General features: G+C 39.3%; 1 protein-coding gene and 2 non-coding genes across 5 annotated transcripts; 1 reads left to right on the top strand and 2 right to left on the bottom strand.

The window, feature by feature from the left end:
- Nucleotides 1-98,429: 98,429 nt before the first annotated feature.
- LOC136857352 (histone deacetylase 8) lies at nucleotides 98,430-286,747 on the top strand. Of its 3 annotated transcripts, none has more exons than XM_067135963.2 (9): nucleotides 98,430-98,726; nucleotides 120,425-120,614; nucleotides 137,760-137,901; nucleotides 153,889-153,995; nucleotides 180,794-180,986; nucleotides 220,043-220,215; nucleotides 253,048-253,142; nucleotides 264,309-264,414; nucleotides 281,284-286,747. In XM_067135963.2, the coding sequence occupies exons 1-9, from the start codon at nucleotides 98,583-98,585 to the stop codon at nucleotides 281,304-281,306; spliced, it is 1,173 nt and encodes a 390-aa protein (XP_066992064.2). In that variant the 5' UTR covers nucleotides 98,430-98,582; the 3' UTR covers nucleotides 281,307-286,747. The 3 variants fall into 3 exon arrangements, with proteins under 3 accessions (XP_066992064.2, XP_066992066.2, XP_066992065.2); XM_067135964.2 differs by having other exon boundaries at nucleotides 98,651-98,730; XM_067135965.2 differs by lacking the exons at nucleotides 253,048-253,142; nucleotides 264,309-264,414; nucleotides 281,284-286,747 and adding an exon at nucleotides 245,313-245,717.
- On the bottom strand, nucleotides 185,210-185,283 carry TRNAS-CGA (transfer RNA serine (anticodon CGA)). Its single transcript has one exon. It is a non-coding gene; the product is annotated as a tRNA-Ser (tRNA).
- Nucleotides 185,507-185,580, bottom strand: TRNAS-CGA (transfer RNA serine (anticodon CGA)). The gene has a single exon. It is a non-coding gene; the product is annotated as a tRNA-Ser (tRNA).
- Nucleotides 286,748-288,358: the final 1,611 nt, after the last annotated feature.

The raw sequence follows: 288,358 nt of genomic DNA, 5'->3' as shown, positions 1-288,358 counted from the left end.
TACATGCCACGACTCTTCAATTAAATTTAATATGTGCAAACATATACACCTAGTGGCTAAATATATTGGTGGTGCTAATGAACACATTTTAGAATCAGATACAAATTTAGTCATTCAGGAAGCACCTTCAAATGAAGAAAAGGACATTATCCTGAAGGAACTGCGTAATCCCATGAAAAGAAGGCTAAGTGAGGACATGGAAGAGCACAAGGCCAAGCTCCGAAAAAAGTTTGAAAGTATTCTCGCAACAATAGAATCACCAGAACATGTAGATATAATTGAGAAACAGCTCCAACCAATAATCCCAACTATACAAGCCCATAGCACAAAAGCAATGATCAGCACAGCACCTTCAACTTCAAAGGGGATAAAGTTAGAAACACAGCGACGATTATTTTCCACAAAAAAGCCCCATAAGAAACCTTCTTCGTCCTTGTCAAGGCCTACCGAGAGTGAACAGCAGGCAATAGCTGCAAATTTGTTACTCCAGTAAGAAAAATGTGTTATAGGCCCTCCGTCAGTAGAATAAACTCTTTCTTCCGCTTTCCTCGAGACAAATCAGTGTAAGTAAATTCCAATATTGTGAAATATTAGTGGCGGTGCAGAGATTGCACTCATAGGTTTGACTTTAATTTGGCTTTTTTATGTTTTAGGTGTGATCAATGGGTTGTCAAATTGAGGAGAAATGATCTTGAGGACATCAAAAAAGGGACCTACCTACATACATACAAGATATGTTGAGATCACTTCCAATCCACAGATTTTAGGAATCCTCGGCACTTTAGTCAGCGGTAAGTCATGAATCAATCACTCAGTCTCTTAATCTGCATTTAGGGCAGTCGGCCAGGTGGAACATTCCCTATTGGTTTTTTTTAGCCTTTGCTTAAATGATTGCAAAGAAATTGGAAATTTCTTGAACATCTCCCTTGGTAAGTTATTCCAATCACTAACTCCCCTTCCTATAAATGAATATTTGCCCCAATTTGTCCTCTTGAATTCCAGCTTTATCTTCATATTGTGATCTTTCCTACTTTCAAAGACACCAGTCAGACTTATTCGTCTACTAATGTCATGCCATGCCATCTCTCCACTGACAGCTCGGAACATAACTGAGATTCAGTATGGACCCAACATGATTTTTATCACTTGTAACATACCACTTAGTCGAGCAGCTCGTCTCCTTTCTCCGAAATTTTCCCAGCCCAAACTTTGCACTATTTTTGTAACGCTACTCTGTTGTTGGAAATCACCCAGAACAAATCGAGGTGCCTTTCTTTGGATTTTTTCCGGTTCTTGAGAATCAAGTTATCCTGGTGAGGGTCCCATACGCTGGATCCATACTCTAGTTTAGGTCTTACCAGAGACTTATATGCCCTCTCCTTTACATCCTTACTACAACCCCTAAATACCCTCATAACCATGTGCAGAGATCTGTACCCTTTAGTTACAATCATATTTATGTGTTTATCTCAATGAAGATCTTTCCTTATATTAACACCTAGCTACTTACAATGATCCCCAAAAGGATCTTTCACCCTATCAACGCTGTAATTAAAGCTGAGGGGACTTTTCCTATTTGTGAAACTGACAGCCTGACTTTTAACCCCGTTTATCATCGTACCATTGCCTACTGTCCATCTTACAACATTATCGAGGTCATTTTGCAGTTGCTCACAATCTTGTAACTTATTGATTACTCTGTACAGAATAACATCATCAGCAAACAGCCTTATCTTTGATTCCACTTCTTTACACATATCATTTATATATATAAGAAAATATAAAGGTCCAATAATACTGCCCTGAGGAATTCCCCTCTTGATTTTTACAGGGTCAGAAAAAGCTTTGCCTACTCTAATTCTCTGAGTTCTATTTTCTAGAAATATAGCCACCCATTCTTGTTTTCTTCATGGGGCCTCTAAATATTAGTTCCTAATTAGTGTCGACCTCTAAGATCTTTTGCTACCATGTTTTTCCTTCATTCCCACCTAGATATACGTGCTCCCTTCACAAAGCAGCAGGTTGTTCTTATTGGGTCTTCTTTGATTTGTCCTCTCACTTCACCTGGTAGTCCTAGAGTAGAGAGTCTGATTCTACCCAACGCCTCACATTCGAAAAGTATGTGTTCAGCTGATTCCTCTGCTTCATTGCATTTTCTACATATGTTGTCTCTTATTACTCCAATTCTATGTAGGTTTTTTTTTCAGATGGCAGTATCCTGTCAACAGTCCTACTACCCATCTTATATTTCCTCTGTTGAGTTTCAACAACTCTTTAGTATGCTTCTTGTTTAGTCTTTTTTCAGTTCCTTTGCAAGCCTGCATCCTGGAGTAGTTTTCCAGTTTTCCATCTGTTTCTTTTGTATGCATTTTCCTATGTAGTGTCGGGCTTGTCCATAGGAAATCCCGCATACAGGTTCTGGGCCTACAAAATGTGTTTCTGCCACTTTCCTGGCCAGTTTATCTGCCTTTTCATTTCCTTCTATACATTTATGCCTGGTACTCATGTTACTTTGACAATGTTGTACTTTGAGAGCTTCAGAAGAAAGGAGTGGCAATACCAGACAATTCTGGATATTATCCGGACTGCCTCTAATGCCTTAATGGCCGCTTGGCTGTCCGTTAAAATGAAAATGTTCTTATTCCTATAGTTCATTTTCAGATGTTCTTCAAGACATGTGATTTATATGGGTTGATTTCAGAATCTTCTGGAGCCTTGCTGTTTCATTGTGTGCTTCCACTTTCTCACAGAACGGTCTCCAAGATTTTCTTTTTGCTTTCCATATCTCTAGGTTATACTCAGTGAGTTTCCTATGATATACGTCCCACATACCATTTCTAGATGATATTCTATACAACATCCTAACCTCTTTTTTCATTTTGGCTAGTTTGTTGTTCCACCACCTTACTTTTTGGTGTGTTTCTTTGAGAGGACAGTTGTCATGGAATGAGTCTATTATGGCCTCTTCTAATACTTTCAGTGCCCATCCAATTCTTTCTGTCCTCTCACATTAGTTTGAATTTCTTGTACAGCCTTCCCTAGAACTTCTCTGTATCTATCCCAGTTAGTTCGTTTTTTACTCTGAACATGTCAATCCCATATAGTCTCGCATCTACTGCAAATTGGATGTGCTGGTGGTCTGCCAATCATGGTTTCTCCAGTACCTTCCAGTCTTTAATAAAGTTTGCAATATGCGTAGTGCTGAGTGTAATGTCTGTTACCTCCCGACGATTTTTATTTATAAACGTAGGCTTGTTTCTTGGTTTTAGTGTCGTCAAGAGTTCCAATAATAAACTCTAGTAAAGACTCACCTCTTGCATTGCTGCCCCATGCCGTGTGATGTGAATTTGCATCTGCTCGAAGGACTAAGTGTTCGCCTTTCCTCTTTGCGTTGCAAATTAGGTTCTCAACTTCTTCTGGTGGGGACAGATTAGTTGAGTCATATGGGAGGTATGCAGAGCCTATGGTTATATCTCTGGGAGCTTCCCAATTTCCAAGTTTTATCTTTTATCTTGGCTGCAATAAGTCCTTGGAGCAATGTTCCTGCATCAGAAGGCATTGTGGTCTTCTGCTCACAAGTAAACATGTTCTAGGCATATTCGATGTAGTATCGTACATTAACTTACCTCCAGATTCCGTGAGTCCTGCTATTCTGCCCTTAACTACCCGTTGCTTGTGTATAAAAGCCACATCGATAGCCTCGGACTTCAACTTCCTGACGAAATTGGCAACAGCTGACTTTTTATGTTGTAGGTTGGCCTGTAGAACTTTCAGTACCATCCTTGCCAACACTAGGTTTTGTTTTTCCCTTGATTACTTGAAAGTTGATCTGCCCAAGTCCAAGCTTGGCCTTAAGGCCTCTCTTCTTGAGCTCTTCAAAAGCTCTTTCATTAAGGGCCAAAACAGTTATCCTTCCTGTGTCATCAGTAGTTGTTGCATTCAGCACTCTCCACTCTTTCGTCGGAAATTTGGTGTCATGCTCATGTATCCTGAAAGGCACATCATCAACCTTCATCTTGTCATATGGAGGAGGAAACTTGGCGATGACCTTTGTAGTATTCAGCACCTTCTTGACTTCTGCTACCTCCAAATTCTCCCCTTTCCAAGGGTATCAATTGGCCACTGTCTGTTCCAGCCAGCTTTTAGTTTCTGGATTTACACAGATCAGTACCACTGCTCCACTTTCCAGCCTCGGAGATTTGAGGAAGCCTGAAAGGCATCCATCTGACAGCGGTTTCATTTGCGCTATCAGAGCAAATGTAAGTTCCTTCACGTCATCCTCCTTCAGTTTCCCATCTGGAAAGGTTTTAGGTATTATTGCTACCTTGATTGAAGTTAGTCTTTCCGAAAAGGACATGACCGTCTCTTCTTTCTGGTTTTTGGCGGGCGGTTTTGTAGCCGAACTTGATGGCATACTATCCCCTGGCCTCAGCCTTTTGGGCATTGTCGGAGGGATAGCCTCTCGCCGATCCCTGTTCCTTGGCTTCTTCTCCGTCCAAGTTCCAGTCACTATTTTGGCCTCCTTCCTCGCTCCCTTCCTTTCCTTGTAATATGCACTGTTGCGAGGTGGTCTGTCGATATGAAATCTGTTGATTTTCGAGGCAGAAATCTTCAGTTCTGTTTCTATGGACGTTCTGCTTTGCTTGTAGTAGCAGTCTGCTCTACTGGAGCTTCTGTTGCCATTTCTTGTTTTGAGTCAGCGACAGCCTGTCCAATTGGGACTTCTGTCTCCATTTCTTCATCTTGGGCTTGCTCCTGGATACGCTCTATTGGAGCTTCCATGGCTTCCCTTGATATCGAAATTTTTGAAATTGGCTCTTTTTAAGCAAACATATTTCAATCAATCATAGGTTTTTTGGCCCTTCTAGGGTCCTGAGCGTCGTTCTTAAAATCCGTGGTGAGCCATACAGCCATACATTGTCCTCCCACAACTTAGGCTCTCCGTAGCAGAGACCACGCCCCTCAGTCGCCCATCCAGCGGTCCGCCCCTGGCCCGAACCTAGCCAGGTTTGTTCCCCCTTCAGTAGGCCTACTCACGTGGTCTCCACTTGGCATTATCATGACTGAGTTCGGGCCAGGCTACGTAGAGCAAAGTGATGTGTTGGTTCCAGCGCCCCGCAGTGAGCCTTCACCTCAGTCACCAGCCCCACTTCACCTGAACCACCGTATCACCCAGGTGGAGGAACCAAGGATGCCTCTCTAGCATGTGTGAGCGAGGCCTCCACTCCAAGCCTTGACTTGGGCTTGTAACAAAAGCCACCCATTCAGTCACTCTTTTTTTCTAGTCCAATTGCACTCATTTTTTCCAGTAGTCTCCCATGATCTACCCTATCAAATGCTTTACATAGGTCAATCGCAATAAAGTCCATTTGACCTCCTGAATCCAGGATATCTGCTATATCTTGTTGGAATCCTACAAGTTGAGCTTCAGTAGAATAACATTTCCTAAACTCAAATTGCCTTCTATGAAACCAATATAATGGTCCGTTATTGGACATTATAAATTTTCCAGCTAACTCATTCTTGGTGCCTGCGTTTCGCCCTCGTGTGCTAAGTTAGGCTCGTCAGTTGGGACTTAGCACACCACCCAAGACGCAAGGCTAGTGTATACTGTGGAGGCCATCATCATCATCAGGTGGTTGGTTCATTCCCTCTCCTCGGGAGAGGAGGGGGCGGGCCACCAGCTCAACAAAGGAGCTCTTTGGCCGACAGATAAGAAAGAGAATGAAGAAACAAAAAAAAACCTCACGGGAAGTATGTGTCGTACATACTGAATAAGAAGGTTCGTGAGGGGGGCGTAAGGGCACCGTCACACCAAGACGGCCCCAGGGCAGACCCGCAAAACACCCCGCACAAGCCAACCCCAACCCCCACGAAACCGCCAACCATCGAACAATTCGCACCACCGCCCCCAGCCAACCCTCCCCTGTGTTCCCCCATATCCACAACAAACTCCATTCCCTCTCCCAACTGGACCCATCCCTCTACCACTCCAAACATACGACCTTCTTCGCCTCCTCATTCTATCTCTCCATAACATCACCACCACCCTGCAGTTCCTAACCTCCCATAGCTACCCCGGACCCTACGTCCGACCGACTTAGGCACATCATACTCATCCTTAAGAATTGTATCACCTCATTCATCAGTCTGAATTGTAAAACTCACTAAAATATCAATAAAGTCTTATATACAAGCATTTAGACAAGACGCAAATCCTCTCCCATCTCCTACTTCTTCAAGTCCTTATCCACCTCCTTCTTCCCTCACATCTATCCAACCTGCCCGCATCTCTTGGCCAGAGAGAGGGCGACACCCTCTAGGTGGCCCGCCCCACCCCTTCAGGGTGGGGAATGAAAGCATTTGATAGATAGATAGCCTCCACAGTATACACTAGCCTTGCGTCTTGGGTGGTGTGCTAAGTCCCAACTGACGAGCCTAACTTAGCACACGAGGGCGAAACGCAGGCACCAAGAATGAGTTAGCTGGAAAATTTATAATGTCCAATAACGGACCATTATATTGGTATTATAAATTTACTCATTCGGGACAAATATTTCAGGTTCCCTATGGGAATCAACATCTACATCATTTGATGGCCAGGCAGGCATCTATTTTTGGAAATGAGACATAGCTCTCATAGTGCATTGGCACTGCTGGTGGCTTCAAAGAGCCTATGCAGTGGCCTCCACAGTATACACTAGCCTTGCGTCTTGGGTGGTGTGCTAAGTCCCAACTGACGAGCCTAACTTAGCACACGAGGGCGAAACGCAGGCACCAAGAATGAGTTAGCTGGAAAATTTATAATGTCCAATAACGGGCCATTATATTGGTGTTATAAATTTACTCATTCGGGACAAATATTTCAGGTTCCCTATGGGAATCAACATCTACATCATTCTATGAAACCAGTTATTAATTTTGCAAACATGTCTAATATAATCAGAAAGAATGCTTTCCCAAAGCGTACATGCAATGCATGTCAAACTGACTGGCCTGTAATTTTATGCTTTATGAAGTTAAATAGTTCTTGTGTATAAAACTTAACTTCCCTTTATTGCTTGAAATAGAGAAAATGAATATTACATACATACATACATACATAGCTACAGGCAGTTATGCCCTTCAGCGTTCAGTCTGCAAGCCTCTGTGAGTTAAATAATAATAATAATAATAACTTAGTATTTTATTGCAGTCAATGGTCATAAGATTAAATTACAGTTCATAAATCCTTTAAGTTACACTAGAAAAACATGAGCATAATTTGAACATGAATATTTTGCACATTACAGCATAGTATCTTGCAATTTATTATTATTATTATTATTATTATTATTATTATTATTATTATTATTATTATTATTATTATTATTATTATTATTATTATTATTATTATTATTATATAATAAAGGCACCAAACAACATTTCACTACTCACAACGGGGAGTAAATATTAGTTGCAGCAGAAACATGTCAGCAATTATTTTCTCTGAGGACAGATAAGTGTGCGATACCTATCACAAGCTCCACCGCATGGAGCACAGATACACTGAGGACTTGGCCCGTGGTAACTGAACGCTGAAAACTGCCTTCACTCTGTCATTCCGACAATATTTTGCTTTTCACTACCTTTAGAGAGGGTTGTTCCTAGGCATTTCCTTCCTGCTTTTACTGCCGCGTCACTGTATGCCACCCATTCTTTCTCTATTGTATGCCTGTATCCTGGACTCCGTTACTTCCATAGGTCCGAGGCTTACTTGAAATGTCCCAAGGTAGGTCGATTCTGTGAAGCAGGATGCTACCTTACTTATAGTCCTAGTGACGACCTCTCCCCTGACGGGTCCTAGCCACCTGAGCACAAAGCAGGCCATGACTTGGAATATGTTAGGGTATCTCGAGTCTGAGGACCATGTTATAGGCAACTCAGCCGTTGCCTGTGGTTCTCGAACTAGGCGGTGACTGCAGTAACCCACACCATGGACCACAAAAAATAATAATATAATAATAATACATCTTGGGCTGTTACACAACTACTATGAAATTGATTGGTATTTCATAACAGTTCATCATATTCTTGTCATTTATATGCTGTATTATTATAGCCTACCAGTTTTGCATTTCATAGTACTATAGCATGGGCTTATTCAAAAAGCAATGTGTATAATTAATATGAATATTAACTTTGTTTCAATAAACGTTTTTTAGGATAAAACCCAATTCTGTGCCAACACAGAATCTTCCCAGCAGCAGCATGAAGGGTGCTTTGGGATCAAGAAAAAGAGGGAGTCCACACAAGAGGGAGAGAGAAGTAGAAGAAGAAAAAATGGAACATCTCCACCAGTACTGCTCAGGTGCAGCCAACAATTGTACTGAAGTAGGGCCTATAACACATTTTTCTTAGTGGAGTAACAAATTTGCAGCAATTGCCTGTAGGCCAGTAGGCCTTGACAAGGAAGAAGAAGTTTTCTTATGGGACTTTTTTTGTGGAAAATAATCGTCACTGTGTTTCACACTTTATCCCCCTTGAAGTAGAAGATGGTGTGCTGATCATCGCTTTTGTGCTATGGGCATGTATAGTTGGGATTATTGGTTGGAGCTGTTTCTCAATTATATCTCCATGTTTTGGTGATTCTATTGTTGCGAGAATACTTTCAAATTTTTCTCGGAGCTTGGCCTTGTGCTCTTCTATGTCCTCACTTAGCCTTCTTTTCATGGGATTATGCAATTCCTTCAGAATAATGTCCTTTTCTTCGTTGGAAGGTGCTTCCTGAATGACTAAATTTGTATCTGATTCTAAATAGTGTCCATTAGCACCACCAATATATTTAGCCGCTAGGTGTATATGTTTGCACATATTAAATTTAATGGAAGAGTCGTGGCTTGTACAAACGTATGAATGAATGCAGGTATTGCACTCTGTACACTTCAGGTCACAGCCGCAATTCATTTCACCCGTTCTTCTGACCTCGTACAGTTCACTTTTCTTCGTGGATGGAACAGTCCATACATCCTCACCGCAAATAATTTCTCCTGGTTGTTACGATAATGAATTGACATGCCTTAGTCTTATTTGTGAGAGTTTATTTGTAAGTTTGCCTTTATTCATGTAAATAAGGCGGTCATAAAGTTTATCTCTCACAAATCGCATGAGGATATGAATTGCGATGTCCAGTCTCTTAGGCTTCTTATCCTCCATGTATATGTGTTTAATTACTCCATGCATGCGCTCTAGATGCATGTTAGTGTTGAGGCCGGCATTGAGACGTTTACAATAAGCCCAGCTACTTGCAGAGTGTTTATAATTGGCCTCGAAATAAATACCAAAATCTCTTGTGTCAGGGTCACTTTTTAATTAATTTATTTCTTGATAGAGCATTCTTGAAAAAGCAGCCTCGTCTCTTTCCTCCAACAATACTCTGAGCTCCTTGTACACCTCCACCTGTTTCTCTCGGCCTTTAACTTTAGAAAGGTTTTTCCTCCAAGCACGGTCAACATGCCACGAACAGAACAGGGGGAATTTGGCAGGCATCATTACGCATAGCCAGGCACTGTAAAATGTTTCTGCCATGTCTGACATGAACACTTTTGGCTGTAGTGTCACTTGCAGAGCCTCTTTAATAACTCTGTAAAACACTTCCATCACAAATGCATCCGTCCTATTTGATAGCATGAACGCTCATGGAAATCCTTGGAACTTGCCATCTACGACTAGGAGGGTAGTTAGTTCAAATTCGTACTTATTTAAACCATGTGTGGTGTCAATACAAGTGAACTTGTCGCCGTATCGTAGTAACGTTTCTTGCTGCGCCTCATTCATTATAATTAGAACGAAGTCCTCTGGTTTTAATTGAGGGTACAGCATAGAAGACATGTCTTGACCCTTGTAAAAGCGTACTATTCCTCCACGTTCGTCCATTTCACGAATCCATGCTTCGACACTCGTACAATCATTCTCATGCCGCACAGCTTCAGATTTTAAATTGTACTCTTGCTCAATGTTAAATAGATCTTTTCTGGTCAGAAGATGAATGCGTTCAATGTCAGTTTCACCAATAGAATCTCTAACCTCATCAAGGATTCTATCGAAAGGAATTTTCATCGCAATCTTCCTCGCTAAGTCATTTCTTTCCGACAGCGATAATCTCATGCGACCTAACTCTTCTTGGTGGCCTACATGTGTTGCACAAAATGAAACATGCACTTCTCCAGACTGAAAAGTAACATCAATATTTGCTGGACAATGACCACTTATCTTGTTGCTTTCAAGTACTTTCTGGTGACGCTCATGATTACCCCTTGAGTTAAAGGTCCCATCCCTGTGACACCTGTATTTCATTTTAGAGGAACCATCTTTACATTCGTACTTGGAGCGACATACAACAAATTCACACACTTGCTCACTTTCTTTTTCACGTTTCCACTTAAGGAAATCCTCTTCATTCGCAAATTTTAAACTTTCGTTTGCGATACGAATCTCATGAAAATTAATAAAATGTGCCACCATATCGGATTTTGTAGCACATTCTTCTACACAAAGCGGACATTTTACTTGAGGTTGTTCACACTTCGCAGTCTTATGTTGTGAATTTTTATGTCGTTCTAAATTGTATTTTGTGTGAGAGGTGAAACTACACAAATCGCACGAAAATTTAGGATTTTTGTTAGTGTGCTTTGTTCTTACGTGATGATTTAAAGTTTTCCTATAATTGAAAAATTTATTACACTCACTACATACGAAATTGTCCATTGTGCAAGCATAAAAAGTTCACTGCAATGTGCAATAAAGCAGTTAATTCACATAACTAATTCACTATTTCATGAAGTGGACCCCCAAAACACTGCAGAAGTCTACTAAAGCCGATTATGGCTGCTCCTAAACACAAGTCCGGTATGTTTATTTTGATGATGAGGATGATGCTTGTTGTTTAAAGAGGCGTCACATCGAAAGTCATCGGCCCTGTTTATATTGTGTATTTTAAGGAGTGCTCTTGAAGTTGGTATTTTGGGGTTCATGTTAATCAATTGCAGTGTCTGCTGTTCATTTAACAAGAACTGAGGATTTTTTAGTATTTATTTGAGATTCTTTTGGATGGTATTAGTGCGGTCTTTCTTGACAATATTGAATTTATCATCTCTGAAAAAATGCTGTCTTCAGTTTTACCCACAATTACTGTACAGTAGTATTGCTTTTATGTAAGTTGTCCTTGATTTTTTTTATGTGGTTAAATTGTTTGTTAGCTACTGATTAGTTATTAATTTCCTGTTTTTTGTGAAAATGAAGAAATTTATGTTTATATATTATTTGATGAAAAATTTAAAATAAAATATATAAAACAAAAAATATTCTTCTTCTTCTCCTCTTACTGCTTTTCCCATATATGTGGATTCGGGGGTGTGACATGTCTCGCTTCATGGCGCCAACTCTGTGGAGGGATGTAATCACCAGCCCTCAGATTTTAGGGAAAGATGTATTTTGTTTCTTGAAGAAATGACTAAAAATGAAGTTGTATATACACGTTTCATGTATTTATTAAGTTAGAAACTGTAGTCCTATTGCGCTTAAAAATGTCTGAATTGACGTTAAAACCTATATAATTCTTATTTTTATCCCTAAATCGGTTAAAAATGCCTTTCAGTATATTTCGAGAAAATAAAATATTTGCTGGCTTATGTTCAGTCTTTACGAAAATTTTAAAATCGGGAAGCTATAAACCACTCTCTCCGAAATGCCTTAAGAACCTCCTGCAGTGAACACTCCCGTAGTTTGTCACAAGGCAGAAGATGACACAGTATCCGTTGACTTCTGGGGAAAAGAACTGCATTTCATTCTTTGAGAATATTTTGGTGTTCCCGTTTGTTCAGTGTATGAATTATGCTGAAAGTGTCAGGTTACAACTCGTCTTTAATTAAAAAGTGGTTACAGGAATTACTCCTGTGACGTTTGCAGCAAAGAGGTGAATAAAGTTGTTTATTTCCCCGTAACGAGTTATTAACTGCAGTTAAGAATTGTTTAATTCTTGTGCGTTATTCTGTTTGCAGTAATAACCAGCAATTTTCATCCTGTTAGGGTGTTGTAGGAATTTAAAAAAATCACACAAATAAGTAGTATAGTAGTAGCCTATATTAATTAACTTATTAACGGGCGAGTTGGCCATGCGGTTAGGAGCGCGCAGCTGTGAGCTCGCATCCGGGAGATAGTGGGTTTGAACCCCACTGTCAGCAGCCGTGAAGATGGTTTTCCGTAGTTTCCCATTTTCACATCAGTCAATCGGCAGCTCCGCCAACTCGGCACTTTGAACGAACCAGCTCAAAGGTGGTGTTAATGCAGACATAATGAAGCTGAGGAGAGTCTGATGTCCTTATATACCTACGCGGGGTATTAATACTCTTTAAATTATGCAAGAAAGCTTTCTAGAAGCGACCTTTTAACTCTGCCCAATTTCCCCTACCTTATAGTACAACTGAAATCCGTCTGCGAGCAAGGCTAACGTTAGCGCAGCCCGTCGCTAGCCGGGCCAACGTCAGCGGTGCCCGCAGTAGCGAGCCCGGCCCCCGTCGCCAACGGTGCCAATTTAATATATATAAAACAATTGTTGAGGAATGTAAAAATAGGTTTGTACCTTTAAAGGTAGTAAGGAATGGTAAAGATCCACTATATTATCCGCTGGCTGGCTCGACTGCTGGTACGGATCTCCCAAACATACGCTCTCCAGATAGTCGCATGCAGTGTTGTGTTTTGTTATAGTTGGAGACCTTTGTCTATCCTGATTGTTTTTAAATCTTTGATTCTCAACAAACAAGTTCATCTATTTCTTCGGTTGAGTGGTTTATTTTGTGTGTGCTTCCATATACAGTATACCGGTACTCATTTCAAGACTCATGCCGCCTATAAGACGCGGGCGGAGCAACTTTGGTCGAAGAACTCCACATGCTACAAGCCAAGCTAATTTTCAGTTTAATCGAACTGCACAACAACGTGAAGAGTGAAATGAAACTGAAAGGATTGGGATATTACAAACCCGTGCAGCGCGTCGTTCAGCTAATAATCTTGCAAGTTTGAATCGAGCTGCTTTCAGTTACGATGTTTCGATTGACTACAGTGCCTACCAGTGCGTTGCTATTGTATCTATGAACTCAGTGTGCCAATATTGTAAGGCAATGAAATACAAAAGTGAAGCCGCTGGATTGTGTTGCGCAAATGGCAAAATGAAATTAGTGCCATTGATTCCACCACCAGATCCATTGTACTCATTAGTTTCAGGAACAAGAACAGATTCCATATATTTCCTTACAAATATCCAAAAAATATAGACCTGCTGAACAGTTCACATCTATGTTAGTCTATCAGGGTAATTTCTAGGTAATGATATGCTGTGACCTATTTCAGCATTTCCTTATTCACAATCAAGATATTCATATTGCAGGTAATGAAAATACATTTTTCCAGTAGTTTGTTATTAACTTTTGGTAGCAGTAGAAAATTAACTCATTCGATGTTGATAACGTAATCATTTGCATTATTCTGATTTTTGCGTGCAGTACAGACTGAATTCGAGTTCGTTCCATTGTAATTTATTTTTGACAGAACAACATTTGTCGGGTCAGCTAGTTAAAAATAAATGTGTAAGAAAGGAAGATATAAAAATTAGGACTATTAAGCAGTACCATATGGCTGATAAAACAGGCATGAGGGAGTTTTTAATAAGTAACTATGATTGGTGGGAAACGGTAAATAAAAATGTAAACAGACTCTGGGATGGGTTTAAAGCAATTGTTGAGGAATGTGAAAATAGGTTTGTACCTTTAAAAGTGGTAAGGAATGGTAAAGATCCACTATATTACGGTATAACAAAGAAGTAAAGAGACTAGGAAGGAGATGCAAGTTGGAAAGAGATTGAGTTAGAAATGGCTCTGGAAGTAAGGAGAAATTGAAGGAACTTACTAGGAAATTGAATCTAGCAAAGAAGTCAGCATAATTGACAGCCATACAATTTTAGTGAAAAATGGAAGAGTATGTATAGGTACTTTAAGGCAGAAACAGGTTCCAGGAATCATTAATGAACAAGGAGAGTGTGTATGCGAGGGTCTTCAAAAGGCAGAAGTATTCTGTCAGCAGTATGTAAAGATTGTTGGTTCCAAGGATAATGTGCAGACAGAGGAGGTAAGTGATACTAAAGAAGTGTTAAAATTTACCTAGGACAAGAATGACATTTACAGTAAGATACAAAAGTTGAAAACTAGAAAAGCAGCTAGAATTCATAAGGTTTCAGGGGATATGCTAAAGACAATGGGTTGGATATAGTACCATGTCTGAAGTACTTATTTGATTATTGTTTGCATTTAGGAGCTATACCAAATGAATGGAGAGTCGCTATAGTAGCCCCTGTGTATAAAGGAAAGGGTGATAGACATAAAGCTAAAAATTACAGTCCATTCAGTTTGACATGCATTGCATGTAAACGTTGGGAAAGCAATGTTTCTAATTATAAAAGACATGTTTGAAAAATTTATAACTGGTTTGATAGAAGGCAGTTTGGGTTTAGGAAAGGTTGTTCCACTGAAGCTCAGCTTGTAGGATTCCAGCAAAATATAGCAGATATCCTGGATTCAGGAGGCCAGTTGGACTGTATCACGATTGACGTATGGTGGGCATTTGATAGGGTGGATCATGGGAGACTACTGGCAAAAATGAGTGCAATTGGACTTGAGAAAAGAGTGACTGAATGGGTGGCTCTGTTTCTAGAAAATAGGACTCAGAGAATTACAGTAGGCGGAGCTTTATCTGTCTCTGTAATAATTATTAAGAGAGGAATTCCTCAAGGCAGTATTATTAGACTTTTACGGTTTCTTATATGATATGTGTAAAGAAGTGGAATCAAAGATGAGGCTTTTTGCAGGTGATGTTATTCTGTACAGAGTAATAAATAAGTTACAAGATTGTGGGCAACTGCAAAATGGCCTCGATAATGTTGTGAGATGGACAGTAGGCAATGGTATGATGATAAACGGGGTTAAAAGCCAGGTTGTGACTTTCAAAAATAGGAAAAGTCCTCATTTTCAATTACTGGGTTGTTGGGATGAAAGTTCCCATTGGGGATCATTGTAAATACCTAGGTCTTAAAATAAGGAAAGATCTTCCTTTGGGGTAATCACATAAATATGATTGTAACTAAAGGGTACCCATCTCTCCACTTGGTTATGAAGGTATTTAGGGGTTGTAGTAAGGATGTAAAAGGAGAGGGCATATAAGTCTCTGTTTTTTTTTAATTTCGTGTTTGCTATTTCTAGCCGAGTGTAGCCCATGAAAGGCAGACCCTCCGATGTGCGTGGGCGGCATCTGCCATGTGTAGGTGACTGCGTGTTGTTATGGCGGAGGATAGTGTTATGTGTGATTTGCAGGGATGTTGGGGACAGCACAAACACCCAGTCCCTGGGCCATTGAAATTAACCAGTGAATGTTAAAATCCCCAACCCGGCCGGGAATCGAACCCAGGGCCCTCTGAACCGAAGGCCATTACGCTGACCATTCAGCCCACGAAGTCTCTGGTAAGGCTGCAACTAGAGTATGGTTCCAGTGTATGGGACTCTCGACAGGATTACTTGATTCAAGAACTGGCAAGAATCCAAAGAAAAGCAGCTCGATCTGTTCTGGGCAATTTCCAACAAAAGAGTAGCGTTGCAAGAATGTTGCAAAATTTGAGCTGGGAAGACTTGGGAGAAAGGAGACGGACGAGCTGCTCGACTAAATGGTATGTCCCGAGCTGTCAGGGGAGAGATGGCGTGGGAGGACATAAGTAGACGAATAAGTTCGAGTAGTGTGTTTAAAAGTAGGAAGGATCACAGTATGAAGATAAAGTTGGAATTCAAAAGGACAAATTGGGGCAAATATTCGTTTATAGGAAGGGGAGTTAGGGATTGGAATAACTTACCAAGGGAGATGTTCAATAAATTTCCAATTTCTTTGCAATCCTTTAAGAAAAGGCTAGGAAATCAACGGGTAGGGAGTCTGCCACCTGGATGACTGCTCTAAATGCAGATCAGTAGTGATTGATTATCAATTTAGCAAAATAAGTATGGTATTTTAATTAACTTAATGCCTATCAAAATACGTACAATTGAAGCTGCCTAAAAGTATTTTAGAAACTACTTGACAGTCTTTTAGGCAGCTAAAATGACCTTTTAACACCTAAATATCCGAAGTCTAGTAATCACTATTGCATGTTTCTGTGGTGGTTGGGAGTGCAGTGTGTGTTGTCTGAATTTAAAAGGCTACCTTCTGTTTTCCTTGACCGGATCAAGGATGAAATGAATTAAGCATATTTAGGCTATTAGTACGATGGGATCGCCACTCCCAAGGTGATTTATTAATGACTTATAGATACTATGAAATGAGAATGGAGAGTGTTGCTGGAATGAAAGATGACAGGAAAAAAGCGTAAGTACCCGGAGAAAAACCTGTCCTGCCTCTGCTTTGTCCAGCACAAATCCCTCATGGGGTGACCGGGATTTGAACCACGTTTTCCAGCGGTGAGAGGCCGACGCGCTGCCGTCTGTGACAGGGAGGCTCAGTGTGTTGTCGGAATATTAAGAGAAAAGTGGTGGAATAAACACTAACACCCAGTCTATGAGCCAGAAGTAATTAGGCGTGATTAAAATCTTCGATCCGGATGGAAAACAAATCCGGGACCTTCTGAAATGACGGTCACAGCCAAGGATTCGAACAAAGTGAAATCCTTATTGAGTTTTATTAGTATTACTATCAGTATTAACATTCGACTATTGTAATAGAAAGAAGCAAAAATCATTATTTAGTTTATCAATTTTAAACACGTACCGGTAATGTTCGTTGTTCAATCTTGCCGTCTGATTATTTTTTAGGGACTTGAAAACGCTTTAAAAATATAGTTAAGTACCGTAGTTAAAACTCTAGGCTTTAAAGTTATACAAACACGTACGGCGTCTGGAGGGACAGATTTTATTTGTACTATTGCTCAAGAATGAAAGAAATTCATACTTTAAAACGTGGGAGCGGCTCCACGCGCTGCGCTCACGAGACACAGTGCTGGCTTCACGAAAAGCTGCATCGGCTGTACCTCGACAATGCCTGACAGCAAAACAAAGCTTCTTCTTCTCCTTCTTCTCCTGCTCCACACGTGGCGCGAAATCGCCATGATAGGTAGGAGGTGCTAAACGCCGAGGTTTCTCGAGCAGTCACGAGCAAAGCCGATGATGGCTGCTTCTCGACATTCCCTAGACTCAAGTTTGTTAATGCTGCAATGGCAGCAGGAATTCTTTGCAGAATTCTACACACTCTTGTCTTGCACTCGTGAACATAGTCGCCTACAATTACCTGAAAAGTGTCTCAAGCATAAAATCTAACAATGAGAGGCCAGACCCTGCAGTCAACCGATTTAACCGAGCTTCAATGCGCCTGTGGGTGGACACTCAACAGTAAATCCTTTATAATTTTTTAAATCAATACGCTTTCGTTTTCGAAAAAAATGAGGTCAGATGTCATTACACAGGATCCACTTCAAAGTGGAGGTTATAGAACACTAAACGGCGAACAAAGTTTACTTAAATATGTCAGGTCCACAACCTAATAATTTCTGAAAAATTGATGAATCCCTGATTCCAATGCAACGCACATATACTTGGAGTTACATTTCAGTTAAACAGACTGGTGGCATAGTGGTCACCACACTTGTCTGCGAACCTCATAGACGATAGTTCGAGTCTCGTCGCAGCTACAATTGTTGTACAAAATAAATTAATATTTCAGGGAACGTTAAGATATAAATTGGAACACAAATATTAAGCAAATGGCAGTACATTATTTTTATTTTCTCCCTAAAATTAATATAGGCCTAAATGTTCTCACAGTTACTGCTAACTCCCTTTCTCTGTGTTTATATAATTATATCATCATCATCATCATCTGTTTACCCTCCACGTTCGGTTTTTCCCTCGGACTCAGCGAGGGATCCCACCTCTACCGCCTCAAGGGCAGTGTCCTGGAGCTTCAGACTCTTGGTCGGGGGATACAACTGGGGAGTATGACCAGTATCTCGCCCAGGCGGCCTCACCTGCAATGCTGAACAGGGGCCTTGTGGAGGGATGGGAAGATTGGAAGGGAGAGGCAAGGAGGAGGGAAGGAAGCGGCCGTGGCCTTAAGTTAGGTACCATCCCGGCATTCGCCTGGAGGAGAAGTGGGAAACCACGGAAAACCACTTCCAGGATGGCTGAGGTGGGAATCGAACCCACCTCTACTCAGTTGACCTCCCGAGGCTGAGTGGACCCCGTTCCAGCCCTCGTACCACTTTACAAATTTTCGTGGCAGAGCCGGGAATCGAACCCGGACCTCCGGGGGTGGCAGCTAATCACGCTAACCACTACACCACAGTGGCGGACATATAATTATATACCGTATATTAATTAGAGGTTAAAAAGTTCCACTGCATTTTGCTTAATATTTTTATTTGCATTTTTATATTCACATTCCCTCAGATAATAATTTAATTTGTGTAAAGTAATATGGCTATGGCGGGACTCGAACTCGCTTCGTCGTGGTTTGTACACAAGAATGACGACCTCTTGACCAATACTCCACTTCTCTGTGTTGCGACTTTCAAGTATATACGTGTTGCATTAGAATCGGGGGATTCATCAATTTTTTGGAAATGATTAGGTTGCGGGCCTGACAAGTTTAAGTAAAATGGGTTCGTCTTTTAGTGTTCTATCACCTCCACGTGGTTCCAAGAGGATCATGTGTCATGATATTTGTCCTCATTTTTTTCGAAAATGAGTCCACCAACAGGTACATTAAGCTCGTTGAAATCGATTGGACGCAGGTTCTGACCTCTCCTTGTAAAATCTTTACGCAACTGCTGCACTGGAGATAATGATAAGTTTCAATCTGTTGGAAACTGTAACTTATTTTCAATATCTTCTAGTATCTGGTTCATTGTGGCTTTTGTAATTAAAATCTTTCTTCTGACAGGTCTAAAAAGCTGCTTTTCTTAGTATGGGTCGTACTTCGCCTTCTTCAGTTTACAAATAGTCTTCTTACAGCAGTAAAGCTTCAAACTTACGTCTTGAACATGCCTCCATGTTTTAATTTTAGCAGCTGTTAATAAGTTTAACACGGGGCCACTGCCATGTTAATTTAGCAAAAGTATTTACAATTTGTTAGAGTTAACAATCCTTGATGAGATGATCATTCTGTTAAATTATGTGATAAGTCTCCTTAACAGCAGTGTTACAACTTAACATTCGTTGGAGAAACCAGGCCCAAATGTATGATAAGGAATGTGCTCTCGAATTCCGTGTGAATCTTCATTGCTTCAAGAATATTTTCCACATATCCTTTAACTTAGTGTTTGGGACGACTGCGACGGATGTGTGTTCAAGTTCTGTAAGCCTGAAAGCAATTCTGAAAAGAACCCAAGATCCCTTAGAAGAGGAAAAGCTGCACACAGAATTTCATCTTATTCGAGACAAAGTTTACTACAGCCTCATGTAGTAACACAAAGACCGCTCTGTGGCTCTAGTGTCTGATTGTCAGTAAAACCTGCCTTTACTAAGGTTGCTAATCAAACTGCCTGTTACAATGGACAACTGTACTATTGTGAATAACATCCTACCTGGAGGAAGACTTGGACCAAATAATGTGTTCTGTTACACACGGACAGAAGACCAAAGTACAGAAAGCTCTAATGAGATAGCCTCTGCTCAGTACCATTGTATACAAAATTTGTGCTTGGAAGATGTGAAAGTACTCCAGTTTTCCTCAGGTGGCTGTGCAGAGCAGAACAGAAAACGGGCCATGATCGGGAAGATTTAAAAATGGTTTCTCACCAGCGTTTCAGCTTCTCTTTCTCATGATGACGTGAATTTCCTTGTGCACAGACACTCCTATATTCCACCCGATAGGTTTTGGGAGTATAGAGAAGGAAGACCCTACAGAAAATTGATATAACAGTAAAGCCTTAAGACTGTACAGATTTGATAAAACATTTTGGAACTGTATGAGAAATGGGCAAGGATAGATTTCCTTATGATTGGAGGGCAGAAATCAACCATGTCATGAAAAATTCTTCAGCATTGTCTTTTCGATTATCTAAATGCAAAAGAATATTATTCACGTGAGAAAGAAAATCCATTGTTGTCAGAGTGGAAAGCACTTACCACGGCCCTCTCAGGATAGTGCAAAATGTTTTAAAGAAAGCAAAGATTTGATTGCGTAAGTGTTGCCGAAGAGATCCCAGATTGGAATTTCTGTTTCAGCAGCAGAAGTCTGGGACATGAAGATACTACCGAAAAAAACAATTTGGGGATTCATGGAGGGATATTCCTGATTTGTCATATTACAAAGGTGTTGGTGGATAGAGAGATGGGAAATTTACAAGATAATATTCCAGATGCTGCTTGTAAACCGTGTAAAATTCAGAGGTGGGTCCTGATATAAGTTCATGGTATGTTTAAAGTGATCCATAGTGCATAACACATAGTTGGACTAAAACAGCTTGTGAACAGTATTCAGAAATTGCAAAATGTGTCTATGTAGAGGTAAATTTAAAATAATATAAAATCATACCAGTATTTAAGGATTAAAATGATGTGTATGAACTACGTGGCAAAATCTGCCTAATGTAAATTCAAATGTAAATTTCTGTCGATTCGTCACAACTAATCTAATGAGACATACCGTGAAAATAGAATGAAAGCCATGCAAATAATAAAAAATAGAAAACAATTCTAATATTAACAGTTATTCTACTATACATTTTTCTCAAATCTATATGCTTTGGCAGGTTTTACACAGGAGCCCCTCAGTCTGCAATGGAATCAGTCTTTTCCCCAGATGCCGGAACAGGTTTTTCTCTATTGCTATCAGGCACAAGTTGGAGTGTTTCAATGATATGCATGTACCTGGCATGTGTCTGCAGAATACACCCACTAGATCTCTGATTGGTCGGGAACCTGAACCTTTCTTTACAGCTGTTAACTCTTGAAGAGTGACAGAATTTGGATAATTTGTCTTAAGTCTCATTAATCTTACATTCCAGCTTATTTGAAACTCTTAGAGCATGCAACGTTTGGTTGCAGACCTGATGCCCAGGAGTGCGTTGAAGGGAAATAATAAATTAACCTAGGTATTTATGGTGTAATTCTACTCTTTGGGGACTCACGTTGTATATACCTGTCTACTTAAGGGAATTAACCTAAAAACTGTCTATTTGATTGCATTAAACCATAATCTATGTTTTTTCAGTGTTTAAATGAGACACTCATTCAATGTCAGTCACTAACATGTTACGTAAGAAGCCAATTGGGTTGGGATTTTCCAGTATAGAGTTATGGCAACAGCTCTCTCTTAATGGCACAGAGGCTAGAGACACAACAAGGAGCGTTATGTGCACTGCTACCCGAACTGACGGTGACGGCTTAAACTTGGCCGCTGCTGGAATCCGGCAACACAGACCGAACACATCTGCTTGGTTACTAGTCTTTGCTGTTTCAGACAGATAGGATTTTGATCTTTAAATAATAGTACATGATTTTTAAAGTAATAAATTCACCATAAATTACATAAGAAAGTATTTTACTGTTGCTGCCGGAACAACGGTAACGTACATGCCACGCTCCTGACCAGTGGTCATAAATCTTGAAATATGTGTGTCTCTGGTACAGCACAAGTATGTAATATATCATGTGAAATGTATTTGCAGCAACTCGTAAGTCCTACTAGTACCGTCAATGGTTTATATCACACATTAGATTTACTGCAAATAGAAACGGACAAGTAGTTGTGGTACTTACATACGTATTCCTCCGCTCGCCTGATTCTGAAACAAGGAAGAAGATGCATTTATCAGTGAGGCTTCATGACACATTATAGTAGACATGAGGATAAGATCTCAATGATGGTCATTATTGACTCTAATTGGTAGAGAATAAGCAAGTGTTCACATCCTTCTAATAATGGAAGTATCGGAAGGGAGATAAGAGCACCATGATGGCCGTGAAAGCAAGAAAATATTCGAGCTGCTGCAAACCTAATAACGTCAGGGCTGGAGGAGAAGAAGAGTTGACTAAGGGAGGTCAGTCAGATAACCCCAGCTCTCATGTGTTATCACGTTTCGCTACCACTTAGGAAAAATAACAATGGATAGGTAAAGCAATATCATTTAAACAGCCTACTTTTCTTGCGATAATAAATATCTATGTATTAAGAACAGCTTTGTCCGGTCTGTTTGGCCTCTCTACTAGACCAATACGCTTTGTTGTTTTTGAACCTCTCAACAGGCATTGATAGGTCTCTAAGTTTAGTCACATTTAGTAATCCTAAAATCAAATCACTAAACAGGCACTCCAATAGCAAAGGCTTGCCCCTACCCCGCAATACATTCTGTACTTAGCGGGTTTCATACAGTTAAGGATTAATATCTGCACATAAAGATATCAAAGAACCTAAACGATTATGTGTGTTATGTGCACTGTTACCCTAACTGACGGTGACGGCTTGAACTTGGCCGCTTCTGGAACATAGACCGAACACATCTGCTTGGTTACTAGTATTTGCTGTTTTAGACAGATAGGATTATGATCTTTAAATAATAGTACATGATTATTAAAGTAATAAATTCACCATAAATTACATAAGAAAGTATTTTACAGTTGCTGCCGGAACAACGGTAACGCACATGCCACGCCCCTGACCAGTGGTAATATATCATGTGAAATGTATTTGCAGCAACTCGCAAGTCCTTCTAGTACCGTCAATGGTTTATATCACTCATTAGATTTACTGCAAATAGAAACGGACAAGTAGTTGTGGTACTTACATACGTATTTCGCTCGCTCGCTTATTCTGAAACAAGGAAGAAGATGCATTTATTAGTGAGGCTTCAAGACACATTATAGTATACGTGAGGATAAGATCTCAATGATGGTCATTATTGACTCCATTTCAACCAAACTTGGTACACGTGTCATTTAATAGTAGGGGAGCTGTAGGCGTGCTGAATCACTGGCGTCAGCATTTTTTGCTGAGTCAGATCCCGAGGTCATTGACCCCGACCAAGGTCATTGACCCCGGTCAGTGACCATGACGTCATGCCCACGTGCTTTTGTTTGTAAACAAAGCCACGTGCTTTTTTGACAGCTGTCAAGCTGACAGCTACCATCTTTAAACAACAACACAACGCTAACCTCAGTGCTGTCCTCTTTACGGCACTAAACACTACGGGCGGTAAATTTGAATTCCACGTGCTTTTTTTTGACAGCTGACAGCTGCCATCTTTAAACAACAACGCACCGCTAACCTCAGTGCTGCCATCTTGACCGGATTAAACTTCATGGGTGCCACCTTATGCACGTAGTGGCGGGCAATTTGAAAATTTCCGTCAGCTGTCATCCGCCATCTTCCATCGCTAACCTCAGTACTGCCCTCTTAACGACACTAAACCTCACGGGCGGGAAAATTCCACGTGCTTTTTGACAGCTCTCATCTGCCATCTAACATCAGTGCTGGCATCTTAACAGAGCAAAATCCTAATGGTTGCTACCTAAGTTAATAGTTATGCTTTATTGACTTTGGAGGAGTATAGTGAGTCCTCTTTCCACCACCTCCCCTTACCAAAAATAAGGGATGGGTGAGTGAGAGATGTGTTCTCTCTAGAGACCCACTGCCGTAGCAATGGCTCTTCTACAAACAAAAATATTGCCCTGGGAAGGCCAGGGCACGGCCACCCCTTACGAGGCAAGCGAGGGATACATCGACTTACACTTGTATTTATACCTAGAGAATGCTTAGACCATCATGTGCACGCGCACCGCTTGCTATCTACTGCTCATCGATCTGCGCACACATGCGATTGCTGCACGCTCTAGCGGAAGAAGATTAGTACGTTAGTCGATGCAAGCATTTATCGATAGGTGTGTGCGCGCGCATATGCGATTGACGCACGCTCTGGCGGAAGAATTTTAGTACGATAGTCGATGCAAGCATTATCGATAGGTGCGTGCGCACACATGATATTGCTGCACGCTCTAGCGGAAGAAGATTGATGTACAAGGCTTTAAAGTAAACGGCAACAAATTTGTGTTTAAAGAGGTGGCTGTGTTAGATTGCAGTGTGTTGTGGGCACCAAAACTTGTTAGTTTAGTATTTGGCTCACTTTTCCCTTACTGTTTGCAAACAGATGAAGATAAAAAGCAGACTCAGTGGATCGAAAACAATTTAGGTTTGAAGTGGGAAGAAAAAGGAATACCTTATTTTTTCTATCTTTAATGATGAACGCACATTTATCAAGAGCAGATCTTGTCCTTTTAAAGGGTTATGAAAAGAAAGAATGGTTGCGTGAGTATCTACCATCATCGTGTGAAATTATCGACAAGCATTTAGGATGTCCATCATTTAAAACTCCTCCGAAGGAGCATAGTAGAGAGACAAGTAAACAGTATTTACAACATGTATGCATGCTCTTTGATTAGTTGTGTTGCAGTGCATGTCGGGAGGTAAACAACATATGTAAACTGCAGTGTCGAAATAACCTTAGTGTAAAAGAAACAATTGTAGAGTAAAGACATCATGTCATTTCTTACAGATACTAAGTGTAACGCAGTTGAAAAGGCAATCGTAAAGTTTTATGCATGAAAAAAGAAACTAAACACTTTTACTGAAGAAGAGTTACATGCATTACCAAAGGCATTTTTGGTTAATGTAGCTGCAAATGCTCTAAATAAGATTTGAGATAAGGTGCCTCGTGAGTGGACACAAGATCCTGTTTTGTCAGAGCTTCAAACTTGTAGTTTACATCGTGAACAAGTGAGTTTAGGTAGAAGACCTTCTGTGAGACAGTGCCGTACAGGTCAACTAATTAAACTGTATCAAGGACCTAAAACTAACGAGTTGTCTTCGCTTATAAACACTTATCATGGCTGCGAAGAGAGTAAACAAATAAAAGGTGAAGAGACGTGCTGGGAAAAAGATGAGGAAGCATGTTGGGCATGGGCTCATCAATAAAAGTGATTGAACTTCTTTTATCCGAGCTTCATCTTCCCTGCGGACCTAGAACACGTTCGCCTGACACGTGGTTAGATGCTGCCTGCAAAGAGTATGCCGATAAAACAATCCTAAACTAAGACGTGTAGCTGATAAAAATCTGCTTCGTAAAGTTATGCTGCGTGTGTTATTACCTAGTGCTTCAGCTGCTCAGAAGATAGCAAAACTTGTTGTTGTTGGTGCAATGAAAGGAAAACTGAGTGACAAAGACAGTAAAACAAAGAAAGGTTAAAAAATGTATGCATATATATATATATTTATTCTAAAATAAATATGAATTGTTAAAACATATTACAGGTGTTGTTTAATCCTATAGCATGTCCTAGTAACTTAGAAAAAAGGAGAGATAGATGATTAAAAACATACACAAGATTTAAAGTACATCTTCTTTATTAATCCATGAATTAAAGCTGTTATTAAAACCAAGCCATTTAACATACAGTTTATTCCCACGACGTCGAAAAGCACGTTCAACTAAATAGGATATTTTGTTTTCTGCAGTTCTTCGATGTAGAATCCTCTTTCAATAGGCTGTCCTTTGAGATCGCGAAATAAATACGTCACTGGATTAGTAAGCTTAACACTCCTGACTTGAAAAATTTCAGTTCTCCAGTTGGGTGTGTATCCTTTTGCGAAGACAGACTTGTGTTTGCTGATGCGAACAAAATCACTTTCTTTAAAGCGATGGCGACGTGGATCAGCTGTTTTAATTACAAGATGAATAGAATCTAGACGAGGTGTATTCCTTGGATCAAGACGTAGCTTTGTTCCGATAGTGCGATGAGGTGTATCGTTGTAGGTAGGTACAAGTCTAGGTAGCAGATCATTCCAACGATATGAACCTTGTGCTGTAAATTCACGCCACATCGTTGTTTTCAGTGTACGATTAAAGCGTTCTACAACACTTGCCTTGAGATTGCTGAACGTAGAGTAGTGTTGAATGCCAAGTAACTTGAGGTAAGAAGAAAAATCCTTGTTGTAAAACTCTTTACCTTGACAGTTTGAAGAAGCCTTGGGCAGCGTTTCGATTCTTCAACAATATGTTTAAATGCTTCTTTAACATGAGCTGCTGTTTTAGAACGCACGGGTTGTGCAAAAGCAAACTTCGAGTACACATCGATAACAGTAAGTAGATAACTCATACCCCTTATTGCTATAGGCATAAGTCTGCTTGGCAGAGATCATCTTTTCCTCGTGTAATAACTGGTCTGCGGCAGTAGGTGCGACGTGCTGGTTTATGTAACTCATGTGCGATGTTTACATTTACAGGTGAGATCTTCTCTTGACGAGCCATTTCAAAATAATACCGGCATAACGTAATTCTCTTTCTATTTCTAGAATTTTTGATTCGTAACCTGTGTGACCAGTATCTTGCGATGCTCGTAAAAGTTGTAATCGTTCAACGGCAACAAAGGCTTGTAGATAACATCAAGACTACGTGCAGTCGGAAACAGCTTAGAAATAAGCTCACGATACTTGTAACTCTTATTTGCATTTACAGTTTCTGTTCTCTTGTAATTACGTCGTGTTGCGTCAGCATCAAAAAGTATTGCTTTATATTTTTTTTAGATCATCTTGTAAAATTATATCCTTGTTAGGTGTTCGTGAGAAAAGAAGTTTAAGAGTCCTTTCGTAGGTTTATAGGTAACACCTTTCACAATAAGTTTGTTGTTACTAATCTTAACATTTGAATTTCCTATCCAGAAACAGTCATCTTCGTAGCGAATACCGTAGGTAGTGTCAGTTTGTCCTGTAAAAAGTTTTTCTATATAAGGTGCAAAGAGAGATCCATAGGTATCTTGAATAAAAGTTCTAAACTGATTCCGATACTCTGGCGTAATCATTACCTCAGACAAATTTAGTAGATCTTGCGTCGATGTAGTAGGTGTTTCAGCAATAACATCTGTAGTTAAAAACTCAACACGGATGGTGATGTACTATTAAGTTCTTCTTCCCTATCCTCCCCTTTCTCTTCTTGATCTACATCTTGCTTCTTCTCTTCCTCATCTTGTTTATGCTTTTCTTCTTCTTTATGCTTCTCTTTATGAGATGATGTTTGCATAGAAGCAAAACTTGAAGTAGACTGCGGTAATGAAGTAGAATTATAAATTTCTTTGAGTGGTGTACTTAGTTGTGTTTTTAAAAATAAATCCGTGTCTGCTTGAATACGTTTAAGCTCTTTAAATTTCCGTCGAATATTGTTTCGAGCTTGGATGATATGTTTTGTAATCTCCTTGCTAGATGTTAACATGATGGTTTTTAATCAAGTAGTTATTGTAATTCTGTGTTAATGCATATACAATTATTGAAACCCATGCGATATCATCCATGCTGGACATCACTTTCTTTATTAATTACTAAAAAGCTGTAACGGTGTAATGACCAACATTTAGCACACATACGTTTAAAGTCATCGAATGTCATATCAGTGTTAACATGATCGTTATACGCATGTCGTATGTTGCACTCATCTTGCCGAAAAAGCACAATAACATTTGCGTTATCGCGTATCAGCTGTTTAGGCACACGAAAATAGGTTTGGCACAAATAGATGCAATCAACATATTTATGCCGTCCCATACTAAAGAATGCACGAATAACGTTTTGCTGTTCTGATGCGACATCATCAAAGGTCATAACAGAATTGGGAAGCACATCGTCTGGTTATGGTACTTACTCATGCGAATTAAATTTAAAATATCTTATTCCATCTTTAACTATATCGTGCATTACAGTTTGTAGAATAGTACATAGCAGTTGATAGAGTGACTTTGCAAAAACGTAAATATTCTCGAAGCGTACACCATTTACAGAAGTAATAAGTAAGTAAAAGATTTGTTTTCGCGCATCCCTATGGGCCTGATATAATACATCGAACAGTAAAAGGAAACAACGTTCCATGACGTTTTCTTGTTGTACTAGAACTAGGTAAGAGATGTGGTACAATGTCGGTAACAGGTAGTGTGTCTTGCTGCTTTATAACCTTTATGATAACTGAATCATAAAGTAGGTAATAGTAATATATACATTAAACGAAACAAGAGGTAACGGTTAGTTTATGATTTGTTCTCGACCAGTAAAGTCGTGTACAGCATGGTGAAACAACGATATCCAAACGACATGAAGAAGAAAAAAGCAAAAACTGTTGGATGGAAAGATGTTATAGAGGCTGCACAAAAAGCTATTCGAGGGGAATGCAATCCTCGTGTAGCTATTACTAAGGCATTACGCGCAGCAAGAGCGAGAATTTCTCCAAAGTGCAGAGCAATATTTAGTAAACGCGCACGAATTATTCCTGTTCCAAAACGAGGAGGATTTCTTCCTGCACTGTTTGCTGGCCTAGCAGCTTTAGGGTCATTGCTGGTTGGTGCTTGTGCTGTAGCAAGAACTGTTAAAGCTGTAGAAGAAGCGAAACAACAGTTGAAAGAGAGTGAACGTCATAACAAGACGATGGAGGCAATTGCATTACGAGGTAAAGGTGTGCTCATGAAGCTAGCACCATACAAGAAAGGGCTTGGTATCTACATTTCTCCAAAAAACGTCTACTGAATTCACTGCCATATTGAGCTCTAACGCATGATGAAGATTTTACGTTTGCTAAACAACTAGGAATTCATTATTTTCGAGATGTGTATATGCGCGATCATCTACCAGCGCGCCCACCTGAACGTGAAAGGGCCGTAATTAACTTGGACAACTGTCGTGGACCTGGAACTCATTACGTTGCTTATGTAAAACGTAAATCTAAAGTATGGTATTTTGATAGCTATGGAGACTTACCTCCTCCTTTTGAGCTCATCCGTTATTTCGGAAGCAGTGCAGACATTGTTTACAATACAAAACCGTGTGCAAAACTAATACACACATGTGCAGACGATTATGTCTTATGATCTTATATCAAACCCAGACAGTAGAGAAAGTGCATTAGTGTCTACGTGATGACTAACAGTGAAAGAACGTTTGCTGTACGTGGAGAAGGACCTGAAACAACCGTCTATTTTAATCCGCTGATCGAACTTGGCTATCAGCCGCATAGTCTTGGACTAGTATCGTTTGAAAGCTACAATAAAATCTGTAATGTGCGTGATGGTGTAAACAAGTTCTATTACGATGAGTATGTGCTAACACTACTCTCAGGTAGTTATTCAGTAGACGATATTCATTACTATATTGAAAGCACGTTAATTGAACAGTTTGGAGAAGATTGTTTCAGTAATAATAATTACAAGTTCTCAATCACTGTAAGCAACATTACACATAAATGTGTTATTGAATCATTATTTAGGACTGACTTCAAATCACAACCTGATTCGATTGGACCATTGCTTGGATTTTCATCAAGGGACCTCCTACCGAACGTACGTTACGAGTCTGATCAACCTATAACACTCTTCGATGATTATCATGTGATCATTACTTGTAATATTATTACAGACTTGTATAGTAATCTACAACCTTCGCACGTCCTGCACGACTTTATTGTTACAGAGGAACGTGGATATACTATTTGTGAGAAACCAGCAGTAGTTCCTTATCATTCTGTGTCTGTGAAACACATTAGTAACATTACTCTTAGACTTGTAAATAAACATAATCAGCTTATTCATTTAGATCGGCACGCGTACGTAGCTTACAAACTTCATCTCAAACCAGTATGAAAAACATATATAAAACACGGTGTACATTCCGAAGACATACTACATGTGCGCGGAGACTTATCGAGTTAACAGATACTCATAAGCAGATACTCCAAGATTTAGGTTATACGCTACTACAACAGAATGGAAGAAATGCTGGACATTACGAATACAGTAAAAACTCATGTGAGGTGTAGTACGAAGTGAGCTTCATTCCTATCAACCTTTTACGTTTGGATTAAATAACAATGATGAAATTAATTTTATTATTAATCAGGAAGATGTATACACATTACCACACGAAAGCTACCTCTATATTGAAGGACGATTAGAAAAGTCGGATGGAAGTGGACCAAGCACATCCCAAATAAACAACCATACTCTAACTTTTCTCTTTTCTGAAGCGCTATATGAAGTAAATAATGTTGAAATAGATCGAACGAAGAATGTTCTTATTACAAGTGCAATGAAACTCTACCCTTCTTTCTGTGATGAAGAAAGTAATCTTTTGCGGATGGCAGGATGGTGTTCAAAGCTACTAACAAATGGATGATTAATGAGGATGGAACTTTTACGGGTGTGTTATCACTGAAACATAATTTTGGCTTCGCAGAAGACTTTACACGTATTATAATCAACGCAAAACAAGAGCTTATTCTAATCCGTGATCGAAGTGATTACAATTGTCTTAAGGCAGCAGAAACACCAGTAGAATCGAAAATTACACTTCATCGTATACTGTGGAGGATTCCACATGTAACCTTATCTGATCGTGAAAACTTCGATTGCTCAAGATTGTAAAAAATGATACACCATTACCTATACGTTTTCGAAGTTGAGAACTGCATGAATATCCTGTGTTACCATCTACAAACAAGCATAGCTGGGTTGTTGAAACATCACGTTTTACTGAGAAGCCCTTGTATATTATTTTTGGATTTCAAACCAATCGTAAATTCAATCACGAAAAAGATAGCTCACTGTTTGATCACTGTAAATTAAGACACGTTAGACTATATCTCAACGGAATTACGTAACCCTACGAAAACATAGACATTAACTTTGAGAAAAATAAATTTGGGATTCTCTATGACATGTTTTGTAAATTTTAATCATCGTATTATCAGAAAGAAGATCGTCCGCTATTTACACCTCAATAATTTAAAAATAAAGCACTGATTGTAGTTATAGACTGCTCTTATCATGAATAATCCATAAAAGAATCTCCAGTTGATATTCGTTTAGAATTTGAAAATCTGAAAACATTCCTGCTAACACAGCAGCCTATTGCCTTATTATTCATATAAGTGATGTTACTTACCATCCGCTAACGAATATTGTTACCATACTATAAATAAAGATAGCTCTTTATCATCAACATTAGTGTGTGCTTCGACATCGTACGCTATGGAACAAAACTGTAAATGTGCATGCTGTTTGCATGCTCATACGCAACATCATATTTATCTTACACGAGTAAGTGAGGCTATTAAGATGTTCTATACACATAGAACCTCGATGCCAAAACACCTTATTCAGTACTTACCGCCAGGATTTCTATCTACGTACGCTGCCTCTTACGTACATAATTTTTAGGACATCCTTCCTCTACACAGTAGCTTTATGCAGAACCTGTCAACGACATTACAAGCATCGCGGAGAAAATGGTGATGATGATTGGGATGGACCAAATCCGAGGATTGAACACTGTACACAGTGTATGTATGAACTTCTTCTAGTACCTCATAATGATGATTCAGAAAAGGAATAACAACAAGGTAAGAAGTGTATGATCTACTCTGTAAAGCATAACATACTTAGTACAATATATTTCTAAATGTTCTGTTTAATTTGAATTTTGCAGGAGGCAGTTCGGAAGCATACCGCAAAACGTTGTTAAGAAGCGTACCGACCTTGTCAGTAGCAAAACGAACACTGTTGTAGTACATTGTAAATAAATATTTGATCGCATTCAAAATGTTGTACTTATTGCATTCCTTACACCTACTTACTCTTAAGAAAACGATCAAGTCTAAACATGCACGATAACGTCATCACTGCAGCACGTGCTTACCCTAGCTATCCCGACGCATTTTTAAAATTGTTCGATAAAGCTATGCCTTAACAGAGGAGGTAGAGGAGGAGGCTATAACAGCCATCGCCATCTTGTGTAGTAGCCTCTAAGTGCTAATTAGCGAGGTAGTAGCCGTAAAGATAGCAGCAAGGTACTCTGTTGAATAAAGATGGCTGCTGTCAAAAAAGCATGTAGGTTTGTAAAGCACGTAGAATATTTTAAATTGTCCGCCACCATATTTCAATGGTAAGTTGCTAAAGATATCAGCACCGAGGTAAGCGATGTAAGATGGTGGTAGCTAAAGATGACAGCACGGTGCTCTGTTGATTAAAGATGGCTGTTGTCAAATATAATTTTTCAAATTATCCGCCCCCAAATTTCAAAGGTAGTAGTTAAGGAGGGCGTCACTAAGGTTAGCGATGCAAGATGGCGGATGACAGTTGACAGAAAAGCACGTAGATTTTAAATTACCAGCAATGCCGTAAAGAGGGCAGCACTAAGGTTAGCGATGCAAGATGGCGGATGACACCTGTCCCGTGGAATTGCCCGCCAACCTATTTCAAAGGTATGTAGCTAAAGAGAGCAGCACGATGCTCTGTTGATTAAAGATGGTTGCTGTCAAATAGAATTTTTCAAATTATCCACCACCACATTTCAAAGGTAGTAGTTAAAGAGGGCAGCACTAAGGTTTGCGATGCAAGATGACGGATGACAGCTGACAGAAAAGCACGTGGGTTTTAAATTACCAGCAGTGCCGTAAAGAGCGCAGCACTAAGGTTAGCGATGCAAGATGGCGGATGACAGCTGTAACGTTGAATTGCCCGCCACCACATTTCAAAGGTATGTAGCTAAAGATAGCAGCACGATGTTCTGTTGATTAAAGATGGTTCCTGACAAATATAATTTTTCAAATTGCCGCCACCACTTTTCCAAGGTAAGTAGCTAAAGAGTGTAGCACTGAGGTTTGCGAAGCGGATAACAGCTGTCACGTAGAAATTGCCCGCCATTACATTTCAAAGGTAAGTAGCTAAAGAGTGGATTTTAAATTACCAGCAGTGCCGTAAAGAGGGCAGCACTAAGGTTAGCGAAGCAAGATGGCGGATGACAGCTGTCAAAAAAGGACGTGGCTTCGTTTTCCAATTCAAATCTCGCGCTAGTAAGAATTAGTGCCATAAAGAGTTCAGCACTGTGGTTTGCGATGCAAGATGGCGGATGACAGCTGTTAAAAAAAGCACATGGATTTGTTTACCAATTCAAATCTCGCGCTAGTGAGCTTTAGTTGGCAGCACTGAGGTTTAGGGCCGTCAAGATGGCAGCACTGGGGTTAGCGATAAGTTGTTGTCGATGACAGCTGTCAAAACGCATGTGGCTGTCCAAAAAGCACGTGGCTTTGTTTACCAATTCAAATCTTGCGCTAGTGAGGTTTAGTTGGCAGCACTGAGGTTCAGGCCCGTCAAGAAGGCAGCATTGAGGTTAGTGATGCGTTGTTGTCGATGACAGCTGTCAAAAAGCACGTGGCTGTCAAAAAAGCACGTGGCTTTGTTTATGAATTCAAATCTCGCGCTAGTGAGCTTTAGTTGACAGCACTGAGGTTTATGCCCGTCAAGATGGAGCAGTGAGGTTAGCGATGCGTTGTTTTCGATGACAGCTGTCAAAAAGCACGCGGCTTTGTTTACGAACAAGAAGCACGTGGCTTTGTTTACAAACAAGAGGACGTGGTGATGACGTCACGGTCACGTGGTCATGATGTCACGGGGTCAATGACCTCGGGTGCTGACTCTGCAAAAAAAATGCTGACGCCAGTGATTCAGAACGCCCATAGCTCCCATACTTTTAATACTATCTGGAAAGAAATACTGTGGGGGTAAGACCCGCTTAGAGGGGAGGGCGTGACATGTAGAAATAATCAAAAGTGACCTATGTTAGTGCTGAATCCATTGTTTTCGAGGTTGCGGAAATGAGTTGTGTCACTCCTGATGACATTTAAGTCCAGGTTCAGCCACCGTCGGCATGGGGGTACCAGAAGGGGTGAAAAACATGACTAAAATAACTGAGATTACTGTGTTTTCCTTCGCTCGCTTTATTCTGAATCAAGGAAGAAGATGCATTTATTAGTCAGGCTTCATGACACATTACAGTAGACATGAAGACAAGGTCTCAGTGGTGGTCATTATTGACTCTAATTGGTAGAGAATAAGCAAGTGTTCACATACTTCGAGTAATGGAAATATCGGAAGGGGGACAGGAGGGTCATAATGGCCGTGAAGACAAAAAATATCGGAGGTCTTGCAAACCTAACAACGTCAGGGTTGGAGGAGAACAAGAGTTGACTAAGGGAGGTCAGTGAGGTAACCCGAGCTCTCATATTTTATCACATTTAGCTACCACGTAGGAAACAACAATAGACAGGTAAAGCAACACCATTTAAACAGCCTGCATATCCTGTGTTAATAAAGATCTATATATTAAGAACAGCTTTGTCCAGTCTGCCTGGCATCTCCTGGACCAATTCGCTTTGTTCTTTTTAAATCTCTCAACAGGCATGTGAACTTTGAGTAAACCTAAAATCAAATCACTAAACCAGGGCCTCTTAGGGTGCATGCGCCAGTGCATTCGACTTCATTAGGTTGACCTGAGTGCAAACCCCTACTCCTCCTTCCCTACACCTGCCTCACCCGTTCGGCCTGTCTCCGCCTTCTTCACCTTCCCCACTGATTCTCCCTTTACTGTGAAATGTTTATGTGCGGTGAGCGGACACACACTGTTGTATAGGACAATGTTACCAGTGTTAAAATACTCTTCTTTCAATTTAGTTTGAGCAGACAACTTATATTCTCTAGTTCTTCTTTTCCTTTTTTCTTTGCAATTATACCACTAGTGTCTGGCTGACAACAATTCTGAGAGCGTACATTAAATTACAATCATAAATACTGGCATGCAATCTAGTTTTCGTACAAGTCAAAACAGAAAAAGTTACCTTTCACATATGCATGTGGAACGAAACATTGAAATAAACTTTGCTGCTTCTCGATGCAGCTTAGGTAAATCTTCCTTTGACAAATTCACGTATTATATTATGCTCTTACATCCTAATTTACCAAATTCACATGATTTTCACTACTTTATATAACAAAATTGTATACGGAAATTTAATAACCTTAAATCGGGAGACCGTCATTTGCAAACATTTCCTAATCTAAAATCGGGGATCGTACGCTTGTGCGGCTCCAGTATGAACAGGCCAACACGTCTCTCATAATCAACGACATGTAATGATTGTATAAGTGCGACCCCATATGGGGGCGCGTGAACCTACAATTCGTAATGACCAATACGACCCCATACGGCAGCGCAATATTTGACCTAATATACATAATAAGATAAATTAATGTATCATAAATGTAACCTCATTTCAGCGATCACTTGCTCGGTTAATCCTGTGAATATTTTGGCACCAGGGAGTAACTCAGTGTTACTAGCCCATGGTACTAGACGAAAATCCCATGAATTTCAGTCTGGCACCGAACGTGTTAATGATATGCATCATCTAGATAGCGAGTGGGAAACCTGACTGTCCTTCCACTACGTTATTTTGCTATCACATTCTTCTTGGTGGGCTTGTCCTGGGAATCCACCTTTGGTCCATCAGCTGCTAGTGGGGGGGGGGGAGTGCAGAGTCCTTCCTAGACAGCCGATCGTTCATCATGACGTATTGTAGAAGTGTCATCACCTGCTACTATCAAATAGGCTGGCTTCAGGCGATCGATGGAGACTTTCACAGATTTATTATTTGTGGTAACCGTGTTCAGTTTTGTCAGTTATCTGGAAACGACCTCCATGTGGAGCTTGCAAAGGTTTCTTGACTCTATCAGTTCTCAGAAATACATGAGTACCTTTAATGAAGTCTTTATGGATGAACACAATTTGGAAAGATTTGTGCGTAACTTCCACAGATCTGAGTTGCTGCATGTGCTGCTGAAGTTTGGAGACAAGAGTTTCTGGTTCGATCTGAGATTGAGGGGTATCGCATAATTCAGCAGGAAGCCTAATGTGTGTGCTATACACCATCTACCCAACTGAACTGTTTGGGTCCTCCCAGTGTGTTGAGCACAGACCGAGCAACAAAGTAGTAAGGGCGTCTGCCCACTTTATAGAGTTGTGATCTTTGATAGCAGCTTTTGTTTTTCGATTCAAACATTCAACTTTACCATTTTTTCTGCAGTTGATTAAGTGTCATACGTTGAAGCTTCATACCAAACAATTCAAAAATATTCTTAAAGAGATGACTTTCAAACTGTCAGCCTTGATCAGTAACTAGATTTGCTGGAACTCCAAACCACGTCACCCACTGATCATAAAATGATTTTGCTACAGCCTCTGCTGATATATTTTGCATTGTATTGCTTCCGTCAATTTGGTGAAACAATCTATACATGTGAGGGAGTAGAGATAGCCATCATAAGGTGAAAAAAATTCATAGAATGTGGCTGTTAAAGTAGTTCACTATTGCAGGGCAGGATGCAAGGGTCAGTATTTGCTTGCTAATAAATTACACCAGATGAATGATAAGAAATGTGCTCCTGAATTCCATGTGAATGTTCATTACTTCAGGAAAATTTTCAACGTATACTTCAACTCAGTGCTTGGGACGACTGCTACGGATGTGTGTCAACTTCCCTGAGCCTAAAAGCAATTCTCAAAAAAAAAACCAAGATCCCACAGAACAGGACAAACTGCACACAGAAGTTCATCTTAATCGAGCCAAAGATTACTACGGACTCATGAACTTACACAAAAACCACTCAGTGACACTGGTGTTTGATTGTCAGGGAAACCTGCCTTTACCTAATGTTGCCAATCAAACTGCCTGTTACAGTGGGCAGGTGTACTACTGTAACTGAACGATTGTGAATCACATCCTACCCGGAGGAAGACTTGGACCAAATAATATGTTCTGTTACAGACCAAAGTGTGAAATGCCCTAATGAGATAGCCTCTGCTCTGTACCATTGCATACAAAATTTGTGCTTGGAAAACATGAAAGTAATCCAGTTTTCCTCGGGTGCCTGTGCAGGTCAGAACAGAAACCGGGCCATGATCGGGATGATTTCAAAATTGTCTCACACCAGCTTTCCAGCTTCTCTTTCTCATTTTCGGTTCTGAGTTCAGTCAATTCCGCTAGTGGGCGGGCTACAGTACCGTGCAAATTTCTATGTTTCTTTGAGTAACACCATAAGTCAATGACTTTTATCGTTTCTCTAGTAAATACAGTAAACACCTTCACAACATATTCCTCCATGACCAGAACTCCTCTATGAGTTTCTCCATGAGAGTTTGTTTTTGTTTACTGTGAATGTATTGTAACCTTCTCGTTCGATATTTTAGAATATTTTACATGCTGCCTTGTGCAGTTTATGAGACAAATGTCAAAATGTTAAAATCGACGAAATTAAATTGTGGTGTCCTTCTGGGAACTTAATTTTTTATGTAAAAGCCAACGGCAGGCACATGCTTCCCCTAGTGCACCGTCACTGCATTGTCCTACACAGGAGGCTCAGAAAGGTGTAGCAAAGCAACTGATGATGGATTAGAGACATTAGAAACACAGAAATACATTTGATATGTGGTGATGGCTTTCCACGGAAGGAAAGAAAACCCTCTGTCAACCCACAAAAACCAAAGCTTATTTGTTCACATAACCAGAGATGCAGTGAATCTTGTAAATGCCATCTGAACAAGGAAAAATGGAGAGGTAGGCCACCATGAGGGTGAAGATATTCAGTTGATATTGAGGAAGGCTGTGACGATAATTGGGTTCATGGCCGGAGATATAAGTCACACGACTAAGGAAAATGAAGGAAATCGTCTTCTCTTTAACCAATGGAATAAATCAAAAGATGATGAAGTATAAGAATGTACATATTTCTCTGAAAATACACGAATATTAACGTCACACTTCAGGCCTGTCTCCATTAGCCTGAAGACGGGACTTCCTTGTGGAGATCCATGTATGTGCTCTGAGAATTTGTGACGATATCACTAACCTTCATGACCACACTTCAGCTTACTGGGTCGCGTAGTAGATACTCGAACCTACAACCTTCAGATTTCCCAATTGAGCTACACTGACACTGGTAATTCTTGTTCCGTCTGCAGAGATCTGTTCTCTGGTCTGTGGCAGCACAAGAAATACAGAATGTTTCTTGAAAGGTTAAGTATTCAAACAACCAGTGAGTGCGGGTGGTAGAATACAGTCACGGTATTCCCTGCCCATTGGAAAGGGTCCCCGGGTGCTCTCATCTTATCCCTTTGGGGGTGATGTTTATTAGAATGCATCCACGGTATTCCCCGCTTGTCGTAAACGGTGAAGGGTCTCAGCTAATCACAACTTGAGGTGGGTGGGGGGTGGAGGTCGCAACCACGGGCCCTAGCTGAATCTGGCATTGTTTGCACTTACTTACGCCATTCTCTTCACTTTAACCTCTCCTACCTGCAGTGGCGGCCGGTCAATACGTGCTACCGGGCTCCAGCACGTAGCTTGGAACTGTACGGAATTATTTATGTACAGTACAATTATCCTGGTGCCTTTTCTTTGTTTTGAGTACGGTATGAATTTGTGTTTGGTGAAGGACAAGATCTGTTGAACACCTAGCTCTCTTCTCCCGGGAAACTTAGTCCGTGCTCATCTGAAATGAGCTCTGGCCTGTAGCCTGAAGGAAGCTTTACGCAGGCGCAGCCAAGCTTGCAACACACCCCGTAGCCGGTGGACTATACCATAAACCGGGCTCAACTTTCACTGATCCCGTCAATAGTTACTTTTTCTCCCGCAAGGGGGGTAGAACTGCACGATGTTTCCTGCTACCCTGATGTTGAACGTGGTAAGTGGTTAGCGATTCTGCCACTAGAGATTAGTATCGCCTGGGATTGAAAGCAATGTCAGTCTCGAAAGTAAAGCGTAAGTGGAGGCAATCTATCGCAATGATAATGTTATTAAGGAAACCAACCAATGCTTATTAAAATATCCATCTTCCTTTTGGAATCAAAAATAAGGAATTCGTTGGTGAGTCAAAGAATCTTTGACTGGCCCTAAATGTTTTCCTGCATTACAATGTAATTTTGTTCTTGTTTGTTCTGAGTTATAAATTGTCAGAAAAGCTTTATTATTATTATTATTATTATTATTATTATTATTATTATTATTATTATTATTATTATTATTATTATTATTATTATTATTATTATTATTATTATTATTATTATTATTAACAGGTTTGAAGTATGTTGGTCATCATGGCAATATGCAGACTTAAAGAAAGCTTATTCAGTGGTTTTCCTGTAGCACGTAGGCTGATTTTTTCACGAGCCGCCACTGCCTACCTGACATCCCTTGATCAGCTCCAGCTCTCTTATCTTTTCCTCATTTTCCCGCACTATCAAAGGCCTGACTAAAAGCTGATCTCTCCTATTAATGTTTAATAACGGATATTCTCTAATTGGAGTTCAGGTCAGGGTTTTATTTACAGCACTCGATAGTAAACAACCTGCGTGTTCTGAAAAGGAGCCGAGGAGGGCTTTGTTGTCGCATGTTCCGGCTGGTGTTACTACAATCTCCATGAACCCCTCTTGCTCTGCGCTGGAAATCATGAGAGCGATAGCATAATATTATAAAATGTTCATACTATTCCGTGGTGGTTCAGTGGTAATATTATTGGCTCAAATATTGTAAGACATACCCCTCATTCCCATCCAACCCATGCTTTTTTTTTTCAGTCTATCTCTGGACGATTTGTTAGAAATTTTAGGCAGATTTCAGCAGCAGAATGGCACATTGTAACATGCTGCCTATTTTTATATTTATATTATCGTGGAAATATCCGTTGATAATTGGACTGGCCAGCTCAATATTTGGGTTCAAATCCACGTGAGGATAGGGGAAATACCTAAGGGTGTGCTTTCCTTTGGATCAAGTAGTGAAATCAGTCCGACTCTGCCCTAGTGTTTTCACAATTTAAGATGGGGATCACAATAAGTACCTAGGTGTTAATATAAGGAAAGATCTTCGTTGGGGTAATCACATAAATAGGACTGCAAATAAAGGGTACAGATCTCTGCACATGGTTATGAGGGTATTTTGGGGTTGTAGTAAGGATGTAAATGAGAAGGGATATAAGTCTCTGGTAAGACCCCAACTAGACTATGATTCCTGTGTATGGGACCCTCACCAGGAGTACTTGATTCGAGAACTGGAAAAATCCAAATAAAAGCAGCTCGATTTGTTCTGAGTGATTTCCGACAAAAGAGTAGCGTTACGAAAATGTTGCAAAGTTTGGGCTGGGAGGACTTGGGAGAAAGAAGGCGAGCTGCTCGGCTAAGTGGTATGTTCCTAGCTGTCAGTGGAGATATGGCGTGGAATGACGTTAATAGACGAATAATTTTCAGTGGTTTTTTTAAGGTACTAAAGATCACAATATGAAGACAAAGTTGGAATTCAAGAGGACAAATTGGGCCAAATATGCGTTAATAAGAAAAGGAGTTAGGGATTGGAATAACTTACCAAGGTAAATGTTCAATAAATTTCCAATTTCTTTGAAATCATTCTATAAATGGCTAGGAAATCAACAGATAGGGAATCTGCCACCTGAGCGACTGCCCTAAATGAAGATCAGTAGTGACTGATTGATTGATTGTTTATCACAACATATTCCTCCATGACGAGAACTCCTCTATTTGTTTCTCCATGAGAGCTTTCTTATGTGTACTGTGGATATATTATAGCTTACTCGTACGGTATTTTAGAATATTTTACATGCTGCCTTGTGCAGTTTATGAGGCAAATGTTAAAATACTAAAATCAATGAAATTAAATGTTCCTTTCCTTGTGGGAACTTAATTTATTATATAAAGGCCAAAGACAGGCGCATGCTTCCCCTAATGCTCCGTCACTGCATTGTCCTATATAGGAGGGTTGGAAAGGTGTAGCAAACCAACTGACGAGCCCACTGCTACACTGAAGCTTAACGCTGATAATTTCACGATTGGAAAAGCCTAAAGAACTGATATGTTTTTAACATTTGCAATCGATGAAATGAAATTGTGGTTTCCTTCTGTGAACTTGATATTTAAATTATGTTGTTTTTCAAATAACCAATTCATTTGTTCGAAACATATGTTCAAGAATGTTTTCATGGGAAGACGTCGAAACATTTACTCTGTATAAGAGACAATGGAGGAATCTTCCTGCCCAATATGCTACCTAGCTGGTACTGGTGGTGATGATGGTGGTGATTGCTGTTTTAAGAGGAAGTACAACTGGGCAACCATCCTCTATTCTACTCGGAGGGAGAAAAGGGAAGGGATCCAACACTTCGTAAAATTAATGCATTTGTCAAAGAACGACAAGGGCCACGAAGGGCGGGAAAATTATATTCCTAGCACTCGCAACCTAATATGCGCCGGGGCCGTAACACCACAAGAGATGACGAAGTGTGGTCGGATAGAATAGATTGGAAGCAATGCCATGACTCAGCTAAGGGCCCCATGGTCTCCAACCCACGCTCCCATGTTGCGAGTCCCTCGGACACCTTTTAGTCGCCTCTTACAACAGGCAGAGGATAACGTGGGTGTTATTCTACCGCCCCCACCCACAGGGCAGATATTACCTGGCATAAGAATATCTGTGTCCATTTAATAAGAAAACCCTTACTATTAAGGTACATTAAAAGCTTGTAACAAAAACAAGGACACTTCACTGTCCTAGCTGCCTCGACACCCATTCCCATGGGGAAAGTTACTCTGAACATTAGCATCTCGCTGTTAACACGTGAACGTGAAACCTCTACCAGCTACCGTAGTTCCGTATCTTATGGTACACTTCTATATTCATTCAATGTTATGAAGTATTATACTTTAATGTGTAGCCCTTACCTTTACCTTCTTCGCACTCCAATCACTCGTATCTACGGTAACGTTTTTTGCTGATATTGTTACTTTCGATTATTAAGATGGCCGGTTGTTGAAGCTCCTACAGCCGGCTGTAGGCTATTCATAGGACCCACAGGCAGCACCAAACTGGTGCAGTTACTCCCACAATGAGGAGAGCAATGTGCTCCAAATCGAACGCAGTGCGCTTACAGTTGATAGAATCTATTTTATTTTGTAAAGGTAACGACTTATTTCGAAGGATCATTACGTGGCTCAGTTTTCTAATGGACACTTTCTGGATGGAATGATGCGGTTGATGGTCGGTACAGACGGACGACAGGTTTTCCGGTAGATGTTTGTTGTAAATACGTTTAGGTCAAGTCAGTAATTAATACGTTAGTGGGAATTTGTAACAGAGAGGGAGGCTGTGAACAGCATATAAGATGGTGGGTGAGCATTAGCAGCACCGTATTCCGTGATCGCTAGTTGGTCCTTTTCCTTTCTTGAGTGTTAAATTAATTGTTGTATTCGTGTTATATACGGGAGGCAGAGGAAAAACCTGTAAACCACAAGCTTATTTACCTCCGAGTCACTTGTGCCTACCATGAAAGCAGTGCGGTTACATCTGTCTACTACTACTACTACTACTACTACTACGACTACGATGAACGAGATGTTCGTGGAAGGTGTAGGGGTTGGCTGCCGTGACTTATACCAGGAACTTTCCCGGCATTCGCCTTAGTGCAGGAGAATGGAAAACCACGGAAAACCATTCTCAGGATAGCCGACGGTTGAGGCCAGCCGTGAAGTCCAACCCTGTCCCGTCTCCCGAATGCAGAGGCGTAGAGCCACGGTAGAGCCGTGGGCCACCCCTCCTCTGCTCGGTTGGCCGGTCTGAGTGCAGAGCTGTTGGTCTACGTACAAGCCGTGGCCACTTATGCGCCGGTACCCACTCTTCATCTACCGACGCCATCTGTCTGCTGCTGCTTGAGAGGTTTTCGTTTACCGTCCGAAGGCGGGGTGGGCCCCCTAGATCGTGTCGCGATCTCTCGGGCCGGGAGTAGTGAAAAGAAGTAGGAGGTGTGATAGAAGAAGAAGATGGGTATTGCGATGTGAAAAGGCATGGTGCAGTAACGGTCTGTCTTCTTAGCTGGGAAGATGGGAATGATAGCAGTTGTGCTCTAGGAGTGTTTAAATGAATGTAGCAGGATGGAAATGGAATATGATAAGTTGCAGAATTGTTGTGATATGGTTAAGGGAAGTGATGAGGAGTCGGATGATATCTAGCGTTGGAGGTGATTGGTGGAAGAAACTATTTGGGGACAGGTGATATGGTGGGTTGAAATGTTAGTGAATAGGTTGAGGTGGAGAGAGGGAGGGCTCAACCTTATAACGATGGAGATAGATGTAAGCTCCATTGGCAATAAGTCCTTGGACATCTACGGCAGTTGGAAGGTGTACGCGGACCATATACGTCGGGCCGGAGGAGTTCTTGATCCGAAAGACGCACGGACTGCGACGCCTTCGGCTTGAAGTTCCTGGAGAATCGTACGAGCTGAGAGAGCAGGATCTACTCTGCGGATCACACAACTGTACATGGTGTGACATGTCGATGAGGACTGCGTGGATGGTGGTGCGGCGGAGGCTGCTGCGTCGGCGGCGTGCGTAGATGGTGGTGACGAAGGCAGTGCTGTAGCTATAGACGGAGATGTCTCAGTGGGCTGGTTCGGGTGTTGAGGTCTTTCAGGGTAGGGCAGACAGGGAGGGAAGAAGTCATGAGAGGAGAAGGATGGCATGTTAAAACAGTTGTGACCGGGATGGAACGACAGAGAGGGATGGAGTGCGTTGTGGTCGTTGTGACGGTAGTGGTGATGATGGTGCTGGTAGTGGTGATGGGAGTTGTGTAGAAGTGAGAGGAAGATGGTTGAGATGGAGTCCACTGTGGTGGTGCTTCGTCGGCAAAGTACGAAGGACAAGACGTCTCTCGATGGATCTGGCGGTCCAAGTAGATTCCGCTGGCGAGAAAATGTGAAACGGCGTCAGCTGAATGGATATGTAGCAGGACCCGACGTGTAGGAACGAAGTCTTGCAGTATCCTTGAGACGCCTCGGGCTGGGACGTGTGCCAGTTGGAGTGTGGCAAGTAAGTCCTGGTCAGAGAGGGCGGGATCGATATCATGGAGCACGCAGCTAGACATGGTGCTGGGGAGGCTGACTACCAACTAGGTGTCGGCCCAATATGCTGATTGTATCGGCGGGAAGCTAAGTTAAAAATGATGAGCCACCCGCCCGAGCAAAAATGATTTGAAGGTGCGACGGAGTTCGATTCAATCCAAATCAGAGATGTGTCGAGAAGGATCCCATCAGTCTTGCTTGCTTACTTGCGTACAAGTTTTCATTCCTCACCCTGAAGGGGTGGGGCAGCCCATCTAGAGGGTGTCGCCCTCTCTCTCTGGCCAAGAGATGCGGGCGGGTTGGGGAGATGTGATAGAAGAAGGAGGTGGGTAAAGGATGTGAAAGAGGTAGGAGATGGGAGAGGATTTGTGCCTATGCCTGGGTATTGCACAATTGCTTTATTTAAGTCATAAGTAAGTGATACATGAATACATATATGATTTACGAAAGGATGTGAGGGATAAGCTGGTGTGTAAGGGGGAGAGATGAAGCTTAGAAGGAAGTGCCGGGGTAAAGGTGCAAGGTAAGGAGATGGAGGGTGGCTGTCATGTGATTAAGAGAAGCGATAAGAAGACGAAGGAGTTCAAACGTTGGGAGGGTTGGGGGGATGAAAACAGTTGGAGGAATGGGAGGACAAACTGGTGGAGATGGGTAAACAGGAGGAGGGTCCTGGCCGGGGTCGGCGACGAGGAGAGGTAAATCGGGTCGGAGGTTGAGGAGGCGAACAGGAGGGTTCCACACGATGGTGACGGCCATATGGCTGGATCCCATAAGTGATGAATCGGTTCACGTCTTCGGGCGTCGGCAGGTGGAGGCGAACTAAAAACGTTGGACCATCAACGTTGTGTATCCGAAACGCTCGTAGTACGGGTAATCCTGTCTGGCGGAGGTGAGTAGCGATGTCGTCAGTAGGAATGCTTGGGTCCACGCCGCAAGCAACACAGCTGTAGTTATTAGTGCGGTTGGGCGACGGTGGTGTTGATGATGGATTGGCCATGTTTGTTGAAGTCCTGGTGTTTGTTCCCTCGGCAGGTGGCTGCGAGGTTGTACACTGAGGTCTTGTTTGATCAGTGGTGAGAAGGTTGGGGAGTGTAGACATCATAAGGGGTAAAGGATGGGATAGAGTTGTAGTGGTAATAGGGTGGGTTGGGGAGGTGGATGCAGAGGTGGTGGTGATAGTAGTTGTGGTGGTAACAGGGTTGGTATGACTATGGTACAACGGTGGCGGTGGCGATGGAGGAGGGGTGAGGTTACGACGGGAGAAACAGTCGTAACAGGCGTAGCAGAGCCATCTTCTGGCAGCTGGGCTAATATATATATGGTGGAGTAGAGGTCACTCGGTGTCGGTAGCCATGGATGAGCGCTCCAGTTGCTTGGAGGCGATTGCGGTCGTCTTCAAAGGCGAAATACAGAAGTACATCAGGAGATGGGTCGGAGCCATCATAGAGCCGTGAGGCACTATGGACGCCGGTCCCGCGGAGGGCGGTCTGGATGTCGTCGTCGGAGAGAGCAAGGTTGACTTCTTCGATGATACAGGTATACATGGTGAGAGGCCGACTTCCAACGAGGTTTCAGGCCATTATGCGTTTTTGGGATTGGCGGGGTGAAATAGTAGAGGTGTGGAATCACCCGGCCGAACAAAAAGAGACCTTGCGTGGAGATAAGATCCAGAGCACCTAAATATATGTGACCCTACCAGCCCCATATGTCTTACTTGCTTACTTACTTACTTACTTACTTACTTACTTACTTACTTACTTACTTATTTCAAATGTTTACATTCCTCACCCTGAAGGGGTGGGGCGAGCCACCTAGAGGGCAACACCCTCTCTCTGGCAATGAGAGATGGTGTGGTATGGAAGGAGTGATGGATATGTGAGGTGGTGGGAATTGTATTGTAATTTCCGGGGTAGTGAAAGCGGGATAACTTTATTATAGTATATGGGGGAGGGCATCGTATATATATAAAGTATTGCATGTATATTTACATATAAATACGGTCTACAGTTTGACAGTACTTGGCATATTAACATAAATTAATGAGTTTTATCTTACAGTCATGTATGAAGTTCTAAAGTTTAACACAGTACTGATTAGAAATTTTTCGTTGATTCCTTCGCCATGATGATCTCTTCTGAAGATAGAGGGGCCAATATGTGAAGAGTAACATTAAATTCGTGATGCACTCACAAGACGACATTTAACAGGATGTAAGTGTATTCAGTGATTAAAAATATTGGGAAGGATGCGATGCTATGATGTGGGTGCAGGAGTTGAGGGGGCTGGGGATGTGTTCAGACAAGGGTTTCTAACGGAGTAAAGTGGAAGTCCGAATTTAGGCCGGAATGGGTGGTAAGGAAATGAAGATTGAATGTTTGGTTTGCTGCGGCTTGTGAGTGAGGTCTAAGGGACGGTTGTAGGGATGGATATTTAGTAATGAAATGGTGACAAAACGAATTAGATCCTCTACTGTAGGTATTTGAAAAAGGGAATGGCTATGTGACGTAGGTGGATCAATGATTCTGACAGGGGCTATGAGTTCTGGTTGATTTCGAGGTGGTGCAGGGCGGCGACGGCAGTGGCGAGAATACACTGCGTAATTACCTCCACAGGTATGGCACTGCGGGGGTTGATGCGTGTTGGGGCACCTGGGAGCGCTCACACCGGATGTCTTGTGGTGGTGGGGCACGAGATGGTTCCACTTTATGGTGGTGTCTATGTATAGAGACCCCGCTGGCCAAAATACGGTCGACATCTTCGGGAGATAGCAGAAGAATTCTCACCATATAGGTGGGGCCCGTGGAGTTCTTGATTCTGAATGCCTTCTTGACTGGGATGCCTTCCGCGTGAAGTTCGGATATTGTTGTTTCTTCCGTAATAGAGGGGTCAAAACCTCGTATTAAAGAGTGGGGACGGGGAAGTTTTGATGGGTTGAGGAGAGAGGAGTTGAAAAGGGGTAGTTGATCCAAGTTGGTGAGCTCCTATTGCAGTGGTGAGTTGAGTGGTTGCGATGTCCACATTAACTTGAATGATGACTCCAGTTGTTCGTCGGATGTCCGCTATATCCTCACGGCGCATATTAAATCTGAGCAGGGTGGAGAAAATGGCGCTGGGAGACTGGAACTCGGGGGCAGGATTTGAGAGTAGAAAGTAATGCGTTCCTGAGGGGGTAGGATGAAGCAAACGGGAATAAATGATGGGACGTCTTGTGCCGGATACGGATGGAAATACGAGTGGAGAGGGGGTAGTGGTGGTGGGTGGAGAATTGGCAGAAATGGGCTGATTGATGGCGGCCATGGAATGCGGGGGCGCACTTGAATTGTCTGTCGATGGTGCAGGGTTCGGATCCAGAGCAAGGCATCGTGGGGCTTGTTCTTCCTCCGGAGCAGACTGTGGAGAAAACCTCTTAAACTGGAAGTGAACTGTAGTGTTGTCCCCCAGCGAAGCTGTTGTCGTGGGAAAAAATCTGGCCTGGTAGTCAGGAGCAGCAAAACTAGACATTACGGCTGAGTGGTAAGCTGCTACAGCTGTTTGACTGAAGTCAGTGGCGGTGGTGGTAGTGGCTGTCGTGGTCGGTGCTGTAGAGGTAGCTGGACGATAAGGTTGATAGCGATGCATAACGAATAGTGGTGTTACGGTCGTCTGAGGAAGTGCAGTACGACTAACGACGAGCTCGCCCTGAGGTGATGCCTCTCGGAATTTCTTCTGTCCACCTAGTCAGAACACTTTTTAACAGAGAATGCGCTGCGTGCCTGAGTTACGGTGTAGAAAAACCGTTGGACGGCGAAGGATGTCCCATTTCTCTGTCTGTCTGTCGACAAGTTTTCATTCCGGGCCCCCTAGATCGTAACGGTATCTCTCGGGCTGGGAGAAGTGAAAAGATCTGGGGGGGGGGGTGAGAAATGAAGAAGGTGGGTAATGCGAATTGATATTAGAGGGAGAAGTGATGAGGGTCTCTTGGTTGAGGAGGTGTTAGGAATTAGCTTGGCTGGGGAGACGAAAGAAAGTGAGGATTTATACAGGAGTACAGAGATGGAAATTGTGAGAGGGGACAAGGTGGTGTGGTGTAGAAGCTATGTGGGAAAGGACAGTCGTGAGTTGTCGTAGATGGTCTAGTATAGGTGGGCGGAATGAGATATGAACAAAGGGGGTAAGTGGACGGACATGTTGTGTACGGTGAAAAAGAGGATGATCGAGCCGGGTGTGACGACGACGAGATGTGGATTGAGGATTTCGAGCGTGGGGAAGGGAATGAGAAGGTTCGACAGTATGGCGACGGCCGTAGAGATTGACACCATGGGAGACGAGGTGGTCAACTGCTGCTGCGCTGGTGAGCTGGAGACGGAGTAGATAGGTGGGGCCGCGGGTGTTAAAGATGCGAAACGCCCTCCGGATGGGTATGCCATGACGACGAAGTTGATGGAGAACTTCCGCTGGCGAGATGAGGGGTCGACGCCGCGAACGACGAAACAGAACAGTGCGGGTGGAGTTGATGTTGATGGCGTTGGGCGGTCGACGGCTGCTGCAGGTGCGCTTGAAGATGGTGGTAACAGTGTTGATGGCGGTAACGGAGGTTGACGGGCTGTTGGTGACACTGTGGATGGCGGTGACGAAGGTTGACTGGCTGCTGCTGGTGCGGCTGAAGATGGAGTTGGCGTAGACAGTCCGTAGATGCGATGGGGGTCGGGGAGGATTGACGTGGAAAGGAAGTTTGACATAACAAGCGATGGATGGGACGATGTAGTAGTGGTGAGGGAATGGGAAGAGTAGGTGTGATAACAAGAGGCTATGGTGGTGGTGATTGTTGTTGTAGGCATGGTGGGGAAGGTATTAGGGAGGCTAACGTCCAACGAGGAGTCGGCCTATATGCTTTGTTGGCTCAGCGCGAGCGGGTAGTAAAGATGCGTAGCCACCCGGCCGATCAAAAAATAGCAGGAGAGTCTTCAGCGACGAGTTGTGTAGTCCACTTGAGAGACGTCGATGAAAGACCCCATCTGTCTCGCTCTGCTCAGAATCCTTTCCCTCACTCGCCTTCTTGTGTGCCCCTCACTCTTTTCTTCAAATTGGTCTCGAAATGTATTCCCTGAACTTAGTTTAAACATATCAGGTTTGTACTTACAGTACAACAGCAAGCTGTTAACAATCTCATCAACCTAAAATTGTTGTAGCGTACTAATATAGCTCGAGAGCGGACCGCGCAGTGAACGGAACCACAGCTGCGTCGAGTTATACTCGGCAGCGCCGTGGCTCGGCCATTCAGCTAACTGCAACGCCGTACGGCTGTATGCAAAATACTCTCCACGCTTGTATATTTTGTACCGATATTTTCGTTATTATGGTGTATGTGTTTACGTGAATAATGTATAGTAATGCTAGATAAATGTGCAGTGCCGGGGCGTGTAAGCAAATGCAATATTTCTGTAAAACTAGGATACCGTACGTAGGTTGTTTTCGATTGCCCAATGATCCTGATCTTCACAGTAAATGAATTATTTTGTCCTACGCACAGGCCGTTTTCAACCAACAGATCAGTGGTGTGCATGAAAGGTTTCCATGTCAGTAACTTGAGCCTTATTGAAAAATATGTCGATAAGGACGGAAAGACATGTTTCCGTAAATTTGATCGCCCCGGTTTCTGAGAATTAGGATAAACAGTAATTTTAGCGTGTAAGTGCATGTGTACTGCCTATCGAATGATGTTTCTAGTAGATACATTTTCTAAGCTGTAAAAATTCTATAGCACGGTATAGTATATATGTCGCTGGTGATTTCGGAGCATATTTTCTACAATCTTCGAGGTATTTCTACAAGTGTGTGGAAGTTTCTAGAATCTTCTGGCTTCTTCGAGATTCTTCTCCAAGCTTCAAGATGAGTCAGGAACGTACGCCACCCAGCTCTTTGCAAGGTTCACAAAAACATGGACTACACCCAACAGAAGCAAGCCCGTGATATTTTAGAGGTTGGATCTCCCGTCCCGGACAGCGGTCGTAAGAAAATCTGTGCACCATCAATATCAGGTACTTCAGGCTCGACGTATACGTCTCCGAGCTCTCTCCTCTCTATTCGGGATCAGCAGTCGGGGTCGCTTGTGTCAGGCACTGATCCGCTTCTCGAATTTTCGGGGCAGAAAGTCGCGGCACCTTTCCATCTGCCGACGCGCTCCCCACCAGCTAATAATCCAGACCCTTATATGCCTGCACACGTTCGCAGCTTCGCAGAAGTTGCGAAAAATCCAGCTTTGGCGCCCCACATCAGAAATCGAAGCGTCACTCATCCGTCGCCTCTACCAGCAGCTCCCTTCTACGTGGTGAAGCTCATGCATATTGATCCGGCTAAGGCTAACACCAGGAGTATTTACCAGATCCTCACCAGCTTCACACCCAATTATGGAGAGTTTAATGTGGACATTCAACGCACCCGGGCTGGCTATTTCGATATTAAAACATCCAAGCCGTTCTACAATCATCTCATTACCACCATCGGGGTCGCTCAATTTGGATCTCACGCACGTGCTACCAACATGACGCAGCAACAACCTGCACGGCGCCCGACACCACCGTCTCGACCATCACCTATCCTGTCCGTGGTTGCCTATGGTGTGGACCGTGACTGGAATGACGTTGAGGTAGCCGCTCAACTCCAGCTCGAGGGCCACCAAATATTTAAAATCGTCCACATCCGCAACGCGCAGGGCCCCACTTCGCTGATCAGGATACTTTCCAAGGACGTCAACACCCTGGATGTGCTACTTCGCGATGGGGCTCTCATCTACGGGCGTCGTCACCGGGTGGAGCCGTCGCGTTCGGCGCCGCCGCAGAGGATCCGCTGCGACCGGTGCCAGCGGTATGAACATCCGCCTGGAGCTCCCTGCGTTCAAGACCAGGTATGCGCCATATATAGCCAGGATCATATTACTTCTGCTTGTCCTAATAAGGCCACCCCTAAATGTATCAATTGTTCGCTCCCTCATCCCGCCTTTTCATATAAGTGCAAGGCCAAACCTGCTCCTAATCCCTCCCAACCCGAATCCGTCATCCCTGTTATATCTCAGGACCTCCCCACTCTTGCTTCCTCTTCCATTCTCCTCTCTCCCAGTTCTGAAAATATCATTCGCCTTGTGGCGATGGTACTTCAGAACGTCCTCCCCTTTAACCGCCCCCATGTCCTTACCCAAATTCAACTGGCAGCGCGCTTGATATTCAATACTCACTTAGACGTAGCATACTCAGGGAATAAAATGTACTTTGCATTTTTTCCCCCTTAATGCTGTGCCCCTGGTTAGTTAATGGTAATCAAGTTTTATTATGCTAATATTCATCCTATTCAATCCAATCGCGCTCCCTTTGATCTCTCCCTTTCCCTGTACGACCCCGAAGTTTTTATCTTAAATGAAACCTTCTTAACGTATCGCCAACAGCCCCGTTTTCCTCAGTATCGCCTTTTGCGAGCGGATAAACACGGAGGAGCTCGTGGCGGAGTGGCTATTTGCGTTAAAAATTACATTACTACCCAACAACATTACTACTCTTTCCCTGACGGTTTCTCTGAATATCTTATTTTAGAGACTTTTAATAACTCTTCTCTTATTTTTGTAACACTTTATGTTCCCCCTCGAACCCCGCCCCCTCTTGATTTTCTAAAGTATATTGATACTATTTTTTCTAATTATCTCTTTGTTGCTGATATCAATATTCAGTCTTACACTGTTTCACAACACTTGGAATTTAATAATCTTGTTTCTCATCTTCGGGGCGTACAGATTCCCTTCCCCTTACCCACCCGTCCCATTTCTAACACTACCCCTGACGCCCTAATAGTGTCACCGTCTTTATCTACTTCTCCTATCACCCCCTCCCTTGCTTTAGGTTCGGACCATGCACCAGCTCTTATTACTATTCCTTCTATTTCCTATTAGAATCGCTCTCCTAACTCCCGACCCCCGCCCACTCGATGCTACTCACAAACCAACTGGACTGCCTACAAACAGACGATCACTGATCTTACTGACTGTCCTCCTCCCACTTCTCTTCCTAATCTCCTTACCCCCATATCCCGAGTGGAATTTGCTCTTACTCGGGCGGATCAGCTGCATATCCCACGTTATTCTTACCACCCCTCCAAACCCCATATCCCTCCTAAAGCCCTTGCTCTCCTTCAACTTTCTCATCATCTTTATCACTCCTATGTACGAACCCGGGACCCTATTACTTTACGCCAACGACAAACTTTGCGACATTCCCGTTTTTATATTATGGCCATCAAACGTAAACAGTGGGCAACTGCCTGTTCTGATCTTTCTAATATGCATGATTCTCGACAATTCTGGACTACTTTTCGTCGCATGACTCACACTCGACCACCCCATCCTACGTACCCCACCCAAAAGCCGACGCATTTGCTCTTCATTATACTACTGTTTTTTCTCCCTCTACTAACCCATTACATGACCACCCTGATGGACCCACTATTAATCAATACTACCGTCCTGATCTCCCTTGCCTCCAACCATCTTTTCTCCATTTTCCTACCGTTGATTATCACCATCCCTTTAATGCCCCTATCACTCCGCAAGAAATTCTTACCTTCCTCCCTCATCGTCGTAATACAGCCCCCTGAAGTGACCGTATCACCTACCGTCACATTCGTGAAGCTCATCTTCTCCTCATCCACATCCTCTCCAGTATTTACACTACCATGCTATACACCGGTGTTTATCCCAAACACTGGGGTAGAGCAAGCATCATGCTCTTTCTTAAACCCACTAAACCTCCCTCTGATATTCATTCCTATCGCCCCATCTCTCTTCTTCTCGTCTTATCAAAAATCTTTGAAGGTATTCTTACTCAGACAATGTCTAAATATCTGCATTCTTTAAAACTTATCCCCTCCTGCCAAGCCGGCTTCCGCTCTCATTTTTCTACTCAAGATCACCTCTTTCATATCACCTCCTCTCTTACTACCTTTCCTAAAACTCACTAATAATAATAATAATAATAATGCTACTTGCTTTACGTCCCACTAACTACTTTTACGGTTTTCGGAGACGCCGAGGTGCCGGAATTTTGTCCCGCAGGAGTTCTTTTACGTGCCAGTAAATCTACCGACACGAGGCTGACATATTTGAGCACATTCAAATATCCTAAAACTCACCAACCCGCTGCTCTCATTAGCCTGGATGTTAATAAAGCTTTTGATAGCGTGTGGCATCCTGGTCTCTCACCGTTCTCCGATTCCTTTATAATTACCTCAACTCCCGCTGCGCCGATATCTTGATTCACGGTACCCACTCCTTCACCTTTCGTATTTCATCCGGACTTGCTCAGGGCTCCCCCCCCCTTCCCCTCTTCACTACTCCTTGTACATGTATAATATTCCCCACGCTCGTGCTCCCTCCGTCTATATCAATACGCGGATGACCTTGCAGTTTTAGCCCTCTGTCATATCCGTACTTCCCTTCAATCCAAACTTCAGAACTACCTCAGCACTCTTGAACATTGCTTAATACCTGGCACCTCCCCATCAATCCTCAGAAAACTCAGTTCATACTCTTTCGTTCCAAGTCCCGTATTTGTCCCCCCACTCATAGAGTTCATTTAACCATGTATAACACTCCCCTCATTGAAACTAACCAACTAACATATCTCGGTATTAAATTTTAAAATAACCTTCAATGGAACCTTCACCTTTCTTCTATCCACCGTAAAGCCCTTTCCCGTTTTCGCGCCCTTCGTTCCCTTACTGTCAATCAATCAATCAATCAATCAATCAATCAATCAATCAATCAATCAATCAATCAATCAATCAATCAATCAATACTGATCTGCATTTGGGGCAGTCGCCCAGGTGGCAGATTCCCTATCTGTTGCTTTCCTAGCCTTTTCCTAAATGATTTCAGAGAAATTGGAAATTTATTGAACGTCTCCCTTGGTAAGTTATTCCAATCCCTAACTCCCCTTCCTATAAATGAATATTTGCCCCAGTTTGTCCTCTTGAATTCCAACTTTATCTTCATATTGTGATCTTTCCTACTTTTATAAACGCCACTCAAACTTATTCGTCTACTAACGTCATTCCACGCCATCTCTCCGCTGACAGCTCGGAACATACCACTTAGTCGAGCAGCTCTTCTTCTTTCTCTCAATTCTTCCCAACCCAAACTTTGCAACATTTTTGTAACGCTACTCTTTTGTCGGAAATCACCCAGAACAAATCGAGCTGCTTTTCTTTGGATTTTTTCCAGTTCTTGAATCAGGTAATCCTGGTGAGGGTCCCATACACTGGAACCATACTCTAGTTGGGGTCTTACCAGAGACTTATATGCCATCTCCTTTACATCCTTACTACAACCCCTAAACACCCTCATAACCATGTGCAGAGATCTGTACCCTTTATTTACAATTTCATTTATGTGATTACCCCAATGAAGATCTTTCCTTATATTAACACCTAGATACTTACAATGATCCCCAAAAGGAACTGGACATACCTGGGGCCTTAAACCTCCACAACTCATTAATATTTATAAATCCTTCATCCGTCCTGTTATTACTTACGCATCTCTGACTTGGATTAATACTCACCCCTTAGACTATTGGAATCTTCGTAAATTTGACCTGCATTACGTATTGCATACCGACTGAAACTTGACACTCCTTCTGCCAATTTTCAATCCTATTACACTTTCCCTACCATTCTTACGCATATCCATTCCCTGCGTTATAACTATCTCACTCGAGGTATCCGTCATAATAATCCCCTTATTGAAGAAGCTTTCCCAGTTTCCCATCTTGCTACAGCCATTCTCCGCGACATTTGTTCTCCTCAGCACTTCTACCTCTTGCCCAGCCCACTACCTTCACTTCCACCCACCACCTCCCTCCCCCACGGCGCCGATCGGTCTTGCATCTCTAATTACACATGTATTTATTTTACTATGATCCTGGCTGCGGTGGAGCATTGCCTTCTCCAACGACGTGCCGTAACAACACCACCAGTGCCATCTGTGTAGTGCTTGTGCAGTCAGTGAAGTGCAGTGTTCCCTCAAGCTATTTTTCTCTGTTTTTCTTCCTTTTCGTTATACCCAGTGCATTTTTTGTATCGCTTTCATTGCTCTTTTGTTTTACTTAGTGCCTTTAAGAGGCAAGTGCGCTTTGATGTTTATTTATTTTCGCTTACTCGCAGTATAGTGCCCAAGAGAGACACGGCAGACATTCTTGTATCTTTGTGTTAACATGTTGTTATCATTAATTCGTACAGCCATGGCAAGAAGACATTCCTTGCACTATATAATGCATATTTTCTTCAATATTTCATGTGCCGAGTGGTGGCACGACTGCTTTTTCATTTCTTTGTGCTATTCAATATATCTTTGCATTTATTTGGCCACATTTCATTTCGTGCTATGCTGTATTTGTTTCCTTGTCGTTTTCCTAATCTGCTACTGCAGTGATCCGTATACCAATGTATGATATTCTGTGTATATATTTCTCTGGTGATTCCTGTGCCAAACACCCTCTATTACCCCCTCATTTTTCGGTATGAACAAACATACTTCTCTGAATATTAATTCACAAGATACTCCTCCATTTCGAAGGCTGAAGAGCCGCTCGTTCGGCTGATGGCCCGCCTTCACCTATGGTGAAGGAATTGAACAAACTCCCTGGGGGGGGGTGGGGGGGATTCTATAGGCACAGAAGGGAACTATCTTTCGTCTCATAGATTCCTGTGATATTTATGTTTTGCTGGATGATATTATTATCAGTTAGATTCTGTGTGATACAAGAGACAGCGGAACCGGTCGCGGTTGAAGATGTCGCGCTTAACACAGGACATGTGACGGTGCAGCTCATGTTGCTTATCTCCCCAAAAGCGGCTCGAACGTGCATCCCTTGAACCTCTATTTGACATGGGGTGAACAGCCTTCAACTTCCAAAAGAGGAGGGCAATATCTGGAGTTTACGACCCTGGAGAGGTTCGGTTTCATTAGAGCAGACCTGTGCGCCATGGCACCCCTGGCATACATTTTAGCGCCCTCCAAATGCAGATTTAATTGTATTAAATTTAATTGCATTAACCGTAGCTCAAAGTTTCGGAATATTTTCCCGCGCATTCCCGCATTTACGATTCACCTCTTTCTCTTCATAGTTTTAGCAGTACCACGTCCTCGTGCTCTTTTGCAATAAACCGTGTATTGTGGTATATGTGTAGATTATAAAACCCTTCCTGTTGAGTACTAGGCGTTACAAAGAAAGGCTGGGAGATGAAGTTAATATGTTGAGACTTGGTATTTCCCAATTAGAACACTTTTCAGGAAACGATAGTATTGTGAATGTTTTATAAATCCTTCCTTCTGAACAGTACTACATTCTCACGGCCGTGAAACAGTTTCCCTCAATAGAATTTGGATTGGATCGTGACAAGAAGCCGTGTGCTATTTATCTTTAAGTGCATTTTATTTGCTTTTCTATAACTTAGATATAAACTTATTTATATTCAGTGAAGAATTGCATTTACACGACTTCAGTTATCATTTATATTGGCTGCGAAAATTATGCATCAATTATTATTTTATTCATGACTAAATGTGTACGGAGCAATACTGTCCCTTAACTTACAGAGAACATGAGATGCTCGATTTCAGAATAAGTACGTAAGTACAAAAACCAAAACCAAACCCCATGGCACTACAGCCCTTGAAGGGCCTTGGCCTACCAAACGACCGCTGCTCAGCCCGAAGGTCTGCAGATTACGAGGTGTCGTGTCGTCAGCACGACGAATCCTCTCGGCCGTTATTCTTGGCTTCCTAGACCGGGACGTAAATACAATACGTTTAAAAATATTCATTCAGTATTAGACTACATGTTTCTATATTATCATCATCACCATCATCATCATGAAACGGTGCCCGCGCCTTCTTAACCAAAAGCCAGGTGCGCTCCAATACATGAAAAGTACGGACAGCCCTGCATTACAGGATCCACATCCTCTGTCGAACACGCCACAGAGGTACAAACACTCTACATTTACACTCAATAAATACTGCGGCACAAAACCAACACAACTATTCAAGCTCTGAGGCATAAAAAAATATGACACGGTCGTCTGCAGAAAGCAAAATGGAGCCTTCTTGAAGAAAATGGGTCAAACCTGACAATTATACGTGTAAATTTTACTGCAGCAGATAAGAGCGAAAGTTTATCCTTTTAAAACTTACCATAAAAACAAACTGATGAATTAAAAAAATACTATGTAGGGATTGAAATACAACATAAATAATGTATGCATTATTGTTGGTTGTTATATTTTTGAACTTCCCTGTACTCATATCAGAGTCAAATGAAACTAGACCATGTGAGGTGCTTTCTGGGATGGAAAGATGTTAATGGTTTCTCTGACATATTCGATGTTGAGAAGGCTGAGTTCTTGAGTCTGTATTGGGTCATCCCCTTTTATTTAGTTCTTTATACCGGTACGTTATATTTTCGAAAATAATCGTTCCGTGGAAGAAACAGTACCGAGAAGAGTTAGAAACAGATAAAACGCCATGGATGTCTTGAAGTTATGATTGAGTTACCAACTACTAATAAGGGGTTGTCAAGGCGGCGTGTTTTACAGCATTTTGTGAGGGAGTGTGTTGCTCGTGTCATTAGAGATGTCTGGTCTGTGCTAGACTCAATACAATATTAATAACTGCAGGTAAATGGATCCATCCATGAATTTCTCTACTTTAGAACAGTAAAAATATTTCCTTTAACCTATTCAACGAAAACTTCGTGATATCATATTTCCTGTGCATAATAACATGTGGATGAAGTTGATTATTTATTTATTTATTTATTTATTTATTTATTTATTTATTTATTTATTTTATTTATTTATTTATTTATTTATTTATTTATTTATCAACACTCCTTCAACTGTTTAGAGTATCTGAGGAAAGATCTATGAAAGTCACCTATGACGAAAGACACACCAACATTTATTTCGTTTCATGGGGCGTTGATTGATGTGAATTTAATTTTTTTTTTTTTAGCTTCCGCCTTTATTTTCTTAACGTCGCTTGAACAAATCAAGTACGGTACCGGTTTATCAAGCCTGTCTCGACAAACTCTAACTTTAGAAATCTGCTAATAAAAACGCATTAAACTTTAACCAGTCACTGCTAGGATTATTTCAAACATCAATCTTAAATTTCAAGATTTTACTTGAATAGAAGATAGTTTTCTTCTTTTTCTGTTTCAAAAATATATTTTTCTTAGCAATGGTCGTTCGGACCAGGTCACATTGGCCATCATTGCCATCGGTAAAACTTACACATTGAGATTCAGCCACTGCTTACGATATGTACAATTAAGTTAATTTTACATCGTATGAAGATTAGTGCTGCGGAAAGCAATACATTGATGATGACGAGAGGTAATAGAAAATCCAGGGGAGTTATCAAAATAGGAAATGAACCTCTTGAAGTAGTGAAAAAATGTGAAATATATTGGCACCATGATGTCACAAAATGGAAATTTGGATGGAGAAATTGGTTGAAGAATACAACAGTCTGCAAGTTTCAACCAGTGTGTGAGATACATTGAATGGAACAAATATGTGCCAATGAAGTGCAAGAAGGGTTTATACTCGTCCTATTTTAAATGTGTACAGATCTATGCTTCAGCAGCCTGGACGTTGACTAAGAGGAACCAAAGGAAGCTACAAGCAGCTGAAATGAGATTCTTGAGGAACATACAGGGAATGACAAGACGAGATAGAATTCGAAATGAAGAAATAAGGAAAGCGTGGGAATGTGTAACCTTCAATAGGAGATTGAAATATCAAAGCTGAAATGGTTTGGACACATGATGAGAACGCCAGGAGAGAGAATAGCAAAGAGAACATTCATGGATACAGAGACTGTAAAGAGGGCTAGTGGACTGCTTAGAATGAGATGAAGGAGCTCTGTTGTGGACTGCATTGCACATAGATGAATCGACAGCAATAACGTACCAGAAGAGGAGTGTTGGAAATATCTATTAAGGTGGAGGGCTTTGGTACACTACCCTTCCCAGAGAGAATTTAAAAAGGAAATGAATGAAGAATAACAAGAAAGAAAGAAAATATTTGATGTGGAATTTATGTGCTCTCTAGCATAATAATCTTGCACAGGGAAGCAAACCGTACGACCATGCGTGCCTCGATTGCTCTTTACCAAGCCATCGTGAGCAGTGGACAGCTGCTCTTAGTGTAACAGAATACTACTCGGTTCATATTGTTTTATTAAACTGTTGCCAACCTGAATTATTAGCCCGTATTTATGAACCAACAACACAGTTCACCGGTTTTTCTCCCGCTTCTGGAAGAAATGTTCACCTTCAGAGTGTTGCCCGGCAAGGTAGGAGAGGTGGCTTCATACGAGTCCTAATCACTAGATTGTGATCTAAATGCCTCGATCACATTCCAAACTTGCTCATAGTTTTCATATGGAGTAAGGGCATATGGATCGAAGGTTGGGTGATTCGTCCGCCGTTTAGGGACGTTAAGACCTGGTGTTAATAGACAGGAGTCGGCTATTTGCCGGCATCAGGTTTCACCTTTTCCTTTCCTAGCATATAAGTTATTAAACACGTCATTCATTTCATCTCGTTAATTCCTCTGATGAGGTTGATGTCAGGAAAGCCATACTCTTATAAAAGCTTGCCACGAAGATTCATCTTATTTCATACCCATCCCCGTAGAGAGAAAAAAAGATGTTTACTTGTAAAAGTTTACAACCGATAGTAGGGTAGTTCGTAACGCACTGCGGTATTGGCTGTACAGTGATCGAGAGGTATATTCGAATACATATGACATCCATCGTTGAAATGGCTTTCTTTAATTCTATATTTTCAACAACAGGCACATACCGGAGTAGTTCCATCGTAAAAACCGCGGCCGAATCCTTCCCAGTTTTATCCCCCACAAGTGCACACACCTGTACAGTCACCACATCAGACACCTTCCTACACCCACTAAGTACATGAGGACGTTGACCAAGTTGACCGAAGACCCTTAGTATAACGTTTACTGAAGGGTGTGTTATGATAATTAAATAAAGGAAGCAATGCAAATTATAGAATATTCCGAAAAGTTGCTCTATCATCAATGTTTGAAAGGGCGACAATGTTTAGAGATTAGTGATGTATATGCCTTGTATTTCTAGAACTAAGAATCAGAAGTGGATTATACACTGGTGGAACATGGAACCCTAACACATAGAAGGAAATGCCCTGGATAAACGAAATTCGGGAGGCTGGTTAGCACATCTGAAAGATGACGCCTGTTCAGATTTTCTCACTAAACGACGAAGAGTAGGCTCTGACCTCGGAAAGCAAGTTTGCTTTAAATACGCGCTGTTCACTTCGTGAGCGTTAGGCATCGTCCGCTGTTGACGTTTTTAGTCAAACATGCCTTTAAGGAGACGAAGAAGAAAGTATCAGCAGCTTACTGCGTTTGAACGAGGCCCTACGACAAGGGGATGTACTTTCCTGCGGTGCTGCAGAAATTCTTGGAAGTTATGTATCCAAAGTTCATCGGTGTTCGCAGCAATGGTCATGGGAAGGCACTGTCTCAGGAGGACCGAGGTCCAGCCATAGCCGCACACAGGCCACTACGGAAGGGGAAGACCGCTGTATTCGCCGAATGGCTGTGGTTGATCGTATTGCATCTGCAGCAGCCAGTAACAGTACGGCTGTAGTTGGTACCAGTGACACAGCGAACGGTAACAAATCGATAACTTGATGGACAGTACCGATCCAGACGTCCACTAGGGTTCATGCCACTAAATCCGTATCACTGCCATCTGCGACTTCAGTGGTGTCAAGCTTCAGCACATTGGAGGGCGGAGTGCACATCTGATGTGTTTTCAGATGGGTGCCGTTACTGTCTTGGTGCCAGTAATGGCCGTAGATTGGTAAGGCCAGGTGAATGCTTGCAACCAAGCTGCCTGGCGGGTCGACACCCTCGACCCAGGACCACATTGTAATGGCTGGCCCACTGCGGCCTGGAATGTGTCGCCTCGCTGAAGATAGGCATGATATCATGAGCCAGACAGCACTGGGCAGCGCTGCTGTAAGGCAGCTAAATGGTTTGGCTTAATTCGCGCAATTGTACAACTGGGCAACCATCCTCTATTCTAAACAGAGGGAGAAAAGGAATCCAACACTTCGTAAAATTAATGCATTTGTCAAAGAACGACAAGGGCCAACGAAGGGCGTGAAAATTATATTCCTAGCCCTCGCAACCTAATATGCGTCGGGGTCGAAAAAGAACAAGAGATGACGAAGTGTGGTCGGATAGAATAGATAGGCTAACACAAGTGAATGGAAGCAATGCCGGGACTCAGCTAAGGTACATTAAAAGCTTGTAAAAAAACAAGGACACTTCACTGTCCTAGCTGCCTCGACTCCCATTCTCATGAGTAAAGCTACTCTGAGCATTAGGGATATCATCTCACTCTTAACACGTGAACGTGAAACCTCCAACAGCTAACGTAGTTCCGTATCTTATGGTACACTTCTATATTCATTCAATGTTATGAAGTATTATATTTTAATGTGTAGCCCTTACCTTTACCTTCTTCGCACTCCAATCACTCGTATCTACGGTAACGTTTTTTGCTGATATTGTTACTTTCGATTATTAAGATGGCCGGTTGTTGAACCTCCTGCAGCCGGCTGTAGGCTATTCATAGGACCCACAGACTGCACTAAACTGGTGCAGTTACTTCCACAATGAGGAGAGCAATGTGCTCCAAATCTAACGCAGTGCGCTTACATTTGATAGAATCTATTTTATTTTCTAAAGGTAACGACTTATTTCGAAGGATCATTACGTGGCTCAGTTTTCTAATGGACACTTTCTGGATGGAATGATGCGGTTGATGGTCGGTACAGACAGACGACAGGTTTTCCGGTAGATGTTTGTTGTAAATACGTTTAGGTCAAGTCAGTAATTAATACGTTAGTGGGAATTTGTAACAGAGAGGGAGGCTGTGAACAGCATGTAAGATGGTGGGTGAGCATTAGCAGCACCGTATCCCGTGATCGCCAGTTGGTCCTTTTCCTTTCTTGAGTGTTAAATTAATTTCTTGAGTGAAATTCGAGGCTCGTGTGGTTTTTCTCGAGTTTACTTTAAGTATTAGTATTACTTGTTGTATTCGTGTTATTTACGGGAGGCAGACAGAAAACCTGTAAACTACAAGCTTATTTACCTCCGAGTCACTTGTGCCTACCATGAAAGCAGTGCGGCTACATCCGTCTACTACTACTACTACTACTACTACTACTACTACTACTACGGTGAACGAGATGTTCGGGGAAGGTGAGGGGGTTGGCTGCCGTGACCTATACCAGGAACTGTCCCGGCATTCGCCTTAGTGCAGGAGAATGGAAAACCACGGAAAACCATTCTCAGGATAGTCGACGGTTGGGGCCAGCCGTGAAGTCCAGCCCTGTCCCGTCTCCCGAATGCAGAGGCGTAGAGTCTCGGTAGAGCCTTGATCACCCCTTCTCTGCTCGGTTGGCCGGTCTGAGTGCAGAGCTGTTGGTCCACGTACAAGCCGTGGCCACTTATGCGCCGAGACCCACTCTGCATCTACCAACGCCATCTGTCTCGCTCTGCGCAGAATCCTCTCACTCACCTGCCTTCTTATGTGCCCCTCACTCTTTTCTTCTAATGGATCTCGAAATGTATTCCCAGAATAAACATATGAGATTTGTACTTACAACAGCAAGCTGTTAACAATCTCATCAATCTAAAATTGTTGTAGTGTAATAATATAGCTCGAGAGCGGACCGCGCAGTGAACGGAACCACAGCCGCGTCGAGCCATAGCCGACAACGCTGTGGCTCGGATATACAGTTAACTGCAACGCCGTACGGCTGTATGCAAGATACTCTCCACGCTTGTATATTTGGTACCGATATTTTCATTATTATGCTGTCTCTGTTTACGTGAAAAGTGTATAGTAATGCTAGATAAATGTGCAGTGCCGGGGCGTGTAAGCAAATGCAATATTTCTGTAAAAATAGGATTCCGTACGCAAGTACCGTAGTTTTCGATTGCCTAAGGACCCTGATCTTCACAGAAAATGAATTCTTTTGTCCCACGCACAGACCGTTTTCTACGAATAGATCAGCGATGTGTATGAAAGATTTTCATGTCAGTAACTTGAGCCTTATTGAAAAAGATGTTGATAAGGACGGAGAGACGTAGCCTACTTCCGTAAATGTTATCGCCCCGGTTTGTGCAAATTAGGATAAGCAGTAATTTTAGCGTGTATGTGCATGTGTACTGCCTACCGAATGATGTTTTTACTAGATACATTTTCTAAGCTGTAGAAATTCTATAGGCACAGAAGGAAATTATCTTTCGTCTCATAGATTTTTTTGATATTTTTTTTTGCCGGATGATATTATTATCAGTTAGATGCTGTGTGATACAAGAGACAGCGGAACCGGTCGTGGTTGAAGATGTCGCGCTTAACACAGGACATGTGACGGTGCAGCATATGTTGCATACCTCCCCTGAAGCAGCTCAAACGTACATCCCTTGAACCTCTATTTGACATGGCGTGAGCAGCCTTCAACGTCCAAAAGAGGAGGGCAATATCCGGAGTTTATGACCCTGGAGAGGATCCGTTTCATTAGAGCAGACCTATCCAACGCTGCGCCCGCGGGTGCAATGGCACCCCTGGCATACATTTTTAGCGCCCTCCAAATGCAGATTTAATTGTACCAACATTAACCGTAGCTCAAAGTTTCGGAATATTTTCCCGCGTATTCCCACAATTCTGATTCACCTCTTTCTCTTCATAGTTTTAGCAGTACAACATCCTCTGATATTTCAGGTGCTGTGTTCTTTTGAAATAAACCCCTTCCTGTTCAGTGCTAAGCGTTATAAAGAAAGGTTGTGGGATGAAGTGAATATGTTGAGACTTGGTATTTCCCAGTTAGAACACGTTTCAGGAAACGATACTATTGCGAATGTTTTATAAATCCTTCCTTCTGAACAGTACTACATTCTCACTGCCGTGGAACAGTTTCACAGAGTCCTCAATAGAATTTGGTTTGGATTGTGACCAGAAGCAGTGTGCTATTTATCTTTAAGTGCATTTTATTTGCTTTTATATAACTTAGATATGAACTTTATTTATATTCAGTGAAGAATTGCAATTTCACGACTTCAATTTTCATTTATATTGGCTGCTAAAATTAAACATCAATTATTATTTTATCCATGACTAAATATTTACGAACCTGCCGTTTTAATAGTGAGCGATAGGAGCGATACTGTCCCTTAACTTACAGAGAACAGGCGATGCCCGATTTCACACTAAATACGTAAGTACGATACGTTTAAAAATATTCACTCACTACTAGACTACATGTTTCTATATTATTATCATTATCATCATCATCACAATCATCATGAAACGGCGCCCGTGCCTCCTTAACCAAAAGTCAGGTGAAAAGTACGGACAGCCCTGCATTAGAGGATCGACATCCTCTGTCGAACACGCCATAGAGGTACAAACACTCAATAAAGACTGCGGCACAAAACCAACCCAACTATTCAGGCTCAAAGGCATAACAAAATATGACACGGGCCGTTTTCAGAAAGCAAAATGGAGACTTCTTGGAGAAAATGGGTCAAACCTGGCAATTACACGTGTAAATTTTACTGCAGTTAATAAAAGCAAAAGTTTATCCTTTTAAAACTTACCATAAGAACAAACTGACTGATGGATTATGTTTTATCAGAGTCAAATGAAACTAGACCATGTGAGGTGCTTTCTGGGATGTAAAGATATTAATGATTTCTTTGACATCATATTCGATGTTGAGAGATATTGGTGTTCTGTGGTTGAGAGGGCTGAGTCAAGACCAACTACAATATCTCAGACCTTAACCGACCTATCGAAACTGTCCATTATGGCGGCAGCTGGAGTGCTAGCATGCGTTTGTTTTGATTTGTGTAAGCCGTGTTGTTACCAAATATTTACGGAAATTTTATTATTATTAATCGTACATTATATTTATTTATAGCCTTAAGAAGGTTATAGATTCTCTTTCAGTGCCGTAAGAATCTGTTCGTTCTCAAAGAGCTTATTTATTCCAACAATATCGGTGGTGGTTAGGTTAATGTCGATTCTCGTGTTCTTCGCTGAAAATGTTTTCTTCATTTTTAGTTACCTATGCAATATGTTTATATTTTAATGTGCTGTGTGCCTGGATGTAAGTAAGAGCTTCAGTGTTCCCGTTTCCAAAAAACCTAGTATTAAGGCAAAATTGGGTTAAGAACATTCGTAAGGAAAACTTAGAACCGAATCATAGGCCTAATAATGTTGTGTGCATTAATAGTTTTATCATTTCTGAAATCAAATGTATTGTGAGGGAAGACATTATATAGGCCTACCCATAGAAGGCGGTGATCTAATTCGAGTGCCGCGCAAATTTCCGAAGTTAAAACTAATGATGCCTATCCTAGTATTTACCCTATCAGCCAACGTACCACCTTACTACAAAGAAAATTAAATCAGTCCAAGGAAGATCCGGAAAATCATGACCAAGATTTATGATTTAGAGACTAAATTAAACTTGAACGGTGGTGCAGAATGTAAATAATTTTCAACGTTTTACAATGAACATGCGTAAACTAAACCTAACCCCATTTCCCGAGAGTGAACATGAGGATTATGTGCTTTTTATATAAAATACTATTATGGCATCAATTCTGGTGAGTTTTAAGGTGACGAGTGCTTTAGTCGGTCAAGTGTATCATACAAGTATAGCTTGTACCTACTCAAAAATACAGGTGGATTTTGTGGGGTTGAAATTTTGTTGGAGAAATTTGTTTGCTTTTTTTATATAATTGGCTGTGGTTAATGATGGTGTTACACAGTATTTCACGTAAAGTTAATAATGTTCTTTGTTGACATCTATATATCGTACTTGCTTACTGGAGATTTATGTGTGAAATATTCTTATACTCTGTGTCTGTTTCAACCGGACATTGATACAATAATTCCCCCTTCGTTATTTTCCCCTCTGAAATTTCATTTAGACTTACAATACGCGATAAAGCTACTTTTGGTGTTTAATTATTTATATTTTGAGTTAGTGAGTTGCATTCCATGACGTTCGACTTGTGATATTTTCTTTAGGTGACTCGGAATATGCATGCATAACCTTTCCCACAATCTCCCATATCGCACACCGATGTCCGCATGTTTTTTCTGGATTACAGTCTGATGTAATTGTAGTTGGTCTTGGCTGAGTTCACTGAGTCTGTATTGGTTTCATACCCTTTTTACTTATTTCTTTATACGTTATATTTTCCGAAAATAATCGTTCCGTGGAAGAAACAGTAACGAGAAGAGTTAAAAACAGATAAAACGCCATGGATACGCCTTGAAGTTATAATTGAGTTACCAACTACTAATGAGGGGTTATCAAGGCAGCGTGTTTTACAGCATTTTGTGAGGGAGTGTGCTGCTCGTGTCATGAGAGATGTCTGGTCTATGCTAGACTCAATACAATATTAATAACTGCAGGTAAATGGAACCATCCATGGATTTCTCTACTTTAGAACAGTAAAGATATTTCCTTTAACCTATTCAACAAAAAATTCGTGATATCACCCTTCCTGTGCAGAATGACATGTGGGTGAAATTGATTAATTGCCCATTTATTTATTTCTTCTTCCTTCGTTATGCCCATTCATAGAGCGCGTTTGAACTTGATAGTTGGTTTGATGGTTTGTGCCTTCTTATCCTCCCAAAATCTCTTCATGAATGCACTGTGTTGCATCTTGCGTTCTGTAGACCACTTCCTACCAGTTGTCTTTTTTGGTTTCTCCCTAAATTTATGATTAGCTACTTTGGTTCTAAAAGCTCCACGATTTTCCATGATGTCGTCTGTAATATTTATTTCTTGGAGGTCCGTCTTAGTTTCTTCTAGCCATTTTATTTTGACCTTCTTTGAGTTGATTACTTTGAATAATCTTTTAGTTAGTCTGTCGCTGTTCATTCTGTAGATATGGCCATAGAAATTAAGGCGCCTTTTCCGTACAGCATCAGTAAACCTGTCGGTGAAGGAGTAGAGGTCCGCTGTTTTCCTCTTAATCCACATTCCATTTTCTCTCGTAGGACCATAAATTTTCCTGAGAATTTTCCGCTCCTGCTTTTCAATTTCTGTAATTTTAGAGTGACCACCTAAGCATATGGTTTCTGAGGCATATAAAGCTTCGGGCAATACAACTGTCTTGTAGTGTCGTAATTTTGCATTACGCGATATGACTCTTTTGTTGTAGTAATTCCACGTCAGTCTGTATGCCTTATGTAGTTTGGTGTTTCTTTCTACATTGGCACTACTGTCTAATCCTGATGGTAGTATAATTTCTCCAAGGTATTTGAAGGAGGGCACCTGTAAAATTGTGCCGTTTTCCATCTCTAGCGGAGTTCTTTTGCTATTTTGACGTAGATTTTCCATGTACTTGGTTTTCTCGTAGGATATCTGGAGGCCTGCCTTTGATGCTATATTGTGTAGTCTCTGTATGGCATACCTTGTTTCATCCTTGGTCTTAGTAATGATTGCGAGATCATCAGCAAATGCTAAACATTTCACATTGACCTTGCTTCCCAAATTTCCGATGTTCACACCCTTGATATCCTTTTCCCACGCTCTAATAACTTTGTCTAGAACTAAGTTAAACAGAATAGGGAAGATGCTGTCACCTTGACGAACGCCCGTACATATTTCAAAAGGCTCAGAGATTTCTCCAAGGAATTTCACTTTAGAGGTCGTACTCGTGAGGGTCTGCTGGATAAGTGCTCTGGTCTTCTTGTCCACTCTGAGTTCTTCTAGGGTATCAAATACTGTCTGTCTGTCCACAGAGTCATACGCCTTCTTAAAATCCACAAAGGTGACGATCGTGCTGGCACTTCGGCGAATCCTTAATATCGTCTTCAAGTTCCATATTTGTTCTGCACATGATCGACCTTTCCTGAAACCCGCTTATTTTACTTATTTATTTATTTATTTATTTATTTCTCAACACTCTTTCAACTGTTTAGAATATTTGTTTAATTTATTTAATTTATTGCTTGCTACAGGATTCTCATCCCAATTATAGCATCATTCTTTGTGTTACACAGATAATTTACGAATAATTATTACTTAATATTACCTAGCCTAACTTAAATCTATTCTAAACTAATCTTAATATAATTCTTTTTACTGAAAAACTGATCTACTTCCTGGACATTCTACATTGCCATTAGAACAAAGTTTAACTACATAAATAAAATTATCACAATTAATAACAATAATACACTATACAGTCTACAGCATTAACATTTGGAAACACAACAAATAATATCAAGAACAATACATTGCTTATTATGACATTAACGGGAATATAAAGGCTGGCCGGTGTGATGCTCCATTCCGACTGTGGGATCAATTACATGACCTTTCTTGCTGTCATGAATTCTTTTAAAAGTATTGTTATATTTGTACTGAAATCAAGAGCATTATTTTTCCGAGATGCTCTGTTATAGATACTACATAGTCTGTAAAGTGGTGAATTTTGATGGGCAGTTGTTCTAGCTTTTTAATTTGAAAATGTGAACTGATATCTTGAATTTGGGCGTGGCACATGGAAATTCACGAGGGGAAGGAACTCAGGATTATCAATTTGGGAATTTATTATTTTATATATGAACTTTGCCGCATCTTTCTGTCTTAGATCTTGTAAACTCTCTATTTCTGAATTAAACAAAAGCCCTTTGTACGAAAGCATTTGACAATATTGAGATGTTCTTTTAAAATGTAAATATTTCAAGTATTTCTTTTGCACCCTTTCATACTTATACACATGCATTTTGCACCTTGGGCTCCAAACCACGCTCGGGTACTCCAGTTTTGGCCTGACCAAGGTGTACAACTTAATACACGTTTTTACGTTTGTAAATGGTTTCACATTTCTTATCACAAATTCTAAAGTTCTACATGCTTCAGTGACCACTTTCTGAACCTGAGGAGTGAAGTTAGCTCCCTGTCTAATAATACTCCGAAGTCTTTCCATTCTGTTACGGCTCTCAGGTCATCGCACCTTAACCTGTAAGTGTAGAGGGAGGGTGTGAACGAGATGGACACACATTTTGGAACGTTTAGATATAATTTATTTTCTACCGCCCAGTCCGTTATGTTATTCAAGTCTAACTGGAGATGTTCATTGTCACTGATTGTTGAAGTGGCTTTGAATACTTTGAAGTCATCGGCATAATCACTCGATCACTCGATCAGGTAGGTCATTTATAAATGCGAGAAATATTAACGAGCCCAAATTAGACCCTTGAATTACTCTTGATTTGACCGCATATTCTTTAGAATGAAATCTTCTATTCGACACATATTGTTTCCTTCCACTCAGGTAGGAAGAGGAGAAACATAACAATGAATGAGAGGACCCTGAATTATTTAATTTATTTAAAAGTATATCATGATTAATTTTGTCGAAAGCTTTCTCAAAATCCGTAAATATGACATGTATCTGATCGCCGCTATCGAGACCTGTGGTTACCGACTGCGTGAAATTAACCAAATTTGTAAATGTAGAACGTTTCGAAAGAAATCCATGCTGCTTTACTGATATTAAAGGTCTTATATGATTCGATATTCTAAGATATAGTACAAATTCAAAAATTTTTGTTACTGCTGACAATATGGATACCGGCCTGCAGTTATTAATCAGCGTGGGGTCTCCTGATTTAAATAATGGGCACACTCTCGAAACTTTTCATAAGGATGGAAATTTCGACGTTTTGAAAATTAAATTGTGAATGAAGAGAACGGGGTACTTAAGATAATCCATGCAACCTTTAATTACATGAGGTGGAATTTTATCTAGCCCCGCGGATGTCTTTGGTTTAAGTTTCTTCATCGCCATTTCAAACTCTTTTATATTTATAGCGCCGATATTTAAACAGTTTGTATTGACACATGAGTTGCTTGGTCAAATATATTGCGCCGTGTCTGGAGCATATACAGAATAGAAGAAATTTGCAAATCCTTCTGCTATATTCTGATCGTTATCTAATATTTTATCCTCGTATTTGAATGCATTATTTTTCTTTTATTTTTAACATAACCTCAAAAATATTTTGTGTTACCTGATATATCTTGTTCTACTGATGCTATATACCTTTTATAAGCTGATCTTATAGCCGACTTTACTTCCGACCTTAATATTTTAAATTGCCTATTGCAATATTCTGAAGTGTCCTTTAGTTTTCTGAAGTATTCTTTTTCTTTTATTGTTTTTATTATGTCATCTGTAAAGCAAACCGGATACTTCTTAGACTTTGCCATGCATGTTCGGGGAACCGATACGTTTATTGCCGAGTATACGTTCGTGTAAAAGCAGTCTACTGCATTATCGACAACAGTGCATTCGTATAATGCTCCCCAATTTATACTTCCTAGCTCAGTGTACAGACGTACAAAGTCAGCTCTCCTGAAATTGCAAGCTGTTTGGGAGACTCCATAGCCTTTTCTACGATCTGAAGTGACCTGGAGTTCTATTTCCACGGCGGGGTAGTGAGCGCCCTCTGACAGTATGGAATCATCGCTCTTTATGCATGCTACGTTTGTTAAAGACCGACTAATTAATACTAAATCCAAAGTTCTATCATTACAATTTGGAACAGACTTATACGAAGCCAAATTGTATACGTTCATGAAATTTCTAAGCTCCTGTATTTGTCTATTTAAATTTAGATCTGCTTTGTTTTACACATTGATGGTATATTAAAATCTCCGGCATTATTATGGTACTGTCGAGGATCTCACAATGAGATTCCAATCATCCAAATACCTCCGAATATATCTCTAACTTTGAAGAAGGTGGTACGTAAATACTGCAAACATACCAGACTTTCCCTTCAATGAGTAATTTTAGAAGCAATCCTTCGAAACCCCTCGTTACTTGCTCCACTTTCAAGACAGATAATCCACTCTTAACTGCTGTGAGGACACAACCTCCTCTCCCCGTCCCACCCCTGGTTCTGTCGGCTCTGTAAACACTGTACTGCCCACTGTTGACCTCCCTGTCATACACACTAGAGTCAATCCAGCTTTCACTTAAGATACAAAATAATGTCTGTATTACAGCATAATAGGTTCTCATTAAATATATCTAATTTTGTTTTCAGTCCACGTACATTTTATTTATTTTATGTACCATTAAACGCGATGGACATCTCCATCCGACGTATCCATAAATCATATGAATACCCAAAATTTCATCACACCGACTCTATGGCATCTTATGCTATTATGTATGTTCAGTCCGTCAGCGCTAACGCTGGTGGGATCCTCAACAGCTCTGCCATGAGTTGTCATAGATGGCCTACGCATCACTGAAGAGGTTTACTAGGAAAATGAGGAGTGAGGTAGTTTCCCGTTGGTTTTCTCACAGAGCCAGAGTTGCTATTACTTATCAGTCTACCAAACCCACTGAAATGCATACACAAACCAACACTATAAGCAATAATTTCACACCATTCATAGCAGGGACTGGCTGCACAAAAATTGGCATTACTAGCATTGCTCATACCTCAGTCACTTTCATATTGTCAAAGTCAAGGATAAGACAGAGACAGGTCTATGAAAGCAACAGAATTGCTCTAGCCTATACCAGAAGACATAGTGTCCTGTAAACACTAAGTCCTGCAGCAAAGGCATTATGCTATCATAGCAAGGTAAAAATAATATATCCAGTAAATCATTACTATGATTTAAAAATAAAATCTTGGAAGAGAAAAGTGGAATAATAAAATAAAACAAAATTCAAGCTTAATTAACAAGTTAATGTTTGGTAGGTTGGAATGATTTGTTAGCAATCACATTCTTCGTAGCAAATTTTTATATCATCATTGAAATAAGCTAAATATTCATTGTATTTATAATATTTGCAACATAACTTTGTTAATAAATGCAAGTTGATCATGGGAAGCTTGGTTATATTAAGGTATCATATTCCTTGCAGCTAAAATTACCTATCCATTGTAATATTCTTATTTGTTCATAGAATATTTTGATGATAAAATATTATTTAGTGACTTCTAATCGTGAATTATCTCATGATATTTGCTATATCTCCTCACAAGCGTACGGAAAAGTGATAAATTTCCGCTAATTGAGCAAAATCTTGCTTTAAATCAGTTGAAATTATCTGTCTGTCTGTTAGGTCATCAGCCCAGAGGCTGGTTGGATCCTCAAATAGCACCACCAAAGGTTATGCGGTTATAAGGAAACCGCAAAAATTAATGGCAGCACCAAAATGAGGCGTACTAGGCAAGACGAGGAGTGAGGTAGTTTGCCATTGCCTTCCTCACTGGGTCAGCAAGTGCTATTGCAGCACGACTCACCCTATGAGCAACACCTTTCATAGCACTCAGATGCACTAGTCGTGCTCTGAATGTCATTACTCAGCACCACCCATACCCCAGCAGCTTCCATATTGTCACAGCCATGGATGAGACTGGGACTTCGGTGGAAGCTACATTTTACTCTGGCCTGTGCCAAGAGATGGATACAAAATTACTGTATCCATCAAGAAATGGCATCTATCCATTCAAATTCGTATCTCAAAATAACCTTCCTATTTACATTAAAGTAATCATTAAATCTTTTTTTTGCTATGGGCTTTACGTCGCACCGACACAGATAGGTCTTATGGCGACGATGGGATAGGAAAGGCCTAGGAGTTGGAAGGAAGCGGCCGTGGCCTTAATTAAGGTACAGCCCCAGCATTTGCCTGGTGTGAAAATGGGAAACCACGGAAAACCATTTTCAGGGCTGCCGATAGTGGGATTCGAACCTATCTCCCGGATGCAAGCTCACAGCCGCGCGCCTCTACGCGCACGGCCAACTCGCCCGGTATCATTAAATCTAGCATGGTCTTTATAACCTATAGGTGGTCTCAGCATGACTGAGTGATCTCGCGTGATTCAATTAAAGCATTAGGGAAAATTCATTCTTGAAGATACTGTACGGAACCAACTTATCTACATTCTTATATACAGTAGCAAAGATCCTTCATGTTAGTCTAAGTATGCCATATCAATTTTAGAAGAGTGCAACTTTACAGAAGAATTCCTAAATTAGTATTTCCAAGTGTAATGCATATTCGTTCTTATAATGACATCTTTATATGACCACGTCCTAACAACCTATTCTATGAAGGTTAAGATACGCCACAATTACTGTATTGTTATACATGGATTCTTGACAAAATATGCAATGTTATTCCATCTCGCACATAATTGATCCTAGTCTGAGCCAATCATTTCCTTTCTTACTTTAAAAATTCCATTTCTTCTTTCATTTCATCGTGGGATACATTTCATCCAACTCATCCTTCATTTCTTTCATGTAACAGATCTACTTTGTATATCCTCTTCATTTACTCATTTCAACTCGCATCTCTTACTACTATTCCCAACCTTTCACATAATCACTTCTTTCTGGCGCACAAATGAACCCATTCTCTTGTCTTCTCATCATTGGATCTATATCTTGTCGAATTTACAATAACATTCCCCATATCTACTGACATTTCCATATTTCGTAATACTGTTCTTTATTATAGCAACGTATCACCTACTCATACTATTTAAATATGTCATCTACATTCATATTAACCTATCACTTGGAATCTATACATACCATTAAGTATTCTTCTTGTAAGAACTTGACATCTGCTATGGCATTACTTGGATATTCGTTTCTGTATCTAGTGTTTGCTTACATTTCTATAGAAGACTGCCTAATTCCGTTATGTCGATCTAATGAGAAATCACTCACGAGAATCTAATATTATGATATAGCTTAATTTGAAGATTAAACGGCACAATCTCAACACTTCAACTACCAATTATCTATTTAAAATAATATCTACCTAACTATAGTACGCGCACCTTTTAGTGATACATAGACACCCTAGTGGTGAATCGGTTGACCTCGCTTATCATCGAGATTCGTATTGGCAATCTTTGAAGCGCAAACTGTGAATCTCCTATGCATCGCTGTGCCGACATCTGGCGTACACTTTACGTACTCGTACTGTTGTTGTTTACACAGCAAAGCCAAACTATAGAATTAATGCTAGGAACAAGATTCGCATCGACAAATTATATAATGTTATATAATGTGTGTGTGACACAGTTGTTGGCTTAAGATAATAAAGGTTTAGAAAATTCATACCGATAGATCATATCATCGATTCAATTCAGATTTCATTTCCATTCAGTTGGCAGTATTACCGAAACCGGGAGAGCTCCATCGTTACACCTCATCCGCGTACAAAAGTCAATCACTTGCGCGTCGACAGACTTCGACCGGCTTACCAAAGGGGGACGTTCTAAGCGGTGTTTTATTTGCTTTTTATATGGGTGAATTAGAATGGATAATTTCACCATACGCTAGAGTTTTGACTTACGGTGATGATTTTGCAATATATATCTCCCATGAGAGCATTCCTGTGTGCAGGAGCATCTTAGCTGGTGTAATGCGTGACGTAATTAGGTGGATGGATACCCATGGCCTTTTACTTTGGCCTGGTCACCATTAATTCCAAAATTACAGCTTCTACATGAATATTATATGAAACACCCTCCGAGAGGTGAACAAACTCCTGCTCTCTATCAGGCATACAAACTGTTGTGCACACAGAGCAATACATTTTTACGTTCGCCAAAACTTCCTATGTATTCTATCCCTTATAATAGAGTTCTTTTCCAACATAAAATCATAATATCCTCTACAACTCATTTTTCGTCTTTAGAACACAATGCTTTTCATAGTCATTCCACGCCCAAAAAATTAGAATGTCATCTGAGAACGAGATCAGTATATGCACTGACGGTTCTAAGTCCGAGCAAGGCGTAGGGGCGGCATTTTAATTCCCAATTTCAATTAAATTGAAACCTTGCATTTACCAAATAATTTTTCTATATTTTGTGCAGAATTATTTGCGATTAGACAAGCACTTATTCACGTTCAGCAACAGTGTTATAAACGAACAACTATATATACGGATGCTCAAAGTGTACTTTATGCATTAAACCTCTCCCAAGCCCTCTTATAATTGGTAACTCTACAATGTGAAATATTTATTGTATCAACTCGAACAATCAGGAGTGTACATAACAGTAGTCTGGATCCCAGGGCATTACGGTACTCTTTGAAATGAGCGAGCTGATTCTGCAGCTAAGGCAGCTAGTACTCAAAATACAGCTCCAATTCTTGTAGCCATTCCTCCCCTTGACTTCCTTCCAGAACTTTACGATGCAGCATGTAGTTCGTGGCAAGAGGATTGGCAATATTCCACTGATACAAAAGGCAAAAGTTTTTATCAAATTCAGCCGCAAATTCCTCGCAAATCCTGGTTTTTAATGGATCATACATTCGTCGGCATATCACAAATATCATACGTCTTCGTTTCAACCACGCACTTACACTTACACTTACAATCTCCCTACCTGTGTGTGTGGCCACCCACATGGTGACAGTAATCAATTTTATTTCAGTGTTCACCATTTGATTCTCCTCGTCGTCAATTTATGCAACGCCTTGTAAATTTATCTATTCCCCTTCCTACTAGTGGTTTCTGTTTATTGTCAACCCTCACTCCCACTTTAATTGATATATTAAATAAGTTTATTGATGAGTCCAAATTGCAGTTGTAAAAGATGATCTATTCCTTTCTTCATATGTAAGGACACAGAGTCTTCAACTACTTCTCTTTACTATTTAACGTTTTTAGTTTGTTGAAGTTGTAACATGAACATATATAGCAACAGGTGTATTATTCGTTTTTATGAGAATGATGAGTTGTTAATAGTGACAGTGTAAACATTTAAAGTAATAAGTGATCTAAGGTGCACGTGTATAATATCTTGGATTATATCCAGACAATAATACTAACAAGAGTGTTACATAGTGGTGAGCGCGACGTGATATAGAGACGATATGACGAGTAACGAAAGCGTGCCCGAAGATCGACCAGAAGGAAATAAAGTTAGCGTAAAAATTCCACCTTTTTCGACAGAGAGACCGGATATTTGGTTTTATCAAGTGGAGGCTCAGTTTAGTATTTGCAAAATAAAGGCAGAATAAACTAAATTTAACCATTTTGTGTCTCAACTAGATCCTAAGTATATAGAAAGTATATTGGACATTATTAAGGGTAGCAATGTGAACAGATACTCGTTGGCTAAGGAACGACTATTAATTAAATGTAAGGAAAGTGAGGATAAACGCATTAAAGACTAGTTACTGGAATTGAGTTGGGAGACCAGAAGCCTAGTCAGTTATTGCGCAAAATGTAAGCTTTAGCCGGAGTAGATGTGTCGGATAAGGTCTTAAAAACTCTGTGGTTAGAAAAACTCCCTGATTCCATTAAGAACATTTTGATTGTTAGTGATGAAGGACTTGATAAAGTGGCTATCATGGCCGATAACATAATGGAAATGAATCCCCGTCATGAATCATATTCAGTTAAACATGGTGACCGGGAACAACAACCTGCAGTTCCAGTTACGATGAACGACATCATGTCTCGAATTTCGGGACTGGAGGTACAAATATCTTCATTATCCATCGGTCATCAGAGTATATCTCAGCATAGGGGTGAACATCGCCTCCGTAGCAATAGTCTTAGTAAATCCAGGAAGAGGTTTAATCACTGAGGCAAATATTGCTACTACCATTTTCGATTTGGACGCCACTGTAAACCAGAAAAATGTACTACTCCGTGTAATTGGTCAGGTCAGGGAAACGGGAAACCGCAGCTGAAATAGCGGCAAATTCTGCTGCCCAAGTCTATAGTCGCAAAACTCGCCTATTTGTCACGGACAAAAAATCGGGATTGCAATTTTTAGTTGACAGTGGGGCTGATGTCTCACTGGTCCCAGCTACACTGAAACCTAAAAGTGATTTGACTTATATGCTGCTAACGGGACCGAAATTCCTACATTCGGAATTGAACTACATACCATTGATTTAGGACTTCGACGCTATTTCCAGTGGCCATTTATTGTAGCAAAGGTCAATAAGGCCATATCGGGTGCTGATTTTATGAGTAAATTCCAGTTACTAGTGGATGTGTGCAACAAGAGATTGATAGATTGTGTAACCAAGCTCTGCACTGAGGGTGAAGTTATGCCACTCTCAGAAGAAAATGCTGTCAGTTCTATGAGTCAAAATATTAAATTTTGAGACCTATTCTTGCAGTACCCAGATATAGCTAAGCCGAATTTAATTCCTGGAGAAATTAAGCATGATATCAAACACCATATTACCACTGAAGGTCCACCCGTGTTTCCTAGGTCTAGACAGCTAGATCCAAAACGTATGGAAGAGGCAAGACAAGAATTCAAATTCATAATAGACGGAATAATTAGGCCATCTAAATCCTCATGGGCTAGTCCTCTTCACATGGTTCCCAAAATGGACGGCACAATACGCCTATGTGGTGATTATAGGCGATTAAATGAAAGAACAGTTCCGGACCGTTGCCCTGTTCTCAAGATAGAAGATTTTCACTGTATCATGCAAGAAAAGAAAATATTTTCCAGAATTGATCTATTCAAGGCATACTTCCAGATACCTATAGCTGAAGAAGATAAGCCTAAGACTGCTATCATCACACCGTTTGGACTAATGAATTTAACGTTATGAGTTTTGGCCTTCGAAATGCACCTTCAACGTTCCAGCGATTTATAAATGAAGTTCTATATGGACTGGATTTTGTTTCCGTACTTGGACGATATTTTAACCGCATCAGCCAGTATTGAAGAGCATAAGTCACAACTACAACTGGTCCTGGAACGACTTTCTAGGTATGGACTTCGTATCAATATCTCAAAGTCAGTATTTGAAGTAAATGATTTAGGCTTTCTTAGATATTGGATAACACCAGAGGACTCTCGTCCCCTACGTCAGAAAGTACAAGCAATTTTGGATTACACGTTACCTAACAAAACCCATGAGATCCATATTTCCTTGGCGTAGTCAACTACTACCGACGTTACCTGAAAGACGCTGCACAAACTCAAGCCCTTCTGCACGACTATCTAAAGGGAGCAAAAAAGAAGGACAATAGACCTATTCAGTGGACTGAGGAAGCGGAGAAAATGTTTGAATAGTGTAAATATGATATCGCAAATGCGGCATATTAGCATTACCTAACCCTGACCTGCCTCTAGCACTGTTCACTGATGCATCATATTTTGCGGTTGGTTCTGTACTCCAGCAATTGGAAATGGAAGTTGGAGACCGATTTCATTCGTTTCACAGAAGCTGGGTCACTGAAGGTTTATAGTACCTACGACCGAGAAATGTTGGGAATTTATCTTTCTGTAAAGAAGTTCAAACATCCACTGGAGGGTAGAAACTTTATTATCTTCAATGACCACAAGCCGCTCACGATTGCTTTCAAGCAAAGAAACGAAAAAGCATATCCTAGGCGGATGTGACAACTGCAGTACATACCGCAATTTTCAACCAATATTCGTCATATCAGTGGTCAAGGCAACATTCTTGCCGACGCATTATCTAGAGTTGATGAAGTATCAATAATGAACTTTGATAAAATTTCTAAGAGCCAGCTTCCAGATGAAGAATTGCAGCAACTTCGGAATGACAATAAATCTCTACATTTTAAACAATATCAGCTTCCATCAGGAGGAAAGCTTTGGTGTGACATTTCCACTGCAAACATCAGACCTTACATTCCGAAGCCATTTCGTCGCCAAATATTTCTGCATTTACATAGTTTCGCTCATCCTGGAATAAAGACTAAAGTGAAGATGCCAACTACTTGATTTATTTGGCCTAGAATAAGAAGTGATGCACGACAATGGACTAGACCCAGTATCACCTGCCAGAAAGCAAAGACCACTCGACATACTAAATCGCAACTTGAAGAATATGAGGAGCCTGATGATCGCTTCTGTGTTGTACGCATTGACCTCATCGGACAGCTGCCCCCCTCAAATGGCATGACCTACTCTTTAACCTGTATTGACCGCTTCGCAATCCTGGATAGAAGTTATCTCTCTTGAAGATATAACAGCGGAAGAAGTGTCAAAAGCTTTCTACCATCACTGGATTGCAAGATTCGGCGTTGCGTTACGTATCATCACTGATCGAGGAGCACAGTTCAGATCTCAGTTGTTTCGAAACTTGGCTACAATTTGTGGGATAAAACTTCAGTATACTATACCATATCATTCCCAGTGTAATGGCAAAGTTGAGAGACTGCATAGAACACTGAAGTCAGCTATCAAGGCACATAATACCACTAAATGGACAGAAATCCTACATACTGTCTTACTAGGATTGCGAACTGCGCTCCGAGAAACGTCAAGCCACTTAATTGCACAGAAGGTATATGGGAAAACTATCAAACTTTCATGTGAATTTTTTGAGAAACCAACAACGGTTTTTAAACTAAGGTAGAATATTACTTTCAATTTACCTTGTTGTTTTTAAAGTAAGATAGAACTTTACATGTCTGGTCCGACTCATTGGCAGAATGGTCAGCGTTGAGGCCTTCGTTTCAGAGGGTCCAATGTTTGATTCCCGGCCGGGTGGGGTTTAATCGCCTTCGATTGGAGAAGATTGAATTAACCCACTGATTTGAAACTTGGTATAATACGTAATATTTACTTCATAAATGTGCTCACAAAATTTCATACTGTTATCTGCAAAATTGTAGAAGCTGAAAATTTCAGTCTTCGGTCCTCTTAAGCACATTAGTTATTTACACATTGCTACACCTATTTTCCAACTTTCACACAAAGCAACCCTGCAATATCTTACCCCAGATCTACACGAAGTAATCTTAGAGAATATAACAGGTTGTAGTGACTCTACACAAAGCAATCTTAGAGAATGTTACAGGTTGTGGTGACTCTACAAAAAGTAATCTTAGAGAATGTCACAGGTTGCGGTGATACTACACAAAGTAATATTAGAGAATGTCACAGGTGGTAGTGACTCTACACAAATCAATCTTACAGAATGTCACAGGTTGCGGTGATACTACACAAAGTAATCTTAGAGAATGTCACAGATTGCGGTGACTCTACACGGAGTAATCTTACAGAATGTTACAGGTTGCAGTGATACTAAAAAAGTAATCTTAGAGAATGTCACATGTTGTAGCGACTCTGTACAAAGCAATCTTGGAGAATGTCATACGTTATGGTGACACTACGCGAAGCACTTTTAGAGAATGTCAGAAGTTTCAGTGATACCACACAAAGTAATCTTAGAGAATGTCATAGAATGCGGTGACTCTACACAAAACAATCTTAGAGAATGTCACAGGTTGTGGTAACTCTACACAACGCAATCTTGGAGAATTCACTGGTTGCGGTGATACTACACAAAGTAACCTTAGAGATGTCACAGGTGCGATTGACTCTACACAAAGCGATCTTAGAGAATGTCACAGGTTGTGGTGACTACATGAAGCAATCTTAGAGAATGTCACAGGTTGTGGTGACTCTACATGAAGCAATCTTAGAGAATGTCACAGTTTGGACTGACTCTACACAAAGTAATCCTAGAGAATGTCACAGGTTTGAGTGACTCTACAAAAAACAATCTTAGAGAATGTCACAGGTTGTGGTGACTCTACATGAAGCAATCTTAGAGAATGTCACAGATTGTGGTGACTCTACATGAAGCAATCTTAGAGAATGTCACAGGTTGTGGTGACTCTACGTGAAGTAATCTTAGAGAATGTCACAGGTTGGAGTGACTCTACATGAAGCAATCTTAGAGAATGTCACAGGTTGTGGTGACTCTACATGAAGCAATCTTAGAGAATGTCACAGGTTGCGGTTATACTACACAAAGTAATCTTAGAGAATGTCGCAAGTTGCGGTGATACTACAACAAGTAATCTTAGAGAATGTCACAGGTTGCGGTGATGCTACACAAAGTAATATTAGAAAATGTTAAATTGTTAAATACTTGGAAAAACATTCTATACTTGATCCCTTACAGTCTGGTTTTAAGAAAGGACACAGTACTGCAACTACACTAATCAAAATCACGGATGACATTAGACGGGCTATGGATGAACGAAAACTGACTATACTTATCCTTCTAGACTTTAGCAGTGCTTTTGACACTGTAAATATAGACATATTGTTAGCTAAGTTACAAAAACTTCACATGGCTCATTCTGCTATTCATCTCTTTGGCTCATACCTCCAAAACAGACGACAGCGAGTTGTATCAAACATGAAGACTACAGAATGGAGGACTAAGCTATCTGGCGTTCCCCAAGGGTCTATTCTTGGACCTCTTTTATTCTTAATCTATATTAATGACATTTCTTCTCATCTGAACGACTGCAACTATCATCTTTATGCCGAAGATCTTCAGATATACTCACACTTTAATGTCCCCGACATTGACAAAGCAATCCACCATATGAACTCGACTTTAAATTCAATTAGCTCGTATGCTAAAGAGAAATGCCTATTAATTAACCCGAAGAAAACGCAAGCAATCATAATAGGACAATCTAGACTTTTAAATACGGTAAACATCATACAACAGCCTAACCTCATGCTCTGTGGTGAAGCGATACCTTTTCAGAAGTCTGTAAAAAACCTAGGCGTTGTCATGAATGACACATTAAACTGGAATGACCATATAAGAAGTGTCTGCAGAAAAGTATATGCATCTCTTCACCCCCTAAAAATGGAACAATCCATTCTTCCGCACAGCATGAAAATAAAACTTATTCAAACCCTCATTTTCCCAATAATTTATTACTGTGATGTCGTATTTACCGATGCAACTGCAGAACAAACTATGAAACTTCAAAGGGCAATGAACTCTTGCATACGATTTATATTTTCTTTGAACTTTAGGACACATATTTCCCCTTATTATGAGGAGCTATCCTGGGTGAAAATTGATCAACTAAGGAATTTACATACTGCGACACTAATGTTTCGACTTCTGAACGAATCTACACTTAAATACCTATCCTCACATTTTAACTTCTTCTCATCTTTCCATGGACATAATACCAGATCGACTTCTACCCTTATGATACCTGTTAATCATTCATCTGTATACAATCACTCTTTCCAAGTGTCTGGGGCAAGGCTATGGAACACACTCCCTGTCAGTATACGTAATAGCACTTTAACAGTCTCATTTAAACGGTCTTGTCGACATTTCCTCTTAAATACGTGACCAGCTTGTATGAATGTCAGTGTGTATGATTGCAAGCGTGATTTAGAACTATTGTTAGGTGATGTAGATGTAGATAGGCTAGATCATATTAATTATTAAAAACAACAATTATAATCTGTTATAATATTATTCCATAAATTTAGGTAGCTCCTAGGGTCTGCTAATGTTATTTTACCAAAGTATGTGATTATGTACTGTACGTAGTGGTTAAGTGCAAGAGAGGGCCGTGAGCCCTAACTTCGCCACATACAAAGGTATAAAATAAATAATAAATAAATAAAATGTCACAGGTTGCAGTGGCTCTACACAAAGCAATCTTAGGTAATGTCACAGGTTGTAGTGACACTACGGAAAGTAATCTTAGAGAATGTCACAGGTTGCGGTGATACTACACAAATAAATCTTAGAGAATGTCATTGGTTGTAGTGACTACACAAAGCAATCTTAGAGAATGTCACAGGTTGTAGTGACTCTACACACAGTAATCTTAGAGAATGTCACAGGTTGCGGTGATACTACACAAAGTAATCTTAGAGAATGTCACAGGTTGTAGTGACTCTACACAAAGTAATCTATGAGAATGTCACTGGTTGCGGTGATACTACACAAAGTAATCGTAGAGATTGTCATTGGTTGTAGTGACTACACAAAGCAATCTTAGAGAATGTCACAGGTTGTGGTGACTCTACAGATAATAATCTTAGAGAATGTCATAGGTTGTGGTGATACTACACAAAGTAATCTCAGAAAATGTCACAGGTTGTAGTGACTCTACATAAAGCAATCTTAGAGACTGTCGCAGGTTGTGGTGACTCTACACAAAGTAATCTTAGAGAATGTCACAGGTTGCGGTAATACAACACAAAGTAATCTTATAGAATGTCACAGGTTGTGGTGACTCTACAAAAAGTAATCTTAGAGAATGTCACAGGTTGCGGTGATACTACACAAAGTAATATTAGAGAATGTCACAGCTAGTACTGTCTCTACACAAATCAATCTTAAAGAATGTCACAGGTTGCGGTGATACTACAAAAAGTAATCTTACAGAATGTCACAGGTTGTGGTGACTCTACACAAAGTAATCTTAGAGAATGTCACAGGTTGTGGTGACTCTACACGAAGTAATCTTACAGAATGTCGCAGGTTGCGGTGATGCTACACAAAGTAATCTTAGAGAATGTCATTGGTTGTAGTGACTACACAAAACAATCTTAGAGAATATCACAGGTTGTAGTCACTCTACACAAAGTAATTTTAGAGAATGTCACAGTTTGCGGTGATACTACACAAAATAATCTTAGAGAATGTCACAGGTTGTAGTGACTCTACACAAAGTAATCTTAGAGAATGTCACAGGTTGCGGTCATACTACAAAAAGTAATCTTAGAAAATGTCACAAGTTGTAGTGACTCTACATGAAGTAATCTTAGAGAATGTCACAGGTTGTGGTGACTCTACATAAAGCAATCTTAGAGAATGTCGGAGGTTGTGGTGACTCTACACAAAGTAATCTTAGAGAATGCCACAGGTTGCGGTGATACTACACAAAGTAATCTTAGAGAATGTCACGGATTGTAGTGACTCTACATAAAGCAATCCTAGAGAATGTCGGAGGTTGTGGTGACTCTACACAAAGTAATCTTAGAGAATGCCACAGGTTGCGGTGATACTACACAAAGTAATCTTAGAGAATGCCACAGGTTGTAGTGTCTCTACACAAAGTAATCTTAGAGAATGTCACACGTTGCGGTGATACTACACAAAGTAATCTTAGAGAAAGTCACAGGTTGTGGTGATACTACACAAAGTAATCTTAGAGAATGTCACACGTTTCGGTGATACTACACAAAGTAATCTTAGAGAATGTCACACGTTGGGGTGATACTACTGTACACAAAGTAATCTTAGAGAATGTCGCAGGTTGTGGTGACTCTACACAAAGTAATCTTAGAGAATGTCACACGTTGCGGTGATACTACACAAATTAATCTCAGAGAATGTCACAGGTTGTGGTGATACTGCACAAAGTAATCTTAGTGAATGCCACAGGTTGTAGTGACTCTACACAAAGTAATGTTAGAGAATGTCATAGGTTGTAGTGACTACACAAAGTAATCTTAGATAATGCCATATTGTGAGTTAGTTAATTGATAACCATACGCCGGCGATATCAAGAGCACTGTATGGAGCAGAATTATGGAGTACTGAAGTAGAGGGAAAATAATTAGGTACTAATTATTGCGAACGCGAGTTTGAGAAAACGGCTGAATCGATAGACTTCGTAAAACATTCTGACGAAAGCTCTTGTGCTGTAGATTTTCAGAGTGCCTTCAAAACATAAATATTTCTTGCCATACATTTTTAAATTAAAGAAAAATGTAGAATTCTGTGAGAGCGATGAGCAGGAGGCGTGGTAGGGAGGTGGAAGCGGGTAGGCACGCATGCGCATTCGGATGCTGTACTGGTCATCTGTTCCATTCTGTGTTGTGTTGCAGAGTCGCTTAGTTGAGAAGGAGGTATTCAGCGCAATATTACTGTCTCGTTGTAGCTCTTCCTATATTTGCTATCTTGGAATGAGTCGGAGACATGTAATAGTCCTTTTATCTATGTCGTAATTTTAACGCTAAGACTGTGAACTTCAACCACTCCGGTAGTTAGGAAAGTGAGTTGATCCACTATGTCATAACATTACGTAAGTAAAACATTGTTTATGTTTATTTCTTTGTGTTTATTGTATAAAACCAAAGTGCTGAATGCTATTATGCCATTCGTTTTTTTTAAATATCAATTCTTTTTATACGAGGTTTGGGGCAAAAGTCATGGCAACTCTTTTTTCTTGGAGATACCAGTCTGGTTGGAAAATGTGACATACACAGACGAAAGGACAAGGTGTTAACTACATGTGTGGACAATGAATAGCACTGAAATATCGTAACACACTAATTTATTACGGTAGTATACAGGGCAATATGGCCTTCCCGGTGCAAAAGAATGACAACACAGTACACATAAAGTTGACATAACAAACCTGGGCCTAAAGACCCTCAAAGTAGTCCCCTGCTACTGACACCACACGCTGCCAACGATGTGGCAGGCGCTGAATACCATCTGCCTCAGCATTTGCCGCACCATTTGTGAATCGGGTCACCTTTTGGCGCACAGCATTAGCAATGTCCTCTCGTGTTGCAAACCGCCTACCACGTAGTGGTTCCTTAATCTTTCGAATGAGATCAAAGTCACAGAGCGAAATTTTGGGAGAGTACGGTGGGTGCTCTAATTCTTCCCTTCCCCAACGTCGCAGAGGCTGCCCTATAAACTCTGCTTTATGCAGTTTTGCATTGTCGTGCAGGATTATTGCACTGTCCACAAGATCCGGACGTTTCTCCCGAACGTCACGTCGTACCTGTCGCACCAGGAAGTCCCCGTAGTACTGTGCGGTCACTCTTCTGCCATGTGGAACAAAGTGGCAAACAATGACAACTCTGACGTCATAAGCGACGATCACCATCAATTTGACAGGGGAAGGATTCTGACGGACCTTCTGCCTCCTTGGTGATCCAGCATGTCGCCACTCCGCGGACTGATGTTTCATTTCCGGTGCGTATGCCCTGGCCCAAAATTCATCGATGGCGATTATTCGTGACAAGCATTGATCGCTGTCCTGTTGCCAGCGTGCAAGGTGGTCGGAGCATATTGCATAGCGCACCCACCTTTGAACTTCCGTCAGTGCATACGGTACCCACTGTTGTAAACAAGGTTGGGTTTACAAAAAACACAACTTCTTTATTTGCTTCATATGTAAAATTACAATATTTACACTAACAAAACTGACAGTTATCTCGAAGCAAAATGAACTATGAATTTGGAGAAAGAGTCTGTCTTTGTACACTATATACACGTTGGAGTATTCACGTTCACTACTATCTTGGAAAGATAGTCCTTGTGACATGAAAAGTTCTTGATAGTCGAAAACTATCAGAAGCACTGACGTAAATATCTCAGAGAATCCTTCCTTGTTGAAGTGTCTGAGTTCATTAACGTAAGTTCAATGACTGAAGAGTTCCTACTTAGCGAAACTAAGTTGATAATGGGAGCTTGCATTAGCTAGGGAATGATAGTGGCATATAATGGTAAGACTAGACATGGACAGCGGAACAGGCAAGAGGAGCGGTGACCCGAGGTGAGACCTCTTACTGCCAGAAATTCAGTCCACCTGGCCGAAGCACATTTTCAAGAGGAGTAGCCTCCGTGCTCGACGTAGGGTGTATTCTGGAGTTGGCCACCGGGGTCAGTGGGGCTCTGGACAGGCTAGGAGCTCCTTTTTATAGCACACACGACGTTCCAGGCACGCGCACTGAGGGCTGCGCGTCAAGGCTCGAAGAATAACACACTGGCACGCGTGTAGCTGGCTGGCGGATCGAGAAGGGAGCGACGGACATACAACACCCTCCCCTCCTAAATACGCCGGTACGGCGTAAAACGGCGGCGGCGCTGGCGGCGGCTGCGATGCTGGGCCGGAGCTGCTGATGTCTCTGTTGTATTGTCCGGAGCTGGGACTGGGCGGAGTGGCGCTGCCTCGTCCTGAAAGGAACCCATGGTTATTAAATGGTCTAAAGCTCGTTCAGCAATAGATTTATCTGGCTTAGCAATAGAATCAATAGCTGGACATGGGCGGTAGCGCAGACGTATCTGGTCTTGATGGCGGCAGATACGTTTCTCCATAGTCTGTATCTCGTAGAGACGATGACCCAACGATCTGCAGATGACTCCAGGTATCCAGAGTGGGTTTGACTTGAATGTCCTGGTGTAGACCTTGTCGTTGACTGAGAACTTCGTTGGTGAGGTCTGAGGCTGGGCCGGAAGAGGCTGCAACAGAGAAAGTAAAGTTCTGTGAGGTCGTCCATGGAGCTTCTGTGCAGGAGTGATATTATCAGCGCCGGGCAGAGTTCTAGTTGCTTAAGAGTTGGAGCAATGCTTGGTCTTTAGTTAAGCCTGAAGAGACAGCTTTTTCATACTTCTCTTAAATGTTTGTACAAAGCGTTCAGCTTCACCATTAGATTGAGGGTGAAAAGGCGGTGCTAGGATATGACGAATGCCATTATACGTACAAAAGTTCTTAAAAGCAGTAGCTGTAAATTGAGGTCCGTTGTCCGAAATGAGTACTTGAGGTAAGCCTTCCGTAGTAAATATTTTCTGAAGAGCACGAATGGTAGCTTCTGTCGTAGTAGTCGAATGCATATCCACTACATATGGAAAGTGCGATAGTGAATCGATGACTATTAACCACATGGAACTGAGGAAAGGACCTGCGAAATCGATGTGAACTCGTTCCCATGGAGTAGTAGCAGGAGGCCATGAAGCTAGATCAGAAGACGTGGCGTTCTGATTCATTTGACATTGTTCACAATGACGGATGAGCTTTTCGATGGCGGCATCAATACCGGGCCAGTAGCAGTGTTGACGTGCTAGTTGCTTTGTTCTGGATATACCCCAATGGCTTTGGTGTAATAATTCGAGAACTTGTTTCTGTAGGCTAAGTGGGATAACCACTCGGAAGATGGTGCCTGTTTCTAGGAGTACGACTCCAGCACGAGTCGTGAGACGATGCTGCATACGATGATAAGGTGCCAGGTGGGTAGGAAGCTTGCTCTGAAGAGGCCAACCGTTGCGGATGTAAGTACGCACAGTAGCAAGTGTACTGTCCCTATCCGTAGCTTTAGCTATGCAGGTAGCATCAATAGGAAAACTGGATACAGTATCTTCAAGTTCTATGTCCAACTGAAGACATCCAGATTCTTGAGAATCGAAGGCAGTATCAGGACCAACTGGTAAGCGTGAGAGGGCATCAGCATTACAATGCTGGGATGTGGCTCGATAGACAATCTGATAGGAATAATCAGAAAGGAACATGGACCATCTTTGAAGCTTTCTGAGGGAATTCTCAGGGATCTTATTACCAGGATGGAATAAGTGTACAAGAGGCTTATGATCAGTAATGATCAGGAAATGGTTGCCATAGAGATATTCATTGAAACGGCGAATACCAAAGATGATGGCTAAAGCTTCTTTCTCTATCTGTGAGTATCGACGTTGATGGTCATTAAGTGTTTTCGAAGCGAAGGCGATGGGGCGTTCCTGTCCATGACGATCCTTCTGGGAGAGAACGGCACCGACACCGTAGTCTGAAGCGTCAGTAGCTAGCGTGATGATCTTGTCGGGCTGAAAATGAGTGAGTTGTATAGCTTGAATTAAGGCGTTGTTGATGGTTTTCCATGCCTGTTGGCATCGCGGAGTCCACTGAAATTTAACACCTTTTTTACGTAGAGCGTTTAATGGAGCTGCCACTGTAGCGAAGCGGGGAATGAACTTATTATAGTAGTTCGCTTGCCTATGAATGACTGGAGCTGCTTGAGGTTCTGAGGTGCCGGCATGTTTACGATAGCTGAGACATTCTGTGCACTAGGGCGAATTCCAGTCCTATCAAGTATATGTCCTAGGTAGTGAACTTGAGGCTGAAAGAATGTACATTTAGCGAGATTCGCTCGTAGGCCATTGTCTTTCAATTTCTGGAGAAGGAGGCGTAGATTGGTTAGATGTTCCTGATGATCTTTTCCAGTAACAATAATATCATCCAGGTAGTTAGCACAACCGGGAATGGAGGCGGTGAGTTGAGCTAAATAGCGCTGAAAAATAGCCGCTGAGGATGAAACACCGAATGGGAGCCGCTGGAGCTGGAGCAGTCCGAGAGGAGTGTTGAGTGTTAGAAATTTCTTAGATTCTTCGTCTAAAAGTAGCTGGAGATATGCTTCTTTAAGATCAACTCGAGAGAAGAATTGTCCACCAGAGAGACGACGGAATAAGTCTTCAGGACGTGGAATAGGAAAGATATCTGTGTCGATTTGTGCGTTGACGGTAGATCGAAAATCTCCACAAAGTCGAACATTACCATCAGGTTTCTTGATGACCACTAGTGGAGTAGCCCATTGACTAGAAGTAACTGGTACCACAATGCCAGTTTGTATCCATCTGTCTAATTCTTTCGTGACCTGGTCTTGAAGTGCTAGGGATACTGGACGTGCTTTGAGGAAGCGAGGCTTAGCTCCGGATTTCAGCTGTATGTGAGCTGTATAGTCTTTTGCAGTTCCGAGCTGAGAGTCGAAGACTTCAGGAAACTGCTCTAGGAGAGCGGTAACGTCAGAAGTAGGATGCAATGTAGATACGACGTTAATGTTGTCATGTATCTGGAAACCAAATAAGTTAAATAGATCCATGCCCATAATGTTGGATGCATTGTAGTTGTTAACTACGAGAAGAGGAATGGCCTTCTGAATTCCTTTATAACTAGCCTGAAGCTTGATTTGACCTTTAATGTCAATTTTCCGTTTGTTAAATGTCACGAGCTGGATGTCAGCTGGAGAGCATGAAGGTGAACCTAAGTCGTGGTATGTAGCCAGGTTAATAATAGAGACAGGTGATCCAGTGTCTAATTGAAAATCGACAGATCGATCAGGGAATGAGAGGGGAACGAAGATCTTGTGAGAATTCTTTATGGGAAGAATAAGATTGATCTGATCAACTTCCATGTCTTGGCGGGGCTGTATATGCTTCCGGCGTGCTGCAGGAGTCTTAGCAGGGCGGAGCGAACTCTGACATACAGTCTTAATGTGTCCAAGTTTGTTACATCGTTCACAAGTGGCTTTGAGAAAACGACAGTCACGACGTTCATGATGCTTGAAACAGCCTCGGCAGGAAGGCAGGAGTTTCGAGTTGCTTTTAGAATTGGGCTTCCTTGTAAAATTACGAGAGGGAACCGTGCGAGAATGCTTGGTAGAGAGCGCCTTGTCTGCGCGGTTCACTGTAGCAGAGGACTTGCGGGCCTGAGTCGAGACTTGAGCAACTTGGAGAAGCTATGGCTGCGGCAGTCTTGGTAGTAAGCTCATAAACCGTAGCAATACGCTGAACGTCTTCTAAAGAAGGGTTACTCTTCTTGACAGCGTCAAAACGTATTTTGTCCTCAGGAGTATGTAAAATTACCATGTCCCGAATGAGAGAATCAGTGTAGGGTGAACCACAACCGTCCTTGGAGCATATGAACTGGCAGGGTTTAGCGAGACCACGCAATTCAGTTATCCATTCAGTATGTGTCTGATGGGGTTGCTTTCTGCTCTGAAAAAATTGATAGCGAGCAGCCACTATGTGAGGAGCTTTGGCATAGTGTTCAGTGAGACGGGCCAAGAGCTGTGCGAATGGTACCTCAGATAGGTTTTCTTCTGGACTTAATTTACGTAGTAATTCACACGTAGCATTGCCAACCGAACTAAGAAATAGTGCTCGGCGGCGTTGATCATCTGTGACAGAATGGCAGATGAAATGCTGTTGTAAGCGGGCTAAATAAACTGACCATTCTTCCTTAGCCGGATCAAAAGCAGAGTACGGAGGAATAGCTGATGGCTGGGTAGAGACAGAAATAGCTTGAATAGCCTGAATTAATGCTGCCTGTTGTTGTTGCATAAACTGTTGTTGTTGCTGCTGTAAGGCCTGGAATACTGTAGCGAGTTGCTCAGCTGTAGCCATTGCGAGATGCGTGCAACAAAGAGCAAGTAGAGCTGTGTGTCAGAACAGGTTGTAGGCGAGACCTTGACCGGTATAGCTGGGAGTGAGAGAGAGAGCAAGCAAACACGCGGGAGCGTGCCACACAGGTGGAGCGCACGACAGAGAGCTGTGGAATGCCGGCTGACGTTCCGTAGTGTGAAGAAGTCTAATAGCTTCACTTGAGAAAAGCGAACTGCTGTGATAGGCCGTACTGGTGCCAATGTGGAATGATGATAGGTACGTAGTATAATGTCACTGTGCCCATGAGTGGACAATATCCCGCAAGAGTTTGTTGGTCTGTTGCAAATGAGTTGATAACCGAATGGACACAGGTTTGCACTTTGTTTCGACTGAGTGGGCGACACACTGAGCACTGATTGACTTCGTCGCCAATGTATAAGTGTCTGAGGGCACGGAGTTTGCTGTACCGCGTTGTGAATGAGTGGATGACGGGGCCTATAAAGTTCGTGAAGTTTCTCGTCACCACTGAATGTCGATTGGGGCAGATGAATTGTAGTTTTTTTTACCTCGTCGCCACAGAGTTGTGTTGTAAACAAGGTTGGGTTTACAAAAAACACAACTTCTTTATTTGCTTCATATGTAAAATTACAATATTTACACTAACAAAACTGAAAGTTATCTCGAAGCAAAATGAACTATGAATTTGGAGAAAGAGTCTGTCTTTGTACACTATATACACGTTGGAGTATTCACGTTCACTACTATCTTGGAAAGATAGTCCTTGTGACATGAAAAGTTCTTGATAGTCGAAAACTATCAGAAGCACTGACGTAAATATCTCAGAGAATCCTTCCTTGTTGAAGTGTCTGAGTTCATTAACGTAAGTTCAATGACTGAAGAGTTCCTACTTAGCGAAACTAAGTTGATAATGGGAGCTTGCATTAGCTAGGGAATGATAGTGGCATATAATGGTAAGACTAGACATGGACAGCGGAACAGGCAAGAGGAGTGGTGACCCGAGGTGAGACCTCTTACTGCCAGAAATTCAGTCCACCTGGCCGAAGCACATTTTCAAGAGGAGTAGCCTCCGTGCTCGACGTAGGGTGTATTCTGGAGTTGGCCACCGGGGTCAGTGAGGCTCTGGACAGGCTAGGAGCTCCTTTTTATAGCACACACGACGTTCCAGGCACGCGCACTGAGGGCTGCGCGTCAAGGCTCGAAGAATAACACACTGGCACGCGTGTAGCTGGCTGGCGGATCGAGAAGGGAGCGACGGACATACAACACCCACCATGATGCGATTTTGCGCATTTGCAGCTCATTACGCAATATCCTGTGGACGGTGCGTTTTTCGATGCCACTTGCCCTCTCTAACTCCAGTAGCGTCCATCGTCTGTCTTCATCCAGGAGCTGCTCGATGACGGCACGTGCCACACTGACAGGTCGTTGCGAACATTGCTCATCACTGGTTGACTCACGTCCTTGCTGAAACCTTCCTACCCACCGTGCTACGGTACGGTATGGTAGAGCATTATTTCCAAGGGCTTCCACTAATTCACTGTGACATTCCATCGCATTTTTGCCTTGGAGAACGGCCATTTTGATATAAGCGCACTGCTCAACACGGGTCACTTTCATCTCGCACGACACTCACCAACTGACTGATTTCACAGCCCTCGCTGCGCTACTACCAGCTATCACAGAGTCATCTGTTGTTCTGCATACACACTATGCCTGCAGAACTTCCACATGACACATATACGTTTGTGATCCGTTCACATATCTACCAAAAATAGTTGCCATTACTTTTGCCCCAATCCTCGTATTTTAACGGTTTTTGAAAAATTGTTAATTTACCACTTTTTTTGGCAATTGTAGTTTTTCGAGATGATCACCAATAGATCGCTCTAATGTGATGTTTCAGCATTACTGGTGTACATCGGGAATGGTTCAATATATCGACTTATTTAAAAACTCTATATATCGATATTTTTATATGTCTTCCTGTCCTTTGTGAATGTAGATGCAGTTCTGTGGTTATAAGAATTCTAACTGGGCAGTATATAATTAATATAAAATAGGGCTTAAAATATCACCTTGTGGCAAACCATGAGATAGGAGTCTTTGTTCTGGTATATTATTACTATTTCCTAAGCAAATCTTATGCTTGGTAAATATGTTTCTTAGAAGAGTAATAAACTGTAATTGGAACTTCCATGTTAATAATTTGTTAACAGTGTGTTTAAATATTCATTATTCATGTTAATAGCATCGGACACACTCCTTCCCTTCAAAAATGCAAATTGATATTTGGGAATAAGATTATAATATTCGAGGCACCATAGAGGTCGTTGTAATAAAATTCGTTGAAGTATTTTCATTATACAAGAGTTTAAACATATGCCTCTATAGTTGAGAGGAGCATAATAGATTTTACCTTTTTAGGAATGGGAACAACCATAAATTCATTCCATGAAGGATGAATGGATTGATATTCAAGAATGTCATTAAATTTCTCAATTATCGAATGTTTGGCTTTCTGGGGCCGGGCTTGTAACATACAGTATTGTGGAAATGTTGTCTGGACCAAGGCAAGAATTCTTCCTAGAATTCAATGCTAAATTAAATTCACTCTAGGTTATGGGAATGAATAATGTGGAAACTCTCCGAAAAACTGGACACGCGATATTGGAGGGAGGGCTCTACGAAATCCGGTGTGATGTTTCGATAAAATTGAAGTAACACAGGGCTACTGTATGCAAGAGAAAGGTTTGAATCTATCAGATTATTACACATATTTCTAATTGCTCCCCCAATTTCTCTTGTAGGTGTATGCCTATTTAGGGATGATACGTACTGTCTCCAGGAATATCTGCGTTTTTGATTAAAGATACTTTAGATTTTTGCTTCTGTAAATTAAGTATATGGTCAACGTCCCCTCTCTTTTGTTATTCTTAAATGCTTGTTTTATATTCCTAACTAGAGTATCACATTCGTTATCCAACTAATGCTTTTTGCTCTGGGTTTTATTTCTTCTTTATTCAATGGGATGATACCAGTTTAGATACACTTGTATCACCTGTATTACATCCTCATATGGATGTCTGTCGAGAGACTAACGAATGGTTCATCGAAAGGGGGTAGCAGGCTTTCGGAAGTTACAAAGGCGGCAGTCTAGATGATTGACTGATTGACTGATGGCCTTGTAATAATACTCAACATGGCTTAGCTGTGTTGACATTACTACACGGCTGAAAGCAACGGGAAACTACAGCCGTAACACCCTTCCGAGGATATGCAGCTCTCTCTGTATGAATGATGTAATGATGATGGCTTCCTCCCGGGTAAAATATTCCAGAGCTAAAATATTCCCGCATTCGGATTTCCGGGTGGTGACTTCACGAGAGGGGGCGATCATCAGAAAGATGGATACAAACATTTTGCGAGTCGAAAAATGGAATATTACAGTAGAAGTTTGAATCGTTATGGTAGGTTAGGGAATCTGAAAAGGGAGATGGATAGACTAAAGTTAGATAGTAGTAGGGCAACACCGGTTCTAGAACAATGGGTGTTGCGTCAGCATTTTCCCACGAGGGCATTGACCCCTAGTTCAGTAGTATGGTTGTGGTGGTTGGCGCATTTTGCGTACGAGAGCAAGCCTTACCTAACAGACGCCATTTTGGAGGGGTCTAACCTCACAGACGCAATTTTTGAGGGGCTAATCTCACAGACGCCATTTTGATGTTGAGTAGTTAGCCTACGTGCATTCTATACACGAATAGTATGCCAATGCAGTTCCATGTGAAATAACGTAACAGCCTTGCGTACTAGAGCAAGCCTAACCTCACAGACAGCATTTGGAGGGGCCTAACTTCACAGAGGCCATTGGAGGGCACGAGTAGTACGGTTAAGTACATTCTATACCCAGCTTACGTACGTGAGCATGCATAACCTTACAGGCGCCATTGGAGGGTACTGGGGCACATTTGACCCCCTGCAAATCTCACTGAGCTTCTTTGACCGCATGACGTCATGGGATACTTTGAAGGAGCGGAATCGAACGGGACCCCTTGGAAGAGCCGAGTCGGAAATGTCAGTACGAGAGCAATGCTAACCTCACTGACCCCATTGGAGGAGCCGTATCGATCGGGCACTCCATGGAGGAGCAACTACATTTTCTTTCATTGAATAATTCTTTAGGCGGAGTCGTATTTGCCATATGACAGCAAGACAAGAAATTTTTATCCAAGATAATCTGAACTTTAACATTTAAACACTGACAAGTAAGAACCATTGCTGTTATGACGGTAAAGCCAACGTCAGAAGTGTTGTTACCTGATCAACGAACAGTTTACAATGTATTTACTCAAAATACTTTTCTCTCACTGTATTTTTATTTAAAATTCTTCTTCTTTTGTTTGCTATTTATTTTAGGTCCCACCGATACAGATTGGTCTTATGGCGACGGTGGGATAGGAGTAGGAAGGAATTGGCCGTGGCCTTAATTAAAGTACAGCCTGATGTAAAATGGGAAACCACGGAAAACCATCTTCAGGGCTGCCGGGAGTGGGGTTCGAACCCACTATCTCCCGGATGCAAGCTCACAGCTGCGCGCCCCTAACCGTATGGCCAACTCGCCCGGTATTTAACATTCTAGTGAAAGATATCAATCATGATATCAGATATCAATGAAATGTAATCTGAAACTACGGTATATATATTGAAATTAAAATTTAAACATATTTGAGTCCATACAACGAATATAGAAAAAGTAGGATTGTTATGTTTTGTCCAGCCCTTTTCCTGAGAGAAGCACATGAAGAATTTTAAAACTCTAATTGAACAATGACTCTTAATCTCAAGGTTAACATCAGAAGACAAAAGTATTTTGGTAAGTTCTGCTATGTATCTAAACGCCATGATAACAAAAGGAACGTTAAGGAACGTCAGTTGGACTTAGTGATGGGTCGCGTGATGCAAAGCTCTCGAGGCATTCTGAGCAAGCGATGCAATACGTGCCTCATAATGCTATCTCGATGTCGTATAGTGACGTCAGGCGCATGAACTCTTTTTCTCGAGGCAGTGGCTAGGAAACGTATCGAGAGCTCTCGATGCATTTCGAGCAACTAATGCAGTCTATGACTCGTAATCCTATCTCAAAGTTGAATCGGGACATCATGCACATACGGTATGTTATCCCTCAACTATACTTCGCCTGTTGATCAACTAATGACGCCTCCGAAAACCTTAATATGTAGTTAGTGGGACGTAAAGCAAATAACATCATTGTAACAACTAATGACGATACGCCCACTTATTTATAATCTACTCGCAGTCAACTTACCTACCTGTACTTCCTGCATTTTACTTATGCACTGTCCGTTTCCACGGCGAAATGGTTAGCGTGCTGGCGTTTGGTCCAACGGCCTCCGGGTTCGATTCTCGGCAAGGTGAGATATTTTTTCCTTCATTGATTAGTTCCTATGGTTCGGGGACTGGGTATGTGAAATAAATAGTAATGAAGAGTGTGACATATTTTTAAGATTTTATTGAAACCATTTCTTTTACGACGCATCGAGTTGTATAATAATTTGAACAGAAAGGAAAATATACCGGTAATGGCATAAAGATACTGGTACCGGTATATGTGTGCATGTATCTTAAAAGGGACTTGTTCACGGTTTAAGTCTCCTTCTGGACTATCGATACTTTTATATAAGTATGGTAACAAATAGATCGTTTCCATGAAAAGGATCATTCAAGACCAGCTACAATATTATCAGACCTGAAGGCACATATACAGGATGAAGCCGATCACCATCGACAAACTTTCGGAAATTGTTCAGGGAAACCTTCTGTGTATATTGGTACAAGGGATCCGTGGTCTCCAGTGGCTCGTTATAGAGTTGAACCGGTAATTATAATATGATTCATTCGGTTTTATTACCGCAAACAACCTTATTTCTGTGAAAATACCTTCACAACAGAGAAAAAGCCTGTGGTCGAAGGCTATCCCACGTCAACATCTGCCTTAAAGTGATAGTACCCTTAACATAATTTTTCAGTCAGATTAGAGCCATAGCAAAAGCTGGTTGTCAAAGAGAATGCCAAAGTCACAAGTACAGCTCAGGAAAAAAATTACAGCACGCTTACCTTTGATCAGCCACAATTTTTTTTTTTTTTTTGGCAGTTGCTTTACGTCGCACCGACACAGATAGGTATTATAGCAACGATAGGATAGGAAAGGCCTAGGAGTTGGAAGGAAGCGGCCGTGGCCTTAATTAAGGTACAGCCCCAGAATTTGCCTGGTGTGAAAATGGGAAACCACGGAAAACCATCTTCAGGGCTGCCGACAGTGGGATTCGAACCCACTATCTCTCAGATGCAAGCTCACAGCCGCGTGCCCCTAACCGCACGGCCAACTAACTCGGTCCACCATTATCAAGTTGGGAAGATGAACAAATAGCTCCTTTCACCAGTTCAAAAATTAATGGCATTCATCAGTTCTGTGGGTATATAGTTAAACATGCAAGCGAAGTGATAGGCTGTACAGCATGTATTGGTTCTATGCAAAACAATACAGAGGGCCTAACAAGTTTAGAAGAATATTTTAACGCATCCAACTATCTTATTTATCCATCGAGTAAATTATTATTGATGTTTTCTCATGTAGAGGAAGTTATTGTGAGAAATATTAGTGTACAAGAAGCATATGGGGTGAAGTATATCACAAATGCCTGGATAGTTTACCTTTAGTTACTGTTTCTTATACACTTGGGTGCTGTAGTGAACATGCTCAGGACTTGGTACCAAAATTAATTTTTCATTACATACGATGCCGATTTTATTTCCGAACAAAAGAAGTACGGAAAGAAATGCAAGCTTGTACGACCGCAAAACATACCCGGAAAATGTTCAAGGTGTCCAGTTAACTGATTGATGGGGTGGAGTGCTGAGCATGTTAATATATAATTTAACTTAAGTAGTTATGTAGGAATTACACATGTATGACATACCGGTACGTAACATCATGTGGGTGCCTGCAGAGTTTTGATGTGTTTATATATTACGCACCATGTGTTTTTTTAAGGTTATAGCTGATAATTGCAACTGAGTTTGATTTTGTAGTGAATTAATGAAATAGCTCTATACACACACATACCTGTTTGACATATTCGTTAAGACACTGACGAACCAATTTCAGAAGTAATGTCATTAAATCATTACTAAATGTAAAATATTTCCTGCGAATTTGTCACATATTACTTTCAAAACAAGGAACACTATAATCTTAATTTGCACGAAACACAGATCGCACATAAACACAGCCATCGGTCAGTAAAGAGAATGCACATTCCTGAAACATAACAATAATAAACACACGGTTTTAAATAATTTATTTAAACGATAAATTCCGAATTAAGTCACATCAGATCTCATTTAAAATCACATGTTCAGGGACAGCTGATCCCTGTTTACCTACACCAGCGCCGCGTAGTGTAGGAACATATCAAACAGCAGAAGTCGTCACACTATGTACTTCTATTCGTCCTGGCCAGTAAGGAGTTATTAGCTAGAATGACGCCATCAAGTCGGCTGTGGAAGAAGATGAGAGCTATACATCACAGATGATAAATATACGGATTATACATCCACTTCTCTTTGGCTGCCGCTGGTTAGCGTGCGCGTACTGTCAAGATATGTTTTTTTTTTCTTAAAAATGTTGTTTATGACCGTTGTAGACTAAATATTCGTTAGTTGTTTTTGTAATGTAATTGTTCTGGATTCCTACTTTAGTTTAGAATATATTGTTAGAATATAATCCTGGTAAATGAATTGTAAAGGAGGATGGACTACAAATCGTAGCGGGAAATTAGAACTGCCAGGCAGTGAAATGTCAGCGAAGAAGGTAGTGTATATCAGTGATACAAAACTCCGAGCGGAAGCTGACAGAAGCCCCCAGTTTCTAGGAAGAGTAAGTACGTAATTTGAAACCTTATAAATAAATACAACAATAGCAGTATTTAACGGAATTTCATAAGGACACTTCTTTGCTATGGTTAGGGTAACTCAATTGTCAGCGAGTTCTAAGAACGATAAGAAATTTACCCAAAGCACCGGTTCGTTTTGAAGTTTTTCTTCGACCTTAATTATCGTATAATCCAGATGTGTTACGGATGGTGGGCTCTTTTTTTTAATAACTTAAGTGACTGAGGTTAGGCTACTTGTAATCAGTGACAAAAATTCAGTAAACAAATCCATTGTGTTGATGAGAATCTTAGGTCTAAATAATATAATAATTTTATTGCAGCCAATGGCCATGAGGAAGAACTGAAGAAGGATAAGTAGGAGAAGGATAGGTTGACATGTGTGCATAATTATATTAGGCAATGGCATTACTATTTTGAAACAATTTATTGATAAAGTATGTTGAGGAAAGAAACGTTAGTGTATTTTTATAATGGCAGATCCAAGCATAAAAGTTTTTCGAATCAAGATGGGTGTAGTTAAACGCTTAGTGAAGCTGAAGGTAACTTACAAATGTGAGCCAGAACAGCAAAGGGAATGAATTCAAGTTTATAAGAATGAAGGAAAAGAGCTGTATTCCATGTTAGGAGCGGCCTGGTAAATTGGCGACATTAGTTGTAAAGTGCCTTTGGCTGTAGCAGGCTCATCAAACTAATAGCCTAGGCCTAAGTTATGTTATGTTATTGTAGAAGACTTCTCCGTGAATAGTCTAGGTTTTCTTCTGAAGACGTGGAGCAAAGTTCTCTGAGATACGTAAAGAATTTCTCCTTGTTTTCTTGACACGGCATAAGTCCAAAAATCCCATATCATGTCTTATGTGACGAAGTTTAGTGGTACCAATATAATTGTCCATTATTGGACATTATAAATTTCCCAACTAACTCATTCCTGGTTGCCAGAGTTTTGCCCCAGTGTGCTAAGTTGGGCTCTTCATTTGTTAAATAGCACACCCACCAGGACGCATGGCTAGTGCATACTGTGGAGGCCACTGCGTAGGCTACTCGGTGCCACCCACAGTGCCAATGCACTTTGAGAGACTGTCTCATTACCAAAAATTGATGCCTGCCTGGCCATCAGATGATATAGATGTTGATTCCCATAGGGAACCTGAAATATTTGTCCCAAATGAGTAAATTTATATTACCAATATAAATGGTCCGTTATTGGACATTATAAATTTTTCAGCTAACTCATTCCTGGTAGCCAGTGTTTTGCCCCAGTGTGCTAAGTTGGGCTCTTCAGTTGGTAAATAGCACACTCACCAAGACGCATGGGTAGTGCATACCGTGGAGGCCACTGTGTAGGCTACTCGGAGCCACCAGCAGTGCCAGTGCACTTTGAGAGACTGTCTCATTACCAAAAATTTATGCCTGCCTGGCCATCAGATGATATAGATGTTGATTCCCATAGAGAACCTAAAATATTTCTCCCATATGAGTAAATTTATAATACCAATATAAATGGTCCATTTTTTTTAATTCGTTAGGGCCATCTATGGACCACGGTGCTTGTGTTTTAGCTGTTTCTTGAAGTCATCGTCGTTGTTTGCCACAATTGGTGTTCTTAGCGGCTGGTTTGGCAGCTGTTTTCTTGTTGGTACCTCGAGCTTTCCTGATGGCCCAGTAGTCCTTCATTTTCCGGCTAAATTCAATCTTACGTTCCTCAGACCATTTCCTGGTCTCGTCTTTTGGTCTGTGGGTAACTTCTGTGAGGGATGTTACAAAGGATTTAGTTTTAAGAGTTGAATGATAGTTACTCCGATCAGCTATGTCGTTTTGATTTATGTGGAGTTCCGAAAGGTCCTTCTCCACTTGCTTCATCCACACGAACCCAGTAGCTTTGCCCTTGTTAGCAGCCTTGAAGATCCTATGAGATAATCTATTTGAGTCCATTCTGGATAGGTGTCCGTAAAAAGCCAGTCGCCTTCTTCTGATGGCATCTATGAGATTTTCTTGGTGTTTATATAGCTCACGATTTGGTTGATACCATCGGCTTCCATCTGGTAAAATTCTTGGTCCCACTATCCGTCTCAGGAACTTTCTTTCTTGTACCTCGAGGGCTCTTAGTGGGGTCTTCTTAGTTAAATATAGACACTCTGCTGCATAGAGGACTGACGGTCTGATTACTGCATTGTAGTGTCTTAGTTTGACATTCATCGACAGATTTTTTGAAGCATACAGCTTTCTACAGGCATGGTAAGCCTTATCTAGTTTGAGTCTCCTGTGTTCAAGAGCCATTGTTTCGCTGAGGTCCTCTGAGAACCATTCCCCAAGGTACTTTACACTTTTGACTCTCTTGATGTAGATATTATCACTGACTCTCATCTTTCCAGGGGCATCTTTGATGTTAGTAACAAACTCGGTCTTTCCTATGTTGATCAAAAGACCCGTTTTAGCCGCTATTGAGTGCAGTGTTTGGAGCTGAGTAGTAGCCTCCTGTATGTCATTTGCCAATAAAGTCAGATCGTCTGCAAAGGCTAGGCATGGTATCCTCAGGTTGTCTGCTTTAATCCCCATCCGTAATCCAGTGTTCTCTGGAAGGAATCTCATCCACTCTCTAATTATCTTTTCCAGAACGCAGTTAAATAATATACATGAGATGCCATCTCCTTGTCTCACCCCTGTTTTAATGGCGAAACTCTCCGAGAGTTGTCCTCTAAACTTTACTCTGGCTGTGGTATTGTGCAAGGTTGCTTGCACCAGCCTGTTGATCTTGTCGTTAAGTCCTAGTTCTCTTAATGTATTGTAAAGAGTAATTCTATCTACTGAGTCGTATGCTTTCTGGAAGTCGACAAATATAGCTACCCATTGTCGAGCTCTTGATTTGCTGTATTGAAGGATGGTCTTCAGATTTTGTATCTGCTCGGTACAGGACCTCGATGCTCTGAACCCTGCTTGATATTCTCCTAACTCTTTATCCAACTGTCTTGTGACATGGCGTTCCAGAATCTTGGAAAATATCTTATAGGTAACAGCAAGGAGTGATATTCCTCTGTAGTTACTGGGATCTGTTTTGCTTCCCTTCTTGTGGATTGGATGGATAATGGCTGACGTCCAATCATCTGGGAGCCTCTCACTAGTCCATATGTCCAGAATTACTTTATGTATGCTCCTGAAGGTGTGTTCTCCGGCATGTTTTAGCATTTCTGCTACTATCCCGTCTTCTCCAGAAGCTTTATTGTTCTTGAGTAATTTAATTACATCTCTGACTTCTTCATACGTTGGAGGAGGGATAAACTCAGTATTGGGGTTAGTTGGTTCTGTAACTTGGAGACGTTCAATAGGTTCTTCTGCATTTAAGAGTCCTTTGAAGTAGTTAGCTAGGGTCTTGGTACAATCGCTGTCATTAAGACACAGCGATCCATCTGGTCTCTGGAGATGTAAAGCAGGGGAAGCGAATTGGGTTGTTTGTTGCTTGAGGCCCTTGTATAGATCTCTAGAGTTGTTCCTTACAAAATCCTCCTCTGCTTGCTTAATCAGTTCCTGGTTGTGCTTCCTCTTGGCCCCTCTTATGATGCTCGACGTAGTTTTCCTCTGTGCAATGAAGGCTTGTAAATTAGCTTCGTTCTTATGTACATTCCATTTGATCCACGCTAGCCGCCTAGCTTCTATAGCTTTATCACATTCGCTGGACCACCACGGATGCTTGTTCCCTTTAGGTCTATTGGGGATTGTTTCCTGAGCCGCTACTGTTATGGCATCCCTAAGTTGATCCCATTTTGTAGATGTGTTAATCCTGTTGGTATTATGAATCAGCCTCTCTTGGTAACTAGTGCTGTCTTCTTTGAGTTTGGTGATATCAAACCTAGGGATCTTCGTGTTTTTTGCTAACATACCCGTGGTCTTTATTAGTGGTTTCAGGTTCGTTTTAACCAGAGACAGGTAGTGATCAGAGTCAATGTTGGCTCCTCGTATCACTTTGACATTCATAATATCCCTGTGGTGCAGCTTGTCTATTGCTACGTGGTCAATTTGGAATTCACCCATCATGCTATTTGGGCATCGCCATGTCATTGCCTTTCTGGGAAGGTGTTTGAAAGCTGTAGACATCAAAAGTAATCCATACTTGGTGCAGACACTGATTAAGCGTTCCCCATTTTTGTTGGTTCTCTTATGGGCAGGATATCTTCCGACAATCTTCCGGTATTTCTGTTCTCTACCGATCTGGGCATTGAAATCTCCTAACAATATAGTCGTATGATGATTTGGTACTTTATCAAGGGTTTCTTCAAGGGCATCCCAGTACTGGTTTGTCATTTCTGGGTTTTTCCTGTTAGAGTCATTGGTAGGAGCGTGGAAGTTAATCATTGAGTATCCCCTATTCTTGCATCTGAAGGAAAGCACCGATGTTCTATCGTTTGGTGATGAAAAGTCAAGTATGCTTTTAACCAGTAGATGGTGTACTGCGAAACCAGTCCCAAGGAATGGTACATTTTCCATTACTCTATTACCAGGTTTCCCTTTATATATTCTATATCCTTGAGACTCTATGGCTTCTTCGTCCGGAAACCTAGTCTCTTGGAGAGCTGCTATACTGATGTTCTTGTCGTTCAGTACATCAAGTGTATGCTTAAGCTTTCCGGTCTTGATCAAGGAGTTTATATTGATTGTGGCTAGATACGTAATATTTCGTTTCAAGTTTCGTTTAGATCCGACTGGGTCACATGAAGGTGTAGGTCCCCCAGAATCCGATGACCTACTTGTGGATTGTCTACCACCTGAGGTATTATGTTCATTAAGTTTGTACTTCATGTTTGATACAGTCTATCACACAAGTGATTAGGTTAGGTCACCCGAAGGTAACAAGTTTTTAACTATCAGGGTTGTAAGCCCTGAAGACCCCAGCACTGATCGGTTCACTGACCCAGTTTCCGCTGGGATTGGTTACCCAACCTCCACTGGGTTGCTCAGTTTAGCAGGGACACCTCGTGCAGGTTACGTGCTGGAGTTGGAGTGAAAGAGGCTAGTTGGATTCTCTTGCTGAATCCAATATGTTATGTTGCAGATGGCCGGCAACGACGCATTTCACTCCCTTTTGTCCGGAGTCACATGGACTCCCCCCAGGTTCATTCCCGGAGCCATTATTAATTTCAATTAATTAATTAATCAATTAATTAATTATTAATTTCAAGGACACTTCCTCTAAAGCATTACTTTGTCAATTTTATATATTTTTCATCTAAACAGTGTTATGTGGCTGAAGATGTTGATAATATACGAAACATGTACCACTTTTGACCAATAAAAATTGCCTTAGGCAATCATTGTATCGACTAGGTGGAAAATAAATAAATACTTCATTGTGAATCTATTGAAGTGCGATACGGACCATGAAGCTGATTTTATGTAAGACTAATGTAGTACGAAGAGCAGGGGCGGCCATACCTTAAGTGCTGAAGTGCTGCAGCACATTGTCTATTCGAAAATAAATTACTTTAATCATATTATCTACAATCAAATACAGTGCATTGGAAAAGACATCAGCAAAAGAATAGGAAATCATTCAACTCCCCTCACAACCAGCTACTAGTCGTGCATTTCACTCCGGGTATGGTACGAATTTGTAAATTTATTGCCAAGACAACAGGAACTCTGCCTTTTGCGCATGCGTGCCCAACTTTTCCGATGTGCTGTAGGAGCAACCACCAAGATATTGCTTCACAGCGATTCTTCATTTGACCACTCAGGGGCATCACTGGTCACACTTGCATTTTGACTGAAATGAGAATGTGGCAGGTGACACCCTCTGAACTCAGCAGGGATCGCTCAAAGCAAATGGGAAAACAAAATACTCAGATGTGCCAACTCCCCCGATTTAAGCAGAAAACTACCGATTTTTGGACCTTCCCTCTCCTGATCGCAGAGACTTATCTCCCGATTTTGAGAGCAGATTTCTTTACTGTTTGAAAATGTTGTGTTTTTCGTCATTCTTAAAGTAGTTGGAGAGAATTGATTTTCAGTGGCCACTGGCAGGGCAGATGGAATCAGCTGGCAGTGATCTTAAATATGACAGAATGTCTAACGTAATGATTTTTATCTGCATAGCAGTGCAGACTGTGAGACTTTTTAGCATATTTACAGGGACAAAAGTACAATTCAGATCAATACTTCCCGAAAAAGAATTCTGAAAAAATGTTTAACCCTAAAGACTTTTTAGTAAGGCAAGTGCTTTGAGCAAATAATTTAGGGCAGTTTTTTTGACGAGGTCTAAGGCAGTTACGATAAAGAGTCACGTGTTCTAAAGCTCAGGTAATATGCAGTATAAATAAATAAGAGAAATTATGTAATAGAGCAATATAGGCCTAAGGTTTTAAAAATTCAGTTGTCCGCCTCTGTGGTGTAGTGGTTAGTGTGATTAGCTGCCACCACCACAGTCCCGGGTTCGATTCCTAGCTCTGCCACGAAATCTGAAAAGTGGTACGAGGGCTGGAACAGGGTCCACTCTGCATCGGGAGGTTAACGGAGTAGAAGTGGGTTCGATTCCCACCTCAGCCATCCTGGAAGTGGTTTTCTGTGGTTTCCCCCTTCTCCTCCAGGCAAATGCCGGGATGGTACCTTACTATAGGCCACGGCCACATCCTTCGCTCTTCCTTGTCTATCCCCTTCCAATCTTCCCATCGCTCCACCAAGGCCCCTGTTCAGCATGGCAGGTGAGGCTGCTTGGGCGGGGTACTGGTCATCCTCCCCAGTTGTATCTCCCGACCCAATGTCTCACCCTCCAGGACACTGTCCTTGAGGCAGTAGAGGTGAAATCCATCGCTTAGTCCAAGGGAAAAACCTTCCTCCCCTGCCACCAGCAGACTGTTCGACGGGCATCGTCCACCCTGGGTTTTATATAGTCCCAGGAGGAGCGCCTGTACCCCGCGGGCGTGCAAGTGTGCGGAGCACCGGCGAGAGCCATGAGCAAGTTGGTGAGCAGGTCCCCGCAAGCAGCACAGGTCGCGCCATCCAGCCTGGGTGTACCCCCATCCAAGAAGGTGCGAACCTCGACTGGTCACAATTGGCCTCCCAAGTGTTAATATATATATATATATATATATATATATATATATATATACAAAGGTGCGAATACAAAACAAAATTACAAGTGAGACGGTGTCTTAGAGATAAACAATACAAGACCTCCGTAAGCGAGTACAATTACAAAGAAAGAAATATTCAGTTGATGCAAGTTTCTTCACCAATCATAGGTTTTAACACATCGCGATATGCCGCAGTCTCCTGATTTTTAACTTTTCAAAGTTGGCACGTCTGAAATCTGTAGAGGAACCCATCAGCTGTTCCTGCCAAGTCTTTATACTCCCAACTTGCCTATTGGAAAGCTACATTTGTAAATTGATGAACTATAAAAATTATACTTTTTATGTTGTCAAAATAAGGAGGAGCCTCCGTGGCTCAGACGGCAGCGTGCCGTTCTCTCACTGCTGGGTTCCGTGGTTCAAACCCTGCTCACTCCATGTGAGATTTGTGCTGGACAAAGCGGAGGCAGAACGGGTTTTCCTCCGGGTAGTCTGGTTTTCCCTGTCATGTTTCTTTCCAGCAACATTTCATTTCATCTGTCATTCATTAATCATTGTCCCAGAGGAGTGTGACAGGCTTCGGCAGCCGGCACAGTTCCTATCCTCGCCGCTAGATGGGGCTTCATTCGTTTCATTCCTGTCCTGGTCGAATGACTGGAAACAACGGTGGATTTTCATTTCCATGTTGTCAAAATAAGGACATGATATTTTGATTTTCTTTAATTACAAAATGTCTAATATATAAATTTCACTATTGCAACATACCATGTAATTTTGCATTATGGCATTGCTGGTTTTATTTCATTCTTTTGGTAACATTGAGAAGTTTGCATACTCACACCAAGTATTTCTGAGTTAATGAATGTTTTGGAATGGTTAACATTGCTTTAAACTTATGTGCTTTAGGAATAGTTAACATTGCAAAATTATTAAGCCATGCTTATCACAAAGAAAAAGAAAAGCACAATCAATAAATGGAAAAGAACAGGTCTGTGCTATCAAGAATTATAGACTGCATTAAGTTTTGCTGTGTGTTTGAATTAGCTTTAATGGGACACGGCGAAAGTGATAGTTCCGACAATCCAGGTGTTTTCTTGGGCCTAGGAGATTTAATTTCTAGTATAGACAGTGCAGTAAAGGAGTGCATTGAATAATAGAGTTTTCATAGGGATCTCAAAAACCATTCACAACAAGCTGTCGGACTACATGCTAGAAACCCGCAGAGAAGTGATAGCAGAAGAAATACAGCAAGCAGATTCTGTTAGTGTAATGGCCAATGAAACTACTGATGTTTCAGAGCAGACGCAGTGTTTTGGTATGAGAAAGATGGTATTCCATATGAACGATTTTGGGGCTTCTTTAAACCAGAAGGTCAGGGTGCAGATGCTCTTGCATAATGTATTTTAAGTGAAATGAACATGTTTAAAGATATACCGCTCAAAGTTGTTGCACAGACCTACGATGGGGCATCAGTAATGAGTGGTGGTTAAGGTGTAGAGCAAGCAAAGATAAAAGCTTGCTATCTCAAAGCACATGACATCTGCTGCTATGCACACCAGCTGAATCTGAGAGTGGAACATGCTGCTTCCCAGAATCAGTCTGCTAGTGTTCTTTGCTCTCCCTTCAGCGTTCCCCATTTTCTTTTCAAGGTCGCCTCAATGGATGTCTGCTTTAGAAGTGGTGGCAGATTGAAGAATTTCAAAGGACCAGCGATTAGACGGGATTTTAGGTCGTGCACCGTAAATGTGATGTACGAACAAAGTGAATCCATAAGGGAGTGTTTATTAATATTGGAGAAAACCCCATCCCATAAAACTTGCCTTGAAGCAAGTGGGCTTCGTTTCAGCTTAGAAGATGAATTAATCTTTTGGCTATAATTTTTTCATAATATAGACATTATGTACCACCAATTGCAGTCAAGAACAGCAGATGCTCTAAAAATAAAATCTGCTGTGTCACATTTCATTCAAGTGATAACAGAATTGATAGAAAGCTATCATATCAGTGTACTGATGCCGAGGAAGTGTGCGATAGAATAACACGCGAGGCCCGTGATTGCTTCCAAACCTTGTATCACCTGGAAGCAGCAAAATTGTTTGAGTCCACCAGCTTTGAATAATTTTGAAAATGTTTTTGGATAAAGAACTTGGTGTGACTCTCCAGGCCTATAGCATGCTGGAAAAGAAAAGTCTCAAATTAGAACTGTCAGTTCTGTATTGCAGGCCAGATTTTAAGAATATTGATAGGGCACTCCCACTTCTGCAGTTCATAATTTCTAGTAATCTGCAAGGTACATCCTGCCAAATAACTAAGCTTCTGAGGATATTAGTAACAACACCCATGACTATTTCCGAGCTTTGAGAGGTGTTTCTCATCACTGAAGAGGATCAGGACCTTAATGCGGAACACAATGTCACAAAGACTACGTGCCCTCGCAATGCTCTCCATTGAGAAGAAGATGGTCTTCAGCACAGAGGGGTTGAACACCAAGGTGACTGACAAATTCTGCAGCTGGAAGGAGCGACCTTACATCTGATCTACACTTTTCAGCATAATCCGAGGAATTTAAAATGGCCATTTAAACACACAAACCTTAAAAAGTCCTTTATTAGTATCATGGACTAATTGGCAGTGTGTGCCATTGCATTATCTTGTGTGAAGTGACCATCATGTCTTTTTTCATCCATAAGCTCTTGAAGGAATGATCTCGGAATGAGCATTTATAGGCCCTGCAATCATATGAGAACATGTTACGCACCATACTTCAACAACGACCTTATGAAGCTGGCAGGTATTTTCTACATTCCTGCAGCGATTGTTCTGACTATTCTCATAGCCACTCAAATGAAACCACTCCATGTTGAGTACTCAGGCCAAAGACTGGTTGGAACCTCAACAGATCCACCATCAGATGTAATAAGTAGCCTAGGTTTCGCTGAAAAGACGTACCAGGTAAATGAGGGGTGGTGTAGTTTCCTGCTGCCTTCCTCACCAAGCCAGACGGTGCTGTTACATATCAGTCTGCCAACTCCACTGAAATGAGTAACACTATCAGTACCACTTTCACACCATTCATCACAGGGACTGGGTGCATAAGGAATGGCATTACTAGCATCGTTCATTCCTCTCACTTTCATATCATCAAAGCCAAGGTTGAGACTGAGACAGATGGACAGACAGAAAAATGAAAGTAACCATTTTGATTCAGCCCATACTGGGAAACACAGTACAGATTAAAGAAAATTAATTCCAGGACAAAATACTCATCATGAGCAGACTTTAAAAACCAACTTTAAAAATGGATGCTCATACCAATTTTAGGCTTCCTTAAATTTTGGACACAGCCCTGAAGATGGTTTTCCATGATTTCCCATTTTCACACCAGGCAAATGCTGCGGCTGTACCTTAATTAAGGCCACGGCCGCTTCCTTCCTGCCCCATCATTGCCATAAGACCTATCTGTGTCGGTGCGGCGTAAAGCAAAAAAAAAAATTTTGGACAGCTGTGAGTTTGAACAGTTTCACTTTTAATGTTACTTCAAGGCTTTTCAGTCTGTCAGAAACACTAATTATAACATTATAGCATTTTTAGTGCTTTTGACAGACTGAAAAGCCTTAAAGTTACATTACAGTCAACACTGGAAAATATGGTTTCTTTCTTAACTAATTAACTAGTTTCACTTTTATCAGCTTTGTTTCTTTTTGGGCAGAAAAACGTGACATATTTTCTATATTCGTACAGTGTTTATTCTGACTATTCACATAGCCACTCACATTAATCCATGTTTGACCACTCCATGTTGAGTACTTAGCCCAAATACTCAGATATGACAGAGAGGGGCTTTTTTCCAGGAGAGTTCCTATGTCATCAAGCTTTTCTTTGTTATCACAGTTCATCTCCTGCATTTCTTTTTTGTGCCGGAGTTTTCCACTGTATGTACCAAATTTGTATTTGGAGGGTGGTCGCCAGGAAATCTGTGAATGAATTGAAACTGGTACTCCTTGAAAGATGAATACTTTGCAAGTAGCACTCACAGTGAAAACAAATTATTTTCATCTAAACATCAAACTCTGTTTTGGTCGGGCTGAGCAGCTCGGATGGTAGTGTGCAGTCTTTCTGAGCCCACCTTGGCAGGTTTGATTCTGGCATTAAAAGACTCGGTTCAAGATCTTGGTCTTACGAAGGAATCTGCTGAGGTACTGGTACTTCGGTCTAGACTCCGTGAAATGAACATGTTGGCATGTTGATACTATAGGCTCCATGCATATTGCAATGCAGCTAAAAATTTAACTACTGTATACTGTAATTTAAAATCTTAAGAATAAATATAGCCATCTACTCACACAATCGTACATCATTCTTGTAATTCTATAGTTTAGGAAATAATTTCGGCAAGTAGATCTAAAGTTCTTCAGATTTGTAAATTTTTTAATGTTCACTGGAGTAGAGTTCCAATGTCTGGCATCCGACACTTGGAACGACCGGTTGAAAATGCAGTAGTAGTTTTATTATTGGGAATGGCAGTAATATGTGATTACACAGCAAAGATTTTTGTTAAAATATTTCTCATAATCCAGATATGAAACAAAGTAAACCTAACCTACGTAACTTGAAGTATGCAATCCACTGAACACCAACAGAACTACTCAACCTTCATTTTAATAAATAATCTTTTGAATTCTAAACACACAAACCTATCCTAATCATAACATATTAACTGAAATGTTAGAAATAGATAGAACTAAATTCTAGAGATGATTTTTCCTCGACGACACAATATACTGCGGGTGATTGTTTGGTCCGCCGTGTCAATATATTATCAGTTTCTAATTTTGTACAATGTTTCACTCGTACATGTTTCGGAAACACCAACTCCCTTCATCAGCAATTTCTACATCATGCATCAATATTCCCCATATCTTAAGATCTAACATTATTCAGTTTTACATGATACATCGTTAATATATAACATTATTTTCACACATACACATAAAATTACAATTTCTTGATAATGTTTGTTGTCATGGAACATTTTAAAACACTTTTAAAAAGTTCAGCTGGTTATTGTTATGTTGTATAGCACTTTAAAATATGCATTAACACGTCAGATGGTTTAATGTTTCTTGCTACTGTTTGTTCTGCTGTAGCCCACTTAACCCTCGAAGTGGCGGTCATTTATCCTGTAATGGCAGCGATATTTTACCGGTGTTGCAGACTCTTAGTATAAATTGTATTAAAAATCGTTGACCTGTTATACATACATAAACAGCACACCCTTTTATCCTCAAAAGTACAAGGAATAAGATGATGATGATACTGTTATTTATCATCCACAAAGTGTAAGACCAAAAATATGTTGAATTTGTTTATATTATTTAATTTTGCAAAAGTTTTGCTATATATAAAATGTTTATATTTAGGTAAATTTTAAAAATGACATATACAAAAGAAGCACCAGTTCATGTAAATAGTTGTGTACCGGTATATAGTTTATAATACTGTTCTTAGCTGGAAAAATTATACAACAATGTATACAACAATTGTATGCTACCACTTGTACATTTCACTCAGAGTCACTTGGGTGGGTCTTTGTTTTTACTCCTTAATTGTGAGGCCTCCAGAAGTGCACTAGTTTATAACACCCCTGGTGAATACCACCATTACATCCTTGACACCAGAATGTAGACTTCTCCTTCTTCTTCTTTACTTTCAAGCACACAACACATAGGCGATTGTTATTCTGTGGCAATATTTCGAGAGCATGAGAGAGGCCTCCTGCATGACCTGTTGGCCTCTCAACTGGAATTGGGGACTATTCATTTAGCAATCCTCTAACTATAGTGATCATGAAGTCTCATCTTGCTAAAGGCTTATCAGTGTTCTTTATGTACAGGACGTATGTGTCAAATAATGTCATATCTAGAAGATTTGAAAAAACTGCTTCCAGTACCTTCTAGTGGGTCTGGAACAAGTGGCATGGAAAATGCACTTACCTTTATTATCTACACCTCCCATGAAGTTATTGTACTTATGAATCAGTAGTGGTTTCAACCCCTCATTTCCCTCAGTGTAACATCCCGTTGTGAGACAATAAACTGGTTTCCTTGTTTTCGTCTCTTTATAAGCAACCAGTAGAACGTCACCTTGCCTAAAGTAAATGATTTGCCTAGGTTCAAGTTTTGTACCTAAAACAATCTGAGACAGTCCCTTTGAAGATTTATTCACTGTTCCTGTGAGGAAATGATTCAGTATTGCTGAGATGAATGCATATCAACACTTCAGATAGATATCAGAAGGAAAACTGGCGACTAAATATAGCTGGCTCAGCTGAGACATTTGTGTGGCCGGCCGCTGAGTATGTAGCAGCTAGCACAAGACAGCGGAATTATGACGCTACTTTGGCAACGATTTACACTAGATTAGTGTAAGATGTTGTTATACAAACTATTTCATGATTATGGCCGAACATTTCTCCTTCAATTGATTCGTAATTAGCACATTTCGATGAATATTAATAAGATTATCGAAATAAAATAAAGAGCATGTCAAAATGCCTGATACCAGGCGTTGCCACTGAGCAAACGCATAAAACGCCTGATATCAGGCGCTTGCCACTTGGAGGGTTAAGCGTACACCTATTAAAAATCAACTATTATATTACCACAGTTATTATCCCCCTGTGGGTGGGGGTGGTAGAATAACACCCATGGTATCCCCTGCCTGTTGTAAGAGGCGACTAAAAGGGGCCCCAGGGGCTCTGAACTTTGGAGCGTGGGTTGGCAACCACGGGGCCCTTAGCTGAGTCCTGGGATTGCTTCCACTTACTTCTGCCAGGCTCCTCACTTTCATCTATCCTATCCGACCTCTCTTGGTCAACTCTTGTTCTTTTATGACCCCGACGCTATTAGGTTTCGAGGGCTAGGGAGTCTTTCATTTTCACGCCCTTCGTGGCCCTTGTCTTTCTTTGGCCGATACCTTCATTTTTCGAAGTGACGGACCTCTTCCATTTTTTCTCTCTGATTAGTGTTATATAGAGGATGGTTGCCTAGTTGTACTTCCTCTTTAAACAATAATCACCACCACCACAGTTATTATTAGAAACCTTTCTTGGTTAAACTGGTTTACCATTAAAATATTTGACTCCTTAAGCTTTAAATGTGTAATTGATTACATGAGGTCAGGCAAATCGTACGTTATTGGTGTTGGGCTTTCAGCAGAGCGAATCACACCTCCCATCATGTCCTTGAAATAGTGGCTTGTATTTGCTCTTTTTATTGGAGAAGAAGAGCTTTCTTGAAGCGGAGGAAGCCTACCTGCTCATCAGCCAAACACTTACATTGACTGGTCGAATTTGTCGAATCTGCTACAAAGTATGTGTGTTCCATTTATGTAGTATGCTGATGAAACATGTACAAATGAAACATTGTACAAAATTAGAAACTGATAATATATTGACAGGGCGGACCAAACAATCACCCGTAGTATATTATATGAACCTAGTCAATATAGACCAATTAAGCGACCGAAAATAGTCAAATTTGTCAGATCTACTATAGTATGCGCACCTTTTAGTGATACATGCACACCCTAGTGCTGAATTGGTCGACCTCGGTTATCTTCGAGATTCGTAATGGCAACCTTTGAAACACAAACTATGAATCGCTTATGCATTGCTGTGTGACATCTTGCGTACCCTTTACGTACTAGTACTGTTGTTGTTTACACAGCAAAGCCAAACTATAGAATTGATGCTAGGAGCAAGATTCGCATTGATAAATGTTATATAATGTTAAATAATGTATGTGTGACACAGTTGTTGGCGTAAGATAATAAATGTTTAGAAAATTCATATCGATCGATCATATTATCGATTCAATTCAGATTTCATTTTCATTCAGTCATTACAGTGTTTAAATACAAATAACAGCAGTAATCACAACAAATTATAAGCATAAAAGTAGTGAGAGGGTGATTGAAACTGTACAAATGTACCGGTAGTTACAATGAAATACTTAAGACAGATTGTTATTACTATTTTAACCTACCATTCTCGGTTATAAATGAAAACTGCTGGTAAGTTAAATGCTGATTATAGACCAGTGAAGTAAGCAAGTGACTAACGTATCTACTAAAATATGCTACAGTTATTCTAAACTGCACTCAGATTATAACAGGTTAACTAAAATAGTAGAACTGAAATTGTAACTCAGTACTTGATACTAAGACTATTATTATTATTATTATTATTATTATTATTATTAATAATAATAATAATAATAATTTTCTTCTACATGGTAACAGAAATTGAAACTGACCTTAATTCCTGAAATATCAAAAGTAGAAGGGAAAACATCTAAAAGCCGGGCTGAGTGGCTCAGACGGTTGAGGCGGTGGCCTTCTGACCCCAACATGGCAGGTTCGATCCTGGCTCAGTCCAGTGGTATTTGAAGGTACTCAAATACAACAGCTTCGTTTCGGTAGATTTACTGGCATGTAAAAATAACTCCTGCGGGACTAAATTCCGGCACCTCGGCGTCTCCGAAAACTGTAAAAGAGTAGTTAGTGGGACGTAACACAAATAACATTATTATTATTATTATTATTATTATTATTATTATTATTATTATTATTATTATTATTATTATTATTATTATTATTAAACATCTAACACAGTGACTTGATAACGTCTCCCGAAACTATGCTGGTGACTTGAACTAAAAATATCGAAATATACAAATCAGCTGATTTATTAGACCAGTGGAATATTTGAAAGGAATAGGAGCAGTTAGGTATCACCAACAATGCAAAGTCTTGCATGCAATTCAGTGTCTCATCTATTTAGGAAATATGTTATGGTTTATCCTTTTGAGTCTTTCTTTAACTAATTTTACAGTGTTACTGGTATTTCTTCAAATAAATTTTTTCCTTTCTGATAGCTGCAACGGATCTTAAAGTGCTATACAAAATATGTCTAATACCTATAGAAATGTAAATGTAGAAATTGCAGCAGGTACTACTCCATATAACAACCTGGGTTTATAAGCATCCTACCATCAGAATGATAAATATTTTAACAAAATTATTTCCCATATTCCAGATATGAAACAAAGTAGACTTAACCTATGTAATTTACGGTATGTAATATACCGAACACCGACAGAACTACTTAACGTTCATTTTAATAAATGATCACTAATGTTGATTATTACTGACAAACAGAAATTGTTTATTCCACTAAATTCCACATATTTCCACATACATGAAGTTTTTCTATTATGCTAAGTAACTGAATCACCTCAGAAAGGTTCTATGTCCACATTTTGTCATTTTTTTCATAAACTAGCTCCTCAAGGGTAAAGCCACCATTGAGTGCAGGAACAATGTGTGTCGTAATATAATGACGGCAAATATAGCAACGAGAAGTTAACATTAAGTGTTAATCCCTATGTCCAGGACATCGGGCAGCTCTGCATTAAATAAATTCTGGGCTCAGCACGGTGCGCTATAGTACTACCAAACTAATCCTGTGGATTACTTTCCAGAAGGCTGTGAGTTGTTTGGAAATTAAAACAAAATGCTAGTCTCTTTGGAGTTACAAATCAGTAGGTATGCTTGTTCAGCTATGGTCCATATTATGAAAATGAGTGAATAAGAAAGGGAGTCAAGTTTTACAAGAAGGAGAAGATGTACCAGTTCCCAGTATCAGGAAAAGGAAAAGGTATTAGGTATCCTTGTACAATAAGCAGAATGTGGTAAAGTATTCTATAGTATAGGAGTTCCATCATCATAACCACAGAGACAAACTGATTTCTGGCAAAATTTAGGACCACCTTGTAACTGTCACAATAAGTGCTTTGTCTCTAAGTCAAGATGACCAGTTGTTATTAGCCGCTTCCTTGATTTCAGTACGAAAGATGGGCAAGACCTCTATCATCTATAAGGTCTGATAGATGCTGGTGATGTTAAATATTACAGACGTAGTCAAGCTAAGAACCCAAAAGATCGCTGTACAATTGGAACAAATCGTGTTGAGGTTTGCCGGGAAGCCTTTTTAAGCTTGCATGCAGTGAGTGAAAAAATGAGTCGGAAGAATTTGCCAGCTTCTTCTTCATGGCAAGAGTCTCAAGGATGCGAGGGGCAAATAAAAAAGTAGCAATGCAGTACATGATTACAAATTTACTAAGGTCCCAACAAATCCCACTATTCAGACGAGTACCATCATTTAAGTGCTGACCTAAACAGGAGAATAATGTACCATATTTTCAAAGAAAGTCGTCCTGATTCTCTTGTGAAGTATGAATATTATGTCGATATTTTTAACCAAGATTTTCAGTTATATTTCAGTAGGCCACAGACATGTGCTGTGAATGTGAGATGTTATCTGTGAAAATCAAGAAAAATGTTTTGAATGAAACATCCAGATGAACTGCAGTGTGAAATTATGGTACTTAAGAGAAAGGCTAAAAACAAAATGTGTGTTGGTTTGAAAACCAGAGACTTGTAACCAAAAATGAAGCTATTTTTGCCCTGAAAATTTCAGTGGAAGATTTATTTTACTTGAGGCAACTGACTGTAGTATGTTTGGAAATAATAACATGAAAACAAACACCACATGTTTTAATGTTTATCGTGAAGGAATAGCCCTTAAAATACCAAATGAGGTGGCTAAGAACCCAAAGAATCACTGCACTATTGGGACAAATTGTGTTGAAGTTTGCCAGGAAGCCTTTTTAAGCTTGAATGTAGTGAGTGAAAAATGAGTCAGAAGAATTTGCCAGCTTCTTCTTCATGGCAAAAGTCTCAAGGATGTATCCAATACTATTTTACTACCCTCGTTTCTATTGATGTTAAGGAACTTCATCTGTTTTATGACATCTGCCCTTTGCAAAACAAAAATCATTGTTCAATCAGATTATGTCAAGCTTCATTGGACAATGGGAGGTTCAGGATAGTAGAACTGATCTTTCCATTTAGAGGACATTCCTTCTTGCCATGCAACCAAGACTTTGGTTGCATAAAACGGAAGCTTCGAAGAATGCACAGTATCTATACTGAACTCTACAGAACTGTACAGAACTAACCATTGCCTCTACTATTAAGAATAGATTCATGGTATATGTCATGCAGACATCTGAAATCTTGGACTTCAAGACCTGGTGGGATAAACTTTATAAGATGGCTCAGTCAGTGGAAACTGCTTCAGAACCAAGGGACCAGAGAGTGCCTTTCCATGCGTCAAACTTGCATCACTACATCTTCTCTGGTGATGTATTTAGGACTGTGAGAGAATCTACCATGATAAAGGGGTTAATTTTCCATACATTCCGGTTGGATTTGCCTGAAGTTTCATGTGAACATGCGTACATGTGTGTTTTCCTGTCAAACAAGCTTTTCTTGAAGCACATTTCAATGAAAACAAGTAAGATGTTAGATAATAAAAAATCAGTTTCTTACATTATGCAAGAGGAATCTTGTAATGAGATTTTCCAGTGGCAACAGAATGAAGAGCGCAGAGTGAAGAAAGGTGTAAATGACTAGAAGGTTTAAAGAAAATTACACTAATGTGTAAGAAAGTGATAGATTAATTTCGTTTCTGAGGGTATTGTGTATACTTTTTTTTTTTAAAGTACAAATTGACCTAAAAATGTCTGCCTTACTCATATTTTTTGCATTAATTGCGTATTGTGTATAAAATGAATATCTACAGGTATATTGAAATCTGTTATAAAGAAAATAATCAAAACTTTTGACTGAATTATTAATTATTGCAGAAAGGTCCTAAGTCCAAGCATTTTAATATTGTGTGATGTAGTTTATGAATTTATATTCTTTAAATGTGCAGACTATCAGCTAATAATGGTATCTTTAGGATCCCTACACTAAGTAAAGGGAAAGGAGACATTAGGGATCCAAACGCATATTGTGGAATAGCTCTTGAATGTACTGCCCTAAAAATATTGACAAGCCGTATAACAAAACGTCTGTACAGCTTGGTTGAAGGATCAATACTGGAAGAGCAATTTGGATTCATGAAGGATAAATCAGAACTGCAAGGGGATATAGAAGATGCATTAAAATTCCACAGAGGTAAACTACATGCTGTCTTTATAGACTACACTAAGGCCTTTGACCTCATAAATAGAAATATAGCAATTGATAAACTGGAGAAACTCAAAGGGAAAAATTACATCACGAGGATTTTAAGGAACATTCTGAACAAAAATTTCATACAAATAGATGACAATGTTGATATATCAGATCCAATAGAACAAACAGAGTTTTACAAGGTGATCCGCTTAGCCCGCTCCTATTTAACATAGTAACTGTGGACGTAACTCAGAGCATTAGAACAGAAAAAGTCAAATTGTACGCATATGCGGATGACATGGTGCTTGTATCCACTAAATTAACGAATCTTCAGTCTGAGGCTTTCAACAAACTTACAGTATTGGCAACCTAGAACGAACTTCAATTAAATGAAAACTTAACTGTGTCAATGACTTTCAGCAAAGGAGGCAGACCGGCAGCTAACGATGTTATAATTTATACAAGAGACACACTATCGATCATAACACATCACAAATATTTGGAAATCACATTACAGACTCACGGAAATCAGTATCCATGTTCGGGAGAGAGTTATCGCCGCTTTATCAACTATAAACAGTATAGGCCTACCGAATTAACGGAAGTTATCATTAAATACTGTGTTAAAAAATTTTAAGTTAAAAATCACCCCAATAGTGACATATGGTTTGATATTAATCTGGGACCAACTAAGAAAGAAGAACCTCAAGGAAATTGAAAAATTAAAAGCAAGATTCCTGAAAAAGGCCTTGTGTATTTCAAAGTATACACCTTCACGTCTGGCATATGTTCTCGCCAGAGAATCCTTCTACATTGAGGATTTGAGATACGACCTATGCCTGCCATCAACAGAAGCATACCAGAGTCTACTCCGAGAATTGCAAGGACAAAGAGAATAAATATTTCCTGAATTTTACGCTACAGATGCTGTGGTCAACAGAGAATGGATAAAAGCCAATTATGCATTGAGACACTTCACGACACGTTCTGTTGTTCATGGCTTTCACCACTGTATCTGCACGAGAGACATCTACCACCAACCGAATGAACTATGCGTATGCAAACTTCGTGATAACCCATGTGACAGATATCACGTAATGACATGTCAGCGCAGAGAAATATCTCTGACAAAATTCTGTGAAAATGTTTAAGAGCATGTCCTCTACTTATGCACATTGTGCGAAATGAAATTAAATTACACTATGCAAAGCACAAATTATTATGGCAGCCTAATAAACAGTCTTTTTTTTTCTTTCTTTCCCAAAAACAGGTGAGGTGGACATAGGGCCTATCTGAAATAATCACTTCAAATACTTTATCACTACTAAAGGACAGAATGCCATCAACAGCTGACCATTCACTAGTGCTTCCAATAATGAAGTCCTGGATCTTAGAGAAAGTCTGCCTTAACACCTTATGTTGGAAATACTAGATTTTTAATTTTATTTATTTTGATTTTCCCCAACTGGAGATTGCCCCCTGAGGACATAGTACTGTATACAGAAAAATGGGTAAGTTTTAAAAGTAATTGTGTAGGAGTTGATTACATAATGGTTGGTTAGTACATTTGATATGTTCTTTCATTAAAATATTTGGGAGTATGGTTCTTCAGGATTTGGATGTGATATTTCAAGGCAACTCCAACTTCTCATATTAATGCCTGATCAAGGTTACATGATTTGCAAAACTTGATGAAAAACAGAGGACCAACCATTGCCTGACTTCAGTATCATCCAACTGGTATTCTTGTTAATAAAATGAAATGGTTGGTTTGTGTGTTGTTTTCTTTTCCTCATGAACCTTATGTGTTTCAGGCATTTTGAGTCTGATCGTTGGATCTGTTTTAAAGCCCTTTCAGTGGACTTTGAAGGCTGTCGCATAAATTCATCAGGTGCTGCGTGTAACAGAGAGACCGTGAACCTCACGAAGACTGTAAAGGCAGAGTCTGTTTACACTTGAGTAATGGCAGATCATATTTTATAGTTCTGTGTATTTTATAGAGCTTTCCCATGCAAGCAGTTCTTATGGTTTAATTGTTACTGTTAATTACAGAATATGGTCTCATTTTAATTTAGTGGGAATTCAATTTGGAAACAAATTAGTGATGAAAATTAGCTTATGTGGATGATTGCTAGATGTATGCAGAATTTTAAGAAAAGAAGAAAACAGATTAAAACTTGAATTTTATTAGTTTCTAAGGAATGACTGACTGCGCTATCAAACTGAATCATACACCAGAAATTTTGAAATTCATAGCTGAAGTTATACAGTATGGTATTATAGGCCTATTATATGCATGGGGCAATTAACTGTGGGATGAACCAAAAGGTGATTTGTACAATCTATATTGTACTTGAAAATGACTGCAAATATCATTTCTTTCTGATCTGGGTTGGCATGGCATATCTGTTCCACAGGTGCAAATGATTTCTGTACTGATGCAATGCTTATGAGCATGGCATTTTCTGATTTTATTCACATGTGTAGAGTTAAATTATTGCGAGTTCTTGTTGGTAGTTCAGAATTTGAAACTGTTTCAGGCAACTTTGGTCCACAGCCTTATTAGGGCCTATGAGCTTTTACCTCTGATGACAGTATTGCCTTCTAGACCAGCTTCGTTGCAAGAGATAAATGCATTCCACTCACTTCCATACATCGAACATTTACAGAAGATTAATGATTGCACCGACTTAGAAGAGCTTGAAGATGAATCTGAAGAATTCGGATTAGGTATGTAATTTGAATTTAAAATAAATTAATTCTAAATGAATAAGAAACCTAGTTGTCTAATGGTGGTGCTAACTTTTGTAGTGTAACTGGCTGTGCAACAAAGTTGTTCTGGTATTTTCCTTCTGCACTGTATTTTCCTTGCTGTACTTGTACCGTTGCTTTGCTATTAACAGGGCATAAAAATGAGAAATCAATGTTGGTAAATTATCTGCCACATGATTAAACCACTTCAGGAAAAATTCTGATACAGACATGTCGTTATGGCCATCGGCGATTAAAGGGACCATAACACAGGAACAAATACCTGGTATTACAAAAGTCTTTGTCCTGCTTACTACTGTGACCGTATCAGCACAATTAATATTTATTTCAAATTATATGCTTGGTAAGGAAGCAGGCAGCAAGCTTTCTTTGTGTGGATGTTGGGAGAAGCATCAGATTGTGCAATAGGACGCCTGCCAGTGCGCCGCCTTACACACCCACTGGGTGGCTTAAAGAATCCCCGAACTAGGCACACGTCATAGAAGAAGCAGCAGAAGAACACTATTTTAGTGACTCCATATTGAAAACAAATGCCAGCGTACAGCGATGCCAAAGCGATCGGGCCAATTTTAATGTATTTTTGGTGTAAATAAGGCTTGGTTAACAAAGATGCACCCGTCAGAGCGGTAGAAATAATATTGGCAAAAATTTAAAAACAGGAGTGATAGTAGAAGAGATTCTCCAAGGTAAAAGCACTTGATAACAGCTTATGTAACTGGCTTAGCATACGGACGCGATGGGTGAAACCAGATGTCTTTGGGGATTCACCATTTCCCCTTCGATCTTGTTAATTAATTACGGCAGATCCGCCGAACATAATCAACTCCGCATGGCGTAGCGCACTTGTGCGTAACATAGTCACACAATCTAGCGTATTGCTGATTTCAACAGGCTGGTTTATCCAGGAGAGGTCAAAATAAGAGTGGGGAAAAGGCCAGCTAGCCACCCCTATTCCCGGTTTGGCTATAAGTTGTTGCAGATTCTTGGGGGAGTCAGCAGTCGAGAACGAGCTTCAGAGGTGGAACTACAGTCGGTTCGCGAGCGATATCTACCTCTTCTTTGTCTGAATAACTGACACAAAGAAACGGGAGTGAAGTTCTAAAATGTTTTCCAGTGTGCAGTGATGGTAGAAAATGTAATCATATGATAAAGATATTTGTGTGACATCCGATCGCGAAGTAAACTCTGAATACTTGTCATTGTGTCGTTGGTAGTGACTGTGAAAAGTTGAGTACGCCGTGGGGATCAAACTCCGGACGGAGAACGCTCATCGCGAGGTTGAGGTCTGTAGCAGTGAGGGAGCTCATTTTTCGCGAAGTATAACTTTGGGATTTGGGAAACTGTTTCAAAAGAAAAGCAGTCGTCTTGTGAAGAAATACTATAAAAATAAACCCATGTAAAATTGAGAATAGGATTTCAGGACCAAATTATCACACTAAGTAACGGGGAGTGATAAATGCAGGATCTGATGGAGAAGGACGGTTTATTTATATCACGGAAGTAGGAGGCGATAGACTTGGGAATGAGGAGATCATGAAGGTTCAACTCGCCTAATTTAAAATGAAGTAGACTAGCGGAGATATCCATAATAATTAGCATCACGTAACTTGCATCGGTCATAGAACGATAGAGGGGAAGTTTGATGGTGTCGAGTGATCAACAAGTGTGCAAGATTGTGTAAATATAATTTCAGTGATCTGTTTACCAGGAAGATGGATTACGCCAGAAATGTCATCAAACTCCTAGAACCCAGGACTGCACGAGCCAGCGACATGGAGTGAGCACCGATGGCAGGCCCCCCGAATTCTCCGGATGGGGCTAGAAACCACCAAAACTGTTAAGTAACGAGCTATTTTCTTCCAATATTAGTATTTTCCCTTGTAAATAGAGTTAATGTAAAGATAGGGTTAATGATGATGTAATTGATAGGTTAGTTACCTGGAGTGGTCGGATGACCCTTGTTTAATTTGATTTATGTTAGCAGATATGGGAAGGAAGTGAACCAGGAAGGATGTATAGAGTTTGGGACCCCTTTTAGAGGCTGCATGCGCATGCTATATTATATATTTTTATTATGAGTGCTGAGAAAGATTTGAGGGGGAAAATAAGTAGAAAATTGAACAGGTTAATGCCGTAAATTTCATCTGCGTGACTGCATAAGACGAGCAGGGATTAGCAGGTGACAGGATCATTAACATGTGCCTATACAGAAGTTAATGTGGAATAGTGACAGCACTAAATTCATAAAAGTAGAAGCAGTAGCTTGTTTTGCATGCTAGTGTATAAGTTTGGCTGTAACTGAAGATGTTTGAGAAGATATGTGCGAAAGTTCGAACCCGGCCCCCCCTACACATTAGTTAGGCTAATAAAGTAGAGATTTACTAGTTGAGTTTGATCATGTCTGAATATTATTATTATTATTATTATTATTATTATTATTTTCGTAATGTAATTTGATCGGTGTTTTTATACCGATACATTTCAAGCAACAGGTTAGAGGATTATTATTATTATTATTATTATTTTCTTAAAGTAATTTGATCGGTGATTTTATACCGATATGTCTCGAGCAATAGGGTAGTATCTGACAGGTACACAATCTCGCCTCAGAGGCGGAGAAATGGGAATATTGCTGTGGTCAGTGGCTGACGTATGGTGAATATTAGGAGGGAGAGAAGATACGAGTCGAACTCCAGACCTCCAGAGATATGAGATAATTTGATGTGCGTTAACGATTGAATTTGAGAAATGATTCTCGTGTATTGAAAGTATGTGGGCTGGCTTGAGCAATGATTAGATTGCGCCAGTTTCTAACGAATTAAATTTTATAGACACAATGTCTTAGCGTAAGCCGGTTGGTTGGTGTTTTTAGCTTCCAGACAGTGGAAAGAATGACCGCTGTAATTTACGAGCCAGGAGGAAGGGAGCGACTTGCGAGGGTAGGTCCCGGCACGGGCGAAGAAGCTGGTCGTGCTAACAGGCTGCCTTGCCTTTGGAGAAATAATGACAGTAGAGTTCTGTAATTGCCACATATGCCGTGAGCCACGAACCACGAAGCAATGTAGATGTTCCCGTTGTATGACAGTGTTCACAGGGTTTGATTGCAGGATCTTTGATGGAGACGAACATAGTCTCCAGTTCGAACCTCGACTGCACATAGACAGGACGACCGCTCGCACAAGTAGCGGGTTCTACGAGATGAAATACAGCCATTTATATTTTGTGTTGTTGTATAAATATATGTTTCTTTTTCAGGGTGTAATCTTGTTTTGTGTTATGTACTGTTCTGCGCGAATTTAGACTTCGTGAAATTTCACTGATAGTTGTTGTAAGCGACGAGTTCCTTGTCGAGCCTGTGTTCGTTTGATTTTTATTTCATTTGTCTTCTAATTAGTGCAGACGCGTAACCTTATTTCTTTCCCATGAGTTAAGTAAAGCATATGATTATTTCTCCAGTATACTTTTATTCACGTATAGATATTTGGTGGCGGTAGATGTAAGATAGATGACCACTCTGGGGGTAGTTGAGTTAGTGTAAGTAAATTTTAACTTAATGATGTGGGATTCGGTCCCAGGGGATACTGGTATTTGGAGGAAAATGGTTCGTAATTGTAACTGTAAATAGGTAATATGTGTTATATTTTGTTTTGTGTAACACTCAACAGTTTTAATGTTCAACGGGTGATAGACAACAAAAACCAGAGGTAGAAACGTAGTATGTCTACGAGTACGATCATCCTTTGGGGATGTGAATTTTTTTGTTTATGTCAAATTAGGTATCCATCAGGTTGTTGGTTCGGATGGAAGTTTTTCCTTCATCTGAAATATTATTAGAAGCTGTGGTCATCCACATAGATGTTCTAATGGAATGTGGATGAAGTTAGCTGATGGATGGTAGCACGGATTTTACCGTTGCTGAGTAATTATATTCATTTTGTTTTTCAATTTATATTAGTTTACCAAGAATGTCATAGTGTTTGTATAGATTTCAACGAGTGCCTTAGTAAATGGAAAAAACTTATTTGTGCCTATCTTTTCCGAAAAACAAGCATCCAAAAACCTCTTCCGTTCATTGTAGGCCTTTAAGTTAGTTTAAGTTTAATAGCCTCTACATGCCGCGAATGGTCTTCGACCCTGAGGAGTCCGTGTTCAGACCTCAGGAACGGGAGAGTAGCTCTGACCTGGCTGTGCTGTATGGCCGATAACTTCTCATGTGAGTGGATTAACGATACAATCCCAATGAGGGGAAATCGGCACAGGCCGAATAGGTCCCTTGACTATCAACTTCCGTGGAGCATGGTCCCATGTGTTCGTGACCCGAAAGGGTTGGTTTGTTGTCACATGGTCCCATGAGTCATGGGGGACGGTGGGAAAGGTTCCACTACTTGTGCTAAGTTTGCGTATTCTTTTGGTACAGTTGTATTTATTTTGCTGTTCTGATTTTCTAGTTCTCAGGACGTACACTTAGAATGGCCTAGCAGTCATTCTGACTGCTGGTACAGAAATGTTGTTATAGCAAATTTATTATGATTGTTGTATAATCAAGTCATCTGGTGAGAATTTGTTATTCAACTATGTAGGTACTCGGTGATTTCAGTTGTTCGCTGTGTTATTGAATGAAACAGTTAAGTTAATTGAGTAGCGAACACTAAACTGTCCAATTCTCATGGATGAACATTTTTAAATTACGTTCTTCAGGATGTGTTGTACCGTAGACATGAAGCTCGGGTAGATAAATGTGTTTTACCACCGTCAAATTGCTTCAGAGAGTAACAGTTGACAGGAAGAAGAAGATTATTCATTTGTAGTTCCCATTGAAAATCAAGAGATTGAAGGTAAGCCTAGTGGTGGTGATGGTGGTGGTAGTTTTAATGGGAAGTACAATATTAACACTTAACAGAGGGAAGAAATGGAAGGAGTCCAACACTTAGAAAAATCGCCCAAAGAAAGATGAAGGGCAGGAAAATGAAAGGCTCCCAAGGCCTCAAAATCTAACACTGTTGGGGTTGAAAAAGAACAAGAGTTGACCGAGGGAAGTTGGATAGGATAGAGGAAAGAAAGGAGCCTGTCACAAGTAAGTGGAAGCAATGCCAGGATTCACCCAAGGGCCCCGTAGACATTGCCAACCCACACTCCCAAGTTAAGAGCGTCTGAGGCACCTTATAGTCGCTTCTTGCGACAGACAGGGGATACCGTGGATGCTATTCCACCATCCCCACCCCACAGGGGTGTCGGCCTTCTGAGCCCAAGTTGGTGAGTTTGATCCTTGCTCATTTCGGTGGTATTCGAAGGTGCTCAAGTAGGCCGGCTCATGTCTGTAGATGTACTCTTCCAGGACAGGCTTCTGGCAACAAATGTTAAACTGCGTATTAAAGTTAACATCAGCCATTTCCAATGTTAAATGGCTAACATTAGCATTTAGCAACCTGTTCCAAAATGGCTGCTGTGAATCTCGCTTTCGATGCGGAATTGCTCTATTTAGATCTTTTACAAAACAATCCTGATTGAAGAAGAGTTCAGCGACGTAATGACTGAAAATTTGACGGATGCGGAATTTTTTCATAGATACAGGTTATCGAAAATAGTCGTTGCTAAGGTTGTTGACGAAATTCAAGTGAGGTTGGAATATCCTACGAAGGGGAACTTACCTCTTTCTCCAATGTTGCAGGTACTGATAATATCACGATTTTTTGCTACTGGTTATTTTCACATAATGGTCGGAGATAATGCTGGAATTTCTAAAGCCACTGTTAGTAGAGTTGTTTGTCGAGTGTCTGCAGCAATAGCATCCATGAGAAAGAGGTATATAACATTACCTTCAGTAGAAGATCGTCAGCAAATTATCCGCGACTTCTATGAAATAAGCTGTTTTCCTGGTGTTTGTTCTAGGTGCAATAGATTGCACACATTAAGAATCCAATCGCCTTTAGGCGATTGGGCCGAAACATATCATAATCGGAAGGGATATTTCTCTGTTAATGTTCAGGTGATTAGTGACCCTAACCTCCAAATCAGGGATATACTTGCTAGGTGGTCTGGTTCTGCACACGACAATACAATATTTAATAACTCCCATATTGGAGCACAGTTTGAAGTGGGACAATTAACGAAGTGATTTTGTTAAGTGACACTGGATGCCAGCTAAAAAAGTATCTGTTAACCCCATTGAAACCCTTGCGGACTTTCTCCCATGCCTCGTCCTTTTCTTTTATTGTCAAGCCATCTGTGCGCTTGCACTCAATAACTTATATATATTTACTAACTAATTCAATTAACAACTCTTTTTCGAAGGGGGAAAGATTAGAACTACGATTCCGTTTCACTTCACGCGCCATATTTTACAGCTGTACTCAAACAAAAGCGCATCGGAGCGTGCTGTAAAACAGCATGTTCGTACCACTGCCTCCTTGATTCGCACCAGTTCGCAATATTGGGAGAGTTAACAGTCAATTAGTTAACATTTCACAAGAAAAGTTTGATGAAACCCAAGAAACCTAACAAGATGTTAAATTTTTAACTCCGCATTAACTAACTACTTGTTAGTATATATTTAACTTGTGTTGATGAAACCGGGCCTAAATGTAAGAAGGGGAAGGAGAAAATACCAGCTATTATTAGAGAATATTAGAAAAGGAAAGGAAGGGTATGCAGAGGCAAATAACAAAGGGCACAAGATAGAGAAATATGAAGATCACAGCCATGATTGGACCTGCCAAAAGGCAGAACAACAGGTGATGGTGGTGGTGGTGGTGGTGGTGGTGGTGGTGGTGGTGGTGATGATGATGATGATGATGATGATGATGATGATGATGACCTCTTGAATTCCAACTTTATCTTCATACTTTCTTATCTTTCCTACTTTGGAAACTCCTTTTAAGCTTTTTTATCTGTTGTCATTCAACGCCATCTCTTCATTGACAGCTCGGAACATACCGCTTGTTACAGGTCTTTATTCTCATGGTTGTTCCGTATTGAATGATGTTATTCACAGCAATTATAATAAGAAATATTTCTTGTGCACCTATTCAATACAAATCACCTTTATTGGTGTTTACACTTTCATACAATTGATTCTTCTAAGAGACATTTTTCGCTCATATAAAGAGCATCTTCAGCCTTAATTTTTTAATCTTAAAATGATGTTCCTGAACAGTCGTAAACATATTAAAGCGACTATAGTCAAAATTAAAATTACAGTAGTCTAAAAACCAAATTACATTACATCTAAAAAAACAACATTAAAGCACTTCTAAAAAATAACAAACAATTTAAAACCTTGTCTGAAACTATTATTGAATCTTCGTCTTAACATAGTAAATTTTTTTTCTATAAAAGCAGCACGGATAGACAAAAATTAAAATGCAACTTAAGTGACGTGGTGTTTCCAGAATGTAAGTTAAAATAGAGTGTCCACGAGCTGAATTGTGAAAACTCAATATTCCATATTTCTTTAAACATAACAGACAGGACGCAGAATGTGTGCAGGAGTCAAAGTGGCTCTAGTTAAAAGATGCTGATCAGCATGTTTACAAATGTAGGTAGTAACTTATGTTACGCAAATTTGCGAGGTATAGAACGTCGTGCATGACCTCCGACTAATATATGCAGATATTGGAAACTGTAAAGAATAAAAAGGGGGAATTTAATACCATAATATTACAAGTGTGTGTGTGAATTTCCTAATTGACCACATTGAAATGGGAACTTACTTGTTATAATTAAGATGATAGTTATGTCCTGTTGATTTGGAGTTGCTAACCAGTCTGCCAGTGCAGCTCCTAGTATTGTATTTGTGTGATAGAGGTGGTGGGGGACCTAGAGTGGGAGAGAAGATGGGCGGGTCTTTCTGCGTCATTGGCGGTATAGGCGGGGCATTCTTACGAGTGATGGGAGCAAGCTTTACATTTGTATTTAACAACTTAAACATCTGTTGGATTCCTTTCTGACCTGATTTAACAGTATTTAGTAACTTAGGTGTTAATTTGTGTAAAGGACTCCTGACTTCCGTATCCTTATTATAATTCTGATCCAAAAATATATAAAGGCTTTCCAGTTCGTTCAATAGCTTACCTTTTTCCATACTCCTAATTATCGTCAAATCTTTCTCTATGGAAGTAAAATGGTATCCTGTCTCTTTCATGTGCATACCCTTTGCTGAGTATTTATTATGTTTTTCTGCATTAAAATGCTCCATGTACCTCGTAAAAAAGCTTCTCCCAGTTTGTCCGATATAAGAAAACCCGCATTCTGAACATTTCAATCTATAAACTCCTGATTTCAAGTAACGATGGTATCCCTGATTAATTTTGCCATGATTAAAAAATATACTTTGATTCGTATTAGAAGTTCTAAAGGCTATGTTCATACCATGTTTCTTGAACGTATTCGTGATTTGGTGAATCGTGGGGTTATTATATGTAAATGTGGCATATTTGGTTTTATTAATTCTGTCTGGTATCAGATTTGTAGACAGCTTATTTCTAATTTTATTAACTGGGCGATTGACCATCTCGACTTTAAATTCATTTAATTTTGCTAAATGCTTTAGTAGTTTAATTCTATCTTTAATTTATTAGGGGAGAGTGGAATTCTCAAAGCTCTATAAACCAAACTATAGAAAGATGCCTGCTTTTGTGAACTGGGATGTAATGACTGTTGTGAGATTCTGTTGTTTCTGATTGTTGCTTTGTTAAGATATTAAATTTTCTTGCACTCATACTTACGGTAACTGTAGCCCATGCAGTATTAGCGTCCCATGTTAAAGGGCATGCAGCTGAAAGTTACAACCCGTCTTACGTTACTGAAGCTGTTACATTGACAGGATAAGACAAAGGTGAATGTGTGTTTATACTTGCAGTCTCATAACACCCAACAATTTTTCGTTCCACTTTAAAAGGCTGCAGTTCTCATTAAGTGCATGCTTTGCTTTGATGGTAAACTAGTCACAAGGGCAGAGTCTCAGCAAAGCAGTATGGGCCTGGGAACCAGATGCTTGTCACACAGACAGCTTGCTCTAGAGTAAGCACAATACAAATCCTTATATTTGCACAGGAAACAATACCATTAGAACTACATGTGTATAGAAACCCTTCAGTAACAGGTAATTAGAGAATAAAAGAGGATGGTTGCCTAGTTGTACTTCCTCTTAAAACAGTAGTCACCATCATCACCTATATCAGGCTTAAATTTCTATAGGAAAGTCCTCCTACAGTCAGCTGTTGATTAAATCAACAATGTGCATAGTATCAAAAGTAATAATAGCCAAATTGTTTCATTGATGTTCCCCAGTCCCATTCTTGAGAAAAATAATAGAAGTTGACATATATCTCTTTCCTCAATGTAATTGTGAGAACCATGTGGCGTTAACACATGAGAAGTAGCACTTTACTAACAGAGGTGCATGTTTAGGAATGATAAAAACATGGAAAAATGATTTAAAACTATACCTGTAGCAGATAGGGGAGAACCTTCCTTCTTGCTTTATGCCCACCAATCCACCTTGAGAAGTTTTCATACTTATGTAGAAAAATTAAAATGCAAAATGCAGCCTTTTTCATTGATCATTGTGGCTGGCTGTGATTTATTATTTATTTGTTTATTATGTGGTTGTTAGTCCTAGGACATGTTCTGCTGGCCTGGTGCAGGTCTGACGCCCATGGACGGTCTGTGCGTCTGGATGTGGAGATGATGATAATGAGGTGGCGAGAGGGTGAAACCAACTCAAGGTTTAACGCTCCTATTTGATGGATGAATCACCATCAATAGCGTCATATGCCCTCACTCCATTTGCAGACTGCGAAGATGTTTCAAATTGAATCCAGGCTTTTGGCATGCAAACTAGTGATTAGAAATTGTGTTATGTAAGTATATTATGTCACCTCTTCTGCCCTACTGAACAACATTGAAATTGTTTCTCCACCAACAGGACTCAAACTAGCTATCCATGGTGCCAGACACTTCGCCTTAACAATAATGGCTACGAGGCAGGCTACCAGCTGTGATGAGTACAGTAGAAGTCTGTTACAGTGAGAATTCATAACAGCGAAAAATGTAATCGCTATAACGGATTGTCGTCATATCCGATTTTTGTATAAACGTCAGGATAAATCCATACGCATTAATATTCGGTATGAAATGGCAATCAGTTCTTTTTTCCAAAACTTGCATTTCCGCAGATGATATCCACACTATGGCTTACTTTTTTTTTTCGAAATCCGATACGTGAAAGTGTATGTTTCATTTCATTCTGGAAAAAAAATAGTACCGTATTTCTCCGAATACAAGACGAACCCCACTTTTTCCTTCAAAAAATTTAAATCAGGCTCAAAAAGTATTTTGCAAAATCATATGAATGCCCTTGTTGTACAGTAGGCCTATGCATTTCAGACTATTTTTAGACGCCGAACATTGGCTTTCATCATGCCGTAATATTTTTTGCAGCTGCACAATTATTCTTTATTTTCGCGGATTTAACGACCATTAACTTATAATTGGCATAATAATAAAATCGAAGAGAACCCGTTGAAAATTTGCCGGCAATACGTATTCCATGCGGCTCTACAATACGACGATCCATTAGGAAATTATTCTTGCTGTCTATAAAACTGTTACTTTTACTCAGCGTCAGATATACCCGGCTACCGCTTGTCGCCTAGCGATGTATAGGCCTAATCGCTGACATTGAAAGTCAACGAACGAGTTTATTGCGCCACGGTATGGCCATTCCGTCCTTGCAATTTTCGTGCACATACCTCACAATTTCATCTTCGACTTCTTTAAAGCGTCCTTGTTGCGGACCATTGAATGCATTTTTTGTACAGTTGGTACGCATTTTCTTAGCTCTTTGTCTTCACGCTAACACCAAATATTGGCTTTAGTTAGGCCTATGCCATATTTTCTTGCGGCTGCACAATTACTTTACATTTCCGAGTGTTTAATGACCATTAACTTAAAATTGGCATCATAATATCGACGAGAACCCGTTAAAAATTTGCTGGCAATACCTTTTCCACGTATCTTTACAATACGACTATCCATCACGAAAATATTCTTGCTGTCTATAAAACTTACTTTTACTAGGCGTCAAGTACAATACGTATGTCACAGAAAGAAAGAGAGATCCACCTGCTCAATACTTATTTATTAAGAGTTTTTTCTTAGAAACAGAACCGGTTTCGACTTAACACAAAGTCATCCTCAATAGAAATTAATCAAGAAGTACAATACACGCGTTATAACTCTGCCACTGAGTAGTTGGCCTGTCTAAGAATTTGAAGGCACGCATATTTTGATGCCATTCTGCAGATTTGAGAAATGTTTTTGTAGAGGCTACTAGAACGTCATTCTCTCTTCACTATTTCCCGAGATCCAGTAACGTTACACACAGGCACTGTACAGCCGGTTGTCGCGGCTAGCGATGTATAATAAAGAGGCGGTCGTTTATTGTCAACAAGTTTTGTGTGTGCATATTTGAAACACGTGTAGAGAAATAACCTCCTCGCTAAAAATTTACATGTAAATAGCCTTTCCGAAATTTAACCAAACGCGAGAAGATATGAACTATCCTCTGAAATCAGTGATGTACTTTGCCATATCTTGAGGTGTATCACATTCTTACTTAATTTCCATATGTAACATTAAAATTAAGAGATCGTTTACCTCAGACTTTATTTTTAACGCGTTAACAACTGTTGTCGGCCACATTATTTATGCATTTATTACGAAAACGTGTTATCCTCTTTCATTTCAAAATGTTTTCTAGAGAATAGCAGTCGACGGGTATTACTAATCGACTCCAACATAGCCTTCCAATGTCGACGAGAGAGCTCGCAAATGCACATAGTGAGAAAACTATACCGTACCGAAGATGATCGATCGCATTTTGTAGCAAACGTTTCAGTTTTCTTATTCAAACAGCGTCACCTATCCTAACTTATCCGTATTGTACGTATGATGAAAACACACTTCAAGTGCCAGTAGAGAAATGATAACCTTCTCGCTATAAATGTTCGTAATAGTTTTTCCGTAATTTATCCAGATGCGAGAAAATATAAACTAACCTCTGAAATCAATTATGCACTCTACCATATCTCGAGGTGTATCCCATTCTTACTAAATTGCAGTATTTAGCCTTAAAATTAAGCAGTCATTTAGTCAGCCTTTACTTTTAACAAGTTATCGAACAACCGTTATCGAACACGTTATTTACGCATTTATTACAAAATTGTCTTCTTTCATTTCGGATTTTCTTTACGGAACAGCAGTCGACGGATATTACTGATCGACTCCGACATCGCCTTCGAATGTCGACGAGAAAACTCGCTAGTGGGCATAGGGAGGAATGATACTGAAGGTAATCGATCGCATGCAATATAATCACTGGGGTGCAGAAATATCTGGAACGGAAAAAATCGCATGCGCTTAATCGCTCGTAATAACGGATGCATCAGTGATAGGTCTCTCGCTGTAACCGAAGGATGACACACAGTTCAATATAGGAATTTTGAAGAGACAGAAATATATTGTCGCTATAACGGAGTTCTCGTTATATGCCGTACTCGCTATTGCGGACTTCTACTGTACTTTGTTATTGTCTCTGATAGAGCTTGCATCATGTCTGATTACAGGGCTGTCACATCTGTGAAAATTATGAATCCATGAAGATTGATACTGTCCTGGTGTGTGCCAGACTTGAATACTTTCTCTATAATCCAAGTTTTGTCCACTCTCAAAATGTAGAATACCCTGCTGTTGCAAGAGATACTAGAGGCATACCCTTTTCGTTGATCTAAACTTGGGGTTTACAGCGGTCTTATCGCTAGCCAGTGGTCTAACAAAACCACGCTAGTGTTTTTGTCACTTGTCATCTCCATCTGAAGAACAAATCAGCATCATATGCTCTCACTCCATACGAGTACTGTGAAGAGGTTTGGAATTGAAACTAGGCTTTTGGCATGCAGTTACTCATTTTCACAGTTGGCAGCCTTGTATGGTGTATTGTGACTACATATGAGCCATGCCATGTTGGATTATAATCTCTGTTTTGCACCCTTGGTAGTGAATTTCTTTGTTCAATTACTTAATGAGAATTAGTGGGGAAGTATGTTACTTTAGGTTAGGTTACAAGGAGGAGGTCACTGCATGACTGTGCACTACATCCAATTAGATGTATAGTGCTTCTCCTATAGGAAAAGGGTGAAGCTTGATGTCTGCACATAGCCTACTCCTGTCAAATAACACCAAGGGATCTGTTCAAGGCTTACCATCTCCATCTGAAGAACAAAATCATCATATGCCTTCACTCCATACACGTTCTGTGGAAAGGTTTGGAATTGAAACTAGGATTTTGGCACATAATTTATTGATTAGGAATTGTATACCACCACCTTCTACCCTGCCAGCCAACATTGTGAGGGTGAAATTTTTTTCATTTTTCCACCAGCAAGACTCGAACTGCCTAACCACAGTCGCGGACCATAAAGACTTGAGGCCTTCACGTTCATGGCCACCAGAGGGCTCCATGAGGAAATAAGTATACTATGTCACAAGGCCACCAGGAGAGCTCAGTTTTTGAAATATATTAATTATGTCACTCTTCTTTACTAAAAATTGAGAATGTTGAAATTCATTCATACTGACCTCAGTGGTATTCTGTATGAAAAATTCACTGCGGACCTCACTTTTCCCTCAGGGACAGATGATTGATTATAAGTAAACCATTGGCAAAATATCTCATTTTGGGCAAAAACTCACATCACTTTTCTGATGGACTCTAGATTGACACATAGACTTTGGATTGGATTAAGTGGCAATCTGACTTTCCTTCAGAATCAAACCACTCACTGTGAAGAAACAGCAGCACCTCTACAATCTGAATCTGTACTACCTTGGTGTTCATGTTACTGTAGATGTTATATTCATATCTATAGTATCATCACTATACCGTGTATAGTGTAAAGGCGATTAACTACAGTTGTTGAAACAACTGCATAGGAGGTTCTGAGAGTGTAACCAGTTCTAACAGTTCTAGTGTTAAACTTAGGGCATTTTTTTACTAGGTCTATGTCCGGCTCCGCGGCTAAATGGTCAGTGGTCCCGGGTTCGATTCTCGGCTGGGTCGGGAATTTTAACCATCATTGGTTAATTTCGCTGGCACGGGAGCTGGGTGTATGTGCCATCTTCACGTCTTCATCATTTCATCCTCATTACGACGCGCAGGTCGCCTAAGGGTGTCAAATCAAAAGACTACACTTGCCGAACCGAACATGTCCTCAGACACTCCCTGCACTAAAAGCCATATGCCATTTCATTTTCACTAGGCCTATTATTATTATATTATGCAGAAATGGTGGAAGCAATCTAGAAAATCAATGTCAGCAGCATCAGACTCCATTTGGAAAAACAGAATGGTTTAGAAATGAAACTGGACTGACACGGGAGTGTGCTGTCACCTTTTTTGTATCTAGTGGTTATGGATGAAATTGCAAAGGAGAAGAAGGAAACATATGGGAACAGGGAGATGAAGTTATTACTATTTGCAGACAATATTGTGGTCTGTGGAACAAACAGCAAAGAAGTACAAGAACAACTTGATTCACTGAACGAGAAAATTGAAAAGTATGGTATGAAAATCAGCACAAAGAAGAGCAAGTCCACAGTGATATCAAGAGGAGAAAGACAAGGGAAAGGCATTGTGAAAATTGGTGGTCAAAGCTTTGAAATTTTTTACAGTTTCAAATACCTGAGGAGTGAATTAATGCAGAATACAAGGTTGGACATGGAGATTAGCTAGAGGGTGCAACAGGGCAATGTATTCTAGCAGAGTGTAAGAAACCTTGTCTGGCATAAGGAAGTACCAAGGAAGTGTAAAGAGATAATGTACAAAATTGACATATTCAGCTGAGACCTTGACAATGACAAGTAGGGAGGAGAGTAGGGTTGAAGCCAGAGAAATGAAATACCTAGGAAGTATGATAAGAAAGACAAGGGAAGACAGAGTGAAAAACAAAGATGTGAGGAGGAGGTTGGAATGGAAAACCTAATGAGAGAATTGATAGGGGTAAACTAGGATGATTTGGACATCTAAAGAGGATAAAGGAGGAAAAAATACAAAAAAAAAAAATGGTGATGAAGTGCGAGGGAAAGAGAGCGAGAGGGAGACCTAGAACAGAGTGGATTGATTCAGTAAGGAAGAGTGTAAGAAGAAGAAACCTGGACTGGAACAACATGATGGAATGTGGAGGGTGGAGAAATGACATAAATGCTCCAACCTGGCAGGAGCTGGCTAAGTGGAAAGGATTATTATTGCAGTAGAAGTAGTTAATCCAGAAGTAACAGCGACCTCTAACTGATAGTCAAAATACTTCTTCGGTACCTGTGTAAATAGACGTGACTTATGTAGTCACTTACATGTGGTTCAATGTACTAAGCATTCAGAATTGTACAGCTAGTATATAATCATTTCTGGGTCTATCTGTTACTTTTATTTCTTCAGCCTTGAAAAACTCTCTCTTAATTTTGTTTGGTGCTTGTATCTTTTGATTCTACATTTTATTTATCATGATACGGATGTTTATTCCCATAGGGAATCTGTAATATTTGTTCCGAATGAGTAAATTTATAATACCAATATAAATGGTCCGTTATTGGACATTATAAATTTTCCAGCTAACTCATTCCTGGTTGCCAGCGTTTTGCCCTCGTGTGCTAGGCTGGGCTCATCAGTTGGTACCTAGCACACCTACCAAGACGCATGGCTAGTGCGTACTGTGCAGGCCACTGCGTAGGCTAATTGTAGCCACCGGCAGTGCCAATGCACTATGAGACACTCTGTCCCACTACTAAAAATTGATGCCTGCTTGGCCATCAGATGATACAGATGTTTATTCCCATAGGGAATCTGTAATATTTGTTCGGAATGAGTAAATTTATAATACCAATATAAATGGTCTGTTATTGGATATTATAAATTTTCCAGCTAACTCATTCCTGGTTGCCAGCGTTTCGCCCTCGTGTGCTAGGCTGGGCTCATCAGTTGGTACCTAGCACACCTACCAAGACTCATTCGGAACAAATATTACAGATTCCCTATGGGAATGAACATCTGTATCATCTGATGGCCAAGCAGGCATCAATTTTTAGTAGTGGGACAGAGTGTCTCATAGTGCATTGGCACTGTCGGTGGCTACAATTAGCCTGCACGGTATGCACTAGCCAATGCGTCTTGGTAGGTGTGCTAGGTACCAACTGATGAGCCCAGCCTAGCACACGAGGGCGAAACGCTGGCAACCAGGAATGAGTTAGCTGGAAAATTTGTAATGTCCAATAACAGACCATTTATATTGGTATTATAAATTTACTCATTCGGAACAAATATTACAGATTCCCTATGGGAATAAACATCTGTATCATCTGATGGCCAAGCAGGCATCAATTTTTAGTAGTGGGACAGAGTGTCTCACAGTGCACTGGCACTGCCGGTGGCTACAATTAGCCTACACAGTGGCCTGCACGGTACGCACTAGCCATGCGTCTTGGTAGGTGTGCTAGGTACCAATTGATGAGCCCAGCCTAGCACACGAGGGCGAAACGCTGGCAACCAGGAATGAGTTAGCTTGAAAATTTACAATGTCCAATAACGGACCATTTATATTGGTATTTTAACTATCATATTGTCTGGCTCCGTGGCTAAATGATTTGCGGGCTGACCTTTTGGTCACAGGGGTTCGATTCCCAGCAGGGTGGGGAATTTTAACCATAATTGGTTGATTCCCGTGGCAAGGTGACTGTGTGTATGTGCTGTCATCTTCACCATCATTTCATCTCCATCGTGACGCGCAGGTTGCGTACGGGCGTTAAATAAAAAAAAAGACCTGCACCAGGCCTCTCTGGAGGCCACACGCCATTATCACTACTATCATATTTGGATCTAGATGCTTTCAGTACTGATTGCCATCATCTTGTGTATAAAAAAGTGTGATGTAAATCCCCCCACCATCGTTTAGTGTACAGTTACCTGAATATGTTCTTACCTACTTCTGTAATGAAAAATTGAATTTTAAGATGAAGCATAGACCACTGATGACTGCATTGTTTTCTTCCCAGGTTATGACTGCCCGCTACTAGAAAGGCTGTACAACTATGTAGAATTGATAGCAGGAGCATCTATCTCTGCAGCTGAGGCTCTGGTAGATGGTTCTGCAACCATAGCTATCAACTGGTGTGGAGGTTGGCATCATGCACAGAGGTGAGGCTACAATTATCTTAAAAAGTAATTCGAATCTGAAAACAACAGAGAAGCATTACTTCAGAGTAACTTGTAAGAAAACAGTTAACAAATCATTTTATAAATTTTCAGAAGGAATTGTTAGCTCTTGGAAATAAAAATATTGGTTAACTTAAGTCTAAGTTTGTGTATAGGGTTCATCATCATCACTTCCCCTTATCCAGCTGACATCAGGTGGGGACAAATATCGTTCTTCTCCACTTTGTCCTGTCTCTTCATCATTTGTCATCCAACACTGTGTTCCAGTCCAGGTTCCGTTGTCCTATGCTGTTCTTCACAGAGTCCATCGTAATCTTGGTCTCCCTCTTCCTCTCTTCCCTGTCATCTGTATTTCCAGTGCTTGTCTTCATGGCCTTTTTTCTTTCATCCACATGACATGTCCAGACCATCTCAGTCTGTTCTGTTCCAGTTTATCATTTAGTTTTTGCACATTTAGCTCTCATTTCTCACTCTATCCCTCCTTGTCTTCTGTACCATACTCCTCAGGAATTCCATTTCAGCTGTCTACTCTACTCTTATCTCTCTTGAGTTATTGTCCAGGTTTCTGCTGCATATGTGATTATAGGTAAATAATATCCTTTATGCATTACTTCTGTAACCTTCATTGGTACATCTTTATTCCATATTACTGTATTTACTTGCATATTAGACCCCCTTTTTTTCCCACTTTTATAGCCATAAAAAGTAAGAGGGGTCCAATATGCAATAACCTCATATTTTGCCCAGTGAACACGTGACTTCTAGGCTATAAAGAGCTATAAAGTGTACATGTAAATATTCTACACTCTCCTTTAACAAACATATAAATGTGTTTGAGTTATACTAGCTATTTTCATTTCTAAATGTAAAAAGACAATAATTGGTGAACATGGCTTTTAGGCCTACACATAAAGTACATAAGTAGTGGAAGATTAGCGGTCCGAATTCATTTTCAAGGTCATTCAGTCTTCTAGCTCAGGAAGGCTGAGAACAGGGGCCGCCATCTTGGGCGTTGGCCACTGTTTCCTGTCAAGAAGCCGTCTTGGATGGTAAAAAAAATAGCGGGAAGGGCTTTAGCATGATGACCAACTGTTGAAAAATAAATAAATAAAAGGTACGGTAGAGTTCGCTACTGTGGCTAGGACATTGGCTGTTGGTTCCCGCTGAGATGCCATGTTGAGTCAAAGCTATGTATGGCTGTTGGTTTTCGCCAAGGCTTCATCTTGGGCGTTGGTCGCTGTTTTCCGCCAAGAAACCATGTTAGGCGTTGGTGGTGAAAAATGTTGGGAAAGATTTTACGACGGTTGCCAGCAGTGGAAAAGAAAAAAAACCTTTGATATGGTGACAAGCTGGTGGAAAATAAATACAGTTTTTTATCGTTGTAGGACTCATACGTAATAAAAATGTGTTACAGAGTTTGCTTGTGTAACTAGAGGTATGTGTATGCAACGAATAGGTTACTGAGAGACAGTGTGTGAGAAGGTATTGTGAGTGGTAGATGTGTAAAAACCGAGCTCAATAGCTGCAGTCGCTTAAGTGCGGCCAGTATCCAGTAATAGCGAGATCGTGGGTTCGAGCCCCACTGTCGCCAGCCCTGAAGATGGTTTTCCGTGGTTTCCCATTTTCACACCAGGCAAATGCCGGGGCTGTACCTTAATTAAGGCCACGACCGCTTCCTTCCACTTCCTAGGCCTTTCCCGTCCCATCGTCGCCATAAGACATATCTGTGTCGGTGCGACGTAAAGCAAATAGCAAAAAAAGATGTGTAAAAGCTGCTGCGAGTAACTATCTTACATGCTACGAGTTCAAATAAGAAACATGGCGAGAACATTCATAAGGAAGTGTCTAGGATTTAATTGGTAAGAAGGAGATATTCCCTGTAAATTTTCATCCATGATTATGAAGGCTTATTTTGTTGGTGCTCATGTAATATTTGTGAATGGTGGCGAGGAAAAGGAATGGGTACGTCCTTACATACCGGCATCGTGTCAGCTAGTTGATTTATATGATTTGGCATGCCCTTCGCTACAAACGCTTGGTCAAGACAGTTACAGTAATAAAAACCGGTCATTACTATATGTAAACTACACCTGGGCGACTGGAGTGCGACATTGATGATGATGATGATGATGATGATGACTACATGTATGGAAGTTATTCAAATGGCTGTGTTACAATGCATGCTGGGAAGTAAAACGGTTAGAAGACAGTGTAGGAGTGCAGAACAATTTATTGAGGAGGAAAGTGTTATTGTGTAAAGAAGAGTATTGTGTAAAGAAGAGTTTTTCGTTTCTGTGAGAAAAAAAAGAATTGTGTGTGCTGCACTTTTGTTTGATGGTTTCAACAGCATGGAGGTTAGTGATAGTGAGAAAGCTATAGTGACATTTTTTGCTTGCCAGAAAAATCTGCATATGTTTACAGAAGAGGAGTTGAAGTGTTTACCGAAAGCATTTCTTGTGTACGTAGCTGCTAATGCAGTAAAGGACATTTGGGACCGTGTACCACACGAGTTGGAAGAAAATCCCACACTTTCGGAACTACAGTCCTGCATTCAACATCAACACCATCGTTAAGTAACATTGGTAAAGCAGCCTTCTGTGAGACAGTGTCGTACTTGTCAGCCCTTCAAACTTTACCACAGAGGTAATAAAAGTGAGTGTAAAGACTGTGACATCATACCATGGTTGCGAAGCGAAACAGGACAGCAAGGCGACGTGCAGCAAGGAGGACTTTTGCTGGTCGTGGAATCATTAATAGAGTGATTGATAGGTTTCCTTTTGAACTGCATTTACCAAACTATCAGTACTGTGGACCTGGTACAAAGCTCGACCTCTGATTGGCACGAGGTGATCCAGGTATTAATGCTTTAGATGTTGCCTGCAAACAGCATGATTTAGCCTATCGTGGTAGTAAACATGAAAATAACCCAGAACTGCGTTGTGTTGCTGACCAAAACCTGTTGAGAATAGCACTACAACGTGTGACATCGAAGAACACTTTTGCTTTGGAAAAAATAGCGGCATTGGTGGTAGCAGGTGCAATGAAGGGAAAGCTAATGCTAGGGGCTCAAATAAAACATGGACATAAGAAGAGAAAAAAGTAATAGACTTACCTGATGGTGTGGTTATAGTACTTATGTGTGAACACAATCTAAAATGTAAATAAATTGACTTGAGATAAACGTTTGTGTTTTAATTTTGAAACTAGTTTAACTCAGGTAGGATTGGTGGGAAATAGGATGGGAAAATGTAGGGTAGAAAAAGTAAATGCTGTGTATATAGTTATCATGTATTTAAGTATATAGATTTAAATGTGGAGTATATATAAATTTTTACATCATTTTGATTAGATGTTTATAGGCATTACAAAGCATGTCAATGTTAGGAGCTACTTGTTGTAGCCCCATGGTAAACTAGTGAGACCATCAGCAGACCATTGCTGTTTATCATCCAACATACTAAGAGAATGTTTTACTTGTTCTACAAGAAATACTTTTTGGGAACGGGAGAGTATTGACATCTGAATATGTTGAGTAGCAGTACCTTTATGTAAAACATTGAGATAGTCATCAATGCGTAATGTTTTTACCATGTTTGATTGCACACCTTTTGCTTTAGCCATTTCATTATGCTGTTCTGTTCGATAAGCATGCATTTTAGGTGCTAAGCCTACGAACTCCATCATATCAACACCACATTCATCCTTCATGAGACCCATGACTTTTTCGTTGAGAGATTGAATCTGATAAACATTATCTGATGGATAGGAAGATGTATCAAATTGATCTGAGCGCTTGCGCATAACATCATACATGTCACAAGTAGAAATTAAATGGATGAGAGTCCTTTTCCTTGTAGAGTAAATAAATGTTTCCAAAGTGTGCTTTAGCAAAACCGTAGTGAAATTTATAGATGACTAATTTGGAAAAATCAAGAATAGTCATGCCTAAGTAAATGGATTTATTGTACATGATTTTTACCTTGCTCATTTCTACAGTTACAAGATTATTTTCAATAACCCATAGAGATTTAAAATTCAGCTTGGGAATGTACTTTTGAATTGCCCGTCCAACTTCCCATGTGTTAAGAAAATATATGTTTTATATTTTTGTTCCTTTTTTCCATGGATTTAAACATGCGAGCCTTTGAATTCTTAGAAAGGCCACGGCTATTCAGTAGCAGAGTTATAACGCGTCTGCTGTACCTGACGCTTAGTAAAATCAAGTTTTATAGACAGCAGGAATATATTTTCGTGATGGATCGTTGTAAAGATACGTGGAACAGGTATTGCCGGTAGATTTTCAGCGGGTTCTCGTCGATGTTATGATGCCAATTTTAAGTTAATGGCTATTAAACACTCGGAAATGTGTAATAATTGTGCAGCCGCAAGAAAATACGGCATAGGCCTAACTAAAACCAATATTCGGCGTTACCGTGAAGACAAAGACAGCTTAAAAATGCATACTGCACAAAAAATGCATTCAGTGGCCCGCAACAAGAACGCTTTAAAGAAGTTGAAGATGAAATTGTGAGGTATGTGCACAAAAATGCAAGGGCGGAATTGCCATACCGTGGCGCAATAAACTCGTTCGTTGAGTTTCAAAGTCCGCGATTAAGACCTGTACATCGCTATTGATGGTTATGAATTTCATGTTTTTGGTCCGTATTGAACAATATATAAGTAATAATAATAATAACTTAAATGTTTCCACCTTTTCAATACAATATATTCACAAATTTGTAAATTTGTGAATATATTGTATTGAAAAGGTGGAAACATTTAAGTTATTATTATTATTACTGTACATCGCTAGCCGCTGAAGTTCTCCAAATCCGGCAAGCAAGACGTGCGTGTAGCGGCAGCCAATCGTATCTGACGTTGAGTGAAAGTAACAGTTTTATAGTAAGCAGGAATATTTTCGTAATGGATCGTCGTATTGTAGAGACACGTGGAATGTGTATTGCCGGCAAATTTTCAAAGAGTTCCCTTCGATATTATGATGCCAATTTTAAGTTAATGGTTATTAATCCCGCTGAAATAAAGTATAATTGTACAGCTGCAAAAAAAAAAAAAAACTACGGCATAACTAAAGCCAATGATCGACGTCTACAAATAGTCACGTACTGTATAGGAGACATTCATATGATTTTACAAAGCACTTTTTAAGCCTCATTAAAATTGTTTGAAGGAAAAAGTGGCGGTCATCTTAGATTCGGAGAAATACAGTAATTTTTTTTTTTTCTGAATGAAATTAAACACGCACTTTCATGTAGTATCGGATTTTGAAAAACAACAAATAAGTAAGCCGTAGTGTGGATATTATCCGCAAAAACTCAAGTTTATAATGAACGGATTGCCATAAATTCCCGATTTTTACAAAAAATCTGATATAACGACAATCTGCTATAGCGAGTGAATTTTTCGCCGTTATGAATTCTCGCTATAACAGACTTTTGCTGTATTTCCTTAAGGACCCTATTGTTTGACTTCTTTGTCCAACTAATTTTCAGCATCCTCGTCCACCCACATTTCCATTGCTTCCAGGCGTTTTATATCTGTCGTGCTAAGACCCATGTTTCGCAACCATACAACAAAACACTCCACACAAATATTTTGGCAAGTTCTTTCCTAATTTTGATTTTAATGTTCCTGCTAGTCAGAAGCTGTTTCTTGTTACTGAAGGCTTGTTTAGCTAGAGCAATAATCCTGATTTCTGTGGTGCACCTGTTGTCCTAAGGATAATGCTTCCCAAGTAGCAAAATTGACTTTCTTGTTGTACAGTTTCATCACCTGTCTTAATTTCATTGGTATCTTCTCTGTTGATTTCTTTACAACTAATACTTTTGTTTTCGAGGTGCTCAGTTTCAATTTTGATTCTTGTAGTGTTGATGTGAAAACTCGTAGCATTTTACTTATTTCCCTCTCTGAATCTGCAATTAATGCAATATCATCGGCAAACCGTGTACAGTGGATTTGTTGTCCGTTATTTTTGATTTCGTTGGTTTTTTGCTTATGTTTTGATATGGCCTCCTCAATGAACCTGCTGAATAAAAATGGAGATAGTGAGTGCACAACCTTGTCTCACTCCCCTTCTAATGAATGCTGTCTTAACATTATCATTGATATCTATTGGTGTGCTTTGATTTTTGTACAGGAGTAAAATGAATCTTCCGTCCCTCCTCTCCAATCCTATATTCTTCATGTTCCTAAAGGGTTGTTTCCAGTTTACTTTGTCGAAGGCTTTCTCTGTATCCACAAATGCAATGTATGTTTTCCTGTTAACACTCAGTCTTCCTTTTTTTTTTGCTATGGGCTTTACGTCGCACCAACACAGATAGGTCTTATGGCGACGACGATGGGATAGGAAAGGCCTAGGAGTTGGAAGGAAGCGGCCATGGCCTTAATTAAGGTACAGCCCCAGCATTTGCCTGGTGTGAAAATGGGAAACCACGGAAAACCATTTTCAGGGCTGCCGATAGTGGGATTCGAACCTACTATCTCCCGGATGCAAGCTCACTGCCGCAGTCTTCTTTCTAGAATAGTTCTTAATGCTAGAAGAGCTTCTCTTGTTCCCTTCCCTGTTGTAAAACCAGACTGATCCTGCAATGTATATTGTTCAATTTTCTTTTTAATCCTGTTCTTAATTACATTAAGCATTATTTTGGATGTGTGCGATAGCAGTGTTAGTGTTTGATAGTTGGAACAGTCAGTAGCATTTCCTTTCTTTGGTAAGGTAACCGTCCCACTTTTAGTAAAGTCTCTAGGAATTTTGCCATTGTAATAGCATCTTGCAATGATATTATACAGTTGTTGTTGTTTCATTATTTCATTATTTCTCCTTTTCCCTTGAGAAGTTCTCCTGGTATGTTGTCCGGTCTGGTTGCTTTCTTGTCCTTTAATTGTTTAAGTCCGTGTGCGTAGAGGCACGTGGCTGTGAGCTTGCATCCGGGAGATAGTAGGTTCGAATCCCACTATCGGCAGCCCTGAAAATGGTTTTCCGTGGTTTCCCATTTTCACACCAGGCAAATGCTGGGGCTGTACCTTAATTAAGGCCACGGCCGCTTCCTTGCAACTCCTAGGCCTTTCCTATCCCATCGTCGCCATAAGACGTATCTGTGTCGGTGCGACGCAAAGCCCCTAGCAAAAAAAAAAAAATGTTTAAGTACCGGGCGAGTTGGCCTTGCGGTTAGAAGTGTGTGGCTATGAGCTTGCATCCAGGAGATAGTGGGTTCGAATCCCATTGTCGGCAGCCCTGAAGATGGTTTTCCATGGTTTTCCATTTTCACACCAGGCAAATGCTGGGGCTGTACCTTAATTAAGGCCACGGACGCTTCCTTCCTACTCCTAGGCCTTTCCTTTCCCATCGTCGCTCTAAGACCTATCTGTGTCGGTGCGACGTAAAGCCACTAGCAAAAATAAAGTTTTAGTGCTAGGTCAAATTTTCCCCATGTGATTATTGGGCCTATATTGTCTTCTTCCACCATCTATTCAGGTTCAAGATAGTCTGGAATTGCCATTACTTCTTCATCCCAGTACAGGTCTTCAAGATATTCCTTCCAGCATTTTGCGATATCTTCACTATTAATAAGTAGTTGCCCATTCTTATCCTTTATAACTGAACTTCTTGTTTTGGGTTTATATTGGAGTGATTTGATCATGCCATATACTCTGTCCGTTCTTCCTCCTATAATATCATTCTCTACAGTCTGCATACTTCATCCATACTTCTTTTGCCTCCCTACATTTTGTCACAATGAGATTCTTTGTTTTTCTGTTCTGATTTTGGCTTAATGCTGTGATTATCTTCTTATACTGGTTCCGTTTCTGAATGAGGTCTAATATTTCTTCAGTAATCCATGGCTTTCTTGGCTCTGGTCATCTATTCCCTAAAGTTCTATATGCTACTTCAGAGATTCCTTGTTTCATCATTTCCCAGTCCATCTCACAGTTATTAGATTCCATGAGTGCATTTGTATCCTCTGCATATTTCTGTTTAATTTGTTTGTTTTGCCATCTGTTTGAATCCCATCTGACTTTCTTTCTTCTGATTATCTTTTTAAATCTGAAACTGCACTTTGCACTTCTGAGTCATTAATTTTGCCTTGAGTCATTAATTTTGTCTAAAAGCCATATTTCATCAATACACACTATAGTAGAATTTAGGCTTGAGAGTGAAGCGAGAATATATTCTTTTCTACCTAGACGCAAAATCCTGTGTGTGTTAAACGCAAAGAGAGATTATTAGTAACATATTTACAGTTGGATGATAGGAAAACTTAAAACGGTCCACCTTTTCAATACAAAAATTTTATAGTTTATTTATAACATGTATTTGCACTTGGAACTAGTTTCAACGCTGTTTTGCGTCATCATCAGCCAAAATGTGGGAAATAGGCCAGCATGTAGGCATTTATATTACACAAGGCGTTACATTAAACAATACACATCTTACAAGGAGATAAAAACAGGGACGAATATAGAAACAAATGAATCGTTGAGAAAGCAAAAGTTATACATATTAAAAATAACCTTAACCACACATCTTGCAGTGTGAAAGTGTTCTTCTTGAATGATTCCTGAATATAAAACACACGCGCACACATTTCTGAAGAGCCAGCAGGCAGGACAAAGTAAAGTGAAACCTTAAGAGTTCTTCTGAGAAGAGTTCATCATTTTTTCTATGTTCCGACTAACTAATGAAGTCTCCCTTGAGTTCCAGGAGATAAAAACAGGGACGAATGTAGAAACACATGCATCGTTGAGAAAGCAAAAGTTATACATATTAAAAATAAGCTTAACCCCACAACTTGCAGTGCGAAAATATTTGCCTTGAATGATTCCTGAATACAAAACGCACGCGCACACACTTCTAAAGAACCAGCAGGCAGGAAAAAGTAAGGTGAAACCTTAAGAGTTCTTCTGAGAAGAGTTCATCATTCTTTCTATGTTCCGAATAACTAATGAAGTCTCCCTTGAGTTCCTGATAAACATACACAACAGGAAATTAAACAATACACATCTTACAAGGAGATGAAAACAGGGAAAGTTATACATATTAAAAATAACCTTAACCACACATCTTGTAGTGCGAAAATATTCGTCTTGAATGATTCCTGAATACAAAACACACACGCACACATTTCTGAAGAGCCAGCAGGCAGGAAAAAGTAAAGTGAAACCTTAAGAGTTCTTCTGAGAAGAGTTCATCATTTTTTCTATGTTCCGACTAACTAATGAAGTCTCCCTTGAGTTCCTGATAAACATACACAGCAGGAAATTCTCCTTCACTCTCAACCATAGCTATAAAGACCAACTGTAAATTTCATTTTAAATATTGTACAGAGACGTGAAAGCATGATTTTGAACATGATATAACTCCTTCATTTAACCCCATTTTTTACACAAGGTGTTACATTAAACAGTACACATCTTACGAGGAGATAAAAACAGGGACGAATGTAGAAACAAATGCAACGTTGAGAAAGCAAAAGTTATACATATTAAATAAGCTTAACCACACAACTTGCAGTGCGAAAATATTTGCCTTGAATGATTCCTGAATACAAAACGCACGCGCACACATTTCTAAAGAGCCAGCAGGCAGGAAAAAGTAAGGTGAAACCTTAAGAGTTCTTCTGAGAAGAGTTCATCATTCTTTCTATGTTCCGACTAACTAATGAAGTCTCCCTTGAGTTCCTGATAAACATACACAACAGGAAATTCTCCTTAACTCTCAACAATAGCTATAAAAGACCAACGGTAAATTGTATTTTAAATACTGTGCAGAGATGTGGAAGCGTGATCTTGAACATGATATAACTTCTTCATTTAACCACCTTTGAAAGTCTCTCTCTATATTACATAGCTTCATTAACGCACCATTCTGTAGATGCACAAAATAATCTTGTAATCTTCACAGGTCCGGTATTCAGCTCGACAAGAATATAAAATAGGTATTAAGGAATACGTTGTTGAGAGTTTGAAGGTTGACTGTGCCAGTATTTGTGGTGTATTGTTGCAGCGTTACGTGTAGGGTGGGGGCAGGTTTCTATGATGTTTATTGCGGGACATGAGGCGGTAAAGCTATGGCGCGAGATGAAGAGGAACAAAGCGTGTTGAATAGTTTAGGTCTGGGGAGCGGCCATTGTTGGATTAGGAGGTAAGAGGGGAGGAGCGGTAGGGGAGGAGGAGTGGAAGGAGGGGAAGTATGGAGGGTGATGTGGTGAAAGTGTGTGGCGTGACAAAGTATTATGCATAATCTGAAAGACAGATCTGTTTTTCGGGATATTCATGTTTTTGAAAAATTCAATGAGAAAGTCGAATAGGATCTTTGGTTTCTCTGAGATATCATTTAAGTTTATCTCAGAGAAACCAAAGATCATCTCAGAGTGAAGGAGAATTTCCTGTTGTGTATGTTTATCAGGAACTCAAGGGAGACTTCATTAGTTAGTCGGAACATAGAAAAAATGATGAACTCTTCTCAGAAGAACTCTTAAGGTTTCACTTTACTTTGTCCTGCCTGCTGGCTCGTCAGAAATGTGTGCGCGTGTGTTTTATATTCAAGAATCATTCAAGAAGAACACTTTCGCACTGCAAGATGTGTGGTTTTTAATATGTATAACTTTTGCTTTCTCAACGATTCATTTGTTTCTATATTCGTCCCTGTTTTTATCTCCTTGTAAGATGTGTATTGTTTAATGTAACGCCTTGTGTAATATAAATGCCTACATGCTGGCCTATTTCCCACATTTTGGCTGATGATGACGCTAAACAGCGTTGAAACTAGTTCCAAGTGCAAATACATGTTATAAATAAACTATAACATTTTTGTATTGAAAAGGTGGACCGTTTTAAGTTTTCCTATCATCCATTCTCAGTTCAATACGGACAAAAATGAAATTCTTAAGTTTAAATATTTACAGTTGTTGCTATTTACAGGGTCACTGGTAACTTCACTGGCATTGGAAAAGAAAGAGTTTGTTAGTGGCGCCATTTTGCGTTGCCTACAAGTCCACGTTCTTCCGCCCTTCTTTAATTTCCTGTATTCCAAAGTTGAAATGTTTGCTCATGTCCTGTGATTTACTTGATGAAAAACTGTTACAGTTCACAAATAGTTCATTACAACGTCCGCTGCTTTCACATATTGGATACTGCTGAGGTCCGGGGTTCAATTCAATGTCCCCAGTTAATGTGAGAGTTAGGCACCACAGCGGCTGCCCAGCGATAGGAGGTCTGACAGCTCTGCCCTCCCCATCACGATGCAGCCGCCTACCGCCAGCAGGCCGAGGCTTTCACTGCCACACCAAGTGAGATACTTAAGAGAACATTTCTCATTTACCAACAGTTTTTCCAGTAGATGAATCTTCTTCAAATCCCCACAAGACTTATCCGAATGCACTGTTACACTTTTCGAGTATGTCACAACACGTTTTACCAACAAAACCATAATTAATGCACGGAGAACACTTGTAACCACTGGCATGCACACCACCATCTTGAAAGCACCTTTTGTAAAAATGACAATGCTTTATAATACTGTAACAAAAGAAGTCGATATATTCACCAAATTGGATAATGAATTTAATAAGAAATTAAAAGCTTGTCTTTATAATTTGTAATTTTTTTTTTTTTTGGATAATTCTTTCTGGTACTTGTCATATTTCCCAGTGTATTAATTTGTGTTTCAAGTCTGATTTTATTGTTTTTGTTTTGATTTTGATTACCATGTGATTTCATTGTGCATTTTTCATTTCTTTTCAATTGTAAATGGCAACATTGTGTTTTATTTTGTTTTTTTGTTAATTCTTTATTTCAAAGATATAGATGGATAGTTAATGTTAAGACTGTACTTCATTGGGTGTAAAACCTGTGTACTTTCACATAAATAAACAAATAAAGAATACTCAAAATTTTTGCTTAGAATATTACGACCAAATCTCGGAAATTGGTTCGATTTGGAAATATTTAACAGGGTTATTTAATCTCTATACAACTTGTGTATAGCATAAAATTAAGTATGGTATTGCATGGTCTTTTAAATTTATTACATGATGTTTTTAACAAATACACTTGATTTTACTGCTCAGTAATATTTCAGTTACGCTATTCGTAAAGCCCATAAAGTACAAGGCAGTGAACTGCGTGCACACCGCCACTACTGCCCTTCAGTGTTGATCAGGTATTGATATCCGGACTGAAAGAAAGCTAAATGACTCAACATCTTATGATATTAGGTACCCAGTACTGGTAAATTAAAATACCTTAATATTAAAAACTCGTGCATGAATTACCATGTGTATTTATTGTTACAACTGTTGAAATTGGGAGAACTGCTGTCATCGCCTGAATCTATGCCTTTCCATAAGTAGTAATTTTCACTTCCATCACGTGTGTTTGAGATTCCTGTTCACTTGAAACTTTTAGAAACAATGTCTGACAAAGTCATATTCCATTCATGCAAAATCCAGTCGTGCACAATTTCCACTGATGGCGAACATATCTTGGCTCGCTGGATTAAATAGCACAGATGATAGAGCGCTAGCCTTCTGAAGCACAGGTTGGCAGGTTCAATGCTGGCTCAGTCCAATGGTATTTGAAGGTGCTTGAATACATGCGCCTTGTGTCAGATTTATTGACATGTGAAAGAACTCCTGAAGGGCAAAATTTTGGCACCTCAGCATCTCCAACCTTAAATGTAGTTAGTGGGACTAAAACCAGTAACATAATATATTTTCTTTTTTAAAATTAGTATCTTGATTCCAAGAATAAGCTCGTGCACACATTCAGCAATCCAGTTATGATACACTTTATGCTAGTTGACCTTGAATGGCTTATTTATGAATATATCCAAAGGCTGCAGTACATATGGTAGACTGCTAGGAATTACTGACAAATCTGTCTTCATTGTAAGACTTTCCCAGGAGCAGATGAGGAATCTGATCACAACTTGTTGGTCATGAAATGCCATCTGAAGTTCAAGAAATTGAAGAAAGGAAGGAATGCAAGGAGAAGGGATCTAGACAAGTTGAAAGAAAAGAGTGTGAGGGATTGATTCAAGAAGCATGTTGCAGGTGGACTAAATGAAAAGGCTAAAGTAAACACAGTAGAGGAAGAATGAACAGTCGTGAAGAATGATATCAGTAATGCTGCTGAAGACAGGTTAGGATAATTCAGGAGGTACTAGTATACTAGACCTGATTGACGAATGACGAAAGTACAGGAATGCAAAAAAATGAGGAGGGCAGCTGGAATGCAGGCGATTAAAGTGCTCCATATAAGTACCATACATACTCCCCATTACCGCTGCATGGTGTCAGCCCGAATACATACTCGGTTTTGTGCAGATTTGCCTCCATTGCTTTGCAGCCAAAAATGAGCACAAATGCCATTTGTTGCCCATCGTTACAATCAAGAAGATATTCTCCTATACAGCCTGTTATAGTTAGTAAGAAAATGAATTTTCTATCTATGTCTGTATTTCTTGTTTATGTGCATGAGTTTTTACAATATACTGGAGAAAGCAAGACAGTTTAGCTAAGACAGTGAAACAGTTAGGGTATACCTATTTCTTCTTGATTCGTTATGCCCACCTTGGGAGCGCATTTGAACTTAATAGCAATTTCTTTTGTTTTTCTTCTTCTCCTCCCACTCTGTCTTCATCCAATATCCACATCCAATGAACCTCCACAATTTGGCACAGCATTCGCAGTCAGATTCTGCACTGAATTTCAAATCTCCTTCCGAAAGAATTTCACTTCTTTAGATTAAATCGGGAAACAAGGCATATGTGAACATGTTCCCATAAACAACTCTAACCGAAAAGATCCACAAAAAGTACAGTACCGTAATTACGCGAATAATCCCCCATATTTTTTTAAAAAATTCGAGGCACGAAATTGGGGTGTGGGTTTTATTTGCATCAAGGTTGTCAACACGCTTCTGGCTCACCTAGTTTTTGATGCTGAGTGTACAGTTATGCTTTGTGCAACCGTAGATGGAAGAAAAGTGTCCCCATATGTCACATTTAAACAGAAAACAATTCAGACTTTTAATTCTGAACTCACTTTACATTTAATTTTAAATAGTACCGTATTTTACAGAGTAATTTAAATTCAAAATTTCTCCACGTCACGATAGAACGCGTCTTCCGGAACGTGCAGGGGTAGCTTTCCGCACTTTTACTCACTTCGGTGTGTTTCACAGTTGAAAATAGAGTGAAATCGTAATTCTTTTGTATTCAGCATTTTAAGGAAAGCCACAATATCACGTAGCAGGCAGTACGCGGAAAAGCAGAATCCGCAAAAACTGGTAAGGGTTGGCATTTCTGAATTACAAGATGGCTGTTAATTCAAAATCATATAATTGGAAGTCCAATTTCTGTATTACAAAGACTTCGAATTAACGAGGTTTTACTGTATCGCAAAACTTAACATCAGATTTTGCCGGTGTGTCTATTTCAAGTGTTTACATTGCACGAAAAGAATTATCCACCATCGGTCGTGTTACTGTCCAGTAAAAAGAGACCATGTGTGAGAAGTGTTTTAGGCATGTATTCACCAACGTCTGTAACTTTTGCTATCTTAGATTTTCAAAACTCGGATATGTCATCATTTTGGATAACGCTCACTTCCGTATTCACCACAGAATTTATTATCTCAGTTTACTAAAACTAAGTTTTCGTTTCAATCTCAGTTTGAACCCCATTTTTTCATACTGACGTACAGAAAACAGATGACTACGTGCTGCCGCCACTATCGAATTGTGAACAAGTTTTTGATTCCATTCGGGGTTTGCATATAATTTTCATAAATTATGTCCGCTATTGAGCAGAAACGGAGAAAGAAGCCTAATATGACTTTCCAAGAGAGTGAATTGTTCTTGAACTTGCTGGCAGAAAGCATTAACAAAGGGAATAAGAAAAAACAATTATAGCCTACACATAGTACGTCACTCAAAAAATAAATCAGTGTTCCTTCATTCTTCATTAAAAGTCACCCAGTCGTGTACCATACAAGATATTAGCTATAATCGAGAATTCATTTTAGGCCTACCTATGTGTTGGGAATTCCAGGTTATGTTCGGAAGCTTTAGATAACCTAAAATATGTCTGAAAATCAGAGTCGTCGTAGTCCTGGAAATATGTCCATTTATCCATCTAGGACGTTTATTAATTGCATAATCTTGATCATATTACTCGTCGCTGTGAATTTATCTTTCAATTAGATATTCCAGCCGCCTACGGGCGTTAAGACGTGGAGTGTGACGAACATGTAAGTAATTTAGGAGAGGATTCTAGTGATGCAAGAGACAATGAATCTTCCCATCTACAAGGAATAGAGCCTATTGCAAGTTCAGATTAATGAAATACCTGTCAGGTAAGTAGACCTACTTGCTCATTTTCATGGAAAATATATTTCATAGCAGTGATATTCGCGTAAAGACCATGTGGACCACGCGGAGTGATACGAAATATTTGTTTATACCTAAGTTACTCTTCCGATGAAAGGAATGTTAGTTCATTTCATTCTTTTCAAAATGGGCCTTTCTAAAATGAGGGTGCGGGCATTATTCGATGGCGGGGATTATTCAGGTAAATACGGTATATGAATGTCTGACAGATGAAATGAAATGATAGTGGAGAGTGTTACTGGAATGAAACATGACAGTGAAAACTGGAGTACGCAGAGAGAAACTTGTCCCGCCTCCGCTTTGTCCAGCACAAATCTCACATGGAATGACCGGGATTTGAACCACGGAACCCAGTGGTGAGAGGCCGACGCGCTGCTGTCTGAGCCACAGAGGCTTTTATGATTCCTCTGCCTTTCTTATTGTATGTTTTACCCATACAGTATTCCATTCTTCCTCTCCCAATCATTTCAAACTTTACCTACTAGAGTGGAATGTCTTTAGTCTTCTCATTCATACTTTTTTTTTGGTAAGTTCTTGTTGTGAAAATGTATTTTATTTCAGGGATGAAGCTGAAGGATTCTGCTATGTAAACGACATTGTTCTTGGCATTCATAAGCTTCATGAAGCGTTTAAACGAGTTCTCTACATTGATCTGGATGTACATCATGGTGAGTGGTTACATTTTGTCATATGACTCAGAATGTGATTAAAGTGCACATTTTTTTTATGTATTAGAAAGTGTTCTTAATGGAATGTTTTGACTGAGTATGAGGTGAACATTGTGTGCATCTTGATGGTTTATCAGTCTTGACGCAGGAAGTGCAGTATAGAAGAAAGGTGGATAAAGATGTGGAAAGACAAAAAGATTAAGGTGAATACAGGTAGTAAAAGACAAACACAGGTCAGATACAGGAGGAGGAAAAGTTCCCATCGAGTCAATGTAAGTAAAGGAACAGACTAGTGTTAAATCAAGTTGTACATAGAAAGATGGAACATGAAAAGGGATAAACATCGGGCAAGTTGGCCGAGTGGTTTGGGGCGCGCTACTGTGAGCTTGCATCCGGGAGATGGTGGGTTCAACACCCACTGTTGGCAGCCCTGAAGATGGTTTTCCATGTTTCCCATTTTCACACCAGGCAAATGTTGGGGCTGTACCTTAATTAAGACCACAGTCGCTTCTTTCCCACTCCTAGCCCTTTCCTGTCCCATCGTTACCATAAGACATGTCTGTGTTGGTGCAAAATAGAGCAAATTGAAAAAAAGTGGGGTTGGGGGATAAACATAATTCCAAGTCATTGTGGTAAGAGCGAGCAATACAAAGGGGAAACAAAGACAAACAATAAAAACAAAAAAAAACCTACATCTTCATATACCGGTAAGAACAGTTGGGTAAAGAAGAGAGAGACCATCTGTTTAAAGATGGCATCACATGAAGATGTGGGGATTGAACTTATCCTTTAGTGTTTCCCCACGTGTGTCCGTGTCTCCTACCCCCCCCCACTTTCTCTCTCTCTCTCTCTCTGCGTGTGTGTGTATATTACAGTAAGAAACAAAAAAGACAAAATCAGGAAACTCACAGACAAGCAAACCAGAATCGACAAACAGACAATAGGAAGGGTGATTTCCGATGAGGAAAGAAGGATAAGATCAGAGAGAATGAGGAAGTACTGGGCTGACAGGAAACTGAAAAATTCTTTGTGTAAAGTTGGCTAGAGTGGTCCAATGGAGGCCATAAAATGTAAATAATAATAATAATATAGTGTATATCTCTCCCTCTATTTTGCTTCCTCTTCCCACACTGATCTGTGATTGTGTACATCGTGTGTTCTATTTCGTGATCTTTCTACAATTCCTTTCCATTGCTTCTGATTTATAATGAAGGGAATGTGCATTGAAAAGAGAAAGCTGAGAGGATGTTTAGGAATCTACCCAAAGAATGAATACGTTAATACATCAGTGTGGATGAGAGAACAATGGAAAGCAGACGCTAGGTCAGACATGAAAGTGCAATAGGACTGTTACGGAGTTTCTGTGGAACAGAGAGAGGTGAAAGAAGGTGCGGGCCGAATGGGTCTATCTACGAAAGTCAAAGATTAATTAAAAATTTTAAAATAAAGGTTATATTTCTTTTCAGATCTCAAATTGAAGACAATTCTTCACTTAGTGGAGAAAAAAAACCTGTATCAGGTACAATGATAATTTTGTTACAAGAATAGAAAACCCCAGAATAGAGAATTTAACAGTTTTGGGCTTCAAGCCCCAAATTTACAAGTTTACAGTGTCGCCAAAGTAGCGTTTAATTAGACAAGGAGAGATATCTCCCAAGACACAAAATTCCAGAGCACTTTGCTCCAACTGTTGTAATTTACAGCCTTCCAAAGGCACCCCTCAGTATTACAATAAATACCCGAAAAGAACTTACATGCCCTTCGAATTCAACAAAGGAGACTGGCTCCCAATTTCTTAAGCCTACTCAAGGCAACTTTACACAAAACCTTTCAATCTCTGGCTTATCTAGGCACAACCTATAATTTACAATACCTTTACACAGGGGTATTTAGTACCCATACTACTGGGCCTTTGTGGAAAGGTTTAATATTACTGGCCCAAACACAAAATGGATGGAGGCGTACACTTGCCCTCCTTGAAAACTCGGTTTTAAAACCCTACATGGGCTTGTGGCCCGATGATGCAGAGGCTAATCCCACACTACTGAGTTGACTAGGAGAACCACTTACTTGGTAATTTACAGGAGAAAAACGGTTACAAAATTGTAGTCACCTCACGATAAATTGAAGGGGAACTCGAGAGGGTAATGCACACACTATCCCTGATTTACAGTTTAAGTCTTTTATGAAATTTTACATTAGCCGAAAGAAAGTTTACATTTTAGAAAACAGTTCGTTACATAGTTCAAGATCAGAACCTTCCCCTCGGGTAAGTTGATGGTGATAGCTACAGAGATAGAAAACTGGTGGCCATTACCTGGGCTGATGTTCTGCCTGCCGAAGAATGAGGCACCCCGCCTCCTGTCTTAACTCATTGGGCCCGAGTCACGGAACCGTTCCGTGCGTCATCTCGGTGGACCAAACGCCGGACCATGGAACTGTTCCGTTGTCTCATTTTACTACGTAATTCAACTTTTCCTCAAGAGATGGCAGAGTGAGTTGCATTTGTGATTTGTGTAGGGACTCTTTCTTTGCAATGTTATATGCTCTTTGCTAATATATATCGATAGTGTGCTTGGTAATATTAGTTTGAAGTTGGCTATCTCTAGCTTTGAGATTCGAATGTAAACAAGATGGCTGCCAGTATAGAACTGATATATACCGATATATAACCCCTTTTAGGAAGTAACGATGATTAGGAATGTAATTTTTTCAGTGAAATTAGTAGTAATATTAGTACTAGTGTGAGCAACGCTCCTGAAGAACAAATAGATGTGGAAATCGAAGAGGAAGTGCAAAGAGAAGACTGTGTTACAGCTCAGCAGGCGGACTGAGAACGGTCCCGTGATGCTAATAAAATAAAATGTTTTACAGTATTCCTTGTTCCGCAGTTTGTGGTATGAAAGCCTTTTGTTTTCATGTATATTTAAATCTTTATTGGTCTTGTAAGTAAGAAATTTCTCATGATATGAAGCGACACTATATTTCCTCCAAAATAATCCCAGTGCCAATGCAGTTTCAGTCCAACAAATATGCTGGGCTCAATGGGTTAACACACACACTTAGAAATTAGACGATCAATAAGACTGGGTAGCTTGAAAAGCCGCAGCTTATATACCCGAAGGGAGGGTTCGAGAAGGCTCTGGACTCAATCCAGGCACACCCTCTCATTTTTATTGGCAGAATAAAAAGTCTCTGCTTGGCTGAAAAATAAATACAGAAATTTTCTAATTGGCCAGACTCCAAAGCTGGCGGGATGAGAAGGAAGTGTTGCAAACCTTGAAGTATCAAAATAAATGAAAGTCAGTTTAGTTGAGGAAACCTATAAACACAAAACTTCTTTAAATCTCTCATTGTTCCACCTTGCACCATAGTGCATGACCTCAGTTTTTCTTGTGTGGCATCTATGGATAAAAGTTCAATCTTCTTGATGTACACCAAAACAAATAAATCCAATCAGGTTAGGAAACTTTAAAATAAAATATTACTCACTTATTATTCAGTAGTGACATCTCCTGATCAATGTCCCAACTTTATGCATTAGTAGTTTCAAGAGTTGTTTGATAGATAGTGTTCCTTATGGCGCTTCTTTTAAATGTGCGGGGTTGAGGTGTACCTCCCGGTACAAGGACAAAGGTAAATTCTACATCATCATAGACAGGCACCGGGCTGAGTGTTTCAGATGGTTGAGGCGCTGGCCTTCTGACCCCAACTTGGCAGGTTCGATCCTGGCTCAGTCCAGTGGTATTTGAAGGTGGCCAAATACGTCAGCCTTGTGTCTGTAGATTTACTTGCACATAAAAGAACTGCTGTGGGTCTAAATTCCGGCACCTCTGCGTCTCCAAAAACCGTAAGAAAAAATCTGAATGGTGGGACGTAAAGCCAATAACTTTATTATTCTTAGATAGACAGTCCCAATTCTCTGATATTCACTTCTTAGTTCCTAGCAAGATTGTTTTTGCTCCCGTTTCATCAAGAGTTTGTTACTAAATTGGTGCAGTTCTTGTAAGGCAGGCCCTCCATTGAGGGTGGACAGCTTCTGGTGTGTGTGAAAAACGCTGTGTTGTTGTGATGTATGTTAAGTGAATTTCAGAAATGTTGGGGACAAACTGAACATCCTATTCCTGAGTCAGGGGAATTAACAGCTTACAATTAAAATACTTCAACCCAGCGAGGAATCAAATCTGGGGCCCTGTGGACTGAACGCCAAGACACTGACCACTCAGATATGGAGTCAGACAGTGGATCGACACACATTGAGAGGCATCCTTGACATATTCATGTTAGAAAACTTGTATGAATACAGGAAAAAGAAAGAGAGAAAATTATAACGGGAAATACAGTTGGTAAAGGATTACAAGCACAGGACAAATGTCAAAGGAGGAAACGAGCACAGTGGGTCAGTATAAGTACAGTAGAACCTCGATTATACGTTCCCGGAAACTACGTTTTCCCGTATTATTCGATCAAATTACGTGGTCCCGCGAGTGTCCTAATTAAATCACATTGTAAAAATCCCGCATTATCCGTTCCTCGAAGAAACGATTTCCCGGATCAACCGTCCAGAAATGTCAGTCCCATCAACGCTAAATCCTCGGTCACGCGTTTTTCAAGAAACTGTATCTTACGAAAGGACGGCATACGGCACTTACGGATTTTGGTGTTGACGTCCTGTCATTGCGGTCATTTGAAGTACTGTACTGGAAATGCGATCGGCGGTGAACTTGCATAAGGGATCATCTTAGTATCGCATTCGGGTAGTATTGTTTAGAGAATCCTCGGAAATCATAAAGCAGAGAGTGCCCATGAGCGAATTTCGACACCTCTATTTGAAGACGGAACGAGTTTCGTCAAATGTTCGTACTTGCTAAATGTCTACCCTACATTATGTCCACGGTTAGATGTGTATATTTTGTTTACTTTTTTCGAGTGTATCGCCGAACAGGTTTTCGGCAATTCCCTCAGGCCACTGTATAGTCACTGGGCTTTCAGGCAGGAATCGAAACTGCTCCTTCTTAAGTAACACAAATTTAGTACTTTAATATTATCGTATACGATTATGTTACGTAGGTACCGGTACATAAAGCCATGGGAGGTTTTGGGATTGCCTATTACTGTTTTGGTCCCAATATAAGACTGGGAATATCACGTTTTTGTGTTAAAATGTTATAAAAGCCTCAGTCGTTTTATTTGCGCACGTTACATTTAAAAACTGTTTATCATTTCGCATTCGTACCGACTTGTACAGCGAGCGCGCTTTCCAGCTGAGCTCAAGGTCGCAAATAACCGACATTTCGGAAGTGTTAATATTTTTTTTCTTTCAATTTGATTGTGATTATTGACGGGCAGAACTAAGTATAATGCATTCGAGAACTTTTCGAAACCATGTTCTCGAGTTCAACATAACCTTTAAAAGTCGACGTAGGCCTAAATACGCGGTGCAAGATTTTCATACTCTCTGACTATAAACAGTATACAGGTGACCAAATTACAATGGAAGATTAAAAATAAAAATAAAAAGATTTTGCCAACATGTTCATCATGTTGGACGCTTTTGTTTCTAATGTGCTTTATTTTATTAGATTAGAGAATGAAAAACTACTCGTGGTCGATTGTTGTTTGGCTTGGCGTTACAGGTATTAGATTTTTCGAAGAGTTTGGCTGATCAAAGTTGCTGTACTGAAATAAGTTTTCAGAGGAATATGACGAAGTTTTCAGAGGAAACTGACGAAGTTTCCCCGGTAAAACTGAATGTAAAGTTTCGAGATTTTTAAGCCACGTGCCGGCAATTAACGCGGTCTAACTTGCCTGCCTCTCACCCGGAGGGTCCGGGTTCGATTACTGGCCAGGTCAGACATTTTTACCTGGATATGAGGGCTGGTTCCAGGTTCAATCATTCTACGATTACCTTTAACTGAGGAGCTATTTAATGGTGATATGGGGAGCCCGGTCTAGAGAGCCAGGAATAACGGCTGGAGGATTCGTCACACTGACCATGCGTCACCTCGTAATCTGCAGGCCTTCGGACCGAAGGCAGTCGCTTGGTAGGCGGAAGGCCCATTGGGGCTGTAGTTTGGTTTGGTTTAGGGGCGTTTGTAAGATTATAAGTATACATATTTCATTTTTGTGATGTTTAGCTAAATTGTTGATGGTTCATTCGTTCCCGGATTTTCCATTTTCCCGTGTTATACGATTATTTTCCGTGGTCCCTCCAAAAACGGAGAATCGAGGTTCCACTGTACAGTAGAATCTGGAGACTTCAACCCATTTAAATAATCGTTTGGCGAACGTGAAACCGAATGTTAGTTTCAGAGGGAGAATTCTTCGTCATAATTGGAACCCAAAATACCTTGGTTTCGTCTTGGACCGTACACTATCTTTCAAACAACAACACCTGAAATTAGCACAAAAGTTGAAGTCTCGAAACAATATCCTCCATAAACTGTGTGGAACTACCTGGGGATCTTCAGCAACCACCTTGCAATCTTCAGCCTTGGGTTTGGTGTACTCAAGTGCTGAGTACTGTGCACCAGTTTGGTTGAACAGTCATCATACAAGGCTTGTTGACACCCAGCTTAATATCACAATGCGCATCATATCTGGCGCAATCACATCTACTCCAGTTCATTGGCTTCCACTGCTAACTGGTATAATGCCACCTGATCTACGCCAATCTGATGCCCTTATGAAGGAATTCCACAAGATCTTGAGAAATCCTAGTCTACCCTTGCATAGTGACCTGCCACTTTTGAATCTTAATAGACTAAGATCACGCCATCCAACTCTGCGTGATGCTGCTGACGTGGATACTAAGGATTTTAAATATCTTGATGAGTGGAAAGGTAGATGGGAAGCAGCAACAGATGTGCGCCTGTATTCCTTCTCAGGGCCTAGACTTCCAAGCGGATTCCACCTACCACGCAAGACCTGGACTGCTCTGAATAGAATCAGAACAGGACATAAGTGGAAAAAGCTACCTAATCCAGAATGTGACCTTGGAGCTCCACACCAGACTATTCCATCATATCATCAGGTAATGTAAGATTCAAGCCTATCATGGTGATGAAGATGACTTCCTGCTGGTAACTCCAGATGATGCACGCTGGATTGAAAAAATTGATATTCAGTTGTTAAGTACAAATTAATTTGGTTCTCATCTGTAAATATGTATATTTATAGTACTGATATTGTCTGTATAAGCCATACGCTAAGTAATAGAAGTCCATTATAGTGAGAATTTATAACGGTTGTTATGTCCCATTTTTCTAAAAAGTCAGGAAAAAAAAAACACACATTAAAATTGGTATGAAACAATGATCAGTTTGGTCACGTTTTATCGGATGGTTACCATACTGTGGCTTACTCATTAGTTATTTTTCTAATTTCGATACTACATGATCGTGCTCATTCAGTTTCATTCCCGTTTTCATACTCAAACAGTATCACCCAATCTTAACCATTTATGTAACATGAAAATATATTTCAAGCCCCAGTAGTGTGTTCATAACCTATTCACTTTGTTTTCTTCACATGGCGAAAGCCCAAAAGTTTATTATGTCTAACAATTACATGCCGTGAAGGCATCAATCTAAACAACAAGAATGTTAGCTCCTCATGTTAAAGCTGAAAATAAATTATCACCCTGCCTTTTTAAAAGTTGTGCACATAATTTAAAGTACATATAAAACAAAGGTAATAATGTAAAAATCCAAAATAACAAACCTGAAGTAACATACAGCCACCGATGATGCACCATGAAAAACATTTCAAATTTCAACAACATACACATGGCTAGAAACAAATATTTGCAGAATTACCAACATGACAACTAGAGAAAGGATATAGGAAGCAGGCCGGGAAACCCTACAGAGGTCGTGATCTTACGTGACGTTGTAGGGAAAAAGACATGAGAGCTATTACCCTTCTTCAAGTTTAATAATTAAGAAAAATTTTAAAAATTAATATTACAGCAGTTAAAACAATAACATTAACCAGAAAACAAGATGATACAAAACACGAGATTTTTGTCCATGGTTCTTCAGAAAATTAAAATAGTGATAAAGTGTTTTAACTACTTTTAAGGAAGGTGAGCTTAGCTTGATAATGAAATTCACAAGGGATATTTAACAGGGAATATAAACATAATTACAACCATCTTACAATGGAATTAGAGTTTACAAAGTATTGCCAATACTTTACAAAGAACATAACAACAGAATTGAAATTTAACGCAGAGGCCTTTAGAGTTGCTGTGCTCCCCTAATACTCATTAGCGAGAGACGCATCGCTCCACGGGCCTACCTTAAATTGATGCAGCACTGCTGGAGGCAACCCGAATGGAAAAATTAAAATTTACATTACACAAAAGGAAATGCCTCGAAAACAAAGAAAAACCAAAACGGTGAAAACCAGGGTCTAAGGTAGACTCTGAAACCAAATGAATTTACATATTTAACACTCAAGAAACACCCTGAGGTGACCGGAGCCGCTGAGCGGACCACCAAGAAGGTACGTCCGACCGTGAAGACATACGAAAACCAAAGGCGCGGATCAGAGCCCCGCTACTGACGAGTAGCCAAAGGCCGAAAATTGAGAAACACTCAAACAGCCAATCAGGGAAGCTACCTATGATTCGACCCGAAGTTTTCACTAATAAAAATTATCGTTATTCTATCCAATAAGATTATAGCACCATATATGGTAAACGTATTCCAGAGGATTCTATTGTGAAACTCAGCAATTTCGTGATTGAAGCCTCCACGTGGAAAATACAGGGTGATACAAAAGATGGGTTACAACTAGCTCACTACTGGAGATCTCCAATACCCAAAATACATTTTCTTCCAACACACTTAATGATTAAATAATTATAATCAACAATCTCTCCTGTGAGTCCTGAAAATTCTTATTAACATTTTTAAATAAAACAAACATTTCATCAACTTCACAAATGTCTTAATTCTTGTGATGGCGATTTTACCCAAGATTTACATCAAACAAACAATCAAAAAAAAATATTCAATGGAGTTCTTCGAAAATGTCTGAGAGTTCCTTAGTTTCTTTCCTTGACGATTTCACAAAATATTTTAGCATGATGATTCCATTCACGTTATGGACATATGGCGACATAAATCTTAAAGTGCAAATAACTAACTCTCTAACCATTCAATGACAAGTATGTAGCACTTGTTGAGCGTCTACGTAATAATAAAGAAATAATGAAAATAGAAAGATATGAATTATTTTCACGCCATGATCGCGTTGCGAAAACTTTAACTTAGGTCTAACAAATGACAACTATGGAAGGGTGTGGAAATGTGGAAGGAACCCTACTAGGCCGTGAGATCGTATCTCGTTGTGGGGAAAGGGAAACACTCAGGAACCACTCTTAAGCTCAATTGTATTAAAAATCTAAAGTACAACATCGAATAGAAAAATAAGGCCAGCAAATAATGTAAAAAGAAAACTTAACTTAACATTGAACAGAAATGCATATTAATGGACAATAGAATATTACAACTCTTCAGATAGTGGGTTATACAAACTTTCATACAGAAATTGTCTCAGAATTACTGGAGGAAAACTCAAAGAAAGTTAAATTTTCCTAGGTTACAAATTTAGCACAAAATAAATGTTGCCTCCGAAAACACAAAATGCTGCTATGACTGTCCATCGAGGCACAGTCATTCAAAAACTTAAAATTGGTGAATGTGGAAGTGTAGAGGAAAACTCCATTATGCAAAGCAAAATTTACATTACCACCGAATGTTACATTAAATAAGAGAAGGCCAAAACACAAGAGTGAATTTAAATTAAGTGAAAAGCAATAACATTATGAGAGACCGGGGACGCCCAGATGGGCTAGACCCAAAATGCGTGCGCTCGCTAGGACGGTCAGATTGAAGAGACGCAGACAGTTGCCTCACTCACACGAGGAGCCCAAGACCGGAAATCGTGCAATCACAAGTAGACCAATGAAAACACGGAATTTCCCTTGATCTCCATGTTCACTAATTAGAAAGGTCGTTATTCCGACGAATCCAAATAAATCTGATTTCCACAGAGGAAATTCGAGAACTTTTCTCTAAACAATACTATTTCTTCATCAAGAAATCGACACGTGCTAGTATACGCTGCTTCACAATTTGCTTTCAATTTTAAAACACAATCACACAATATTACAAATACCTGCAAATCAACATCGAACCTTCATAGATTTAAACATCTTCATAATTTATAGTTCATGGTTTCCCTTACCTACAATTTCTACAAGTTACACAAAAAAATTCTTCTCTAGAGTCCATTTTATTCATGAGCCTAAATTTAAAATCTTAATAATAGTAGTAATAATTTTGGCCCATCATAACATTTTTCTTCAGTCCAAATCCAAAATAATAATTTTAAATATCATACTCAGTCAAGTATTCAAGTCAAAATAAAATAAATCGATTTTACAATATCAAAATGACGATGACTTTTGTCCTTAATGTCTTTTTCTTGAGGGCTGTACTAACACAGGTCACATTTCCCCCCCCCCCCCTTTAAAGTTGAATCAAATACATTTTAATTTTACTGAGGGGGTTGTGACCACACACCCTGTCCGACAATCAACACCACAATATTTTTGTTCTTGAGAAGAACTTCCATTACTGGTCGAAGAGTTACAAGTTGACCACCGGTATTGCTGTTCAATGTAGGCGCTGACTACGACCGATCGCCAACGACCTCCATCCACATTCAGTCCCACCGAGGCCACCACGCGAAGCTTCATTTCAGCTCACCTGTGTAGTGAACTTACAATAAGCAAGTAGTGAAGCGTGGCACAGTAGAGAGCAACTGCCACCACCAGGAACTTTTGGTCACTCAACTCCAGTGGCTAATCGGCCAGGAAATTCATAGTGCCCTTCCCATAGACACAGCATGTTCTCCTTTGGATGGACCCGGTTATCTCAGCCACTGTAACAGAGATCAATCCGCAGCAGAGAATAGAAGACATAAGGGAAAGCCATCGTCCGGCCATCCAGAAGAGCCTTTTAAAGTTACCGAAGGGCTGAATGGTGGGTTTTCTGTTTTTCTTCACTTCAGTTGGTAATTTAATTAGAGTACCAAACTGGTGACTCTACAAGACCTTAGCGAGATCCCCTCCCCTTGTATGACTCTGGGATTCCCAGCTCCCATGGCAAGTGGTATTCAAAATTTCAAAAGAAAGAAAGCAAAACAAATAAAAAATTTCTGCAGTTTACCCTAGACCCACAAATTACAGGAAGAAACCAAGATTATACACAACCCAAGATTCAAATAAGGACAATTTACCAGGAAAATAAATTCAAAAACATATGTTGCTGAGGATACAGCTTGACATATTACAATTCCCCCAATTCCATTATACACAATTCACAATCAACCTTTTCAAGCACTACAGGTATGACAGGTCAGCCAAAAAAGAAAACTTCCTCCAAGTAATAAATTACCCAAAGTAGACCTTCTTTAACTGAAATACTACACACATACAACCTTACCATTAGAGCACATAATGTACTACCCATATCCTCTCTATAATTTTACTTTAAATGAATTTACCATGTGCATTCTTAATTACCCAACATTAAATATAAAAAAGTGGAGGTGAAATTTAGAATGTTGCAAGGATATTCAAAACAGGGAGATAGTTACATTTATTATGTTAGCTTACAATGTTATACATCCATTGAAATGAGGTTAGTAAGTCACTTCATGTACCATGCCATGTACACATGACTTTAAAATTTTAACACTGATAAAACTCACATTACTTATCATGTGTCATCCCAGTCAAATTAAAACTCAATTAAGGCCAAGAATACATAATTAAAGATCACGTTAAACCAGAAACAAACAAAAAATCCAAGTGAAAAAAATGAAAACAGTTCAAGAGTGCTCGTACAGAAATCCAACTCACTGATATAAGAAATAATAAGGCACAAACAACACCTCCAGACCAGGAAATATCAGATTATAGCACGACACACCAAGACCACCAAGCCTATCTGTCCTCCAACACACAATATAAGAACTCATTTGAATCAAATAGTACCAACCAATGAAAAAGGCACAACATGACCTTAATACTACTGATTTCATCACACGACAGTACAAGACACAACACACCAGTGCGATGACCCCTAAATCAAGCAGTACCAGCAAAAGAAAAGGGCAGTACATGGCCCCAAGTACTCTTGAATCCATCACACAACAGTGAGACTATTAGAACCAATATCGTACTCCCAGGAGAGGAATGGTCTCTCAGCACTTAAAGTCGTAAGTCTCAGTACATAAATGCCTTTCCGAGGCACTGAAGACAAACACAAATGACATCCAATATTTACAGCTTTTTACAAATATGGATGAACAGATATGATGCGGCTCATTATCGAATTTTGAAAATATTACTCAGTCAACAGGAACCCATAATGAGCAAACTGGGCAAATAAATTTCAAAGACACAAAACCAGAAACAAATGAAAATTTAACACTGAGAAAATAAAATGAAACAAGAATAATTAAGGAGAATTAATTGAAGGACTTTTACTAAATCGTAACACCTGCAGAATTTCACTACAAATTTTAATAACAAATTTAGAATCACTGAAACACAAATCTTCATGACCTGCGAAGCAAAAATAGATTTAACTGAATTTAATAGCTCAGAATAATGATACCAAAATTAACATTTGGCCACCTAAGATTTAGGCCAAAGATTATAGAAGAATTTCATATCAGATGCACACCAGGATTTTTTTTTTTTTGCTATTTGCTTTACTTCGCACCGACACATGTCTTACGGCGACGACGAGATAAGAAAGGCCTAGGAATTGGAAGGAAGCGGCTGTGGCCTTAATTAAGGTGCAACCTCGGCATTTGCCTGGTGTGAAACCACGGAAAACCTTCTTCAGGGCTGCCAACAGTGGGGCTCGAACCCACTATCTCCCGATTACTGGATACTGGCCGCACTTAAGCGACTGCAGCTATCGAGCTCGGTACCAGTTTTCAAATACTGTATGTCGTGAGCACAAGTGCAGATCCATTGCCCATCAAAATTCTCCATAATGGCCTCAGGTTTTACCTGGTCTAACGAAATGGTGATCACGTGTCACCCTATGCGACTATGCCAGTCCTCATAGAACCCTCCCTAGCAAGTATAGGAATACACGGGTAAATAAAAATACATGACAAAGAAACAGAAGGTAGCACGATGGAAACTCTCTACAGGAGAACTAGGAACATTTTCACGCAGATTCAGAGACCCCATAATCTCTTATCCGATTGAAGAATTTAGTAACTGGCTGGGAACTGCCCCAAGTAGTCCCATACCTATTCGGAAACAAACCCAGGTACAGTAGAAGACCGGAACACCACATGACCAGAAATTTAGATAAGCACTGATCCAAAAACACGACGTAAGAGATCATTTTAAAATAATCACACACAAAGAAAACACAGCAGGTGACAAGAAACAAAATTTGACAATAATTAGCTGAAACACCAAATTTATTAAACAGAATAAACACTCTAGAACATCGTCCAGAAAATTATGACCATTAACCTAAAAAAATTTGTTGCTGAAAATTTACAAAAAACAGATTTTTCAGAAAAATATAATGAGACTCCATGCTAAAAATTAACCCAAACATGATGGCCACTATAACACTCAACACTATAATTTATGTCATCTGGAAGAACAACAAGGAGATTACGACAAGAGTAAATTATAGGAGGGAAAAGGTGGGCACCACTTGAAGTAGGTCAAGTAATCAGCTGTCTCCAACGTAGGTATGTATTTCAGTTGTTCAAGAGGTAACATGCAGTCAGACAAGGAAGACAAGGAAGTACAGCACTTAGCATAAATTAATGACATAGCCTAAACCAACAGATAATCACACAGATGTTACGATCGAAACACACGGATCCAAGAAACTAAGTTAATGAACACACATTGAAATTTATGATCGAAGACTTCAATTGAAACGCAATGTGATAATATAACTTTACCAAAAAACACATGGTTAACAAGGCTTACCACAAACAAAACTTACTGAGAATTGACAATAAAACTGAAAGAATTTGTTATAGACAGTGACTTACTATTTCCTTCAACAGGTCAGGCGACTTCAGGTTACGAGCAGCAAAACCCAGATTCCGCGCGACGGACCAAATGCCAAACACACTCAAATGCCTTCTCAGAGATAACAGGCAGCTCTCAGAGGATTGAACTCGAACAAACATCGTGAAAAAAAAAAAAACACACAAATAAACGGGAATTAGGAATGCACACGTAACAATTACAACCTATAAAAGAAACATGTCATCAGTTAATACTTTTCTCGGAATTACAACAACGTAACAAACAGCATGAAATGTAATCAGAGTTTGAAATTTAGCTGAGGATAATTGCCATGGTCTTGCTTTCTTCCTCAACCCATGCTCTGCTAACAATGTAGCACTTGTTAAGCGTCTACATAATAATAGCAATAATGATAATAATAATAAAGAAATGATAATAGAAAGATATGAATTATTTTCACGCCATGTTCGCGTTGCGAAAACTTTAACTTACAGGTCTAACAAACTTCAACTACGGAAGGATGTGGAAACGTGAAAGGAACCCTACTAGGCCATGAGATCGTATCTCGTTGTGGGAAATGGGAAACACGCAGCAACCATCCTTAAGCTCAAATGTATTAAAAACCTAAAGTTCAACATTGAATAGAAAAATAAGGCCAGCAAATAATGTTAAAAAATACTTAACACTGAACAGAAATATATATTAACGGACAATAGAATACTACAGCTCTTCAGATAGTGGGTTATACAAACTTTCACACAGAAATTGTCTCAAAATTACTGGAGGAAAACTCAAAGAAAGTTAAATTTACCTAGGTTACAAATTTAGAACAAAATAAGTGTTGCCTCCAAAAACACAAAATACTGCTATGACTGTCCATCGAGACATAGTCATTCAAAAACTTAAAATTTGTGAGTGTGGAAGTGTAGAGGAAAACTCCGTTATGTGAAGCAAAATTTACATTACCACCGAAAGTTACATTAAATAAGAAAGGGCCGAAACACAAGAATAAATTTAAATTAACCCTTGAACGCCCGAATTTTTATTTTTTGAAATGTTCAATTTTTCTTAACAAACATTCTTAGGATAGGGTATTATTCAAGGAAGATCTATTATTTTGAAGCAAACATGTTTAGTTTCGGAAATATAGGGTGAAAGTAATTGGACAATGAGCGTGGAGAAGAGGATATAAGTTATTGTTGAGTTGATTATTTACTAAGAGACAAAATAAAATAGTTTATATACAATAAGCAATAATTTACAATACCTATTATATATAGGCCTATATATATATATATATTTACTCCTTCATCTCGCTTCTCTACCTCCTCGAGAATTTCTGCTAATGTCAAGCCCCTGAAATAAATGTGAATGAAATAATAGGCGCTATTCAACTATGATTTTCTCCTATATATACGAGATAAAATTTCCTACCACCCCTTATAATAATGATAATAATGAAAAATGGAAATGGCATATGTCTTTTAGTGCCTGGATGTGTCCAAGGACTTAGGCCGTAGCCGACCTGCTCATGCGTCGTGATGATGAAATGATGATGAATACGGCACAGACACCCAGTCGCCATGCCAGGGGAATTAACCGATTATGGTTAAAATTTCCGACCACGCCGGGAATCGAACCCGGGACCCCTGTGGCCAAAGGGCAGCATGCTAACCATTCAGCCATCGAGCCGGACATAATAATAATAGCCTAATAATATGCATCACAAAACTGGTATATGAGTTTGAATTGCCTGCAGAGCAACGAAGGGTTGTTACGTCAATAACAAACCCTTCAATATCAAATTGGTACATAAGGAAGTGATTTGACAACGGATTCGCCTAGCGTTGCGAATATGCAACGCTAGAATATGTGGAACTCGCTCGCCCACGAGTTATTAATTGTAAAAGGAATCGTGCTACATTCAAACTCTGATGAATTTACTTCCTGGATTTCGTAAAAGAGGTTAATTATTTCTAAAAAATAAAATTATATGGCGAATCTTACCTCTTACGGTGTGCCATTGTGATAGCTGGAACACACGGCGAACTTCAAACATACACCTCGTCAACAATCAAGTGGGGACTATTGATTAACCGACTCGTAACAAAGCACAACACTTCCCTTTACCGAATACGCGCGCTATTTTCATTCTTTTACTGGAAAACAGCTTCATACATTGAAAGAAAACAGCTCCGGCACGCCGTTGCACATATGCAACGCTAGGCGTTCATGCGTTAAGTTAAAAAGCAATAATATAACATTTACCGTGAGAGACCGGGGACGCCCAGATGGGGTAGACCCCAAGTGCGTGCGCTTGCTAGGATGGTCAGATGGAAGAGACCCAGACAGTTGCCTCGCTCACACGAGGAGCCCAAGATCGGAAATCGTGTGATCACAAGTAGACCAATGGAAACACGTAATTTCCCTAGATCTCCATATTCATCAATTAGAAAGGTCAAAAAATATATATATATGAAAATGATATGAGATTATTGCACAATAAATTAAATATTGGTTTAATATGATAATTTAAATTAAATTAAAAACAACCATATTGTATTTACGAAGTAGAAGTAGTAAAATAGTAGTAAAATGACGTAAAACGAGTTATGTATTCTCTCAGATCAAATGCTGCTGGACACGATGGCATACCTCTGTCTTTCTACAAATATATCATTGGCGCCATTCTGCCGAACGTAACACACATTATTAACTACTGTTTAACCCAAGGAATTTTCCCTACGGCGTGGAAGGATGCCCTCGTCATCCCAATCCCAAAAAAGGATGGACCCAGTATTCCTTCAGATTACCGACCAGTTTCTATCCTACCACCCCTGTCCAAAGTGCTGGAACGCCTGGTACATGAGCAAATCGTTACGTACTTACATAAATATGCTTTATTCGACTCTTACCAATCAGGCTTTAAGAAAAAACGTAGTACCATGACAGCTCTGCTGAAAGTGACAGATGACATTACATATGCAATGGACAACAAACAAGTGACAATACTTACTCTTTTAGATTTCAGTAGCGCATTTGATACTGTCGATCCTAGGTTGCTTCTTTCCAAATTACAGTCCTTAAACTTTAGCCAGAAAGTGTTGGAATTTTTCTATTCTTACCTCACAAACCGCCGGCAGTGTGTGGTTGCAAATAATAATAAATCAACGTGGCGAACAAAAAATATTGGTGTTCCACAAGGGTCAGTCCTAGGCCCTCTCCTATTCACTTTATATATAAATGATATCACCAGATCAATTGAGCACTGCAAGTACCATCTTTATGCTGATGATCTGCAAATTTATTACCACACTAGAACTAATAATATACAACAAGCAATATGTAATGTAAACGCTGACCTTGAGCAAATTAATAGCTATGCAATTAAAAACAACCTTAAATTAAACCCCCATAAAACGCAAGCCATTATCATCGGTACATCAAAGAATCTTCACATTTTAAAACAAAATTGCATTCCTCCCGTAACTTTAAATACCTTATTGTGAATCAGTTTCTAACCTTGGTGTTATTATAACGGAAACTCTAAACTGGTCAGTGCAAGTTAAGAATATCTGCAAAAAGGTTTATTGTGGCTTGCACCCCTTAAAACGTTTCAGAAATGTATTCCCTCGAACACTAAAAATTCAACTTGTTCGGTCATTGTTATTTCCCATTTTTGACTACTGTGATGTAATTCTTACGGATATAACAAAAGAATTAAGCTTGAAACTACAACGCAATCAAAATTCTTGTCTTAGATATGCTATGGATTTACGGTATGACGCTCGAGTTTCTCCCTACTATAAACAATTATCTTGGTTACGACTAGACGACAGGCGTAAACTACATGTAAATACTCTTGTGTACCAGGTACTTTCGGAAGACATCCCTGCTTAGCTCTCCAGCAATTTCCATCACCTTGGTTCTTTACATCTCCATGATACTCGCTCAGTGTCCCTCCTAGAAATACCTGTCCACCGAACAACCACATACCATCGATCATTTACTATCACCGCTTCGGGGTGGTGGAATGCTCTTCCCAAAGACATCAAGGATGCTGCATCAAAAAGTGTATTTAAAACCTCGCTACCAGCAGTTCCTTGTTAAGTGCTTCCAGCAAGGTACAGTACCTGTGTGAGTGGAATGAGTGATTGTGTGTGAAAATGATATGAGTTTATTGCACAATAAATTAAATATTGGTTTAATATGATCATTTAAATTAAAAAAACAACCATATTGTATTTACGAAGTAGAAGTAGTCTAAAAATAGCTAGTAAGTACAGTATTTAACTTAGATCTAGTCTTGCAAGGATACAATTAGTTAAATTTCATTTAGTATTTTTATTAAGCTTACTAGTATTTTTACATTCGTATTTCTTTCGTTGTGTATTGATTTTTTTCCCTCAAACCTGTATTATGTAGGCAGTTACTTTTTCTTTCATTCTTCTTTGCATGTATATATTAATATTTTTGTCTTAAAAATTAGTGTTATTTGTAGTTCTTGGTATTTTAAGTTAATCAATGTCATTGTATGGAATAATAACAATCTGTGTGTGGTTAAGTGTAAGAAAGGGCCAAGAGCCCTAACTTCGCCACAGAAAATAAAGGTTTTATCTATCTATCTATCTATTATTCTGACCAATCCAAATACACCCGCTTTCCGCAGAGGAAGTTTGAGAACTTTTCACTATGCAATACTATTTCATCATCAAGAAAACATGTGCCAGTACATGCTGCTTCACAATTTGCTTTCAATTTTAAAACACAATTACACAATATTACAAATCCCTACAAATCAACATCGAACCTTCAAAGATCAAAACATCTTCATAATTTTAGTTCATGGTTTCTTAACTTATAATTTCTACAAGTTACATTTAAAAAGGGTCTATTTTCTTCACAAGCCTAAATTTTGAATTTTAATAATAGTAGTAATAATTTTGTCCAATCATAATTAACATTCTTCGTCAGTCCAAATCCAAAATGATAATTTTAAATATCATACTCAGTCAAGTTTTCAAGTCAAAACAAAATAAACAGATTTTACGTTATCAAAATGACTTTTTCCTTCTTAATGTCTTTTTCTTTAGGACTGTTTAAACACTAGTCACAGAGTAAATAAGCATAAGTATGGAAATAGTGGCTAAAAATGAAGTAAACGTATAAGGGTCACCAGATATTAAGAACCTTATGCATCTAGTTACTTTTATTTTTAATGATCATTTATTCATTTTATTATTATAATGGAGGGTTTAATGGTTAAAAGGAAATATAACAGACTTAAATAAATATTATCGAAACATGGCTCAACGAAACCAGAGCATAATACATCTGCATATATGTCAGATGACACGCGACTATATAATTCCAAGTACATCATTTAGCAAAAAAGGTAATTTTAAGGAAAAATCATATAACACACAGTTATATCAATACTTGAACACACAAATTCTCAACCTTGTGAATTACACTCATGTCAAAGAATTAAAACCACCTGAATATATAAATTATCACATAATTGCATTTACACAATACCCTAGAACATTCTGAATAAAATCCTTGCATCATACCATATATACTCGCATATTAGACCCCTTTTTTCCCCCACTTTTACAGCCAAGAAAAAGTAAAGGCAGCAATAATCTTAATACATAGACTTTCACGACCACTAAATAACATTATGATAATTATTTGGGGATATTAAGTCGTGTAATAATAAATAAATACCAGCTGACGCGTTTCGATTTTGCGACCAGGATTGTCTTCAGAGCAACAACAAAGCAAAATGGCTACGATCACTCCATAGTAACCAGACTCAAGATTGAGAAGTCTGCTGTGGCAGAACATGCCATACATAATGACCATCAAATAATTTTTGATGCAACTTCTGTCATTTGTAAAGAGAAACATTTTATTCTCAGAATCATTCGTGAGGCGATAGAAATTGCTAAACGCCCAAATAATTTCAACAAAGGTGATGGCTATATACTGAATAGATCATGGCTACCCTCCAGTTAACTCATCAACATCTTTCTCCGTGACTCTGGAGGCCCTGGAATGAACTATATTTCTGACAGGGTCTCTCTATCTTGAGTCTGGTTACTATGGAGTGACCGTAGCCATTTTGCTTTGTTGTTGCTCTGAAGACGATCCTGGTCGCAGGATCGAAACGCGTCAGCTGGTATTTATTTATTATTACACAACCTAATATCCCCAAATAATTATCATAATGTCATTTAGTGGTCGTGAAAGTCTACGTATTAAGATTAATTCCTAGATACTTGATTCGTTCATTATTTAATGTTACTGTTGGTATTACTAATCCTTGAAGAGTGGTGATTTTTCCCGGAACCAGTTTTTCTTTCTTTAGGATAATAGGTTTACTTTTTTGTGGGTTGATAGTTAGACCTATTTCTGTGATGCTGCTTATGGCTAAATTAAGTAAAAGCCGTAGTGTAAACAAACAGCGGCTAGTGTCATTCCTTTGTCTCTAGTTTGGCCACACAAGGAGGTTATACACATAGAGAAGCACTGTTGCAAAGAAAATATTTTCCTGATTCCAGTGATGTGCAACAGGTGATGTTCACATTCATTTTCGGCTACATTAAAAGCAATTAAGGCAAAGCTGCACAATCCCGAGTACGTATGCAGGCTGACACTGTGTGGTAGTGATGTGGAGCCCAAGTACGTACTCGGGCAGACGGCGAAGGAGTTAAAGCCAAGGCCACTTCCTTCCAACTCCTAGCCCTTTCCTATCCCATTGTCGCCATAAGTCCTATCTGTGCCGTTGCGACGTTAAGTAAATTGTAAAATATATCTGCCATCTTCACTTCTTGTCTAGAATGTACATTCAGCTAGTTGGCTGTTACCTTTCTATTCCAAATACATGCTTAACACGTTGAGTACCATGCGACCCCATATGGGTACGTGAGAGTAGTCAAGTTTTTGAACTTCACGTCCCCATATGGGGTCGTACGTTCGTTCTAAATCGAGAACTGTGCGAACCCATTTGGGTGCGCAGTAAGTATGTGATTCGAAGCTGCATAAGTTATCTTCCTGCCATCTGCTGGTCGTCTATTTAAGTATGTGGATAGTCCACCTTCCATTCCTCAATTCCTGTTTTGGCGCGACCCCATATGGGTACGTCGAGTGCTTTGTAGGGTGACAAAATCATTGTCTATCTCGCGCACGGATTGTTTATGTAAGTGTTTAGTGCTGTGAGTTTCCTTTTGTTTTTTAAGTCGTTACGAGTAAATCGAGGGGTAAAGTACTTAGTACAGATAGTCTGAACGATATATCGAACAAGTCGGGCAATGATGTAAACGAAGTATATAGTTACAGTGATTTTGAACCCAGTACAGAGCAAATAGCGATCTCGCACGTTCATCCATATTGATCAATTATAGTCTTCAGCATACACATCCCCACTTTATTCCGGGTTTCCAAGCCAGCTGTTGCAACAATTATGACCGTCTTCAACGATATAGTCACTGGTTTCCAATGTTGCACAATCATCGCTGCTAGGTTCTCTTACTCAAATATTATACAGATGAAATTATATTCTTATTCAGTATTCCGTAACTACTAATTCTTCTTATAACACTATTCTCTTACATCCTAATTAACCAAATTTACATGATTTTCACTACGTTATATAACAACATTTTATTCGAAAATTTCCTAACCTAAAATCGGAAGATCGTCATTTACAAATATTTCCTGGCCTAAAATCGGGGATCGTACTTTTTTACGGCTCCAGTATGAACAAGCTAACACATCTCTCATAATCAACAGCATATAACGCGTCCCTGCAAAGGAAGAGGTAAGTATGACCGAGCGTCGGGACAGTAACTACTGTATAAGTGCGACCCCATATGGGGGCGCGTGTACGTGTAAAATTCGTAATGACCAATACGACCCCATATGGGGTCGCAATATTTTACCTAATATACATAATAAGTTGACCTAATATATCATAAATACATCCTCATTTCAGCGATCATTTGCTTAGTTGAGCCTGTGAACGCTTTGGCACCAGGGAGTAACTCGATGTTATTAGCTCACGGCACTAGGCGGCAATCCTATGAAATTCGGTCTGGCACTCAACGTGTTAATATAACATGTCCACTCCAGTATCCTATTATACAGCTGGCCCAGGAATATTTTAATTTCAACTTTGACATGGAAAATCTTAACAAGGAAATTGCTAAAAGAGGCATTACAGAATACTAATTGCATTGTAATAGTGTTTAAGAGTGTGATATCTTGTGTAGACTGTCAATGAAATGTAGAAATGTGAGAATCATGTCAAAATTGATTTCGGGACATTACTATAGAATATTCAGGAATACAAAAACATGATCTGTAGTCCTAAATATCTTCAGATTAGGTTTGCGAAAAATTCCAGTGGTGGCATCAAGCCAAAAATTTCCTCGTTTCTTCCACAGTCACAGGAAGCCAAGTTTGATACATAGAATACATTTCACTGTTTATATCAGGCATAATTAATTCAGGTTCTGAATGTGAATAAACCAACAAATTACTTATTTCTTCTTCATTTGTACTCCTCTCAAAACATTCTGTGATTTATGCTTCTGATACTCGTCATTATGCTTCTGCTATTCGTGATGTCTCTTTCACATGTTACTGCAACTAACATGTGTACAAACTAGTGATGGGTCGTTCATGAACGAACTGACTCTTTTGAACGACTCATTGGAGAGAGCTAGCTCTCTCATTGAGATTCGACTCTTGTAAGAGCTAGCTTCCTCCTTGCTCCTTGAGAGCTAGTCATTCGTTTACGAGTCGACTCTTGTACGAGCTAGCTCCCTCCTTGCTCCTTGAGAGCTAGTACGAGCTGACTCTTTTATCAACTGCGACTCTAAGAAAGAGCTAGCTCGTCATATCGACTCTCGTTCATTTCTATCCAATACCATGCCTCAGATAATCACGTGACATATAGAAGCCGCTTTCTTTTTTAAAGGCTGCCCAGTCTAGCCCTCTTCCCGCACTCAGTCAGTGCTCTGAGTGCAGTGGTTGTGGTCTGTCTGTTAGGTACGTTTTTGTGCCATAGTTCTGGCAACTTGCTACCTAACGACACAATGAAATGAAATAAACAACATGTTATTGAGCAATACTTACCGGTTCACTTCCTGCATGCACGTATAATCTATGATGGATGTAGGGCCTAGTATAGATCCAGTAGGTTAAGAGCAAATAAATGACACCAAGTTCGGGTTAACTATCCTCAACTAAGCACGAGCAAACAGTCACTATCCAGAATACTGAATATACCACTCGGCAAGTAGAAATGGCGTAGTTTTATTCTGTCTGAAATAATTAACTCTGATAAATCCTCACCTGTTTCTTAAATGCGGTCGTAAGTTAGTTATTGCCAAAATCTTTCGGTTTTACGGTACAGTGGATAAAATAATATACCGTAGTTTTAAATCGAATGAAGGGAAATAGAAAATAACGCTAGTTTTGACTTTAAAATATAGGCTAAATAACTCATGCCAAAGTGTATAGCGCAGTACATTTTCAAATAATTATTTATTAACGTGCAGTCGTGTAAGGAGTCCGACTCCTTAGCTGGATGGTCAGCATTGAGACCTTCGGTGTAGAAGGGTCCCGAATTCGATTCCCGGCCAAGACAGAAATGTAATTTTTCTGGCTCGGGAACTGGGTGTTTGTGTTTGTCCCAATGCTTTCCTCTTTATATTCAGACAACACACCACAATACCAACCACCATAGAAACACGCAATATTGATTACGTCCCTCCGCATAAGGTTAGCGTGAGGAAGGACATCCATCCGTAAAATAGGGCCAGCCGGGCTGAGTAACTCAGACGGTTGAGGCGCTGGCCTACTGACACCAACTTGGCAGGTTCGATCCTGGCTCAGTCCGGTGGTATTTGAAGGTGCTCAAATACGTCAGCCGCGTGTCGGTAGATTTACTGTTACGTAAAAGAACCCCTGTGGGGCTAAATTCTGGCACTTCGGCGTCTCCGAAAACCGTAAAAGTAGTTGGCGGGACGTAAAGCCAAGAACATTATTATTTATTATAAAACAGGGCCAAATCCATATTTGCGGAACAGTTCGCACCCACAACCCCACAAGTGTGGGAAAAAGTTGTAGAAGGAGAAGAATAAGAAGAAATAGGTAGTGTAATCGTGTACGGAATGCCAATATATCGAACATATACGTCTCGTACGGTGTAGGCCTAATCATTCTTGAAAAAAAAAAATAGAAGAGAGTGTGACCATACTATATGCGAAAAAAGGCAAAATTCTATGCGTACTGTAGTATACTTGGTTATATGTACATTTGTGCTGATAGTAGTTTCATTATTTTTGTTAAAGATCGCGTTTAATCAGTTATGCTTCCTACGCTGCATTATTAAATGAAAGAATCTGTTGTTCCAACGCGGAGAGTCAAGCAAGAAACTTTCTGTTACTGCAGTCGAAAGAAGATATTTGGAGACATCTGTTGAGTAAAATGTAAACTACATGAACTGGTATAGAAATTCTTCTTATGCTCATCTAGACTGCTGGGGTCGAACGGAAGTATTGCCAATATCTCGAACATACATCCTGTACGGTGCATTCAATCTTGAAAGACATCATTTTAAGGAGAATGGAACTTGGGCAAAGTAATATTAGATGTCATCAATTAAAACTGTATATTTGTGATACGTTTCTTCGTTACTGTATATAAAACTTTATCATTGGATTAATTGCTAATGTTGCCAGCAGTGTGTATATATTGTTCGTTTGTTTTATTTCAAGAGTAGCATGCCAAACTGGACATTGTGTTGCCATCTGTTGTGGGAAAGGTGAACTACCTCGCGCCATCTTGCTCCTTCAAATAAAAACGGGTCATGATTGATCTAGAAAATGTAAAATGACACTATTTTGGCCTTTTATGAATAAATAACTCATGCCTTAGTATATACCATAGGAACTTACATCCCATTACATTTTTAAACAACTATTTATTAACGTGTAAGTATTGCCAATATCATGAACATACGTCTCGTTACGGTGCATTCAGTCTTGAAAGGCATCGCTTTAAGAAGAAAGGAACATAGGCAAAGTAATATTATATGTTGTCCAGTAATACTGCATATTTGTGATACATTTCTTCATTACTGTATATAAAGTTTTATCGTTAGATTAATTGCCAATATTGCCAGGAGTGCATATATTACTTGTTCATTTGTTTTACTTCAAGAGTAGCTTTCTAAACTGTACATTGTGTTGCCATCTTTTGTAGGAAATGTGAACTATTTGAGCTATATCATTCGTTCCCGTAAGTCATACAGAGCGACCAGAAGTCATAAAGAGCCGTCTGCCCTAAAGCGAATGAACGAACAAACCTGGAGCGGAGAGCGGCCTCTGACTTATTCGGCTCGCTCCTACTTTCCTGCTCTCAAGAGTCGACTCTTTTGAACGACTCTCAGTTAGGAGCGGTAGCGAATAAGCTAACTCGCTCAAAAGAACTAGTTCGACCCATCACTAGTACAAACCTTTTAAGAATGAGCAAAGGAAAAAATTGTACAGCATTTTTGTCAACAAAGAGACCTGATGCAGTAATTTAAGTTTAACCCTCTCCCACCCATAGCATAGTAATGCGTAGCGCGAAAGCTTAGGGCCTCCCGCCCATAGCGTAGTAAAGCGTACTTGTACTTCTAGTCGCATGTATGAGCTATCTATCGGCCGATAGACAAACATAACTTACTGTTACTAGCATGTGCACTTCCTAGAGACCAAAGATATTAGTTTTCTTCTTTTAAAACCTTAGCAGGCGTATTAGAACACGAAATACGGAAGGCAGTGACATATTGTAAACATGTCGACGTTTAATTCGCGTGAAAATATTTTATGCGATAACGACATTGAACGTTAGGTGAACGATAATTCTGACTGTGAAACTGTTATTAGTGGCTCAAGTGAACTCAGTGAAGTGGAAAATGAAAATGAAAGTGACGATATTTCAGGAAATGACGACATACACATGCGTGATGACATAGATTGTTGGCCTAATTTTCACTGGACAAATGCTTTGTCTTACGTCGAACCGGCGGACTTTACTGAAGAGGCAGGACCTTGCCATTCTCTTCCTGTGGCTAGTACAGCATTAGAGTATTTCTCCCTTATATTTGATGAAAACATTTTCGATTTAATTGTTCATTAGTTTTTGTACAATATACATTTTTATAAATATCTGCATTATCATAATGATGGCTGAAAAGATTTGCTTTAATTCTGGGGAAAACATGCATTTTAATGTGGGTGGGAAAGGGTTAAAGTGTTATCTATCACTGTCAGAGACATTCAGAAGAATGTAATAAATCTGCATGCAGAGGGATTTCTTACACTGTAGCTCCTTTAGGCTCAGTCCACTAATCGACCGTGGTTGGCTGTGAGAGTTAAGGACAACACAGATGTAATCGATCATTGCTGATCATGGGATCGGTGCAGTAGTGATTATTTTATTTCTTGTCAAATTAACACTGTGGTGTTTTGAATGATACTAACAATATAGTAAATAAAACATGCAATCAAAAATTTTTGTTGTATTTAACATTAATGTTTAACACTATCTGTTTAATCAAGGAAAACTATTTTTTCTTCTTCTTCTTATCACCATTATTATTATTATTATTATTATTATTATTATTATTATTTTCCAGGAGATGGAGTGGAGAATGCATTTGCATGTTCACCCAGTGTGCTGACACTTTCATTCCATAAGCATGAACCTGGGTTTTATCCAGGCACAGGTGGCTTGAACGATGTGGGCTTTGGCAAAGGTCGCTACTATTCCATCAATGTACCTCTTGAAGATGGGATTCGTGATGATCTTTACTGCTATATCTTTGACAGGTGAGTCACCACTTCATCTACTTTTCTCTGGCCAACAGTTCTCCATCTCTTTGAGTACAGTATAAATTTGACCTGACACTGTATGAGAGAAACCTTTATTCTTCCTCTGTGTTTAATTTTCTGGTGGCTGACTAATTGCAGGATAATCACCATACTTAATTGGTCTTTTAGCTGAGAGGAAATTTGAATATATTTTATAATATAGGCCTATTGCATATGCTGATGAAATTGACACTACGCCAGATAATGTCATTAGACGCCTTAATAAAATGAGATTTTCTATGAACATTTTATTTTTGTACATTTAATTGAGTGACTGACATACTGAAAGCATTTAAAAGAAATGCATAGAAAGAGACATTTTAAAATGAGTTACTTCTTTATTACCAACATAGTATATAGAATATTTCCTGCCAATGCAAACAAATGAAAAAAATAGGGATAGATTTGCAGTGTGTCTTTCAAAGCATAAGCATTTCTTGCCATTTGTTTTTAAACTATTAAAGAAAAATGTAGCATTCTGATTGGCCAAAGCACTCACCAGTACTTCAAAGCCACCTGCTGGTTCACTGCCGGCCATGTGCATTACGAGAATTCTAAAGGGCGCACACTCATGCATCGTCTGGTTTGATATCTCCTCACTGTAATCTACATAATTGAGCAGTCAGTCGTGGACTTACGGTTTGTCAAGAGTATTTCACGTTGTCTGTACAAACAATCATCATCATCATTTTCCGAGTCCAGTTTCCCAGGTGTAGTGTACAAGCACTCGCTATTTCTTTCTGTTAGAGTAGAGTTCCTGTTCCTCTACATCTTCCCATTTCACATTTTGGTCTTTCTACTGATCTTTTCCCTCTCACTTCTCTGTTGTAAACATTGTCCACCTAATTTACTGTCATGGAAAGCTGGAGGATTGTAACTATACTAGGTGATGGAAATTGTTTATTTAGAGTAGTTTCGTATTATTTATATCAAAACAAAGAATGTCATCTTGAGCTGCATTTGCACACTGTTGCAAAAATTGTTGCCGACTGGCATATTTTATAAGGATTTTATTATTGGTGTTCAGTCTTATCACCTTTCCCTCAAACACCAACATGAGCATGTAAGTCTCATGTCTCTGGATGGTGAATACGCTGGTTATTATTATTATTATATACACAACTCATCACACTGCTAACCACCACAGGAGCACGCAAAAAAAAAAATACATCCCTCCACATGGGGTTAGAAAATACATCGAGATATTTTAGTAATACAGTGAAACCTCATTATTTAGTTGCTCATTAGCATGTTTTCCTGCTTAGCACGTTGTAAATTCCAAGTACCGATTCTCTTCGTATTAAATCTGTATAAAAATACCTCACTTATCACGTTACAAATTTTTCCTAATACCGCTTAGTATTGTGCCCGCGGTCAAGCGGTCAGCACACTATTCTCCCGGTGGCTCTATTTCTTCTCAGGGTATTCTATCTATCGCTCATAAAATCTGAGATTTTCCATTAGTTTGTTTTTAACGTGGTTTTGGAAGAGACTCGGTCTGCTGAGACACGTATCAGTGGGGAATCTATTTGCTCGAGTAAGTACCAAGGCCGAAAACCTCAAAAAGAATCTCTTTCATTCATCAAATCCTTCAGTTACTTATGTCTACTTAACTTACCAGCTAACTTATAAACTAGGTGTTACCAAGAAGAATTCATAACACCGACACTTTCTAGAAAAATAATATAACAAGATTTATTGGAATAAAATAACGTTCAATAAAAAGTTGATGTGGATTCTGGGTAGTATAAGCTTGATAACTTGTATACATAAGGGTTCAGTGTCAGCGCTGGCTCAATTAAAAGTAAAATAATTGAGATTTTTAAACTATTTACACTCATTCGTACTCTTCCTATTCATGCTCATTCTCATTCAATGTTCAAGTTCACATTCATTATTTATGTCTGTATTCGTAATCATGTTCCGAAATGAGTTCAAATTACTCTAATTATATTCAATAGATCACTGAGCAATCACAGTCTCCATTTAAATACTTATGTCTGTTGATGTGAATACTGTCACGATAATTACATTAATTTTTCTCTCCACATTTAAGTCAATTCTGTGTAATAAAAACGTTTAGTTTGCTAGAATTAGCGTAATAATAATTAAATGGGTTAAAGTCAGATTTTGAATCTATATCTGAGCATATCTTTGGTTATATGTCTCCGAAATAAACTCTAACGTGAGTATGAAATCATAAAACTGCTCTCTTAAGTTTGCATTCATAAATCTGAACTCTAATTATTTGGTCCTTCTTCTTGAATACGCTTAAATAACAATGAATATTGAATTTTCACGACCACATTGTAATCGAAAGCGACTTTCAACCTATTAGGTCGTGTTACGTACATTTAGTACGTGATGAAGAGATGTTAAGTACAGAACAAAAATGGCCAACCAGACACCAGTGGGATCCGAACCCACAACCTCCCGATTTCGCGTCGGTTGCTCTACCAATTGAGCTATGGTGGCCTAGGCCATCTTTGTTCTGTTGGAAAGGATCTAAGCTACAGGTCTGGTACTACTACCATCACACTGCAGAGTGCGTTCAAGTTGCCCGTTGAGGGCCAAGTCAATGAATATTGAATTTTTACGACCACATTGTAATCGAAAGCGACTTTCAACCTATTAGGTCGTGTTACGTACATTTAGTACGTGATGAAGAGATGTTAAGTACAGAACAAAAATGGCCAACCAGACACCAGTGGGATCCGAACCCACAACCTCCCGATTTCGCGTCGGTTGCTCTACCAATTGAGCTATGGTGGCCTAGGCCATCTTTGTTCTGTTGAAAGGATCTAAGCTACAGGTCTGGTACTACTACCATCACACTGCAGAGTGCGTTCAAGTTGCCCGTTGAGGGCCAAGTCAATGAATATTGAATTTTCACGACCACATTGTAATCGAAAGTGACTTTCAACCTATTAGGTCGTGTTACGTACATTTAGTACGTGATGAAGAGATGTTAAGTACAGAACAAAAATGGCCAACCAGACACCAGTGGGATCCGAACCCACAACCTCCCGATTTCGCGTCGGTTGCTCTACCAATTGAGCTATGGTGGCCTAGGCCATCTTTGTTCTGTTGGAAAGGATCTAAGCTACAGATCTGGTACTACTACCATCACACTGCAGAGTGCGTTCAAGTTGCCCGTTGAGGGCCAAGTCAATGAATATTGAATTTTCACGACCACATTGTAATCGAAAGCGACTTTCAACCTATTAGATCGTGTTACGTACATTTAGTACGTGATGAAGAGATGTTAAGTACAGAACAAAAATGGCCAACCAGACACCAGTGGGATCCGAACCCACAACCTCCCGATTTCGCGTCGGTTGCTCTACCAATTGAGCTATGGTGGCCTAGGCCATCTTTGTTCTGTTGGAAAGGATCTAAGCTACAGGTCTGGTACTACTACCATCACACTGCAGAGTGCGTTCAAGTTGCCCGTTGAGGGCCAAGTCAATGAATATTGAATTTTCACGACCACATTGTAATCGAAAGCGACTTTCAACCTATTAGGTCGTGTTACTTACATTTAGTACGTGATGAAGAGATGTTAAGTACAGAACAAAAATGGCCAACCAGACACCAGTGGGATCCGAACCCACAACCTCCCGATTTCGCGTCGGTTGCTCTACCAATTGAGCTATGGTGGCCTAGGCCATCTTTGTTCTGTTGGAAAGGATCTAAGCTACAGGTCTGGTACTACTACCATCACACTGCAGAGTGCGTTCAAGTTGCCCGTTGAGGGCCAAGTCAATGAATATTGAATTTTCACGACCACATTGTAATCGAAAGCGACTTTCAACCTATTAGGTCGTTACGTACATTTAGTACGTGATGAAGAGATGTTAAGTACAGAACAAAAATGGCCAACCAGACACCAGTGGGATCCGAACCCACAACCTCCCGATTTCGCGTCGGTTGCTCTACCAATTGAGCTATGGTGGCCTAGGCCATCTTTGTTCTGTTGGAAAGGATCTAAGCTACAGGTCTGGTACTACTACCATCACACTGCAGAGTGCGTTCAAGTTGCCCGTTGAGGGCCAAGTCAATGAATATTGAATTTTCACGACCACATTGTAATCGAAAGCGACTTTCAACCTATTAGGTCGTGTTACGTACATTTAGTACGTGATGAAGAGATGTTAAGTACAGAACAAAAATGGCCAACCAGACACCAGTGGGATCCGAACCCACGACCTCCCGATTTCGCGTCGGTTGCTCTACCAATTGAGCTATGGTGGCCTAGGCCATCTTTGTTCTGTTGGAAAGGATCTAAGCTACAGGTCTGTTACTACTACCATCACACTGCAGAGTGCGTTCAAGTTGCCCGTTGAGGGCCAAGTCAATGAATATTGAATTTTCACGACCACATTGTAATCGAAAGCGACTTTCAACCTATTAGGTCGTGTTACGTACATTTAGTACGTGATGAAGAGATGTTAAGTACAGAACAAAAATGGCCAACCAGACACCAGTGGGATCCGAACCCACGACCTCCCGATTTCGCGTCGGTTGCTCTACCAATTGAGCTATGGTGGCCTAGGCCATCTTTGTTCTGTTGGAAAGGATCTAAGCTACAGGTCTGGTACTACTACCATCACACTGCAGAGTGCGTTCAAGTTGCCCGTTGAGGGCCAAGTCAATGAATATTGAATTTTCACGACCACATTGTAATCGAAAGCGACTTTCAACCTATTAGGTCGTGTTACGTACATTTAGTACGTGATGAAGAGATGTTAAGTACAGAACAAAAATGGCCAACCAGACACCAGTGGGATCCGAACCCACAACCTCCCGATTTCGCGTCGGTTGCTCTACCAATTGAGCTATGGTGGCCTAGGCCATCTTTGTTCTGTTGGAAAGGATCTAAGCTGCAGGTCTGGTACTACTAACATCACACTGCAGAGTGCGTTCAAGTTGCCCGTTGAGGGCCAAGTCAATGAATATTGAATTTTCACGACCACATTGTAATCGAAAGTGACTTTCAACCTATTAGGTCGTGTTACGTACATTTAGTACGTGATGAAGAGATGTTAAGTACAGAACAATATTCAATATTCATTGACCTGGCCCTCAACGGGCAACTTGAACGCACTCTGCAGTGTGATGGTAGTAGTACCAGACCTGTAACTTAGATCCTTTCCAACAGAACAAAGATGGCCTAGGCCACCATAGCTCAACTGGTAGAGCAACCGACGCGAAATCGGGAGGTTGTGGGTTCAGATCCCACTGGTGTCTGGTTGGCCATTTTTGTTCTGTACTTAACATCTCTTCATCACGTACTAAATATACGTAACACGACCTAATAGGTTGAAAGTCGCTTTCGATTACAATGTGGTCGTGAAAATTCAATATTCATTGACTTGGCCCTCAACGGGCAACTTGAACGCACTCTGCAGTGTGATGGTAGTAGTACCAGACCTGTAGCTTAGATCCTTTCCAACAGAACAAAGATGGCCTAGGCCACCATACAGTAGCTCAATGGTAGAGCAACCGACGCGAAATCGGGAGGTTGTGGGTTCGGATCCCACTGGTGTCTGGTTGGCCATTTTTGTTCTGTACTTAACATCTCTTCATCACGTACTAAATGTACGTAACACGACCTAATAGGTTGAAAGTCGCTTTCGCTTAAATAACAATTCGCGGGCTAAGACAATAGAGCCTTCGACATACGGCTCCTAGCTTACCATTTTCCTACTCATTATATTCTTTAAGAACTTCAACTCAAATCATCTCTGCATTAAAAGAATTAAATCATCTATCTAATTGTTTAGGTAGTTTCCGATCCACACACACCTCCACCATCGGCTCGATGTGCTTTAGCTATCTCCTATTACTATTAACAGCAATCGAAGTTCAGTGCCCTCTTTCTATAAAGTAAGGAGTACGTAACTTAAATATATTCATGTCTGCCGCGCAAGGAAAATCGTGACGTAATCATTGTACAACTAATACGAGATCAATTGAAGTTTCACGACTTGTATAGACTCATTGCTATCAGATCTTCACCAGAAACACTTCTTTCATTTACTCGTGCTAGTTTCTACTATAGCCGGCCCCGTGGTGTAGGGGTAGCGTGCCTGCCTCTTACCCGGAGGCCCCGGGTTCGATTCCCGGCCAGGTCAGGGATTTTTACCTGGACCTGAGGGCTGGTTCGAGGTCCACTCAGCCTACGTGATTAGAATTGAGGAGCTATCTGACGGTGAGATAGTGGCCCCGGTCTAGAAAGCCAAGAATAACGGCCGAGAGGATTCGTCGTGTTGAACACACGACACCTCGTAATCTGCAGGCCTTCAGGCTGAGCAGTGGTCGCTTGGTAGGCCAAGGCCCTTCAAGTTCTGTAGTGCCATGGGGTTTGGTTTGGTTTGGTTTTAGTTTCTACTATTTGTGAGCAAGTGCGGTAGCATGTATATGATATAATATAACTCTAATTCTACACTGCCATCTTATGTTATAGCCTTAAATATCTCACACTTCACTTTATAATTCACACACGTTCTTAATTAATTCATAAATATCACCAATTAATCAGCACATGCCGAAGTTAGAGTGAGGGTGTAGATTGAAAGAAACTACTCTACTAGAAAATGTAAAGACTTAGCTCGTTAGATGTTATGTTTGGTCCGGTTGTCGCTCCATTGCTTGGATGTGGTTAGACCCTCTGTTAGGATCTGGATCTCAGGTTGGACATCGCCTTCCCGGTCATCGGCTGGTCGACTGGTTGGCCGTTGCCTTTTTCCTCATCGGCTGGTCGTCGGGTTGGCCGTTGCCTTCCCATCATCGGCTGGTCGTCTGGTTGGCCGTTGCCTTCCCATCATCGGCTGGTCGTCTGGTTGGGAAGGTACCTTTCCCCAGTTCAGTCCATCTTGTAAATTTAGCAAGCAGTCATCATTCCAATTCTGCAGACAGCAAAGAAAATTCTTTCTGCAGGGAAATCAGTCATGATATATTCCATTTCTTTGATGATCTATCCCAATCGACTGTTCTATTTCTTATTCTTAGGGATGAAATTTTCTTCAGTCGGAAATAAGTTCTCCGTATATATTAATTTATGTAACAGCCTTTTTCTCCAGAATTCGAAATGTACTTTTGTTCTTCTTTAAATTCAACAGGGATAATTTTCTGCCCGTATGAAGTTATCGGTCCTCTGATACAGTGAGTCCTTCTTCGCCAATCGCAGAATGGTTGCTCACGGGATCCAAGTCAGTTGTAGCTCACCGTACTTTACTTATTTTTGTAATATCTCGGCTCTTCTTATACTGTGCGCCGGTGAATTATTTCATCTGTTTTGAACGTCGATCATAAAATAGTCAATATCTTCTTCAGAAATCTTGAATAATCTTCAGATATGAAGCTTGGCTTGGAGTTGCGTCCTTTCTCTACCGATGAAAATTTTTTAGAGTGAAGTTTTTTTAACAATTACTCCGCTGCTATATTTTTTCGTAAAACAATCCAATTGACCTTCTACTGCCCTGTAGTGGCTTCCAAATTGGTCCGTTCCGAGATGTGCATGGTCTTCTATATACCACATTAATGAGAAGTTCATTGCGTCTAATAGATCGCATGGGCCATACCTTCCTACGCCGCCATTTTGTAAATGGTCTACGAGATGCGAACGGGCACATTTAATCCCCCATCACGAAAAAAATATATTGGTCACGATATATATTTTCTCATTAATAACTTGAATCTCAAATGTGACTTTGCATCTCGTATAAATTCTTTGCCATTCCGATACTAGCTATTCGATTATCGAATATCCGCAGATTGATATTGATTCTGTCTTTGTTGTTCTAGTTTGTTTACTTCTCCCATGACCGCGTACACAACAGCTGATTTTCTTCATTCTTTCTAGTCCTAATAAAGATATTTTTTAATCATTCCTCCTGGTGCATTTTATAACGGTACGTCGTTTATTGGTTCTGGGCTTTGCTGGGCTGAGTGGCTCAGACGGTTAAGGCGCTGGCTTTCTAACCCCAACTTGGCAGGTTCGATCCTGGCTCAGTCCGGTGGTATTTGAAGGTGCTCAAATACGACAGCCCCGTGTCGGTAGATTTACCGGCACGTTAAAGAACTCCTGCGAGACTAAATTCCGGCACCTCGGCGTCTCTGAAGACCTTAAAAAGTAGTTAGTGGGACGTAAAACAAATAACATTATTATTATTATTGGTTCTGGGCTTTGTTGTTTCTTAAGTTCTGATTTCATAGGCTCATTTTCTTGAAAGTAAAACTTGATGTTGCATGCGTTGTGTATGTTATGGTATTTGCCATTTAAGCTTACTATTTCATAAGCATTATTTCCAAGCACGTGCTCGATTCTGTAGGGACCATTGTATAACGGCAGAAATTTAGCACATATTTTTGCTAGTGCATTTGATATTGGAGCAGTTTTGACTAGAACTAAATCGCCTTGCTTAAAGGGTGCATGGAACTTCTTATTCCGTACTCTTCTTAATCGTTTTTGTGATTGATCCTTGAGCCTCTGTTGGATCTTTAGAGTTATTTCTTGGGGATCTGGCTTCTTTTCTAGCTGCATAGTAAACATGCTGTCCCAAGTTCTCTGAGGGTGAACATTTTTATGGGCTACGCTAGGAATCTGGGCAATTGACTGGTTAACGGTGTTGTTCAAACTTTCTGCTATGATGTCGAGCATATCTATCCATTTCCAGTGTTGTTGACTGCAATATATCCTCCCGAATTTAGCGATACCTTTGATTCTCATGATCAATTCCGGCTTTATTTCTGTGCTAAGATCCTTTTCTTCTAGTCCATGGCTCTCTCCGTCCAATAGATCCACTTCCTTTCCCTCGATCTTCAACCACTCGTTCCCTTCAAGCGTGTCATTAAGTTGGATCCTTTCCACGGTTCTATTTCCATCATTTTCTACTACGGGGAATTGAACTTCACATTTTTCCATATCAGTCGTCATCCTAGAACTTATCATAAAGTCTATCCCAAATACGATGTATTTTATTTTTTTCATAACCATGAACGGGTGCTCGAATTCGTGCTTTCCGATCTTTATACTTAAGTAAGCTTGTATCTTGCACTCTACTGACTTGTCCGGAATGATACCTCAGACTTTTGCGCCAGATACAGGTATGGTCGGTATCTCTATTTTCTGGCTTAGTTCTTGGAATAAGGTACAGTAGAAGTCCGCTATAGCGAGTACGGCATATAACGAGAATTCCGTTATACCGACGAGTTTTTTCTGTCCCTTCAAAATTCCTATATTAAACTGTGTATCGTCCTTCGGGTACAGCGAGGACCCTAACACTGGCGCATCCGTTATTACGAGCGATTAAGCACGCGCGATTTTTTCCGTTACCGATATTTATGCACCCCAGCGATGATATTGCATGCGATCGATTACCTTCGGCATCGTTTCCTCGCTACATGCACTAGCGATTTCTCTCGTCGACATTCGAAGGCGACGTCAGAGTCGATTAGTAATATCCGTCGACTGTTCCGTAAAGAAAATTCGAAATGAAAGAGAACATATTTTCGTTATAAATGCGTAAATAACGTGTCCGATAACGGTTGTTAACTCGTTAAAAATTAAGGCTGACTAAACGACCGCTTAATTTTGAGGCTAAATACTGCAATTAAGTAAGAATGGGATACACCTCGAGATATGGCAGAGTACTTAATTGATTTCATAGGTTAGTTTGTATTTTGTCCCGTCTGGTTAAATTACGGAAAGGCTATTATGAAAATTTATAGCGAGAAAGGTATAATTTCTCTACCGGCGCTTGAAGTGTGTTTTCATCATACGTATAGTACGGTTAAGTTAGGATACGTGACGCTGTTTGAATAAGAAAACTGAAACGTTTGCAACAAAATGCGATCGATCATCTTTGGTACGGTATAGTTTTCTCACTTTATGCATTTGCAAGCTCTCTCGTTGACATTCAAAGGCGATGTTGGAGTTGATTAGTAATACCCATAGACTGCTGTTCTCTGAAGAAAGTTCGAAATGAATGAGTATAACACGTTTTCGTAATAAATGCGTAAATAACGAGGCCAATAGCAGTTGTTAAATCGTAAAAATAAAGACTGAATAAACGATATCTTAATTTTAGTGTTATATACTGAAATTACGTAAGAATGTCATACACCTCAAGATATGGCAGAGTACATCAGTGATTTCGGAGGATATTTCATATCTTCTCACGTCTAGTTACGGCTATTTACATGTAAATTTTTCGCGAGGATGTTATTTCTCTACATGCGTTTCAAATATGTTTTCATGATAGGCTACATATACGGTTAGGTTAGGTGACACTGTTTGAAGAAGAAAGCTGAGGTGTTTGCCACAGAAATCTCTGGAGTGATACCGTATTTCTCCGAACCCAAGACTTTTTTCTCTCTCAGAATCTCATGCGAAAACTCAAGGGTTGTTGCAATCGCGGCCTAACAGTAAGTTAATGGATACCACTGGCAACTACCGCGGTAACCACGCTGCTTCTTTTCACACGCGCACAGAACTCATTGACAATAAACGACCGCCTCTTTACTACACATCGCTACCGGTTGTACAGTGTACAGTGCCTGTGTGTTTCTCAAATCTGCAGAATGCCATCAAAACATGCGACCCTTCGAATTCTTAGAAAAGCCATGGCTACTCAGAGGCAGAGTCATAACGCGTCTATTGTACTTGACGCTTAGTAAAATTAAGGTTTATAGACAGCAGGAATGTTTTCGTGATGGATAGTCGTATTGTAAAGATACGTGGAAAAGGTATTGCCGGCAAATTTTCAACGGGTTCTAGTCGATATTATGATGCCAATTTTAATGTTTATTAAACACTCGGAAATGTAGAATAATTGTGCAACCGCAAGAAAATACGGCATAGGCCTAACTAAAGCCAATATTTGGCATTAGCGTGAAGCTAAAAAAAATGCATTCAGTGGTCCGCAAGAAGGACGTTTTAAAGAAGTCGATGATGAAATTGTGAGGTATGTGCACGAAAAACACAAGGGCAGTTGGCCATACCGTGGCGCAATAAACTCGTTTGTTGACTTTCAACGTTCGTGATTAGGCCTATACATCGCTAGCCGTTGAATTTGGCCGCACCCGACAAGCGTGACGTGCGTGTAGCGGTAGCCGGTTATATCTGACGCTGCGTAAAAGTAACAGTTTTATAGACAGCAAGAATAATTTCCTGATGGATCGTTGTATTGTAGAGACGCATGGAATAGGTATTGCCAGAAAATTTTCAACGAGTTCTCTTCGGTATTATGATGCCAATGTTAAGTTAATGGTCCTTTAACCCACGGAAATAAAGAATAATTTTGCAGCCGCAAAAAAATGAAATACGGCATCTATAAATAGTCTAAAAATGCGTAGGCCTGTATGATTTTACAAACTTCTTTTTGAGCCTGATTTAAGTTTTTTGAAGGAAAAAGTGGGGCTCATCTTGGATTCGGAGAAATACGGAACTATATTTTTTCAGAATGAAATTAAACATACACTTTCATGTAGTATTGGATTACGAAAAATAACAAACAGGTAAGCCGTAGTATGGATATCATCTGCGAAAACGCAAGTTTTGAACAAACTGATTGCCGTTTCATACCGATTTTAAAGGGCATGAAGGGTTTTCCGACTTTTATACAAAAATCGGATATAACGACAATCCGTTATAGCGAGTAAATTTTTCGCTGTTATGAATTCTCGCTATAACGGACTTCTACTGTATGTGACATCACACTTATGCTGGCTCCAGAGTCCACTAAACAGTACAGCCTGATGTCAAACACTCTCACGACTATTACTCGTAACTTGAATGTAGGTTGGGTTTCATGACAGGTATCCTTTCTAATTAAGTCCTCGGGCTGGATGTCCCAGTGATCTATCTGAGCTACTACCCAACTGCGAATTTTGACAATATTTTCCAACGGTCCCTTATTTACACTTTCTTGATTCGTTAATTCGCCATCGGCGTTTTTTTTTTTTTTTTCTCGCTCAGATAGCTGGGCGTTGTCTGTGTTCCCTTGGCTCTCAGGCTCCTTCCAGCCTTCTTCTTGTCTCCTCCGTTTATAATTTTGGAGCTCGAGACTTTCTGCCCCTTCGAGGTCGCCGTTTATATCCTTGTCTTTGATGGTTTCCTCCCATCGGCTCCTGTTTTGTCTTTGCTCCCTGAGCTCTTGGATATAACGTCTATTCTCTTCGTTCTGATTATATTGGGCTGGTCCTCACCTCTCATTGTATCGCCTCCTGTTCCTGTGGTATGGTCGACTTCTGTTGGTGCCATATCGAGTATTATTCCTGTACTGAAAGCTATTTCTATTTCCTATTTGCCCACATCTTCCATGCTGCTCCCCACTGTACTGGCAATAACATCTTCTCGATTCCTTATCTTGGGCTCTGATACATTTTCCTGCCCTAATCTCATCAGCCTTATCTACTCTGCGGTTGGTGATTTCGGGACTGATTGTATTAATTGCCTCGATTTGCTTAAGATTCCTGGGGTTCCTCTCTATTAGACACGTTGATGTTAGGTCAATCTGCCTCAATCGTCTCTCCATGTCAATGGCAGTTTGTATGTCAGAGGCCGCTAGTAATCTCTGTACTTCAAGTGGCAATTGCCTCTGAATGGTCTTAATCGCTTCCAGTTCACTAGGGGGAGAGTCCAAGTCTTGAAATCGATGGAATTGGAACGAAAAGAAGTCGCTGTAGCGAGTTTGGCCAGCAGTTGAGAACTTCCTCGAATACAGCTCTAATCTTAGCTGTTGCTGAATCCCAGGATCCCAGAACTTTCTCAGGAAGGCTACCTTAAACTCATCATAGTTGTGGAAGGTATACTTGAAAGCCTGGAACCAAATGTTTGGGTTCCCGTCCAGATGTTTTTCAATAATGCGCAGTTTCTTTTCTTCTTGAATCTTTCCTTCTTTAAAATATTCCTCAATGTCCCTAAGGAATTGCTTCGGTGAGGTCTTAGCCGAGCCGTCGAAATGTTTCGGGCGGTCATCGTAGTTTTTAATGATATTGATTATTGTGCTTCCCTCACTCTAGTTACCTCCGTTTAACATTTCGATATCTCTCCTAGTTGGGTCACTTATCCCTAAAGGTGCGTTCTCTCTCTCACTAATTTGTACTTCGATTGCTCTTTGCCTATCGCTAGAGCTTGAAGCCATAGATTTCACCGAGTGCGTTTCCACCTTCATCTCCTGTATTTCCTTTCTAATCTGTTTCATCTCTTCTTCTGTCCTCTCGATTTTCCGTTCCGATTCAACCTTGTTGTCTTCTATCTTCTGTTTCAATTCGTCTATTTACTGAGCTACTTTGCTTGCAGCTTGGTCATATTTCTCATCTAAGTCTTGTTGCCTTAGATTTAATCCTTGCATGCCAGTTGTTATATCATTTATCTTCTCTTCTTCCAATTTTCTGATGGTTTCCTGGCTCTCTGTTACCTTTTCATTTATCTTATTTCCTCGCGCATCTCTCTATTTCTATTCTCCACGGTTTCGGTCAACCTAGTCTGCATATTTTGAATTTCATTCTTAACTTCATAAATTTCCGATCGTGTTTTCGCAGTTTCTTCAGTCGCTTCTTCTTGTTTCTTGTTTAACTCTTCGATCATCCTTTTGTGTTCATCTTCTATTTTCCTAACGAATTCTTCTAAAGATTCCTTCTGTTTCTGCTGATCTTCTCTTCTTTCCTCTCTCATTTCCACGATGCATCTCTGGAATCTTGATTCCCATTCCTGTTCTTTCTCCTCTTTTTTCTGTTGCCATTGTTCTTGTTTCTTATGCGACTCTTGCGTCAGTTCATAATGTTCTTTCCTTCTTTCCTCGCGTTGTTCTTGTTGCCATTCTTCTCGTTTCTTATGCAACTCTTGCATCAGTTCATAATGTTCTTTCCTTCTTTCCTCGCGTTGTTCTTGTTGCCATTCTTCTAGTTTCTTTTCTTGTTCCTTTTGAAATTCCCTGAACCATTCTTGTTGTTTTCATTCCTTTTCTGTCCGTCTTCTTTCCTTCTCTTCTTTCTCCTTCTGTCTTTCTTCTTCCAGCTTTTTCTCCTCTTCTTGCTTCTCTTTCTCTTCCAGCTTCTTCTCTTTCTCTTCACGTTCCTGTTTCTCCTTCTGTCTTTCTTCTTCCAGCTTCTTCTCTTTCTCTCCCTGCCTTTTCAAATATTCATGGAACCATAATGGAGCTCCATCCTGCTTTTCTTGTGCTCTTCTCGTTTCCTCTTCCTGTTCCCTTCTTGTCTGTACTCTTCCTTGTGTTGCCATCTTTTGTCGAGTTCAAATATATTCGGTACGATCTCTCTAAATTCCTAATAAGTTCTCCATTTTGCTAAAAATTCTCTAATTTGCCCAACAGTTCTCTAAGTTCATAAAATATCACATATAATATCACACAGACAACAATTTCTTAGTCTACTAAGTTCAAAACAGTTCAAAGTTTGCACCTTATGCACTAGTTTAATATTTTTCTTTTGCAATGAATGATAATATGGATGGACCTTCCTGGAGATCGGCACCATCCCACCAGATAGACCATCGACAACCGGACCACGAATTCAGATTTATGATTTTGATCTCTTTTCGGAATATGTTACGAGAAAAAGAAATTAAAATTCCGCTATGCGGCTTCCAATATTTACATATATGGCCATCAGCCTTTACCATAGTTAAAATCAATTAAGTGTCAATTCATATAGACTTAAAATCACCCTAACCTACATTATTGTTGTTAAAAGAAAGCAATCATCTGATAAATAACAGTAATTCCTTATCATTATCTATTCCTACTGATAGACTTGCATCTTTATCCACCTTCCATCTTCTTTTCCTGGTATAGTTCACATCATGTGTCCACTCACTGCTACATTCCTGGGAATTCTCCTTGTTATGTCATTTCTTCATTATAACATCTCATGATCGGATAAGTTTCGCCTTAAACTACGATATCAACTGCTCATAATCCACAATTCGCTTCTGTATAACCCTCCCACGGTGTCTTTCCCTTCAACAAGTCCCACCTTGTGGCGGCAATTAAATAAATCAATGCATTGGTGACTCTTTTTCTTTGCCCGATACCTACATTTCGAGCCTCACACTGGACTGCCAATTAAGTAGTGTGAATTGGCGGACCATTTCTTACTCTCCCGCGGTGTCTTTCTCTTCATCGAGCCTGACGTTGTGGCGCCATTTAAATAGTGTGCCCACGGTCAGGCGGTCAGCACACTATTCTCCCGGTGGCTCTATTTCTTCTCAGGGTATTCTATCACTCATAAAATCTGAGATTTTCCATTAGTTTGTTTTTAACGTGGTTTCGGAAGAGACTCGGTCTGCTGAGACACGTATCAGTGGGGAATCTATTCGCTCGAGTAAGTACCAAAGGCCGAAAACCTCAAAAAGAATCTCTTTCATTCATCAAATCCTTCAGTTACTTACGTCTACTTAACTTACCAGCTAACTTATAAACTAGGTGTTACCTAAAAGAATTCATAACACCGAAACTTTCTAGAAAAATAATATAACAAGATTTATTGGAATAAAATAACGTTCAATAAAAAGTTGATGTGGATTCTGGGTAGTATAAGCTTGATAACCTGTATACATAAGGGATCAGAGTCAGCGCTAGCTCAAATAAAAGTAAAATAATTGAGATTTTTAAACTATTTACACTCATTCGTACTCTTCCTATTCATGCTCATTCTCATTCAATGTTCAAGTTCACATTCATTATTTATGTCTATATTCGTAATCATGTTCCGAAATGAGTTGAAATTACTCTAATTATATTCAATAGATCACTGAGCAATCACAGTCTCCGTTTAAATACTTATGTCTGTTGATGTGAATACTGTCACGATAATTACATTAATTTTTCTCACCACATTTATTATTATTATTATTATTATTATTATTATTATTATTATTATTATTATTATTATTATTATTAAAGCGTCTTTATTGTGGCGAAGTTAGGGCTCCCGGCCCTTTCTTACACTTAACCACTTCATGTATATACAATGTAATTTTTACATAAAATTTAAACGTATGAAATTTTTACAACCTGAAGTATCACTAACTAAACTAAGGTGAGTAAAGTATAACTAAATTATATACAGGAACACATTGCAATAAACAACCATATTCACTCTCATTCATGCATCCCATTCACACTCAAGAAAGACTGGAAGTGCTTAAATGATGACGCTGGCAAAGGATTTTAAATTTTGTCTTAGATTTAGCTTCTCTGATGTCGTTGGGGAGTTCATTCCACCAGCTCACGGCGGTGATCGTGAACGATCTGTTGTAGGTTGCGGTTCGATGCACAGGAATTTCTAGCGTACAACCTGACCGGGTATTGAACAGGTGTAGGGAACTAAGGTAGCGAAATCTGGTGGATAGGTAAGGAGGAGTATTTTCAGAAAGCACTTGATACACCAAAGTAGTTGCATGGAGTCTACGTCTGCCATTCAGTCGTAACCAAGATAATTGTGTATAGAATGGGGATACATGGGCGTATGGTTGTATGTCGAATGCATACCTGATGCATGCATTTGGGGCACGTTGCAGTCTCATGCTTTGCTCGTTATTGATGTCAATAAAAACTGTATCACAGTATTCGAGAATTGGAAACAAGAGTGATTGAATGAGCTTTATTTTCAAGGACCAAGGAAATATATTTTTAAACCGCTTCAGAGAATGCAGGCATTGATATACCTTTTGGCACACTTTCGTCACATGTTGCGACCAGTTCAATGTTTCGCTTATAGCCACACCAAGATTCATAACTGTTTCACAAAATGGAATAATGGTATTGTTTAGTGCTACAGGAGGAATTTCGTATTGTTTTAAGACGTGTAAGTTTTTCGAAGTACCAATGATTATTGCTTGCGTTTTAAGAGGATTAATTTTGAGATTGTTACTCAATGCAAAATTACTTATGAGACTTAGATCAGCATTAACTTTTTCTACAGCACTCTGAATTTTATCAGTTCTTGAGTGGTAGTAGATTTGCAGATCATCAGCATAAAGATGATACTTGCAATGTGTAATCGATTTGGCAACATCATGTAAGTAAATTGCAAACAGCAATGGTCCAAGTACAGACCCTTGGGGGACACCGAGGGGTTTGTTGAGCCACTCAGATCTGCTATTTTTTACTTTGACACACTGACGGTGATTTTTGAGGTACAAACTGAAAAAGTTTATTGACGTCTTGCTGAAATTTAATGAATCCAATTTTGAAAGTAGCAGTTGAGGAACAACAGTATCAAATGAAAAATCAAGTAGAACCAGTACAGTCACTTGTCGAGTGTCCATTGCCTGTCGGATATCATCAGTTACTTTCAGTAGGGCAGTCGTTGTGCTGTGTCCTTTCTTGAAACCAGATTGGTAAGGGTCAAGCAGTGGTGAGAAGTTAGTCAAGTAGAGTGAGGACTTGTTCGTGTACCAAGCGTTCTAGTACTTTGGAAAGGGGTGGGAGAATGGATATAGGGCGATAATCTGATGGTAAACTAGGAGAATACTTCTTAGGAGTAGGAATGACGATACCGTGCTTCCACACAGTTGGGAATACTCCCTGTACGAGGCAATGATTAAATATATGCGTCAGTCAACTCTGTGTAATAAAAACGTTTAGTTTGCTAGAATTAGCATAATAATAATTAAATGGGTTAAAGTCAGATTGTGAATCTATATCTGAGCATATCTTTGGTTATATGTCTCCGAAATAAACTCTAACGTGAGTATGAAATCATAAAACTGCTCTCTTAAGTTTGCATTCATAAATCTGAACTCTAATTATTTGGTCCTTTTTCTTGAATACGCTTAAATAACAACTCATGGGCTAAGACAATACCTCCCTAGAGCCTACGACATACGGCTCCTAGCTTACCATTTTCCTACTCATTATATTCTTTAAGAACTTCAACTCAAATCATCTCTGCGTTAAAAGAAATAAATCATCTATCTAACTGTTTAGGTAGTTTCCGATCCACACACACCTCCACCATCGGCTCGATGTGCTTTAGCTATCTCCTATTACTCAATATCTCTCATGTATGTGAGCTACTCAACTCATATGGTTAGTACAGAATGCAATTAATACGTATTCATATTGAAATATGTCACCGCACCAAAGAAAATCATAAGTAGACTTAGCCATGAGCATAGTTAAACCATATGTTAAAGAACTCTCTCGTATATGCTACACAGCATTTACCAATGTCAGATAAAAGTGTCACGATTCACAATTCTACCATAGTACATGTCAATCTTACCTTAAAATGGGTCATCTGCGCGATGTGCACTCCTTTAACGTACTCTTTCTATGTGACACAGAACTCACCTCATGTTAATCTAATGTAACGTTTCCTCAGCAAATAGCAATTCTTTTTCATACCGCAGCACATAAACAAACATCTGCATTTCAAATATTCCTTAATATACTCCGAGAAATAACCATATTATAACACCATTTCAATATACATTATCACACCACTGGCATACTTATTACTGTACACATATCGCCGATTACTCTTAAAGCTCTATGCCAAGCATCTTAGAATTGCCTTATTATAAACGCATTTCAATAACCTCTTATATTTTAACAGCAATCAAAGTTCAATGCCCTCTTTCTATAAAGTAAGGAGTACGTAACTTAAATATATTCATGTCTGCCGCGCAGGAAAATCGTGACGTAATCATTGTACAACTAATACGAGATCAATCGAAGTTTCACGACTTGTATAGACTCATTGCTATCAGATCTTCACCAGAAACACTTCTTTCATTTACTCATGCTAGTTTCTACTATTTGTGAGCAAGTGCGGTAGCATGTATATGATATAATAGAACTCTAATTCTACACTGCCATCTTATGTTATAGCCTTAAATATCTCACACTTCACTTTATAATTCACACACGTTCTTAATTAATTCATAAATATCACCAATTAATCAGCACATGCCGAAGTTAGAGTGAGGGTGTAGATTGAAAGAAACTACTCTACTAGAAAATGTAAAGACTTAGCTCGTTAGATGTTATGTTTGGTCCGGTTGTCGCTCCATTGCTTGGATGTGGTTAGACCCTCTGTTAGGATCTGGATCTCAGGTTGGACATCGCCTTCCTGGTCATCGGCTGGTCGACTGGTTGGCCGTTGCCTTCTTCCTCATCGGCTGGTCGTCTTGTTGGCCGTTGCCTTCCCATCATCGGCTGGTCGTCTTGTTGGCCGTTGCCTTCCCATCATCGGCTGGTCATCTGGTTGGGAAGGTACCTTTCCCCAGTTCAGTCCATCTTGTAAATTTAGCAAGCAGTCATCATTCCAATTCTGCAGACAGCAAAGAAAATTCTTTCTGCGGAGAAATCGGTCACGATATATTCCATTTCTTTGATGATCTATCCCAATCGACTGTTCTATTTCTTATTTTTAGGGATGAAATTTTCTTCAGTCAGAAATAAGTTCTCCGTATTGTGCCATTTCACTGTTATAAGAAGTTCCGTCCGTAAGAAGGACAAAGATGGAGTCCAGATCTCCGAGAATAATTAACGTCAAAATGTCTGATGATACCGCGAGCGAAAACAAAAGTATTCACCTCAGGCGCTAGAGAAAAGAATTTAGATCCAGAAGGCAGTGAAAAAGAACGAATGTGAAGATTGTTACTAACAATTATTAAAATAAAAAAATAAGAAAACGAGATTGAATTGCTACTTCTAAATCAGAGTCGAAGACAGAAAGCAACTTCGTCAGGAAAAGAAGGTATCGGCAAGAGATCATTTCAGCAGAAACAAGGAGCAGATTTATTGGAAGCTGCGTTGTAGATCAAGCAGAAGATTTTTAATTTCGTTCCGCGAATTTTAAAATACGTGGAAATTCAAGCATAAACTACGACAAGCTTACGTCACGGCAGTCTCTGCTGACGTATTACTCGATATCACCCAAGTTAAAGAACTACAGAAGTGGGAATCCTATAATAACTCCTGGAAAGACAAAGGAGAAAAATCTGTTCATTTCGAGTCATAGAATTATACTACCCCAAGATTATTATTTGTCAATTAGATCAACTCTTTCAAAGAAAGCAATCTTTCGCGTTAAGCAGATTATCACAGCTGTTCATGATGGCAATGCTAATTGATTCTGTTTGCTATTCTATTCCAACTAGTCCAGAGATGAGCAAGATGTTCTAAGAAGATGATAGGCCAGACTACCCAAATGGGTGCCGTCGGATGACGTTGCCTGCCGAGAGATGACTAAGCCCAGAGGAGAATTATGCCAGTATTTCCCATTCACCTAGGAAAGTAAAAAGAGGCGTGTCCCTATGTCCTGTCAGCTGGACATATGCCGACGACTGGAGCTGCTGAATTCAGATAAGTCTTGTTTTTAAATTAATGTAGTGATGTTTTATATATTCATATACGAATATAATGTAATTTGTTAAGTTATTCCGTGTGAAATAATGAAGCGACGAAAGTGGTGTATTGAATTAAATCAAAGGTGGTTAGGTAATCTTCGTATATGAATGACAAATCCATAGATAGGTAGTCAGTCAGTGATGAAAGCCTACGTTCGAGATGTGATCCATGTAATGTGAAATACTGAGTTCGTTAAGGTGACAGTGAATTGTATACTATGTCAAAGAAAGACTTAGGTACGTGTGTACGTTGGTTATGACCAAAGAATATCAAGTTAGGAACCAGCAGTAGGATATGCTTGCCAAATAGATAGATGTGTTTACAATAATTTAAGGTTATGACGGAATTAAGGTCATAATGTCGTGAAATATGTCCATGAACCGTGATTAAAATAAGAAATGCCACGATTAAATGGAGTGGATAAGTATTTAGTAAAGGAGACGGGATACATGTTTGGAAGTATAATAATGATTATTTTAAGAGAAGTTGATATGAGATTGATAATTTAGAATGGTGGTAGTTATTGATTCTTCGCGAATATGAGCACGGTGATGTAGTAATGGACTTAATGGTTTCAAGTTGAATTTGTACTAAGTGGAAATGAATATGTAGCATTTATATGTACTATTTCTATTACGAGCAAGCACGAGAAAGTTCAAGTATGATCAAAGTGACACCTGTTGGTTAGCGTGCATACTTGGTAGTACCAATGAAGTCTCAGTTAGGAGGATGAACCAAACACATGCACTATGTCACAGATGTTTTCTAATTATAGTCTATTCTCAAGCGAAAGGACGTGTAGTAATTTCTTAGGCAACACCCTATCACTGATGACTGATTGTAGGTGTATAAATTGTGTCTTATGGTCGAGTCTTCGCACCATGCAGACCACATTAGCTAGTATACTTCAGATGAAACTAGTAGAGTAGTCGTTAGAATATATAATGTCGCACGTATGTTCATTTTAAAATGATGAGAAGATTCAGATTTTAGAATAGTATATGGAACCTACTGGTACTTGTTGAACCATTTATTAAAAATACATTAATTTAGAAGAAGACTTATCAATATTCACGCAGAAGAAAAAAAAAAGCATGAATATTCAGAATTGTAAATCAGTTGTTTATAGAAAATTAGGGAACTATCCTCCCAGGTTGATATTTATAGGTATCTATTGATATGTTGTGAGAGATAGGAATAATTATATGTCAGCAGATTAATATGAGCTCTAAGTGAATGAAAATGAAAACCTACAACCTGTTTTCCAGTCCTTGACCGGGTCAGGGATGTAATGAATGAAACATAGATAGGCTGTTATTACAATGGGGTCGCCACTCCCAAGGTGATTTGTTAATGAGTGATAGATGCTATGAAATGATAATGGAGAGTGTTGCTGGAATGAAAGATGACAGGGAAAACCGGAGTACCCGGAGAAAAACCTGTCCCGCCTCCGCTTTGTCCAGCACAAATCTCACATGGAGTGACCGGGATTTGAACCACGGTATCCAGCGGTGAGAGGCCGACGCGCTGCCGTCTGAGCCACGGAGGTTCCATGAGCTCTAAGTAAGAGCCAGTAATTAACTCAAAAACTTCATAGGCGACAGAGGAGAATTCCAATTCATGAGATATGGTTTTAGGCCTAAAATGCATCCTGAATATCTTGAAATCACCCTCAATCTACACTTTAGCTTGTAAGGTATCATATTGTAAATATTTTTCTTTGCTAGGGTGCACCCAAATATGTTTAAACTACCCACACAAGTTTTAATTACCCATACATATTTTAATTACCCAAACATATTTTAATTTAGTTGCTTCAGTCTATTAATTTTTTTAACTTCATTTCGATTTAATCATTTCTTTACAAACCTAAGATGGTGAGTTTGACATCTTTGAACTTATAATTTTTAATTTGTTAATTACGAGCTGAGTTATAGTAATGTTCAGTTAAATAATTGGTTATACGGACTTCAATAATTTGCCGTATATTACATTCTGTCCTTGATTTTTTGGGTCAGTCAAGATTTAAGCACTTAGTGCAATAGATTTCAATAGATTCATTTTTAAAATGACTAACTCAAATAGCATTTCTTATATAATGCATAGTGGGTGCCGGACGTGTCAATTACTGGCAGATTCAAGATGAACGTCGCTTGCATGTATTTTTACCCGATACTGACATTTCTTCGATTTCTCCTTACGCCAGAAATGTGGATGCGTTAACTGAAATATTGATGTGGAGAGAGGCTAAGAGAGGAAGTAAAATGATTGATTATGCATTCGGGTAGAAGAAGTAGATTGATTTAACAAATTAAGGCCATGCTTGCCAGAGATGGATTGGATAATCAGATGATCATGCAGTTTCCTCTATTAGAAATTCTTTAGGGAGGATAGCATAATGTTCGACCTTTGGATTGAATCAAGTATGTAATAAATAAGATATGTAAAACTTAAACCATTCTTTCAATGTGTATCGTAGCGTAGAGACTTAGATTTAAGTGGATGAATGCTGCAACATCTTGGCAGCGTAAGAAATTCAATAAGTAACGTATGAGAGTTGTTTCTATGTGTAATTTAAGATTTCTTTGGCTCCGTATGGCATGTCTTTCTCATATTCGGAACTCATAGCCCAAATGATAGATTATGTTAGCCAAAAGGATTGTAATTAAACTAGCCTGGATCTTATGCGTCCTCTCAGGGAGCGGGGACAGCGCAGTATATATTAATTTATGTAACAGCCTTTTTCTCCAGAATTCGAAATGTACTTTTGTTCTTCTTTAAATTCAACAGGGATAATTTTCTGCCCGTATGAAGTTATCGGTCCTCTGATACAGTGAGTCCTTCTTCGCCAATCGCAGAATGGTTGCTCACGGGATCCAAGTCAGTTGTAGCTCACCGTACTTTACTTATTTTTGTAATATCTCGGCTCTTCTTATACTGTGCGCCGGTGAATTATTTCATCTGTTTTGAACGTCGATCATAAAATAGTCAATATCTTCTTCAGAAATCTTGAATAATCTTCAGATGTGAAGCTTGGCTTGGAGTTGCGTCCTTCCTCTACCGATGAAAATTTTTTAGAGTGAAGTTTTTTTAACAATTACTCCGCTGCTATATTTTTTCGTAAAACAATCCAATTGACCCTCTACTGTCCTGTAGTGGCTTCCAAATTGGTCCGTTCCGAGACGTGCATGGTCTTCTATATACCGCATTAATGACAAGTTCATTGCGTCTAATAGATTGCATGGGCCATACCTTCCTACGCCATCATTTTGTAAATGGTCTACGAGTTGCGAATGGGCACAGTATGACGACATTTTTCCTAGCCCTGAAAATATTATTTGTCATCCCTTGTGGAAGGAACGTGATTTCCAACTCGGGTAAGAGCCCTCGCAAAAGTTGCGTGATAACAGGAAAAGTCCTTGAATTCTTGAACTTCACAGGTTAAGTTGCCCCTTGGGGGAGCAAGCCGTTAGTCTCAGTTAGTTTTGCCGGATAGCAGTGAGACTGTGAAATAATACAGTGAACCTATTTATGCTTGTATTTTGCATTCCATTCAGAAGTTAGAAATGTATTTTGTGTTGAGTTGTACAATGAAGGGTAGTAAATATTTGTTGCATGATAGCCTACATCTGGAGTATAATCATGTGAAGTTGACCAGCATGGTGCATATTTGTCTTGTGATAGCCTAATTTTAGTTACGGAAAAATTTGTGAAATTCCTTATTAATGAAGGTGAAATTAAAATCTATCGGTAAGTCGACTGGCATTCGCATCTGTAAGCGTGCAGAGTTGGTGTAAATGTTGAAACTCGCACCTTCCAATTTAGACTCGATCACTCAAGTCTGGTCTTGGTCGGTCAAAGTTTTGTATGATTCAGAATGGTGGCCAAAGTCATTCTGTTGATAAACTTAATCATGATAGGTTAATTTGGTTGTTTGATCCATATTGACTAGTCTGAATGTATTGCAGAGCTACAGTAGAAGTCTGTTATAACGAGAATTCATAACAGCGAAAAATTTACTCGCTATAACGGATTGTTGTTATATCCGATTTGTGTATAAAAGACGGAAAACCCTTCATGCACTTTAAAATTGGTCTGAAACGGCAATCAGTTTGTTCAAAGCTTGCGTTTCCGCAGATGATATCCACACTACGGCTTACTTGTTTGCTATTTTTCGTAATCCGATACTACGTGAAAGTGTATGTTTAATTTCATTCTGAAAAAAATATAGTTCCGTATTTCTCCTAATCCAAGATGAACCCCACTTTTTCCTTCAAAAAATTTAAATCAGGCTCAAAAGGAAGTTTGTAAAATCATACAGGCCTACGCATTTTTAGACTATTTTTAGGCGCCGAACATTGACTTTCGTCACGCCGTATTTCATTCTTTTTTGCGGCTGAATAATTATTCTTTATTTCCGTGGGTTTAAGGGCCATTAACTTAACATTGGCATCATAATACCGAAGAGAACTCGTTGAAAATTTTCCGGCAGTACCTATTCCATATGTCTCTACATTACAACGATCCATCAGGAAATTATTCTTGCTGTCTATAAAACTGTTACTTTTACGCAGCGTCAGATATAACTGGCTACCGCTACACGCACGTCTCGCTTGTCGGGTGCGGCCAAATTCAACGGCTAGCGATGTATAGGCCTATTCGCGAACGTTGAAATTCAACGAACGAGTTTATTCCGCCACGGTATGGCCAACCGCCCTTGCGTTCTTTGTGCACATACCTCACAATTTCATCATCGACTTCTTTAAAGCGTCCTTGTTGTGGACCACTGAATGCATTTTTTTGTATAGTACACATTTTTTTTTTAGCAGTTTGTCTTCACGCTAACGCCAAATATTGGCTTTAGTTAGGCCTATGCCGTATTTTCCTGCGGCTGCACAATTATTCTACATTTCCGAGTGTTTAATAAACATTAACTTAAAATTGGCATTATAATATCGACTAGAACCCGTTGAAAATTTGCCGGCAATACCTTTTCCACGTATCTTTACAATACCGACTATCCGTCACGAAAATATTCCTGCTGTCTTTAAACCTTAATTTTACTGAGCGTCAAGTACAATAGACGCGTTATGACTCTGCCACTGAGTAGGCATGGCTTTTCTAAGAATTCGAAGGGTCGCATGTTTTGATGCCATTCTGCAGATTTGAGAAACACACAGGCACTGTACACTGTACAACCGGTAGCGATGTGTAGTAAAGAAGCGGTCGTCAATGAGTTCTGTGCGCGTGTGAAAAGAAGCAGCGTGGTTACCACGGTAGTTGCCAGTTGTATCCATTATCTTACTGTTAGGCCGCGAATACAACAACTCGAGTTTTCGCATGAGATTCTGGGGGGGAAAAGGTCTTGGATTCGGAGAAATACGGCATCACTCCAGAGATTTCTGTGGCAAACTCCTTAGCTTTCTTCTTCAAACAGCGGCACCTAACCTAACCGTATATGTAGCCTATCATGAAAACATATTTGAAACGCATGTAGAGAAATAACCTCCTCGCGAAAAATTTACATGTAAATAGCCGTAACTAGAGGCGAGAAGATATGAAATATCCTCTGAAATCAGTGATGCACTCTGCCATATCTTGAGGTGTATGACATTCTTATGCAATTTCCGTATATAACATTAAAATTAAGATATTGTTTATTCAGTCTTTATTTTTACGAGTTAACAACTGCTATTGGCCACGTTATTTACGCATTATTATGAAAACATGTTATCCTCTTTCATTTCGAATTTTCTTTAGAGAACAGCAGTCGATGGGTATTACTAATCAACTCCAATATCGCCTTAGAATGTCAACGAGAGAGCTCGCAATTGCACAGAGTGAGAAAACTATACCATACCAAAGATGATCGATCGCATTTTGTTGCAAATGTTTCAGTTTTCTTATTCAAACAGCGTCACGTATCCTATCTTAACCGTACTATACGTATAATGAAAACACACTCCAAGCGCCGGTAGAGGAATTATACCTTTATCGCTATAAATTTTCATAATAGCCTTTCCGTAATTTAACCAGACGCGACAAAATACAAACTAACCTATGAAATTAATTAAGCACTCTGCCATATCTCGAGGTGTATCCCATTCTTACTTAATTGCAGTATTTAGCCTCAAAATTAAGCGGTCGTTTAGTCAGCCTTAATTTTTAACGAGTTAACCGTTATCGGACATATTTACACATTTATTACGAAAATATGTTCTCTTTCATTTTGAATTTTCTTTACGGAACAGCTGCCGACGGATATTACTAATCGACTCCGACATCGCCTTCGAATGTCGATGAGAGAAATCGCTAGTGCACATAGCGAGGATACGATGTCGAAGGTAATCGATCGCATGCAATATCATCGCCGGGGTGCATGAATATCGGTAACGGAAAAAATTGCCGCGCTTAATCGCTCGTAATAACGGATGCGCCAGTGATAGGGCTCTCGCTGTAACCGAAGGACGATACACAGGTTAATATAGGAATGTTGAAGGGACAGAAAAAAGTCGTCGCTATAACGGAGTTGTCGTTATGTGCCGTACTCGCTATAGCGGACTTCTACTGTATTTAAAGTTTTATTTGAATCTGCCTTGTCAATACACTTATTAATGAAAGAAAACTATTTATTCAACCATATATGTTTCAGAAAGTCAACCATTCCTTTAATCAGTGCTTAGTTCAAAGAATAAAACAGTATAACACAATCTTTTGTTGTTACAATTCAGAGAAGTATTCTGTCCTAATACACCATATCAATGAATAAAGAAAACTTATGAAATATTATAATAATGATCAATGCATAAAATTTTGTTGAACTGAATGAGAACTATAAATTTAAGATCTTCAAGTTTTTCTTCTTTTTCTTCTTCTTTTTGTTCCTTAAATAATCATATGCTAGTCTATACAGTGGGTTATCTTCTGCACTTCTCTCATTTAAACTTGATTAATTTTTTTTTTTGTCTAAGATAAATTTTTAAACTTTCCAAAACAGTCATTAATTTTCCCTTTTTGGCCGAATGTAATATATTTCATGTCATTAGAAATGTCTGTAAATTTATGATTCTTTTCAACCATATGTTCTCCCATCGCCGAATATCTTTTATGTTTGACTGCATTAACATGTTCTTTGTACCTTATAGCCAAACCTCTTCCAGGCTGTCCTATGTATCATTTTTTACATGTTTGGCATGTTATTCTTTGAACTAACCATTGATGAAGGGAATGGTTGACTTCCCGAAACATGTATGGTTTCATTAATAAGTGTACTGTCAAGGCGGATTCAAATAAAAATATTTTAAATAGTTCTGTAATACAGAGTCATTCTGTTGCAGTTGCACATGACTGAGGATAACCTCCAATTCATTGTCTAAGTGTATGACCAGAAAAATAATGTTTAATAACCCACTGGTCCAAAATAAAAGGATTCTACTAACATTTCTTTTAGAAAGAGTGTGATCTGCAATAATACTTTGATATTTTTATGGGACTCATGCAAATATTTTCATATTTGTTGCTTGGTGTTTATCACACTTTCCAGTGTACTACTTCTTTGAGTAATTCGGTCTAATGACTGGTTTGCCCCTGCGATGAGTCTTCTCCAACTGTAGTATGTTTTCCGTCTCCATAGCTCCTGCATCCTGAGTTCACAAGAAATGTCATCATGAATATCTTTCTTGGTCTTCCACGAGGTCGTTTCCCTGGTATTTTACCTTCCAAAATTTCCATAAACACATTACTATGTCGAAGCCTATGTCCCATCCAAGAAAGTTGTCTCTTCCTAATCTGATTCAACAGCTGTCTATTTTCTTGGACAATGTTCAATACCTCAGTGTTGGTCTTCTTCGTCACCCAACTTATCCGGTGCAGCCAAAGCCAACACCACATCTCAAAGGCTTCTAGCCTCTTAATATCACTCTTGGTTAACGTCCACATCTTGGCACAATACAGCGCAACAGACCAAACATAAGATTTCATTACTTGGGCATTGTTTTCTGACATAGAAGGGACTGTTTATCACTGAAGGCTTGCTTTGCTATTGCCATTCATGTTTTTATTTCAGTGTGACACTGAAGGTTTTCTGTTATGATCTGGCTGATTATTTGAACAGTGCTACCTGTTGTGCAGGCTTACCACTGAACATCATGCCTTTTGTTTTATTAATATATATTTTCATACCAAATTCCTTAGCTTTTTCGTTCAGTTTTAGAAACATTTTGGACATAGTTGTTGGACTACCTGCAACTATAGCTTGATCATCGGCAAATTTGACAATCACCGAGCTCGATAGCTGCAGTCGCTTAAGTGCGGCCAGTATCCAGTATTCGGGAGATAGTAGGTTCGAATCCCCCTGTCGGCAGCCCTGAAGATGGTTTTCCATGGCCGCTTCCTTCCCACTCCTAGCCCTTCCCTGTCCCATCGTCGCCATAAGACCTATCTGTGTCAGTGCTACGTAAAGCCAATAGCAAAAAAAATAATAATAATAATTTTTTTTTGACAATCTGCATTAGTCTCCCTCCGATTTTCATACCAAGCATGGTTTTTGTTAGAGGTTCATTGATGATTTTCTCAGCAAGGCCGTTAAACAGGAATGGTGAGAGCAGAAAGCCTTGTCTCCTTTCAGTATCTGTACAGGGGCTGTTAGTTCATTGCCAAACCTGATAACTGCATTATAATGTTTATATAAATTGTATAACAGCTGTATCATACGATGTGGGCAACCTATCTCAACAAGAAGTGGGAACAGTTTGTTCCATAGTACTTTATCAAATGCTTTCTCGTAATCAATGAAGCACACATACAAATTCCTTTTGCAGCCCAACAGTCTTTCTCCCATGCAGCATAGTGTAACTATGGCATCATGTGTAGACAAATCTCTGCGCAAACCAAACTGAATGTCGCTAAGGTTCTGCTCAGTGTAACTCTCCATTCTGCATTTTTTGATAGGAAGGGGTATCTTAGATGTGTGAATGATTAAACTTATCGTTCTATAGTCATTACAACCAGGAGGAGTTGTTTTCTTTTGAATAGGTATAATGATTGAAGAGTAAAAGTCCTCTGGTCGTTTGCCTTGTTCGTAAATTTTTGCAGTTAATTCGAAAAGCCATTACTTTGTTATTTCGCCACTGTTTGTAATAAGCTCCGCAAGAGTATTATCAAACCCTGGACAATTTCCGTTGTGTAGATATTTAAAGGCAACTTCAAATTCTTGCCTAGTTACACCATCCTCTTCCAGCGTTCTGTCATCAACTGCTACTGGTGTCCAAAAAAGTGGAGCATTTGCGTTGTACAAATCCTTCACAGACATTCTCCGTAACTCTTTATTTTCATTACTATCCAGTAACACTAGACCATTTTTATCCTTCATTAACCTTGTGCAAAAACTTTTTTTTTTTTTTTGACCTTTTCTTAATTTTCTCATGAACTAAATTTGATTTGCCGTCTTGTTCCAGATGTTCAATTTCTAGGCACTTCAAGTTCCACCACTCATTCAGTGATCTACACGACCTGTCAATATCATTTTTCAGCATTTCATATTTTTTTCTGCATTCCTCTGGAGGATCATTTTTGTACTTCCTCCTTTCATCCATTTTCTGAAGTACCTCATTGGTAATCCATGGTTTACGACTAACCCTTTTAACTTAATATTTCCTTATCAGTGGCCATTTTATAATGCTTTTTGGTTTCTTCTTCACGAAATACATCTAGATTCCATCTAATTTCAGTGCACTAATGTTTTTCATAAGCCCCAGCTAAATTTTTCATACTTGTCCTCTTGTGTTTTTCACACCTTTTAATATTCTCTTCTCGTAGAGTTGTAACTGAGCCCGCAGGTAATGGTGTAAAATGCCCTCATGTCGGAAAAAATCGTATCTAGTGTTTCCATATCCCTGTTGGATACTTTTTATTTATGTATTCAGTAGTATTTTCTCGCTTAACACGTTCTTTTTCCTTGTCCCCTGCAGAAATGTCTTAACGAGGTTTTACTGTATATGTTATTAATAATTAAGACTCGGATGTTTAGAGAAAGTCATATTTTTTCTTTGTCTCTATTTTCTTGTCTGATTGGATTTCGGTGCAAATTAGGTGATTATCATCACAATTAACTGATTTTCATTTGTCATATAAATGGATATTTTGGCTAGGTCATATTTTGTGCTATTTTAGTAGAAACGTCATATTTTGGTCATATTAGGGCAGTTTGATGACAGCTGTAGGTGTGTAGAATCATCTTCAGCTTACCGAATGCGAACTAGTGTTCACAAAACTGCCTCTCGGTATAATGTTGATACAAGTCGAATACCTCTTGTATACAATAAAGGTCATGGCCCTCACCCTAACCAACCCTGCTATACTCGGCAACCCAGTCTCCAGGTAGAGACAGAAATAATCTGAGCAGTAAGCTAATTACTTCTGGTAATCGCTCACTTGTCTTTGATCAGATATTAGAACCTCAACCTCCTTTCACTTGCACAAGCATCAGTTTACAGTAAAAACTGTCTTCTACTAGTGTTAAGTTACAAAGCTTTGTTAAGGAATTTGGAGAAAAATATTTCTGTACAGATGGTTTAGTTCTATTTTGCAAGTTGTGTGAAGTGAAAGTTGTGGCTGACAAACGTGTTAATGTGCAACAACATTGTAACATGGCAAAACACAGCAGCAATGTCAAACGACATGTCGATAAGAAGAGGCAGCGATTTATATTCGATAAGGCTGTTACATCTTCAGCTGTGGACTGATGTTCGGATTTTTCAAAGGAACTTTGTGAGATGATGGTGTCTGCAAACATTCCTGTAATCAAGTTGAACAATCCTCATTTCAAGAATTTCCTGGAGAAATACACTAAAAAATCTGTTCCTAGAGAATCAACACTGCGAAAAAAATATTTATCGCGTTGCTATGAAGATACTCTAAATCGAATACGACACAGTGTAGCAGACAAAAAGATTTGGATATCTATTGATGAGACGACAGACAATGCAGGTTGATATATACGGAATGCAATTATTGGAACACTCTGTGCTGATCGCCATGGGGATATTTTTCAACTAACCTCAGAAGTTTTAGAGAGAGCAAATCATTCAACGGTTGCAGTTCTTTTTGATAATACCCTAAAAATTTTGTGGAAGGATGAAATTAAGCAGGAAAACATCCTTCTCTTTGTTACTGATGCTGCTCCGTACATGGTGAAAGCTGCTGAAGGCCTCAAGCTGTTGTATTCAAGAATGATTCACGTCACTTGCCTTGCGCATGCTCTGCATAGGGTGGCAGAAGAAATTCGTGGAAAATTTCCTGAAGTTGATAAATCAATATCAAACGTCCAAAAAACTTTGTAAGCACCACTGCGGGTTGCGACTTTCAAGGAGTTAGCTCCTTCGACATCACTCCCTCCACGACCAGTTCTTAGTATACAACATTGATTAAGGATAAAAGGTTTCCACCTGTTCAATTCATTGACATTATAATTTTCGAACAACACAAAAATGCAGAGTTCAAGCTTAAATCACATTAAATATGAGATGTTTTAGAATAGCTACACAAAGACTGTGACATTCTAATAGAAAAAATCTGTATATTATAAAAAATTAAAAAATTCAGGAATTACATTCTAGAAGGAACTGATTCATACAAATATGAACAATGATTAAATACCCTAATCACGTAAACAAAAGGAACAATGTTCTAGAAATCAGTAGTTAACTCAAAACGTCAGATAGTGTATAAAGACTGAAGATAAAGTTTTAGAAGGAACACCTTGTACTTTTCAAGGCCATTCACATATATTTTACCTGTAAAAATCTTTTTCACACACAAGAAAGTGTTGTGTTTTATGACGTGTCCAACATCTTAAAAGATTAAGCGGTCTTTGTATTTTAATCACACAGATTTTAATGTGTATATAAAAAATTGTATAATATCACATCACTAGATAGCATGCTCTGTTTATGTTTCTATACTGCATAAATATTTCATGTAATTACCTAAAATGCCTTGCAAATTTTCATTGGTTGATGATGGCACGTGAGGTGCCGAAACCGGTACCATAATGATAATAATAAATATGTAATATTTTAATTAAGTCATTATGTCAGTGTATTGAACAGGTGGAAACCTTTTTGTCCTTAATCAACATTGTACATTTCGATTCAATACGGACCATAATGATTTTCTTAACATTAAAAAAAAAAAAACAGTTCTTAATAGGTGGGGGACGTGGCTGGATGCTGCTGCGACTTGCGAAAACCTCCACTATCAAAAGCATTGTTAACGGCCTCAACAAAGATGATGACTCTTCTATCAGGATTGCGCAGGAATTGTTTTCCAACAGTTTGTCAGAAAGGCTGGCATATATTAAGTCGAACTTAGGAATTATATCGAGTGCAATTACTTGTTTAGAATTTGCTGGGTTAGAAATTCATGCAAGTATTGGCATTGTGAGATGTGTTGAACTTTCAGTACAACAATCACATGGATTATTTGGTGACAGTGTAAAATGGAAACTTGAAAATGTTCTTAATCGAAATAATGGTTGTCACCGTTGTGCAAGATAAATGATGTTCTCAGAGGAGAAGTTACCAGTACACTTCAAGATGAGTGCATACTCAATAGCAGTGATTTAACATTATTTAAATATGCGCCAGTAAGGTCTTGTGACGTAGAAAGGAGCTTCTCTTCTTAAAAGAATGTGTTAAGTGATAATCGGAGGTCTTTCGCGCCTGATGCTTTGAAGATGAATCTTATCATACAATTCAATTCCACCCGCAGAGAAGAATGAAAAAAGGTATGTGAGTTTGCACTATAGGCTCTGACGCCCTACTATAATATATTGAAAGACATCTGTTTAATTCATTTCTTGGTGCTCAATTTAAACTTCTATGTATTTGAATAATGTTAATGAAATCTGGGCTTAAACATTCCAAAATATATTTTTTTAAATAGATTTATTTCTAGTTTTCTTGTATTTCAAACCACCAATGCAGGGTGCAAACAAGTTTTGACTTTTAAAATGCTGTGTGATCTGATAATCTTAGCAGCGAACTTAGTACTATATAGGTATGTACAGTATTCACAAAAGTTTGATAAGTGAATCAAGTATAATAGACTGTAAATAATTGCTGCACATGTAAGTTATAATTAGAAAACTAATATTAAAGTAAGAATAATTTAGTTAACAAATATGTTTCAGAGGAATTGCTGTTTCCATTTTTCATTTATTTCTAAATGACCCTATTTTGATTAATAATTTTCAGATCATATTTTGTAATTTTTACGTCATATTTAGTCACTTTCGAGGTCATAAATGTCATTTTTGATGTCATATTTGCTTGATTATTTGGGCTATTTTTAGGTCTTAAACATCCGAGCCCTAGTAATAATTATTATCTATATATTAAAAATGTATGTATGTTTGGTCCTCAGCCCTAAGGCTGGTTGGATCCTCAACAGCTCCACCATCAGTTGTCATAGATGGCCTAGGCATCAATGAAGAGACATACTAGGGAAATGAGGAGTGAGGTAGTTTCCTGTTGCTTTCCTCACTGAGCCAGAAGTTGCTATTACATATAAGTTTGCCAAGCCCACTGAAACCATGCATCATCCGACCCTATTAGCAACATTTTCACACCATTCATAGGAGGAACTGGCTGCATAAGGAATGGCATTACTAGCATTGCTCATACCTCAGGACACTTTCATATTGCCAAAGCTAAGGGTAAGACTGAGACAGATCAATGAAAGTAACAAAATTGCTCTAGCCTATACCAGAAGATATAGTGCACTGTAAATACTAGGTCCTGCTAGCAATGGCATATATTAAAAATATTTACTAAAAACAGCTTTGTCCAGTCCGTCTGGTTGTTATACTGGGCCAGAATTCTCTCTGGAATTTCCCACCAGTGATTCACCAGGTGTTGATAGGTCTCTAATTTCAGTCACCTTGGAGAGTAATTCTAAAATTAAACGCTAAATGACAACACCAAATAATTGCTGGTGAAAGATTGCTCTAACCCGAAATACTTTCTGTACTTAGTGGGTTTCACAGAGTTGAGGAGTAACATCTTTACTTATAGATGTCAGTGAAGCTGAACGATTAGGCAAACCTGCAATTTAAGTCAAACTTGGTACACATATCTTACTATCTGGAGAAAATTACTGTGGGGGTAAGTCACCCCCAGCGCCCCACGATTGAGTGTTGGGAAGGAGTGACATTAAAAGAATCATTATAAGCTATAAATTTCATTTTTGTTCCGTATTGAAGTGCAATTATAAGAATAAATTGACAAGAGGGTCCACCTTTTCAATACAATATACCAAGTAAATTATATTACATAAGTCTTGGGACTAGTTTCACCCACTTAGTGGCCATCTTCAGCCAAATGTGATAACTAAAACGTATGTATACCAGACAAAGACAGTGCTGTAGGAATAATGACAAAAGTTAAGTTTATGAACTTCTTGTCACAATATGATGTCTTTAAGTTGACTTAGGACCTCATTATATATTTTAATGTTATAATTATTCCTACAACATTGTCTTTGTCTGGTGGTAGACATTTGTTTGTTATCACATAATTTGTTTAATTTTTACTCGGCTGAAGATGGCCACTAATTGGCTGAAACTAGTCCCAAGACTTATACAATATCATATACTTGACGTATATTAATGTCAATTTATTCTTATATGGAAAAAATCATCGAAAATGACCAATATTAGTGTTGAATCCATATTTTTCGGGATAGCTGAGATGAAACCAAATAAAATCATAAGTGAGTTATTCCACCTTTTCAGTAAAAATTAAATAGTGTTTATTAAATAAACATTTAATGGGAATAGTTTCGACCTATTTAAAGGTCATCTTCAGCCATATCACGTGTAGAACAAAGTATTTGAAACACAGTTGTTTCTTAAGATGGTCTTAAAACATGTAAGTTTGACACTATGAAAAATTGTTTATAGTGTGGCTACTCTGACCACTACTCTTATACTTACATCTCCTTCACACAATATACATAACATTTGTTTGAGCGCCAGTTGCTTTTTTAAGAAAAACAACAAAATTCGGTAAAGCATACCTCTTATATCAATTATCTCAAGGCGTGAGGTGATAAACTCACATATTTGGCAATATACAGGGATATGGATCAGGACAATATTAAATTACTGTTGCATTTCCACAATTGAGGATTGTACATGGAACTGGAATCACTTATTATAATTAAAAATAAAACTGAGTTTATGACTAAATTTACGTCACAATGAACAATCATTTACGTCTTTTAATTTAACAAAAGAAATATATCGTGAGATTTGCGGTACAAAGAAAAGGAAAATTTAATCTAAACAAAAAAAGCTATTGGCATGAACTTGAAGTGAGATGTGATATCGCCGCTGATTACACTCTTCTTCATGTTATGAATGCATAACATGTCTGATGCTTTAATTACCTGTTGTCTGCATACACCGCTGTTGAACTTGAAATTCTTGGGAAAACCTGTGAGCTGAAGTCGGGAGCCGTCTGTTGTAATCTTCTTATATAACAAGGAGTTGGCCTACATACCATGTACGCGTGTAGGGATCTCCAATGTAATTACGTCCACTCAATATATTATACGAGATTTGAAAATATTATTGAGATATCTTGTGAAGTCCATCCTCACAAGAAGATGATGTTTCTTTATCAGCATAGTACCCGTCTCTGCTCGGATACAACCACCACTTGTAGACCTCCTCGTTGATTACCAGACCTCTTGAAAACACAACTCTTAGCTCTGACCATCACACTAAGACCACTTCTTCCATTTGATACATCTGACTGTTACATATGATCTCCACAATATCAACTGCTTATGAACTGAGTACCATCAACTGATTGATATCATCTGACTGAGTACCTCTCCCTACCGTAGCATCACCTTATATCACCTCGCGATGACGACTCCTCTCCCTACTCCTGTTCATCCCTTCCACTTCAACATACAGTAGCTGGCGAATAATGACACTTGGTCGCAATCACGTGTCCACGCACTGATGTCATCAGTCATGTGTCGTCTAAGCGTACCCAAGCGGTCCGAGAATGACTATGCCGAATGCGTCACCGGGAAATCTCCTTATACACAACATTCCCAGTTAAACATAGCCTCGATTGCAAAATACTATGCCAGCTCATCTAGCCAAAGTTACAAGCCACAGCATGACAATATGAAACCAACAAATCTCACTTACTACAATACAGAATAATTACAAACATATTTCACTTAACCTATGATTAAATACAATAATATACGTGATACCTAATTATTACAGTCTAAGTGATGAGAAACAGAATATATAAAATCTAATGAATCTGGTTAATAATAATAATAATAATAATAATAATAATAATAATAATAATAATAATAAATACAGAATGGAGTCTGTAACCCTGTTGTACGGTTACAATAGAATTTCCTGAAATCACATTTCTTGTAAGAAATTAGTTCACTTAGCTGTAGGAATACATGAGAAGATGATGTCATATAATATTCTTCATAGTACTGTATTCAAGAACGTAGATACAATTCAAATTAATCTCCATGGATGCCTTCAATAATTTACATTGCTTTTTTATACACAACTATATAGAATTTCCTTTCCACTTTCTTCTTCTTCTTCTTCTTTCTTCTTTTCTAGCCTATTTCAGTCCACTGCTGGATATAGGCCTCTTCCATGTGCTTCCAACGTATTCGGTCTTGAGCCACTTGAGACCACTGCAATGATATATTTGTTCAACTCACATTTTACTAAGACAATACTTTGCATATATGCTCAATTCCACATCTCATCAAGATTATGAATGATTTCAAATGTATCTGCAGTTTGCAGTGATAAGAATATCATAAGACTTCTCCTCCTCTACCACAACAACACTATGCATATATGCCCATTTCCACATCTCATCAAGACTGTGAATTTTGAATTGTATCTACATTCTTGAATACTACGAAGAATATTAAAAGACTTCTTCTTCTCATATATTCCTACAGCTAAGTGAACTAATTTCTTGCAACAAATGTGTTTTCAGGAAATTCTCTAAACAATTTTTCATAGTATCAAACTTATATGTTTTAAGACCGTCTTTAAAACAACTGTGTTTCAAATACTTTGTTCCACACGCGATATGGCTGAAGATGACCTTTAAATGTCGAAACTAGTCCCATTAAATGTTTATTTAATAAACACTATTTAATTTGTATTGTATTGAAAAGGTCGAATAACTCACTTATTTGGTTTAATCAAAGTTCAATACAGATCCATAAAATGAGATTAATTTCTCTAGATAGTTGAGATGGACACCGACACTGTGGATGCTGTTTAAGTCCCCATGACTTACAACAAACAGTAAACTTTGTACTCGCCACAGCAATTTATAACAGATGCTGGATGTGTTGTCCTTGTGTTCGAAGACAGACTTCAACACGTCTACATATATTGTCGAAGACTTTCACTAAAGTTTCTTGCATAATGGACTGATTTACTTGGACTTCGCAGCATTATATTGGAAACTTCATCAAGTTTTTTTCGTCTGTTAAAAGCGTAGGCCTGCCTGTTCCCGGTACATCGTGGACTGAGCCGGTCACGCGAAATTTACTTATCAAATCCCAAACGCTATCCCGGTTCAGACACTTTGAATTAGGAAACCGTGCCTGAAATTTTAGTTTAACATTTTCTGTAAACTAAATTAATTCGCGAAAAACATATTCCACCAGACAAACTCTCTCTTCAGTAGTAAACATTACCGTCTGTATTCTGTTGCACTATTTCAATAATCTATTTGAACGTTCACTCACTGTAATACACACTGACAATTTCGACAGCCCACAGCTATCACATGTGGCTTTTTCTGTACTGCTACCCTGTTGACCTTGGCCTGTTGGTGAGTGAGCGAGGGTGACAGATGTGACACCGTGCTGCCAACGAAACTGCTCATGCTACCTTACCCAGCAGCACGCAGGCACTGCGGAGAACATTTCCTGGCGCTCGTTATGTTCAGACATAGCTCTCAGCCAAACTTGGCACACAAATGACTTACTACCTGGAAAAAAATACTGTAGGGGTAAGACACCCTTAGCATCCTTAGAGGTGGTGTTGGGTGGAGGTGATGTGTTAAAGATTATCCAAACCGACCGATATTAGAGTCAAATCCATAGTTTCTGGCATCACTGAGATGAATAGACACAGTCCATACTTATCAGACCTCTCATATAGTGGCTTACCATATTTGTAAACATTTGTGTAATTTTTGGCAGGTAAACGCTTCAACAACAAAGCGGGTATCTAAGTGTCATAGGAAGTTATGACATCCATCCAGACAGACAGACCAATGAAATGATTACGACTGCACTTGTACTTTGTTAGGAGAAGTATATTGCATCTAATGATCGGTGTTTTGGTTCCTGTATAATAGTTTGTTGTCACAGAGACCTGATTTTTTTTAAGTTTCTACCAAATCTGAAAATTCACGTACAGCAACTTGATAGTTAACAAATTAATTGTTGGCCCGTTTTCCTTTTCATTTACTGCTTGTACTATGTAGAGACACTTCTTTCATTTTAGTAGATATGATCTAGGATACTCATTTTTTGCAGTGTCGTACTGAAAGTGTGGGCTGCGTACCGGCCACAAGCAGTAGTTGTACAGTGTGGAGCTGATGGACTGAACGAAGATCCAATGGGGACTTTCAACCTCACTCCTGTTGGTCTAGGTCGTTGTGTGAAACGAATACTCTCCTGGGAGGTGCCCACCCTCTTTCTTGGAGGAGGTATGACATTCTATTTATTTGGTACCTCTTAGTATGCCATTGTAAAGTATCACATGTTTATTTAAGCTTTAATTTCTTTCAGTATGTACTACTTTTTCATCCCTCATTTTCCTTTTAAACTAACCTTTTTGTGCCTAAAATCAAAGGGAAAAAATTAAGATACCAGTATTGATAACTAATCTTTTTTTTTTCATATTGATGTTACAACTCTCCTTTGTCCTTTGTGTTAAGGTATTGTTCGGACCTAATTTGGGAGCTGAAGAGAGAATATTTGAAAGATTTATCTTGTGGATGCAAACATGACAGTATTTAGAGAGGAAAAAACATTTATTGGTTTAACCTGCTGAGACACCATATTTTTCAGTTGTGACTTAGATGAAGAAAATACTGTATTTACTTGCATATTAGACCCCGTTTTTCCCCACTTTTACAGCTAAAAAGATTAAAGGGGGGTTCCAGTATGTGATAACTTCAATTTTGTGCAGTGAACGCATTACTTCTACACTATAAAGCGCTATAAATTGAACATGTAAACATTCTGCACTGTTCTTTAACAAACCTATGAATGTATTTGAGTTATACTGGCTATTTTCGTTGGTAGGCAGTATTTCTAAATGTAAAAAGTCAATAAATGGCGAACACGACATTTAGGCCTACATAGAAAGTAAATATAATCCATTTTAGTTACTCATATCACGTCATTCATTTAATCTCATTAATTCCTCTGATGAGGTCTATGTCAGGAAGGGCATACGGTCGTAAAAACTTGCTACGAAGATTCGTCTCACTTCATACTCGACCCCGTAGAGAAAAGGGATAAGGGTATCTATCGTTTTATCATATTATGCAATATTGATACAAAATAACTCAATGGCCAGTAATTTGTCTGTCAGTTGAGCAAGAGGTCTACCACACAGTAAACCTGATCACTGCTTTCATTTCAACTGTCTTGCGCCGCTAACTTCCCTGCTTCCGGCGTGTCATTTTTCCAACTTCCAAGTGATGTCATCTTCACTGCCATCCTGTCAGATATGCACTGCAATCGAGACTGAGAACATTCGTGGTCCCGTCTTTTTGTACCTTTTAAAAATAGTTTTGTTCCCGACTATAGCGTCCAAACTGTGTGAAGCTATTCCCAAATGGTTTCTGGAGATGGTCTCTGATATTCCCAGCTGGTGTATGTGTAGCAGAAGACACTCCTTCTGAATAAAGCTGTGTTGTTGAAAGCGTGCCAAACCACCAGCTGATAACTAGCATATGTTACGAGTTGTATTTCCGAATGTAATACATAGTGACTGTGAGCTTGCATCTGGGAGATGGTAGGTTCGAATCCTACTGTCGGCAGCCCTGAAGATGGTTTTCCGTGGTTTCCCATTTTCTCACCAGGCAAATGCTGGGGCTGTACCTTAATTAAGGCCACGGTCGCTTCCTTCCAACTCCTAGGCTTTCCTATCTCGTCATCGCCATAAGACCTATCTGTGACGGTGCGACATAAAGCAACTAGCAAAAGAAAAAAAAATACATAGTGACTGGAAGGATTCTTTTGATAACTGCGGCTGTTGAAAGCAGACCCTTATTTTAAAGTATATTTCATGCTTGTTCTCAACATTTATCACATCAGGATTTACCTAAACAGCTGTAAATGAGGTACGGGAGACCACATTGTTTAGGTTAGGTATGGTATCACCCGGGTAGTGCCAAAAGTTCCACGAGGGAAAGATTAAAATAAATATATCTATAGGTGTGGCAGTAATGCGTGTTTTATTATCATTTATTATCATAATGTTTGTAACCATGCAGGTCAGTTTAAGCTGCAATGATGAGGCTGACCAAGAGAGCCCGCCAACATGGAAGGAAGTAGAGACTGCCCTTAATAGTATGCCCGAAGAAAGATCAACAGGATTTGATGAAGTCAGTGCAGATATCATCAAAGCAACTGGTGCAATAGGAATACAGTGGCTTCATAGAGTAATTAATGCAATATGGAAGAATAGGAAAGTCCCAGATGATTGGAAAAAGGGAATAATAATACCTCTCTTCAAAAAAGGAAGCCAGAAGAAATGTAGCAATTATAGAGGGATCACTTTATTGTCTCATGGTTTGAAAATATTTGAGAAAATACTTGAAAAAAGGCTAAGGAAAATAATAGAACCACAACTACAAGAAGAACAATATGGATTCAGAGAACACCGATCAACTACCGATCTCATATTTGTACTTAGAATACTGTTAGAAAAGCATTGGGAGAAGGGCAAAGACTTAACACTAGTGTTTTTGGATCTCGAAAAAGCATTTGATAGTGTTCCAAGGAAGACTATATGGGAATGCTTAAGAAAGAAAAATGTACCCAAAGGTCTTATCCAGAAAGTTAAAATGCTTTACGAAGACTGCTGCAGTTCTGTACAGATGTTGTTGTTGTTGTTTGGGTCATCAGTCCCTAGACTGGTTTGATGCAGCACTCCATGCCACCCTATCCTGTGCTAACCTTTTCATTTCTACGTAACTATTGCATCCTACATCTGCTGTAATCTGCTTGTCATATTCATACCTTGGTCTACCCCTACTGTTCTTACCACCTACACTTCCTTCAAAAACCAACTGAACAAGTCCTGGGTGTCTTAAGATGTGTCCTATCATTCTATCTCTTCTACTCATCAAATTTAGCCAAATCAGTCTCCTCTCACCAATTCGATTCAGTATCTCTTCATTCGTGATTCGATCTATCCATCTCACCTTCAACATTCTTCTGTAACACCACATTTCAAAAGCTTCTATTCTCTTTCTTTTTGAGCTAGTTATCGTCCATGTTTCACTTCCATACAATGCTACGCTCCACACGAAGGTCTTCAAAAACATCTTTCTAATTCCGATATCAATATTTGAAGTGAGCAAATTTCTTTTCTTAAGAAAGCTCTTCCTTGCTTGTGCTAGTCTGCATTTTATGTCCTCCTTACTTCTGCCATCGTTAGTTATTTTATTACCCAAGTAACGATATTCATCTACTTCCTTCAAGACTTCATTTCCTAATCTAATATTTCCTACATCACCTTCCTTCGTTCGACTGCACTCCATTACTTTTGTTTTGGACTTATTTATTTTCATCTTGTACTCCTTACCCAAGACTTCATCCATACCATTCAGCAACTTCTCTAGATCTTCTGCAGTCTCAGATAAAATAACAATATCATCGGCAAATCTCAAGGTTTTGATTTCCTCTCCTTGGACTGTGATTCCCTTTCCAAATTTCTCTTTGATTTCCTTTACTGCCTGTTCTATGTAAACATTGAAAAGGAGAGGGGACAAACTGCAGCCTTGCCTCACTCCTTTCTGGATAGCTGCTACTTTTTCAAAGCCCTCGATTCTTATCACTGCAGACTGATTTTTATACAGATTGTAGATAATTCTTCGGTCGTGGTATCTGATCCCTATCATCTTCAGAATCTTAAATAGCTTGGTCCAATCAACATTATCGAATGCCATGTACATGGGCTTGTCCTTCTTGATTCGGTCCTCTAAGATCAGACGTAAAGTCAGGATTGCTTCACATGTTCCTACATTTCTTCTGAAGCCAAATTGATCTTCTCCCAACTCAGCTTCAACTTGTTTTTCCATTCTTCTGTAAATAATACGTGTTAAAATTTTGCAGGCATGAGATACTAAACTAATGGTGCGGTAGTTTTCACACCTGTCAGCACCGGCTTTCTTTGGAATAGGTATAACAACATTCTTCCGAAAATCGGATGGGACTTCTCCTGTCTCATACATCTTGCACACTAAATGAAATAACCTTGCCATGCTGGTTTCTCCTAAGGCAGTCAGTAATTCAGAGGGAATGTCATCAATTCCAGGTGCCTTGTTCCTATTGAGGTCACTCACAGCTCTGTCAAACTCTGGCCTCAAAATTGGGTCTCCCATTTCATCAGCATCAACAGCCTCTTCATGTTCCAGAACCAATTATCTACATCTTTACCTTGATACAACTGTTGGATATGCTCTTGCCATCTTTTTGCTTTGTCTTCTTTCCCTAGAAGTGGCTTTCCATCTGAGCTCTTAATATTCATACACCTAGATTTCCTTTCTCCAAAGGTTTCCTTGATTTTCCTGTATGCAGCATCTACCTTTCCCAGGACCATACAGCCTTCGACATCCTTGCACTTCTCCTTCAGCCATTCTTCCTTAGCTACCTTGCACTTTCTATCCACTTGATTCTTTAATTGCCTGTATTCTTTTCTGCCCTCTTCATTTCTAGCATTCTTGTATTTTCGTTGTTCATCAATCTGGTTCCAAACTACTAAAGGAGTGCAACAAGGCAGTACCCTTTCACCCTTACTTTTTATCACTGTCATGGATGAAGTCATGAAAGAAATTAAGCAGAAGAACAATATGGACATCAATGCATTTGCATTTGCAGATGATGTAGTAATTTGGGGAAATACAGAGAAGGAAGTCCAAGAGAGGCTGAACACCTGGAATGAACATTTGAAAGCACACAGATTAACAATAAATAAATCGAAAACTGTTACTATGTCTGTCAACAGGCAGAAGAAGAAAGGAAAAATAATGCTGGAAGGTACACAGCTGGAAACAGTAGACCAATATAAATATCTTCGGTGCATCATTTCAAGCAATAACAGAATACAGCACGAGATTAACAACCGCATTCAAAAATCAGCTCAGTTTTACCATCAAGTTCGGAACCTCCTCTGGAACGAACAAGTTCCCTTAAGATCAAAGCAGATTCTATTCCAATCATACTTCACCCCTATACTAACATATGGCCTAGAAACCTGCACAACAACCCAACAAGTGGATAGCAAACTACAAGCCGCAGAAATGAAGTTCCTACGTACTATGGTACAGAAGACAAAAAGGGACAGGGTAACGAATGAAAGAATAAGGGAGGAAGCTGGTGTGTACCCATCCCTGAATGAAAAAGTGACAAGGGCCCGTTTGAAATGGTTTGGCCATGTCAAACGATTGGACGATGGAAGGACAGCAAAACAATGGCTACACACAGTTGTGGCCGGAAAACGACTGGTAGGAAGACCTAGGAAGAGATGGCTGGACCAAGTGAAAGAGGACATAGGAACAAGAGGAGTCAGCTGGGATGTCGTCTTGAGAGAAGAGTGGTACATGGACAGACAGAAGTGGAGAGTGCTCGTAAACCACACCCGGGCAACTGGAGTGGAAAACTGATGATGATGATGATGATGATTATCATAATGTTTAATTTTGTTCATTCGTTGTCTCTTGTTTTTTATTAACGCATATCCTAGTATGTTCGACGTCTCCGAAAATCGTTGAAAGTAAGTGGGGACATAAGAAATCAATATTGTCATTCTTTGTTTGGTACGATGGCAAGTAAAACAATTGTGATTGGATTGTTTCTATCATGTTTTGAACCTACCTCTCTCCGTAAAAACCCTATATTGGCCTGAGTTACGAGATATTAAACAATCACTTTGTTAATGATCTCGCCTGCCTATATTAATAGGCCTAGCAACAGCCATGAATATTTCTTAACTAAAGTATACTCATTTCCTCATCCCGAGGTGATGCAGGTCATTTTTAGTCAGGCCGCCAGTGAAAGAGAGTTGCATGTACAATTTTTGCTGCAAATCAACCTTCCTGCCATTCATAAATCTCTGGCAATGCAATACTGGGAATCAGACTCAGGCTCCCGAGAACAGCAGCTAATTGTGCTAACCATTACGCTGGCGGACATTCTTAACTACAAAACACAGATGTACCGCATGACTTTGACGCGTGTTTTCATTGTGTGAGTCGTACGGATGAAACTATTCACAAATTTGTGTGATGTCGTCAGAGCTGCATAAGGCTTTTGCCCGCTTTGAAGCGGAATCATAGTTCTTCTCTGAGAAATTACGTTGGGGGGTCTTGTATGTGGGATTTATTTTTTCATTTTCTTCGTCTTGAAAAGCCATGGGGGATCTAATACATGAGTAAACACAGTGTATTCTTCAGTCTCATTTTCAGGCTCAGACGTTTGACATCGATTTTAATCTTTTATGCTCCTGTATTATTTCCGTGTAACAACAGGCTATTAAATCTTCAGTTCACACACTTAACATTAATCCAGTTTTTTTTAATAATCTGGGTACTTCATATAAATGCACCTGCCAGGCTGAGTGGCTCAGACGGTTGAGGCGCTGGTCTTCTGACCCCAACTTGGCAGGTTCGATCCTGGCTCAGTCCAGTGGTGTTTGAAGGTGCTCAAATATGTCAGCCTCGTGTTGGTAATTTACTGACACTTAAAAGAAGCGGGACTAAATTCCGGCACCTTGATGTCTCCAAGAACCATAATCGTAGTTAGTGGGGCGTATTATTATTATTATTATTATTATTATTATTATTATTATTATTATTATTATTATTATTATTATTATTCTGGGGTATGTGTGGAACGCAGAGATGGTTAAAGAAGGTGCGGGCTTGAATGGGTCTAACTACAATATCAAGAATTGAATTAAAATTTTAACAAAGATTATACAGTAGAAGTCCGTTATAGCGAGAATTCATAACGGCAAAAAATTTACTCGCTATAGCGGGTTGTCGTTATATTTGGGTTTTTTTTTTTTGTAAAAGTTGGGAAAACCACCATACACATTAAAATCATTATGAAACGGCAATCGGTTTGTTCAAAACTTATGTCTTTGCGCATAATATCTACACTACTGCTTACATGTTTGTTGTTTTTTGAAATCCGATACTACGTGAAAGTGTATGTCGAATCTCATTCTGAAAAAAAAAGTATTTCTCCGAATCCAAGACGACCCCCACTTTGTCCTTGAAAAATTTTTAATCAGGCTTAAAAATTGCTTTTTAAAATCATATGAATGTATTTCTTATACAGTACGCATTTTAGACTATTTGTAGACGCCGAACATTGGCTTTAGTTATGCCGTATTTTTTTGCGGCTGTACAATTATGTTTTATTTTAGCGGATTTAATAACCATTAACTTAAAAATTGGCATCATAATATCGAAGTGAACTCGTTGAAAATTTGCCAGCATTACACATTCCACGCGTCTCTACAATACGACGATCCATCAGGAAATAATATTCTTGCTTACTGTAAAACTGTTACTTTCACTCAGCGTCGGATATAACTGGCTGCCGCGACACGCACGTCTCGCTTGCCGGATTTGGCAAACTTCAGTGGTAGCGATGTATAGGCCTTAATTGCGGACATTGAAAACCAACAAACGAGTTTATTGCGCCGCGGCATGGCCTTTACGCCCTTGCATTTTTGTGTACTTACCTCACAATTTCATCTTCGACTTCTTTAAAGTGTCCTTGTTCCGGGCCACTGAATGCTTTTTTTTTTGTACAGTATGCATTTTCAAGCTATCTTTGTCTTCACGGTAACGCCGAATATTGGCTTTAGTTAGGCCTATGCCGTATTTTCTTGTAGCTGCACAATTATTATACATTTCAGAGTGTTTAATAGGCATAACTTTAAAACTGGCATCATAACATCGACGAAAACCCGTTGAAAACTTGCCGGCAATACCTGTTCCACGTATCTTTACAATACCGCTACGAGGATCCATCATGAAAATGTTCCTACTGTATATAAAACTTAATTTCACTAAGTGTCAGGTACAGCAGACGTGTTATATCCCTGCTACTGAGTAGCTGTGGCCTTTCTAAGAATTCGAAGGCTCGCATGTTTTGATGCCATTATGCATATTTGAGAAACGTTTTTGTGGAGGATAATAGTCTGTCCTTCTCTCTTCACTATTTCCCAAGATCCAGTGATGTTTCACTTAGGCACTGTACAACTGGTTGCCACGGCTAGTGATGTTTGATAAAGAGGCGGTTGTTTATTGTCATAGAGTTTTGTGTGCGCGCGCGCACGGGGGTGAAAAGAAACAGCGTGGTTACTGCGGTAGTAGCCAGTGATGTTGATCAGGCCGTGAATACAAAACGACCCTTGATTTTTCACATGAGAACCTGAGAAAAAACGTCGTCTTGGATTCGGAGAAATGAGGTATCACTCCAGAGGCTTCTTTGGCACACATTTCAGTTGTCTTCTTCAAACGGCGTCACCTAACCTAACCGTATATGTATCATGAAAACATATTTGAAACGCATGTAGAGAAATGATAACCTCCTCACTAAAAATTTTAGATGGGAATGAATAGCTTTCCAAAATTTAACTAGACGCGAGAAAATATAAACTATCCTCTGAAATATTGTGATGTATCCTGCCATATCTTGAGGTGTATCACATTCTTACTTAACTTCAGTATATGGTATAACATTAACATGAAGAGATTGTTTACTTCAGCCTTTATTTTTAACGAGTTAACAACTGCTATCGGCCACCTTATTTACGTATTTATTACGAAAACATGTTATCTCCATTCTTTTCAAATTTTCTTTAGAGAACAGCTCGCTAGTTGGCATAGCGAGAAAACGCTACCGAAGATGGTCAATCGCATGCAGTGTAATGACTGGGTGCATAAATATCGGTAACGGACAAAATCGTGTGCGCATAATCGCTCGTAATAACGGATGCTTCAGTGATAGGGCTCTCGTTGTAACCGAAGGATAATACACAGTTTAATATAGGAATTTTGAAGGGACGAACATCTAACCCTGGACATAATATGGACGTTTTATAAGTGCGAACATTTGACGAAACTCGTTCCGTCTTCAAACAGAGCTCTTGAAATGCGCCGTGTCTCCTTGCAGTTGTTGTGCCCACTCTCTTCTTTATGATTTTCCGACATTCTCTAAACAATACCACCCGAATGCGATGCTAAGATGGTCCCTTATGCAAGTTCACCGCCGATCGCTTTTCCAGTACTGCTACAGTATGCCATAGCCGTCCTTTCGAGAGACACAGTTTATTAAAAAACGATTGATCGAGGATTTAGCGTTGATGGGACTGGAATTTCTGGACGGTTGATCCGGGAAATCGTTTCTTCAAGGAACGGATAATGCGTGACTTTTACAACGTGATTTAATTACGATGCTCGCGGGACTACGTAATTTGAACACATATTCTGGGAAAACGTATTTTCCGGGAACGGATAATCGAGGTTCCACTGTACATTACAGGAAAGGAAAGGTTGCGAAATTGTAGTCACCTCAAACCAAGATGAAGGGGAGCTAGAGAGGGTAACTCTCTCTATCCCCGATTTACAGTTAGAGATTTTATGAAATTTTGCATTAGCCGAAAGAATATTTACATTTTAGAAAAGTATGTTACATAGTTAAGATTCGGACCTTCCCCTCAGATAAAGTTGCGGAGACAGCAAGAGATAGATTTTATGTGGCCATCAGTAGACAAGGAAACTCGAAAAGCCGCAACTTATATACCCTCAGGGAAGGTTCGAGAGAATTCAAGACTAAACCGGCCACACCCTCTCAAAATTTAACAAGAAATGCGGGATTGGTTGAAAACTAATTACAAAAATTCCTGATTGGCTAGATTCAAAACTGGCGGAAAGAAAAAGAAGAGTTGCCAACCCGAAAATAAATTAACATAGATTCAGTTATGGAAAACCTAGGAATACGAAACTTTTTTAAGTTCTTCCACCTTGCACCAGAGTGCTTAATCAGAGTTTTTGGGTAGTGACATCTGTAGAAAAATGTCCAAACTTCTTGATGTATAGCAAACAAAACAAGGTGAAATTCAATGAGTTTAGGAAACTTCACAATAACAAAATTACTTAATATTTCAGTAGTGACATCTTCTGATTAAAGTTCCAAGTTCATGTGGTATCAGTTTCAACTTTTGGTCGATAGATGAGTTTATTAAGGCGCTTATTTTGAATGAGCGGAGTTGAGGTGTACCTCCCGGTACAATTATTATTATTATTATTATTATTATTATTATTATTATTATTATTATTATTATTATTATTATTATTATCATCATCATCATTATTATTGCACCTATACAGGGTCATTACATTGCTATGAGAATATAACTACCATGCATATAATGCCTGTGAACAACTGTGTAAAGGTGGGAAAAAGCAAATATCTTCTTGGAATTATGAAGCAAGGACAGCTTGTAAACTTAAATAGATGGCATATCAGAAATGGATCCTAAACAAGGTCTGGTGCCTACAGGGAATTGTACGTATGTGAAAGAAATGGAGCAAAACAATTAATTGTTGAATCCAGGAAGAAGTCATGGAGATATTTCAGTAATAACCTGGAAAGGCTTGGTTAAATGGCAGGGAAGCCTTTCTGGATGGTAATAAACAATCTTACAAGGGTGGGGGGAAAAAAGGAAATAATAGTGTTTTAGGTAAATCAGGTGAACTCATACTAGATTCCAGGGAATCCTTGAATGCGTGGAAGGAATTTTGAAAATCTCAGTGTAAAAGAAAATCGTACTGTTGATGTGAACAAGTGAGCTCATGGGGAGCAGGGCAATGATGTCTGTAAAATTATACTTGAAGAAGTAGAAAGGATGGTAAACTAACACCATTGTCATAAAGCAAGAAGAATAGATTAAATTAAACCTGAAAGTGAATTATAGTGAGAAGGCAGGGATGAAAATGCTTCACAGAGTAATAAGATCAGGGTGGAATGTGAGTAAGGCAGCTCCTTATTGGATAAAAGCAGTAATAACATGTATCTATAAGCAAAGACACGGAAGGATTCCAACAACTATTGACATATTTCATTGATTAGTATACCAGTCAAGATGTTCACTGGCATTTTGGAATAGAGGGTGCAGTCAGTGGTTGAGAGTAAGTTGGGTGAAAACCAATGTGGTTCCAGACCACAGGGGGGCTGTCAGGATCCAATTTTCAGTACGCGCCGGGTAATTAAAAAATACTATGAGTGGAATGGATAGATATGCTTCGTAGATGTAGAGGAGGCACACGGCAGAGTCTTCTTCTTCTTCTTCTTCATCCATTCCCTTTTCCAGATTCTCTCAGGGTAGGGTAGTGTACCAAAGCCCTCCACTTTACTCGATCTTTCCACCAGTCCTCTTCTAGTACTTTATTGCTATCAACTTCTCTATTTGCAATAGAGTCCACAGCAGAACTCCTCCATCTCATTCTAGGCCGTCCCCTAGGCCGCTTTGCAGTCTGTGTATCCATGAATGTTCTCTTTGGTATTCTCTCTCCTGGCATTCTCATCATGTGTCCATACCATTTTAGCTATGCTATATCAGTCTCTTCTTGAAGTTTACACACTCCCACGCTTCTCCTAATTTCCTCATTTCGTATTCTATCTCGTCTTGTCTTTCCCTGTATGCTCCTCAAGAACCTCATTTCAGCTGCTTGTATCTTACTTTGGTTCCGCTCAGTCAACTTCCAGGCTGCTGAATCATAGGTCAATATACAGTAGATTTATAAGACGACGAGTATAAAACCTTCTTGCACTTCATTGGCACATCTTTGCTCCATACACACAGGTAGAAACTTGCAAACTGCTGTATTCTTAAATCAATTTCTCCATCCAAATTTCCATCTTGTGACATCATGCTACCCAAATATTTAAAAATTTTCACTACTTCAAGAGGATCATTTCCTTTTTTTTTTCTTTTTCTTTCTTATAGTTATGCATTTCATTGGTTCCATATTGAAGTGGGATTACAGTAAAATTAAATTCTTTCAAGGTCCACCTATTCAATACAATGACCTTTTATTGTGATTCAATCGCATGTCAAATGGTCAAATGGTACTAGTTTCGGCATCTATGTGCCATCATCAGCCTTAAGTACAAATTAAACAATATATATATTCCTAAAACAATTAAAACACATTTTAACACATTATAAAATACAATGACTGTAGTGATATGTGAGATAAGTTAAAATTATGTTACAATTGATTGCTGTGATATAAAATTCTTAAAATTCCAGCTGTTTGTTACATAGTTCAGTCTGTGTACATCCGGGATAAGTGAATTTGTGCTGTTGTATGCTGTCTATGTGAGTGACATTTATTCCCTTGATATTAGGTGGTTCCGGGAAAGTTTACTTTGATCATGTAAGATTGTGATATAAATAAAGTTGAATTCCCACTTCAGTTTAAACCTGAAGGAGAAAATAGCCAAGTTAGACGTTGGAAGCAATGTATGGAAGTTACTAGAAACATTAGGATCATTGAATGATGATTGACTCACCTTGAGCAGCATGTTAAACGTGTTGTTACACAGACGGAGCCGGACGAAGTGTGTGGGCAGCAGTAAAGGAGGTGAGGGGAAGGAAGGAGGCAAGGAGGCGGAGCAACTGCGGGGGAATGGAACTAAGGCAGTCGAGTAAGGAACTAAGTCAAAATCGGCCATTTTCATTTTATTGCCTCATTTACCTCGCATAACCAAGCCCTATCGTTTGGTAAAGGAAAGAAATAAGTCAGCCTTCTCCTTATGGGAGAAACAGTGGATGGACATCAGGCATATTCTGAAGAAACGCACTAAGTCATCGACTTCACCACTTGCAATTCATGACTTAGTTCCATTCTTGGCCGCACGTTTCATGCGATGAAGGTACCAACAGGGGATATTTCAATTTACGGTGTTGGTACAACGCAAAGGACAACATACTGGAGGGAAACAGAAATCGTACGGTACATGGTGGGTTATAGTGTACAGTATTTCAGTTTGTGTTTCGGTGGATGAGAAAGTGATCTTTGTATTACGTTTGAGAATATGACTCCGAAAAGAAAGGCACAGCCTGAGGGCCATAAACATAGTGTTCTGAAACACGCAAGACTCAGAGGACTGGCATATGTGAATAAACGTGGGAGAGTTGTGGAAGGCAAAGAAACCGGTTCTGACTGCAGGTAAGTAAGGAGCTTGAGAAATATTACTAGGGATTGTTTAGTAAATAATATTCTAACATATAACCAAACTTTCTACTCTTGTTTTAGATAACAATACATATGGTACAGATTTATACTTAGTATTAATAATCTGTTATTCTTCTGGATGCAGAAAGAAGTGCTTTGAGATTATCAGCGAAGAGGCTCGCATGTCCATTCTTTCCAAGTTTCTTCAACTTCCCAGTAAGGATGCACAAGATTTACACTTGCAGCGCCTCATCGAGGGGAATGAAATTAAGACCAGAAGACCGAGGAATGAAAATTCAAAGCAGCGAGCAGCAAGTTTCACTTACTTTGTTGTGTATGGCAACAATAGAAAGAAGGTATGTCGTTCAGCTTTTATGAGCATGCATGCCGTCACTCAGAAAAGAGTATTCCGTATCACAATGCTTCTTCTTCGTGGAGAAATTCCCAGGGACGAGAGAGGAACTAATCCAAATACCAGAAAGATACCGGAAGATGTCACTAAACTGATATCCGATCATATTCAATCATTCCCTCTGAAACGGACTCATTATGGAGGGAAAGAAGTGCATTACTTAGATGCCCGCTTAACTATTAAAGAAATGCACAACATGTTTGTCACAAAATACCCGGAGTGTAGAGTCAAGTACAGCTTCTACAGAACTTATTTTGTTGAGAATTATAACTACCGATTCGGACGACCACAGATCGATGTCTGCAGCAAGTGTGAGGAGTTCACAGCAAAACTTAGGAGTCCACATATTTGTGAATCAGCAAAGGGTGCAGCTCAGGTTGAATATGATGTTCATAAAAGAAGTAGCAGGAAATTCTGCAGGTCTTTGAAAGAAGTTGCAGCACTATACAGAACAAATGACAAAGTGACAGGCCTTGCCTTTGACTTTATGCAAAATCTGCCCCTCCCACACATACCGGTGCAAGAAGTGTTTTACATGAGACAGTTGTGGGTGAATGTGTTTTGTATTCATGATCTTGCAACGGACAAGTGTGTTGTGTATATGTTATCATGAAGGCCAAGGAAAGAAGGGTGCGAATGAAGTTGCTTCTTTCCTGAAAGATTATATCGATGAATTTGTGTCAGAAAATGTTGATCAGTTACACGTTTTTTCTGATGGTTCTGCAGGCCAAAATAAGAACCATACGGTCATAAGACTAATGCTAGCCCTGGCAGCTTCAAATCGATTTAAGGAGATTAGACAGTACTTTCCCGAGAGGGGTCATTTATTCCTACCATGCGACAGGGACTTTGGGGTATTTAAGAAAAACATTAAAAAAGTAGACAGAGTTTATACTATCGAAGAGTATATGGCAATTATTGTAAACAGCAAAGCAAATGTTACAGTTAAGTTAGTAGACTCAAGTGCAGTATTTAATTTTGACAAGTGGTGGTCTGAGTTTTAAAAAAGTGACTGTATCAGCTGAAACATCGACAAAGAATACTCCTCGTGGTGGAAAGATTGCATTTTCTCCTTCGTTTAAAGAATACAGATATAGGGCAGAGAAACCAGGAATTCTTGTAGCACTTCCCTTCATAAACAGCATTGTGAAACATACATTTTATCTTGGGAAAGGTAACTTTTGCACATTTTCCTTGCAACCAATGGCAGCATATCCAGAGGGTGGGGTTCCAATAAAAGCCGAGAATAAGGACTTTTGTAAACTGTTGAAATATGTTGCGAATGAGGATGCTTTGGCATTTTATTTGGACATTATTTCGCAGCTAATGAATTCCCCTTAGGTTAGTAGTCTCGGTTGTAATACTGCATTATATGGCGCTTCAAGGTCATTTGTATTTGTTTTCCCTGTTTTTTTCTGTTGGATAAACTATATACAGTGCTTATGTATTGCATTATGCTATGTTTAATATATAACAAAGGTTGGTATAGTTCGTATGAGAGATTTATTCCCAACACCCAAACTTTTTTCGGTGTTATTGGAGAAAGAAACTAAGTCAAAAAAGTTCAAACGGTCATAAAATTTATAAATTTTTCTTGAACATTTTCCTGTTACCTCCATTACATATCTATCACTGATCTAAATATTATATAAAATAATGGGAACTATTCATTGAAGCGTGTCGAAGAAAATCATTTTTTTTGCTCTCCTGAAAAGTAGCAAAATCTGACTTAGTTCCTTACTCGACTGCACGATTCATTTCTAATAATGGTTATATCTAGAAAATTGATTGCTTTATTGATTTCTGACTCTAGTGTGAATTTATTGTATGGGTCAATACTATTCAAGTCTTGAAGAGTGGAGTCCGCGTTCTTGATTAATTCATCCATAATGACGAATGTGTCATCCACATATCTGGCCCATATGAGAATAAAGTTGTTATTACGGTATTGATTTTTGTATGTTCTAAGTTATCTAAATAGATATTAGCCAAAATTCCTGATGAAGGTGATCCCATCGCCAGTCTATTCTGTTGATATATAATTTTGTCGAGAACAAAGAAGTTATTGTTGGATAAGAACATTTCTAAATTCAAGGGTTCAGAAAGTCAAAGTAGGAAATAATATATCACAGGAAGAGAAAGTTTGGAAGGGCATTGCACAGGGTAGTATAATCGGTCCGTTGCTTTTCTGAATATACACAAATGATTTAGGGAACAATATAACATCAAAAATAAGATTGTATGCAGATGATATAATTGTTTATAGGGAAATAAGTAACATTGAGGATTGTTCAGAATTACAAAGGGACCTTGAGAGTATCCAACAATGGGTTGAAGTAAATAATATGAAGGTTAATGGAGGCAAATCAACTGTTACAGCATTTACAAACAGGAGCTTTAAAACTGAATTTGAATATACTTTGGATGAGGTAGTTATCCCAAAAGATGGCAAGTGCAAATACTTAGGGGTGAGATTTGAAAGTAATTTGTACTGGAAGGGTCATGTTGATGACATTGTTGGGAAAGCATACAGATCGTTACATGTCTTAATGGGGCTACTTAAAGGATGCAACAAAGAATTAAAAGAAAAAAGTTACTTAAGTATGGTTCGTCCATTATTGGAATATGCAAACAGTGTTTGGGATCCTCACCAAGAATACCTAATAAGAGAAATAGATAGTGTGCAGAGGAAAGCAGCAAGATTTGTAACAGGGGATTTCAGGAGAAAAAGTAGTGTATCAGAAATGTTAGGGGAACTTGGATGGGAAACTTTAAGTAAGAGAAGGGAGAAAACTAGACTTATAGGATTATATAGAGCCTATACAGGAGAAGAAGCATGGGGAGAAATCCATGAGAGGCTTCAGTTGGAAAATAATTATATCGGCAGAACTGACCACAAGTATAGAACGAATTTTAGCAGAAGCAGTTGGGGTAAATTTTCATTCATTGGGAAGGGCGTGAAGGAGTGGAACTGTTTACCAGGGGTAGTGTTTGATCCTTTTCCAAAATCTGTACAGATATTCGAGAAGAGAATAAACAGCAACGGAGGAAATAAATGAAATGTTAGAGGGCATTCGACCAGTGCAGGCTATTGTAAATAAAAAAGTGTGTGAAAAAAAATTATTCCATCCCCTGGTCCATGGAGTTTGGACAGCCAAAATAGGGGACTGCCTGTAGGGGTGAAGTACAGTGGGGACTTAGGGGGCCCTGGGACCGCTACGGTAGCTGTGAAGGCCCTTCAGGAACTGTGAAAAGTGGTGGCAGAAGGGGCTCTGGTTAAGACGCAGCAGGTCGTTATGCTACTTAGGTTCCAAAATGGGTAATAAAAAAAAGTAAATAAATGCAATGTTAATTTTAATCTTATACCAGTTGTATAGTATTATTAATTCCGCATACTGTATATGAGTTGACTATGTTTGTAAGTATAGGAGATATTATAAGTAGAATTTTGTAAACAATATAAATTTGTTAAGGATGAGCTGTTTCTTTAATAGAAAAAATTGTTAGCATAAATTGTATATTATTGTATTCTAGAAAAATTTTATTCTTCTCTTGTTAATTTAAAATTTAGTGCTTGACAATAATGTATTTTAGTGTACCATTTGCCACCAAGGTAGACATCTCATTTGCAAATAAAGAGATTTTGATTTAATTTGTTGATGACCAGTTTTCGAAGCTGAATGATATCTCGTATTTCTAGTTTACTAAGAGAACTATGTTTACTTTAATTATTTTCAATGATCTTTTGAAGTTTAGAAATTGGTATGCTCATCTGCTTTCTAGAGCACAATGGAACATATTTCAGAGTCAAATTGACAATAAATTGTTTGATATTCTTTCGTAAAAGCAGCTTACTTTAGATAGAAAATTAAACATTTTAAAAAAGAAGCAGCAAACGTTTTCACTTGAAACTCAACCAAAAGTTTGACAATAAAACATAATCGAGAAATTTCATCCCCCTGTAGTTAGCCTTTCCAATGTAAACCTTAAGGGCCATTTTCTCCAAATCGAGTTAAACCTGGTATAAATTAAACCCGTTTAACTTTAGTACCTAGTTTAAAGTTGCGTCCATTTTCTCCACCAATTTCTGACACTCGTTTAGTTTAAACGGGCGAGCTGTCGTTGGCGCTAACGTTGGCTGCACTGAAGGAATAGTCGAAGGCATGGTCGATTGGAATTGGCCAATCAGAGCCAAGTAATTCAATGACCGACATTTTTGTAATAATATCAGCTGTTTGTGGCGAATTAATGATATCGTACGTAGTGAATAAAGAACAAATTCGGCGGGATATTAGCTTTACTGATAAATACATTGTTTACATTTGTGCGAAGTGTTGTGTCATATAATTCTACCTATTGCTGTCTACAATTTATTGGAGCGCACTTTTATTTCTTATTTTTCTCTGTCATGCTTTACCATAAACAAGTACCGTGGGCCTAATACGTGTCTTTTGATGTCTGTATTGTCTTACTGAACACACGGGAACGTTGAAATATTAAAATCCTGGTCTTTCAGCAATAGGCCTACGGTATTCCTTTCCTCAGAAAATCAACATTTATGTGAATTTCAAGTAAACAAATTCCAAGCATGCTCGGGATCTATCTCCTATCAAAATCCATCGCCCTCGGCCGGGATCAATCTCACAAACCTTGGATCCAGCAGACAGACCACTGAGGATGTATTATTTGGAGATGTATTACTTGATTCCATATTCGTTTATAACATAACCAAGTTCGCGATATGTCGTACTGTATGCATAATGCTCTTCTCCCTATAGCATTAATATTTCTATTGCTGGTATGCTGGCAATAGATACGATGAAACATTCTTAACTATAATCTATTCTATTACAAGTTTACTAGCAAGCATGAAATACTTTATTGTTTTTCTGATCCTATAAATATATAATCTAGCGATTAGAAATTGTATACCACCGCCTCTCCTACCGTGCCGGTCAACATTCTGATGGTAAAAATATTTTCGACAAATTAGATTCGAACCGCCTTGTCACGGATACGGACGATGCTGACTTCATGCTTTAGCGACCACAGCCACCAGGTACCGCATGAAGAGGGGACGTATTACACGACTTATGTAGGAATATTTTTATGCTTCACATTACAGTATTCATACCACGAACAGTATTTTACAGTATATAATATTATAAGGAGACTGCAATTTAAGGTCTGTGGTCCCCGTTGTTAATGAAAAAAATGCCTGCTGCATCATATCTTAAAGCAACCAGAATCATTGCTTCTAGCGAAATAGCATTATTTCGTGCAGTTGACGTTTTAAATGAATCCTTCTTCGATACTAGACAATCCTTGCTGTTCGCTTATGAATTATAAATCCATCAAAGAACTCCGTTACATCCGATTTTCCAAGATTGTAAACTTTTGTTGGAAGGCGGCTTCTTAACCTCTCTTGCACATCAAAATTATTTCCTATTTAACCAAAGACTTCAATAAATTCTCCCATTTTTCTAATGCTAATACTAGGCTATAATTTTAGTACGTTTTTCATTAAAGTGCTGCAGTACTGGTAGTCAAAACTAACCCTTCTATTAGGAAAATCACAGATACGTTAATAAAATGTCAAGAAAGTTGAATATAAACGTCAGTTTAAACCAACAATATAGAAGGTTTAACTCTGAGCCAGGTTTAAACTTGATACAAAGTTTAAACCAATATGGGGAAAATGAATGTTAGTTTAAACTCAGACTTAAACCAGATTAAAATAAACCTAGTTTAAACTCATTTGGGGAAAACGGCCCTAATAAAGAAGAAATCGCCATCCTATCAAAAGGCCCAAACCAAAACTGGCCTAACATGAATAAAATAAATATAATGAGTAATATGATTATAGAATCAGAAGCTACAATAAATAAAATGCCTTTGGAGAAACAAGACAAAATTAGATTTGAAAAAAAAAAGAAAACTAGATAAGATAGGCACAGCCAAAAACGTAAGCAGGAAAACTATTTCCACTAACTCTAATGACGACAAATTTATCTGTGAACACAAACAAATCACAGAACTTAAAAGTAAAATAAAACATATTGACTCAATAATCACAAAGTCAGGAAAAGGTAAAGCTACTGTCTTAATGAATAAAACTGATTATGTATCCAAAACTAAAGAATTTTTCAACAACAACACATTTAATTATCAACTACAGACCCAGTCCACTCTACAAAGCATCCCAATTCATCCAAAGTTTCCTAACCAAAAATTATCACTTTCTCTCCAACAAATCCATTAAAACACTACCGAACTGATTGAGAAATTAAAGGCATTTAACCTACAACCTACCATTCCCTCCACTCCTTTGATATAGAAAATATGTATCCGAGCATACCAATATCTAAACTTCCAAAAATCATTGAAAATAATTTAAGTAAACATAGTTCTCTTAGTAAACTAGAAATACAAGATTTCATTCAGCTTCTAAAACTGGTCATCAACAATAACTTCTTTGTTTTTGACAAAATTATATATCAACAGAATGGACTGGCGATGGGATCACCTTCATCAGGAATTTTGGCTAATATCTATTTAGATAACTTAGAACATACAAAAATCAATAACAACTTTCCAAATATTCTCATATGGGCCAGATATGTGGACGACACATTCGTCATTATGGATGAATTAATCAAGAACGCGGACTCCACTCTTCAAGACTTGAACAGTATTGACCCATACATTAAATTCACACTAGAGTCAGAAATCAATAAAGCAATCAATTTTCTAGATATAACCATTATTAGAAATACATCTGGCCTGTCTTACAAAATACACAGGAAACCTACACAAACTGCTAAGGCGTCTCCGAAGACCTTAAAAGTAGTTAGTGGGACGTAAAACAAATATTATTATTATTATTATTATTTCAAACTGCTAACACTATCCACAAAGATTCCATACATCCCATAATGCACAAACGTGCAGCATACAATAGCATGGTATATCGAGCTTTTGCCATACCCATGGCAAAGAAAAATCTTAATAACGAACTTGATACCATAAGGGCAATTGCCAAGTTCAATGGGTACAACAGGCCGTTTATAGAACAGATAATAAACAAATATAGGTACCGGCCTAAAACCAAACTCATAAAAGAAAAAGAAAAAACTCCTATTTCAACCACCTTCACTTACAATAACGACGTCCACAAAATCACCAACCTTTTCCGGAAACACAATGTAAGAATTTTATTCAAAACTAACAATAGAACCTCCAAAATTTTACACAGCTGTGCATCAATCAATATACCCAGTATCTACTCCAAATCTGGAATATGTAGACTAAAATGTAATGAATGCAGCAGCTCTTACATAGGTCAAACAGGACGCAACTTTATGATTAGATATTCAGAACATGTCAATGCGATGAGGCACAATATGTTCTCCACCATGGGTATACATATGCACGACACTAATCACAAATTTACCGACATTGAACAAGATATGGAAGTTCTTCAAACAGCAAACAAGGGACCCATAATGAATATTATTGAACGTTGTTACATCAATTGGGATCAATACTTCAACCCCAATTATAATTTAAATGAAATTTACGAGAAACCCAATATCCTTTTCGATCTTTTAATCGATTGGCTTAAAAATACCAAACTATCGAAAAACAGTTCGATTTTCCAAGTAATCCAGAATACACACTCCCGTCAATTATCCCCACTACCCCATCCTTCCGCCCCGCCTTAGTTCCATTCCCCCGCAGGTGCTCCGCCTCCTTCCTTCCCCTCACCTCCTTTACTGCTGCCCACACATTTCGTCCGGCTCCGTCTGTGTAACAACACGTTTAACATGCTGCTCAAGGTGAGTCAATCATCATTCAATGATCCTAATGATTCTAGTAACTTCCATACATTGCTTCCAACGTCTAACTTGGCTATTTTCTCCTTCAGGTTTAAATTGCAGTGGGAATTCATCTTTATTTATATCACGATCTTACATGATCAAAGTAAACTTCCCCGGAACCACCTAATATCAAGGGAATAAATGTCACTAACATAGACAGCATACAACAGCACAAATTCACTTATCCCGGATGTACACAGACTGAACTATGTAACGAACAGCCAGAATTTTAAGAATTTTATATCACAGCAATCAATTGTAACATAATTTTAACTTATCTCACATATCACTACAGTAATTGTATTTTATAATGTGTTAAAATGTGTTTTAATTGTTTTAGGAATATATATTGTTTAATTTGTACTTAAAGCTGATGATGGCACATAGATGCCGAAACTAGCACCATTTGACCATTTGACATGCGATTGCATCACAATAAAACATCATTGTATTGAATAGGTGGACCTTGAAAGAATTTAATTTTACTGTTTCCTTTTTTTATCACTCCCCTGGATTTTCTGTTACCTCTCGTCATTATCAAAGTCTTGCTTTTTGCAGTACTAATCTTCATTCCAAAATTTCTTATCTCCTCATTCCATAAATCAACTTGTGTCTGTACTTCCTCTTCATTATCTCCCCGAACTACAATGTCATAGACTTTACTTGCTTGCCCATCACATCGCAGAGTATTTAAGGGAAATGATGCTGTCTGTACTGCAGGATTATGGGGTTAAGGGTAGATTATTAGAAGCAGTCAAAGGCATTTATATTAAAAATTGGGCTGCAGTGAGAGTTGATGGTAAAAGTTCTTGGTTCATGGTATTTACAGGGGATAGGCCAGACTGCAGTCTTTTACCTGTGTTGTTCATAGCATACATGGATAATCTACTGAAAAAATCAAGTGACAGGGAGGGATTCAGTTAGGTGGAAATGTAGTTAGCAGTTTGGCTTATGTTGTTGACTTTGTTTAATTGCAAACTGTACAGAAAGCCTGCAGTCAAATACTTGGAAATAGAAATTAGGCTACAGTGATGTCAGTAGGGAAGAAATCTAGAAGAACTGAATGTCAGGTTGGGAATACAAAACTGAAACAGGTATTTAGGATGTGTTTTTTCCTGGGATGTTAGTATAGTAAGTGAAATTGAATCAAGGTGCATGGATATGTATAAAGAAATGGATTGTTGTATGTCACTAATATTCATTTCTTACATTCGCATTTAGATTATTTTCCAGCCAGCCTTGGTGATGTCAGTCACAAGATGGGTGAAAGGTTTCACTAAGACATTAAGTCGATGGAGGAATGCTACCAGCACTTCTGGAATTAACCTATGATTTCGGATTACTGTTGGATGCTATGTCACAATGACTCAGAAAAAGAGCATAAAAGACATCATATGCTAAGCACTTCTAGCCTCCAGTTCTTTTCACTGATTTGTATTCCTGTTTTCAGTTTCATTGTTATGAGTGTCATAATTAATAACATACACTGACTGAGCAAATGTCATGGGATAGCAGAGCACTGATGCGCAGGTGTGTTGTCTGCACACCACACACCTCCTGTGCCAGCGGCAGTTGTAGAGGAGACCTTGTGAGCAGTGGCTGTGCATGTGAAGGTGTCACATGAAACGTCGTCATGAGCTGACACCGTTCGGACGGGGTTTGGTGGTCGGTGCCCGACAGATGGGAAGTGCAATTTCGGAAGTGGTGCGGGAATTCGGCTTCGGTTTCCAATCTTTACTAATGTAACGTTCCAACAAGTCAATAGAACTTAGACGAAATCAGGGAATAGAGAGTGTGACACACCCTCTCGCGTTTCCTATCAACTTGATTTTGAACTGAGTATGATTTTGTAACCTGTTTCAGTTTGAAGTCTTTGTACTTTAAATATTGTCTCCATCTAGTCAGCTGGGTTGTTTAGGCTTAGCCTCTGTAACTTCGGGCCAGAAGACCAAACAGGGTTTCAAGGAGTGCAAGTGTCCGCCTCACCCCGACCTGGTAGGAGCTGGACAAGGGGAAATGAAAATGAAAATGATGATGATGAATGGCAATCACAGTAATTTTCGATTTATCACTGAAAAAGACATGCCATATCAGAAAACATCAGCAAAGATTAATTACAATAAAAACCAAAAAACAGACTACAAATTGCTATTTATTACAGAACAAGTACAACCATCCTCTCTTACCTGAAAATATGTAAGTCCAGACAGATAGAGCCTGTCCAGAGTGTATCGTGAATGGGTGAATGCGGGTGTCACCGTTCACAACAGACGAACGACCGGCCGTCCAGCCACCCTCGATGACCGTGACTGGTGACATCTGAGACGGATTGTCAGTAGTGACAGACGGGCAATCGTGCAACAGATCACGGCTCAAATCAACACAGGCCATGCTAGGCACATCTCCCAGTGGACAATCCGTAGGAACATGGGTTCTATGGGGTATGGGATCCGGCGCCGCACACGGGTGCCACTGTTAACCCAACGTCATCAGGCACGACGACGTGTATTTGTTGCCAGTCACCAGAGATGGACACTGGAACAATAGCGTAACGTGATATGGTTGGACGAATCACGATTTCAACTGCACCATGCCGATGGGAGGCACCGTGTATGGCGCAGACCACATGAAGCGATGGATCCCACCTGCCTCAAAGGTGTGGTCCAGGGTGCTGGTTTCTCTGTTATGGTCTGGGGTGCATTTTCCTGGTATGGAAAGGGCCCCCTAGCTTTTCTGGAAGAGACTTTGAATGGTACACGGTATGTTGAGCTGCTCAGAGACCATCTCCACCCATTTTTGGCCTTCCAGCGCCCAGACGGTTCTGCGGTGTTTCAAGATGATAACGCGCCGCCACATCGCTCCCACGTCGCCCGGGAATGGTTCCAGGAACATGCAGCGGAGGTCCAACGACTGCCATGGCCACCCAGGAGCCCCAATATGAACTCTAACGAGCATATCTGGGATGTCCTGGAACGCAGGCTCCATGCCATGGATTCTGCACCCACGAACAGACCAGCATTGGCGGCCGCTCTGCAAACTAATTGGTGTCAACTGCATCCAGAGGACTACCAGGGACTTGTCAACTCACTTCCACGGCGTCTTGCTGCAGAACGCAGGGCCAGAGGAGGCCCCACATGCTATTAGGTGACTATCCCATGACATTTGCTAAGTCATTGCACATGTTTTGTCCTGTTTTCTTGTGAAATAAGTGTATTGTTGCATCAATCTCTTTTAAATGTATGTGTATCTCCATCAATTTAATGAATTATGTGTAATTTAAAATCTGTACTTGATATGAAGAAATGGAAAGTATATCTGTAATCTATATGAAGAATTGGTCTAGAAAAGTATAATTTTATCCTCGTTGATTAAAATGAGACAAGGATTTTTTTTTTGACCATCGTAATCAGTTAAGTCACGTTCAGGTATATGAAATTAAATTTTATAATCGAGAGACAGAACTGTAGGTAACAAAAAGAAAAAGAAGGGGATAGTGTAATAAAGCTAGACAATGAAATCTCTTATTAATGCCACTCGAAACGTACGATAAATGAAGCCATTGATGTCTGAGGTAGCTGACTGCAGGAACCAGGCGATGCATTAGAAATATCTTTGTAAGAGTTTAGAGTAGATGATGACTGATTTATAAGAACTGAGTTCCAGTGAAGTGTATCCATATGCCCTTCAAGCTAAATTCTGCTAATAAATCCTTTTTGCAAATACTTGTTGCCAAGAATGCGTTGTTTTACGTTCTCGACCCCACGTGATACCTATTTGATCTTCGTCATTTGTGGAATCTTGAAGTCGATTGCACACAGGTTTGATGAGTTCATCAGATGTGCTCTGAGCAACCTTTTCTTGGCATCAGATGATTTTATGAGAAAGTTGCTTTCAGCATTGCTGTCTCTGAAATAACAATCAGTACGTGCTAGTATTAAATTGTTAAGGTATAATTTGCACTTTGTAATTCAAACAAACCCAGTATCTTCTACAAATACGAATTTTTATTTCAGATTCCTAACACTGCGGTTGACTGGAAGAGTGTAACAGAAGATTTCAATCACCGATGGAATTTCCTTCATTTTCTGGGGGCTGTTGATGGGTAACACATTCCAATAATGAAACCGAAGTCTGGATCATTTTATTGCAACTACAAAAGTTCATTCAGTATTGTACTACTGGCTGGTATGAATGCCAACTATGAATTAATTATGGTTCACTATGTTATCAGTGACCGTGTGTCTGGTGGTGGCATACTGAGATGCTCGAAGTTGGGAGTAATGTTTGCTGAAAATGGACTTTGGATTATTGACTTGTCTTCCAGTGCAGGAATAAGATTACCAAGAACCAACAGTCCACAGTTAATTGAAATTGCTTCCCTAGCTTTTCCACCTGTCCTCTCAACTGTTCTGATTCAACTATGTTCACAAAACGAAATTTGGACATTAAAGTCTCAGATTCATTTGTTGGTTTGTTTGATTCATCCTCTGGATCAGAATTCCCAATTTGATGTGCAATGTGAATATTGCTTAAGATCTTGATGACTGCAAATGAATTTATTTTCTGCCAGTAGTTCTTGATATTGCACCCAATTTTAAGCATTGCGAGGCATCTTCCGCTGACGTGACTAGTTTCATTGCAATATCCTTTACATGAATTCCATCACTACTGTCTTTGTGGGTTTTTATTCTGCTCTTTCCCCTTTTAAGTTTCTTGTGGTAGGTCCAGGAGATCTATTAAGTCTTCATTGTGAAGCTTGCATAAACTGAGGTGAAATCTTAAACTCGGGGAGGAGTTTCACCACACTCCTTGGCTACTAAATGTCACTGTTTTGAACAGTATGATTATTTGTAGGAAGAATACTACACAAACGAGGCTGGATCATCTCAAGTTTTGTGTTGACATTGTGGAAGTGTTACTTTTGGAGCACGGGAATAGTATCGAAAGGAAGGTCCCGGGACATCATTCAACTGATAATACCTTGCTGCAGTTAATTCAAAGACATTCCCCTTAACAAATACCTCCAAGGGAAAACAAAATAAGGCCTTGTAAGAGACGTGTCCTGCACTACAAAAATATAAAAGGAAAGAAGGCTGTGTTTGCATGCTCTGACTGTGAAGCTGGATTGTGTACCAAAAGATCCTTCAAAATCTGCTACACCAAATTCAGCTTCTAAGGTATGCCTTGTGTGAATTTTTATATATCAGAATAATCCTCACTTTTAATATAGCAATTGTACAAATTATTTTCTGATTTTAATTATCAAATGCTGTATTTATTTTTTTAATTATTTTTTTATGAGTATCAAGTTAATAGTGATTTAAAATTTGAGGACCCACATGAAAAATCTTCTCACAGCACAGAACTGCCAGGCTTATCAAATTAATAATAATGGTTATTACACTTTGTGATTCAAAGAAACCATGTTGTACGTGATGTTTATGGGGAACGCTATCCAATAGAGATGAGTGGCAGCAGAAGAGACATGTACGCCTCAGCTAACAACAGCAGTCAATCAGTTTAATATTGTTGTTAAGTTGTAGGTACTTAGGATATTATACGCAGCACATTTAGTTTTCTTCTGGCTCAATTATATTAAAATATTCGAGGCCTAGGCTTCCAACCCCCTCATGTATGTATCCTTTTTCCCTGTTTGTTAGATGGTTCTCCTTCGTTATCTTCCTGATCAATAAAGGAATAATGACTCTACAGTTCTTCAGTTCATTCATAAAAAAAAAAAAAGCATTCGCAGTGTATGACTAGCACCACATCATGAATTATAATAATTTCGTGTGACTATTTCTAGCCGTGTGCAGCCCTTGTAAGGCAGACCCTCCGATGAGGGTGGGGGGCATCTGCCATGTGTAGAGAACTGCGTGTTATTGTGGTGGAGGATAGTGTTATGTGTTGTGTGTTAGTTGCAGGGATGTTGGGGACAGCACAAACACCCAGCCCCCGGGCCATTGGAATTAAGTCGTGAAGAAACTGAAGACGAGCAACTCAACCAAAGTAACTTGCAAGCTCCAGAAGATCGGCGCGGTGTTTACAATGTCAAGTGCTGTAGTTTCATATGCTGACGGAGATTGAAGGATAGATTAATGATCAAGTATTTGCTTAGTTCACGAAAATGTACCTATATATATGTACTTATAATACGATTCAATATAATTGAATACGTAATTATGATCTTGAAGATTTTAGAACAGTTGACGTGAAAAAACTATTGTTATTCACGACTTTAGATCTTCATATTTGGATTGTGTTGTGACTTTGTGCCTGACGGTTTATGCAGTCTTGCTCATTTAACTGTTCTCTGTTTTTCGTGAACATTGTGAGACAGTGCCAAACATTGCGTGTGCCGTGCTGATGCTTGGAAGATTACGCATTACTTCTTTTAAGTGACTTACATTCCACTTCGTCTGAATTTTACAGTGCCTACCCTCGTCATTTATATATCGCCTCTTCAACTGATATTGTGTGGACTTGACCGTTAACTTCTTTCTTACTTATGCATTGTTTTTCGAGTTATAATCGGCTGATGATGACCCAGACTGGGGTCGAAACTGGTACCATTTCCACTTTTAATTAAATAAGAATGTAATCTCTACATCTCTTATTTACTTGTATTGATTAGGTTGAACTACCATATTTATTATTTCAATTTACCTGTAATACTACCCAAATGCAATGCTAAGATGGTCCCTTATGCAAGTTCACTTTTCGCTTTTCGCAAGTTCGCTTTTCCAGTACAGTACTTCCTCAGATTACCGCAATGATGTGACATTAACACCACGATCCGTAAGTAGTTTCTTTAAAAACGCGTGATCGAGGATTTAGCGTTGATGGGACTCAAATTTGCGGACGGTTGATCCGGGAAATTGTTTCTTCGAGGAACGGATAATGTAGGATTTTTACAACATGATTTAATTAAGATGCTCACGGGACCACGTAATTTGAATGAATCATATGGGAAAACGTAGTTTCCAGGAACGTATAATCGAGGTTCTACTTCAAACAGCTTCAAATTGATACGTGGTATCACCTTTTCCAACATTGTCTGGTAGACAGCCTCAGAAGTCTTTACTCCACCACCAAGCTCGATAGCTGCAGTTGCTTAAGTGTGGCCAGTATCCAGTATTCAGGAGATAGTGGGTTTGAATCCCACTGTCGGCAGCCCTGAAGATGGTTTTCCGTATTTTCCCATTTTCACACCAGGCAAATGCTGGGGCTTTACCTTAATTACGGCCACGGCCGCTTACTTCCCACTCCTAGCCCTTTCTTGTCCCATCGTCGCCATAAGACCTATCTGTGTCAATGCGATGTAAAGCCACTTGTAAAAAAAAAAAACTTTACTCCACCTCCGTAAAAATGCCCCTCTGATGCCCCCTGCCAGGAAACTGCCCACCGTACCAAGACAGAAGCAGGGTGATGTCCTCACTGCACACTTGGAACTTTCTCTCTTGCTTCCTTGGAGGACCGTGCGTACACACAATCGTTTTGCTTGTTGAACGACTCTTTCACAATGAATTATTTTTATCTGGGAATAGTATGTCGCGATACTGGCTCTCCCCATATGTCGTTAACAAAGTCTCGGATCAAATCTGGTGTATCTCTTTTAATTTTTCAGTTGGTAAATGCGATGTGTCTTTTATATATGCACCAATACGTAAATCATCCTTCAAAATACATCACGAAGTTGTGGAGATATATCCATTTCACAGGTTAAAAGGGTTTGTTTATGCAAAGGATAGTGTAGAATTCTTGCACAAGCAACATTCACAGCTTTGTTTCTGCATGCACACCTAGGACAGCCCGATCTGATTTGATCAACAGTTGCATCTGTTTGTGAGGTTTCAGCATAGAAAAAATTTCCTTAGCTCGCTTTCCGCAATGAAATAACGCCAATACAGCGATACAATATTCTCATACACTCCCTGTTCCATTTTTCACTGTCGCCTGCTATTGGCACACTGCGAGCTGGTTACTGGCAGAGTTGTGAAGGTGACCTTGTGGCCGACGAGGTACAGCGTTGCTGTGCTTCTTAATTTACAATTACCATACCACAGCGTGTACTGTGTATAAATAACTATATTTGAAGTTATGTCCATTTAACAGTATTCAGAAAGATACAGGTAGACAAATAGGTTGCTAATATGTTCGATAGCTTCATTCGTTGCCAGCAGAAATTTCTCCGAGTAGCCAGGAAATGCTGGTAGTGGGTACGCCTGCCTGGATGATATGCTGAACAGTCTGGTATTCAACAGTACCACAGTCATAGGTGGGCGAAGATGTCGCACCCCCTTTAAACAAAGAGTCAGCATATCTTCCACAGTTTGTAGGTATTCTGTTGAGTTGCTGAGTTGCTCTGGGGAAACACTAGCCTTCCATAATGTTTTACCATTGGTCTGTTATGCTGGCTCCATTGCTAGTCATAGTATAATTATTATAGGTTTGTTGCCTAACTGCTAATGGTTTGCTTAGATTATTATTAGGCTTATCTCACTTCTCATAGTTCACAACATTATGGAAATATTTTGTCAGAAGAATCTATCATAATAAAACATGACTCCTTTAAAGATCTTATGTGATGCTATAACTCTGCATGAGAAAGCACTCCTACAATCATAAATAAAGGATCAATTTTTATTTGTCGAGCTGAGTGGCTCAGACAGTTAAGGCGCTGGCTTTCTGAGTCCTAGTTGGCAGGTTCGATCCTGGCGCAGTCTGGTGGTATTTCAAGGTGCTCAGATATGCCAACCGTGTGTGAGTAGATTTACTGGCACATAAAAGAACTCCCATGGGACAACATTTCAGCACCTTGATATCTCCGAAAACTGCAGAAGTAGTTAGTGGGACATAAAACCAGTAACATAACCAATTTCTATCAGGGGCAAATGGTTATTAGTTTCTCTAATAAATCTGCGAAGCATTCTAAATGAAATTCTTGAGAAGACACTTCCCAGCATCTGTTTATCACATGAAATACGAGAATCACAACACAATTGAAATGTGGCAATGTTTGTTACAAAAATTACTACTTTTCTACAAAAGTAGAGTCTCCAGTTCTGTGTAGGATTTGTGGAAGAAGGGAAGATCAGTGAATTATCTGGTGCTCAACATTCGTTCTTCAGCCCATGATGTAGGCAGTGGATGGGGATGTCACTTAATTCTCCTTCTGGACACTGCATATAATGTAGAAGCATATGGTGACGATGTAGTTGAAGATTGAATCCATCCATATGCTGGCGATCACAAGTTGTTCCATGCTGTAGTCAATCGATATTCCCTCGCTGTCCTTTTCTTCATGAGTTCCACAGATGGTGGCTGCAGAGTCTTCTAGTTTCTGAAACTTAAATAACTCATTTAAGTCTATGATGAGTGTGCCTCCCAGCACTGATGGCGTGATTTGTTATACTTAGAACTTCAAGTTGAGGAGAGTTCCAATGTATTAAGGAGTACTAATGAGTGAGATACTAAGCGAGTCCTCCAGCAAGAATGAGGCAGTGAATGAGGGTGAGACCTCATGGTGAGACTTTTAATATGTTCACTGGTGTTCGGGAAAAAAAAAAAAAAAAAAAAAAAACCTCTAATGGTGAAATTAGCAAATTAGCAAGACATTATTTAAACATGTGTCATCCCCTCTTGGTATTGATTTATAATGTCTCCTAACCAAGTGCTCTCATAATTATAGAAAGGGCGGCTGTCAACTGAGTTGCGAGCCAGAACTACAAAACGAGTTCAATACTGGTTGGAAAACAAAGCAAAGCACTAATGGCTGCATCAGGTCATGACAGATGTTTTTAAATCTAGGAGCCAGCACTCAAACCTAGGAGGCAAGTTATTTTTCTAGTACTCGCCCTGGCGTTTAGCCTTCTCAAAAATAAAACCTGGTTGTGATAGCAATAGGTATTGTGATTTTATAGTTTTATACACTACAACCGGGCGAGTTGGCCGAGCGTGTAGAGGCGCGCGGCTGTGAGCTTGCATCCGGGAGATAGTAGGTTCGAATCCCACTATCGGCAGCCCTGAAAATGGTTTTCCGTGGTTTCCCATTTTCACACCAGGCAAATGCTGGGGCTGTACCTTAATTAAGGCCACGGCCGCTTCCTTCCAACTCCTAGGCCTTTCCTATCCCATCGTCGCCATAAGACCTATCTGTGTCGGTGCGACGTAAAGCAACTAGCAAAAAAAAAATATACACTACAACAGAAGACAGCAGGACACCAAACTAAATGAGTATCTATGCTGTCAACATACAGAAATAAATTTTGCGAGAGTACGTTCTGTTTCACTTTACAATAAAAGCTCTTTTAAAATAATCAATTTAATAGCAAAAGAGATTGTATTTGACAGTGAAGGAGCATCGCAGGATATTATTCTTGTCATTAACATGAGAAATATATTTGAGTAATTTCGATGTCGGTAATACTTTCTTGACGAGAGGTTTCCTCGACACTCAAGCTTTTGTACTTAACATTTTTTTTTTTCCTCTGTTGCTTACGTAATGCAGCCTTGATTATTATTTAAAATGATAATAACATTAATATCAAAGCAGAAATCGACTGTACGTACCAAGATCCCCGGCCTTTACCTAACCTCATTCTCTTGTTCAACTGAATTCGATAAATCACATGGAGTGTCAAGGGGTTGTGTATTATGACATGCACTTTGCAATAGTTCAGCGACTCCAAACCAGGAATTAAATATATAAAGGGGGAGATTATACTCAGCTCGAAAAAAGGCGCCAATGAAAGAATTTTAGGTGCCATGGTGACCTGGCACCTGGGATTTGTCGTGCCCTGGGCTACATTTTCTGGTCAGTCTTTAGAAACTATATCAGTGTAATCTTGTATTACCGTAAGGTTTACCTGAGAACGTTCTCAAAATAAGCTACAAACATGTAGAGATAATTGTTGTACTGGCTGGCACTTGCAAAACGGGCTTAATGAATTGGTCACCCAGTGGAAAACAAGGCTGGAAACATTTGGATTGCAGCTAAACTTCCTGGAATGCGATACCCAGACAGAGGGCACAACATTGATCAATGACATCCTGACTCCAAAGATATCTACATTCCGTTACTTTAGCTCCTGTGTGACAGCTGAATGCTAAATTGGTGATGAATGTTTAGACGCTAGAGCATGAGTTAATGCCGTCTGACTGAAGTGGTGCAAGGTCACAGATATCCTTTGTGACCTCATGATCCTGTTGTGTTTCAAATCAAAAATCTTTCACACAGTCATCCGACCAGTGGTACAATATGTGGTAGATTGTTGGTCTGTGACAAAGAGAAGTAGGAAAATTGTGCCTGTAACAGAGATGCAGATTCTTAGATGGACACTGGAATTTGTGCGACTAGGTGCATTAAGAGCCTTTTTCCCCCACTTTATTGAGGTCGGCATTTTGTATGAATTTGGCTCTGTTTCACAGTGGGATGCCTTTACCTCCGCTAATCCTATGCTAAGGGATTCATTCACTATTGTGTGTTTCTGTGGTGGTTGGTAGTGTGGTGTGTTGTATATAGATGAAGAGAAGTGTATTAAGATGAACACAAAAACCCAGTCCCTGAGTCAAATGAATAAACAATACCCAGTTAAAATACTCGACCTGGCTGGGAATCGAACACGGGACCTTCTGAACCGAAGGTCAATGTGCTGACCATTCAGGGAAGGAGCTGGACCAGATAGTGCTTATATTAATGTTCCCATTGAGAAGTCAGTTAGTAATTTGCCCACTTATTTGTTTTAGGAGGTTATAATCTTCCAAATGTTGCCCGCTGCTGGACCTACCTGACTGCTGTTATCTTGGGACGTGACATCCCATCCAGCATTCCTGAGCATGAGGTATGTATGCAACATTTCGTCAGTGATCATAATGGTTTGGTGAGATTAGAGTCATTGTTTATTGTAATATGGTATTGTTAGTTTTAACAGATATTTTATTATAGAAAGTATTTTGATTGAGTTGGAAACATGTTAACAATGTTAACATGGCAAGATCAGTGCCTTAAGAGTATAAGTGTAGTGCATTAGGGTGGGATTATCTCTTTCGCGTGGGTTGCGTAGTAAAGCGTACCGGACTCGCAATTTGTCTCCCGCGGTTTTGCGTAGTGGAGCATTCTAGAGTTTCAAACTGTCTTCCTCTGCCATCTGTGGGCCAAACATACAACTTCTTGGCACCAATGAATTCTCTACACTTCCTAGATCAAATGACCTGCACGGATTGCTAAAATACCACCTTTTGTGCAGGTTATCTTAGAAAAAACAGACAGCTGACTGAATGTAAACACATTGTAGCAACATGGCTGCTTATAGCGAGTTCAATGTAGACGATATTCGTAATGAATTGTATTTGTTTGTTGATGAATGGAGTGATAGTGAGTTTGAAATTTGTATTGAGGATAGTGAAAGTGATGTGGAAGCAGTTGGCATGGAAGATGAACTTTAAGAATCTCAGAATGCATTGGATGGGACGAGAGATGCTCATTCAGGTACTGTCCCTGCTCAAACTATTAGGCCTACTCGGACAAACAATATTAGTTTCAATTCCCCAGCTAATTTTCTTTTGGACTATGGACCTGTGCGTAATCTTCCAACTGGTACCTCTGAATTTGAAAATTTTAGGTCATGATTGGTGGCAATTTTTATCTCAAAAGTAGCTGAGACTACTAACATACATGTGACCTATAAGAGAGAAAGTGGTTCAATAATAGAGAAAGATTGGGAAAACACAATGCCTGAAGAAATGAAAGCTTTTATAGATATTCTTATTTATACCAGCTGCGTGAAAAAATATATTATTTTTCTTCCAACCTCATTCAGTGTAATATAATTAGTAATTGTATGTCTGAGAGGTGGTATGACTTGCTCTGTAAATATCTTCATCTGACGGATCCCAAAGATGAAAAGAAATTGTGAGATTTAGATTATGGTTGTCTTCAGTAGATAAGGCCTATTTTAGACAGGATGTCTAGATTTAGAGGAAAGTTAAGACCAGGATGTGAACTTTCCGTTGATGAAGGTATGATTGGCTTCATGGTGAGACATTTTTTGAAGCAGTTTCTTCCTAAAAAGCCCATTAAACGGGGTCTCATAGTGTAGGTTTTAGCAACACCGGGAGCTATTTCTTCAAGGCTACTGTTTACTTGGGAAAGAAGGAAAATCACTACAAGGACTTTTTACTTGGGGAACAAGTTGTGCTGCATAAGAATCATCGTATATAATTCAATAGCTTTTTCACATCTGTTAGACTCATGAATGAACTCCATATCCTAGGCACTTATGCATGTGGTACTGTAAATTCCAACAGAAAGGACTGGCCAGTTGAATTCAAATATCACAAGAAACTTAAACTAAAGCAAGGGGAGAGTAGAAGTTTGCAGTGTGGAAATGTGTTTGCAATTGTTTGGAAAGACAAGCGAGACATTACCATGTTGGCAACAAATACTGGACCCCATGGTACATTTTGAGGTACAGAGAAAAGCGGGAATATCCAAGGAAAGGGTGCAAGTGCAGTGTCCTCTGTCTATACAGAAATATACAAAGTACATGGGAGGGGTTGGTCGAGCAGGTCAGAAGAGGAGCTACTACACAGTTGGTAGGCCTTGTAAGAAGTCATGGAAGTATGTATTTAGTTTTGTAATCAATGCCTGCATCATAAATAGCTTTACATTATTTCATGAAACTAACTCTCCATCTAGAACAAAGCATGGGCATACACAACTAGAATTCAGGAAGCGTCTCGTACAGGAAATGATTGAAAATTTTTCTTCACTGAAACGACGGGGCAGGAAACAGTCCCTTCCCTTATCGTGCCCTTTACTAGCAAATAATCACGCTCTTATCAAGGTTGATGGGAGGGTGAAGTCCTGTGTTCTCGGTATGAACAACAAAAGAAGAGCCCCATCAAGTAGAGCAGTTCAGTCTGCCTTTAAGTGCAAGCAATATGACATTGCTTTGTGCCGTGTTGGATGCTTCTTGATGTTCCATACCAAACTGTGTGTAATTAGGTACGATTTTTGTATCATTTTAGGATTGGTATAGTACATTTATTACTCTTGCAAATTTTCAAGGAGATAACTTAAGCAGTTTTTATAAAATAAATTACTTAGTGAAGGTACCCCACAACTGTTCCTACAAGCAAATTATTACTCCTGGTTTTGCCAGATAGTGAGTCAAAGAATATCCATGGGAAAGGGTTAAATCTATTTGGATGGTTAGATGTGAATCCCTTCTGTTTGCTGCATTAGTAATATATACGAAAATCTCGTTAATCTGACCCTTATTAATCTGGATTTCTGGTTTATATAGACTTTTTTCTTCGCAACATAAAGATGTGCCTGTTCTTGGAATAATACGTTTAAGGTGTTGCGTTATTTATTTTCTTATTTCTTTTATGCCATGCAGGTCTTATGACAACGATGGGACAGGACAGGTCTGGGATGTAAGCAACCATGGCCTTACTTCAGGTACAGCCAGAGCATTTACTTGATGTAAATACGGAAAATGCCGTGAAACCCTCTTCAGGACTGCCGACGGTGGGATTGAACCCACTACCTCCCGAATGCAAGCTACCAGCTACCCCTCGAACCACATAGCCAAATTGCTTGGTTGTTATGTTGTTACTACAGATAACTTAGAGATCGTTAGATCCATGCTTCCTTTTACCGTTTACAGAGTTAAGAAGTTACATGGTTCTTTTGTTCTAGTGTTTTGAATGTGCATGAGTGAAATGGCATCGAAGCGGAAGAAGATATCATTTTGTTTCTGTGGAGAACATGTTGCTGGAAGTACTAAACAGAATAGATACAGGAGAACTGCTGAAAAATACAGTATGTGTGCAGAATATGGTGTTGAGACCAACTATGTCTGTCTAGAAGAAGAATAAAAATCAAAAATCAAAGACTTTTGCTTGTGAATGATAAGACAGTTTACAGAAATACAGTCCAAGGAATGAATCTCTGGATGGCATATTATTTGTTTGGTTCAGTGAAAAAAAGTGTGGTGTGTTCCAAGATCTGTCCTGTACTTGCAGGAAAATAAGCTAAGCATAAACAGCAAGCTATTCAATGAAGATCCAGATTTCACAGCCAGTCAGCGGTTAGAAAGATGGAAAGCTCGTTATGGCATTCGTCAGCTTTCAGTGATTAGTGAAAGCTTTTTAGGTTATGAAATAACTGTGAAACATTTCAAAAAAGAATTCGAAGCCACTATTTCCTCTAAAACTCCACCACTTCAAATTTATTTCCATGAATCTGGTCTTTTTTATTGCATACTACCCATTTTTAGGCAACTTCTTAAGCATATGGTGACTCGACAAGGGAGTATAAAAGTAAAGATCAAATTACAATTATGTCTTGTAGTGATGCGTTTTGGAAACCCAAATTCCCTCTACTTTTGATGGGAAAATAATAAAATATACATGCTTTGAAACTTGCCAATTGGTCCTCTTTGCCAGCTGTTTACAGATCATAAAAAATAAAATTTAGAAAAGTAGGAGTAGTGTGAATCTGGTTCCATAATTATTTTGTCTGTGATGTGAGAAGATATTAAGCGGAAGAGGATCTGTTGCCAAACGCCATTTTGGTTGTTGATAAGTAACTGTTGTACCTGTCTTCAGCAGGTTGGCTATGTAGGTGGAGTAAAAGCAATCTGATTCCTACCTGGGTTGAAAACACAAGTCCCAGTGCTCAAATGTCCTGGCTACAGGCAGCGGTGAAGATGCTCTGCTGTGTTCTGTTCAACGTGTCAGTGTGAACTTCCCATTCTTATTAGAGTCTCCATAGCACAGATAGAATAACTCATATACAGAGTCTCTCATATAAATCCAGACCGAGCGCACAGTGCTTGTACACTGCGTTGCGGCAGCTGCCTCAGCCAAACTTACGTCGCGCGCAGCCGCCTTGCTTTGAGCGTGTATACAATCTTATATGAAATTGAATGCAGGCATACAAATGTACATGCATTGAGTTGTACAGGTGCCGGATGTCAGCTTGTGAGATGGAGTTCTATGCCTGTTGTACTTTGTCGATCAATACAGGGACAGTTAATGCCAGTTGTGGATGACGCTGGAGTTGTCGTCCAATGATGTCCCGTATGTGCTCGATTGGGGACAGATCGGGGGATCGAGCAAGCCAAGGCAACATGTTGACACTCTGTAGAGCATGTTGGGTTACAACAACAGCGTAGGGGCATGTATTATCCTGTTGGAAAACACCCCCAGGAATGCTGATCATGAATAGCAGCGCAACAGATCAAATCACCAGGCAGACCTACACATCTGCAGTCAGGGTGCGTGGGATAACCACGAGAGTGCTCCTACTGTTGTAGGACATTGCTCCCCAGACCAGAACTCCCGGTGTAGGTCCAGTGTATCGACACTGCAGACAGGTGGAATGTAGGCGCTCACCTGGCCGCCTCCTAACCAATACATAGCCATCACTGGCACCAAGGCAGAACCGGCTTTCATTGGAAAATACAACGGACCTCCACTCCATCCTCCAATGAGCTCTTGTTTGACACCACTGAAGTCGCAGACAGCGGTGGTTTGGGGTAAGTGGAATGCATGCCGCAGGGCGTCTGGCTCGGAGCTGTCCTTCAAGAAACTGATTTTGAACAGTTCATTGTGTCACTATGGTGCCAGCTTTTGTTCGAATTGCTGCTGCAGACGCAGTCCACTGCACCACAGCCATACGCCAAATACGGTGGGCCTCCTTCTTGATAGTGCCATGGGGACGTCCGGAGCCCGGTCTTCTTGCGAGCATACCTTCCCGTGCTCCTGCTGCCACCACACATTCACAGTGGAGGTATTCCTGCCAAGTCAATCTGCAATAGCACGAAATGAAAATCCACCTTCACGTAGCCCTATTATAACGGCCTCGTTCAACCGCAGTGAGCTGTTGATACTGGCCTTCTTATGTCATAAAGGCATTCGTATGTTACAGTATGTTGTGGTGAAGTCTGAGTTTGATAACAGACTACAAGTTTAAGATCAAAAAAATTAATAATAATAGTAATGAAACACTTATTATAACAAAGGTACACAGTGGAAAACAAACCCAGAGGGATCTGGGATGTAAAAGGGTGGTAGCAATGTATACAATTAAAGGAAATACAGTTTCGATAGTAATAAAAACAACCTTTACTTCAATATGTATGTATGTATGTATGTATGTATGTATGTATGTATGTATGTATGTATGTATATTATGTAGTGTGTACATTACCGACCAGCAGGTTACAAAAAGAAATATTTCGAATGGGAATTTGAGACAAATTTCACAAGTGATGTTGAGGCAAGATATTTTGTGAGTAGATTACAAAGGGTGATGAAAAGAAGTTTTAGTTTAAATAGTTGATCTAGGTTGCTACATGTACAGAGACTAGTGCCAAAATTATTTTACAAAGAATAACCTCGCAGGAGAATGTATAGAACAATGGAATAAAGTGTATGTAAGTTTAAGCAAGCAAGTAACCCTATTCAATAAGATCGACTATGACATCAATCAACATAGTTAGACAAAGGTTGCTAAATTCTTACACAAATGTGTCTTAAATCTATATACAATGAATCGTACAAAATTTTAACGAGTTATGGGGTAGGGTGAAAGACGAGGAGGGGATGAGGGAAACCGAGACACATGACCAGAAAAAAAAAAAAAGGAATAACTGGAAACACATGAACATTTGAATTGTGCTTTAAAGGTAGTCCTAGTGTGCTTCAAATATCCGTAGCCCATACGCACAGAATGGGATTTTAGTGCTCTGTAACTTGGTGACTCTCCCAACTCCCTCACCATCCAGAGAAAGATGAATGAAAAGGTAAATGTTACATAATGTGATCTCTATGTCTTACCTGAAGAGCACCAGCGGTCGATGGGAGCAGAGAACCAGCTTTGTCCTATGTTATGCGCTCGCACATTCAGCGGGGAAAGGCCTCTTGTTCAACCTGGCGAGTTAGGCCAGATGTAGAATATTTATATGATTTTAGAGTTCATTCTAGAAGTTGGGAGACATAGAGTTGACGTCAGGGGAGCGGGAGTCAGCTGATTGTCCAAGATGGCGGTCAGTAAGTGAAAAACAAGGCCGGCTGAAGATAGTGTAATATAAAGTGCCGGGGGTATACAAGGTAAGTCCGGGGTATCACAGCACAATTAACCGACTCGCAGTCACTCCGTCCAATCTCACAGGTAACTAATGCTGTCACACTGTACAGCCCATATTTAAAGCAAACCTGATGTGCAACGTCACGGGGCCGCTGCTATCGCCACTTTAATGCAATTTACAGGAAATTTGAATCAACGTCATCTTTCAGATGTATAAACACACCTACCAATGTTTTTTAATCTAGCACAACCCCTTCTTGGTGTTTGGATATTTTTTTCTGCCTGTGTATGACAAAATGGAAGAAATATTATGTCAGTGGTTTATCACTGTGTGAGCATTAAATATGAGACAGTCTCATCATTGATATAGCTGAAGGAAAAAGGTCCTAAACGTTTATCATGCTCTAAATTTAAGGCTTCATTGCCTCCAAGGGGTATAACAATGTTGTTTCTAAATGAGTCTGTGTTGGATCAAGTGAAATTGTTTGACCATGGAAAACACCAAGGTTTCACGAGGTAACAAACTATTTTTATATATTTAATATTAATGAAATGGGTCTGTTTTTTCACCATCATATCTAACATGACACATTTAAAAGTATACAATTTCATGACTGTAAACTTAGTCAGATTTTCCTACCTGCCGTACTGGGAAGTGATATACAGTCGAAATCATAATGACCCCAAAGGGATCAACAGTCAAATTCGTTACTGCCAATACTCACACAAACTGTTTTTCTTTCCTTCATAAAAATGTCATATCTGTAAGTTTTAGGCTTCATACTTACATGGTTAATTAAAAGAATTAAGTAAAACTTCAAAAACATAACTGAAATAGTACTGTATTTGCAGTACGGTACAGTATTTGTTGAGTAGGACTGCGAGGAATTTCATTGGCTTTCGCTTGAAGAATAGGTCCATTGATCGGCACATTAGTTGTTTTGCTGCTTAAACCATCTAAGTAACCATAGTGGTGTAAGCGGTCTCAAAAGTGTGCGAGGAAGGCAACGGGAAACCACCTCGTATTTAATCCCCAGGAAAATCTTTAGCATGACTGGAAAACATGAAACCAAGGCCCCCAGTCCCCGGCAGCCCTTCAGTGGGCAGGGGGTGCTAAGAATCTCCGGGCCAGTCATGAGAAGGATAGCAACGTGGAATGTTCGCAGCTTGTTTCAAAGTGGAAAGACTCATAACGCCATCAGAGAGATGGAGAGACTCAAGATCGACGTTCTTGGCATTAGCGAAATGCGTTGGCCTCATTCAGGAAAGAGTGTGGTCAGTGGTTATCAAGTATACTATTCTGGTAATGACGATCCTCGCCATCTTAATGGCGTGGGTTTCATTGTACATCGAGATATCAGTAAGTCTGTGAAAAATTTTATTCCAGTATCAGATAGGGTATGTTTACTACAGCTGAATGCACGACCAATTTTAGTGAATATCATCCAAGTATATGCTCCAACATGTGATGCGTCAGACGTTGATGTCGAAGATTTTTACACGAAAATCGAAGCAGCCCTGTCATATACCAAACCATCTGAGATAAACATTGTGATGGGCGATTTCATTGCTAAAGTCGGCCATGGTCGACAGGCTGATGTAGTCGGTGACTACGGATTAGGAACAAGCAATACTCGAGGTGATCGACTGGTCCAGATGTGCCAAGAGCAGAGCCTTATTATAGCAAACACGTATTTTCAGCTACCTCCACGTCGCCTCTATACATGGACCTCTAATGCTGACAACAGTATTAGGAACCAGATTGATTACATCACAATTAACAAGCGGTTCAGAAATTCCATCAAATGTGTGAAAACATATCCAGGTGCTGATATCAACTCAGACCATAGCCTACTGTTTGCTTCCATGAATCTCAGGCTGAAGAAATGTCATTTAAAGGGGAGTTTTAGTCAGATTGAGATTCAGAAGCTTCAAGATCAAGCACTGAAGGATGAAGTTCAGTCAGCTCTACGTGTAAAACTTGCAGAAGTTCAAAACAGCGTTAATATAAATGATGTTGAAGGCACTTGGAATCACATCAAATGTGCAATTAACGACGTAAGTCAAGTAAAATTAATGAATGCTGGAAGAAGGAAAAACAAGCCATGGATGACAGAAGAAATCCTGAAACTGATGGACCAGAGAAGGGCTTTTAAAAACAAAGATCCTGTAAAGTACAAAAGTTTGCAGAATTTAATACGACAAAGAATAAGGAACGCAAAAGAACAACAACTCTCTGAGGAATGCAACGAAATAGAATTAATGAATTCCAAACATGATTTTTTTAACATGTACAAGAAAGTGAAACAAGTAACTGGTGCATATAACAGGAAGGGTAGTGGAGTCCTCCTTAATAAGAATGGTGACATCTTAGCGAGCACAGAAGAGAAACTTAAGGAATGGATGGAATATGTATAAAATCTCTTCTTGGATCGCAGAAATGTGGATCATGGTGTTTGGGCAGACGATGGTGTGGAAATCACACGTGCAGAAGTAGAATATGCCATAAGAACAGCGAAGAATGGGAAGGCTCCAGGCCCTGATGAGATGTATGCCGAGATACTGAAACTCCTGAGAAAGAAAAATCCCTTTCATTATTAGTTGACCTATTCAACAGTATCCACCGCAGTGGAACCATTCCTCGAGACTGGCTCAAATCGACTTTCATAATATTGCCTAAGAGAGCCAATGCAAAATTCTGCAATGAATATAGAACAATTAGTTTGATGAGCCACGTTCTGAAAGTATTCCTAAAAGTCTTGCATGCGAGAATTTATCATAAATGTGAGGAGAATATCGGAACCTCGCAGTTTGGCTTCAGGAATGGTTTTGGTACTAGAGAGGCATTATTCAGTCTGCAGGTATTAGTCCAACGGTGCCAAGATGTCAATGTCGATGTTTTTGCTTGTTTCATCGATTACGAAAAGGCTTTCGATACAGTTCGCCATGATGAACTTATGAACATTCTTCGGGAATTAGGACTTGATGGACGGGACATTCGTATTATTGGTAATCTCTACTGGAACCAGTGTGCTGGCATAAGAGTTGATGGTCGTGTCTCGGAAGAAGTCTCAATTATGAAAGGAGTTCGCCAAGGCTGTATTCTTTCCCCCATGCTTTTCAACATCTATTCAGAAAAGGTTTTTCGAGATGCTCTTTACGGAAAGACTCAAGGAATTGTGGTTAATGGTTTCATCATAAATAACATCAGGTACGCCGATGACACTGTGCTACTTGCAACCAATCTCCAGGATCTACAGGAACTACTTAATGCTGTCACTGAAGCCAGCAGCGCAATGGGCTTGAAGCTTAATGTAAAGAAGACCAAGTGGATGGTTATAAGTAGGAATGAAGATGGCATTCGAGGTAATCTCACAACAGCAAAGGAACAGATTGCGAGAGTGGCAACATTTAAATACCTGGGATGTCACATCAATGATGACTGGGACCTTACTCACGAGATCCGATGCAGAATTGAGCAGGCCAGAACTTCTTTTCAGAGACTTAGGAAACTTTTGACAAGCCGTGACCTTTCCATTTCACTACGGACACGACTACTCCGGTGCTACGTTTTCAGCATTCTGTTGTACGGCGTTGAGGCATGGACACTAACTGAGACCATGTGCAAGAGATTGCAAGCATTTGAAATGTGGACGTACCGAAGGATGCTTAAGATACCTTGGACAGCTAAAATGACCAGTATAGACGTTTTGCACCGTATGAACAAAGAACCAGAAATTCTCACTACCATCAAGAGAAGGAAACTAGAATACTTTGGTCATATGATGCGGAACTCTAAATACCACCTTCTGCAAATAATACTCCAAGGGAAAATTAATGGAAAACGTGGTCCGGGGAGAAGTAGGACATCATGGCTCGGCAACTTGAGCCAGTGGTTTGGGGTGACAAAGCTTACTCTGTTCAGAACAGCTATGAACAAACAACAGATAATGCTTTGATCGCCAACGTTCTGCGAGGACATGGCACATGAAGAAGAAGAATATCTTCATGCTCAGGTGAACTGGTTCGCTTGATTTTTCTTCGAAAAGAGACTTCTTTTCTCTCTGTCCTTCCAAATTGTAGAATTGTTTAGTGTGATAACCCAATTCCTTCGCAATGCTGACTTTTGTATCCCCGTTTTCTAGTCGCCATATCATGTGCGACTTTTCTTCAGTATTAAACACTTCCCGTTTCTTTTGCGTCATCTTCACAGCAATGCCTGCCTTGACTATTTAACAGACTGATCTAAAATCTGCAAGAAGAAGTGTTATGCTGTTGTCAGCAATCTCCAAATATGTAACAAACAAAAATCAACATTGGACGTTACAGCCGGTACATTTATCCGAAAATGTGACGGAAATACTTCGTTTTATACAATATGTCTTAATAAGTGACTTTTTAAATACAGTGTTTATTATAAGATTTAGATGGGACCATTAGATTTCGCTGTTATATCCAGTACATCGTTAAAAGCGATGTCGCCATAAATGGTTTTGACTGTATATACACATGAATATTTGAGCCCATTTGTAATTGAAGTTCAAGAAAGCTGAAGTTCACAACTTACAGACTTTGCTTAGTATGCAGTAAATCAGAAAGAAGGAACAACATTGTCATTGTTTGAATAACAGACATAATGATGCAAAATTGGGCACAAGTTACTAAAACTTATTATCCACATTAAAACATTTGTTGAAAGCCTCCTTTTTTTTCAAGCTTATTATTTATTTGGTTATCAATGTCTTTATTTTCATCCATTAATTAATGATTATTTGTCCATCAATTTACATAGATTTTTGCTTCATCTTTGCATATAGATTTATTACCGGTATGACTAAATTATTGGATTTCTAAAAATATTAGATATGTCAGAGATCTGTTTTTATAACATGATTGTACTCCACAGAACTTGCTCCAGTATGGTGCAGATTTTGAACTTGACATTGAACCTGGATATCGTCGTGATAACAACAGCAAAAAATCCTTGGAGGCAATCATTCAAACTATATCTGGTAAGGATTACCTTGATTTCCATATCTGTCCAACCATCAAGCCTGTTTTTGTCATTTCTTTACCTAATTAACTCAGCAGAAAATTGTACTTGAATACCATATTTCACCGCATAATCATCGCTCTTTTTATACCAAAATTTTCGATAAAAAAGTAGGGTGTGTCCATTATGCAAAGACTATTTTAATATCAATATTGGTTTTACTCAAAAAAATGTATAACTAAATTGTATTGATACAAGTTTAAGGTGCACATAATACTTGCGTATATACATTAAAATAACTAAAATAATCCGAATCAAATGTATACGTAAATAAATAATGCCGGTATACATACGACACATGGAATTAGAGTTTGGTTCCAGCGTATGGGACCTTTGGCAGGATTGCTTGATTCTAGAACTGGAAAAAAGTCCAGAGAAAAGCAGCACGATATGTTGTTTCACAATGTGGTCGCGAGGATATGTACCATACAATTTATTTACCAGTGATATGAGTTTTCATTTGAAGTACTTAAGACTATAAGTTATGCTTGTCGGCAACATCACCAGGAACTACTGCCACCGCACACATTTGTTTTCTAGTACGGCTTTCAAAGCCTTGCAACCAGGGGGGCACTGGTATTAGAATGTGCAGACAAATGGCGACAAAAATCAGTCACTGAGAATCTAATTCACTATAAAAAACAATATTATTTGTTCTTATCATTGGTAAACATCAAAATTAATGTGTTCTGTTTTCATAACACTGTCATAAAAATTAATCGCCGCAGGCTGCTATAGCCTAGTACATAATTGAACATTCCCGGTATTGGGAAATTTATGAGTAGATACACCCCTGCTTGCAACCCTTGTAGTTCACCTCAAGTGGACCTCTCCTGGGGGTATGTAGGTTTTTCCCGTTATGTGTTTATTAGCTACTCTCACAGAAGTATCAACTGCTCTGGAATGTACTGATGCATGTGTGTATTTGTGAGAGACGCGATTGCTGTAGACATATGTGCGTGAGAATTTAAGTTTTATTTTGTTTTTGGCGTGTTTGTAATACTGAACAGTTACTGACAGTAATTTGGATGGCAACACACTAATGTTTGAAGCATTTATTTGTGACCATGGGTAATTGCAGAAACTATTAAGCGGGCTTCAAGCTAAACATAATTGTCTTCGCTGAACGGCACAGCAACCAGGGAAAGAAAATTTTCAGTGAGTGAAAAGTTGGTGTGTAACTGGTGGAAATTAAAAGACAGGCTAAAAAACGCAAACTATTCTAGATGTGCATTCGTCAGCTGAAGTGGCGTCTCTGTCAGGCGTCACATGTTCACAGCTGATCAACACGGCGGGATCCTGGTCCTCTGGAGTAGTCTCCGCTTTGCCGATGGTGATATATTCGTCTAAAGTTGTACCGACATCACGCAAACATGACTGTGTTGCTAAACTCCCCGTAAGCCATATACGTATTTAAATTGTGCTTTCATGTGCAATTTACATTGCAGTTCTGTTTACCTTTCAAGCAGCTTGAGGAACAAAATTTGAACATGTGATGAAATTTTAAAATCCAATTTTTGTATTGAAAATAAAGGATGCAACGATTTCGTGGTGGCGATGATTATGCTGTGAAATACGGTACAATATTTACTGTGACATGTGAGTACTCTACAGGACATCTTCAAATCATGTGCTATTGAGAACTATTAAAGAGCTGGAGATGTGTTAAATTGTAGCAGTAATTATATATCATCCACTGTGTGCCAAAAAAAAAAACTTTTAAGAAGGCTGAACGATACAATACTGCTCTACAAAGGATAAAGATAAGTTAATAACCTGTCTTCTTGGCGTCCATTCCTTGGCATCCATTGACTCTCTACTTTGTCATGAGAAGAATGAAAGAGTTTTAGATTACATGCAATAAATTTCGTGCAGAATTTTAGATCATGAATTAAGATCACAGATAAATATAAATAATAATCAGCATGGATTTCTGGCTGTCTAAAACTTGCTAAATCAACAAACAGTTATCGTGACACCTTTCTTGATGTTTCCCGTGCTTTTGCCTCTACACAAGGAGTATCATGTAACTTCAAGCTGAAAATGGAAATCAACATTCAGAAAAGGTAACTGTTCGATGTGGCATGTCTCATGTTGGGCCATTGTCCTAGACTTTATTTCATCTCGCTATTAACTTCATCCATGACGAGGTTTGTGGTCCAAGTTTTGCTGAACAACATAGTTATTTTCTAAAGATGACTTAAAAGCTGTCTTTTTAACCGGATTTGCTGACGGTCAGGATGTGACTGGATATAGCATCAGCTCTCAGCTATTCTTTTAATTTACCGAGCTCGATAGCTGCAGTCGCTTAAGTGCGGCCAGTATCCAGTATTCGGGAGATAGTAGGTTCGAACCCCACTGTCGGCAGCCCTGAAGATGGTTTTCCATGGTTTCCCATTTTCACACCAGGCAAATTAAGGCCACGGCCGCTTCCTTCCCACTCCTAGCCCCTCCCTGTCCCATCGTCGCCATAAGACCTATCTGTGTCGGTGCGACATAAAGCAACTAGAAAAAAAAGAAGGAAAAAAATAATTCTTTTAATTGATATAATCAGAATCTCCTGTCACCTGTGGGCCTTAACGTTATTGTTAGTAAACGTTCAGTAGTTGTAATAAATCATAGTAAACTGTCACAATCAATTTTATAGCCAGGATCGGGGAAAATCAGCAAAACTATTAAATATCTTGGTTTCATATTTAATGATGAGCTTCTTTATAATAATACAAATTTAGAGAAACCAAACAAAAAAGGATGCTAGATAAAGGAAAACAAAAAATATCCAAGACCAAGTAAGCCAAGAAGTTAATAGACTACAGGAACTTTATAGAACAAAGAAACTCATAGTTATGAGGGTAGTAAGAGAAGAGAAGGAAAAAGCATGGAATGAGTTTGTGGTTAAATTGGAATTAGACAGCAGAGGAAATAGGAAATTATTGTACAGGGTAGTCAAGAACAGAAGGTGTGAACAAGAGGATATAAAGGCAATACTGTAGAAGGGGATAATGGAACCTTAGTGCAAGAAGAAGATGAAATCAGGAATTAATTTTAAACGTTTTTTGATAATCTCTTAAATAGATAGCGAGCACTACATCAGACAGTGAGGAACCCTGTAGTAGTAACGAGGAAAGTAGAAGCATAGAACCACCAATTACATGGCTGAAGATAGAAAAGTCCATGAAAAGTATGGGGAAAGGAAAAGTAGTTGGAGTGGATGAGTTAAGTACTGATATGTTGCGAGCAGCAGGAACTCCAGCAGTCCAGTAGTTATATAGACTCCTTAACACAGTATGGCAGGAAAACACTATCCCAGAAGACTGGAAGGGTATAATCGTACCTTTTTTCAAGAAGGGGAGTAGACGTAAATGTGGAATTACTCTGTTCTCTTATGGCCTAAAACTTCTGGAAAAAAATCATAGAGGGTAGGTTAAGAGAAATTGTAGAACCTTTATAGGAAGAGGAACAATGTGGTTTGAGGCCTGGAAGAACAACTACAGACCTAATCTTTGCTGTCAGGATGTTAACGTAAAAGCACTGGGAAAAAGGGAAACCACTTTTTCTACTATTCCTAGACATCAAAAAGGCTTATGATAGCATACCAAGGGAACATCTGGAAATGCTTAAAAGAGGTGAGAGTTCGTAGCAGTCTTATTGCAAAAGTGAAGATGCTGTATGATAAAACCAGAAGTTGTGTGCAAGTTAGTTGCAGGCTGTCCAAATGGTTGGAAATGAAAAGAGGAGTACAGCAATGCAGTGCTTTGTCACCCCCTTGTATTTATCACTGTGATGGATGCCATAATAAAGGCTCTAAAAAGGAAGGAGCAGCAGGACTTCCAAGCTTTCATCTTTGCAGACGACGTGGTGATCTAGTGTGAAACCACAAATGATGTGGAGAAAAAGTGGCAGAAATGGAGTCAAGAGTTTAAATATCAACAAGGCTAAGACAGTGGTGATGAAATTACAGGGGGGAGATGACAAAGCACAAATCAGAATAAATGACACCAAACTGGACAGTGTTCCAACGTTTAAGTACTTCGTTAGTATCAAAAGACAACCTTGCAAAGTATGAGGTGGACAGTCGAATTAGCAAGGCAACTCAATTTGATCACTAAGGAAGACAACTGCCGTGGGATAAACAAGTACCATTAAAAGTAAAGCTAGCATTACATAAATCATATTTTACACCCATCCCCATGTATAGCTTTGAAACTATCACGTTGACGAGACAAGACAATTCGAAACTCCAGGTTGCAGAAATTAAGTTCCTACACACCATGACCAGGAAGAACAAATTCAGGAATGAAAAAGTCCAAGAGGAGGTGAGAATAAGAGACTCCCTACTACAGAGGATTCAGAAAGCAAGACTGAAGTGGTTTGGCCATGTAAGAAGGATGAGTGCAAGCAGGACTGCAAGAAGAGAATATGAAAGAGAAGTAAAAGGGAAAAGACCAGTGGGCAGACCCAGAGCAAAATGGACAGATCTGGTGAAGAATGATGTCGAGGACAGAGGACAAGATTGGGAGAATATTATGAGAGAACAGTGGTTGATGGACAGACAAAGATGGAGGGCACTTGTACACCACACCCAGGCAACTGGAGATGCACTGATGATGATGATGACGATGATGATGAACTAACTCACCTCAAATAATGCCCAGTCAGAAACTCTGTATTATTAATCATTATATATTTCCTACTCTTGTTTACCTTCTGTTGACAAAAATCTAATTATTCATCCTTGGTGATGGCGGTGAGTAATGTTTTTTTGATAGTGGCTTTACGTCGCACTGACACAGAGAGGTCTTATGGCAACAATGGGATAGGAAAGACCTAGGAGTTGGAAGGAAGTGGCCGTGGCCTTAATTAAGGTACAGACCCAACATTTACCTGGTGTGAAAATGGGAAACCACGGAAAACCATCTTCGGGGCTTCAAACCCACTATCTCCTGGATGCAAGCTCACAGCTATGCGCCCCTGACCGCACGGCTAACTCACCCGGTGATTAATGTTTTAAGAGGAAGTCAACTGAGCAACCATCCTCTATATAACACTAATCAGAGGGAAAAAGATGAGAAGTCCGACACTTTGAAAATTGAAGGTATCAGCAAGAATGAAGGCAAGGGCCACGAAGGGCATGAAAATTGAAAGACTCCCTATGTCTCGAAAACCTAATACTGTTGCGGTCAGAAAAGAGAGTTGACCCTAGAGGGTCGGATAGGAAAGGTAGAGACGAGGAGCCTGACACAAGCAGAAGCAATGCCGGAGTAATGTAAGGGAACCGTGGTCTCCAACCTGTGCTCCCAAGTTGAGATCCCCTAGTCCCCATTTTAGTCGCATCTTATTACAGACAGGGGATACCGTGGATGTTATTTTACCATCCCCCACCTACAGAGGGTCATCCTTGGTTGTCTAGATGTTATCATTCGTAAAGGAAGTTATTGGATTGCCCGATAAAGCTACTACCAATATGTTGTATGCACCAAGAAAATTTTGTGGCCTGGGGTTGTTCAATTGTAAGTGGAGAAACCCCTTTACATCATCTCTCAATTATAAATAAATTATCCAGTTGTAAAGATCCTTGGTTTATGAACATTTTAAATGGTCATAGTGACATCAAGGAATGGCTGATCCAAGTTAAATCATTAGGTATCACAGCTACAGCTTCCCAGACCCTGAGACAGATACGCAAACTATTACATCAACAATCATTTGATAACTGGTCATTAATACCATGGCAAGCAATAGGGGGTATGTTATTTGAAGTAATTTGCAGTAACGAACAACTTTGACAGAATCTTGACTTCATCAGAACTAACAGCTCTCGTCAAACTACACCGTTCTAAGAGAAATTCCTGGTAACGACGGTGGAAAGAATCGTTCATCCCTTTTTTCACAATTTGCTTTATGTCGCACAGACACAGATAGGTCTTATGGTGATGATGGGATAGGAAAGGCCTAGGAATGGGAAGGAATTGTTCGTTACTGCAAATTACTTCAAATAACATACCCCCTATTGCTTGCCATGGTATTCAGCCCCGGCATTTGAAAATGGGAAACTATGGAAAACCATCTTCAGGGCTGCCGACAGTGGGGTTCGAACCCATTATCTCCCAGATGCAAACTCACAATAGAGTAAATTAATGTATTATTTGGGTCCACCTTTTCAATACAAAATGTAAAGAGTTTAAATTACATAAATGATTAGGGACTAGTTTCGACCTAGTACTAGGTCATCGTCAGCCTAAAGCAAAATTAAAACACAAATACCGAAGGAATTAAACAATGTAAAGAAACGTAAGGTCTCGTAAAAGTACATACCATGTGAGATATTGTGCAGCACTATGTTAAAAAATAACTCTCTGAAAGAGATTCATAATAAGTCCAGTGCACATTAAAAAGATGTTATAGATAGGAATCGTTGAGTTGCTGGATCCTTTAAGATGCAGGTATCCAATTGAAGAACCACTGAGCTGAAGTTACGTTGTTTATTTACGATTAAAGACCAGTGCGCCGTATAGCATTAAAAAGTCCATTGCGCACTAAAAAGATGTTATACAAAAGAATTCTTGAGTTGCTGGATAAGGAGATTAGAATATGCTGGCTCCTTTAAGATACTGGTATCCAATTGAACAACCACTAAGCCGAAGTCACCTTGTTTATTTACGATTAAAGACCAGTGCTCCGTATAGCATTGGATACCTGCATCTTAAAGGAGCCAGCATATTGTAATCTCCTATCCAGCAACTTGAGAATTCCTATCTATAACATCTTTTTAATGTGCACTGGACTTATTATGAATCTCTTTCAGAGAGTTATTTTTTTAACATAGTGCTGCACAATATCTCACATGGTATGTACTCTTACGAGACCTTACGTGTCTTTACATTGTTTAATTTCTTCGGTATTTGTGTTTTAATTTTGCTTTAGGCTGTCGATGACCTAGTACTAGGTCGAAACTAGTCCCTAATCATTTATGTGATTTTATACTCTTTACATTTTGTATTGAAAAGGTGGACCCAAATAATACATTAATTTACTCTATTGTAATCACAGTTCAATACGGATCAATCATTATGATACTTATTTAATTTAATTACTTAGCCAACCAGGCAAAACGTAAAGCCTATTTATACTTAGGTTTTAAAGTTAAAATAGCCAAATTAGGCAAGGATATCGAGTTTCTTAAACAATGTATTACGTATAATTTGACACCTAATTTTCTCAAAGGCAACTTGAAAAGATTTCGACCTTCACCTCACATTGCTAAGACCCAAATTAAAACGAACAAAATTTGGCTAAGAGAAGAAATTAAATTCCTATACAAGAAAAAATCTATCTAAAATCATAGATTATATGAAACCCACCTCGTAGCTGCAAATTTATTCAAGTGTTCAATGGAATTTATTTCAATCTCTAATTGATAATAGACTTTTCAACATATTAGCTAAGAAACAGAAAACCTTGGATAAGATGATTTGTATCCTAAAAGGTTCTAAATCTAATAACAACCTTGCTACTAATAATAGAAATTCCTCTAGCACAAAGATTCAATTTCATCCACCGATTATTAATTTATCCAATGTTCCTCTGAATGATGATGAAAATTCAATTTTAGCCAAAGGTCCTAATCACAATTGGCCTAATCTTAATATGCTTGACACCTCTACTACTATGATCTTAGAATCTGAACTAGCCATCAGTAAATTACCCCTTGAAGAACAGGATGAAGTTAGGTTCGAAGTAAAACGTAAAATTAACGACATTCCTAACTCAAATATGAGCCCCAACATCCCTATCCACAATAAAGAATCAATCATTGATCAAAAGCGATTACGCGCTCTTAAAAAGAAGATTTCTGATAATAATCTTATTGTCACTAAGGCTGACAAGGGCAATACCACCATTATAATGGAAAGAAACAAATATATTGATAAGACTAAAGATTTGTTTTCTGACAGTGCGTTCACTGTTGTTAAAAATGACCCTACTCAAAAAATCCAATGCCTACTTAGACAAACTCTTAAAAATACTTCATTCCTTTTAACTGAACAAGAAAAAACTAAATTTATTAGCATGAATCCAAGCCTTCCAACCGCTAAAGCCCTTCCTAAGATACACAAACCCGGCATCCCTATCCACCTGATCATCAATTATAGACCAAGTCCTCTTTACAATGCTTCTCAATTCATTCAAAAGTTTCCAAGAAGATATTATCATTTTTTATCTAATAAATCTATTAAAAATACTACAGTTGATTGAGAATCTTAATAAATTTCATATCCAACCTAATCATTCCCTTCACTCGTTTGATGTTGTTAATATGTATCCTAGTATTCAAAGCTCTAAATTGTACCCTATCATTGAAAGCAATTTAAGTAAATACAGCCACCTAAGTGCTTTGGAAATACAACATTTTATATCTATCTTGAAATTGGTTTTAAATAATAACTATTTCACTTTCGACGGTATTATCTATCAGCAGGAGGGTTTGGCCATGGGATCACTGGCTTCGGGTATCTTAGCAGAAATCTACTTGGATTTTTTAGAACATACTAAAATTGATAAAAATAATTAGGGCCCGGAATTTTAGGTTCTTAAAAACCACGTTTTAGTTTTTTAATAGCTCAAAATAGTTTTTTTAAGTTTTTTATCCTCCTGAAATAGTTTTTAATTATCATTTCAATCATTACTAAAGTTATACTATTCATTCAAACTTTTTTTGCAGTCGCTTAAGTGCGGCTAGTATCCAGTAATCGGGAGAGGGTGGGTTCGAATCGTACTGTTGGCAGCCCTGAAGATAGTCTTCCGTGGTTTCCCATTTTAACACTAGGCAAATGCTGGGGCTGTACCTTAATTAAGGCCACGGCCGCTTCCTTCCCATTCCTAGGCCTTTCCTATCCCATCGTCGCCATAAGACATATCTGCGTCGGTGCGACGTAAAGCAAATGATGACTTGCCTTTTGGCATCGCTACTTCTGAGATGCGTAAGCTTCTTAAACTGCCTTCAATAATACCTTGATTTATAGGGAAAATTAATTTTAGTCCGTCGCATAATAGTGTGTATAGAGCTAAACAGCCGTAGCTGGCAGTAGTTGACCGTACACAATGAGAGATGCACTGAAGCTGGCAAGTTAGGCGGGCTTGTACCTGCTAGATGCAGGTCAGTGAACGCCACGGGGTTGTCTCTTGTTTTGTACTGTACCCTAGTGGAATAGTATCGTATCACGTTGTTTTGCTCTCACTAGTTATACTTACAAACCACTTCCAGTTCCAAACCATGAAGTCATTTCAAAAGTCGTGCATAATGTTTATTTTTAAAAAATCATTCAATTTCATTAATATTTGGTACTTCTATTTCAAAATAACGTAATACTGTCTTGAATAGCCCATTTAGTTTTTTTTTTAGGTTTTAACGTCTTATTTAGTTATTTTTAGGTTTTATAAGATTCGAGTAATTTACTCCAATGATAATGAAATGGATAAGTAAGTTAAAATACTGCAGTTAGCTAGCAAGGAATAAAATAGTTTAAAACCTAAAAATCCGGGCCCTAATAATAATATTATTTTTTGGGCTAGATATGTGGATGATACTTTAGTAATCCTAGATGAAAGCATAATAGACGCTGCTTCCACTCTTGTCAACCTTAATAATATTGACCCGCGCATTAAATTTATGCTCGAATCTGAATCTGAACAAAGAATAAATTTTTTAGACTTGACCATCATTAGGCAACCATATTCCTTAAAATTCAATATCTTCAGAAAGCCTACCCAAACATCTTCCACTATTCGTCAAGATTCCTCTCATCCACAAATCCATAAAAGAGCAGCTTATAATCGAGCCTATACTGTCCCAAAGACCGAAAGTGATCTTGAAAAAGAATTGAACAATATCCGTATGATTGCTAAACTCAATGGATACAATAGTTCTTTCATTGAAGGTATTATCAGAAAATTCAAACATCGTCCTATAACCACTCTGAAAAAAGAAAAACCAAAAGTTTCTTTATTTTCTACCTTTACGTTCAATAAAGATATTTATAAGGTCACTAACGTTTTTAAAAAACATGATGTTAAAATTTCCTTCAGAACCAACAATAATAACGCTAAAGTCTTACACAACTCATCATCTGTTAATATAACTGATTGTTTTTCAAAATCCGGTGTATTTAAGGTAAAATGCAACAGCTGCAATTTTTCTTATATTGGACAAACAGGAAGGAGCTTTAAAATACGATACTTGGAACATGTCAATGCCCTAAAACACAATAAATTTTCTGCAGTTGGAATGATTATAATCATAAATTTACAGACATTAAACATGATATGGTAATTCTCAAAATTATGAATAAAGGACCCCCCCTTAACATAACAGGTAAGGTAAGGGTTATTCTGCCCGAAGGCAGGTCCGAACCTCCGCAGAGAATTGCTTTATAAATATAGACCAATATTTTAATCCAAACTTCAATCTTACTGACATTTCCAAAAAATCAAACATTCTTTTTGACCTGCTCATTCAGCTTTTCAGACAATCAAAATCAAATATCAAAGGTCCAATTTTTCATTCTATTTATAGTTCTTTTCTTAAACAATCTTCCATATTCCCACATCCCTCAGCCCCACCTTAATATCCTCTTCCCCTCCCCCTTTTTCTCCTTCCGTTCTTTTTCTCCCTTCTCCTCCTCAAAATTTCCTTTGAACCTCACCTACCCCCATTTCTCTCTTCAGCTTATTACAACATGCGTTAATTCACTTATGACATATTTTATTTAAATATTTTCTTCCACCTGACCAAATTTTTTTCTTTCTATCTTTCTTTCTTTCTTTCTTTCCTTGCTGTCATTTTTTCAGAGTCAAATGTATGGTCCGCATTGAACTGCGAATTTATATCCACCTTTATTTAACTCCATATATGTTCATCCTCCTTGCGTAACATTCATCGTCCTTTAAGATTCTAGAAACAGAAGAGCTTCCTTCTAGCATCTTACTTCGCATCGACATTTATTTCAAGTTTATAAACATCTTGAGTAGAAAATGTTACCGTACTGTAATTTCAACTGATCTCTGAATGAACAACATCATCGCTTGAAAACCAACCTTTTTCGATTTCCATGACCAACAACTTAAGGATTACTTTTACAACTTGTTACTTTTATACGGTGCACTGGACCTTTTCATAGATCTCTATTTTTTAACATAATGTAGCACATCTCTGGATTCTTAAGCCTTCAGCGCAACAATTACCTTCCTTCAAGTTCCAAAAAGCTGAAGAGCCTTTCCTGCATCCATGTGTTTTTACGTCTATGAATATCTTAAAAAACGACGTAACTTCATCTCAGTTGTTCTTCGAATATACATACATACATTACATACATTATCATTATAGACTGGTATGCCTTTCAGCGTTCAGTCTGCAAGCCTCTGTGAATTTACTAAACGTCGCCACAATCCTCGATTTGCAACTAGTGTTGTAGCCTCATTTAGTTCTATACCTCTTACCTTTAAATCATTAGAAACCGAGTCTAACCATCGTCGTCTTGGTCTACCTCTACTTCTCTTACCCTCCATAGCAGAGTCCATTATTCTCCTAGGTAAGCTATCCTCTTCCATTCGCCTCACATGACCCCACCACCGAAGCCGGTTTATGCGTACAGCTTCATCCATCGAGTTCATTCCTAAATTAGCCTTTATCTCCTCATTCCGAGTACCCTCCTGCCATTGTTCCCACCTGTTTGTACCAGCAATCATTCTTGCTACTTTCATGTCTGTTACTTCTAACTTATGAATAAGATATCCTGAGTCCACCCAGCTTTCGCTCCCGTAAAGCAAAGTTGGTCTGAAAACAGACCGATGTAAAGATAGTTTTGTCTGGGAGCTGACTTCCTTCTTACAGAATACTGTTGATCGCAACTGCGAGCTCACTGCCTTAGCTTTACGACACCTTGATTCAATCTCACTTACTATATTACCATCCTGGGAAAACACACAACCTAAATACTTCGAATATACAGCAGCAAATTTAAGAAGCCAGCATATGTTGAATTCCTTGACCCACAACTGAAAAATTTCCATCCCTATCAACGTTTTAATGCTATACAGCGCATTGGTCTTTAATCGTAAATAAATGACGTGACTTCGGCTCAGTGGTTCTTCAATCGGATACCAGTATCTTAAAGGAGCCAGCATATTCTAATCGCCTTATCCAGCAACTCAAGAATTCTTTTCTATAACATCTTTTTAGTGCGCACTGGACTTATTATGAATCTCTTTCAGAGAGTTATTTTTTAACATAGTGCTGCACAATATCTCACATGGTATGTACTTTTACGAGACCTTACGTGTCTTTACATTGTTTAATTTCTTTGATATTTGTGTTTTAATTTTGCTTTAGGCTGACGATGACCTAGTACTGGGTCGAAACTAGTCCCTAATCATTTATGAAATTTAAACTCTTTACATTTTATATTGAAAAGGTGGACCCAAATAATACATTAATTGTAATCACAGTTCAATACGGATCTATCAGTATGAAACTTATTTCATTTAATTGCAAACTCACAGCTGTGCGCCCCTAACTGCTCGGCCAACTCACCCTGTGGGGTTAATCCCTTTGAATTGTACAAAGGAGAAGGAAACTTTGGCCATTTACTTCATTTCACTGCTCATTAATCAGGGACACCACAAAGTAAAACATCAACTTACCAAATTCTTGAGGAATGTGGGTTATGAAAGTTCCAAAGAGGTCCATGTGCTGGATGACCATGACTCCAGTAAATTTGATATTGTTGCTCTCAAGAAAGAGTCTGGCATGGCATATATTCTGGATCTAACAATTCGCGTAGAAGCAAATGAAAATGGTCTGTCTGCTCAAGTCGATTAAGAAAAAATATTATTGATGAAGGATGCATTCCTTTGCTGTGAGAGAAATTGAAATAATAACATTAAGTTATTTATTAGACCACCTAATCAATATAAAATCGTCTTGGATGATTTACATAAATTTGTTAACTAATAGTGGTACATGTTTCGCCTTCCCTGAAGGCATCATCAGCCATAATCTTAACCTTAAATTAAAAATAAGCGTCTAAATAACATGTAATAATGAAATGAATTTTAAAATCTTGAAGAGATTTGAAGTAAAATAACATTAAAAATAACAATGATGGTTTAAAAATACAATGTGATGAGATATAATAGTGGAAGTATTAACAAAATTAACATTAGAAGGTTGCTAAAATAAGTGCAATGGATAAAACAACAGATTGTTATACAACAAGTAGTAAGATAGCATAAAAATAAAGTTGATAGTCTGACGGTTATAATTAGACGATGGCGAAAAATCGTATATAATCAAAGTAAAGAAGAGAGAATAAAAGTCAAAGTTAGTCGAGAGATCCAAAGTTAATCATGATCTTGAAGGTAAAAGACGAAAGTCAGAGGCATATGGTGAAGTTGAAGAACAGTTTCAAATAGGATCTCTATGGACCATCTCAAAATTTGAAGTAATGCTCAAATGTTGTAAATTGTGAGTTTGTAGATATTCTAGTTGACTAAGCATATAATAGTGGAATCTGTAAAAGGAAGCAAGAAACGTAGAGTTAATTGTGTGAAAAGATATTTGAAAATATTGAAGTAGAATCGTGTGCACTTACCATTTAACGGTGACAAAGATAGCTTGTATGTAGCTTGTTATGAGTTAGAAGTATTTGCAACAGTAGACTTCTTGCTACGTGTGTTATAACTGAAGGTTTGTGCTGGAGGGGGATCTGTTTGCGTTGACGTAACTATTGGAGGGGGGCTGCTATTGGTGGGAGGGAAGGAAGATAGTGTATTACTGCGCGTGTTGTATCGGTGTAAGGCTATTGGAGGGAGCGATGTTGCGGTGGGTGTGGCTATGGTTTTATTGGTTGTATTTGAATTAGAGGTACTAGCGGTGGGGGGAAGGGAGGGGGGTATATTAGCTGTAGGGGAGGTGGGAACGGTAACTGATGTGAGGTTGAAGATTTTTAAGAATATGTTGGTGAGGGGAGTTGATTCTCGTAATAAAATAAGAATCTGTTCATACAAGGGGCTTTTTTTATCAATAGTGTCATTTAGGTTCTTATCTTTATTAAAATGTTGGTCGAGGAAAATAAATTAGTTTTCATATTCTGTCATGACTTTACTTTTATCAACTCTTTTTAGGATATGGAGGTCTTGTTCTATTGTGGTGAATTTATGCCCTGTGTCGCTCATGTGGTTGGCCATTGCGGAGAATTTGTTGTGTCTTTGGGCATTGTAATGCTCGGCGTATCTGGTGGAGAAGCTGCGGCCAGTTTGACCAACATTAGAAAAATTACATGTAGAGCATTTCAATGTGTATATTCCTGATCCAGAGTAACTATTGTCTGTGATGTTAATAGAGTTGTGATTGAAGAATAAATTACGATTAGTGTTTTTTGTTGTGTAGGCTATTTTTATTTCGTGCTTCATTAATGAATTGGTTATCGGATAAATGCTATGGTTAGTGAATGTGAATTTAGCATATTTTGGTTTGACGGGTTTCAATGGAGTTAAATTTGTAGCTAGTTTCAGTTTGGTTTTATTAATGATTTTATCAATCATACTCGTGTTAAATCCATTGAATTTAGCTATTTCCTTAATGAATAGTAATTCTTTCTTTAAATTAATAGAGGACATAGGGATCTTTAATGCTCTATATATTAAACTGTGATAAGTGGCTTTTTTATGTGAGTTGGGATGTAAAGAATCATTTTTTATGGTTGTTGGAGAAAAGGTGGGTTTTCTGTATATTTGGAAGTCGAATTTGTTCAATGCTCGTGTGATTTTGATGTCTAAGAAGTTCAAAGAGTTATTGAACTCATCTTCTTTAGTGAATTTAATAGTATTATCTAAGTTGTTGAGAAATGATAGTATGTTATTGCTGTTGTTGATTTGTTTATCAATGATAGCTATGGTATCATCAACATAGCGATGCCAAAGACAGAGTCCGTTGATGTTATTAATAATCTTACTATGTTCGAGATTATCTAAGTATATATCGGCTAGTATTCCAGATAACGGGTCTCCCATCGCTAGACCTTCTTGTTTGTAAATTTTCTTATTGAAGGTAAAATAGTTGTTGTCTAAAACGAAATTAAGTAATTTTAACCATTCATCAATTTCGATTTTACTCAATGTGCTATGTTTCAACAGATTGCTTTTTTTTTATGATGTTAATAGTATTGTTGATAGGGATATTAGTATACATGTTGGTGATGTCAAAAGAACATAAAGCGTGGTTTGGTTGTAGACTGAACTTATTTAGGGAATTACCTCACATCAGTTAGCGTTCCCACCTCCCGTACAGCTAATATACCCCCCTCCCTTCCCCCCCCCCCCCCCCCGCTAGTACCTCTAATTCAAATACAACCAATAAACCCATAGCCACACCCACCGTAACATCGCTCCCTCCAATAGCCTTACACCGATACAACACGCGCAGTAATACACTATCTTCCTTCCCTCCCACCAATAGCAGCCCCCCTCCAATAGTTACGTCAACGCAAACAGATCCCCCTCCAGCACAAACCTTCAGCTATAACACACGTAGCAAGAAGTCTACTGTTGCAAATACTTCTAACTCATAACAAGCTACATACAAGCTATCTTTGTCACCGCTAAATGGTAAGTGCACACGATTCTACTTCAATATTTTCAAATATCTTTTCACACAATTAACTCTACGTTTCTTGCTTCCTTTTACAGATTCCACTATTATATGCTTAGTCAACTAGAATATCTACAAACTCACAATTTACAACATTTGAACATTACTTCAAATTTTGAGATGGTCCATAGAGATCCTATTTGAAACTGTTCTTCAACTTCTATTCTACAACTTCATATCCTCAACGTGTTCTACAACTTCACCATATGCCTCTGACTTTCGTCTTTTACCTTCAAGATCATGATTAACTTTGGATCTCTCGACTAACTTTGACTTTTATTCTCTCTTCTTTACTTTGATTATATACGATTTTTCGCCATCATCTAATTATAACCGACAGACTATCAACTTTATTTTTATGCAGTCTTACTACTTGTTGTATAACATTCTGTTGTTTTATCCTTTGCACTTATTTTAGCAACCTTCTAATGTTAATTTTGTTAATACTTCCACTATTATATCTCATCACATTGTATTTTTAAACCATCATTGTTATTTTTAATGTTATTTTACTTCAAATCTCTTCAAGATTTTAAAATTCATTTCATTATTACATGTTATTTAGACGCTTATTTTTAATTTAAGGTTAAGATTATGGCTGATGATGCCTTCAGGTAAGGCGAAACATGTACCACTATTAGTTAACAAATTTATGTAAATCATCCAAGACGATTTTGTATTGATTAGGTGGTCTAATAAATAACTTAATGTTATTATTTCAATCAAATATCATCAATACGGACCAAAAATGATATTTATTACATGTAATGTGAGAGAAATATCGGGTACGCTACAGGAACTGTTGTTCATGGCCTTTGGTTTGGCATACAAGGATCTATGTATCAATCCATGATCCAAGTTCTCACAACATGGGGTATTTCACATCAGGATCCCAAGTACAAGGCATCATTGCTGACTCCATGGCCATCATCCATCATTACATTTATGCTAAGAAATAAGTTGGCGAAAAAATAATTTACCATATTTTGTTAAATATATCATAATGTGTTCACAACAGATTGTCAGTGTTGATTGAATTTTAGTACACTGTGTCTTGTGTGACAACTAAATGAAAATCTAGCAGTACATTTCTAAATAAATGTGTCTGTTGTTTCCTTTCAGATCACCTGGATCACATCATATGAAGACGTACACTCACTTCTGTTATGAAGAACTACATATCATCGTTGCCGGGACAAAACCTCCTATGTGATAATATTTTTGGAGATATACTGACCCGCAGCACATACATTATGAAGAGCGAGAATGCCTTGACAACATTCACACAATATTGCACCTTAGATGACAGAACTTTACCGGTCAAAGTTCTAAGCTAAATTATTTCACATAGGAGGTTTTGCCCCAGCAGTGACGATATTTTGTATATATGCTGTCATTACACTTAGTTTAAAGTGAAATATAGTGGTGGCAGGATAAAATAGAAAGAATCAAGCGTGTTCTCATTGTACTGTTTTACACAATTTTCTTGTTTAGAAAATACATGGATTTTTCCACCTTTCAATACTATATTAATTCAATTTTGTACTCTACAAACTGGTTCTTTGACATTAGTAAGAATTAAAAAGCTATAAACAGTACATGTTTCAGCTCTTATTGAGCCTTCTTCGGCTGTGAAGAAAGAAAGTGATACTAAATCACACACGTTCACAATTCCCAACAAATGTTCTGTAAAAACTTCTTGTATCACTTAAGTGACAGATAAAACAAGTAGTTATTGAAAGTTAATTGATTAAAATTTTCTTGATGATGAAGTAGAAGAATGCTGTAATTGACTAGAATGATGTAGCATGTGAAGAATGGATGTGCTCAACGATCAAAAACTACATTGGAAATTAAAATACGTAAAATAAAGAGTGGTGGTGATTTGCATTTTAAGAGGAAGTACGATTAGGTAATCTTCCTCTCTGAACAAATTAAATGCAAACAGAAATGAAATAAAAATAATTTAATCAACAGAGAAATTTCAAAATTATTTGAAAATAAAATGAAAAATATTTTATTAAGCCAAAAAAGGACTCACATCAAAAGGGAATCCAAGTTTCCCGAGGAACAAAATACTTGAAATGTATATAAACCAAACCAAACCAAACCCCATGACGCAACAGCCCCAAAGGACCCTGGCCTACCAAGCGACCGCTGCTCAGCCTGAAGGCCTGCAAATTATGAAATGTCGTATGGTCAGCACGACGGATCCTCTCAGCCATTATTCTTGGCTTTCTAGACCAGGGCTGTCATCGCACTGTCAGATAGCTCCTCAATTGTAATCACGTAGGCTGAGTAGACCTCGAACCAGCCCTCAGATGCAGGTAGAAATTACTGACCTGGCCAGGAATCAAACCCGGGGTCTCCGGATAAGAAGCAGGCACGCCGCCTGTACACCACGGGGCCGGCTGGAAATGTACATGCCCTTGATTAATTCACTCTCACATACAGCAAATGACAAGTTCAGCAGTATTCTCATCGTCAGTTAGTATGAGATGATATAGATGTTGATTCCCATAGGGAATCTGAAATATTTGTCCCAAAAGAGAAAATTTATAATACCAATATAAACGGTCCGTTATTGGACATTATAAATTTTCCAGCCAACTCATTCGTGGTTGCCAGCGTTTCGCCCTCGTGTGCTAGGTTGGGCTCATCAGTTGGTACCTAGCACACCTACCAAGACGCTGGCTATTGCATACCATGGAGGCCACTGCGTAGGCTACATGGAGCCACCGGAAAACATCACAGAGACCCCTCAGGCAACTCGGGGGATACCTTGTTAGTCTGGCCGTACTTGGAGGCCAATCCAGTAAGCACACAATGCACTATAAGAGACTTTGTCTCCATGTGGGGTTCGGATCCCACTGGTGTCTGGTTGGCCATTTTTGTTCTGTACTTAACATCTCTTCAACACGTACTAAATGTACGTAACACGACCTAATAGGTTGAAAGTCGGTTTCGCTTGAATCTTATTGTTAAGTCCACTTAATTAGTAAGTCCTTTCTTGATAACAAGAATGTTTCTTTAATCAGTCTTTTAAGTGATTCAGGGAGTTTTTACAAGAACATTTGAATGTGTGTTATTTAGTATCACTTAATTTTTTAACAGCTGAAGAAGGCTCAGTAAGAGCTGAAATAAGTAATAAAATTCTTACTAATGACAAAGAACGTCAGTTTGTATAATACAAAATTGAAATATAACAGTATTGAAAGGTGGAAAATTCTATATATTTTCTAAATAAGAAAATTCTGTAGAACAATTCCATCAGTTAATACAGAACAATTATGAAGTTTATTACTCTAATTATATGCCGTTCAATTGTGTTGTTGTTCTGTTAAACGTCTGGTTTAATATTTCACATAGGACTGCCTGAAGTTGAGGGAAAAAGAAACTGTTTTCCCAGTTCATGCTGAAGGTTGATCCCTGCGAGAGTTCAACAAGGATCAGTATTCAAGAAGTTGAAGGGAGAGGAGAGTGGTAGTAGCTAGAAATAGATATTCAGAACTTGTTTATATGAAGAAATGTGCTAGTAAAATGATTGCCTGGTAATAGGAGCAACAGAGAAATGTAGAAGCAGTTACACCTGAGATCTTCCTCTTTCTCTGACTGGTTTTATATATTTTGTTTGGGGCAAATCATTACCATACAGACCACAGGTAAACGTCTGCAGTACTACAGTCTCCCACAGTTTGATCCTGTTTTTTTTTAATAGCTTTCTCGTCTGTCAGGTGCACTTCTCCTGTTGATGTTATACCTCTTAGTAACAATCCATTGTTCTAGATAGACCTCGCTCCTAATGACATTCCATTGATCTAAATTGTCAAGAGTGCATAATAAGAGCCACCTCAACAATTTGTAGGACAGTCATTTCCTTTGTCACACTTTGCAGTCACACTTATCTATTGAATTGTGGGAACAACACTATTATGTTATAAATTTCAGTCGGTTGCAGTGACTGTTGACTTGGGTGGAATGCAAAGTATCACATGATTTATAATAGTGTATTTCATCACATAATTGACACCTTCTTAATGCCTTTTTTTTTTTTCAAGTAAATATATATGGTGCAACCATTATGTGAAGAATAAATTAAATTGGTAACAATTGGTTGCATCAACTTTCAGTAATCAGGTTTCATGTAATGGAGGAGCATGTGAATAGGCACCAAGCACATCTATAGAAGTTTTAGACACTGGTTAAAATAGAAATTTATAATAGCTGGATAATATTATTTAGCCCTTTAAAAAACCAAGCAAATCAGTCAATTGGAAGTTTGATTGATCCTATTTCAGTTACTTCCTTGAGAATGTTGTTTGTTTCTCGTCCTGCATTGCTAGGTTACTTCTGCACCGTAGGTTCAATATTGTCATCAAATAACTTTTCAGTCTACCAGTCCAAGGGCCGGTTCTACCACCTACTGGTAAAGTAGCGCGTAACTTGCCCTCCGCGTAAAAAGATGTTTCCATTCGACCACTCACAGGTAGTGCTATCTGCAGCATAAATTGTCGTTACCCGGTGCGTAATTTATCAGCTACCTCGAGGGCCCGATAAGACTTTACCTGCCGGGCAAGTTTTGGGAGCTGAACATTATTAGCTGTATTTCTAATGACATACAACTCAGATTAGCTTAGTATACTGCAAAAAAAAAAAAAAAAATTATACTGTAACAGTGATCGATATTGTATTGCAGGATTTTGAACATTAATGCTTCCTTTGAGTTGCAACGGTCACACCAGCCTCTCGCGTTGATAGCATAGGGAACATATTTTATACTTCAAGCTTTCGCAAAGAAACTCTAAAAGAATGTAAAATCTAAACCTACTTGGAAATAATTTCAAATGAGATTTAATTTTCTACTTTTTCAGTTTTCAGACACCAGGTATAACTTAGTCCTATGAGTTCCTAATGCCCCAAGCTTCATCGTAGCGTAATGACTAACGCGCTCAGTTCATAATACGACTTTGCAGGTTCGAGTCTTCATTATGATGAATCTTTTTTTTATTTTCATTATTAGCGTTGTATTAATCTGTATACCTCTTTACATACGTTCTTTTGTTAATAATATATTTAATTGAAATGTTTAATCACAATATTATGTCTACTAGGAAAATGCTTTATATGTGTGCTTCTTATAGAAGGTGGTGTTATGATTAATACAACTTACAGGACTGTCGCCCAGGTAGCAGATTCCCTATCAGTTGTTTACATAGTCTTTTTGTAAATGATTTCGAAGAAATTGGAAACTATTCCATTCCTGAATTCCTCTTCCTATGATGGATATTTACCCCGATTAGTTTTTTAACAGTACCTTCCAACTTTATCTTCATAAAGCTAAACATTAGAATGAAATACATTATCAATAAATGGAAGCATGTGGAACTAAACGAGGTCACAGAGCTAGTTGCAAATAGAGCATCGTGGAGATACTTAATCAATTCACAGAAGCCTGCAGATAGAATGCTCAGAGGCAAAGGAAGATGTGGGTGTATATACGTATATGGAAGAGCTTGAAAAAGAGTTAAGAACAACGGCAGGGAACGAAAATAAATTTTTTAATGTAAATTAGAAAGACGATGAAAACCTGCGTACCTTCTATTATGGAGAGAGCGACTTGACCAATCTACTACGAGAATACTTTCCAAAAACGCTGGCTTACATGACAGGTTATAACTGGCATAAGAAAATGTAATCTCGAGATTTTAATCCCAATTAGGTATTGATTTTTAAGCTCGGAGATTAAAATCACGAAAACTTGACATAAATCGTTGTCCATAACCCTTATAACTCCCCTTATTAGGCTTTTTGATGATAATCAACATATGCAAGCACAGGAAAATAAGACAATCAAAATGAGCTTCATACATCTGGCAATAGATAGCACCACACTTGAAAGCAAGAAGTCGCTGAAAATCAGTCTAGCCAACTCCATATATCGGTGTCTAGCTTCGGGTAGCTACCCAGCGCTTGCGCGGAGGTGGTTGCATGCAAGGCAAAGTACCAGCTGATTTACACCCCCAGGTAGTTTACCTCCTGGGCACCTGCCAGCCACTTTACCAGCAGATGGTAGAACCGGCCCTAAGTGGAACAAATTGTGTGATCTGGAAAGTGAAGCAAATCCCTCTTCTCTTCTGTCAGCATGTGACATTTAGGGGATATAAATATGTGCCAAAATGTATTTTTTATTCAGATAAATCGTAGTATCTTTACTTGTACAGTACTCTCAGAAGTTGATTCACCATGTATTCCTGAAAAACAAATTACTGTATGAAAAATGAAGTGTCTTGTGTTGTTGAACGTATTCAATGTTTTGTTAATGTGGCAGTGAAGGGCTTTTCATTTTCATTGTATTTCAGTAGATACATACGTTGGTAATGGCTATATTGTGGCCAAGACTGCTTATATCATATATTGATGTTCTTATGCTTTAACTGTGACATTTGTATTTTTTAGAGTACTTTTTTATTATTAAAATATGCTTGTGAATATATAAACCCCTTGTGGTTTCATTTATAGTACAATAATTTAGTTTTATGTGAAATGGAATTAGCAGTAGGGAAGTGAAAACATAATGTACAAATTGGTGGTGTTTATCTTATGAATTAATGAATATTCTTCAAATATATTTTCTGTTTTTTTGTTATGGTATTACAGTGGACCTTGCTAGACTGCAGTGAAACTTTACTGCTCAGTAGCTGTCACGAAAACTGTAACATTCATAGAGGCGGGGTACCAGCAATGCCTTAAAACATCTGTTGCAAGGCTGCTTACAGCACTGTATAACAGTAGCCTGTCTCATCAATAACATATTGAGTACCGTATTTATGCGAGTAATCACCTCACCCTAATTTTAGGAAGGATCATTTTGAAAAAAATGAAATGAACTAAAATTCCTTCCATTGAAAAAGTCGTCGGCCGCTACTCGTTTCCGAGAATACGTTTCTCTCCCGCAGTTCCTCTTAAAGTCTGTTGGCTCTGTGGAGATGTCGTTGATGACTGATCAAGCCAATCTTTGCATGAAACGTGCGGCTACACAAGTCACATCTGAAGGTGGGTGGAAGACGTGGTTGGATCTGACGTAGTTTCCGCTTTTCGTGTGTTTCAATTTCTTTTCTGCGATGTGCCTGCTCAAACAGCGACATACCTTCTGCAGTAGTTTTGCGCCAGAGAACATGGTTTTGTTCAGTTGTTGCCCAGCTGTTAGCATTTATGTTGCTGCTATGCATAGTCTGCTTAAGCTGGTCTTTATAACGTTTCAAAGGAGCACCTTGAGGCCTTTTGCTATGACCAGTCTCACCGTAGAGAAGATGTTTAGGCAGTGTGCTATCATTCATACGCTGGATGTGACCAGCCCATCTAATGTAGGATGCTAAAAGGTTTGTTTTGTCACCTATTCAATACATATAAATTTTACAATTTAGGAATTTATTATTGATTCCACTTGAGACATGTTTCGCCCTTCATTGAGGGCATCATCAGTCAAATTATCTCCTCAAGGCAAAAATCAGGTACCTGGTTAGCAGTTGACATGCACAAATTAATACACATTATTAATACACATTACAAAAATTAAGTATGTTGTAATGTGTATTAATTTGTGCATGTCAACTACTAACCAGGTACCTGATTTTTGCCTTGAGATAATTTGACTGATGATGCCCTCAATGAAGGGCGAAACATGTCTCAAGTGGAATCAATAATAAATTCCTAGATTGTAAAATTTATATGTATTGAATAGGTGACAAAACAAAACCTTTTAGCATCCTACATTCAGTATCTTCAATACGGATAACAATGATTTTTATCACTTGCAACAACCCATCTAAGCCGATGAGTGATGATGAAGGCTTCTATGCCGTTCATATGCGCCTTGTCAAGAACTGCTGCATTGCTCATGTAGTTATCTCATTTGATGTTCATGATGGATCTAAGTATCTGCTGATAGAAGCATTCCAGTTTCTTTATGTCATGACGATAAAGTGTCCAGGTTTCACATCCATATAGTAATGTTGTTATGACTACAGCTCGGTACACCATTAGTTTGGTATATAATTTGAGATCCTTATTCAAGAAAACTCGGTGGGAGAGGCAGTCGTAAGCTGTATGGGCAGAGCATATTCTATTTTCCACATCCTTTTCTGAGTTACAGTGTGTAGTTAGAATACTACCAAGGTAGGTGAATTGGTCTACTTGT

The sequence above is a fragment of the Anabrus simplex genome, chromosome 1 (genome assembly GCF_040414725.1).
Source record: "Anabrus simplex isolate iqAnaSimp1 chromosome 1, ASM4041472v1, whole genome shotgun sequence".
In the NCBI taxonomy this organism is placed as follows: domain Eukaryota; kingdom Metazoa; phylum Arthropoda; class Insecta; order Orthoptera; family Tettigoniidae; genus Anabrus; species Anabrus simplex.
The sequence above is the reverse complement of the archived record's forward strand: the minus strand, read 5'-3'. Positions and strand labels throughout refer to the sequence as shown.

Bases quoted from the DNA above. Each gene is read 5' to 3' on its own strand.
- LOC136857352 (XM_067135963.2), top strand. From the start codon at position 98,583: ATGAATTGTAAAGGAGGATGGACTACAAATCGTAGCGGGAAATTAGAA. The intron at 98,727-120,424 runs GTAAGTACGTAA...AAACTGTTTCAG, and splicing joins GCCCCCAGTTTCTAGGAAGA to GCAACTTTGGTCCACAGCCT. The intron at 220,216-253,047 runs GTATGACATTCT...TATTTGTTTTAG, and splicing joins CACCCTCTTTCTTGGAGGAG to GAGGTTATAATCTTCCAAAT.